This window comes from Ctenopharyngodon idella, chromosome 22 (assembly GCF_019924925.1).
Source record: "Ctenopharyngodon idella isolate HZGC_01 chromosome 22, HZGC01, whole genome shotgun sequence".
Lineage (NCBI taxonomy): Eukaryota > Metazoa > Chordata > Actinopteri > Cypriniformes > Xenocyprididae > Ctenopharyngodon > Ctenopharyngodon idella.
In genome coordinates, this window is record NC_067241.1 from 1,917,775 (window position 1) to 2,162,675 (window position 244,901).

At 38.8% G+C, this 244,901-nt stretch overlaps 3 protein-coding genes and 1 long non-coding RNA gene across 10 annotated transcripts; 2 read left to right on the forward strand and 2 right to left on the reverse strand.

Annotated features, from left to right (window-relative positions):
• Nucleotides 1-7,479: 7,479 nt before the first annotated feature.
• Nucleotides 7,480-13,664, forward strand: twist3. 2 transcript variants are annotated; one of them, XM_051879405.1, is made up of 2 exons: nt 7,480-9,592; nt 13,028-13,664. In XM_051879405.1, exon 1 carries the CDS (start codon nt 8,720-8,722, stop codon nt 9,332-9,334), a length of 615 nt encoding a protein of 204 aa, XP_051735365.1. In that variant the 5' UTR covers nt 7,480-8,719; the 3' UTR covers nt 9,335-9,592; nt 13,028-13,664. The 2 variants fall into 2 exon arrangements, with proteins under 2 accessions (XP_051735365.1, XP_051735366.1); XM_051879406.1 differs by having other exon boundaries at nt 13,031-13,664.
• A 914-nt stretch (nt 13,665-14,578) lies between these two features.
• hdac7a (histone deacetylase 7a) lies at nt 14,579-115,470 on the reverse strand. Of its 6 annotated transcripts, none has more exons than XM_051879400.1 (26): nt 115,144-115,470; nt 88,226-88,294; nt 57,067-57,245; nt 56,375-56,459; nt 53,158-53,278; nt 52,920-53,050; nt 49,538-49,660; nt 47,211-47,320; nt 42,805-42,906; nt 41,877-42,039; nt 40,875-41,056; nt 39,515-39,697; nt 38,972-39,188; nt 38,753-38,886; nt 35,199-35,319; nt 34,935-34,984; nt 28,799-28,906; nt 26,420-26,475; nt 24,141-24,228; nt 23,827-23,946; nt 23,576-23,673; nt 20,255-20,373; nt 19,977-20,110; nt 19,689-19,770; nt 18,204-18,342; nt 14,579-17,695 (listed from the first exon to the last, which is right to left on the reverse strand). In XM_051879400.1, exons 1-26 carry the CDS (start codon nt 115,160-115,162, stop codon nt 17,653-17,655), a joined length of 2,976 nt encoding a protein of 991 aa, XP_051735360.1. In that variant the 5' UTR covers nt 115,163-115,470; the 3' UTR covers nt 14,579-17,652. The 6 variants fall into 6 exon arrangements, with proteins under 6 accessions (XP_051735360.1, XP_051735362.1, XP_051735359.1 ...); XM_051879402.1 differs by having other exon boundaries at nt 52,950-53,050; nt 115,144-115,469; XM_051879399.1 differs by having other exon boundaries at nt 56,375-56,462; nt 115,144-115,469.
• A 62,496-nt stretch (nt 115,471-177,966) lies between these two features.
• Nucleotides 177,967-182,263, reverse strand: LOC127505284 (serine/threonine-protein kinase pim-2-like). Its single transcript, XM_051880740.1, has 7 exons — nt 182,231-182,263; nt 181,591-181,900; nt 180,237-180,331; nt 180,032-180,082; nt 179,542-179,920; nt 179,204-179,374; nt 177,967-179,081 (listed from the first exon to the last, which is right to left on the reverse strand). Exons 1-7 carry the CDS (start codon nt 182,261-182,263, stop codon nt 178,945-178,947), a joined length of 1,176 nt encoding a protein of 391 aa, XP_051736700.1. The 3' UTR covers nt 177,967-178,944.
• A 2,965-nt stretch (nt 182,264-185,228) lies between these two features.
• Nucleotides 185,229-186,300, forward strand: LOC127505041 (uncharacterized). Its single transcript, XR_007927542.1, has 2 exons — nt 185,229-185,651; nt 185,865-186,300. It is a non-coding gene; the product is annotated as an uncharacterized LOC127505041 (long non-coding RNA).
• The last annotated feature ends 58,601 nt before the right edge of the window (nt 186,301-244,901 follow it).

The following is a 244,901-nucleotide window of genomic DNA, read 5'->3' on the forward strand; positions in this document are numbered from 1 at the left end:
AGTGTTCTATTAAAGGAATAGTTCACCAACAAAAAAGACTTACTTAAAATCAGTTTTGTATGACTACATTATGTCCATATGAGTCTTCTGAAGCCATACCATAGCTTTTTTTTTTTTTTTTTTTTTTGGAGCTTGACCTAAAGATCTTTGTGAAGATTTTTCAAACTTTCTACAGACAAAATAACAGCAATGAAGGTGAGTAAATAATGACAGGATTTTCATTTATTGCATTAAAAAAACACCTCCTTGTCTTGCCGTAGAGGTCAGATGTAAATTTCTCATGACCTGGAACTGGCTCAATCTCACCTTTTCGATGATCCCACCACGACCTCTTGCAGAAACACCTCCATGTTAGGCAGAAGCTCCCCTCCTCCTCTGCGGCTGCCCACAGGAAGTGAGTCCTTTGAGGAGGAAATGACTCCCAGATGTGTGGAGGTGACCCAGAGCTCTGGAGAGAGAGGTGAGCGAAGGTCAGTCATGAGGGAAGACAAGAAGAAGAACAATAGAGTGTCACAGTCCACCTTCATCACAGAAGTGAGAATGGATTGCGTAAGAAAAACTTGCATTTGTAACTTCAATTGAAAACATAAAGGGCCAATTCATCTGCTCATACTCCGCTTACGAAAACAGAAATCAGATGCATTTTAATGCGTTTCTGATGAATGGTGGTCCACACTGGTTAAGTCTCTTCAGATAGATCTTTGATTGTAGTTAATCTCTGGAAAGCAAAGGCATATTTAGGGTGCATTCATGTCATGTCGTAATTACAGCACACTCTGAAAAAAAAGTGCTAACAACCCAAGTTGGGTTGAAAATGGACAAACCCAGCAGTTGGGTTAAATGTTTGCCCAATGTGCTGGGCAGTTTTATTTAACCCAACTGTTGTTTAAAAATTAGTATATGGCTGGGTTAAAATGAACCCAAAATAGGCTGGAAATTAAAAATCAGACACATAATTACTAGAGGCAACACTAATAATCAGAAGCTGAACATTTAGCCTATTAATAAGCAATTAAATAAATGTTTATTGTTTATTATTAACTAAACTTATAAATACATGTTAATTTATTAAACATATTAATATATTTTAATTTCCATCATACTTTGGGTTCATTTTAAGCAAGCAATACAGAAATTTTTAAACAATATTTGAGTTAAATAAAACTACCCAGCAGGTTGGGCAAACATTTAAGAAATGTTGGTAACACTTTATTTTAGGGTCTTTTAACTAGTTGCTTATTAGCATGCATATTACTAGAATATTGGCTATTTATTAGTACTTATTAAGCACATATTAATGCCTTATTCTGCATGACCTTATTCTACATCCTTAATCCTACCCAATACCTAAACTTAACAACTACCTTACTAACTATTAAAAAGCAGTAAATTAGGAGTTTATTGAGGGAAAAGTCATAGTTAATAGTTTATATGTGTTCCCTATACTAAAGTGTTACCGAAATGTTTTTAACCCAGCATTTTTTCCAACATGTTCTCCGACCAATACGCCTATATAGGTCGTTTGTCACTTCCCTGAAATACGACCCATAGGAGCGTTTACTAAAGGTTGCGCCTCTATCGACAACAGGACACTTTCATTTTAATTCATGAAATACGACCCATAGGAGCGTTTGCTAAAGTTGCGCCTCTATCGACAACAGGACACTTTCAATTTAGTTCATGAAATACGACCCATAGGAGCGTTTGCTAAAGTTGCGCCCCTATCAGCAACAGGACACTTTCATTTTAATTCATGAAATACGACCCATAGGAGCGTTTGCTAAAGTTGCGCCCCATCGACAACAGGACACTTTCATTTTAATTCATGAAATAACATTGTATTTAAATGAACACGCATTTTGATTGGTCACGACGATCATACATCATTTCATGACGACAGACGTAACATGACACTGTCATTATTTTTACGCCAGCTAGAGGGCGCATGACTTTAAAACATAAATATAGGTCATAATAAGGTGCTTGAAAAACGACCTATAGGGTCGTTTTTTTTTTTTGGAGGACAGTCTGATTTTTTTTAGAGTATAATGATTCTGAACTGTAAAAGGCCTTCACATGCTTGTAGAACTTGTAATTGCAACGTGTAAACCAACCGTGCTGCACAAGACCTGCAAAACTAAGCCATTGGGCCCTATTTTAAAGATTCCATGGCGGAATATGCAAGCGGAAAAACTGAATGGTTCTGAAATGGAAAACTGAAACGGATCTGCTCGTGCGTGAGGTTAAATCGCACAAGCAGACCATCTACGGGTAAAGCCGGATTCCACAAAAGAATTTTTATCTTTATGCACACAATAATAATCTTTTTCTTTGTGCATGCGCCTAGAGGCGTATATTACTAATGCGCTCTTTAAATAACAAAAAAAAAAAATACTTTAGACCAGGTTTCAGTTGGTCAATGGCACAGTCTATTTCGGTGCCTCAAAATAGCAACACGCCAACAATGTGCCCGAACACACCTCGTTTTCAGACCAGCACACCCATGGGCGCACAAATGGGTGCAATTGCATTTGCTATTTAAACAACGTGGCACAGGACGTGAAAATGATAACTGCATTGGGCTGAAACTAGCAAAAAACATTTGCGTTGCACCTGGCGCCGCATTGTGTGTATGATAGGGCCCAAAGAGTCTCGATCACCCCCAGGTGGTTGGTCCCAGTATAGGTCATAAACTGGGCGGGTTTATGACCTATACCATGTAATCTAATGGGACGTGAGACAAACTAAACAATTAAATTACACTTCAAATATTTTTTTTACAAAGATGGTTTCTGTCATTTTAAGTATTTTTTATCACACTGATGTAAGTTCAAGTGTTAGTTTTTTAAAATAAGTTTGGTTTTAGTTAGTTATTTGATGCTATAAAAACGGGGGTGTGATGTCATGATTGACAGCTTCTCTGAGCAAAGTTGTTACTGAGGCACTTTTTTCAGGATTTTCGGGAGGAGATTGGAGCTTTACCTTTAATTTCTACATTTCCATAACTGTTTATTTCATACCGACATAATGAGTTGTTCTGCAGTAAACTGTACTAACCGATTCTGCGGGAGTGTGGGCAGGGCCTTGATAACACATGACTCCACACTCACTACTGCGCAGACACATCAGCACAAGATGTCAGCGCCATATTGGGAAATTTTTCCCAATTTTTCACTTTTCTACAATGGAAGAGAGTGGATGTGCGTCGTCCATATTTTTTTAAAGTCTATGGTGTAAACTCGTAATTTTCTGAGAGCTACGACTTGTGCCACCTGACCAGAGTTAAGGTGTGTTCGACTTGAAGTGGTGCTGTGCAGACCGATCGTGATATCTTGGACACATTTAAAAACATTTCTAGTTTTGATTTGCATGAGATCAATGCTCAAAAAAGGCGATGCAACGAAAGGCACTACAATGATCTTTTTAAAGCCATTGATTTGTATCTTTGAAGTGTTTGGCACCTTCATCTGATCCCATTATGTTCTAATACCAGCGGTGAATTATAGAGGGTTAACAAGGACGTTTGTTATGTCTGCATTGTCATAGTAGTAGCAACAAACTCACAAACACAGATTGCAATGGTCTTTCATCTATGACACAGCTTTTTCCACACGCTAGCAACAGTGAGGTCATCGCAGCCGTATCAAGCCGTCTCGCAGATGTCCACCTTCAGATATGGAAAGACTCATCCCGGTTTGTGTATTTCTGCGCGCACACGCTAACGCTCGTCTATCTGCCCTGGTGAAGATATTTTGGCCAGAGATTTCCGCCGACTGTCACGTTAGAGATCGTTTGATGGTCGTTTCAAAGCCCTAAATGTTTTGCTATGTTGACGGACGTGTTGTTTAGCAAGGCACGAACGTTTTCGTTCCTTAAAGTTCGGCTGTGAGGTGGCAACAGGGTGAATTTGAGACACGAGGGGATGGAAATGAGGAGTGCTGGAGGAGGAGAGCGAGGGGTCTCGAGTGTTAGTGAAACATTATGTCACGGCCTTGACGAGGAAATGAAATGCGCAGCATCAATCAGGCGGTGGGCCAAGATCAAAGCCAGCCCCACACTCTCCCATATGGTTCTGTTTGACCAGTGCTTTGCTTTTTCCCTCTTTTCTTTTTTCTCGGCCTCTCTCAGTCGCTTTTTTTCTTCTTTTCTGAGAGCGGGCCTTTTGTTTTTTTCCCCGGCAGAAATTCCTCCACGTTACTGAGGCAACAACATGGTAGCACGCAAGGTGAGAGGTCTAAGAAAACCAAACCTGCCACAGATCACACCCGTCTCTACAACTTTTCCTCCGCTTTCTTATTTTCTTGCACTCTCTTTCAAGTTTCTCTTCTCCTGGTCCTGTTCGCAGCATCATATCTTCAGTTATAGCATATGCAGTGGTAGATGTCTCATACGTGTGCTCATAATTCAGCGCTGGCATACTGACTGCACAGAGAAATGCATGAAGGCACATGGTCATCAGTGAGAGTTTCCCAGATTATTCTTGTTGATTTTTATATGGTTTTGAAAAACATATCAATGTCATGTGGTGTAACCATCTACTAAAATGTAGTAACATTTTCCTTACACCTTGAATGCATGCGAGTGATCACTTCTTAATTATTATTTAAAAAAAAAATTATATACATTTTCCAAGGTAAAAACAACAAATTTAACAAACAAACAAAAAACATTTTTTTTTATACAAATATAATAAATTATTAATTCATAAATATCTTATATTTTTGGGGAGTCTCACCACATGACATTTTAGAACCTGAACCTTGTTATAAAAAGGTCAAATTATTTGATATTTTAATAAACTTACTGACCTTGACAGATTTATTCAGCATCTTGATCACACCACAAGTCTTTCTTTCTTTCTTTCTTTCTTTCTTTCTTTCTTTCTTTCTTTCTTTTTTGTGCGTTTCTTTCTGTTTCTTTCTCTCTTTCTTTCTTTTTCTTTCTTGTGCATTTCTTTCTGTGTTTCTTTCTGCGCTTCTTTCTTTTTTCTGTTTATTTGTGCGTTTCTTTCTTTCTTTCTTTCTTTCTTTCTTTCTTTCTTTCGGTGTTTTTTTTGTGCATTTCTTTCTGTTTTCATCTGTGTTTCTTTTTTTCTTTCTTTGTGCATTTCTTTCTGTTTCTTTTTTGTGCGTTTATTTCGGTCTTTCTTTCTTTCTTTCTTTATTTTTTGTGCATTTCTTTCTGTGTTTCTTTTTTTTGTGTGTGTTTCTTTCTTTCTTCCTTTCTTTCTTTCTTTCTTCATTATGATATCTGGACAGTTGTATCACCCTGACATTTTAACTGTATGCCTCTTCCCCACCCCCCACCCCCCCAAAAAATAAAATAAAAATAATAATAGAGGAATTAAATCATACTCATCTTGGAAGAGGTGTTCAAGTCATTGTATGTGTGAGTTAAATTGTAATGCACTTTTGAATTAAGCATAAGATAAACCGAAAGAAAAACGAGTGTCAATATGCATTTTCAAACAGACTCCTTGTGAATGATTTCTATTGTGTCTGTGTGTAATGTTACAAACATTTTGGCTAGTATTTCTCTGCGTGCACACGCTAACGCTCCTCTATCTGCCTGGTGAAGATATTTCCACAGACTCAAGAGGCTTGTGGACCCCAGTACCACTTTCACCAGGGGATCCTGTGTTACTATCGCTGACCCAATTCTAATCCACTCCTGTCCAAAACTCTTGCAGCGCACCATTGTTTATATCAGCCGTCGTATAGTTTCTCCATAACTCCGGTACCCCTAAGCTGTTTATTTCCTGTCAAAGAGTTTCAGTGACGTTGTGGTGTATAAATGTCTTGATCAGACGCAGGTGCGCGGTGTGGGAAGGACATGTGATCGGATTTGCTCCGGAGGCTGATTTTGACAGGGACCACCATGGTGCAAATCTAAACAAGCTAAAATGCCAGTGAAAGTGGCTCCAACTCTTTGTGACAAAATGGAGCAGTGTGGAATGGGTCACTGTACAGTACATGCACATTTTTTATGATATTAAATAATCACCTACAAATGTGTGCATTTTTCATAACTGATGTTAGTGGTTAAAACACGCTCTAATACATTAAGCCATGGTGCTCATATTAGCAACATCAGTAAACAATGTCCTTTCTTACTCATTTTTCCTTTATATTGTGTCCTCTCCTATTGTACTATAAAATAAAATTAAAAATAAACAAATAAATGTATTCATTTCACCCAAAGCTGAATTGGATGAAGTAAAATTAACTGAATGAATACTGTTAAAACAAAACACAACAATCCATTTCCCCCCCTGGTGTTTGTTTGCAAAAAGAAAAAAGAAAAAGTTTAAATAGACTTTAGGATCATTAAAGCTGATCAGTGAAGACTAAATAGTGCAGTGGAAAATTTCCTTCATTTGCTTCTTTATGACATCATCTCTATTTCCTGTTCCACCTAGATGTACTGATGGACCAAGGAGTTTGTGCCTATTTCTACGGGTTTACTTCAGTCTTTGACTCAAGTCTGGTCTCATGTCTATAGAAGCTTGTTTTCACCATGGAATAAAACAATTTAAAAGATAATTGCACAACTGTGAGAAAAAAGTCAGAATTGCGACTTCATATCATGCAATTCTGACTTTATTTCTCGCAACTGCGAGTTCTGAGAAAAAAGCCAGAATTGTGAGATAAAAAGTCGCAATTACCTTTTTTATTCAGTGACAGAAACAAGCTTCCATGCACGTCCTACTATGAATGTCGACAAATTGGAAAAAAGTTTTGTTTTCATTGAGCAAAAGCAAAAATTCAAGTTTAAAGCATTGTATGCTGCCTATAACTGTGAATGGCCCTCCAACATGGCACATTTTGTACTTTTCCCTTCTCTGGCACTCATTTCAGTCCATGGGGCCTCTGCTAATGAGCTGATAATGTTGAATCAGGTGTGTTAGATATGGGAGCTGGAGAACTAAAGGACCAGCAACACTGATCTAACACACTGACAGCCTGGCCAAAGCTTGGCCTCTGATCACTCCAGAAAATGCATAATTTTCTTCTCTTCTGCTTTCCATTGCCACAAAAAATAAAATTAGCAAGACAATGCAAATAGGATACAATTACATTACTTGGCCACTTAGTCAGCGATCAGAAATGTCTTGGTCTTGCACTGAACATTTAGTCCCTCTCTCTCTCTTGAAATCATTGCTGGACCCCATGGCTACATAACAGATCTGTCAGTTTTCTTAATCTGCTAGAAGACATTGAGACATAAAAGAGACTAAATGAGGCCCATTGTTTGTACTTTTAACTGTTGATTAGAGCTCAGTTTTAAAGCTGTCAAGCTGTCCCATAGCTAAATCTGTGCAGAAATCAATTCATTGTGTTTTTGAATTTCATACAGCATATTCTTTGGTTCTGAAACCAATTTTAAGTTCAGCAGGACACTAGTTATGAGATTTTGCAATGAAATTAACAATAACAATGACAGGACACAATCAAGGCAGGTTTGGTTTAATTTAAATTGGCACATTGTTCTTAGTTGTTAAGGTCAAAATAAAGCTAAAAAATATTGATGTAATGGTGTAATTCATGGCTGAATTTACTTTGTGGTCTTGGCCAGTCCTGGCCAGACCAGACCCTATCTAATAGTTTGCTGATATGATGCTACATCGCAGAAAACATACAGCAGTGAGCGGTTTAAAATACACCAAATTTTATATTTTTTTGTAAATCATAGTTTGACCACTTTTATAAAATGTTACAATACAACAAAATGATATACATTCAGTATTCTTCATTGTTTGTGTTCATTGTTATTTAAGCTTCATGTGAATGTGAGATGACAACTTTTTACACAAACCTAGACAAATTCACATTCATGTATTCACGTGCACATAAATTTGACAATCAACAATATACAAACTGTCTCAGTCCCACTTTTAAATGTATAAATGGACCTACAAATGCCCTTAAATGCAAGTACAGGAGAGAGAAATGTTCTTGTTAGCATAGGCAAATATGGCATACATAGACACCCAGCGATATTCAGTTTTCACTCAGCATGTTCAAAATAATGTTCAGTTTACCCTTGAAAACCTCGCCATGCCATAAAGTCAACAGAGAGACAGCATGAAACAGCATGCGAAACAGCAAGCCTGCTTCTCAGCTCCTTCCCATTGTCTGTCTTGGGCTGTGCTGGGGAAAAAGAGGAGGTGTAGGGTGTTGCAGTGGTGGAGGGGGTGTGTATGGACTCAAGGCTTGTTTTGGGAGAAATCTGGAACCAATATGCTTCAGACAATTTCAAGAAAACTCTACAGCAGAGTCTTTGCCACTACCTTAGATCGAGCCCCCTCCTTATGACTCTGTCCTCCAATCACGACGTACATCGCCTTCCTGTTTCCTTTGAGCGGCTCCACCCCTCAACCAATCCACCTCTCAACCAATCGCTGATCAAAGTAGGTAGGGCTTTCGAAGACTTAGCCACTGGTCTTTATAAAAGACCTGACAACCCCAGATAGTGATTTGAGGTTTCAAGAACTGACCTACAGCTACATGACATACTGCGGAGACAGAGATTTTTATGAGCCCAGATGAATGGCCGTATAATACGGCACCTTCTTGAGTTCGAAAAAAGCACACTTTTTGCTTTGATTTGTTTTGCTTTACCTTGAAATTTCTCTTAGTCAAAGGCAAAAAACTGGGCCATAAGCGAAGCAAAATAGGACAGAAGCACGGGATTGACAAGTAAAGGACGACGGACCGTCATGCGAGAGGAACAGTCCTGTGGCGACTTTCCCGAGGGTGGGGTCCTACCCAGCGAAGAGGAGCAAGACCGTCGCCCCAACAAGTGCCCCGTCGTCGTTGCACCACCGGTGGGTCCTCGGAAGCGGCTGACAGGTCCCAAGAAAGAGCCTGGTGGACTCCTACCACAGGACGACAAAACACTGGAAGGCCCATCTACGCTGGCTCCCTCTGGCCCCAAGCGGCCCAAGAGGAGTTCACCCTCCTCCTCATCAAACTCTTCAGCCTCCCTAGTGCCCGCCGTGAGCGCGGTGTCACCTGTGCCCGGGCAACCATTCGAGGACCTCCACACGCAACGAGTGATTGCAAACGTCCGGGAACGGCAGCGCACGCAGTCCCTAAACGACGCTTTCGCCTCGCTAAGGAAGATCATCCCCACGCTGCCTTCGGACAAACTGAGCAAGATTCAGATCCTCAAACTGGCTTCTAGATACATCGACTTTCTCTACCAGGTTCTCCAGAGCGATGAGATGGATGCCAAGCTGGCCAGCTGTAACTACCTGGCCCACGAAAGGCTGAGCTACGCCTTCTCCGTTTGGAGGATGGAGGGTGCTTGGTCCATGTCTGCCACTCACTAGACGTTCATCTGTTCCTAATCCTGCCCACCGACCCTACAGCCCTACAAAACTCCAGTTCCAACCAGCCTCTGAACTCTGAACCTGCATTCTGCCCAAGAGAAAGTGACTCTGATTATTAAATCTATTGCTGTCTATCCACTAGCTATGGCTTCAACTTCACCATCAACAGCCATTTGACTCCTGCTGCCATGACCTGACCCTGCCTAAAGCTGACCTCTGACCTTCCAACACAGATCTTTTCACTTTTTCTCACTGCAGGTATGTCAGACCTCAAGTCAGTAAAATTAAGTGTTATTAATGAAATATGATAGCTAATATGAGCACATGGTTCTGGTTTATGTCCAAGTTGATGATCTGCAAGTTTACGCTTTCTCACAAACAAGAAAATGAGTTGCTCATTGATTACAGACCTGTTGGGTTTATTTTATTATATACATCACAAGTGTTTGGTGAATTTAGGGGGTACATTTACCTAACCTCCATTTATAGTTTATGTAAAATCATGCATAATCAAACATTTACCCAAAACACTTGTTGAATTAATTTTTCAAAGACTATAGAGTGCATAATCTCAGTAAAAATATATATCAGAATTCATACAGACAGACACTGTACTGTACCCTGCTTTAAATGGTGCTGATCGGGAAGCTCTATGCCCAGTTACAACAAGCCTCCTAAGTTAAGATATGACTTTCATTAATATAATAACCCATAAGTTATCATTTTAAGGGCATTATCACTAAAGGTTTTCTAAAAGGGTTTGTTGTAACTGCCTCGCGGCCCTTAATGTGGCTTGGACAGCACTGAAACTGAACCTATTTTTGTGGCTGGACCTTTAACCAGCTGGAGTAGCTCTCACCCGCTGAACTGATGCTGTTGGTCTAATTGACAGTTAACCAGTTTCAAAATCAAATGTACACAGCAAATTAAATAGACTGACTGAAAAAATTCACGTATATAAATGCAGAGTATGTTCAATGCTACATAATATTTCCAAATGTTGTGCTAGTTTTTATCTTGACTGTATAATAGACTGAAAATCTGGTTAAAGATCTGCGAACGTTAGAAGCAAATTGATTGTATATTTATTTTATTTTTATGTATTTATTTACTTTTGACTTGGAAAAGGTTTATAGACAAGACACAGATTACTCTTAAGATAATCGTCTGAAGGAGGACATTTTTACAATATGTTGGATATTAATGATTTTATTTTCCATTTACTAATTCTTTGCACCAGTAATCTGTTCTAAATGTTTTACTCATTTAAAATGGGCTAAATGTCATAATTTCAGATTTGGACAAATAGGAATAGATAGTCATTCATAAAACTGAACATTTGTCGATTTGTTTAAATGAGGGGGGAAAAGAACGAACAACCAATTAATGATTCAAACCCCAGGTTAATGGTTTGAGGATTGATTACAATTTAAAATTAAATACATTAAAAAACATGTTGAATCTGTGAGATATTAGCCATTTTAAGAATACAGCATGAATATGAAACTCCTCTTTAATTCCAAGATTCTAAAATTTCCACTTAATGTTTCACAACAAGACGTCTTGGAAGAAAAAGACATATTATTCTTATTCTTAAAATTATTCTTGTCATGTGATCCATGTTTATTCTAAACACTTACTAATCAGATCTATCTAAATATTACTCAGCACAACATTCACCTCCTGATATTTCACTGTTCATACACAGGCCTACTGGCGTAGCCTCTTTTTTTTTTTTTTTTTTTGGTTTCATAGTATGTATTGTCTTAACCACCATTTAATATTCTGCAAATATCTTTTTTTTTTTTAAAACAACTTTATATATATATATATATATATATATATATATATATATATATAAAAGTTATTGTCTTCATAATTCTGCTCTGGACAATCATATATTTTTAGATTTATAACAAAATTCATGTGTAACTAATTAAATGTTAGTACATAAGTAATAACAATGTAATTAATATGTAATTAATATAAATGTGTACTTATTCCACATATTCTGCATAATTTTCCACTGAGCTCTCAAACTGAGAACCAAGGGCCATGTGTTGCTGTTAAAGATAACAGGGAACAAAGAAAAATCATTAAAGGAAAAGAAAAGTGAGTGAACAGGAAGCAGAGAAAGGTGGAGAGGACTCTCCTTTAGCCCACGGGTGTAAATCGCCCTCCCTCTACCCTTCACGGGATCTCGTATCCAGTGTCGTGCAATCAGAGGCGACTGGGCCTAGACATGCAGGAACCTAATGATTGGAAACAGTTGTGGGGTGTTACAGAGGTGTGTGTCTATCAGTGTGTGTGTGTGTGTGTGTGTGTGTGAGAGAGATACATCCCATACAACATACAAATACACACACTAATTCAGTTCTTTGATATATATCAGTTTGATGTTAACATACATGAAGAGGAAGATTTTAGTGAACATATGTGACTTTGTATCCATTTGAACCATATGATACTATAGATGTTTGGGCACTGCACACTGAGTTTGGAAATATTTTATCTGCATGGCTTTGTGTAATTTTAGGATGGTAAAATCCCCCTGTAAACCCAACTGAAACAACGGTATTCTGCAGTAATGTGCCAACAGTTAGCTGTGCCCAGGTCCAGACTAAATCCGTAGACATTTTTCACGTTTTCTGCACTGATTTTGGGGGGAAATGTGCAGAATCTGTGAAACGGAGCTGAAACAACTCACCGTTATTGGTAGCTGTAATCAAATTAACTTAAATACTTAACAAAAGAACAGGCAAGGGATGTATAGAAGATCCCGTGCCTGTTCTTCTGCTTCTGCTGTTTTTCTGTGGAGTAGGTTCTTACATTGTGCATTTAAATTACCAAAAATTGTATAATCTAAAAAGAAAATCTTTGAAAATAAACTTTAAGGTTCCAACTGGAATAAAATAAAAGGTGCATTAATCAATACATGGACCCTTTCACTTTTTCTTGTTGTTGTTGTTGTTATTATTATTATGATAAAAGTATGTCTTTACCGTCCATCTTAAGATTATTAATATTTAATTTAATTTTGCATTTTTGATTGGCTGATTTGTGGAAAAATATCTGAGCTGTTAATGGAAACAATGTAACTATGACTCTTTGTCAGGACTTATTTTGGGTTGTGGTTTACTTGGACTTGTCATATTCAGCACATGCTGTTTTACTTTAGCAATGTCCTTCATATATACGAGATGAGTCAACATGTTTGCCAGTGCTCATGGGAATGAATCCTTCGCTTCAGGCTGTGATGACATGCAGATTCCAGCAAACTGATTGGGCAATTTAAATAAAGCGGTTTATGAAGTAATCCAGTTGCACCAATCCAAACAAAAACACTTCTCCTAAATGTTTTATCCTACCTATGTTTGACATTCTATTATGTTCATTTTCAGTTTTAATCTTTACAACTTTACATATGGTCTTGTGGAGTGACAAATTAATTGGTAAAATATTAAAATATTCCATCTAGTCTCTCAATTATTTTAAGGTGACAAAAGCTGCATTCATAATAACTATCAAAATATAAGATAAGCAAAATGTTAAATAATTTTAAATAGAGTCTATAGTACCATGCATACATACAAATGACTATATTCATGCAAATACTCTCAAATATAAATTACTTTTTGATTTCATTTTGATTATAAAGCGCATATTTGACATCTCCTCTTCTGTCTGTCTCAGCAGTATCCCACTATCCCAGAGGACATCATGCTTCAACATCAAGCCAACCATCTTTCCCTTCTCCTAATGGAGCTATACAACAAAATGCAAAAAATGACCCTCGACCCTCAAGAGGAATGGACACCAGCGGTGGTCTTGTGACCAAAAATGTATCTAAACTAAGATCGCTCAGACAATTCCACATGACTCTGAATCAAACTCTGGAAATGACTCTGATTCAGTGGCAGAGTGCTGATTTGAGATCAGCGTTCATTGACTTTGACTTTGTATGGACACACAGAGGCAGACATTGACTGTCATAAGGACTCTACATGTATAGCTAACCCTACCCTGATGGAAAAATGCTACTTAGACTCACTATATTTTCTGATATACAGATCTTGTTGCGCTTGTCATTTATGCTGTATATTAGCCAACATTATTGCTTTTGTGACAGTGTAACAATGGTATATACCACATTTGTCTAAATGTATAAAGGTTGTTACGCATTTAAAAAAAATTAAAGCTGTAAGATTAATTATACAATATGATGACTTGGTGAATAGCAAATGCATAAAAGTAATTTAGAGTTATCTGATAGTTACTTTATAATAAGTATGTTATTGCCTTTTAGCACAATAAAAACTGTCAAAAACTATTTTGAAGAATAATAAAACAATCAAATGACAATAAAATGAGAAATCCATTCGAAAAAAAAAAAAAAAAAAAAAAACCTTGAGAAAGTTTTAAGCAACAGATCAAGGTGTTCATGTTCTGCTAGTATGACTTATTTAGGATCCAGACAGACGCTGCTAATTACTTAATTAGAATAAAACGCTGGCTAAACTTGGTCTGCACATAAACTTGGCATTATCCTTTTTAGTTTGAGGCTTCAATAAATATATGTCTGGTTGGCAAGAAATAAGACAGACCGCCTCACCACAAAAGTGCCATGTTCTGCTGTTTAGTATGTGTAATTAGGTGAGCCAATTACAAGATGTATGTTTGAAGCTAAGTGCAAAACACACTGCCATAGTGGCCCAAACTAAAGCAGAAGCCTAAACGTGTTACAATAGAAGGAACCTGTGATCAGATGAACTACTGACGATCTATGGAAGATCCAGTGGCTTCAGGCCTCACTCTCTCTAGTCATTGAACAATTATTTCACATTTCTTTGGTTGTGTGCATGTGCAATGCATAATTGTACTGGTTCATTATTAGATGCTTCAAAAGATAAATTAAAAGACAAAAAAATAATATGGCATCTCCTTTAAATAGTATAAGATGGTGACCAAATTTTTTTGGTGACCAAATTACTTTACTAACAACATCTGTATTTTGGTGGAGAATGCGGGCATTGTAGTTATCATAATATATTTTTATAAAGGCAATGCTATTTTAAAATAATAAAAAGATCCAGCCGTAGATCTGAGTGAATTTTTGATATATAATAGAAAACACATGTATGTGCACATGTGACATTTGATTCATTTCATTCAGTTCGCTGGTATTTGATGTTCAGACATTTTAGCAGCAGAATGTACAAATAAAAATGACAAAGCTGAACGAAATTCAGGCAAACAAAAAATGCTTTTCATTTTAATTAGGAAGATAGAAACAGTACAAAATAGACATTCTTTTCTATACACAGAGGAACAAAAGAAATCGGAAATAAACAGGGGAATCGTTAAGTACAGGAATATTCGAAAACATAATTTCTGTTATTCTTTGTTAAACAGATCCAGTTAGTGGGGTCGACAGGTTAAGTACTTCAAGGCACATAAGTGAAGTCTTTTGGTCGTAGGTAACTATTTACATTGTCCATACAACAAGGCGAAGAGGAATAAATGACAGAGAAATTAAGACGGCACTGGTTTGCTTTTACAGGAGTGAAGACATCAGCACACGCTCTCCATTTTACTTCATAAAGGGTTCGGAGAGACAAGAGAATACAAGCGCTTTGAGAGGTATATCAAAACAGTACAAATGCACAAAGCTATTGTAAAAATACACCACTAAAATATAACTGCATATAAGACGAATATCAGTGTCCAAACTGCAACGGAATGTCAAGATCTGTTTGTAGTCACAGTCTGAAAGGCCCGGCAAAACTGTCACTAAGTGCTGTCGAATTAAGTCTTTAACCAAGGTGATTTTTATCAATCGTTGAAGGTGAGCAGGTATGTTTTGTTGCTGGTGAAACGCAAGTGCACTGTTTGAAGTACTATAAATATGCAGCAAGATCGCCGCTAGTTCAGAGAGATTAGCTATGACTTCATTAATGGGTGAACGTCTGCATCTGCTCTATTTTACAACAGTCTTCATGGGGGTCTGATGGGCAAAGGCTACCCAGGGTCTTCATGAAAACCTCAGCCATATGAACACAACACATCGATAAATGGGAGGATGGTACTATATACATGGAATCATACAAATGCATAACTATCCACAGTGGTTTGGTACAAAAGAAAGAGGGATGAAGTAAAGACTCATTGGTCGGGCAGGTGCTGGGCACTTACAGCTGCAGCATTACGAAAATCTGTATAGGAATGCCTCTATTTTATTCCACATGTTCAAAATAACAGCAATTTGTCAGGTCACGATTGTTTCTTGTAGTGAATGCAAGAAAGCATGTTAACGCTGTATTTGGTTGTAAATACAGAGGTAAAGGGTTGTGCAGACTCAAAAAGATGAGATTTGGTCATTGTCATCCAAGTCATGCTGAAATCCGAGCCGTCAGGCGTTCATCAACCCAAAAGCACAACACTAAAGTCAAACAAGCACCATGAACTGTGCTACTAGTCCAATGTAATGTCCCGACCATCCAGACAGCACACTTTAACTTTGAGATATTGATACAGCATGTGGACGATAACTTCCAGCGCATTATTCTCGGCGGTTTGACCCATCAGGATTACGCAACCAGAACATAGCCAACAAAATTTTGGCCAATCGTTTGTTTAGAAAGGCTAAATAAGTGAAATGTTTTTTGAAACAGAATGTGCTGATGAGTGGCACAGTATTTGAAGAGGTCTGTCCGTTTCGGTTAAAGGTTGGTGTGATATTTATTTCGGTTCATTGAAGATGGCGTAAATGTGAATCCCAGCGGCTAAGAGACATATTTAATATCACTATAAAGTTCATCCACACAACTGGTGTGAATTAGACATCTATGTGCAGGCTGTGGAAAACAGAACGCCATCCAAAAACAATGCATCCCTCGTAAAAAAAAAAAAAAAAAAAAAAAAACATTCAGTAATTTCTAAGTGCACAGCAATGAAAGAAAATCATTAAATGCACACCAACTTTAGAAACGTCTCCTCCACAGGTTAAAATGCTGGTTATTTCCCTTGTCCAAAACAACAAAGATTAATGAAGAATACAGAAAATTGTAATTTTAAAATTAAAGTGGCTTCAAGAGCGCATTCAAATGTCGTTTTGCGTTTTTGCTTGTGGTCAATTGAGGTTTGTTTGTGAATACAGAACAGACAAAATATATGACTGATAGATACACACGCACACACATATAAAAATCATATTCATATTAGTTTGGTCTAAAGAGAGACTGATCTACTTTGCGTTATAGTTAGTCTATGGAAAGTGTAAGCACTTCCTGTGTCCACGATATTAAAAGTACGATATTAAAAGTACAGTGGTCATATGGATGCGATGTGTGCTTGCGTGCACAGAAATATGGATGTATATGTGTGTGTTTTGGGTGGGTGTGTGCAATAAAATTGCTGATAGCTGGTTTGTCCCTCTGGCCTTTAAAAACATGAGGCGTAACATTAAATCAGATACACAAAATCAGTACAAAGAAGTATCTTGAAGTATTCAAGTTTACAGCCTTCATGCTGGGAATGCAGGTAGAATGTAACTGAACTTGACAAGAATGCAACTGTTTTTTTGCTTCACTTTAAAAAAAAGAATGTTAAGCATAAAACTAGATACAGAATTAGATCTTTCTTTTCCCAGAGGTTTGGAAAATTTCACGGTTCACATTATGGAATGCACAGTGCAAAAAAAAATTAAGATTTATAAAACCCACAGTTGTTGAGATCGTTATTTCTTCTTCTTCTTCTTCTTTAGTGGTTAAATTGGTTAATAGTAATGACATCATAGAGTGGAGCCACTTTGTGGTTGCCAGGTGCAAGGAAACCCCTCATTTTCTCTCAGCACTTCAATAGTTCGCTTGTCAGGGGTAGTAAAGTGGGCTGCCTTTAAAAAAGGTTAAATAATCCTCAACCGTTCCCACAAATCTGGTTTCGCATCTCCAGCTTAAGTAAATAGTCTCTTTTGAGGCACCAGAGGTGAATATTTGCGAGTTCTTGAGCGCATCCTTTTAGTGAATGTTAAAAACACACTAACGCACAAAGCGGCCCCATGCGTTCTAGTGTGATTGTTTGTGTGGTACTTGAAAGGAGACGATGATGTGGATCCCAGAGCCCCAGCTGAACTGTAGCTGCGGGTTGCTAGCTTAGCCGCGCTGTGCTGGTGGTCAGTGTTGAGGTGGTGTCTTGGGGGAGGGGCCATGATGAGGAAGCCACGCCCCCCTGAGGCACTGCTGGTCTGAGGCACGGCTCGTTCACATGATGTGGAGCGCCATTTGGTAATGGACAGTTTCAGACAAGTAAAAAGACCTGGTTTAAAGGGAGTCTTCGTCATGCTCCATGGGTTCATCAGCAAGGCTGTAAAAAAAATTAGGTCTATCTTTAGCATCAAACAATTACCATATGTTTTTTATGCTCAAGAATGCATCAAAAGCATAATTTCCTACAGCAGTGAAGCCCACAATAGATATGAAGGGAAATGGGCACCTATGAAAACATTAGCATGAATTAGCTTGGATTGGAGATTTGCCCCTTTCTGCAAAAACAAAATCCTGTAGGAAAATTTGGCTTTACCCGAATTGTTTTGTGAGTAAATTCGGAAGTAGAATGTGGTTGTCACACCCTGTGTTATTTTAGTAGTATTTATATATTATTATAGTTTTTATAAATATTTTAATTTTAATTTTAGTTTAGTTTTAGTAATTTTATTATCTGCTTTTTATTAGTTTTTTTACTATAAAAAATATTACTATTAACTATTTTAGTTTTGTGTACACTATAACACTATATAGCACTGTGTGAGCACTATAGAGGAGTTACAAATTGTATTAATCACATTTAGCAAAATTTCTTCATCAGAACACACCTTTTGTTGGTCAAGACCCCCACAGAGAGGGACGCCATCGCATTCACTGTGTCTGTTTCCTCACAGTCTTTCCTCTGGGCACCCAGAAACGACATACTCACTGTGCTCACCAACGGTTTGAGGGACGACCAATACTGACCTGAGACAGAGGAAGAGACTTCACTGTTAACAGACAAGACAACAGGCATACTGGCATCAAACAATTAAAGGAATAGTTAACTCAAAAATATTATTTCGGCCAGTATTTACTCTTCCTCATGTCATTCCAAACCTGCATGACTTTCTGTTAAAAGTGAATCACAAAAAAGATCTTTTGCAGAATGTCAAAGCTGCTCATTTCCATTAAAACAAACTCCAGAAACTACGAAAAATGTAACTGTAAAATAGTACATACGACTTGTTCTTTATGTAAAGAAAAGACTGGAATTTAAAGGGACAGTTCACCCAACTCATTAAAATTCTGTCATCATTTACTCACACTCATTTCATTCCAAATCTATAAGACTTTTTGTTCACAAATGAAGATATTTTAACAAAACCTGAGATTTCTGTTTCTCCACTGAAAATCAGTCCAAGCAACCAAAACTTTGATGAACAGATTTAATTTAGGCTTTTATTCACATATAAACATTGATCAACACACATACATAGAGCACGTCAAATATAACAAACAGAAGTTCAAACATGCTTGATTGACTTGCAGGTCTGCTCTTGCGTATCAAGCAAGTATGGTTGAGCTTCCCTGACATTAGAGAACTATGGTAGAAGGAAGGAAAATGAACTTGTTTTGTCTTTCAAATAAATAATATACTTTTGCATTAATTTGCATATTCTTGAACTGACCAAAGTATTTAAAGGGAGTTACATTAAACATTAAAAACTTTTTTTATTTTAATCCACTATTGTTTTATATAGAATTGTTCTATTATAGTTTATACAGAATTTAATGCAATTACATCAGAAGTAACTGTAATTAAATTACAGAGTAATCCCTTACTTTTCTTTTTCAAGGGAAAAGTAATTAAATTAATTAATTACTTAGTAAAGAATTACACCTAACATTGATATAGACTACATTTAAAATAATGTTGGTGCTTTTTTGTCCTTATTGGAGCTTGACCATGTGAATCACTGTACATATAAAAAGAGCAGCTCAGACATTCTGCAAAAGATTTCAATTGTGTTCAGCTGAAGATAGAAAGTCATAGAGGTCTGCAAACATGAATGACAACAGAATGTTGACCGCAGGCAGATAATCACAATAACACACAGAAAGCGTGAGAAAGGTAGTGTACGCCACGTAGTGCGTCCCATACCGTTGTTTTTATTGGAATATTTTGGCAGAGCTGGAACCATGTGGTGAAACGTAGATGATCATGATTATAATTAATTACAAAGAATTAAACAAATGTGTGCTACCAGGAAGCCAGTGCATTTCAGGATAATTAGAGGCAGACTGGGACGAGAGTGGCGAGAGACACTCACTCTGTATTTGTAGAACTCTCTGCAGTGAAAGCACTCCGTTGGCATTGGGCGTCTGCAGTAGAGTCGACTCAGGAAGAGGCTCCTAACAGAAAACCAGATGAAAAAGCGTGTTTTTGTTTTTCCTTTAAAACAAAGAGCACGTCATACAAGGCTTTGCCAGAAGGTCATGTTAACACCCTTACATAACAAGATTGCTCAGTATTTGTTAACGGCAATGTTATAGCAGGATTGTAAAAGTATAATAAATGTGTTATAAAGTATTTGGAGAGCTCATGCATGAAATCTGACCTCCAGCCCCAGCAGAGCACTGACACAGGCCTCAGAAGCATCGCATATGGCTGTGAGGTCATGACCTCCCTCTAATGCTAGAACCACGCGTCCTCCTGCTAACGTCATCAGCTGCCGAGTCAAAATCCCAAAACCTGCAGAAAGACCAATAACAGTATCATCGACACAGTCCAAACACAAGCTTTTCTGAGACCGCTTAAAAATTAAACGTAATTTATATAAATGAATTTGATGTATTCATATTCATAATTCGTAAGATGTTAACAGAAATATCCTACATTTAGCAGTGACTTTGTATCCTCCTAAAGGAGCAGGATGTCCTTCTGCAGCATCAAACCCTGAAGAGACCAACACTACGTCTGGGGAAAACTCCTGAGCAATGGGCATCACGACCGTCCTAAACATCAAAACAATGCATAGACAATGTTCAGTTAATATTATATCAGTGATAGCTGCACTGCATTTCTAATGGCAATTCTCTCATCATTTACTCATACTCATGTCATTCAAAACCCAAATGACTATCTTTTCTTCAGTGAAATATGGAGATTTAAGAAGTTATTATTAATTTATAATCTTCACCTGTTAACCTAAACTTGAAACCGAATCAAACAAATCATTCAGACTGCTTTTGTGAACCTGGATCAACCGATTCATTGAAAGATCCAACTCAAAAGAATGATTCATTCTTACTTCTCTCATGAACACGGCAACAAAAGCCAGGGCAGATGTCAAGACTGTCGGTGAATAAATTAAATTTCAGTCTGCTCCTGGCTTCAGAAGACTTGGAATATAGTGCATGAGTCATATGGACTGCTTTTATGATACTTTTATGATGCTTTTGGATCTTATTTGAAGCATGAGAACTTCAGTGGCCATACATTGTAATTACATGGAAAAGCAACCAACTACATTCTTCAAAACATCTCCTATTTTGTTCCACAGAACAAAGTCAGAGGGGAGAGTAAATGAATTTGCATTTTCATTTTTGGGTGAAGTATTCATTTAAGGGGTCTTCTGAGGCATGACAAATATGTTTTTAATGAAACACAGGCAAGTATAAATATTACAAAATACACAAATGCTCAATAAATAGTTACATTTATTATTAATAATAAGCAGAATTGTTCCAGATTACTTTTATTCTTATTCTTTTGGTTGTATTTGTCAGTTTTACATCAGTTCTAATCAAAGCCTTCACAGAAATATGTTTCATGTGAGAAGCTATTTGCCCAAAAAAGACTGAAAAGAAAAAAAAGTCCAGTGGCATTCTTGTTACAGTTGACAAATTCTACAAAAATTAAGCTGGCCAAAGCACAGCGTGACAATCCCAATGACTAAAGTGTTTGAATTAGGTTTTGTTAATAACCGCCTCGCTCTCTCTTCCTTCCTCGTTTTCCTCGTCTCCCTCTGTCTTGCGCTCAGAGGACGCCAGCCCTGCCAGCGATTTCGCCTCTTGAGCGCATCACCGGCGAGTTCAAAGCGACCGCCGCTGCATCTGGTTCCCATTTGGAGCTTGTCGTTCTCCTCACGTCACTGACAGCCCGCCATCTGGGAGCCATTTGCCTTAATTACCCAGGATCCTCCACTACTCCCCCCCCCTCTCCGCCTACCCTCACCGTTGTTACCAACTCCGCCTCCCCTCTAGACCAATAAAACTACCCACGCTCCCCTGTGTGGAGAGGAACAATTTTAGTTTGGGTGGAGGGAAAGAGAGAGAGCGCAGCATTCATTAAAGACCAATAAAAGGACGAGAAAGAGTGTACAAGACACAGGAAGTCAAGGAGAGACAGGCTGGTTAGAGGCATAACATTCTGAAAACGCTCAGTCCTGAAGATCTTAAAGGTCTTTTTAGACGCCCACCCACTTTCACACAGGGATCCTGGTTAGCGTGTGGTTACCAATGCCTCCCTGGACCAAAACCAAAAACCCGAAGCAGGCTTCCTTCAAAAATGCTAAAAACTTTTAATAAAACCACCCACCGGCGGCAATTAAGTTGCATGTGGAAGTGGCCAAGCTTGAGTTTGATCCCAACGCAATGAAAAAGCTGGGAACCATTTGAAAGCCTGCAAGTGTTTCAGACTACAATAAACACCTTGACTGATACAGGTTGGCAGTTGCCAGAAGGGGATAGAACTGTTTAATTCTTGATCTCAAAGGTCTCAGTGCAAATACTAGTGCACAAAAACAAAGAAGAGAAACCAATGCAATGTGAAGGATGCCCAAAGGGAAGAGGACCTGGTTCTTGGCAAAACTGATGTTGGAATGTAAAATGCTTCTTCCTGAACTCTGACCTGATGATGATCTGGCCATGTAAAGACTTAACAAGACATATAAAGTGGATGGTGGTGTGGTTGTGGTTAAACTTCTGGACCCTGGCTGATCCAAGAATAGAAAAGTTGCTGGGTTCCCCAACACCACTGTGCCCTTCACACAACACCTGCTTACTCCAACGACAGCTGGTGCATCCAAAATCGCATACTGAGCAGGTACTACACTTGAATAAGAACTTTGCGACCATTAAAAAATTATGGGTTTCATTTTATTTTGATGGTCCCTTTAACACATTCTGTTGACTATAAGTAACAATGCACCTACATGTCTACTAACTCTCAGAGTGTTAGTCGAGAACAAGTAGACTGGTAGGGTTCGGGTTAGTAGAATAAGTTGACATGTACTTGCAAAGTTACTTGTAGTCAGTAGAATGTCTGTTGGGGAGAATCAAGTGTTAGCAGATATTAAGCAGACAGTCTACTAATGCTAATGACTGCTAGTTGACATGTAGTTGCAAAGTTACTTATAGTCAACAGAATGTCCAAAAGGGACCATCAAAGTATGTTCGATATAGTATGAATATGGGTAGTATGAATTTAATCCAGACATACTATATCTGTTGACTAATGACGCTTCACTGCCATTCATGACTCCTTTCCCATGGCCTCTTGGGATAGTAAAGTGTCCATCAGATGCTCACTCCAGAATCTCGGCGGAAGTAGTTGGTCATCCAGGTATTTTTCACCTATCGTTTTATGAGTACTGTGTATTACTGTGGACATACCACTCTTTTGGCGTACTGTTTTTCACATAATATATAGTAGGAAAGTATTCGATTTTGGATGCAGAAAGTGTTTTCTGTCATTGTTACTAAATAATAGCACACCAACAAACTTAAGGGATCAATGCTAAATTGTTAGTTTGCAAAATGAGGTGTGTAAGCTAACAATACTTAACAGATGAGCAGAAATTCTTTTATTTTTTTTATTTTTATCAAAACACTGAAATCGAAATTAAAGATTTCATTTAGCCGAAAATGAAGCTGAAAATAAAAGTTGGGTAATTAAATTTGGGTTAGTGGCTAACTGAACTCGGTATAGTGTTCAGGGTGTCATGAACTGAACCAGTCGTAGTAAAGTTCTTCGGCAATGAACCGTTTCTCAATGTCTTAGCTGAACACATTTTACACACTGCTACTCTAGCATCATGTTTGGTTACGGTGATTTATTTACACTGCTGACATGTTTACCTGTTGTAGCTTTTCCATATTGTGTGCACAAAATAGACGATCAAATAGAATATCAAATAACCAAGTGAAAATATACCTGAAGGCAGCCAGGTACTCTGCATCGCCCATGGGAGGATCCAGTCCACCGGTAAACGCCACATTAACGTTGAAACCCTCACCAGCACCAGAACCCACCTGGGACGAATCAAATACGACGACACTGCTGTTAAAAACTGAAAACACTCCATTCACTGTGATCCTTATATTGATTTATAGCAATAAATAAGAATCTCGACCATAGAGTCTTGTATTTGCTGTTATGGTAATCAATGATCCTTGCGTACTGACCTCTGCCGGTCCACCACTTCCGGGGAAGAAGTTTCCATTGTCGTAGCGATGGAGGGAGATGTAGAGAACGCTGGGGTCATTGTAGAAAATTTCCTGGGTGCCGTTGCCATGGTGAACGTCCTGAATGAGTGATTGAATTTACTATTATTGAATTTTATTATTTGTATAATAGGGATAGTATAGAAATATTAGTATACATTTTCAATCAGCCATCATCAGTTACTTGACAATACATGAAAATAATTATTTTATTAAAAATAATTGGTTTATTGGTTTCGGACAGAATTTGCATGCCCTGAATCGAGAGCTCTCACCCAGTCAACGATGAGGATTTTACTGGCACTGAGTTTCTGCTGGAGCTGCTTAGCAGCGATCGCCACAGAGTTGAAGAAACAAAAACCCCTAAGAGACAGAAAGAGATAAAGTGAGGTCTCCCACATTAAATGCCAACAATTATTGGAAACACAACAACAAAACTATGTACTGTAGTAGTACGCAAACAAATGTTCTCATGCAACTGAACTCAGCGGATATGCAGTTTTATCCTAACAGATTGAAAGAAAGTCTTGAGGTAATCTAAAAGCATTTAAATATGGACATATATACAAATAGACGTGGAAACTTCAAGCAAATGATTAGATATGCGCTGGGAAGTAAGGGAGCAAGGTGAAACGCTGAGAAATTTGGAAAGAGCGAACTCAGCAGGCTAATAACTGCTGAAATAAATCAGCGTCTTTCCTCCCGCTCCCTCCAAACCTTCATTATCAAGCCATAAATATCCACACACACAGACAGGCGTGCTGACGCTGCAACACATGCGCCGAACGCGAGGTGACAGAGTGCACATGTGCAAACACAACACCCACGTCAGACAAACACTACACTCCTTATTCCTCACTCCAGCCATCAACACACATGTACAGGAAGAAGAATTTCACTCATGACCACAATAAATGAACCCAAACTCACATGCACGACATACTGTACATTACCAAGCACTCACATTTTTATTATTATTACTATTTTGTGCATTGGAAGAATTGGAAGAATTTTTATAGTAAGACAGAGTAAAGCAGAAAAGGAAAAAAATGACAGAAATATGACAGGCCAGATTCGAACCTGTGTCCACTACCAGATGCACAAGTCTTAAGGTCACCATGAAAATAAAAATGACGATTCTTATTTTTTATGGAATATATCAGTATTTATTCTAAACGATTTATTCGAGCAAATTATTGTTATTATTTTGTTTAAATTAGTACTGTCAATCAATTAAAAAATAACTAATTAATTGCACATTTTTTATGTAATTAATCGTAAAAAAAACATTGGGAGTTTTTAATATTTTTATAATGTAATAATTTCACAGTTACTCTCTAAATTAATGTAGAAACAACTTAAAGACAGTATATTTTAAATAAAGACAGTATATTTTTATGAATGGAGTCCGATATCACTGATACTAATACTGCTACTAATGTCTTTATGAAATTAATTTTTTTTTAAACATTAATTATAGACATTCAACATTACAGCATAACTGAAAACTAACAATTTCAATATTTATTAGGCTTTAAAAAATAACAACTTTTAATTTAAGCGAACTTAAAAAGGTCTTCACATAAACCCATTCTAATATATGTCACATTTACCTGTCTAACAGGTATGAAATATACATAAATTGAATAAAGTCATCAAACATTTTACAGTCTTCACTGCATAAATTATAAATTAAATATAGATTAATCATTAAAACTACAGTTTACGCTGTTACCTTTGTTCTTTGATGAACATTAATGACAGACATCACAGCAACTGGTTTATTAGGCTGCTGTCACTTTAAGAGCTGCCGCTGCCGAACATGATGCGGATCTGATGCGCATCTCATTTTCTCACTCTTTAAGTTCATTTAAGACGTAATTTCACTCATTTAAGACTGCTCCTATAAGGATACTCGACAAAAGGGCATTTTGGCATAATTCTTTGTGTTATTTTTGTTTGTTCAAGCGTGAAAGATACTGTCGAAAGATAAGTCGATACTGGCGCTTGTCTTTCTGTGCACACGAGTCGTGTGTGTCACATGACACAACATTCACAGACAGCGCGTTCTTGTTTGTCTTGTGGTGTTTGAATGGTTTAAAAGCATTTGCGTGAATAAGAGAATGATCATTTAATGTAACACTAGCCAAACTATGATGGAAAAACGGATGCTGCGTTAATTGCATTAAATATTTTTAACGCGTTAAACTGAAAAAAATAATTGGATGCGTTAATATTTGACAGTGCTAGTTTAAATTCATGTGCACTTGTAATTATTAATCAGAATAACTTCCCCTTCCCTCTTGCAGTGACATCTCTTCTCTTCTGTGATGATGTGGGCGGGGCAACCTGCCACTCACATGAAATCCACCGATAGCAAACCACAACCATCCACTCAATTTCACATGGACAAAATCAAGTCCCGCCCTACATTTGTTACACTTGCAAATATGTCACAATAGGGAAGAAAATATCGCAAGTTCTGTTTCATGCCGACTGTAAACAAACTCAAGCAATGTAGAGAGCAGTTTTTGTATGTAACAGCCAGACTTACATGGGGTTTGACGGGTCTGCGTGATGTCCTGGTGGCCTTACCACAGCAAAGCCGTTCTGAAACATAGAAACCAACATATCATTAACTGCACATTTACCAGTCGCCTCGCACAGAGAAATGATGTTTTCACCAAACTGCTTTAACAAACGGGCCACCACTTTCAGTTAAAGCAATAAAGCCATTTCCCTGAAACATCCCCTATAACCTTCATTAAGTTTAATTACCAGCAGGGGACTCGAGTGATTGAACCATTCCCTCATGGTCGTTACAGTTTTCCACGTCTTAATCAGTTTGATCTGTTCGGTTTGCTACTTGGTTCATTTTTATTTGAAGTAATGGTAATTACAAAGGCTCTCTGAAAGGAAATGAGGACTTGATTCTGATTGGTTGACACATGTTCCAAGAGTTTTGACATTCATGTCATGTCCAAATTACAGTAAACAGAAGACAAGATGTATTTCATGTAATCCTTTACTAAAATGCCAGCAGCAAAGTTAAAGTTTTACACTTTACACATATTTCTGATTGATATGCTATTATAGCAAGTGTTACTTGGTGTGATTTCTTTGTTCTTGTGTACTTTGCAAGAGGTTAATTAATGTAAAGTATTTCACTGTGGAGCTTTAAGTTCTGTGTCTAAGGAAGTGATTATCTCAGAGCATAATCTCAGGGTTGTCATCTGGTAATTATGGTACTTCTGATGCAACGTGAACACGCATAATTTTGTATTTTTTATAAGTGAACGGCCAGTGTTGGTGTGTAGTTAACAATTCTTCTAACTACATTTTTCAGTAGCATGACAGTAGATCAGTTTTGTTCAAAGTAGTGAATCAAAATAGCAACAAGCTACTTTTTCCATCAACTTGGGAGTGTAGCGTGAAAAAAAGCTTAAAGGGGTTAGTTCACCCAAAAATGAAATGATCTCTCTGAACCCATGAATCAAGTCTACAGGTTTTACATGGTCTCTGATCAGTTTTATACATTTGCAGATGTTTTAATTAGACTTTAGTAGGCCTATAATTAAAAAAAGAATAATAGTAGTTAATAGTCTCTTATTGGCTTAGCTAAACAGGCCAATACGAGACTATTAACTACTATTATTCTTTCGTTTACTGAAATCTCGTGACTTTGGCAGTTTGATACACACTCCGAACCGCTGATTCATAGATTCATAAACAAAAGATTCATAGAGCTTCGAAGCATCATGAAACAGTGTTTTGAAATTGTTTTTTTGGTGCACAAAAAGTATTCTCGTCACTTCATAACATTAAGGTTGAACCACTCACATGGACTGTTCTAAATATGTATTTAGTATCTTTCTGGGCGTTTGAAAGTGTAAATTAACTTGCTGTCAATGGAGGCCTCACTGAGCCATCGGATTTTATAAAAAATATCTTAATTTGTGTCCCGAAGAGGATAAATACAATTAATCATTGTATTTATCATATTGCATGTCTCATACAGCAGAGCAATCTGGTGCAATAATCAAACACTCTCTCTTGTACCAAAGTCTGAATCATTTTAGTGAATCAGTTTGTTTGCATGGATGTACCGGTCATGATTTAGAGATTCATTTTGACCCTTACATCGAAATATTTAGGCTACTGAGGTTTGTCTCAACACTAAAACTCATTCTTGTTTTATTACTTTTATTCATCAAAGATGCATTAAATTGATCAAAAGTGACAATAAAGCCATATATAATGAAATATTTCTATTTTAAATCAATTGTACTTCTTTTGTACTATCTGTTCATCAAATAATCCTAAAAAAACATGGTTTCCACAAAAATATGAAGCAGCACAACTGTTTTCAACATTGATAATAATCAGAAATGTTTCTTGAGAATCAAATCAGCATATTAGAATGATTTGTGAAGCATCATGTGACTCTGAAGACTGGAGTAATGATGCTGAAAATTCAGCTTTGATCACAGGAATTAATTACATTTTAGATATATTCACATAGAAAACAGTTATTAGCTTAGTGAATTTGTTAAATAAGGGTCTAGTTGAACTACTCTAAATTATTTGTAGCTTTGTAGCTGTAGCTTCTTTCAACACTGTGCATATTTTTATACTAGTTCCAGGTTTGTTTCAGTACTAGGTTGCATTGTCAAACTAGTAACATCAGAATGGACTGTTTCTAAGCCAGATAGTGGGTAAAGAAGTTGTTACACACCTGAGAAATGTTTTGACACATATATACAGGTGGTAACTAGGACTGCGGACCATTGCATTACTGAAAATGAATGATCAATAATACAATGGTCCATTGTCGATTATTCTGTACTCATTCTATCTAAGAAGCAGCAGCTGACCTACTGTACTAAACAGATGCCTAAAATCAACAGATTTTTGTATATTGTTCTGAACAGACCTTGAGCTCTCCTTTAGCCACTCTGAAGGCCAGCTCCGTCACGCTCCCGGCTGCCATGCGAGACGCTGTGGAGGTGTGCATCTCGTTCCAGATGGTGTCGTTGTCCACCTGTCCAAACACAAGCAAAGAGCTCTGGTGAAGGCTAAAAATCTGTTGATTTATTTATTTACTCCACTTAAGAGTAACCAATCCGTTCATAAACAAAACTGCTTGGCTCAGTGATTTATGTGCATGTAAACCCGAGTTAACACGTGATTTTGAGAAGGTTTCACAGTGTGCGCCTCCACCCAAGCCCTGGCTCACGTAATCCCTTAGCGCCGCGCACATGACGAATAATCTCTGTCAGTCACCCATTCTGCCAGAATAAAATGATGTAGCTGAATTGTCTTGGCGTACACTAGCACATTTATCATTATGACAGCCGTGATCAGCGTTCATAAATCTGCAAAGCCGCAAACAGCGGTTCATGCGAAGGGCACGGCTGCACGATGCCAGCGTTACATGCTGTGTGACGGGCACTTACGGAAAGTCTGCTCGTAAACTGATGAAACAGAGATGTGCTCGTCAACAACAACCGCAGACAACAAGACGAGGTGGAATTTCAACTCATATTTTAACAATCCCATTTTTAATTCTCCTTATAAACCCATCAGTAAACTGACCGTAATCCTATTCACATAACAGATGAATGAATATCCAGCTGTACGCTTTCATACAGATGTGAACGCTGGTGAATTATGACAAAATATGTTTACCCAACCATATTTGTATAAAGATCACTCATGCTTGCAAAAGTATTTAGATGCTTATTTTTGTTGTAAGCATCCACAAGGCGAAGTGTATGTTACAAATTACAGAACATAAACTACATTTCAAGAATACACTAAAAGAAAGAGGCTAGAATGACCAACGCTATAAATAGATTTCCTGTTGTGTCATACTAATGCTATGTTTAAATATTCTTTGTGTGTGGTCTCCATATTGCCATAAACATGGCCTCTCATCACTGCACCGGCTTGCAGATTATGCATATTATCATATTGGAGAATGAAAAATGCCTAATATATGATATTTTGAGCTAGATCAACTGTAGTTGTTCAACGACACTTGTTCTTATCTGTGCAAAACTTGCGGACATTATGCTAATACACTAGCACTGAAAAGTTTGGGGTTGATAATATTTTTCTTATGTTTTTGAAAGAAGTCTCTTCTGCTCACCCAGGCTGCATTTATTTGATCAAAAATACAGTAATATTGTGAAATTTTATGACAATTTATAATAACTGTGAATATATTTTAAAATGTAATTTATTCATGTGATCAAAGCCGAATTTTCAGCATCATTACTCCAGTCTTCAGTGTCACATGATCATTCAGAAATCATTCTAATATGATGATTTGATGCTCAAGAAACATTTCTTATTATTATCAATGTTGAAAACAGTTGTGCTGATTAATATTTATGTGGAAACAGTGATTTTTGATAGACAGAATGTTAAAAAGAACTGCATTTGAAACAGCATTTTTTATTTGAAATTATATATATATATATATATATAAATATTTTATAACACTATAAATGTCTTTACTGATCAATTTAATGCACCCTTGATGAATACAAGTAAAAAAAAACAAAAAAACTGACAACGAAACGTTTGAATGCTAGTGTGTGTGGTAGTGTGTGTTGTAGCAGTTGCCAAAGTGTTCCAATGAAGATGATTAGGGTGTTTTGATTGGTTTCTAGGGCAATTCTATTGTTTTTGGTAGTTGTGCACTCTTGCATAGTCTATAGCTTTTTTCACATACTGGCAAGGAACAGATAACCTGTTATAACTATTAGTCTACCATTATGGATTTTGAAATATTTCTCAGAGAGCAGGGTGGACGATATAGCTGATATTGGCCTATATATGATATCAAATTAAATTTCATTTAACATTGACAAATATCATGCATAATTTCTGCAGTGAAATTTATATTTATTTTACATAATTTTTATTAAAATAATTAAAAATAAATGTGAAAATGAATCAACTTGACAATCAATTTACTTTATAAAAAATAAATCTGTAAAATAAACACATTCATCATTCTGTAACCCTATAGTATTTTTGGCAACACTTTACAATAAGGTTCATTTAGTTAATGTATTAACCTTAGCAATACATTTGTTACTGTATTTATTAATCTTGTCAATGTTAGGTAATAAAAATCCAGCTGTTCATTGTTTGTTCATGTTAGTTCACAGTGTTAACAAATACAACTTTTGATTTTTAATAATGCATTAGTAAATGTTGAAATTAACATTAACTAAGATTAATAAATGTTGTAGAAGTTCATTCTTAGTTCATGTTTACTAAAGTAGTTAACTAATGAAACCTTATTGTAAAGTGTTACCATATTTTTCACCAATAAATAAGTTGCTGATGAACACAAATAAATAAAAGTAAACCCTCTAAGCAACAGTACTAGTAATATGCACGCGCTGGGAATCATATTTTCTTAAATAAAGACCAGGTAGCACTAATTTCACATACAGTACATAGTGAATAAGAAATAAACGCCGCCAACAGGATGGAGTGCAGCATAGTTTGAAATCAAGGATTTAAAGCTGCTTGCTTGTGTCCCCTCTGACAGCCAAAAGTCCCGCTTCCAAAATGTATTGTCCCAAAAAATATCGAAATATCAGCTAACGGTTTTGCCGATTATTGGTCAACCACTAATTATAACCCTTCATAGTCATACAGCCTGTTTATGAGCTAAATGGGAAACCAAGTGCTTCAAAACGCCAATATCCGCACAAACCAACGAGACAGCGCCATCTGTACTGTTTAGTGTTGAGGGAATTAATTTAAAAGGAAATCAGCCATCGGATCTGAGCATTTGGCCTTGTAGCAAATGCAGCATGTGAAGTTTTGCATCAGGTCCTTCCTTCAGTGTAAGTCTATGGGATTTTATTATCTACTTTATCATCTGCCAAGTGAAAATCATAAATTCTGATAGATTTGAGGTATAATTCATGTCCGTAGCATAAACAGTGCCAGCTGAATTTGATACTTGGGACTAGAGATTTGAACAAACCCCTCACTCCAAGTATGAGTGGTAGAAATAGTGATGTTTGCTTTAGTAAACAGCACTAGAACCATCATTAATCTATAAAAGCACATTCACAAGGGGCAGGAGAGTATGGGATGGCCATGAGAAGAAAGAATGAGGTTATACATTCCCCTCTCTCCCTTTTGTTTGCTGCCCTGCTCCCCACATCTTCCTTCTCTCTTTTCTCTTTCATTTTCCCTCATCCTTTTTTTTTTTTTTTGAAGAACTTGCATTGCTTGTGGTTTGGCACTGTGAACAATGAGAGGGCTGGAATTTCTTTTATCCTTCATGGCACATATTGTTCCAATCATTCCACATGGACCTGCTCTGAGCTTGATCGTCAGAGTGAAGTTTTCAACATTTTCTCCAAATTTTCAGCAGGGGTGCTGCCCATGTAGACTGTGCTGGGATCGGTGCTCTCTGACTTCAGATATGTAGTGAAAGGGACTGGCAGGCCCTCATGCAAAGTCCACACATGCCGTATAGACTGCTGGCCAGTGGTTCTCTGTGGAGCAGGTGTCAACGTGGGCTCGGCAAAAGTCTCCATTGAGGGAATGTAGTGGCCGCTTGTCATGAGCACTGCATAAAACCCAATATTTCAAATGGCACACTCTAAGGCAGGGGTGTCCTATCCTGCTCCTGGAGGGCCACTGTCCAGCAGAGTTCAGCTCCAACCCCAATTAAACACATCTGAACCAGCTAATCAAGGTCTTACAAGGCATACTAGAAACTTCCAGGTGCATGTGTTGAGGCAAGTTGGAGCTGAACTCTGCAGGACACTGGCCCTCCAGGAGGTTTGGACACCCCTGCTCTACGGCCTCGTGTACTACAGGGACGTGTGTGCGCACATCAGTCAAGACAACGCACATCAGGATATTCACACTGTTCAGTTAAATGGTTATTTCACCAAAAAATGAAAATTCTGTCATCATTTCCTCACTCTCATGTCACCCTCAAACCCATAAGACTTCTTTCAAAACCCAAAAGAAGATATTTTGGTAATATTTTATAAGTATACAGTAATAAAGACTTACAAATCATTAACAAACTATTAGTTTATAGCTAATTCATAGTTAATAAATTGTAGTCTCTACATTGTTAATATATTAATAGGATATATACAAATAGTGAGTTCTTCATTTATTGCCACCGTAATTAACACAAATGTTTAATTAGCTCATAGTAAAGGAATGGTTAATTGGTTATTATTGAATATGAATGCAATTAATGTCTAATAAAGGTTGGTTTAAAGCACATAATTAATGAATTTTTCTATTTCCCGTGACGTAATCTAAAGTGAGAACTATTTACAGTTAATAAGTTGTCAACAAAGCATAAAAGTAAACATTATCTAGCTCCGTACATATGAGCTAACTAAACAATAATTGGTTAATTATAGTGACAATGAATGAAGAACTCACTATTTGTATATGGCCTATTAATGTATTAACAATGTACAGACTACAATATATTAACTATGAATTAACTATAAATATATAGTTTGCAAATGGTTTGTAAGTACTTTATTACTGTATACTTATAAAGTGTTTCTGCTATTTTTAATGAAACTTGAGATATTTCTATCCCTCCATTTACAAAATCCATTCCACCAAAACTTTGATGCTTCAAAAAGTTCATAAAGAGATTGTAAAAGTAATTTTAATAAATGGCAGCTCAAACGTTCTTGCTTGATGCGCAAAAACCAATGAGGTTTGTTCTCACGCATTGGGCAAGTACAGATGAGTTTTCTTTACCATATTTGATGTGCGTTAATGTTTAGATGTGAATAAAAGCCTTGCATTAAACCTCTTGAGTCACAAGGATTACTTTTGCCATGCCTTTTGGTACTTTTTGATTCGTTAAAGTTTTAGTTGTGTGGACTTTCAAAAATGATAAGAGGATATAAAAATATCTTCATTTGTGCTATCTTATGGGATTCAAACGGCATGAGGGTGAGTTATGATGACAGAATTTTTAATTTTGGGTGAACTAACCCTTTCATTTTAGGGAAATAGATTATAAAACACAACAGGGAAACCGAAATAGAATTTCTATGCAGATAATGATATCTGATAATAAACAGTGTTTTTGCATTATAACCCTTTCAATTTATGATATAGGTTGTTAATAACCGTAATAGAAACTAGTAAAAACATAATACAGATCAAATAGATATTTCTTTTATGATGCATGATTATTTCACTCACAAACTATACCGAGCATTTGTATGTGAGAAAGAATATTGCAGAGGTTGCTTTTTGTCACGTTTTTACTTATTACTTTAAAAAACAAACAGAGAAAAGAAAATGGGTTACACTTTATTTTGATGGTCTACTTTAGACATTCTACTAACTATAAGTAACTTTGCAACTACATGTCAGCTAACTCTCATTAACCTGTTAGTAGACTGTTAAATTAGGGCTCAGTTTAGTAGAACAAGTTGACATGTAGTTATAAAGTCACTTATAGTCAGTAGAATATCTGTTGGGGAGCATCAAAATAAAGTGTTATCAGATATTAAGCAGACAATCTACTAATACTCTAATGAGAGACAGTTGACATGTAATTGCAAAGTTACTTGCCACTACATGTCAAAAGTGGACTATCGAAATAAAGCATTACTGGAAAATGGTCTATTTTAACTTACAGCAGATGATTCTGATTAAAACAAGCCCAAACACAGCGTAAAATGACGCATGGATCTTGAAATAACCTATACGGAGCAACATGACATGCTAACTTGGCAAAAAACACCATATTTTTCCGGTTTATGCTTCTATGCACACAAATACTGAGTCATGGGTTAAGTCTTACTGTATGTGCCAAAAAATATACTATATACTGTAAGATTCTGTGTTAAAATTGCCACAATTCCAATTTTCGTATCAATAATAATCATTTAATTCCCCCAGTTATCAACAAATAATACACTGGCCACCAACATATCAAGCATCTCTACTTAATTTCCGATCTAACATGTTTCTTTAAGGCCAAGTTGGTGTGTTTGAGGCAGTGTGCGCTAGTGTGTGTTTTCACTTACCCCGACTCCCCCACAGGGCAGCATGACGAACATCCGCTGTGACAGTATGCCTGTTGGACACAGAGTGACGTCAGGCAGATTAACTGTCATTCTCACAATCGATGTTTGACATTTCCAACCCTTTAGTCATTTTGAAAGTCGCTTATATTCGTGTGTTGGCGTGCATGTGTGTCTTTGCTTTGAAAAATGAGGTGTTGTCCTGGCCAGGCTGCAGCTGACTCATGCCTATCAGATCTAAATCGTGTGTGTGTGATGATGTGTTACCGGCCAGTTTGCGATTGTCCAGTTTGAGGCGGTTGAGTGGATTGGTGCCGTACAGCAGGACGTGACGCTCCGTGTGGACAGACTGTAACTCTTCTAGGGTAGCCTTCCTTCCTCGAATACTCTGCAGAGGAAGCAAAGACATCAAAGATGATGAGAGAGATGTTTCATGGTGCAAACATGGGTGTCAGCAATAATGACATTGGAGTTAATAAAAGCAGGGCGCTTTCTGGTCATTTTGGCGAATTTCCCCCACTCTTTTTCAATTCTTTCAAACTTCCATCAGAAAATTTGGTCACACTTTAGTTTAGGGTCCAATTCTCACTATGAACTAACTATTAACTATGACTTTTGCCTCAATAAACTCCTAATTACTGCTTATTAATAGTTAGTAAGGTAGTTGTTAAGTTTAGGTATTGGGTAGGATTAAGGGATGTAAAATATGGTCATGCAGAATAAGGCATTAATATGTGCTTTATAACTACTATTAAACAGCCAATATCCCAGTAATATGCATGTTAATAAGCAACTGGTCAATAGAGAGAATTGGACCCTAAACTAAAGTGTTACCGAAAATTTAAGTCATTATTTAGAGAAAATTTTGAGCTGTTGTGACCAGTGGCCGGATTCACGAAAATCTTCTTAGGAAAGAATTTAAGAAATGTCTGAAGATTAAGTTTGTAAGAATGCATTTTTTTTTTTTTTTTTTTAACTTAAGAAGAAAATGACAGGCTGTAGTTTTATCTGTTTGCATGGAGGTTCTTGGCAAAGACTTGCCGATCAAATAGTGTTGTCAAAAGTACTGACTTCAGTACCAAGTCGGTATTGAAAGTTTAAAAATGTGACGATACCAGCATTTCCCCCTAGCATTTTGAGTGTTGTTGAGCGGATTCTTAAACACCTCTGACTGGCCATTGTGTTCACACGCTCAACAGATATGTCTGTGAGCGATTATACAGATACACACATATATACACAGATATATTAGGGATCCACTGATACACGCCTGCTTTCAAATACTCCCATTTTTAATGCACTGTGCAATTTAAATGTGTTCTGTTGTACTGCTTAACATTTGAAACAAACTAATGAAACAACTTTGCTTTGGGCATTTAAAACAAGCTGGAAGATGTCGTAACTTTCTGAGCTTATTTACAATGATTTCTAAGAAAAAAAATTCAGGAATTCAAATACTTCTTTAACCGGTTTCACAGACATGCTTAAGCAAGTCCTAGACTAAAATGCATGTTTGAGCTGTTTTAACTGAAATCGACTTGCACTGACATATCTTAAAATATGTCAATGCCATTGTTTTGTCTCAAGATGCACACCAGTAATGTTTTTTTCTAAGGCATATTTATAAAAGCCACTTAAATGTCCTAATCTTGCCTTGTCTGTGAAACCAGGCCTTAAAGGGTTAGTTCACCCAAAAATGAAAATTCTGTCATTTATTACTCACGCTCATGCCGTTCCACACCCGTAAGACCTTCGTTAATCTTCGGAACGCAAATTGAGATATTGTTGTTTAAATCCGATGGCTCCGTGAGGCCTACATAGGGAGCAATGACATTTCCTCTCTCAAGATCCATAAAGGTACTAAAAACATATTTAAATCAGTTCATGTGAGTGGTTCAATATTAATATTATAAAGCGACGAGAATATTTTTGGTGCGCCAAAAAAAAAAAAAAAAATAACGGATTATTTAGTGATGGCCGATTTCAAAACACTGCTTCAGGAAGCTTCGGAGCATAATGAATCAGCGTGTCGAATCCGCAGTTCGGAGTGCCAAAGTCACGTGATTTGGCGGTTTGACACGCGATCCGAATCATGATTCGACACACTGATTCATAACGCTCCGAATCTTCCTGAAGCAGTGTTTTGAAATCGGCCATCACTAAATAAGTCGTTATTTTGTTTTTTTTGCCGCAACAAAAATATTCTCGTCGCTTTATAATATTAATATTGAACCACTGTACTCACATGAACTGATTTAAATATGTTTTTAGTACCTTTATGGATCTTGAGAGAGGAAATGTCATTGCTCCCAATGTAGGCCTCACTGAGCCATCGGATTTAAACAAAAATATCTTAATTTGCGTTCCGAAGATCAACGAAGGTCTTACGGGTGTAAAACGGCACAAGGGTGAGTAATTAATGACAGAATTTTCATTTTTGGGTGAACTAAAGTTAAAGTTTAAAGTTTTGTCTTTAAGAAAAAAAAAAAAAAGATAAGAACATTCTTAAGAAATACAAAATATTTTTAACTTTATTATTAAGTTAGAAAAAAAAAAGAAAAGAAAATAGCAGTTAAAGGGTTAGTTCACCCAAAAATGAAAATTCTGTCAATAATTACATCGTTCCAAACCCGTAAAACTTTTGTTTATCTTTGGAACACAAATGATGAAATCTGAGAGATTTCTGTCCCTCCATTGACAGTCTAAGTAACAGACACTTTGACGCTTCAAAAAGTTCATAAAGTGATCGTAAAACTAATCCATATGAATTGAGTGGTTTAGTCCAAATTTTGAGACCCGACCACTTTATATGATGAACAAATTGAATTTATTTAGTTCAGAAGAAGAATTTTATTCTTAAGAATGTGTTGTGAATCTGGCCCCAGATGATTGATTCAGTGAGTTTATTTGAGAACCAGTCAGTGTTATGAGAAATCAGGTCAGGTACAGACTACAGTACAGACTAATGACATTATATTTAAATATTTATATAATTGCGATTTTTGTTATTTGCTGTTACAAAATAGTGAATAATAACACAAATCAGACATAATGTAATTTCTTTCACTTGATAAACTGTAAATAATAATAAATAAATATTAATAATAAAATGAATAATTCATTCTAATATCTGGATATCTAAGTTTGTTGTGAATACCTTTAGGGTAAGTAAAAATGCAAAGTGTATAAGCTTAGCTATCAGGCTAATTGGACATATGCATGCAATGTTATTACATAAGCTATCTAAAACAGGCATTAATGATCATTATAACATAGTTCAATCTACATATAGCATAACATGACTTTGTAGGAATTATATCAGGCGTTATATCAAGGCAGTGCATTATTAGTTCACTGAGCCAATCGGATCGCTCGGGTTCTTAATGGAGAGCTGATTTCGAGGGAGGACCTGATTTCTCATGACACTAGATCAATCCCGTTTGTGAACGAATCATTCAGACCTGATTTGCAAACTAATAGCAACTTTCAGTCTGTTCCTCACATGAATCTATCATGTAGCTTCAGAAGACTAGAATGTAATAGATTGTGTCATACAGACTACTTTTATGATACTTTTATGGTGCTTTTTTGTCTTTTTGGAGCTTTACAGAATACTAAAAAAAGGTCTAAAAATTGGTCTTTTGTGTTCTGCAGAAGAAAAGAACATCATGCAGGTTTGTTACAACATGAGGGTGAAGAAATGATGAGATGGGATGAAACGTCCCTTTAATGTTGATGTGTTCAAGCAAATATCATGTTACAATGATAGGATGGATTACTCAGTGCCCCCTTTAGGAAAGAAGAGGAAGTGCTGTAAATACCTCACACTGGCCCCTGAGGCCTCTCTCCTGCAAGCGGGACCAGATGCTCTGGATTCTCCCAGCATGCTCCGGGTGGCTGCTGTTATCTCCACACGTGCACTGGTGCTTCAGCATTTGGGAGTCGTACACCAGACCTACACACACATCGCATTGAGGTTTGAGTCAGTGAGAATGTATAACTTGGGGAAGAGCGAGGGGTGGTTCGAGGAGACTCTGTACCCGTGGTGAAGCGGGGTTGGCTCTGGGGCGGCTCTGTTGCCGGTGTCAGAGGCAAGGCTTTGTCTGGCAGCGTCAGCGAGGTGGAAGCAGGAGACGACTGCGTACGAGAGAGCGGCCGGTGTATGCCGCCAAGCATCATGGGTACCGCCAGTGTTTCCATGTGAGCCGTCTGTCTGCGGAGCTGCTGAAGTTGTTTTTGTGTTTCCCACAGACGTGACTGCAAAGAAAGCATTTCAGGATGTTTTATGAAAACATGCACGCTGGAAAGTGCTTCTCTAACTGCATCTGAGATAATGTCTGTAATAACATTTAATATTTTATTGGAGAAGTATTACTACATGGGGAAAAAAACTTTTTTACTCAGACTTATTTTTGTGGCATTCACCCACAAACACTCATTAGAATATTTCAATTTTCTTCATTTTTAATTTTTGGCTTTCCCCTCACCTATAACAGAAATTATTTTGCAATAACATTTTGTCAGACCTTTTTGTACAACAAAACTTTTACGGCTTATTGATCTCCTTCACGTTTGGTTCTAACCTGGTTTAGAATGAGGGTGTGCTGCAGGTTGATCTGCTCCTCCTGACTCTCCAGCTCTCTCTGTGACTCCGCCCTGACCCTGCCCTGATGGGCGTCACTGGCTGATGGCCCCACCTCCTCTGAGTCCATGTCCTCTGAGGGGATCTGCCGGAGACGAGGCTTCTCGCTGGACTTTGACATGAGCTGTAGGACACAGACATCCTCATAATTTATTATAGTATGTTGTAGTGTGCTGTACTAAAATGCTGAATACTTCTTTTGGTAACACGTTACGTTAAGATTACATTTGTTCAAGAGGACATATTAAGCACTTGATTTTGTTTCTGGGCTCTACTACAATATGTTTTCATGCTTGAATGTTCAAAAAACACATTTACATTGTTGCAGCACCTCTCTTCTCAGTCTGTCAGTTTAGTTCCTGTCTCTTTGAAGCCCCTCCTTCCAAAGCTCTGATTGGTTGGCTGGACCAATGTGATGTGATTGATCAAAGCGCTTTGAGTGTGTTTGGGAAATATCATGTCCCTTACCATAACCGTGAGTTTCAACACACTACTAATTAGTTATATGTCTAAAGTTTAATGTCTAAAGTGGACCATAAAAAAAAAAAAAAGTGTAAAGACCCTGATATACAATCAAAATTGAAGAACGAACTGATGTGACATCATTTCGAACAAAATCAGGCCAGAACGAAGTTAGTTTTGTGAGTTCGAAACGGCTTGCCAAAGTGAACTCTCAGGAAAAGTTCGCTCCAGCTACAAAACACCTTCGTACTACCATTGGTCCGTGATGATAACATAATAGGAGGTGTGCGCTGAGGCTCCACCTTCTTTCACGCAGAACTCTTCTCTGACTCATTTCGTCTGTTTGAGTCCGTCGGGGTAAGATCTCCACAGGTGAAAACATGAACACACTGGATAGCCACTTTATAGTAGAAAATGAAGTTGTGCTGCTGATAAAATGAGGCACTGACACTGTTTTTCATGTTTGATACTGTAAAGCTGCTTGCTTTTAAGTGATCTATCGAATAAAATACCACATAAATAAAGTGACATGACTTTACTGGAGTGCTAATTTGCAGAGCTCATGCTAACATACCCTTGTTGTTATGATCAGATGATTTTCTTATGCTTTGTATAAAAAATGCTTGCTGTTTGTGTTTATTTTGTTTTTGAGAGGAACGCGTGCAGCACATATTTACATATTCATCTAAACGCCGCTCTCAGCACTGTGGGCGGCATCAGATGTTTGATAACAGTATATCGCTTATTTCAAACTTAATTTTACCCCTAAATGAAGCATGAAAAACAAGCGATGAGCAGCTGGTCTGAGTGAAGTGAGGTGCGACAGGCGTGATCTGTACCTTGCCCAGGTGCGTCTGCTGTTTGAGTCTCTCCAGCAGCTGTGCACTGTGCTGCTGCTGCTGGAGCAGGTGAGGATGGAGGGCGCGGGGACTCTGGGGCAGCGGCTCAGATCGCGTGCGGCTCAGTGGCTTATGAGGACCAGACGCACTGAACTGCAGGGGAACCGGACCCAGACCTGGAACTGATCACAAGCAGCAGGAACAAATCTGAGTATAGTTTCACTAGATGAAAGCATAGTATTCTAGCTAGATATCAAAATATCATGCCACAGTAGAAAATAAACATATACAATGATCCACGATGGCTTAAAAATTAACAATTTGAACTCAGTGAACCTGAATTATAGTACATGAATTAAAAACACAAAAAATAAATATTTTCAATACATTATATCATATTTTTGACATTGGATTTTGTATTTTTTAAGCTTTTTTTAATATTTAGGTTTTGTTTACTTACTAATAAGAAATAACAACTAAGATTATTAAAATCTGCTTAATATAATCATTTATTAAATAAAATAAATATTATTAATGTGCACTACCATTCAAAAGTTTGGGGTTGGTAATATTTTTTTAATGGTTTTGAAATATGTCTCTTATGCTCACCAAAACTGCAATAATACAATAAAAACAGTAATATTGTGAAATATTATTGCAATTTAAAATAATTGTAACTTAATATAGAAATGTAATTTATTCCTGTGATTAAAGCTGAATTTTCAGCATCATTACTCCAGTCTTCAGAGTCACATGATCCTTCAGAAATCATTAATCAATATCAAGAAACATTTATTATTATTATCAATGTTTAGAACAATTGTGCTGCTTCATATTTTTGTGACACATGTGAAACATTTCTTTTCAGGATTCTTGGATGAATAGATCAAAGTAGTCATGTCAAGTAGTGACCACTAGATGGCGCACATATCACGCTTATAGTATTTCAGTGGCATTTTCTCATACGGCCTCTCAGACTGACAGACACTGCAGATCTCTTACCGGCCAACAAAGGGGTGTGTACGAGTCCAGAGGGCTCCAGGATGAGGACGGGCTGCATGAGCTGTCCTGTCTGCTCTTCCACACCCAAGGGAACCAGCAGTGGAGAACCGCCTGGCACCACCGGCACACGACCCAGCTTCAGTGAGCCCAACTCGCTCTCCGCCTACAGAGACACGACCGCAACAGACCAGCGCTTACTATGGCCGACCTCACAACATGCTCTTGAGTTAAACTGCAGCCTCAAAATAGATGATGACACTTGCATGAATGAAGAACAATATTTTATGACATAATAAAAGTACAATACAGTGGTTCTAAATTGGTTTCAGGTCTGTTCGGGCATAAGGAGAAAAAAATACTAAAAATGAAAATATAGACCAGAATACATTAAATATGTGTTGAGGACATGACTGTGCCAACCACAGTGTTTGATGTGGAGAATTATCGTGTGAAACCACCAATTTAATTCAATAAACAGTTTTGGTAATGTGTTGTGTCACCACTTGATGTCAAAACTAAATGCGTTAATTCATTACTTTTATATGGAAAGCAACACGTTAGTTACTTTTATTTGACTTGCTCTCATGTTAGTTGGCTCAAGATCTCACTCATTTGCGGGTGATTTTAAAATTCAAAGCAGTATTTTTTAATGTTGACTAGAGTTTTCCCTGGCACAGTTAGCCTGACGGCTAGCCTACACCCCTGTACAGATGTTGTGCAGCTTGCAGTGTTGACAGCTTTGTTGGTTATAATGGGAGCAATGCAGTTTTGTCATCATATTGCAATTTTTAATCCATTACAATATTGTTTCACATTAATAACCTAATAACCATCTAGGACTGAAATGATCCATATTCTAATTGTTTTATAAAGAGAAAAACAATGCATCTTATGTCTTTCAAAAACAGAAGCATGCTGATTCTGATACCTTGGTGTTGGCGGGGAGGCCAAGCGTGATGGTCGGCAGACTGGACGGATTCTGCACTGTGAAGTGAGCTAAAGACCCGTCCTGCAACAGCAGCCTCTGAGCCTGAAACACACACACCACAGGGACTGAAATTACATGGGTTTTAGGGAGAAAAATGCCACAAAAATATAACCCAGATATTTCATGTTTCATATTTTAGACGTAGTGTTGGACTTCTGTAGATACCATAGTGACCTGTAGCTGTCGGACATCTCAGGACCGAATGTTGCTAATATGTTGTTTTTTATTGAAAATAACTAAAATCAGCTCTGAACACACTTAATGTAAACTCAAACACTTGGATCAGTGAATACATTAAAATTTATCATGAAAGTAGACAGAAGAGATTTGTATAATCTAACATTTTATTTTATAATAATTATTAAAATTTATTCTAGGAAAGCATTACTTGTGCATATAATGCTTTATAATAGATATTTTTATATATTCATTTTATTATATATATTTAAAATTTATTGTAGCAAAGCATTATTCGTGCATATAATGTTTTATAATGGATATTTTTATATATTCATTTTATTATATATATTTAAAATTTATTGTAGCAAAGCATTATTCGTGCATATAATGTTTTATAATATATATTTTTATATATTCATTATATTGCATATTTTTTAAATTTATTTTAGCAGAGCATTATTCGTGCATATGTTTTATAATATATATTTTAGTATATTTATTATATTGCATATTTTTTAAATTTATTGTAGCAAAGCAGTATTTGTGCATAGGTTTTATAATATATATTTTTTGCATATGTATTTTATGATGTATTTTTACATTGATTCTAGGAAAGCATTACTTGTGCATATAATGTTTTATAACATATTGTTATATATTTATTTTATTGTAGCAAAGCATTATTTTTTAATTATATATATTATAAATCATATGCACGAATGGTGCTTTGCTTTGTATGCATGTATGTATGTATGTATTTTTACATTTATTCTAGGACATCAAATATTATATTACTTGTGCATATAATGTTTTATAATATATATTTTTATATATTTATTTTATTATATATTTTTACATTTATTGTAGCAAAGCATTACTTGTGCATGTTTTAAAATATATTTTATATATTTGTTTAATTATATATTTTTAAATTTATTGTAGCAAAGCATTATTTGTGCATGTTTTATAATATATATTTTTATAGATTTATTTTATTATATATTTTTACATTTATTGTAGCAAAGCATTACTCGTGTATATAAATTACAGCTACGTTTATATTATATGTTGATTTGTTTTATAATTATCAGCCATAAATATTTCACTTGAGAATTTTTTCCAATTACTAGATTCAATTGAAGTATTAATGATATTTTGTTGACTTAGTGTTTTGAAAGGAAAACATGCCGTCACAAAGGTAAAATAATGCCCCTGACAATAATTTCCATTGGGCAAATACCGGTGCTGGTCATATAATTAGAATATCATCAAAAAGTTGATTTATTTCACTAATTCCATTCAAAAAGTGAAACTTGTATATTATATTCATTCATTACACACAGACTGATATATTTCAAATGCTTATTTCTTTTAATTTTGATGATTATAACTAACAACTAAGGAAAATCCCAAATTCAATATCTCAGAAAATTTAAATATTACTTAAGACCAATACAAAGAAAGGATTTTTAGAAATCTTGGCCAACTGAAAAGTATGAACATGAAAAGTATGAGCATGTACAGCACTCAATACTTAGTTGGGGCTCCTTTTGCCTGAATTACTGCAGCAATGCGGCGTGGCATGGAGTCGATCAGTCTGTGGCACTGCTCAGGTGTTATAAGAGCCCAGGTTGCTCTGATAGTGGCCTTCAGCTCTTCTGCATTGTTGGGTCTGGCATATCGCATCTTCCTCTTCACAATACCCCATAGATTTTCTATGGGGTTAAGGTCAGGCGAGTTTGCTGGCCAATTAAGAACAGGGATACCATGGTCCTTAAACCAGGTACTGGTAGCTTTGGCACTGTGTGCAGGTGCCAAGTCCTGTTGGAAAATGAAATCTGCATCTCCATAAAGTTGGTCAGCAGCAGGAAGCATGAAGTGCTGTAAAACTTCCTGGTATACGGCTGCGTTGACCTTGGACCTCAAAAAACACAGTGGACCAACACCAGCAGATGACATGGCACCCCAAACCATCACTGACTGTGGAAACTTTACACTGGACCTCAAGCAACGTGGATTGTGTGTCTCTCCTCTCTTCCTCCAGACTCTGGGACCCTGATTTCCAAAGGAAATGCAAAATTTTCTTTCATCAGAGAACATAACTTTGGACCACTCAGCAGCAGTTCAGTCCTTTTTGTCTTTAGCCCAGGCGAGACGCTTCTGACGCTGTCTGTTGTTCAAGAGTGGCTTGACACAAGGAATGCGACAGCTGAAACCCATGTCTTATCCCTATTGCTTGTACACTTTTTTCTACCACATCTTTTCCTTCCCTTCGCCTCTCTATTAATGTGCTTGGACACAGAGCTCTGTGAACAGCCAGCCTCTTTTGCAATGACCTTTTGTGTCTTGCCCTCCTTGTGCAAGGTGTCAATGGTCGTCTTTTGGACAACTGTCAAGTCAGCAGTCTTCCCCATGATTGTGTAGCCTACAGAACTAGACTGAGAGACCATTTAAAGGCCTTTGCAGGTGTTTTGAGTTAATTAGCTGATTAGAGTGTGGCACCAGGTGTCTTCAATATTGAACCTTTTCACAATATTAAAATTTTCTGAGATACTGAATTTGGGATTTTCCTTAGTTGTCAGTTATAATCATCAAAATTAAAATAAATAAACATTTTAAACATATCAGTCTGTGTGTAATGAATGAATATAATATACAAGTTTCACTTTTTGAAAGGAATTAGTGAAATAAATCAACTTTTTGATGATATTCTAATTATATGACCAGCACCTGTATTGTCCCTTAAAGGATTAGTTCAATTTCAAATGAAAATTAGCTCAAGCTTTACTCACCCTCAAGCCATCCTAGGTGTGTAAGACTTTCTTTCTGATGAACACAATCGGAGAAATATTAATAAATATCCTGACGCATACGAGCTTTATAATGGCAGTGAGTGATACCGACGAGTATGAGCTGAAGAAAGTGTCTCCATCCACATCCATCCATCATAAACATATTCCACACGGCTCCAGGGGGTTAATAAAGGTCTTCTGAAGCGAAGCGATGCATTTGTGTTAAAAAATATCCATATTTAACACATTATAAAGTAAAATATCTAGCTTCCACCAGACCGTCTTCCGTATTCAAGTTATGATAAAAACGGAACTGGTGTCGCGTCAGTTAAGCTTTTTCCGTAAGTTGAATAGGGAAGGCATAGGATGTAGCATAAGCTTTTTGAACTGCGAGAGGCATTGCGCTTTCTTCCTAAGTTGAATACGGAAGACGGTCTGGTGGAAGCTAGATATTTTACTTCATAACTTGTTAAATATGGATTTGTTTTTACACAAATGTATCGCTTCACTTCAGAAGACCTTTATTAACCCCCAGAAGCTGTGTGGAGCACATATTTATGATGGATGGATGTGGATGGAGACACTTTCTTCAGCTCATACTTGTTGATCCCACTGTCATTATAAAGCTTGTATGCATCCAGATATTTATTAATACAACTCCGATTGTGTTCATCAGAAAGAAGAAAGTCATATACACCTAAGATGGCTTGAGGGTGAGTAAAGCTTGGGCTAATTTTCATTTGAAAGTGAACTAATCCTTTAACTTAACGTCAAAAATATGATAAGTTCACTTAACTTAAGTGAACTTATCCTTTTTTAAAAATCTGCGTGTCCATCTGTGTGCGTTATCAGCTCGTGCGTGCGAGCAGACGCGGTTCCTATGTTCAACCCATCAGAGAGCCCTGCATTTATGCAAGCCCAAAAATGGAGGAGCGTGGAGTAATAAAGCGACGAGGAGGCTCTGGATGGAAATGGGATATTGGGTGTCCTGGCAGCTGCCTGCAGCTGTCCTTCTCCAGTGTCTTTGTTTAAAACATGTCATTATGCCAAAGGGCGGCGCGGAGCGCGAACCTCCTGAAACAAGCCCCGTCGAGCACAAACAACTCCCACCAGAGCAATATTAAAGAACTGTCCCATCATGCCTCTGTGTGTGTGGGTGTGTGTGTGTTCGGCTTGGGAGTTTGTCCTCTCCACAACAATTTGTACTTTTGAAAAAAAGGGAGAAGTTAACTTCATTTAAACTGGCCAGTGAGTCATTTTCCATAATTGTTTGGATCTATAATTGCATTACCAGAACATCCCATTATAAGGAAGCCAAGATACACCTTAGAAACTCGGCTGAGGAGTGGATTTGGGGAGTGTGAAGACTGTTACCTCATGGGACAGGCTGGCGGCAGCGGGCAGCGCTCCGTTCTCATTGGGCAGGCTGTCGTTTGGAGAGCTGCAGCCGGATACTGGAGTGCTACTGCTGCTCGGGGACGAATCTGAAAGGAACACAGAACTTAGTCACTTAATGCCACTTTAAACATGGGCGGCACATCAATTCATGCATTAGAGTTTTTACAATTGCTAAGACGACTTTCTCAGTACTTAAGTCACTTTTTCAAAACTCTTCACTAGGGTTGGGAATCGAAAATTGATTCCAATTCTGGAATCGAATACTTAAGGTCAGAAATCAGATACATGTTATAAAATTAAAATTTCGATTCCTTTTATCAATTCCTTTGTGTGCATTTTAATATGACTTTAAACCATTCAAGCTCAAGAAGACTTGTACGCTGTCTTCTGTGCTGCGCACATACATCCAAAACATGCGCACAGAAAGCTGCCTCTCATACTGTATAGTGCATGATACTGAACTGAGTTCTCTCCCACGTCCTTTTGCACTTGAACGCACAAATACAATCGGTTATGTCTTAAGTGAATGTAAAAAGTTGACAAAGAAAACGCATAACAGTATATTGGATCCGTGCAGCTCTTAAAGTGACAGCAGCCTAAAATTCTCTATAATAACATTAATCAAACAACAAAGACAACGAGAAAATAACTATAAAATTGTAACTATAGTAGTCAACATTTGAAGTGGATCAAAAAAATTAATAAAAGTTGTCCTAAGAACTAAGTTGCCCTAATAAGAAGAAGTTTTTAGGACAAATTTGATGAAAGGTTTTGATCCACTTCAAATGTTGACTACTGTATATTTGTAATGTATATTTTATTTATAAAGTGTAATGTTATTTTACATTTGATTACAGTTTCTGTACCTGAATACCTAAAAATCTTAAAATACAGTCGTATCTTTATTCAGTTGTATTTATTTGTGCGATTGCTAATTTGTTAATTTGTTTTTAATTACTGAGTGTTTACTTGTCTTTAATAATGCCCTTCCCTATGTATAGATAAAACGTTATCAAAATTATTCTAGTTCGCATAGATCTGCAGACACAACTAATTTTTCTGTATTTTGCGGACCAGGCAAGTAATTTGGCAAATATCACTTTAAAAAAAAAAAAAAAAAAAAGACCAAGCTTCTGCGCACATACTCACTCAAACACGCAAACCTTTAGACTAAACATGTAAATGAACGGCAAGAATGCATTAAAGGTATTCGGTTTTCAGTAGGAAAGGTGTCATTTAAACGGCCCCTAAAGTAATAATTAACAATTTTTACAATTTTAGCTTGATAATAATTTTCCTATTGTCACTGTGAAGCTGCTTTGAAACAATATGTATGGAATCGATAAGTAGCGTCAGAATTTGAATCATTAAAATTCAAACAATTCCAAACCTACTCTTTACACAGTGAGCACAACAGCAGTCTATGGGCCAGATTTACTAAACAGAGCAAATTAGCGTAAGACCGCAATCCCATAAAAGCGCAGATGGGAATGGAAAGATCTGCGGCTGATCTACTGAAAATGTGCATATTAAAGAACACAGACGCAGCCACGTCAAGCGCAAAATGGGTTAAGACATGCTTTCTTTGGGCGCTAAATAATGGCGCAAATACCAGTAGCCTAAATTCACTACAGAAAACTTTAGCAAATCACGTTGCATGATTTATCTAAATACTCCTCATAAAATAACTGTTCACGTCTTTTTATCACTAATTTCTCACTGTGTGTCTTTAGTAAAACCTGACATGAGTTTTTTTTAATGTCAAAAGAGGGTTTGCGCTGGTGCAAGCTGTCAGTAAATCTGGCCTTAAGTGGGTTAACTGTGGATCATTACATCTTTCAAATTACATGATTTTTTTAGTCAATCAGAGACAAATACCATCAAAACTCTGTGTACCTACAGGCCAATTTGCCAAACTGTTAAACTTAAGTTCAAAACCTAATACAAAACTGAGTAAGACAGCAACTTGCAACATTTCTACAGTAACACCATAATAAAATATATTCCAGATCTAAAATATTAAATATTACCAAAACAATTAGATTAGCTGAACACCTACAACAGGTGTTAGTCTTTAAATTTTACATATAAAATGTTATGTTACACATAGCATACTGCAATGAATTCTAAACAGATCTGAGTGAAGAGTTTTGAAAAAGTGACCTGAATACTGAGAAATTTCCTGGTGATCGTAAAAAAAAAAAAGTAAATTGATTCCATATACATGGTAAATGAATATAACTATGCAACGATGTTACTTTAGCTGACAGCAGGTCTACATGAGAACATGGTGGTTCAGTTACCCAGCGTATCAGGAGCGCGGTGCTTGACGGTGGGCGGTGCGCTCTCTTTGCGTGTCAGTGGGCTCTTACGGGTGTTCAGGTGTTTCTTTAACTTATGCTTCACCTTCAGGTTGGGCTCTGAGGCTGTGGACAAAAAAAAAAAAAAAACATTAGCATTACCAAAAAGGATGACAAACTTTCTGAAAAGCTTTCGATCTGGTTTTGGTCTTATCATAAAAATGATCAACTAGCTAATTTACTGTACTTCTACAATCGTAGTTTGTTTGTTCAATAAACATACTACTTTAAGGGGCAATGTGTTGTGTCATCACTGCGCTGTTTAAAAGTAGCAATTCGTGATGACAAATAACAACCCAGCGTATAAATCACAACAAACAACCAGCAATGTGTTCACAGACAACCTACGGGTTATAATAACTGCATGTCAACACCTGAGATTTAAATTGGATTGTTTGAGAGTCGACACAAATAATAAAGTCACACAAAAAAGCTAAATAAGCAAACTGACGATTAGCATGGACCTAGTTGTGCAACAAACCGACTAGTGAGATTATATGTTTGTTTTTTTTTCAGATTTTTTAGAGCAGATGCTTTAAAGGGCACATATTTTCTCTTCTGCTTCTCAGAGGGGCCTTAGCATGATTATAGCATGCTATAGCTGCATCCTTCGAAGGCTGTCCCAAAGGCATCTTTGAATGCAGCCTACAAATGCATCCTTCATATAATTTTCAGAAAAGTCCAGTACAAACATTACCGCCGCTTGTCAAGGGCACCTGTCACAGTTGCTAGATGACAAGAGCAATCCTCCATAGGCTAGATTGTCACATTTAACACAATTTTAGTCTATTTACTTGAATATCTGTCAGTTAGCATCTGTATATCTCAAGAAATGTTTGTTATTTTCTGACGCGTCAAGCAAGCATGTTTGAGTCTTCATTTACTATATTTGATACATACAAAATGTATGTGTGGTGATGAAGGTTTATATGTTAACAAAAGCTTAAATTAAATCTGTTCATCATATAAAGTGATCGTGTCTCTTCAGAAGACTTGGATTAAACCACTTAATTCATATGCAGTATTTCCCACATCAGGATTTTGTGAAACTGTCGTGGGTGGACCTCGCTTTTCCTAATTTCTATACTTACAAGAGATAAACACGCAAGCTTTTATTTTGACGGAAACTGTAGCCGAGCTTTTATTTTGACAGAAAATTATTTTTTATGATTTTTTTGAAGCGTTAGTTTTGGTGGAATGGACTTTATAAATGGAGGGACAGGAATCTCTCAGATTTCATTAAAATATCTTAATTTGCGTTTCGAAGATTAATGAAAGTCTTGGTTTGGAATGACACGAGGGTGAGTTACTGATGACAAAATGTTCATCTTTGGGTGAACTATCCCTTTAAGACCAACTAGTTGACTACTCATTCAAATGACCCACCAATTAGTCGATTTTCGATTTAGAGGTAGTTTTGCACATCCCTATTGACCTTTAACCATTTATATGCAAATGTACCATCTACTTCCTTTGATCACACAGTTACAGCTCTTTGTTGCTGGTTCAGAAAAGAAGAAGGTCCCGAAATCTCTTCTCTACTTCCTACTAATTGTTTCTGTCATTGTGAAAACACCATTACACCATCAGCCTTGAGTTCTGGCAGAGGACATGTTGAAAACTGTAATTCCACAGCTGGACTTACTCACCTTTACCAGTAAATGACATGACTCTGCACAGCATCTTGAGGTTATCATGTTAAATGTTTTCTCGTTTGATCATTGAGCACAAAGTGATTCTGACAGACGGCACTGAACTGATATGAAGTGGACAGTTCAAGTGTTTGGAAACTCTTTCAAGGACTATTTGAAAACTCTTCTGCAAAATGTTCTGTTCTACACTGAAAACTAAATGAAAATGTGAAAAATAAAGAAAATTTGAGTGGTGTTTGCCAGTGCAAAACTTATCAACACAATGCTAGGTTGTTGTGGTTGAGGTGTTCTAAACTCTTCCATCACACTGTGAAGAAATCTGGCCCACCAATGAGATTCAAGCTTTTGGTCGCATGCGCAGAGACACTACTGTTAGATAAAACTAGGACTAGTTTGTGATAATAAATAGACTATTTTTCAAAGTGACAGTGAATAGCTGAGGAAGAATCCAGAACCAGGGTTATCTGGGTTATCTGGGCTATCTGGGGTATTTCTGCTTTTCCATAAGCGCCACCTACTGTCAGGGAGTGAGTTTGCATTTTCTTTAATTCGGTCTTCTGTTTTTTATGCAATGATCTAATCGCATACAAAAATCAAACCCAATTTGTGTTGGTGTGAACAGGCCTTTTACAGTTATGGGTTTAGAGCAAATCCTGCAGAACAAAAACTTGCATATAAACCAAAAGTTAAGCCCAAAGCATTCTTCGGTTTTATGTGTACGCGAGGGTCCATGTTGCAAATGTCATCACCAGAATAGTACACGCGTACTGTACGTGCGATGCCCGATTTTTGTAACCTCGCATACTCTGTACACGCAGGTCGCCCATGCGCACTGAATTTGTTTTGCACTAAACAGTTGTTCCACAAGGTGGCAACACTGGCCCGGGCCGTTATTTCACAGCAGAAAACCAACAACAGCAACAAAATAATGCAACAACAACAAACTTTCTAGAGTGCATGTGCGCTCAATACTTTGAAAGGCTACGCGTTTGACTGTACGCAGACGCTAGCATATGCGTAAAAAAACGAAGTATGCCTTGGGCTTTATTGGACGTCCAGTCACAGTTATGACATAATGAGCTGTAGTGTTTTGGCCGCAGGGCTGACAGGGGAGTGTTCTTGGCTTTCAGAGGTAAACGAGAAGGTTGCGCAAGGCCTTGTTAACACCGTGCTGCCTGCAGGCAGAGCGAGGCACTGGGAGTGTGTTTGATCAAGGCTGCGGTGCTGGAATGCTTCCACACAGCACACCTGCTACATGACGAGCCCTGCCTCCTGCTCTCAGGTGTGTGTGTGATCTCTATGTAGATGCTGATGTCATGCTTGATGAATGAATTGTCATGTGTTGTTGTTTATGGTAACACTTTACAATAAGGTTTCATTAGTAAACATTAGTTAACTACATTAGTTAACATGAACAAAGAATGAACAACACTTCTAAAGCATTTATTAACCTTAGTTAATGTTAATTTAAACATTAACAAATACATTATGGAAATCAAATGTTGTTTGTTAACATTAGATAATGCACTGTGAACAAACAATGAACAGCTGGATTTTTATTGACTAACATTAACAAAGATTAATAAATACTGTAACAAATGTATTGCTCATTGTTAGTTCATGTTAGTTAATACATTAATGTTAACAAATGAGACCTTATTGTAAAGTGTTACCGTTTAAATGCATGTTGGACGGTGGCGTACTTGCTCGTCTCAGGGGCGGTTCGTCAGGTCCTTCTCTGAGAGTTGGTTTTGTGGAGGACATGAGCGGTTGTAGGGGAGCGCTGGGATCTGGAACCAACTCCCTGTGAGAACACAAAAGATCTTTATCTTAAAAGCTTAAAATAAGCACATGAATGTGTGCACATGTGCACTTCAACAGCTGTGGGCGGTAATGAGAGTTGCTTCTAACCGGTAGGCCACCGACGGGCTGCTCAGAGGGTTGGAGTTCGTCCTCTCCAGGACCGCCTGCTTCTGTTTCTTCAGAATCACTTGCGCCAGTTTCTGCTTCACCAACGCACTGGCCACAGCACCTGTCAATCAATACAATCAGCCAATGAGTTATGTGTCACTTGATTGGTTTAAGCAAAGCAACAATGCAAAAAATAAAAAATGTTTTGCGTGTCAGACATTTGTCAGGTATTTATTTATTTTAATATTTTTCAAATCTTATTATTAAAATATGATTTAAATGTAATACTTTTAGAGCGAGCCCTCAATCAATACAACCAGCCAATGAAATGGCAATGCATCACTTGATTTGTTTAAACAAAGCTATAATGCAAAAAAAAAAAAAAAAATTATTTAATACTTTTAGAGTGTAATCAGCACAACCAGCCGATGAAATCATGCCAAACCAGATTTTTTATAAAAACAAATAAACAAGATACAAACAAACAAAAACTGCTTTTTATGAGTCTCAAGTGTATTTTTTTAAATTAATATAACATTTAATTTAATTTCTTTATTTTTTAATTTCTTTAGTTTATTTTTATTTTATTCATTTATTTAGTTTAGTTTATATTTTAGTTTAGTTTAGTTTGCCCTGGACTACGTCCTTTTACGTAACTAAAAAAAGGTGAATTTTTCAAATAAGATGAAACTGATATTACTAATATTTAATTTAGAGAATGTGGCCCTCAATCAATACAACCAGCCAATGAAATCATGCCAAACCACATTTTTAAAAAGAAAGAGTCCCAGGTATATAATTTTAATAATTTTTCATTCATTTAATTAATTAATTATTAATTTTATTTTATTCAATGTATTTTAGTTGGCCCTGGGCTAGGCGAATTTTTAAAAATAATGCAAAACTAGTCACGAGTCATTGAACCAAAACTGACAGTTTTCTCCCACAGAAGAATGCCAGCTCTGTTTCTATCCAGGGCAGTGAGCGTGGTTCAGCTCTCTTGTGAAGCTGTGCGGCCGAGGTTGCTCTGAGGTCGGGGGAAGGAAACGGCATGTTGACTTAGTGCCTCCCTGTTCTTCCAGGCCGGCCATTATGTGGCAGCGACGTCATAGTGGCCCTAACCAATATGGTCAATATTGACACGGTTACTGTTTGCGCTACACAATTAATTTTACTTCTCGTCAGCTACTTTCTCTCACAACAATCTTATCAACTGTGATAAGACTCCAGCTGCAGTAATTTATCATCATGTAAGAGACACCTGTGTAACATCTACACACCTCTGATTGACAATGACTACAGGATATACAGAAACTTGTTTTGAGAGAGTAATTAATCAAAATAATACATTTGATTGGACTTTTTTTTTTTTTTAACAAGAACAGCACTGGGTGTTACAACAAATCATTATCTGCTTAATGCAGTCAGTTTATCAGCAAACCTGGTTGTAGTAGTTTTCACACTTAAATATCTAGTAAAATATCTAGCTTCCGCCAGACCGCCTTCCGTATTCACGTCACGTCAGTTACGTTTTTTTCGTAAGTAGAATACGGAAGGCAGTCTGGCGGAAGCTAGATATTTTACTTCATAACTTGTTAAATATGGATATTTTTCTTACACAAACGCATCGCTTCACTTCAGAAGGCCTTTATTAACCCCCCCGGAGCCATGTGGAGTACGTTTATGATGGATGGATGTGGATGGATGTACTTTCTTGAGCTTCAAACTCGTTGGTCCCGTTCACTGCCATCATTAAGCTTGGACGCGTCAGGATATTTATTAATATAACTCCAATTGTGTTCATCAGAAAGAAGAGAGTCATATACACCTAGGACGGCTTGAGGGTGAGTAAATCATCGGGTAATTTTCATTTTAAAGTGAACTAATCCTTTAATGCCCTCATTCAATGAAAAGTAAACAACAACAAAAGTGTTGCCTGTTTTGCCTGCGTGACCAAGAGTTGCAGCATGACACAGCTCTGGAGTGACTTGAGACTATCATGATCACAATGGAGCAATTCTACTGCACACACACACACAGCTATTACAGGCATGTAGAGGGCAAAAGTGCAAAACCCCTGATACACGTTTACAATCTATCCATCCATCTATATATCTATCTATCCATCTATCCATCTATCTATCTATCTATCTATCTATCTATCTATCTATCTATCTATCTATCTATCTATCTATCTATCCGGCACCAAAGTAACCCCAATTTTTTTGGTCATATATCATAGTAATGTCATGGTTATCTTTTAAATAACTTGGAGTAACATGTAAATACATGTAAATATGGTAACTATTCAGTTAAGTATTATGATATTACCATCCATCCATTTAAGTATCCATCTGACAAAAAGCACCATGGTACTGTATGGTATGGTCTGGTACGATCAGTAACTGCTGTAACTGGCAGGTCACTAGCAGCAGTGTGACAGTAAATCACCTTTACAGAACAACAGGGCTCCCATGTTCAGAGACGAGACTCCTCCCATGTGTTTTCAACCACAAAGTTTTGTTTTTACTCTCAGAGCTATTTCCTGAAGCAGCTGTGGCCATGTTTTAGTTGAGGTACTATTAAAGAGGGCATTGGCACAACATAATACAGCATTTCTCAGTCACTTTGGTAAATTTCTCAAATCAAAATTGAATAACTCAAAACTGCTCTACATCATCTAGTCACTTGCCATTTGTCACTGCATGGTACATTCATGCAAATGATTATGTACAATTGTCTGATTTTTCCTACATTGCCAATTGGTTATGTCATGTTGACCAAACTCTATTATACTGGTTCTCTGTTGAATAGTCTTATTCCCCCCAAACATCTAGGCATTAGTTGCATTGCATAAGTCATTACAGGCAAAATGGTTGAACGTAACCTACTTGTGAGCTTTACCTCTTAGATTCTTAGCTCAAGGACTGTGACAAACTAAAATGACAAATCACTTTCTTGGGGCTAAAGAAGTCACATTAGTCACATTTGAGTGATCGATAGTAATTTTAAAGGAATCTCATTCATGAAATGACATGAGCTTTAAAAACTCATAGTGAAAAACAGAAACTCTTTCTATCATGCTAATCAACGTAAAGCTAACCTATCATAATATGTCTAGTCTCTGTGTGTAGACATTTTTATAAAGCAGTGTTCTATAATTTGCTAATTAAGTATCTGAATAGCAGGTATTGAAGGGCTGTTGTGTGTCACTCACTCTGTTGACTCTTGTCCTTGTGTTTGAGCTGCTGTAGCTGTTGTTTCGCTTGTTCCTGGTCTCGTAGATGCTGCTCCATGTTATACTGCTACAAAAAAAGAGTAATTTCATCATAATTATTTATAACAATGCTAACTAGCTTATCATGTTCATTAAGTGCCCAGTAAGTACATGTACATTGGGCCTAATTCATGAAACAAATTAGGGTAATTAATCTATTTGTACATAAATTGTCATTTTACATACAAATAGCTTCATGCACAATTTATAAAGAAATTCTGTTTTGTAAAAAAGGTGCAAGACACCTGTACAAGAGTACATAATTTAAAAAGCAACACGTTCTGTTGTAAAGGGGTCCTAGAGGTTGTGTGCGGTAAATGTGGTAACACAAATGCTGACTCTCTTCCTTATGTTGAATATATACCCTAATCATTAACGACCTATGAAAAAGAGAATAATGACTGATACAAATATTGTTCAAGCCCCAACACCAACCCTAACTTGAAATGACTGGTTGACGACAATGATTTTCCAGCACCAATAAAGATGTTAATTGTGACAGGAATGTGTCCTATTAGGCTAAATCACATTAAGGGAGGCACTATTTAAATCAGTGTATGACTGAATTTAATTGAAGGCAAACAGTGTGGCTCTACTGACTGCACTGAGATCAGTGTGTATGGCACATGTACCTGTATATGCTGCAGCTGTGGCTGGCTGTACTGGGAACAGTGTTGCGGATTGAAGGGACCAATCAGCAGAGGAGGGTGCAGAGGGGACAGGAAGGCCGTGTCCGAACCTGGACGCACCAGACGCTCGCCTACACGCAGGTCCATGGGGACGAGGCCCGTGGGAGACGACAGTGACTCTTCTGGATGGACAGAGACACACACACATTTATTATTCAAATTTCTTAAAACTGACTATTATGACGTAAGACCTACATAAATAGTTGATTTTTTGGGAGGTTTACATAAATAGGAGGTTTTTTGAAAGAAGACTTATGTTAACCAATATTAATTTTGTGAAATATTATTACAATTTAAAATAACTGTTTTCTATGTGAATATATTTTGAAATGTCATTTATTCTTGTGATCAAAGCTGAATTTTCAGCATTACTCCAGTCTTCAGTGTCACATGATCCTTCAGAAATCATTCTAATATGATGATCAAGAAACATTATTATTATCAATGTTGAAAACAGTTGTGCTGATTCATATTTTTGTGGAAACTGATACTTTTGTTTTTTCAAGATTCTTTGATGAATAGAACGTTCAACAGCATTTATTTAAAATAAAAATCTTTTGGAAACATTATAAATGTCTTTACTATCACATTTGATCAGTTTAATGCATCCTTGATTTAAAAAAAGTTACTGACTTTTGAACAGATTATTATTATTTGCATTGTGACATTATTTTCATGACATTTTCACACAAAATTCCCATTACCACAATTTTGCTTTTTAGTTTTTTATACTTTTTTTTTTTTACATGCGTGCCTTCCAATTTACTATAACGCCCGTTTCACACTACAAGTGTAAGCAGTGCGTGAGCAGCGCGTATTTTTTTCGGCGTGCATGTTAACCAACAGATGCATTCACACCGGCAGCAGGAGCAGCACGTAAGCGTCAAGCAGGAGCGTCGCGTAAGCAGCAGTGAAGTGGGGGTTTCGGCGCCGAGTCTATTTTTGCTGCGCTGCTGACACTCAATTAAAGTGAACACTTTTAATTGACAAAATAAATATAATTTCACACAATAAGTGTTCAAAATGCACAGAATAAGCATGTCTAATGTGTTTTAACAAGAATTTGAGTATGACAGAAAAGAAAATTAAGAATAAAAAATATTTATAGAAGATTTACCCATTTAAACTTGTCTTTAATTATTCAGTTTGGGTTAAAGTATGGTGTATTATAAAAAAAATAAAGTAAACTAGCCAGAAAATATGATATATAAACATTATTTTAGTTATTACACAGAGAAATATATAGGCTGCAGCATTCCCAAATCAAACCCGAGTTTGCTGACTTTTTAGCCGAGTTTGCTGTCTTGTAAACATGTGCACGCGGCAGATGATGCACAAATATATCCATGTTTAATGTTCTAATTAAATGATCATTTAAAAATAATGTCACACAACGCAAAAATCTCAATGGTTCTAAAACAGGCCTCTTTTCATTCTTCCTTTTTTTGTAAAAAGTTTTTCACAGACTTCATAATTCAAAATATCAATACAGTCATTGAGGTCCTCGCATTATAACTGAGGTCACCCTCCATCATTTTTGATTTAATAATTTATGCTCTTAAAAACAGTGACAGAACATTTCAATTGGTGGGAGAGTGAAGAAAATGCAGAAAAAGAGAAAAGAAAGAGAGAGAGAGAGAGAGAGAGAGAGAGAGAGAGACAGAGAGAGGTAGAGACGTGTTTGTTAGTGCAAGTGCATGCTCCAAAATTTCCCTTACGGCACATTCCGCAGTGATATGAAGTCGGCCTGATTTCCATAACTTTTGCATGCTGCTTTAAGAATATTTGCATGGTACCAGTGACTCAATGGGACACACTGCCTCACCCTTACATCAAGCCCTCTAACACAGAGCAGACAGGAAAATCACAAACACTCACAAAAACCAGCCGTGTGCATGTAGGCTGGTGCATATCTGGGCTACCACAGCTCTGATGTCAGTCATGTAGCTCTGGCACATTGCCCAGGTAAAACCAGAGCACGTTTATGAATGCACTTGACAGATTTCTGATCTGAAGAGTTAAACAAGCACTTCAACCATAGAGTTTTCAGTATTTCCCAACTCTTTACCACTTATTTCCAGCGAAGACTCCCCAAAATAGCTGAGTCTCCACATTCGCAAGATCTAGTGCCTCAGAAATTGTGACTCATGCCCTTTTGACGCCCCATAGCGCACTTACTATTGTATTCCTGTGAATTGTGACTGCTTTGTCACCTTTGTTCTGACACAAATCACAGAACAAAAAGGCTTTCTACAGCAGACCAATGAGCAGCGTGGAAAATGACTCACGAATGACTTCAACCGGTGAGGAACAATATGTACCTCTGAGCTGGTGTGTTATGCAAGAGGAGAAAACCGAGAAACAGAATAAGAAATGTGATCAAAAGAGATGACATGAGGTGGAAAGTGATGGTTAAGACTAGTGGCCGACTAATGTATACAGTATCGCCAACGCTGTTATATCGGCCGATATCTGCCATTTTTTAATTATCGCATTGGCCGATACGTTTTTCTGTTTGCCCGATGTGACGGAAGCGGGACTTTTATTTTGACAGCATAGTTTGAAGTCCTTGAATTTAAACTATGCTGCTCTATATCCAGTTGGCTGCTATGTCGTATTCATGTCATATTCACTGTGGTGTGTGTAAAAATGTAAAAATAGTTACGGTGTCTTTATTTCAGACACATAGACTTGTACTTAGACACATGTACTTATAGTGTTTACTTCCTTTTTATTTATATTTTTAAGTTTCTTTAGTTGTGAAAAAACTATATTAGGATTACAGAAGTTGCAGTACAAAGTATAAATCTGTTTATTTTACAGATGTATTTTTTCAATCAAGTTCAAATAAGTTTTTCATATATATATATATATATATATATATATCGGCCACACTGCTTTCTAAGTTATTGGTATTGGCCAATCGAAAAAATCAATATCAGCTTACCACTAGCTAAGATGAGAAAACAGCACAGGAGCGGCGGGAGAATGGCCAGAACTGACCTGCTGGAGCTGTTTACATGATGAGGGATGTCCTGACATGTTCTGACATAGTCCAGGATCTCCTCAGCCCCTTTTTAGGATCTTGAAATGGAGAAGAGGAACATCTTGGCACCACAGCCCTGGATGCCAAACGTGTTTTGGGTTCTTGCTTCCCTGAGCTCTCAACATCCAGCTTATTCCCACCCAGACGTGTACAAGCTCCGCACAGCTCTACTGTATTCCAGGAAATAACACGACTCCCACATTTTTTTTTCCCTTAGCATTCCCTTCCTGATAAAAGAACATTTACTATATTCCACCCTGGATTATTCCAGCTTTCAGATGAGAAATGACCTGTCGGCACAACGCTGACAGATCCAGGAAAGGAACTCAAACTCCCAGAGGAAAATGAGACGGAATTGAACAATATGGTGTTTTCCGACCTTTAGAGTGCTACGGATATGAATATTCTTACAAAAAAAAGAAAAAAAGAAAAAAGTACTATACTACTATCATGGTATTCTTTGAAACACCTTTGAGTACACTTTTCAGTAAATACTATGGTATATGAATTTGGTAATCATTCAGTATCAAATACTGGCTGTTATGGTAATTTATAGTACAATAAATACATTTCAGTCATGACAACTCTCGGACGTGAATTAAACAGCATTTTATTAATAAGAACGGAATGTACATAGGCGTTGTCTTGGTGGACTAGATCTGCTACGCTGCTGCTGGCATGAGTAAAGGCTACTGTCAAAACATGCACATAAACACAGGGAATAGTGCAAGGAAAATAGGGAGAACCCCCTAGCAGATCTAGGCAGGTGGTGCTGGGGAAGGTGGAGGGATAGGAAAATTCCCATGCAGTTGAGCCAGTTCAAGATGGAAATAAATAGGTTACGTATATAAAACAAACAGATTGATTGGCCAAAGCAGTCGGCTTTAGGAGAACCTATTAGCTGCTCGGAAGAGTTTCATGACTGATCTATGTATGTAACAAATAATACAGTGTGTGTGTGTGTGTGTGTGTGTGTGTGTGTGTGTGTGTGTGTGTGTGTGTGTGTGCATTCATTTTTGTACTCCTACTCAGAAAGCCAAACAATAGTGTAACTCTGAGCCAACTTAATAGAAACAGGCCAACAAATACACTAATAAAAGTGACAGACAAGCAGATGTGCAGTGGAATGCACACAGGAATGTGTGTGTGTGTGCGTGTGTGAGGGACATCTTCCTTCAAAGCTGTGCGACTGACTGTCTGCAGGAAAATATGTGCAAGTATGAATCTGCTTCTAAGGAAACTGTGAGTTGGTGAACATAAGCGTGAGACCGACTGCAAACGAAACTGGTTGTAAAATGCTAGAAAGTACTTTTTTATTAAATATACAACAAATACTTGAGTTTATGGGTCAATATAGTTTGGGTTCAGTTTTTTTTAAGTAAATGAATATGTTTATTCATCAAGAATGCATTAAATTGATCAAAAGTGACAGTAAAGTCAATTATAATGATTACAAAGAATTCTATTTCAAATAAATGCTGTTCTTTTTAAACTTTCTATTTATCAAAGAATCCTGAAAAAAAGTGTCACCGTTTTGACAGAAATATGAAGCAGCACAACTGTTTTCAACATTGATAATGATAATAAATGTTTCTTGATCATCATATTAGAATGCTTTCTGAAGGATCATGTGACACTGATGACTGGAGTAATGATGCTGAAAATTCAGCTTTGATCACAGGAATAAATTATATTTTAAAATATATTCAAATATATATATATAAAAAAAGTTATTTTAATTAGAATTTTTGATCAAATAAATGAAGCACTGGAGAACATACTTCTTTCAAAAACATTAGAAATCCTACCGATCTCAAACTTTGGTAATGCCATAGTATTCTCTGAGGTATCTTGGAATATTAAAGTACCATGGTATTTCCTTCTGATGCCAGAGCTACGACCATAGTAGTTTTTTAAGGGTAATTGCTGGAAAATAATTTAATTTCTTGAAATAAAAGCAGGTCTCCATAAAATTTTGGTATCTGTATACGGCTCATGTCCTTCAAAGGCATTTGTTTTTATCAGTTTTATTGTCTAACAGGTGAAAATTGTAAATCTGATCACTTAGAAAGGAATGCCACATATGAGCAATTGTAATACTAATAGTGATCATACTAGTAATTGTGATACTCTAAAATAACTGTATTTTTAGAACAAGGCACCATTTAAACTAGGTGCATGCTTTTTCCTTGAATGATGAAGGACACTTGCATACTGACTGTAGTTGATGACTTCCTGTAGTTGCCTATTCATTATGCAGTGAGGAAGAAATGCTGGCATGTCAGAGATAATTTTAGGTTTTTGGTCTGTAATATCTCACTAGTTCATGTAATGTATTCAGAACATAAAGTGTGAAGTAGTTGTTGACACTCCTAAAAGGTTTTTCTGCGGTTCTTTTCAACATTATTAGATCAGATAATCCCTTTGCTTGTCAAGAAGCATTTTTACTGTACAGATTGAATTGATTATAAAGAACTTTGAAAAGTAAAGACGTTCTTGATGTTACAATATAAGTTCTTCAGTTCAATGTATTGTTTAGGTTGTTTAAACAAGTTTTCTAAAGAACTAATTCCTTGCTTAAAGTTCTGTATTGAACTTGGTGTTTGTACAAATGGTGTTTGCCTGTGCAAAACATGCCACTATGATGCCAGGGTGTTGTCATGCAGTTGTTAGGTGTCTAAAATGGGTTTTAGTGCATAACTATGCTTGGCAGTTGCTATGAGTTGGTACTAGGTGGTTATTTACTGGCTCCAGTCAAAAGGGCCCACCAGGTCTGGCTCATGTTCCTTTTCAATGCAAGTCTACTGGATTTTGACCAGTCTCTCCTCAAAAAATGGCATCATTTTCTTTGCAAGACCAGTAATAAATGCTAAATGAGACATTATTTTTGAACTAAAACTAGCTGTATTGTCACAGCAGTGACTGTGAGACATTTATTTCCATGACTACCATCAGTCAGACAGAAAAAAACACAAGTTGCAGTGTATAACACACTCCCACTTCCAGCCCTCGCACACCCTGACCTGTTCGACCAGCACAACCAGTTTAAAAAGCCTCTCTCAATACACTCTCGCTGTATGTCAAGCTATACGTGTGTGAGTGGGTGTGTGTTGTTGTAGTCAGATGCTGACTAACTTTAGAACCTCCATGGATCAAAAATAACACTTACAGGTGCCATCAAGTGTGACTCGATTGATAGAGGAACTCATAATCACATAATCACACATAAATCAAAAGCGATACCTATCTTTCTTCCGTGTTCTTTTAATTTAAAAGCATGACTGAATTAATTATTAATACAGTGTAAATTTAGAATTCACTTATATGCAATGCAGATTGATTCATTATTCACCTTTCATTTAATACAATTCTCTTTTAGTCAGTATACAGTCACAAATATGAGACCGGCCTATATGCGATATGGAATAACCTTACAATGTGGAAACCATAGTTTCTGCCAAAATACTATATTACAACAAAATTACTGTAACATGGTACCACATTGTAATAAAAAACAATGAATTATGTTTTTAAAAGTAGATACAGCACCGTGCCATAACCAGGCGCAATGCGATAAAAGGCTCTGTTCACACTGTCAGTCCAAATCCAAGTATTTGTGTATCTGATCTAAATTATTACTGTCCACACTGTGTATCGCAACTGTTCAGATCTGATTTGTGCGTCCATGCCGCTATCTCATTTTCTGGAATATCTGCTTTGGTTTCTATGTGAATGACATTCCGTTGTTAGGCGTACGGCAAAAACAACATCCGCAACATGGAGGGGGGGTTTGCAATACAGATGTTGTCTTATTTACAACATGACAATGTATAGCCGCCGTGCTGAATAGGATTTCAAACCACATAGGAATGTAGCTTGAAACAGATTTGCAAAAATCGCATTTCATGTGATTTGTTGTCGTTCACACTTGCTAAATCTGATCGGATTTCAATCGGATATGCACAAAAATTGGATTTGGACTGACAGTCTGAGCGAGGCTTTAGTTTCTTCCAAAACCAGCCATAACCATCGCAAGAGAAGAGTGACAGGATAATTTTTCTGTCTTCTATATTTCTTCTATATTTTCTATTTCTGTTAAATCAAGTTGGGTAGCCCCACCCACAGTGGATCTCACTGGTCCAAAATCCCACAACAACATATCAACATAAATTTTTTTCTGATTGGCTGTGATTTTGTCACATCACATAGTATTTTCACATTCAGCAAAGAGGCAGGGCCTGGTTCAAATCATTCGCAATAAGATCAATAACATGCATTTGGAAAATGGAGATGAGGAATATTCATTTCGTGCCGACTTTGGGGTCTGTTCACACCAAGAACAATAACTATAACAATATATATATAACAAACTATAACTATATTAGTGTCCACACTAATGAACGACAACGTTCTGCAGCTGCAGTTACGTCGTCTGCCACTTTAAATGCTTGCGCTCAATAAAGCAGGATTGGACAGGATGTTTTTATCGTTCATCTGCTGGAAATGATATAATGTCACTATATAGTTGTGGTGAGGACTTCTCTATTCTCATACAGTAGAATTAGAATGATTATTTAAAGGTAGGGTAGGCAATTTCTGAGCAGCTAGCAATAGCAAGCTAGCTTTGAAAGCATGATATCCCAACCTTTCAGAACGTCTCCAAAGCCACGCCTTCTTTAAAACACATGAACACACACAGCAGAGTCTGCAAAGCATCACGAGAGACGACGTTAAATTACCTCATGTCTCAAAGCACATAACATTACAATACTAATGAACATAAACAACTTACAGAGCTCTGACTTGTACCACCTGACTGCTGCAGATTAATTTTGCCGTTGATAGTGTTGACATAGAAACACATAAATCCGAGTCTGAGGATGTGAACAGCTCCGGACTGCCATCTCACATCTTACAGGAACTGTAAAAGGTGGCTGCTGTTTGTTTGTGGCACTCTGTGACTGTCTGTCTACAACTCTGCATAGCCTTACTAAATGCGCCGATGATGTGTGATGTCTTCGTGAGCAGGTACGCAGAGGTATGGAAATACATATGTTGACAGGCAGGTAGGACATTGTATCATTGCATTGGACATTTTTTGGTCCTGAGACTTCCACAGAAGATATATGTACATGTTTAAATATTTAGACCACTTCTATTATTGATTGCTATCAGAATATGAAGAGAGTTTCAACCAGTATAACAAAAAAGTGTTTATTATTAAAATTGCCTACCCTACCTTTAAACATCATAGTCATCATTATAGTCCTCGTCCTTGGTGTAAACGGCCCTTTAGCCTGATTTTGGTAAAGGTGGATAATGTTGGCTTGTCAGGCAGAGCTGAGCCTACAGCACTTGACCTTCATGAACGAGTCCGGTCCAAGAACACCAGCTGCACGGGCTGTTCTAAGGCCGAGTATGAGCTACACAACAATAACACACACACACACACACACACACACACACACACACACACACACACACACACACACTGCTGTTGGCCAGCGATGTCGCCTGAGTCACAGCAGAATGGGAAATGGAGAACAATAGAAGGCAAGCTGTCGCTGTAAATCTGGGAGCCTAGAAAAAGAGCTGGTTTGTGTATTTGTGAGTGTGTGTGCTGATCTGAAAATAACACCAGCCAGCAAAACAGGAAGTGCGGAACGAGTGACATCTGCTTGTACGGGGTCAGACCCCCCCGCCGTGAGATGTTGATGTTAGGCTGGGTAATTGGCATGTAGCTGCGCAGCTATTCTGGAGTGGGAGGGAGTGATGTTTCTTTTTTAGCTCTGATCATTTCAATGCCCACTTTTGTTTGTTATGCTCATCTGACAGCAGAGGAGGGGTGAAATGTGCTACGAACTTCCTCAGGGCAGGGAAGAGTTCAAGAACAGTGCGATTTTCTCTTGAAACGTGGAAAAAGTTGGATTCTTGAAGGGTCTGATTTGATATGGTAGCTGACTTGGTTCACAGAAGTGAAAGTGGTCATCGTTTGATGGTTATGCTATGGCTACTTCATCTGTGGCATCAGTTTTGTGAGTGAAAGGGTTGTGGCGTGTGTCTAAAACCTTACGAAAACCTATAGATAAGACCTGTCAGAGCATCTGTGCAAATGTGTGCACTCCAAAGAGATTGAAAACAAGCCCTGACTGCGATGTAGTCTATCATCAGCCTTAGGAGTGTGTTGAGTGACTAGCATAACTCACAAACTAACACACACACACAGCTGAGTAATGAGCCTCTAGAGATATCTACCAAGCTTTCAGGTTGTGTGTTCACTATCAGAGGAGATTAAACTCTGAGTGTTCCCTCTTCACTAAACTGTACTCTGATGACTTGCAGACAGCATGACATTTAAATCTAATTTAAAGGACTATTATGAGTTTATCAGTTCAACTTAAATTACTCAAATGCTTATTTAGCTATACGAAAATGCTGGTTGATCGGCAGCCAGTAAATAAAATGATGTGGTAGTAACGACTCTTGATTTTCATTTGCTTTTAAAATGTGCAGTAACCAACAACCACAGCTGTTTAATCAGCCTCCTGAAAATATCTTACATATATATATATATATATATATATATATATATATATATTTATAATGTATTATTTTAATGCATTAATTGTACCTTGTGATGCACCTTATAATGCATTGTATGGTCTTGTGAATAATTGTAACCACAGTTATAATAATACTTATCTATTCATTGTTCAACAAACAATTTCAGATGTAACAAGGAATCTGCAAATATTATAAAGCATTTTAACTTGGGTTACAATTATTTATGAAAAGATATAATGCATTATAATATACATTATGAATACTTTTATTTTGAATGCCTTTATATTTTCAGTTTTGGTAATTTTGTTTTGTCATTTTGATTATTTTTTAACATTTCTAGTTATCTTTAATTTACATTTTTTAAGTTTAAGTTTTTCATGTAATGTTTTATTTCATTTCAACTATTGAAAACGATTTTCAACAGTCTTCATTTTAGATTACAACTGCAACACTGTTGAAAACCTGTTTAAAACAATCATTATTTTAAATTGTTTTTTTACAATAATTTTTAAAATTACTGAAATAAGTGGCTCATTTTACACACATACTTCAGTAAAATGTGTGTTTTAATATTAATTTGGAGTTACATGCACATCAATCAGTAGGCAGTTGTTATCAGTGAAAAACGAGTAAGTGTAAAACCAAGTTGCGACATTGGAAACAACAACACAAATGTATTATTGTTAGATATGATGCTTAGATAATGTTAGTGTAGTACACACTTTTGTTTTTAGAAAAGAAGCAACAACAATTTTGTCTGGGGTAACTATCCATGGGTCACAGGCAACAACTTGAGTATTTAACAGAATATTTCTTGAATAAACTGCCTAAGTGTCTATTCTCATGTCATAGCTCTGACCTCTGTTATGCCATCCATATCTCCTCAGATCCCGGAGATGAAAGCTTTCTCAGTGTGTGTGCGTGTGTTTGGAGGTTCAGAGAGAGCTGGGGGGGTATGGGAGTGGGGAGCTGATTTGAAAACCTGACACTCCTGAGAAAGTAACTCAAGAGGCCTCCGGTCAGCCGCCAATGGAGCAAGAACCTCAGAAAGCTCCCGTCCGAGAGGGCAAACGCATGCCTCACGTCAAATGAGGGTGTGTGTTAGTTTATGCGCAGTGAAGTTTATTAAATAGTTGGCAGAGTGTGTCTTTGTTTTTCTGGGTGGCTCAATTGTTGTGTTGAACTAAACCACTGGTTACTGAATTGAGATGCCATTTTAGATTTGCACAGACATACACAAATAAGTTCATTTGATATCCTTTCATTTACACGCACACGTTTGGCAACTGGATGCTATCCATGAAACTGATTTGCTTAAGGCAGGATCGACGGTCTGTTTATAGTAACACATAGTAAGATGCATTTAAAATGTTTGGACTGTTATGGAAATGTGTGTTGGGAATTCAGACTTTCACATGACCTCACCTTACAATAAATTATCATTCAAGATCAAACCTCAGAGCATATAAGTATAAGATTTAGGCCACACAAGTATGCATTGCAAGTGTGTGTGGTCCCACTGTAGATAATGTATGTCCTTGTGTTACTGTGGCAGTAACAAGTCTCCAAACTCAAGGGGGCAATAGAGTTACCTTCTAAATGTTTGTGTTATTAAACAGTGTCTGCTACTGTATAATTTACCATACTTTAGCTCTGTCCTGACAGTAGTCAGTCTGAAAGAGAAAACTGACTGTAAAAGTAAATACTTTAAGCTAATGTTCACTATAGCACCACTTGGGCAACTCTAAAATTTTAATGTGTGATTGTATTGCATTCTGAATGATTTTATAATCATTTCGAACATAACAAGCTTGAGGGTTCAGACAATACGATATCAGCCAGGCTTTATTTAGGGAACTAGCTGTAAATAGGCAGGTGGTGCTGGGGAAGGTGAAGGGCAAGCGAAATCCCATGGCGCGCTGTAATGAACTGATCCGATTCGAAGTCAGGAAAAAATAGGCTATGTAGATAGAACAAACAGAATGACTGGACAACCACTTGGCTTTAAGTGGTATAGTTCATGACTGAACTATATATTTAGTTAATAATGTTGTGATTTATTATTAATTTGAAAATATTTTTAAAAAGTATTTATAATTAATTTAATAAAAATGCAAAAAAAAAGTCATTACTTAATAATGCAGATCAACAATTATTTTAGAATTGGATCGTGATTCCCAGAATCTGAATCGGATCGAATTGTGACATGCCTATATATTCTCACCCCTAATAAACATACTGTTAGCTAGTTTACCCAACTTCAACAACCTTGCTCAGCAAGACTTTCTGCAATCCGCCATGACAATATCTGACTTGAAAGAGAAAACTGACCATAACAGTCAAGTAAAAGAAGAACATTTATTCTGATATTGTGCCCCTGGCAAGACTGAGAATGAACATGCACCAAGATATGAATTGCGTTAACTTTGTGCACTTCAGTACAACAGCTGTCCTTTGCATTCATGTACTAAGATTCTAAGATTATAAGGACTAAGATTCATTAGCACCAGTCACTTCACTGCTGGTGTAACCATAGAACTATTGACTGGAAATACAGAACAAGTAAGACTTACAGAGAAACAGAGGACGAGACACTCAAAGTAACATGATAGTCGTGTTGGCACAATGGTTCTGACACAGCTCAGAAGGGCAGAGTTTGTATGCACACACAATATGTAATGTACACATGTTACATATTCTGCATGTTTAAGGTGAGGGTTCAGTACTATGCAAACAGTTTGGTATGTTCATAAACCTGTTTTCTGAAGTATGCTTAAGGTGTAAATATGTATTTTTTGCACTACAATTGTATGTTTAAATGACAATAAATAACATTTGTTCCTCAGTATTTTGCTTCAAATCTAGTAATGTCAACAGGTTTGTGTGAGGTTAGGTTTATGGGTAGGCTATAGTAAATATCTTAGAATGAAAAACATTGCATTGAAGTCTGTGTGTGTGTGTCAGGTGTGTTAGTGTAGAACATAGGCTGATGTATAATGCATCCTGAGTATAATATTCCCACACTGTCCCGACCCAAGTTTCCAAAACTGCTCATGTTCTCTGTCCGATGACCCCTGAGCACCCCCACTTAAACATTCAACAGCAACATGAGCTTCAAAACACCTCAGCACAAATATCTGCTTTTCTGCTGTTTCGCTCAGGCATAACGATAACAATTAACAATCAACAATGAACAATTGACCAGTGCGAATCATTAATGTTTACTGAATCACTCATGCTTGAAGTCCTATCAGACAGGTCTTTAGAAATAATAAAAACGTCTAATCTATGCTGACAATGTGCGTCAAAATTGCAATGCTTGCGTTATAATCAAGAAAACGCAAACACACTAGCTCTAATGTTGTAGTTTTGTCACGTCACTCTCTTGCAGTGTGAACATACATCCACTGCGATGATTTTCCATAGTTTTTCTATCTAAACGTGTTGTATGTATTTGATCATTACACTCGTGTCTCACGTCTTTTGCAGCATCTTGATCATGATGCAGTGTTCTAAAAACATGCCGCTCAAGTAAAAATAATTTCAACCTTTAAAAAGCGCATCTCGAAGGCATTTTTTTACATTACACTGCTCACGTCTCACGTTTTAAAGGCCCACTAAAGTGCCTTGAAACGTGCAGCATTATTCAATGTGTTGACGTAATTTCCACTGAAAGAGGGAAGACAGGGCGGGGCATATCGAAACAGCTCCTCCCCTTTTTAAAAAGCCAATAGCATTTTTATTAATATCGCAGCTCGGCTAGAGCCGTTGAGCTCAGTAAAGCCACAGTTTCCTCCTAATCTCTAACCGTTTCTCCTCATAATCTGCTCAATGTCACTTTAAAATATAGCATTTCGTGCAGAATTCAAATGGATCCGATTCGTTTTGTGGTCTGCGCCGATTCGCGGATATGATCCGATCTGTGCTATCGTGTCTATGGGCTGGAGCAGACTGTGTGCGTCCTGCGGCAGTTCGCATGACACTAACGTGAAACCAGACTTCATTCTCTCTACTTCATGTAAAGAATGTGTGAAAAAGTTACAATTTTTAGCCACAGCTTCAGGGTCTATTTATAATGTAGGGAGCGGGGTGCTTTAGATTCTAGAGAGCATTTGATTGGACAGAAAATCTGATGAGAAGCTGAAGTGCAGCGTGATGTCATCAAAATCATCGATCCATTCTGGCAGAAGTTTTGAATGCTTATATCTTCTAAATGCGAATTTTGTCATTGTTTTGGAGCACAAAGCTAATTGATAACAGTAAGGCTAACATATTCATACTAAAAGCCAAAAAACTTTAATTTTGATTTCATGGGGACTTTAAAATGCAAAAATGCATTCTGTGTGAATATTAATTTATCAACCAAACCACATTTACTGCTTATCGACTGATCTGCACTGCACGAAACAGAGATACTCACACTGAGACACAACGTACCACTGATTCCACTAGAACTTGCCACTAGCATGTTGCTAAGCTAGCAATGTGACATTGTAATAAACAAAAAATATAAAGCACAAATATTAGATAAAAATAGATTTGTATTGTTTTTGCTGACACTTCTAAGTATTGCATGAAATACTGAGGTAAACTTTTTCAAAATATGTTTATAATTAACATTTCACCTTCATCTTAGTTTGTTGAACACTGCATTATCTCCTCACTTCCTGTCTGTACTGTACTTTCCTGTCAAATGAAGGCAAATATGTATGGAAGCTTGTTTCCACCACTGAATAAAAAATAAAAAAGGAAACTGCTTTTTATCTTGCAATTTTGACTTTTTTTCTCAGAATTGTCAATATAAACTTGTAATTATGAGAAATAAAGTCGCAATTCTGAGATATAAAGTCAGAATTGTACGCTGACTTTTTTTGCTCAGAATTGGACTTTATAACTCAAATGTGAGTTTATATCTCACAATTCTGACTTTATAACTCACAATTGCGAGTTTATATCTTGCAATTCTCAGAAAAAAGTCAGAATTGCGAGATGTAAACTTGTGATTTTGAGAAAAACAGTCAGAATTGTGAGATAAAAAGTGGCAGTTACCTTTTGTTTTTGTTTTGTTTTTATTCTGTGGCAGAAACAAGCTTCCATAAAACGCCCCAAAATATAACTTTTAAAAAATAATATAACTTAAAAAAGATTTTGTTCACAACAAGGTATATCAGAAGGCAGCATAATGGAAAATTCTGTCACATATGTGACAAAATTGCTGTCTGTAGGAAGATACTGTGCTTTGGAACAAGTTACAGGGCTAATAGAGACAAAAATACAAATAACATGAATCAGTGCTAAAAATACCTACAAAATGAACAGGTGTAACGTGTCCAGGGTTTTGGAAGTCCAAAGCATACTAACAAAAACTTTGCACGGTCTGGTTATCATGCAGTGAATAAAAAAGATGCTAATCCAGTGGAGGAGGGACAGACAGTCGTCACTGGCCTCATGTATGCCTCATGTATGCACTTTAGTATGGCCGTGAAAAGACTCTGGTACCAGATACCCCAACAGTGATGAATGATAGGTAGGTGCATTGTTGTAAGAAAAAACATTTATAAAAAAACACTTGAAGAATGACATGACTATAAAGAAGCAATGCATGGAATGTAGAACATACACATTCTTAAAAATGCATTTGTTTTTCTTACTCTCTTAAAAATGAAGGTTCCAAAGGGATTTATTTTTTGCACCGATGCCGTAGTAGAAAAAATTCTGGTTTCCCACAGAACCTTTGAGTGAAGAGTTCTTTTCTCAGCGTGAAGAACACTTCAGGCTGTGTTCACACTTGTCAGGTTTGGTTCAATTATAATGAACTCTGGTGTGATTGCTCTGTTACTGCGGTTCATTTGAATAAGTGTGCCATCCAAACCCTGGTGCGCACTAAACAAGTGGACCGAGATACCTGAAAAGATGGGTCTCTGTCCGCTTTCAAACGAACTCTGGTGAGGTTCAACAGAAATATGCACGAAACACAGACCAAAGACTTCTAAATGAACCCAAAACAGGACATGATGTCACAAGATGCAACCCTAAAAAGGACAAAACGCTCAAGCATGTACCTGATTTTTCTCGTCAGTCAAAGTGCTGCGAGTTCAGTACAGGCATCAGAACAGTGTCTCCTTGCAGATCTTTGTTTGTGTGTAACAAAGGGATTCCTGCCTCTATTTTGACTCCTTTACACATTTTATAAGCTCTTCATGAGTTCTCAGCTTCATCATATACCTTCATATGTACACACATACTCGCTGTATTAGCGTGTTTAGCCCTGCGTACAGGTTTGTTTTGGATGTTCAACAAGTTTGTCACAAAATATACATCATAAAAGCCGTTTTTTGTTTTGTATCTTTAGGTTTGGTGATAAAAAATGGCAGTGTGAACGCTAAATGAACCAGGACTAGATGCATCATTTTCTTTTTTGATCCGGACCAAAAGAACCAAGAGAACCGAACTACAAGTGTGAACACACCCTTAAAGGATCAGTTCACTCCAGAATTCAAATTTCCTGATAATTTACTCACCCCCATGTCATCCAAGATGTTCATGTCTTTCTTTCTTCAGTCCAAAAGAAATTAAGGTTTTTGAGGACTTCAACAGTTACCAACGGGTTGAAGGTTCAAATTGCAGTTTCAGTGCAGCTTCAAAGGGCTCTACACGATCTTAGCCGAGGAATAAGGGTCTTATCTAGCGAAACGATCAGTCATTTTCTAAAATAAAAAATAAAAATTTATATACTTTTTAACCACAAATGCTTGTCTTGCACTAGCAAGATAACTTTTAAAAAATATAATATAATTCAAAAAAAGATTTTGTTTACAACACAAAGGCAATCAGAAGGCAGCATAATGGAAAATTCATGTCACGTATGTGACTAAATTGCTGTCTGTAGGAAGATACTGTGCTTTGGAACAAGTTAATAAAGACAAAAAACAAGCATTTGCGGTTAAAAAGTAATTTTTTTTTTTTTTTTTAGAAAATGACTGATCGTTTCGCTAGATAAGACCCTTATATCATCTGGGATCGTGTAGAGCCCTTTGAATCTGCATTGAAACTGCAATTTGGACCTTCAAACCATTGGAAACTGTTGAAATTCACTATATGGAGAAAAATCCTGGGATGTTTTCCTCAAAAACCTTAATTTCTTTTGGACTGAAGAAAGAAAGACATGAACATCTTGGATGACATGGAGGTGAGTAAATTATCAGGAAATTTTAATTCTGAAGTGAACTAATCCTTTAATAACCTTTTCCCACTATAAAGAACCTTTTGCGGAATAGAAAGGTTCCATTTCTTCATGGAACCATCGATAACAATAGAGAACCATTGTTTTGAAGAGTGCATTCAGGAGTCTGGTAGTTCATCTGGTGACTGCATCTCTCTTTTTTGAGTTTTCTGTCTGCCTGTCTAATAACTACCCACACTGCAAGTGCTGCAAATAAGTGTCGGAGGCCCCAGAGGCCAACACACAGAACAAGGGGAGGTTTAATCAACAACAGAGGAGACCTCAGCCATTTTAATTAGCCACACACACACACACTGACTCCCCTGGGCACACTGGCGATAGGGCCTGGATTGTTTGGTTTCCTGTTCGACTGAGGAAACACTGGTGATTACAGCTCCAGCCATGGCTACCTCAAAAACAAGTTTTATATAAATAGCCAGAGGATGAAGTCCGTTTTTGCACTCTTAAGCAACACTTCTCTCTCTTTTTTCGTTCTCTTTCTTTCTCTGAACTATAATTAGTCAGTACTGTTGCTCCCAGTGGTCGCGTTTGGTCAGCAACAACATCCTCTTTCACATATTACCCCTGTATGTGTTTTACTCTTTCATTCTGGCTCTTTTCTTCTCACACGTTTAACATTGTGTTGGTTTCGAAGCCAAGGTTGCTCGGGGACATCCCATAAACACAAAAAAAAAGAGAGTTAGAGCCTTTAGTTACCATAGAGACCTTTTTGTGTACATGGAAGCCGTGTAAAAGTGCAACAGTGAGAGCCAGTGAGGTGTTGGTTACGAGTGCAAAACGTACAACAGAAGGGAGACAAAAAGAGTGAGCGAGACTCTTCCTGTTTGCTGTCTTCGTTTCCTGTTCGTGACTTCTTGTATGTGGCTATTTTTGTTACTGCCAGTTTCTATTGAGGTAGAAGAAAACAGTTCATGTTTCAAGGCCGGAATGCACACAAAGCTATATGTTAGCATAGCTACATGCTAGCATATGTTTTCTTCAACCTTCAAAATAACAGCTTACTCTGTTGTTGACACACAAAACACATTTTAAATGTATTTCTTGCATTTCCTCCAAGTGGATCTGTTTGTTCAGAAAATAGGCAAGCATTGTAAAACAAAACTGTTTTTAGCAAGCTAGCTATAACTAGGTGCTATAACTGAACATTCAGGGCTTCACATCAAGCAAAGAAGCTAAACTTATAACTGGGCTCTTTAGGCTTTTCAACAAAGCGAAACAGACGAATGGAAGGGCTATTTCTGTCTGTCTCATGTGGCCATTCAGAAAACAAGGCCTCCGATATGTTGCAAAAGCCCCATGGTGAGAAGAGTTCACAGTCGCATAATGGCTAACTTAGCCTAGCGTCTGATTAGCCCTGAGGGTTTAGACCCTAATCAGGGAGTAGAGATGGAAAAACTAGTTAAGCATGAAACCCATGAAGGTCTTTTTTCCATTTTTACTGCTGAATTTTCAAACCTCTGTTAACATATGCAGGGGTCCAAAAGTCTGAGACCATTAGTCAAAATGCTTCTGTTTTGCATTTTATATGAAAAATTAGATGTTAAATACTCGATTTTCATTGTGGTCTTAGACTTTTGCCATATCTACTTTGATAATGTATATGTGCGTATACGTGCACAGTTTTAGCATTCTATTCATTCAACAGAAGCCTAATCTTCAGTTTTTCTCATTCCTTGCACTACATTTTGAAGGCAAAGTAAATAAACTTCTCAAAGCGGCTGTGAGATAAGCTGACACATTTAAATAGGCCTCCCGTTCTTGCTCTCTATTTTACTGTTGCTAAATCGACCTTGTGCAAGACAGGATCTCCAATTTTAGATACATTTGACCGCATTCACATACACCCTCTCACTGAGTTCTTCACTCGCTTCTAATCTCACCATCTGTCTTTCCTTTCTTTATTTTGCTATCTATCACTCCTGTCCTGATATTTCCCATTCCTCCTGCTCAAAGAAATCTTATGTGGCATGATTCAATCCTTTACAATTCATTCTCTCTCTAACTATATATAATTATATATGTATCTTTATTTTTTTCACACACACATAGGCTCTCTTTTAAGATCAGGGACTCTGAGCACCACACAAATAGCACTCAGATAGAACATCAGCTAGTTACTAAAATAACAACTCGACATTCTAATAAGCAATAAAACACAACACAAACCACACATAAATATTAGGCAAAACTATGCTATCCGTTGTTTCTTTCACTAAGTGAAGCAACACTTCATAGTTTACTAGTAATATATAGTAAATATATGGCCATAGGACTTTGAAATATCAGAATTTAAGCCTTAGGCTACCTTTATCTCCCAGTACTGTTGTTGAATCTTCCAAAAGTTTCAATTCACATGCGGCAGCAGCACATTCCACCGCACCAATAACACAGTCTACACTCTAAAAAAAGCTGGGTTGTTTCAACCCATGTTTGGGTCAAATATGGACAAACCTAACCATATTGTATAATGTGCACTTGTGAATCTTAAAAAATATATTTTAAAAATTGTACACTTAAAGACAGCACGCTTTCATGACTATGTTTCATAAACACATTTAAGCACACTTCTAAAAAGTGCACTTTGTAATAATGTCAAATTAAAGGTTTTATGTTAAAGTACATTTTAAACCTTTATGTTCTATTAATCTTTTGTATTTGTGTGTTGACTAACACACTAAAGCACATGTGAAGCAATTACTTGTAATTTTAACTGTAGTGTGTTATATTTAGAGTAAATATATATTATACAAATTAAATTGCAACATCATTATAAATGTGTAATTGCAAACGTATTTAAATACATGATATGCAAGATTCAATAGAAATTACATTAAAGTATATTTTAGTTGACCATAAATGCTTCTCAGTACATTCAGCAGTACACTTAACCATATCTCAGAGACAATAGAAGTAATTATGAAATTACATATAAAGAAGACATACCTACTAAAGTGGGTCAAAAAAACACTCTTAAATTCAACTGCATTTAATATAAACGTAAACTATAATACACTTTCATTTAATTGCAAATAACATGCAATTAAGTGTCCGAAAACTACATTCAGTTCAAACTGAAGTAAATTCTTTTCAAGTATATTTTTCCATGATATACTTGAAAAGAATTTACTTGTATGTATTTTTTCTCTGAACTTGTCATAGTATTTAAAATGCTGCCTATATACAGACACGACTCACATTTTGGAACAGGGCAACAATATCTCCTCCTTAGTCAATGACTCTATAAGTCACTGAATGTAGTATTAAATGGTCAACTGAATATACAGTATTTGACAACAGAGAAAACTTTTTTGCTCTTTCACAGCTCAAGAGGCATAATGGATTATGTGTAAGTACCAGCTATGCCTCAGAATCTCTAATATAGAGATTCATTCGGTGTGTTTTTGTCCTGAGTGTTCCTGCAGAGACCACAGCTGTCTGAACTATTCAGACCCGTTGCTTCCGCGGCAGCTGCTCAGGACGCTCGTCCAGCCAGTGCGCGCCTTTGAGTACACACACGTGTGTGTGTGCTATTCTTATATTTATAGCTGGTCGCAAATACTTGAGCATCTGCAGATACACAAGGCATGTGTAATCCTGTCAACAAGAAGATGAGGGGAGCGTGTGCCTGTACAGGAGTAAGAGTGGATGGATTATTAAAGCTCCTGCTTAGTGCCGAAGTTTGTGATTCCCTTTCAGTAGTGGAGCAGGTTTCCACTCAATCCTAGACTTTTAACAATGCCAGTGTGTTATTCTGGGATAATGGCCAGTCCACACGTAATTTAACTCAGGTTAACTCAACTCAAAACAAATGTGAAACAACAAAACAGTGTATAACGTTAATATTAAAGGCTGGTGAACGTGTAAGGGTTTGTGGTTAGAAGGTTTTGACTGGAGGAGTAATTTTAAAGTTCAGACAATTGATTATTTGTGAAAAATTGTTTCTTTAAGTATCAAATTTGTCACAGATTTTCTCAGACATTCCTAAAGTAGACAAAAATGAGACAATTGTTGGCATACAGACCTATAAAATGTATATTGTTTAGTTAGATCAAATAATTTGGCCTCTTCTGAAACTCTAACAGAGATACGTGTGAAATTACTGGTGTCTTTCTCAGTATAGAAACATGTGGGAAACAGGTGACTTTTGATCTCATTGCTGTCTATGAGAAACAACGTAGATATTAAGTTGATCTTATTCTGTTCTCAATCTGATCTATTATCATCTAGATTATTCTTTAACTAAAACTAAATCTATTAAAATTCATGTTTGAAATCAAGCTGAAATAAAATAAAATAAAATAAAATATAAATATTAGATGAAAATTAAAAAAAAAAAAAACTTAAATGAAAATAAGAAATGTCACTTGGGCAACTAACTTAAATAAAAAGTAAGTTTAAGTTTAATTACTAAAATTACTGAAACAAAAACTGAAACAAAAATAAGTTAAGGCTAAATAGAAATATTTAAATAATGTCAAAAGCACAAAACAAAATTACTAAAACTAAAATTAAAATAAAAACATATGCATAATAATAATAATAAATATTATTATAGTATATAAATAATACTAAAATAGCACCGCTGTGAGTAGGAAAAACATATATTAGCCCATAAAAGCTTGCACAGTCACACAACTCTCATTCAAAGTCAAAGATCATTTAAAATCATAAACATATTTATTATTTTTCAGTTCTCTCTAAAAACTGCTGACTTCTTGTTACATTATGTGGCTTCTAACCCAAAGTGAGTTTCAACATGACTGAAAAGCTATAAGCTGATTGTGGAGTCATGCCTGTCAGCTGATGCGACTACACATCATCATGAGTGTGTGTGTGTGTGTGTGTGTGTGTGTGTGTATGTTACAGCTAGCTACTGCATTTTATCAGCAGTAAGAGTAACTGTCTTACCAGGGCAATGCGAGGAATGTGTCTGATGTTGAAAAGATAGCATGATAGAGGAGAAAGGGCAGGAGTAAAAGAGCACTGCCTCGGGGTGAGGTCACGTCTGTGTGTGTGTGTGTGTGTGTGTGTGTGTGTGTGTGTGTGTGTGTGTGTGTGTTGGTTTGAAAGGTATGTCCCACTAATGAAGAGAACTCTATAGCCTGAAAAGTGTGTGAATATAAACGCTTCTGGATACGCAAGCTCGCTGTTTATAGCTGCTTACCTGAATAACAATTCTAGTTACGCTGGATTTCACATTTCTTGCATCTCAAAATGGGTCCAAACCCAATTCATAGCGCAGCACAAGTAAGCGTCGCATTCTCAGTGTTGCCACAAGGGGCACTGCAATGCCACATCTTGCTTAAAGTTAACATAAAATAATCATATTTATATCATATTTAATACAGTTTACCTGATCTACTATAAATGATTCATTGTTGCACATTATTCCAAAATAAAAATAGTTTTGTCTTTGTAACGGCTTTGAAACGACTTCTCTTCAGTTGACATCACCATGCCAGCTTATTTTACATACATTTTTTTTTTCCATTGAATTTCCTGTTTCACTCGGAAATATGTCACATGGACGTAACATTAAGTTACAGAGTTAAAGGTAACTGTATTGCCCCCTAGAGTATGGAGGTTTGTTACTGCCACAATGACAATAGAGTGGTGCAGGTATGACATCACTTTGTAGGCCAAAACACGGAAGCGTTTTGGCATTTTAGCACTTGCGGTTCCATCGTCCCAAAGTCAATGGGTTTTTTGAATGGGATTTTGTTTAAATGGCTAAAATAAGGTTTGTAGTAAACACAAGCCTTCGCGTTTTATTCAACGACATAAAATATATCAGTATTAGAGATCGACCGATATGGGTTTTTCTATAACCGATGCCGATGCCAATGTTCAGAGGTCAGGGTCAGCCGATGGCCGATATGTGCTGCCGATTTTTAGGGCCGATATCTTGAAGTTTTCCCCTTCATTTGCATGCTAAAATGTCACACTAATAATAAGTGGATGCACAACATTTCTAAACTTAACATCATTTATTGAACACTGACTTGATTTACATAAAAGTTTTAGAGCATTTATCAAGCTGAATTTTGCTCCAAAAGTTTGTTGGAAAATAAACATAAACTTAAATATACATTTAAATAAAATAAATACAACTTTATAAATAAAAATCAATTAAAAACTTTGTCATGTTGCACAGCCTTGTATGCAAGGACAGTGCTAAACTCTTAGTGATTTCTGACATTCTTGACGGTTGACGTTAGACAGGTTTAATGAGGATAATAACTGTGCGATATATATATATATATATATATATATATATATATAGTCATTGGTCGGAACACATCACTTTATTAGGCTGATGTCCATTTCGCATTACACAGTTGATGGAAACACACGCAGATGCGCATATTCTTGAGCTGAATTTTCATTAATGCAAAGTTGGATGGAAACCCGGTTATTGTCTGCATCAAACCATGCTTCTGAACAAATGTCATACACTTCTGCGCAGTGGCGTAGCACAAATCCGCGGGGGTTTAACCAAGAAGGGGACCAATGGATATCACACAAGAAGCAACGTGCAAACTTTGCGGAAAAGTTATGCCGGTAAAAGCTTAAACTCGGTCAGTATTCAAAGTGAAAGTAAAAGTGACGGAGCTGCCTGACGCTGCATTAATGGAGCATTTTCTCTCAGAGACGAATTTCAACATAATATGCTGATAACGGTATATAACTGTCTTAATTTATTCCATTATTTCTCTTGTTGCCCGTACATATAGTGAAACAAATGAGAAGAATAGTATTTCGTGTTAAACATTTTTTTTTTTTTTTTTTTTTTTAAAGTTGGTGCTTGAAGTAGCCTAAAGCTGTTCTTAATTTTCATTTATGACTGCAGTGTTAGGAAATATTATAGACTGTTAATAATTTTAATTATAGGTCTAATTCATTGTAGGTATAATAGACCTAAAAAATGTTTAAAACATTTTCAAAGAGGAGCTGATAGCCTAATCTTTTATTATCCTTACAGCACGTCAGTTATGCGGTGATGCGCTGTGAAATTATTGCGGGGCAAATTTATTATAATATTAATTTAATAATAAAAGTAGCTTACCTAATAGTAATAATAATAGACTAGAAGAATGTAACAGGCTTACATTAATTGGAAATGCCAAATCCTCTTAATATTGACAATATTTGTCGGAGTAACGTAGCTCTCAATCACGCTGCAGTGTTTGTCAGAGCTGCCGCCTTCTCCACCCCAAGCACAGAGTGAAATTCTCCGACTCCGATACAGGAAAAATAAAACAGAACTTATAACATTGGGGCTAATATGTTAGCAAGCAAGCTGCTGGTAGTTTTGGACTACAGTCCTTAAAGTTAACTACAAGTAAGCGAACCTTCAACCAGCTGTAGCATTATGCCAGTTCCGACGGTTCTATGCTATCCGTTGTTTCTTTCACTAAGTGAAGCAACACTTCATAGTTTACTAGTAATATATAGTAAATATATGGCCATAGGACTTTGAAATATCAGAATTTAAGCCTTAGGCTACCTTTATCTCCCAGTACTGTTGTTGAATCTTCCAAAAGTTTCAATTCACATGCGGCAGCAGCACATTCCACCGCACCAATAACACAGGGCTGCCCGCGGACGTGCCTGGCTTTAAATCGGCGCTACTAAACACGGATATCGGCCGATGCTGATATATTAAAAAAAGACAAATATCGGCCCGATATATCGGCCGACCGATATATCGGCCGCTGCTAACTTCCGGGTTGACCTACAAAAACACGTCATCCCTGAGGTACTCTATTGTGCTCTTATAAAGTAGTCTAACTCAAACTTTCTTGGAAATGTTTTTAAATAAAAACTGAACGAATTGTCGGAAGCGTAGTGTTGGTGACGTTGAAGTCGTGGGACCGTGGTATAGTTCGTTTATAGCCTACCTTTAGCTTTTTACTTATGGCAACTGCATTTAAGTTTCAAAATTGATAAAAGTTGTGTTCATCTGTGATAATTATTTTGATGGACAAAACATGTAAGTATCATAAACTTTTGTTGATTACAGAGCTTTTTTTTTTTTTTTTAGATAATCCAAAAGCCTATGGGAAAATCCTATTGTGTTTTTAATCGAAGGAACCAGTGTGACACTAACTGTCGGTTGGCCTACAAAATGACGTCATACCTGCACCACTCTATGCGTTGCCCAGTCATTCATGTTTGCGTAATTGCACGTAAGTGACCTACGTAAGTGTGTTCAGTGCATTACAACATAATTGGAATGTACTTCTGCTCTTGGTATGGTCACAGTGCAAATCATTTTTGAGAGAGACAGGCACGGAGGAGGTTACGTCTACCCACAATTTACTGCACACTCAAAATGGCGCCACTCAACAGTGTAATTCGGTGTTTGAACTCCAACAACTCTCAAGTGGACACAAAAATGCACATAATGACACCTCTCCACGCAGATTTCCCTCTTTCCTCTTAGCCCTTCACTCCCTCTTGCCCTTCCTCAGCTATCCGTTCCCTTTCCATGGATTCTTTTTATTTAACAACCATTCTGGGAAAGCATTCGCCAGGAACACATCTCATACATATGCAGCCTCACGAACTTCTGTCTGAGCCTCCAACAATGAAGGAGGACATTAACATTCCCTGTAACCTCAAATACACACACACAAACCGACTCACACTGGCTCACTGAGCTCTTTCTGTTCTGTGCGCTCTAACAAACGAGCACCTTTGTGTCCGAAACACTTCCTTGTCTCCAAACATTCAGGGGGTCAAACACAACGTTCTGATCCTCACGGACCTTGGTTGAACTTGCTTCTAAAAACAGCAGGCCGGTGTGGGCTGCTCTGGGAAAACAGGATTAGTTCATTCCCAGCGACTCCAGAACGCTGGCCTAAGCCAACATGGTATTGTATATAATAACTTATGTATGATGACTCATTTTTACTAAGTGGTCCACAAAGGTTATCAACTAGTTACCTAATGTAAATGACACAGCGTGCAGCATAAGTGGTCTGACGGCCAGCTGGAGAATGTGTGCCATTCTGTGTCTCAGTTTCACTTTTATTTTCAGATTCTCTTGTTATCTACAACTGGTCGACAAAGCACTCAATAGTGGTACATTAACCACTAAATTGACTAGTTGGAGAAGCAACCCTTTACAAAGCAAGAAATTATTATTTTTTTCCTCCTGCTGTCACCATATAGTGCAATGGAAGTCAACACAAGCTCAAACCTCCAATAGTGGTACAACTAACTGATTAGTTAACTAGTCAATGCAACTATTTGCTAACCAAAAACAAGTGAAATTTCTTTCAGTCGGTCATATAGAACAAATGCAACAGGAGTCAAGTGATCCACAACTAGTACACAGGCCCAAAACTAGTCAGTGCAACAATTTACAAATGAAAAAAATATATATTTTCTTTCATCTGTCACCATATAGAACAAGAACAGAAGTAGTCATGTGGTGTATGACTAGTCAATACAAGTCTAAAGCATCAAATGGTGTTAGAACTAATCAATTAGTTAACTAGTCAGTGCAACAGTTTACTAACCAAAAACTGAAATTTCTTCCAGCTGCCACCATTTAGTACAAATGCAACCTGAGTCAAGTGAACTACAGCTAGTCAACACAGGCCCAAAACATCATGTGCATGACTAGTCAATACAGGTTTAAAACTTTACAATAAGGTTCATTAGTTAAACATTAGTTAATGTATTAACTAACATGAACTAACAATGAGCAATACATTTGTTACTGTATTTACCAATCTTCGTTAATGTTAGTTAATGAAAATACAATTGTTCATTGTTTGTTCATGTTAGTTCACAGTGCATTAACTAAAGTTAACAAGATTTTAATAACGTATTAGTAAATGTTGAAATTAACATTAACAAAGATTAATAAATGCTGTATAAGTGCAGTTCATTATTAGTTCATGTTAACTAATGTAGTTGACTAATGTTAACTAATGAACCTTATTGTAAAGTGTTCCCAAAACATCAAAAGGTGGTAGAACTGATCAGGTAGTGAACTCTAAAAAGTAATTCAGGGGAACTGTTACCACAACTTAAAGTTAAAAATTCGAATTAATTGATTTAATTAAACATTTTAAGTTGCAAAAATTATTTTCTTGAGTTCTGGTGATGATATAATGTTGACCATTATATTAACATTAACATTGTGTGTAATTTAAACTCAAATTAATTCTGCATTAACTGTTATTTGTTAAAAATTAATTTGTAGTAACCTAATAAAATTGTCTTGATAACTTTAGGAATTGGGCAGTGGATTTCTAGTTCCCAGCATGCTTTGCATAGGACAGGATAAGGAGAATAAATATTGATATTTAAGTGTTATTTTATTTGTTTTTAGTGAAAGGAAAGTTATGTTTGACATTTAAAAGAATTTCTGTAATGTTGAAGTTTTAGTGGTTACCAATGTGCTGTAGTGTGACATGAAGGTAAACACTACCATTGACTCTATAAGTAATGACTGTGTTAATGTGTGTTAAAAATAAAATAGATAAAAATAATTGGTTCTAGAGCTACAACTCAAGTAGTTAATATTAATATATTAATATTAATATGTTATTAATATAACTCCGATTATATTCGTCTGAAAGTCATATACACCTAGGATGGCTTGAGGGTGATTAAATCATGGGGTAATTTTCATTTTAAAGTGAACTAATCCTTTAAGTTACAGACACTTAAAGGTAACTGTATCACCCCTAGAGTATGGAGGTTTATTACTGCCACAATGACACATGCAATGCGTTGACCAATCATTCACATTTGTGTAATTGCACGTAAGCAACCTACTAAGTGTGTTCAGTGCATTACAACATAACTGGAATTTATTGCTGCTCTTGGCTCACAGTGCAAAGGAGAGACTTAATTTTTTGAGTAACCAACTTAAAAATTTGTGTTCATGCTATGAATTATTAAGTTCCTATAACTCAGTGTAGTTTGTTGTTTGAACGTTATTTCATTAAAAGTTGTCATAATTTTTTTTTTTTTTTTTAAGTACAAACTGTTATTTTTTTCTGTTGATCCAACACATTATTTTTTAGAGTGTACAAACCAGGAACTCAACTCTCCTCCTAATATAGAACAAACACAGTTACGTCACATGGTCTCCAACTAGTCAACACTGGCTCAAAAAATGAAACTAATCAATTAGTTAACTAGTTAGTGCAACAATTTACTAACCAAAAAAACTGATATATTATATCTGTTGTCATATAGAACAAGCATAATGCAATCATGTAATCCATGACTAATCAACACTCAAAGCATTGACTCACTGACTAGTCTACTAGTTTGTAAAAACCTCCCCTTATCTACAAATGGAATTAAGCAGAAACTAACAGCAGCAATTGGGCAACACTATAAAAAATTTAAAATCTTTGATGTCGGTGAGTAGATCGTCCACGGTAAGAGCTACCTCACTTAGAAGAACTGAAAATTCACACTCAAAATCAAAGATGTTTCAGAAGCCAGCACTGTCACATCCTGGATGAATCACAAAGGGCTCAGATTTAGAGGTACGAAAGGAAACGGAACCTTCCTCATCGATGCATCACATCGCTCCACTATCAACAGATGGGTTCTGACACAGCTTTTGTCTGGACTCTGGTTGTGCGAGTGATATTTGTACATGTTAAGAGTTAACTTGTGCCTTAAAGCTGTTAGTGTCTTTTTTTTGTTCTCGTCTGAGCGGTGATGACAGCCGCAGTGGTGAAGGAGGCTGGTGTCAGCTGACCCCGCTTTCAGCCAGTAACAGGAAATGTGATCTTTACTGCAGCTCCCTGAAAAACAATCTCGCTATTGTCAGCTTGACTCTCCTGTCCCTCTGCCCCTCACGGGGGAGGGATGCAAAAAATACCTCACAATGAACATCTTCCCATCATTCCTGTCAGATAACACATAACCCTGTCCATTTATGTTGCCCCACAGGTAAATCCATTTCAATGAACTAGCAAAAAAAGAAAAAACTTTTTTTTTTTTTTTTTTACACTGTAAAAAAAAGTTACCTTAAGGAGATAACTACACCTGACAATGATTTTTATTGGTATGACCTAACATAGTCAGGTTGATTTAGTAATATTAAACAGTTCCAACTTTGGGTCTTAAAAATCAGCAGTTAAAACTCAATAAACGTAAATAGTCAATACATATGACACTCGTTTAGTGCTTTATGTGTATACATTACATTATGATTATTGGTTGCGAGAGCATTTCAGGGAGAGTTGTATGCACATGTCAAAACCACTGATGTCTTCAAAACGCTCTAAAGGAATCCACTCTGAGGTAGTTTACACAAATTGTGGTTTAGCTACTGAATGCAATATGATTAGGCCCACTAGCTCCATCACATTGCCCAATATCATCTGTAATGTAAACTATGACGAAACTGTATCGGGTCTCATGGACGACATAAATGGAGAGAAAGACAAAAGCCCAGCACTTCTACAACAGAATGTTCAGCGGGCTTCACGAGTGGCCCATGGGGCCCGGTTACAGCTGAACAAAAGAGCGGGAGCGGTGTCAGATCCCTCTCACAGGCACGGCTGAAACTTTATCCCCGCACCGCTGGCCATGACCTCATCGTGTTGTTTTTCCCGCAAACGCTCAGCCCGCTGTGGCGCACGCAACTTGAGTCGAGCACAAGCTACAGGACTCTTCAAGCAATATCTAATGCCAAGCAATGTCAAATACATACGGCATTTATGTTTGTTTACACTACCATCCGCTGAGTCACAACTAGTAATAGATGTAAAATAGTGATTGTAAAAATTGTGCCAGTGGATTAAGACAATACGACATAATGGTAAATCTGTTCAGTGAACGTAATCAATATATTTAATTATTTATTAGCTGTAAATATCAGTGTTGCGTCAATTAATAATTCATTCTCATGTTCTGTTGAGATTTACTTTACTGTCTTTATGGGGTCCCATAAACACAATGATATATGAGTTTAAATAACAGGCTAATAGTGATTTTGAATTTCAAGTTTAACATTATGTTTATAATCAGTACCATTATGAAAAGTATTAAGAATACACTACCATTCAAAAGTTTGGGGTCAGTAAGATTTGTATTGTTTTTGAAAGAAGTCTCAAGTCTTTTCTCAAATCAAAATTTATTTGATCAAAAATACAGTATAAACAGTAATACTGTGAAATATTATTACAATTTCAAATAACAGTTTTCAATTTGAATATATTATAAAAGCTGAATTTTCAGCATCATTACTCCAGTCTTCAGTGTCACATGATCCTTCCGAAATCATTCTAATATGCTGACTTAAACATTTCTGATTATTATCAATGTTGAAAACAGTTGTGCTGCTTAATATTTGTATGGAAACAGTAAAAAAAAATCTTACCGACCCCAAACTTTTGAACTGTAGTGTATATACAGTGACTCCAAAAAGTACAGGACTGATGAAAATGGTGGCAAAAGGAATTTGCACAATTTATGGATGTCAGATGTGAATACTGATAGTTAATGGCTGCATCCAAAATCACATACTTCCCTACTATTTAGTAAACAAAAAACAGTATGTGACAAGAGTAGCATGTCCGAATTCACAGTATTCATAAAAGAGTAGGCAAAAAGTATGACCTACTACTGCCGGCAAGATTCTGAAGTGTGCATACGATGGACTCTTTACTATCCCATGAGGCCATGGGAGAGGATTTGTGAATGGCAGTGATGCTACACAACTGACGCTGGTAGGTCATAAGATAATGACAACATGGCGAATGTAGTACATTCATACTACCCATATTCATACTATATACTGTAGAACATACTTTTTTAGCAGTCACAAAGTAAGTACTTATTCAAAATAAGTACCTACTCAGAGTATGCGATTTCGGGCGCTGCCAATGTGATTCTCTCCAATTGCGGTTACTCGGCTAGAACACCTGCGTGAACTTTGAGGCGCATTGATGTCATGCAAACACCAGAAATCACCTTGTTTGTTAGAATTACAAAAAAAAAAAAAAAACCTGCAGCATTTCCTTGCAGGTGCCACTTGCTTTGCCACTTTGTTCTTTAATGCAATGACATTCAAACATTTTAAGTGTTGCTTAATACTTCTGGCGTCCACTGTGACTGAATCACCTCTATAACTTCATGAATGTCCATGAAGGAAGTAGATTCGGTTAGTATGGCTTATTTATTCGCTCAACACACGAATGCCACAGTCTTCTCAAGAAGGTTCCAACAGTTTAAACTCCCCTAAAATGAAGGTAACATACCTGCCACTCCCCAGTAGTGAGTGTCCCTTTGATCCGACTCGACGATCAGTCCCGCTGCACAACTTCCATCTGCGGAATGAGAAGAAGTGGAGATGTTTGTGAGATCTTTCATTTTCTGCCGCTCAAACCAATACAAACCTTCATAGTTTCAGTCAAAATGCAATACAATAGAGAAGTACCGTAGTTACTACACACACACACACAAAAAAAAAAAAAAAAAAAAAACTGTGGTGATTTAGTAGCCACCACTGAGCGGAAAAAGAACCCGAAATAAATTAATTATTTTAAAAACAAAATGAAAGATTCTGAAAGATTTTTGATTACCAAGGTTCTATGAAGTTCTATCTACCAAGTTCTATAAGGGCATATTGAGACAGCAGTAGTGTAAAGATGTGTCTCAAACAGTGAGAGCACCGCTTACCTACACAGTTTTGGCCATCAATGCCGCTCTTAAACGACTAAAACGCGGTTTAGTGAAGCAAGGCATATGGTTTTGAGAGAAAGTGCACGCAAACCTAAAGTTTTTAAGTTAAAGACGCATTTCAAGACTCGAGTCAACTGCAAAGTTTCTCACGAGCTATTTCAGACAGACAACTTAATCTGTTTCTTTGCAAGTCTGTTTGGGTTTCATTTCCACTTTGTTTCTAAACTTATTCCTTACATGCATCTATTTCACCAACGCAATGCACATAATTTAGATAGGACTAACGATTATCTCTAAAGACCGGGAGGTTGTGAAAGCCATTCTTGACAACAAAAATCTCTAAATAATTAATTAATGTCAACACTCAAAATTACACAAAATAGAATGACACATCACTCTCAAAATAAGCGAGTAAAATCATGCAAAGCTTTCATAAGGCATACTGGAAATGCCAAGCAAACTGACTTCCTTATAAAGACTAAAGCAAAACAGGACATCGTTTATAATATGAAAGACAGCCTGTACCTTATGTGAAAGATAAAATCATGCAACAGGTCGTTATTCCCTTGTTTGAAACTCCTTCTTTTTTGCAGAAGCCTTTACGCCTTGTTTTAATGTCCAAATGCTTTCCGTTACAGCTTAATCCTTAGTTAGTAGTCTGACATCCATTAAAAAGAGCAGCCGCGATGTTCGGCAGTGGTACGAGAGGGTGAAAGTGAGTTATTACAAGTATCTCGGTAAGCCCCGCCCCTGAGGCGGACGAAAATAGAAATGTGGGCGGAGTTCTCCAAAAATAGCGTGTGACGTCTCACGCCTGCATTCTCGCATTGTTTCCTTCTCTATTATTTCATTGGCTGAGGCTGCAGCCACATCCACACTGCACTCTAGAGTACTTCAAAGTTCTGTAACTAACTACTCACCATTTAAACCATGGCATATTTCAGTAGCAGGTGCTGCTGGTGTAGGTATAAATAAACAACAAAAGAGATTCAAATGAAAATGCAATTAATGGTATTATTAGCCTATAATAATAATAATAATAATAATAATATATTGGTCCCAAAACAAAACAAAACAAAAAACCAATAAGAACCATTATTAATAACTGAGCACCAATAAATAATTATGCCCCAAACCAGCATATTAGAATGATTTATGCAGGATCACGTGACACTGAAGACTGGAGTAATGATGCTGAAAATTCAGCTTTGATCACAGGAATAAATTAAATTAAATGTAAAAATATATTACAATAAAAAGTTATGTTATAAAAACTGTTTTTATATATGCTTCAAAAAACATATAACACACACACACACACATATATATATAATATATGTGTGTGTGTGTGTGTGTGTGTGTGTGTGTGTGTATATGCTTCAAACTTGCTTCAAAAACATATATATATATATATATATATATATATATATATATATATATATTACTTCAAAAACATTAAATATGTATAATTTATTAAATATTGTTCCCCTCAAGTTCATACATGCATCCTATAGTGCAAATACTGTAGTTCACATTAACTAAACATCTTCCACAAAGAGTCACAATAAAAAGTTACTGTATATCCGTTTTTTTGTTTGTTTGTTTTTTCCTTAAAAAACTCTTTTCATGGAATGAATACATTTATTGCATTCTTCAGATATTTCTACGCGTTCACTAAAATTGTTTTATCTCAAGTTTAACATCTCTCATCTTCAAGTCAATAACAGTCTAAAATCACCTCACCTAATAGCAAGGAAACCTTTTGTGATCTCCACCAAAGATAACATGCATAGAGTACATTAATAACAGGACAACCGTGCATGATGCAGTACTATCAGCATATGTGTATACTTTCAATGCATGTCTTTCTTTCTTTCTTTCTTTCTTTCTCTTTCTTTCTTTCTTTCTTTCTTTCTCAGTAAAACAGAACCGGTCAGCATTCGCACGCCGCACACGCGCTTTGAAACCACTACCTGACCCGTTTCTCAGAAACCAGGACACACAGTGACGGTCTCCAGTGGGTTTCTGATTTCCTCTGTGAGGCCGCTCGCTCAGTTCTTGTCACCGGCTCACACTGGCTGCATGTGTCTCAAAACCTTCCTACGTGCGGCTGCGTACATTTCTGGTCATTATTCACTCATACAGCATTTTTTGGGCTGCATACTTTTATTATGAGCATGCTGCTATGAATAACATTTAAATATTTAAGAAAGTTCAGTTTGTTATAAAGAAGCTACAAACACGGAATGTGCAGGTTTATTAATTCGGCGCTCGAGTGCCGTATGTGTAGTCAAAGGGGGTTCCAGTGCAATATAATTTCTAGGGCAAAGGAAACAAACATAGACCCCCCTACACACACACACACACACACACACACACTGCACACATATAATGAAACTAAAGCGGTGTTGTGCTGCACCTAATGCTCCTCCAACCGGGGGATCCCAACAGTCTTACCAGAAACCCTCATCTGTGTGTGTGCGTATGTGTGCGTGTGTGTGTGTGTGTGTGTTATAATTACACAGTCCTTCAGTCTGAATCATATCCGGCAGAAGCTGAAAATAACAAGACCACGATCTGACAGTGAAGCAGCACAGGGGAACAGACGATACACATACAAACACACACAAGTTGGGTTTCCACGTTTTATGGGGATTTTCTATAGACATAATGATTTTTATGTACAAACTGTATATTCTATCCCCTAACAATACCACTAAACCTACCCATCTACAGAAAACTTTCTGCATTTTTGCATTTTCAAAAAACATCACTTAGTATGATTTATAAGCTGTTTTCCTCATGGGGACCAAACAAATGTCCCCAAGTCAAAATTACTGGTGTTACTATCTTTGTGGGGACATTTGGTCCTCATAACATAGGGTTTACCAGGACCACACAGACACACACACACACACACACACACACACACACACATACACACACACACACACACACACACACGTCAAAGTAAACTCTCATACACCGCCAGCAAACCCAATGACACAAACACTTGACTTTCAGCATGTTTAGTATTTCAGCATCTACACTCTTAAAAATAATATTAAATTGATGGTTCCATGAAGGACCTTTAACATCCATAGAAACTTCCCATTCCACAAAAGGTTCTTTAAAGTAGGAAAATGGTTCTTTAATTTAATGTTCTTCACACTAAATGGTTCTTTTAAGAACTGTTCACTGGAAGATTCTTTGGGGAAGCAAAAATGGTTCTTCTATGGCATTACTGTGAAAAACCACTTTTGGAACCTTTATTTTTAAGAGTGTGTCATCGTAACATGTGGCTATAGTAATGATGACGAAGGAGATACCAACAAAAACAGTCCAAAAACAACACACAGGAGATCACTTGCAAGCACTTCAAAATAAACAAGACTGAACAAAGAACCAGGAAACTGAGGGCTTAAATACTCAGAGCGAGTTAATTAACTGAACAGAAACAGGTGCGTAACTAATCAGAATCCATGGAAACTAACAAGGAAAGGGAACACAGGCGAACAGGAACAAAACAGAGAACTAAACCAGAACACAATTAAACAAACATACTGCTCTAACAATCATATTCTATTGAATGCAAATATCAGAAAGCAGAAGGGGGGAAATACTCTTAAAAATAAAGGTTGTTTATAGGCATTGATGGCTTCATGAAGAACCTTTAACATCCACCTTTCCATTCTACAAAAGGTTCTTTAGAGTGGAATTTTTTTTTTTTTAGTCTAAGAAAAAATGGTTCTTTTAAGAATTGTTCACTGAAAGGTTCTTTGGTGAACCAAAAATGGTTCTTTAATTGCATTGCTGCAAAAAACCCTTTTAGAACCTTTATTTCGTATAGTGTACAATGTGAAATTTATCTTTGTCTTTTTTTTATTTTTCTATCCAACATTTCTCTCAAACCATTATTCTGATAATATCTTTTGTTATAAATAATTGTAGTATTAAAATAGAAAAAGTCTTTTAGTAAGTGGCGTACTTTTATTTATCTGTTGCATGCAGCGGTGCTTGACAGAGGCTTCTGATTAACATTTATCTTTGCATCATGTACTATAAATGATTTAATCACACTTTTGTTTTTACATGTGTGATAAACATCAGGGGTTCTTTCATTAAACACCAGTTAGCAAAAGACAAAGACAGAATGTGTTCAGCAGTGACAGGAAATGCTCAGCCTCAATCACACATTTCCACAGTACAGACACAGGTGTACACAAGCACTCCTCTCTTGATGAGAAATCAAAATGTGTGGATTCTGACTATAGGCATGTGACAGTATCAAATTAACAGGTTTAATAAAAAAAAAATCTTATAACAAAAAGAACTGAGCATTTAAATACAATGAAGCAATACACACATAGGTAACATTTTACAATAAGGTCTCATTAGTTAAGGTTAGTTAATGCATTAACTAACATTAACAATGAGAAATAGCTACATTTGTTACAGATAAGTTATTATTTGTTGACGTAAAAAAGTACAACTGTTAGTTCATGTTAGCTCAGGTCCATTAAATAATACAGTTAAAACTTTTGATTTTAATAATGTGTTATTAAATGTTAAAATTAAATGTTAAAAACTAAGTTTAATAAATTCTTTAGAAGTATTTTTCATTGTTAGTTTGTTAACTAATTAATTAAATTCCCCCTGAAATAAAAATTTAAGTTTTTTATCTTTTATTATGAATATGTTAGCCTTAAGGTTATGAATATGCTGGTGTGATCCAAAATAATTACAAAATTCGCATTTAGGAGATATAAGCATTCAAAACATACAGTCTCTCACTTCCGTTAAAATGGATGACGGATTTCCATGACATCACATCACACTTCAGCTTCTCATCAAATCTTCTGTCCAATCAAATGCTCTCTAGAATCTTAAGTCCCGCCCCCTCCTACACTATAAATAGACGCTGAAGCTGCGGCTGAAATCGGTCATTTGTTCACATAGTTTCTACATGGTGAATGGCACATAGTGTACTATATAGAGAATAAGGAACGATTTAGACAGTGTAAATATGCTTTCCATTGGCGCGAATAAAGTCACGTTAGTGTCACGTGAACGGCCGCAGCGCGAGCACAGTCTGCTCTGGACCAGAGACACAGAGCGGATCATATCCGCGGACCGCGAGTCGGCTCAGACCAAGAAAGGTATCGGACCCATTTGAATTCAGCACGGAATGCTGTATTTGAAAGTGATATAGAGGAGATTAGTAGGAGAAACGGTTAGAGATTAGAAGGAAACTGAGGTTTCACAGAGTTTAACGGCTCTGGACGAGCTGTGGTATAAAAGAAACGCTATAGAGAATAAGAATGTGATGTCACGGCACATAGGACAGTGACGTAACTTACACGCTGCCGCCATCTTAGCAGGATTCCGTTGGATCGAGTTTCATTGATTTTCTTTTCGCGATGCCTGGAAATTGATTCTGTAATATATATATATATATATATATATATATATATATATATATATATATATATATATATTGTTATTGCCTGTAACTTCTTGTGATCCATGACAATGAATAACAAACTATTAAAACAATAATAAAAAATAACTTAAATATTATAAAAATATAATGATGACTAATCTACCCGCAATTATAATCACCCATATCTACAAGCTCCCATCACCCAACACAATAACCAGTCTATGACTCAGTAGGCGAACATATTTTTTTTTTACAATGAAATTATTAGTTATATTATAACATCAAATGGCAAACGTAATGAAAGCAGAACGAAACTGCGCTACTCGTTTGTGCTTCAAGGACCGTTTATCAGTTTGGACCAATGTCAGTGCACTGAGTGCAGCGCAAGGCACGAGCTACTCACGATTCACGAGCCGATCTTGATCATGTGACACTGTTACTACACAGCGCTGGGAGATCCAGTAAAGAAAGCATTTGAATTCGCCACAGAATTAATAACATCGCTGCGAGATCTAGTGAGAAGCATTCAAATTCGGCGCAGAGTTCTCCATTATTAACCATAGATATAAGATCAAACAGCGCTGACATGGAAACCAGGAGAAACATTGTGCCTTGAAAGAATAAGTAACTGAGGGCTTTCAGTCCTCAAATGAACAACATTCGCCATGGATTTAATGTAGTAATGCTAACTGTAACCATGAAATTTGAGCAGGAATAGTAAAATGCTTTTAAGTACTTCACACATCTTTTTCTAGCACTTCAAAACTCTAATATTATCATATTTAAATGTTATTTTTAAAGTGATGACCAAAACATTATTTGTTCATCCTTCATAGATTACCCCCTTTTATAAAAGTAAAAATTTTAACATTTAGGAAAACACTTATTTAAAAATTAAAAAGACATTAAATTCCCATTATAACCAGTAGGTGGATGCCATTTCCACTCCCTTATATATATTTTCAATCGTTTTGCTTTTGAATTATTATTTAGACATTATGAATGATAATGCTGCCCTCAAATGTTAATCTGGAGCCTTGCAAACTTAAAATAAAACTGCACATTGTAATTTCTGTAAGTTAAGTCTATTTATTACCAAGGCATTTGTCAGTAATACAGTCAAAATGGGGGGAAATGTGAATAACTGCGCTGCAGGTCGATTTAAGGTGTGCCCCTAAATTTTCTACTTGTGCTAAAATTTTCAGTAAAGGGCTACAGTGCTACTAGCAAAAAAAGTTTGCTAGAAGCCTTGCGCTTCTCATCCGTGTTGGGCTTATTTACATCAGAGTGTGCTCAGTTTGTGTACAGTTGTGTTGTGCATTTTACCCAGTTGATGGGAAAAGTATTCTTAAAATGCATTAAAAAAATCTAAATAATTCGTAATAAATAATTATTTAAGTGCTCACGATAACAATATCGTGCATGTTCATCATCATTATACATCGTATTACCGTATACCGTCTAATTCTGACTATTAACTCATGTTTATGTTTACTCATGTATGGAGGGGAGTAAATGATTGCAGAATTAAATTTGTGTAAACTCTTTCTTTAATAAGCAGGTAAAGGTGCAATATACATTATCATTTAAAATTTTGTTTATCTTTTGTCTCTTCTGCTCATCAAGGCTGCATAATTTAATAAAAAAAATACAGTAAAAACAGTAATATTGTGAAATATTATCACAATTTAAAATAACTGTTTTCTATGTGAATATATCTGAAAATGTAATTTATTCCTGTGATCAAAGCTGAATTTGTGTATATAGTGTATATGCGCAGCTAATGCTCTGATGTTTACCCTACAACCAGCTTAACAGTGTTTCAAAGATGTTATTAGCCATTATTCACTTTTCTCAATCCTCTTGCCGACAAACACAAATTTAAACTAGGGTTTCACACTAATGAGATCCTCTCTAACAGCCCAACACCGTAGTTAATCATAAACATGGTGTGTCTCTTCAGTGAAATAATGAAAAAAAACATCCAACCATAAATATGTCTGTCCAAATTCACACGGGATACTGTGCTCGTGGTTTACATTTTGGGAGAAAAACATTTTAGTCAAGAAAAAAAAAAGAGGACAGACTGAGGCAATTTGATTTAGAGCAGTTCCTCTCTGCTGGCTGAGTTTCACTGATTTCATGGCTGTCCCGTCAGGTGAGAAAACCACAGCAACACAGATGCATTCAGACTCTTCTTAGTGATGTTTTTCAACATTGATCAGTGAAATGTTCAACCATCTTTGACTGTGATATTCTTCGTGGTGTTTGCTAAGCCAAGCATTACTATACTATTGCTCCGGTACACTGTGGTGATAAAACAGGCAAAAAATCTTACACAGAAGGAGGACCAATCCAAATTTAGAGAACGGAATATCCTAGAGCCTATTCTAGAGCTATCCATATAGCATTTATATATCATGTATATAGCAGCAACGCCCTGGAAACCACCCAGAATACCCTGCCAATCGTATAGCAATGTGCTAAAAATCATTTGGAATTTGGAACACCTTAATGACTGCATAGTAACGACTTGGCAACCACCCAGAACACTCTAGGAACCATATAGTAATGAGCTAACAATCATTTGGAATGCTTTAATGACTGTATATAGCAACGCCCTGAAAACCACCCAGAACACCATGGCAACCGTATAGCAATGTGCTGACAATCACTTGGAATGCCTTAATGACTGCACAGCAACGCCCTGGAAACCACCCAGAACTCCCTGGCAACCGTATAGCAATGTGCTAACAATCACTTGGAATGCCTTAATGACTACATAGCAACTACATGGCAACCTAGGAACCATATAGCAATTGTCATGATCACCTGCTGGAGTGCCCTTGGTAGCCACCAGAAGGCACTCCACCCCGGACTATTGTCACTATCACGGACTCCAATTCCCATAACCCACTGCCCGGACTTATCAGCCATGATTGCTTTCAGCTGTTTTCACTCATCTTGTTAGTTTCTGCCTATTTATACCTGGTTGTTTCTGTCATTTGTCATTAAGTTTTTGTTGTTGTCACCCTGCACTTCTGAGCATTCTTCCTGGTTCCTTGTTTTCTGTTTTTGCTGGATTTTGCAAGTATTTTGACCCTTTGCCTGGCATACGACGTTGATGTTGGATTTCCCAATAAAACTGCAATTGGATCTTACTAAAGTCTCAGAGCATTCCGTGACAGCAATGTGCTAAAAATCATTTGGAATGCTTTATTGACTGAATATAACAATGCCCTAGCAACGTGCTAACAATCACTTGGAACAGATTAATGGCTGCTTAGCAACACCCTGGAAACCACCCAGAACACCCTAGCAACCGTATAGCAATGTGCTGACAATCACTTGGAATGCGTTAATGACTCCATAGCAACTCCCTGACAACCTAGGAACCACATAGCAATGTGCTGACAATCATTTGGAATGCTTTAATGACTGCATAGCAATGCCCTGGAAACCACCTAGAACTCCCTGGCAACCGTATAGCAATGTGCTAACAATCACTTGGAGCACCTTAATGACTGCATAGCAACTCCATGGCAACCTAAGAACCATATAGCAATGGGCTAAAAATCATTTGGAATGCTTTAATATAACAATGCCCTGGCAAACTCACAAAACACCCTAGCAACTGTATAGCAATATGCTAACAATCACTTGGAACAGTTTAATGGCTGCTTAGCAACACCCTGGAAACCACCCAGAACACCCTAGCAACCGCATAGCAATGTGCTGACAATCACTTGGAACGCCTTAATGACTGCATATAGCAATGGCCTATATGGCAACCACCCAGAACACCCTAGCAACCATAACAATCATTTGGAATGCCTTAATGACAGTATATAGTGATGTCCTAGCAACCGCCCAGAACACCCTAGCAACCGTATAGCAATGTGCTGACAATAACTTGGAGCAGTTTAATGGCTGCTTAGCAACACCCTGGAAACCACTCAGAACATCCTAGCAACGACTTTGCAACATGTTGACAACCATTCAGAACTCCTTAATAAGTGCATAGCAACACCCTAGCATCATGAAGGTTCTACATGGACAAGCAGCACATTTTCTCAGTCTCAGTAAGATACTATTAAATGAAAAATATTTCATACAGTAAGATGAAGGTCAAACTTAAGTCACATTATTTATCACCCAGCTCCACACTGTCATAATTGTTACGTTATTGTTCGGGAGATTCAAGAGAACAAGATTTGTTCCCCTTGCTTCATACAGAAACAGCGTTCTCTCTTTCTCTTTCTCACAGACAACACAGTATTGGGAATCTGATGGCTGGGAATGCCAGCAAACTAGTCATATGAATCAACTAGATTTGATTACATCTCTGGCCTCAATGTGCTCTTTCAATTTCAGCTACACTACCTTCCTCTAAAATAACCACACATACACACTCATTCAATGAAAGCATGGCAGTGTTCCTCTGCTAATGTGGCAGGTTTGATTGGGATGGGTGGCGTAATAATAGCAGCCATTGATAAGCTTTAATCGGATTCTCTGTGGCATTTGGATAGACAGTAAAAGAGAGTCATGCACAGGCCCGGAGTCTGTTGTGTGGAAATGTCAGCAGTTACGACGGCTCTGTTCAACTCTCAAGCTCCCTTTACCCTTTACTGCCTGAGTAAAACATCAGCCTAATACCCCGATAATGATGAATATTTACATTTATGAATTTGGCAGATGATTTTATCACTTCAATTGCATTCAAGGTACAAATTTTATCAGGTCATGCATTTCCTGGGAATTGGACCCAAACCATTGCTTTACTGTTTGAGCTGCAGGAATGCAAATAAGCAATTATCATATGTATTAAGTAGAAACTGTAGAAACACAATTTGTTTCAAACAGAATGAAATTCAGACTGATGAATTCGTACATACATGAATGCTAAATAAAGTGATTGGCTTAATGTGCCTGTTTATATGTCACAAGCTTCAAATTGTAGCCTGTTGATCTTATTATGACACGCACGCAGTCATGCACAACTGGTCCTACTCGCACTGCTCCGAGTGGGATTCGAACCAGCGTCACTGGCGCTCTAATGTCAGTCGGCTCTTGAGGCCAGGCCTCCGTTACACACGAATATACAGTTTCCTGCTGTTGGCACATACTTACCATCCTCCTGCCATTTCTTCTTTTCTTTGTTGTAAAAAACAGATTTAATATTTATCTATTTCAGGTCCTAATTAGCAGATGACGAGCACATGAAACTTTGTGTCGTACTGTTCACATTCAAGCAGCGAAAACGCCCCTTCCATCCCGCGCCTAAAACGGCGTCTGTGGATGAGAGTCTGAAGCAAGGACAGGTGGGACGACATTCTCCTCCAGCACTTCACAGATGATGAATGGAAGGAGAATTTTATAATGAAAGGACAGTAATTTACAACACTATATTCAACAACAACAGCTTGTTCAGTATGTCATACGTCATTGCACATGCGCAGAACTTTCAGAAAGTTTCAGTTTGTTTACATATCATATGGGACAGATTATTAAAGGATTAGTTCACTGTCAAATGAAAATTACCTCAAGCTTTTTTTCACCCTCAAGCCATCCTAGGTGTATATGACTTTCTGCTTTCTAATGAACACAATCGGGGAAATATTAATAAATATCTTGACGCATCCGATCTTTATAATGGCAGTGCGCGAGACCAACGATTATGAAACTGAAGAAAGTGTCTCCATCCACATCTATCCATCATAAACGTGTGTTCCACACGGATCCAGGGGGTTTGTAAATGCCTTCTGAAGCGAAGTGATGCGTTTGTGTAAAAAAAAATATCCATACTCAAGTTATGAAGTAAAATATCTAGCTTTTTCCATAAGTTGAATAGGGAAGGCGTAGGGCGTAGTGTAAGTGTTTTGAACTGCTAGAGTTTTACACTTTCTTTGGATGTGCCAGGATATTTATTAATAAATCTCCGATTGAGTTCATCAGAAAGAAGAAAGTCATATACACCTACTGTAGGATGGCTTGAGGGTGAGTAAAGCTTGGGGTAATTTTCATTTGAAAGTGAACTAATCCATTAAAGGCCTTAACTGTCACCTCCCTTTTTGAGCATAGAAGTGAAAATGCACTATCCAAACTTAAATGGCTGTAATTCATGAATGCTTTGGAATACAGACCTAAAAATGAAGGTGTAAAAAACAAAGTTTAAATTTACTGAAAAGCAAATGTACTGTACTAAAAATAGCACAGTACATTTTAATGTAAAATACTGTACTTTATTTTATACAATATATATATATATTGACTCTAAATATTGCTATAAAATCAAGCCATATGTCTAACCAAGTTATGTTCCAAATTTGAAGTTGATATCACAAAAACTGAGGTAACTATGAGATTTTGTTTAGGCGCTAAACAAAAAATAGCCACCAAGTGACACCCACCTTTTTTTGTGACCTTTTTTTTAATTTATTTTTTTTATGTGTTCTCCTGTCACAAATTAATACATACAATATCACAATATCACTTCCATCACAAAACAGTCACCGAATATGGAACCTTGAATATCAGACCTTTCCGCTGCAATGTGATTTGTCAAGATTGGAAAAATTTTTGATTATAAAATAATGCAGTACATTTTATAATATGAAACATGACAGCGCCCACTAGAGGTAGGAGACCGCTAAAAGGTCTAAGGTAACGTTTTCAAAATGGTTTCAAAATGTTTTTCACATGATGGATACTGATGTGTATAAGCTTTCAAATGATACCTAATTTATGATGATTAATAAAATATGTGATAGGAAAAAAGGCAATAATTTTTTTGTGTCATGTAAGAGATAAGAGATTGTGATGTTTTCTTTTATATGGGAGACACCTTAAATTTATAATTAAATACTTTTAATACTGGACTTTTGTTTAAATAATGTGAATTTTGTTTTTTAAATGCAATAATAGTAATTATTATTATTTCTTAATTTATTTTTAATTAGTTTTATATAAAATCCTTGATAATAAATAATTTTATTTATTTTATAATAAAATCCTATTTTATTTAAATCGTCTTCTTTTATTTTATAATTAAATCCTTTTTTATTTTATTTTATATGTTGTTAACCCTATTGTAATTGCTTGGTCAATTCTTCTTCTCCAAAGTGAATCGCATTTTTGAGGGCCTAAACATGCTCGAAAACGTATAAAACTTTGCACACGCGTCAGAAGTGCTGAAAATGATATGGGTTTCAGAATTAGGCGTGGCAAAATGGCTCGATAGCACCACCTATAAAATTTCAATTAAGCACCTTTCGCGCTACGTTTCACGTACAGGTATGAAATTCTGTAGACAGATGTAACAGCCCAATACCTACAAAAAAGACCCTGGGTGCAAAATCTGTAAACCCAACAGGAACTCAGGCATACAATGTCTGATCTGCCCCAAACTTCACATGTGTAATAAGAGTCCTGGCTTAAAGACATCTATATGCCAATATTCAGTTAGTCATAGTGCCACCTGCTGGCAACAGGAAATGGTATGCTTTACACTTTAATTCACACCCAGAAACACATTTTAATATGCCACGAAGTACTAAACATACTAGAAACATGTTAAATCATGCAACACTTGGCTAAGTGCTAATGTATGCAATTAACAGGAAGTTGTAGTAACTCCATGAAACAGGAAGTTGTAGTAACTCAGGCATACAATGTCCGATCTGCTCCAAACTTTACATGTTTCATAATAGTCCTGGCCTGAAGACATCTACATTGCAATATTCCGTTACAGTCAAAGCGCCACCTGTTGGCAGCAGGAAGTGTGGCGTGCCACCGCGTTCCCATTTCTCCCCCCCGGAACGCGATTTCGGCCGAGGGAGAACACCCCCCCCCCCACCCCACCCACCCCCAGAACGCGCTTGCGCCCCTGCCCTCGCGGAGGTCTGTGCATGCCACTGCTTACATGCATCTCGCCCACTGTTCACTGTTTTCCTGATGCTAACGGGTGGCGGTGAGCCCGGGTGCGACGGCCCTTTCATTTGCAGCTTTAATTTTATTATGCTACTTGTGCTACATTTTTAAAAACTGCTTTGATCAACAGATGTTTTTTCCTCATGCCAATAAGGAATACTAACTTGAAATTGAATTGGGTCAGAAAGAGAGAGAGAGAGAGAGATGGGGGGTGTCACGGTTTGCCAGAAGGTTCTGTTCCTTAAGAACCCTGATGGAATTTGAAGAATGCTGGATAAGGAGAAAGAGTCCTGAGAGACAGAGAGAGACAGAGGGCAACGAGGCCAAAGAGCTAAGAGTGGGAGAGGTACTGAAAACACAGAGAAAAAACAGATGGAACTGAAGGAAAAGAGATGGAGTGCAAGGAAAAGAGAAGAGAGAGGGTGTGGAGAGAAAAGGAGAATGTGTGTGATGGGAATCGGGATTATTAGGGAGGAGTACTTCAGTTTGGGGCGTGGAGTGGTGTTACACTTCAGATAATGTGACTCATACATGACTAAAGCAAGGCAAAGCAAACACAAACCACAGCACATTGTCTCTGACAGTTTACTTTGGCTTCAGGCTGAGACTGGCCTCTAGCCGCTAATTAAAAATCCCATGTCAGGAGTTTAAAAATGTACAAAAGCCTCGTGGGAGGTGCAGTATTCCAAGAATCTTGGAAGCGACTCAAGCTCTTTGAATTGTAGGATTTGGGACTGATTTCGGCACATTCAACGATTTCTGCTTTATTGGCTTTTCTTCAGTTGCATTGAAACCTGAAACCGTTTTTTTGGTTGCAAGCTCTGCGAAAAAAACATGCATGGGAGAAGTGGTAAAGGTTAAACATAGAGCTGGGGAATCTTTTCATTCATAATGACTGCAGCGGTGACTCACATGAACACCACTTACCATGAGGTGCCACGTGACGTGATTTTACCGCTGTTGTGTGCATTTTACACAAATGCTGGTTCTGTCAATAGAAATACCTCATAGTGCATCAAAATGAGACTCGAATTAATTTATTATTATAGGCAAAGTTTACACCAAAATGAAAGTTCTGCCATTGTTTACTAACCTATTCAAACCTGTATGATTTACTTTCTACTTTCGTACACTAAAAGGAGATGTTTAGACAAATCTTCATGCTGCTTTTTTGCTTACAATGACACTTCAAAGTGATCACAGTGGAAGCGTGAGTGGGATTTTCACTGAACAACAATAAAAACTGCAGTCTGTCACATATGTAAATCTTTTGAGTGACTTCAGAATACTACTCTATTTTTAGTGCCTTTTGTCCTTTTTGGAGCTTGACAACACCTTTTGGGTTCATATATGGAAAAGAGCAACGTGAACATTACTCTAAATATCTCCTTTTGTGTTCAATGAAAAAAATAAACATTTTGGTGAACTATCCCTTTAAAAGCTTCACAATAAATTTGTTTGGCTCTGTGTACTTGGCAGCAACAGTGTCTTTAAATATGCAGGAGTGGTTTAATTTCACACCCTTTTACACCCTGTTTTGTCTGATTTTTACTTTCTCACAACTAGCTAAGTTGCAAAAAAACAGTGTGTATATATATATATATATAGGTATATAGGTATATATATTACCTATATATGATATACATATATATATTTGAAGGTCAGGGGTCAAAATGTGGCTGCTTTTTTCTAATGATCCTCAAACAAGCTGTTATCACATTATGATCCTTTAACTCAAATACTGAAGCTAATGAGTACAGTTGCACAACATACACTTAAACACACACACATGGACTGTTATCGGTGAGGCACAGGTCACTGCACTGGGTTTCTGGTGCTGGAAATGATGGTCCAACAGACTCTCTCGCTCTCTTTTTAAATAAACAATAATGCACAATGCATATAGACAAAAAACAGCAGGAAGATGAGGTGAGAAGAGCGACATATGAAGTGTTTCCACACTCTCTTTCCAGTGTTTTTGGGTATGTGGGTAAGTGTGGGCAGCTCAAAGCGTACCGTTGCAGTGCTGAGAGTTCAGTTACTGCTGCTGCTGCTGCTGGAAACCGTTTCATATGTGACGATCACATACTTCAGAGACCCCCAGCACATCAATACAACAGTCTTTACTCAATTACAGCATGGAACATAGCAGGGATGGGCGAGGGGCTTTTCAAGAAAAATACACTCAAACAGTCCAACCTCATATACATATATATATGTTTATATGTATGTATGTATATATGTATATATGTGTATATATATATATATATAATGCTATTAAAGGGATAGTTCACCCAAAAATGAAAATTCTGTCATTAATTACTCACCCTCATGTCTTTCCAAACCTCATGTCAGAACACAAATGAAGATCTTTTTGATTAAATCTGAGAGCTTTCTGTCCCTCCATTGACAGCTACGCAACTGAAACTCTGACGTTTCAAAAAGTTCATAAAGAGATTGTAAAACTAATCCATATGAATGGAGCAGTTTAGTCCAAATTTTCTGAAGAGACACAATTACTTTATATGATGAATAGACTAAATTTAGGCTTTTAATCACAGGTAAACATTCATCAACTCAGTTGTGATAAATGGAAGCTCGATCATGTTTGCTTGACGCGTCCAAGAACCAATGAGGTTTATTCTACGCATTACGTCTGAGCTTCCACAAGAACCAATGAGGTTCATTCTCATGTTACGCAGCAAGTTTGAGCTTCCACAAGAACCAATGAGGTTCATTCTTGTGTGTTACGCAGCACGTTTGAGCTTCCGCAAGAACCAATGAGATTCATTCTTGTGTGTTAAGCAGCACGTTTGAGCTTCCGCAAGAACCAATGAGGTTCATTCTCCTGTTGCGCAGCAAGTTTGAGCTTCCGCAAGAACCAGTGAGGTTCATTCTCATGTTACGCAGCGCGTTTGAACTTCAGCAAGAACCAGTGAGGTTTATTGTCGTGTTATGCAGCAAGTTTGAGCTTCCACAAGAACCAATGAGGTTCATTCTCATGTTACGCAGCACGTTTGAACTTCAGCAAGAACCAATGAGGTTCATTCTCGTGTTACGCAGCACGTTTGAGCTTCAGCAAGAACCAATGAGGTTCATTCGCATGTTATGCAGCACGTTTGAGCTTCCACAAGAACCAATGAGGTTAATTTTGTTAAAGCACTTATATTACACTTTTCACAAAAATGAGTTACTTGAGCAGTAAAGTTATCTAAATTGTCCTTATTTATTGTTTATTGTTAAAGTTTATAATAGGAAAGTGTTTTTTTTTTCTAAAGGGACATGGTGATAGAAAAAATATATTTCAATGCTTTTGCTTGCAAAAGGTTTGTGTTCCCCCGAGAAACTTTGCGTTCACTAGCAAAACTTTTGCGTTCACTTGCAAAGAACAAAAATGTTTTGTGAGTGAATGCAAACTTACTCGGGGGAACGCAAAAGAAAACAAAAGCATTGACATATAATTTTTCCTCCCATCTCATTTTTTCTTCTTTAACCATGCTCCGTAATATGGTAACCTAAAACATCTACATTAATCTAAATTAACTGGTTTTATTATCAAAAATATTATATTTTTAATATTTGATTTATTATATTTTTAATATTATATATTATAAAAATATTTACTATCACTGAACCCACCTATAATTTATACCAACAATACTAATTTTTATGGGTTAAATCAGGTAGAAATAGCTCTTTACGGTAACAATTGCAGGTTACCACTTTATACAGTGTGAATCACCCCTCAGTTTGTAAAATCAATTTGTTTTTTTGGTAACACTTTATTTTAGGGTCTTTTAGTTGCTTCTAGTTGCTTATTATCATGCATATTACTAGAATAATAATGGCTGTTTATTAGTACTTATAAAGCACATATTAAAACCTTATTCTTCATTACCATATAAATTATTAATCCTACCCAATACCTAAACTTAACAGCTACCTTACTAACTATTAATAAGCATTAATTTAGGAGTTTATTGAGGGAAAAGATGTAGTTAATAGTTTGTATGTGTTCCCTATACTAAAGTGTTACCTTTTTTTTTTTTTTTTTTTTACAGTAATACAATTCAAATTAAAGTCTATGGGACATTGCACTAATGCACCAAAATCTATGTTAAAATAAATACACTTATAACCAAAAGACTAAACTTAAGAGATTGATAATACATTCACTTAACTTGTATTGAACCCAGGACACTTCTTTAACTGCCAGATAGTGCTTGAGGAAGTAAAGAAGTATTATGTCTTTCTTTGAGAGATGCAGTTTCTTAAATTCCCTAAAATCATCTCTAGACAGATTTACAGAAAGCTTTCAGACAGATATAAATATGGGAACCTCTAGGTTAGAATGAGGAACTCTACAAAAAGACTAAATTCAGGGAAATGACAGAGGTTTTCTCAAATAAAGTGTGGTAACTGGATTTACAGCAAAATGAGTCCATAAATCACTGGAATATGAAAACACACTGAAAGACGACACAGGTATAATTCACTTTTTGCCCTAATAAAACTGGTCAAATAAAAGCAAGTATGATGGGAAAAAACTGCCACCATAAACGCATTCATATGGCTTGATGAGGCACAGACTTTCCTGAGTGGAAACTGTAGTGAGATTTCAGTTTACAGCGCAATATGGATGGCGAAAGAGCTCAAACTGACACTGGGTAATTCCCAGTATGCTTTGAGGTGGACGGGCTGTACCGCTGCTGACAACATTTGACATCATTCGACAGTGGGCCCACCTTTTTCAACAACAACAATCCTGAAAAGGTGGGTGGAAGAGGTGGAAAGGACTGCTAAAAATAAACCCGGGCTGTGTCTGTACTCGTCTTCGCTCTTTTTCGTCCTCTCTCGCTAACGCTCATCAGTTCCTTTCAGTGGTTATACTGTGAAATCGTCCCTGCCTTATTTCACTACTGAAATCTGTCACACCCAGGAAAATCACCTAGTAGCTGATGAGCTTGAAATCATTAGTCAAGCCAAACAATAGATCTATGAAAGGTCAGCCTTACATTGGAATGGTTTTAACCAGGTTCCACTGATTCATTTACGCTTAAAATTTTAAATGTGTGAATTCTAGATTCAGAATATTAATTATTATTATTATTATTAGTAGTAGTAGTAGTAGTAGTAGTACTATTATTTATTTTATTTTTTTCTAGAATTTAGGAATTGGGAGCCACCAAATTTCATTTGATAATGAAATGTAATTGTTGTAACATGTTTGTGCCTTGATGAAACTTTTTTTTCTCTCAACCTTTTTAACATAATAAAAGGTTCTTCAGTTGTAGACTCTGTCTTTTGAAGCATTTTTGTCTGTATAAATAAGGTTTTCAGTATATATATAAGGTTTTCATATATATATATATATATATATATATATATATATACACTTCTGTTGAGTGAAACAGAACTGAGAGTATCTTGACGTATTGTAATTGCAGCACTTATTTTTCAAATCTGCAATTTTTTGCTATTGCTGCCGTAAATATCTGCATTAAATAAATAATGACTAAATAGTTATTTGCCAAATGGTTAATTTTCTTTCCTAGTATAGACCTTATGTAGCCCCGCCCCTTTCCAGCAGTGCGCTCGTTGTCTTTTGTCTTCCGGTTTGTATTTCCACAGCTATCTTACGTATTTATAAATGAACTGCTCGTTTTAAAATCTTCCCGTTCTACTTACATTTGTTAAGACATCTGCTTTAAACATTACAATGCTCATTATAACTTTCATTACCTCTACAACAAGTAAATCCACTTCACCAGCTAAATATTCTTTGACAGAGGTGCCATAGAAATGGAAGTTCAAAGACAATATAATAAAGATGGCGGAGCGCTTGTTTCTCTGGCGCATAAGGTTTATAAATTATTATTTTTTAATCCCCCAAAATGCTACTTTTCAGGAAATGGAACACTGTATTAGATTTAAAGGATGAACTATAGTAATAATTTATGAAAAAAAGAGAGAAAGCAATATGGAGATACAAGGTTTCTGCCTGACAGTGATGAGATATATACATATAATGCTATTAAAGGGATAGTTCACCCAAAAATGAAAATTCTGTCATTAATTATTCACCCTCATGTCATTCTAAACCCGCAAGACTTTCATTCATCTTTGGAACACAAATGAAGATCTTTTTGATGAAATCTGAGAGCTTTCTGTCCCTCCATTGACATTCTACGCAACTGAAACTTTGACACTTCAAAAAGTTCATAAAGCAGTTGTAAAAATAATCCATATGAATTGAGTGGTTTAGTCCAAATTTTCTGAAGAGACACGATCGCTTTATATGATGAACAGATTGAATTTAGGCTTTTATTCACATATAAACATTCATCAACTCGCACATCGGTAAATGGAAGCTCAAGCATGTTTGCTTGACACATGCGAGAACCAATGAGGTTCATTCTTGTGTGTTTCGCAGCACGTTTGAGATTCTGCAAGAGGTTTGTTCTTGTGCGTCATTCATGTTTGGTTGAGTTTCTGTTTATGTTCGCTGATCAGTCTTTATATGTGAATAAAAGCCTAAATTCAATCTGTTCATCATATAAAGCGATCGTGTCTCTTCAGAAAATTTGGACTAAACCCCTCAGTTCATATGGATTAGTTTTATGATCTCTTTATGAACTTTTTGAAGCGTCAAATATATTAAAAATATCTTCATTTGTGTTCCGAAGATGAACGAAAGTCTTACGGGTTTGAAACGACATGAGGGTGAGTAATAAATGACAGAATGTCTAATTCTAATTAAAGAATTATTTTTTTGGTGAACTATCCCTTTAACACCAGGCATGTGAAACCTCTTAATACCTTTCAAAAATTTTTTTGTAAAATTATGTCAGGGACTTTCAGTCCAGTAGCCTAATGAATGTGTATCCAACTTTAAAATACATTTATAATGTCTTTGCGCATGAGAATGCAGACAAAATAGAGGCATGCAATGGAATTCAGAATGACCAGTGTGTTAAGATAGTGACATAATGGAATCCTCGATGGCTTTACACGTCAGTTTCAGTAGTTCTCTTGTGCGAGACAGTGGCGCAGTGATGATACACAGCAGCGGGGATAAAGACCCTCGAAGTGCATGAGTAAGAGAGTTCCTGTCATGCTCTGAGTCACATTCAGGAACCGCATAAAAACAGTCAGCCCTCCAACTCAGAGATGAATGAAAAAGAATAACAGGTAAACGCATGGACAGGTCAAAAAAAAAAAAAAAAAAAATACTACCTGTGGACCAGAAGAAAAAGAAATGGTGTGAGGGGTGGTAGAGGTCTGTTTCAGTTTTAATACCAAACCTAAATCATTCACTTTGTTCACTTCCTTTATTTTCCAGTCAGTGGACAAATTCTCACAGTTCTGTGCAAAAAAAAGGTCATTTTTAAATATTTACAAAAAAAGAATATATATATAATTATAATGTATTTTTTATCAATCCCAAACAAACCTGTGGTTACACATGAAAAACTGACTCATACCTGGTACGAAAGCTTGAAAGTTATCTTGAAAGTTACAAGACTATTTGTGCAACAAAAACATGATTTGTTATGATTTCGCAGCATGTTCAGCTGCAAACATGTATCAGCTAGAGTAAGGACTTCACTGGAAATAATTTATTAATAACTGGCCATCTTAATGTGTGTTTTTCCAGAAAATGTTTGGACTGCCATCAGCAGGTTTTCCCCTACTGTAACAGACATTTGTTTAGTGACTGATAAGGAAGCGCAAAACATAATAACGTCCTCTAATTGAGACATAAAAAGCGAGATGATGTTGACAACTGAGATGTTTACTGGACAAGTAAATTTGCACTTATGAGAAATGTGATTGCTTCTGAGATCTAGTTAATACATTGTTTCAGATATTTCTCCAAAATGTCCTTCAGAGAATTTAAAATAACAAGACAACTCTTGATGTACAATAAGTACAGTGTTTTGGTTTAGTTAACTCTGATTATTTGGTGTTGGACAAATCTGATGAAATATTATTTGTATTTATATTGACTTTTGTTTTGATGGGAAATCTGGAGGAGAAATACATACATTATAACAAATACATTGATATACCTACAATGTACACCATGTGCTCACAATATAAAGAATAAAACAACACTACTGCATCGCAAAAGGTCACCAGGTCACTGGATAAACCAACAGTCATAATACACATAATTATTCAGCACGTACTTCCTGTGGTAACAACATATCCTGAAAGATAACGGCGGAAACAAATACCTAATGCTCAACAGGAAACTGATCGAAGGCAAACCACCACATGCTCTACAAGTATTTCATGTAAACTGAGTGTATCATTTTGTGGTTTGAAAGCATAACAGAGTCAAGAGGCTTTTCCATCCACTTATTATAGACATTTCCTATTTATTCAATACACTGAAGTCACCAGAGGAGGGCATCAAACACATGACCACATCTGAGAGGAACCTTTGCTACGACTCTATAAACAAAGTACTCATGTGGATAATCCCAAAATTGTTGAGGACAAAAATAGTTTTCTCATATCCTGCTCAGTATGGAGCTGCACTATCATGCCATGCATGGAAGATATTTTTCCACGTCTCAAGCAATATGTCCAAGCAGCTTGTGTAAGTAATCACAGCTGATGAATTTCAAGCGCTCTAAAAGGTTAGAAACTTTTCTGTGCCACCTACTGATTTCTTTACATTCCATATAAATGGTTTCATGAAATAAAATCCTGTCTGACATGACAAGAAAACAGTATCACTCCACTTCAAGACCCTTCAGATATTTGTTTATAAAGTCATGCAGACAGGATCTTCTGGGCTGTTAACACTGATGGTGTGGACACGTGGAGTGTCTGGGAATGGAGAGGTTTAAAGATCAATCTTTGTCTGAAGGGATGTGCAGTCAGGTGACCCCCTCACCCCTCTTGACCACAGGCCTCTGGGAGAACATGTTGCTGAGTGCTGCTTGGAGATCAGATTTCCTGTGACCCATTTCCAGGGTTGACTATATTAATTAGTGCTCTTGCCAAGGCAAGCATCTATAGAACTTTTGCTCATAGGGGTTTTCAAGCAATCAGATTTCACCAAAATGGGAGAAAGAATGTAATAAAGGCTTGAGAGTTGGGCTGTGTCTGAAATTGCCCCCTATACCCTTAAATAGGGCACTATTTGAGGGGACAGCCATTTGTAGTGGTGCCTGAAACTATAGTGGATGTTATTGAGTGCATTAATTTAATCCTATAATGTACAGTAATAACAAGTGTACAACTAATGTTCAACGGCTAGCGAATACCCACAATGCACTGTGAGAGTCGCATGCTGAATGAATTCCTGCATCTCTCCAGAAGATGGCGCTGATCGCTGAATCATCCATTCATCCATCCATTTTCCAAACCGCTGGTCCAATGTGGGTACAGTGTAATATCATACAGGAATAAATTCCTTTTTAGTTGATTATTAAATTGTTTAATTAAGGTTTATACATGCTAGTTTCCATGACAGAGTTCAAGATAAATCTTTTAATTACTTCGCACACAGTGTCTGAATTCATTCACTTCATTCGCTCCTTTAAGTGAACTATATTAGTGGAGTAATATTGTGAATGAGTGTATAGGGGGTGATTTCGGACACAGCCTGGGGTTTTTGACATGGGCCAGTAAGCAACTACCCAGACAACCCTAGCAACCACTTAGCAATGCCTTACAAACCACCAAGAACACTCTAACAACCACTTAACAACACCCTAGAAAACACCAAGAACACCCTAGTGACCACTTAAGAATACATTAGAAACAACTTAGCAACACCCACCTAGACCCCCTAGCAACCACTTAGCAACACATGGCACCCACCCATAACACCCTAGCAACCAGTTATCAATGCCCTAACAACCACCCATAACCACCATTCAACCACCCAGAACATCCTAGAACAGCCAAACAACCAGTTAGCAACCGCTTAGCAACACCCTAGCAACCACTTATTTACACCCTAACAACCACCCAGAATACCCTAGCAACTACTTAGCAATACCTTAGCAACCACCCTGAACACTCTACCAACCATTTGGCAACAACATAGCAGCCACCCAGAATACCCTAGCAACCACTTAGCAACACCTTAGTATCCAACCAGAACACCTAGCATCTAGAAAAGCCTAATAACAATTTAGAAATACCCTAACAACACTTAGAAATGCCCTAACAACCACTTAGCAATGTTCTAACAACCCCCAAGCAACAAACCAGAATGCCTAGCAACCTCTTAACACCCTGACAACCACTTAGCAAAGCCCTAGCATCTACCAAGAAACCACCCTGAACACCCTAGAAACCACTTAGCAACAACTTAAAAAACACCCAGAATACCCTAGCAACTTCTTAGCGACACACAGTCACCCAGAATACCATCAGAATAACATCATTGTTTATTATTTGCACAAACAGGTAGTCCTACCCCAAACTTATCCGCCTCCAAGTTTTCTGATTGGCTAACATCTGTCAGATTCTTTTTGGCTGTTTACAGAATAATATCTTAATATACCTATTTCATACAGTATCTGTCAGGAAGGTATTCCAAAATACATAGTTTGCAGCCACTTCATAGTTTTTAAAAGTAACCTGCCATGAATGTCTAAGCTGAATGTATCTTTGATAGCAACATAACAAGAGCGATATCAGTTTGCAGCCTGTAGTGGCCTAGACGGACCGGCAGTTCAGTATATGGATGATCCGAGGGCAACCCTCAACAGGACAGTCATATTCCCAGTGGATGAGAGGATGGATGCAGGACAAGTCCGTGGCTGAACAGAGAACGACTCTTCCTGCTCAGGACAGGAAAAGCTACCGCTACTCAGTCTTATCACTAATAGCACAGGCGCTCCTGAGAGACAGGGCAGCAGCAGAGAGCGGATAATGAGAGGAAGAAGGTTTTAAATCCCTGTATAAATGAATAACCCTCAAAACTGGGAATCTCAGGCCACTCAAGAGAAGCTTTAATGCTCTAAAAAAAGAGACCGGACAAAGAGCAAATCTGACTTGAGTTTCATATTAGTTTAAAAGCTACCGGGTATCTTGTAATTGTGTCAAGCGCTTCAGAGACGCGTCCGGCTTATGACATGCTATTCATTGACTACTTCAGCAGAAACTGGGCAGCAAGAATAACCAGAGCTTCTCTCTTTAAAGTTCAAAACTAAAGACTTCAACATATTACATGTTTACTTCCCAATTTCGATGTTAAAATGGGCATATCACATAGACAAAAGTGAGCAGCCATGAGATTTTGGGGAAACCGACATCTGCATCAGTCTGTGGGACTAATGCATCACAAGGCTGGCCACAAGGCCACTTCCTCATGGATGTGAAAAGAGGGCATTTCCTCTCAAATCTCCAACATTAGCCTTGCTATGTCCACAAAACTATCAAATCCTTGAGACGACTCTCAATTAATCCATTTTTCAGTTTCAGTGAAGAAGCTTCTTGACAAGGCAAAACTATCTTGGCAAATTTTGACTATTTAATCACTCATTCCAGTTTAGTTCCCTTTTATTAGGTAAAACCAGGTTAAACAGCCTGATGACATTGAATACCTATATTTAAACTTCTACCATGACTCTACTTCTTCAGAAAACTTCTACTGGTGTTAAAGAAACAAAAAACCAATACACCCATCTGAAGAACCTAAAATGACCCTTACAGTCAAGCCAAGAACCCTTAAAAAATAATCATTGGTAAGAAGAAACTAAGGGGGTGTTCACACTTGTAGTTCGGTTCGCTTGGTTCGTTTGGTCCAGACCAAAAAAAAAAAAAAAAAAGTCCTGTTCCACTTAGCATTCAGTCGGCTTTTATGAGGTACTGCCTATTTTGTGACAGAACTTACCTAACATCCAAAACAATGCTGTGTGCTGGTCTAAATGTGCTCGTTGTATGTGCGTAGCCTACATATGATGGTATTTTGACCAGCTGACAACTCGTGAAGGGATTATAAAATGTGTAAATGAGTCAAAACAGCAGCAGGAATCCCTCCATCACACACATAAACGAAGATCTGCTGCGAGGAGACGTGGTTCTGATGCCTGTATACCGAACTGTGATGGGCAACATTGCGACTATGACAAGAAAAAACAGGTATGCTTGAGCATTCTGCCCTTTTTAGGGTCTCATCTTCCTGTTTTTGGTTAATTTACATGTCTTTGGTCTGTGTAGTGTTCATATATGATTCAAACCACACCAGAGTTCGTTTGGAAGCATTCACACTTGTTCAAATGAACCACACCAACAGAGCAATCGCACCAGGATTCGTTTTAATTGAACCAAACATGCCAAGTGTGAACACACCCTAAGGAACCATTGAAGAAACTTTATTTTTAAGAGTGTACAAGGCAGCAGACATCTAATCTTATTCCACCCACACAGAACACACACGCACCATCCCTTCCCATCACTTTTCCCCCCTTTCCTCTTCCCGAACCCAAAATATTACAAACATCACGCCATCATGTCCAAGCCATTTAAAATCACCAGAGAATTGCCTTGTCTAACATTTAGAAACATCTCTCGTTTTCCCTTTTCTAAGTCATGGGACTGTTGTTTGTCCTAGACTGACACAGATGCACATATGCCGTCTGACTCACTTCGGCTCTGGGTGGGTCTGTTTCCAATTTTCGCACCCCTCCACCCATAAAAAGAGAAGTTACCTCCAAAAACAACAAAACAAGTGAAGAGTTTACCGCTAAAAGTTCCCCTCCTTATAAGACGCACGCACACACACATTGAGGTGGCTAACAAAAGCCACTCTCCCTGAAACTCTTATCAGCGCTTTCCTTCCCCTCTGCGCTAGAGCGTGGGAGCGCGGAGCCAGAGCTCGGAGGAGAAAACCTGCACCCGCAAACAACAGGAGGAAGCCAGTAATCCGAGTCGAGGCACTCCGAATGATTCCAGAGAGCGGGGGAAGAAAGACAGCCTGAGAAACCCTAAGAGAAAAGACTTGCACGGGACTGAGATGTCACAAAACTTGACGAAACCTAGGGGAAAAGTTCTAGAGACCTGAGGCGAGCGCTTGATGAGGCTTCCTGTCAAATGAAATGATAGCTGAAGAAAGAGAGAGAGAGAGATCTTAAAACAGACACTTACCAGCAAGTCGAGTGTTCATGCAGTGTGTAGGGCTCTACAGTGTCTCTATGTCCATAATCAAAAAGCCACTGAGATTGTCTCAAGGTGTCCAACCAGCGCAGCCAGTGTCCACAACAAAAGACATGAAGGAGCGAACATGGGAGGGCAGGAATATCAAAGCTTTTAGTGAAACAGCCTCTTTCTGTTTCCTCTGTTCATTCAGATTCTACTTACACTAAGTTGGCAATGCCTCTTTGTGGGAACAACTCGTTTCAGGATTCCCCAAATGTCTGAAGCTGCAAGCGGTGGAAGAAAAGGAGAGGAAAAGAGAGTGTGTGTGTGTGTTTGGTGCTGAAGGGAGGGCTGGGGGGTTAGGGGAGGTGGGAGGGACGCGCTCAAAGGAGGCCGGGGCCATCTATGCCAGACAATAGCAGGAAAATGAACATCACACACTAATAAGCAAAAGACCGATTATTCGAAAGTACTAATAAAAAAAATAAGGAATGAAATAACAACAGAATGAATCTTGTTTTTGCACTTATTTTGGAAGATTTAGACATTAGACAAACCTTTTTAAGTATTAAAGGAAAATTTACATTATAATAAAAAATTCTGTCCTCATTATGTCCTTCCAAACTGTGTACTGTTATTTATTTTGTGAAAATAAATCAAACCCCCAAAAGGACTAAAAATAAAATGAAATAAAATAAAATAAAAAAGGAACCATAAAATAATCTTCCAAAGAAGAACATAATTTACTGCTAAAGCTCTGAATTCTCATTCATAATTGTGACATATTTGACTTCTTTGATGGCAAAACTGCATGTGCTCTTGCTTGGGTCGTAAACAGATGAGAGCAGTTTTTGTTGGAGAGCTGCAGTGGAGGGGAAAATTTCCCTTAATAATGACTTAAATTTCTGCACCATTTCACTTCAGCAGGCTTAGAAAACATAGTGCCTCTCACACACAAATCATTCATAGGTACGTCAGATAAAAGTTCAATATATATATAAAAAAGGTATAAATCCCACATACGACCCAAATTTGCATCATTATGAAATTTTATTAGCAAAATTTTAGTCAAGCCTGAGGAAGTTTGAATAAAAGTTCGAGTAGTGTACAGGGATTTATACATACATTTTTTTCTTGAGTTTTTGAGATACACTCCTGTAAATATGACCTCCCATAACCAGTTTGTTGTTTGTGTGTCCTGCAAAGGTTCCTGACTATTAAACATGTAAATCACACAGAACAGCAACAGTTTTAGTGACAAATTAGGTTAATTCATGTGTTAGACAAATTTAACAGTTATTTAATTGATCTCATTTGTTATAAATACAATAAAAATCAATCGGTGTCTGCAGTATTATATGTTTAAGAAGTTGTCTGCATGTTAATACTGCATGTGTCAGTGTTTATCTTAATGTAAAGAAATGTTTGAACTAGAACTATACTTTACATATGTGTATTAATGAGATTACACTAACTGTCTATTCACAATTATTTATATTTTGTTATGACATATTCATGGCAAACAGTTCCTTCAGGTATCTTCTCTTTTTTTCTTTTTAATTTACAAAAACATCATTTTGACATTAGACTCAGTTTAAGTGCAAAAACTGTTTGTGAATGTACTTTCATATAATCCCATTGAACTGTCACAGTCGTGTTATGTTTAGGGTCTGTTTACAAACTAAAAACGGAAAACATTTTATGCATTTTGGCCATTCATTTACACGACAACAGCGTTTTGGGGGCCTGAAAACGCAAACTTTTGAATAAAGTTTTTGAAACGATAATGTTATTGTCTCTTTGTAAACTACAAAAACACAAATTTGTGAAAACGGTGCACGCGAAAAATGCAAAGGAAAATCTTTTTTCCATACTTAGTACATTGTTGTTGTGTAAACGTACCATATGTGTACACCGTACGTACGTTAGGATACGTACACCATGTCCTAACCAGATGCGACGCGACACTGCGACACTCGATAAAAGGTATCTTTTCCATGTTAATCAGAGTTTTTGTCCTAACTGGAACAACAACACAAAGTATGGAAATGATAATCTCAGGTACTGTTTATGTGCTTTATGAATGCGTCTCTTAGTGGCGTCGCGTCTGGTGTGGACAGACAAATTGTTTGTCGCTGGAATCTTATCTCATCGCGTCTGGTTAGGACACGGTGTTAGTTTCACTGTCTTGTTCTGTTTAATTTCTAGTCATGGTTTTGGCCTGTGTTCTGGTTCATAAATTTGTTATTCTGTTGATTGTTCCCTTTGTTTATTTAAACCTTAATTTTTCTCAGTTCTGTGCTCTGCTTTTATGTTTAATGAGTTTGTGTAGCATTCTCACTCTCTGTTTCTTGAGTTTCCTCGTTCATTCTGCATCACACATCATTTTTGTCGGATTTAATACATGCTCACCATTATATGAACATGGTGTAATAGGCATTTAGTCCAGTAAACAAGATCTTCTACAGCGCAAATTTGTTTCAGTTAATGTTGGTTAGATTTAGTTAACTTTGAGCTATTCCAGTACGACACATATTTTACCCACAAAGAATGTGCATGTCTGTTTCTTTTTGTATGTATATGTGTTTCTGTACACACAATTTCAATAAAACCTAACTTCCCTGTAATGAGATCTTTGGGTCAGAACATTACACTACAAAAGACTTTATTATTAAGAGGTCTGATTGCACACGCATCGAGATGGATTTCACCGCTCTTAACTTAATTTCTGGGTCAAGACATTGGGACTCAACTGATGCTTTCACAGAGATGGAAAAGAATAAGTACTTGATTGGAAAATGTATTACTAGAATGTAAAGTTAATCTGGAGAAGTTTTGAAAGTTCTGCCATATTTTTTGAGTTTTTTTTATATTGAATGCCAGGTGATCCCTTAAGTTTCATTTTAGTGATTAGCTAATAACATAAAATATAACCATAATCATGTTTTACTTATTAAGCCCAGTTAACTTAGATTTCACAGACTTGCAATATTTTACAGTACGGCCACTAACTTCTACAAATTACACTTGTATGTAGGTTGCAGTTGCAGATACAATGTTTTTTATTTTTATTTTATAAAAACCAAGAATTGTTGCTTATACTGTATTTAGACATTTCTGTTGCTTTTAATCATTCAAATGCTCCTGCTTTTAAAACAAATGTTTGCTATATCTGACACTAACATTAGTCATAGACAGTTACAGGGATAAATGTGAGGAAATAGGGGTCTTACTGTAATAGGCTACATATGAATCTATACAGTATATATTGTGTAACATTTATCTTGTAGCACTGATGCAGTTATTCTATAATTGTTCTTATATAGACAGAATTGTTCCATGTGTTGTTATAAAGGCATTTATTACATTGTAATAACACGATTAATAGTCATGTCAACACACGAGTCCATGAGGAGTTTTAAAAGAGGGTTTATCTGAACACACAGCTGTTAAATATTGTATAAATGCAAGGGGGGCCTCAGAAAGCATATGAGTTTCATTTTGGTCACTGAAGACAACAACATGCGTCATTATGAACAGCATGGTAAGCAGAGAGAATGTGGTTATCATTAAAATGACTAAACACATAGACGAGTGTTCTCCAGAGGGCAGGATACACACATACACTCACATGAAGACACAAAAAGAGGACAGACAGATACATACACACACGTTTTGAGGGGAAAATTCTTTAGATGCTTCCGCTAAGTGTATTAGGGAGACTTGCTGTTATGATATTCATTGATATCATACACACACTGCACTGATTACAATGTAATGCAGTTAGATCAGTGAAAACATCCGTATCACAGTCTGAAATCACTTTTACAAATCTAACAAACCTTTCCCTTATTACAGTCCTTTTACATAACACATTTTTATGCCATATTTAATTATATTTGCAATTAGGTTATCCTCAAAATGCATCTGATAATTTGAAGTAAAACACATTGCAGGCAAAACTTTCACCTGCTCTTATATTTTAAAGGTTTTTGCTATTTTATTTGTAGTGAAAGTGAAGAGAAATCAATGGCTAAATAGGAGAAAGGTTAAATGGGTTAAGAACCTGAATCTCCTGCATTATCACCATAAGTAGCTCAATGTGTCTGAAGCACATGTACTAACCACTAGGCCTCAATTCAAATAACTTCCAATGATTCAAATACAAATAAAAAACAAACAAACAAAAACGAAGTAGCATAACACTTTATTTCGATGGTCTACTTAAGAAATTCTACTAACTATAAGTAACTTTGCAACTATATGTCAACTAGCCGTCATTAGAGTATTAGTACTGTATACTAATACTCTAATGACTGCTTAGACTCTTTGCTTAATATCGGCTAACACTTTATTTAGTTTATTTTGTGTTATTGTTATGCTTACCAACAGACATTCTACTGACTATGAGTAACTTTGTAACTACATGTCAACTTATTACCCCAAACCCTAACCTAACAGTCTGCTAATACTCTAATGAGAGTTAGTGTCACATTGCAATGGCTGTATTAAAGGGTTAGTTCACCCAAAAATTTCAGAATTTCAGTCATTAATTACTCACTCTCATGTCGTTCCAAACCCGTAAGACCTTCGTTTATCTTCAGAACACAAATTATTTTATATTTTTGATGAAATCTGAGGGGTTTTTTTTTTCTCCCATCAAAAGCAACATAATTACCACATTCAAGGTCCAGAAAAGTAGTAAAGACATCGTTAAAATAGTCCACGTGATTACAGAGGTTCAACCTTAACCAACTGAACAGTATCAGCCAATACTGAGCCGGCATTCGGACGTAAACACGGAAGCTCTGCAATGTGTATTCAACGTAAACTGCATAGGAGAATGACAGGGTAGAGAGGAAATTGTTAAAATAAAGTCGTTATTTTTTTGTTTGTTTTTGCGCACAAAAAGTATTCTTGTCGCTTCATAATATTAAAGTTGAACCACTGTAGTAACTATTCTAACAATGTCTTTACTACTTCTCTGGACCTTGGATGTGGTAATTTCGTTGTTTTTTATGGGAGATAAAAAACCTCTTGGATTTCATCAAAAATATCTTATTCTGAAGATGAACAAAGGTCTTGAGGGTTTGAAATGACATGAGGGTGAGTAATTAATGACAGAAATTTCATTTTTGGGTGAACTAACCCTTTAAGCACATGACGGAGTAGGAACAAAACACAATCTTTAATAAATCCAAAATAAACACTAAGGAGATCGTAGGAGAAATCAAGCACAACCACTTCCAACACAAACGATAACGGACAAAGAACTAAGCAAAACTCAGGACTTAAATACATGGGGAGTAATTAGCACGAAACAGAACAGGTGTGATAGAACAAATTAACAGCCAAGGAGGGTAACACTTTAGTATAGGGAACATGTATTCACTATTAACTACGACTTTTCCCTCAATAAACTCCTAATTTACTGCTTATTAATAGTTAGTAAGTTAGTTGTTAAGTTTAGGTATTGGGTAGGATTAAGAATGTAGAATAAGGTCATGCAGAATAAGGCATTAATATGTTCTTATTAATTACTAATAAGCAGCTAATATTCTAGTAATATGCATGCTAATAAGCAACTAGTTAAAATACCCTAAAATAAAGTGTTACCCCAAGGAGACTAACTAGGGAACTAAGGAGAACAGGAACAGAGCAAAGAGAGTGAAAACAAACCTAAAACATAACATACACATTACAGTTAGTGGACATGTATTTGAAAAGTTACTTATAGTTAGTACAATGTCTAAAGTGGACCATCAAAATAAAGTGTAACTAAGAACGACAACAGTTCTGCATTTGTGCTAATTGTTTCTAACTGTCCCAAATAATTCAAATCTGGGTCGTGTTCCCCAAGCTCGCTAATTTAAAACATTCACCAAACCAAAACCATAATGACCCATTTAATGACGTTTACTCGCCCTCATGTTGGACCTTACTGTTATATTTTTTGTGAAACTTTTTATGGAAAGATAATTGTTAAATCATCACATACTTTTGATCCTTTACATAAAATGTTAAAATTTTTATCATGGTAAGCACAGGCTCTCAAAAATATATGGTGCCTACATTGGAAAAACAATTGCTGGAGGATTTAGTTTGAAACAATTTTCACTCAGAAATGATAAATTCCACATACAATTACAAAGGAACACCAACTGACGAATTGATTTAAAAGTAGAAAGACTAAAATTATATTTTCGGGCCCACTTTATATTAGTTGTCTTTAACTATTATTATTACACAGCTCTGTGGAATACTTGATTCTGATTGGTCAATCACGCCATCCAGTGGTATGTTATTCCCCGATAACAACCGCTAAAAACAGATAACATGGCTCACCTGGGTTACTGAAGTCAGCAGCGCTATACGCTTGCTATAAATGGTTTTTCCTTGTGGAAGTTTACAGGTATGATTTTAAATCAGTTTCATCTCAGATCTATATCTCTTATGCCCATAATTATTTATGTGGCGAAATGCCGTGTAATATGTGGTATGACTATACCTATTCTCTTAAATGTCCGTCTAGTTTGAACTTGCCGCTTGCTAGCAACTGCTCTCTCCACAGAAGCATTGCGTTTAAAGAGTTAATAAAATAATTAGATCAATATTTCATGTAAAATTATTTACTTATGTGGCAAGTAGCCGAGTAATAAGCGGGATAATGTACATCCAGCCGGTTGTTATCGCAGAATAAACCCCTTCAGGCTGATGCAAGTCCTGAGCACTCTGTCGGGGTTTATTCTGAGATAACAACCGGCTGGATGTACATTATCCCTTACTTAGTACTGGCTTAAATTTTGATTCGTTCATCACACAAAACTTTTGTATGACTATAGAAGACTATCATATGTCACAAGTCATATGGGTATGTTTATTGTCCAGATTTTGTTCACTAAACTGTATGGAAAAGATCTGTGTGATTTAGAAAACAATTGTGCTCCAAAGAAAAAAAAAAAAATCATAAGGGTTTGAAACGACATAAGAGTGTGTAAATAATGACTGAATTATCATTTCTGGCTGAACTATCCCTTATAACGTTTTAGACACATGGCCTAGAGGTTAAAATAGTGCAGAAGTGTGCAAACAATACTGGGGCTTTTTCTGGGTCGATGTGCATCCTACGACCAACAATTTTATACCCATTTTGTTTTGTTTGTATATAATCAGATGCTTCCCTTTCCGACAATTCATCCAAGCACGTTTAACAATGAGAGGACAGAGATGAACAGACAGTCAGGAATAGAAGAAAAACAATGCAATTCATACACAACATCAGAGAGCAAGACTACATCCCTTATAAACATTTACCATGGTGATCACGGTGTCTGGCAAAATACAGGAAGGTTACTGGTCAAACAAAGTTTTTCACTGGCACGCACCATATATATATATATATATATATATACATATGTATATATACATTTGAATTTTATAAATGTCTGTATTTTTGTGGTGAAAATGGTTAACAAGGTAGGGGATGCAAAGAAGCACAAATTAAAGAACAAGAAAGAGCAAAAAGACCAGAAGAAAGAATGAAAAATGTAGACCTCTGTCTGTGTGGTCCGGTTTTTGGGGCAGTTCTGACAAGCAACTGACTCAGTTCTGTTGAATGGCAGATCTAGCACAACTGTAACGTAATCCTTCAACTAAACACACACACAGGCACAGTGAGAGAGACAAGCAGATGCTCAAGCTCCCCAGCCAGCCGTCTCTCAGGGGAGGACAGAGACTCTAGGTGCAGATGCTCAGCTGGGCTCAATTTCAACTATATCCACCAGGACTTCTGACCATCAAGGAAAACATCCTCCCCAAAGGATTTAGTGCTGGACACCATATTCTGATAAGCTAAATAATTTGTGTTCAGTAAGATGAACCTTTGATCCACGGAGTTACTAATTAATCACAAGTAATCTCATATAATAAAATAAACTGTAATAATTCTGAAAATATTTACACACTGAATCCCCATTCATCTATAATCAAAATACAGCAATTACACTACCATTCAATACTTTGGGGTCATTAGTTTTTTTTTTTTTTTTTTTTTTTTTTTAGAAATGTATGCTTTCATTTAGCAAGGTTGTATTGAATTGATTAAAAGTGAAAACATTTATAATTTTACAAAATTTAAATTTTTCAATATTTCAAATAAATGCTGTTCTTTTGAACTTTCTATTTATCAAAGAATCCTGTAAAAATTGTATGGTTTCCGCAAAAATATTAACTGTTTTCAACATTGTTAATATTAAGAAATGTTTCTTGCGCATCAAATCATCATATTAGAATGATTTCTGAAGGATCATGTGACACTGAAGACTGGAGGCTGATTCAGAATTCAGCCTTTCCAACACAGGAATAAATTACATTTTAAATATATTACAATAGAAAATAGAATGTAGATTGTAATTGCAATGTTGTGTGGTTGTAGAAAGCGCACAATGAAAAAGATGAGTGAAATACACAGTCTTTAATAACATAACAAGCATGATCATGTTCACATAGACAATAACCGACAATAGACAGAACAGAAAAGGGAGTACAAATACACAGTAAAAGAGGCCACTAAAAGGAAACAGCTGACAAGACTTAACTAATTAGATACCATAGTGACTAACGGGAACTAATACAGACAAGACAGAACTGAACTTAACTGAACATACATTTGACATAACGCCCCCCTCGGAAAGGCGAGTCCTCGTGCCGTGACAAAGAAAGTTCAGGACGAGGAAAGAGGGTGGAGGTTTCGGTGGAGGGTGTGGAGCTGGTGACGGACAGAAGCCTGGGGTAGGCAGGCAAAGGTACCATGGTGACGTTGACGGTGGGAGGATGCAGAAAGGAGTCCTGACTGCAGAGGCGGATGAAACCCTGGGACCGATCGGAAGAGGCGGAACCATAGTGAGAGGAACCGGCGGAACAGATTGGCTGACGGACCAGGTCGACATCGCAGGCCTGAAAGCCTGACGCTGAGCTGCTGGCTCACAGGACTGAGGCAGCGATGAGGATTCGGATGACCAGAGTGACGATGGGTCGAACGAGGACGACAGGGAGGTCATAGGAAGGGAGGAACCCGATGACGCCGTAGAGGTGCAGGGTGTAGGTGCAGCCAAAATCCCAAAAGTCCATGGCGGAAGCTGGACATCAACTGCCGAAGGGGCCGACCAGGAGTGACAAGGGAGCCCAGCTGAGTTTCCAGGAAGATGGGCTGTGGAGGCAATGAGGGAGTGGTGAGCCAAGGCAATGGTGACGGGCTGACTAGCCGAGGTGGAGACATGGGCCTGAAGGCCCGAGGTGGAGCCAGGGACTCGGCCTCAAGCCGAGCTGGTGGAGGAGAAGCCCGAGGCGAGGAAGATGAGCCACACAGAGTGAGCGGCGGGGGCAGAGCCGAGGAGCTGGACAACACCAGAATCCAGGAGACTGGCCATGACCAGCAATGGAAACGGAATCGGGAAGTCGGGCAGGGACACAGGCAGAAGATCTCTGGATGGGACCGGAGCATCCAAATATCCAGACGGCACCAGCGAAAAAGACAAGGATTCGAGGGTGGGGACTTGGGTGGGAACTGGATCTGTGAACCACAGATCTATATCTACCTGATTCTCCCATCCCCGCTGGTTCCACCCAGCTCCAAGTGTCCTGTGTCTCTGCTGGTTCCATCCAGCTCAAAGTTTCCTGTGCCCCCACTGGTCCCGTCCAGCTCAAAGTCTCCTGAGTCTCCACTGTTTCCGCCCAGCTTGAAGTCTCCTGTGCCTCCAGAATTCCTGCCCAGCTTCCCTCTCCCACCTCCTCTACCAAGATCAGTTAGTTTGTCGACCCCGCCTCCACTGGTTACCTACAGCCCCTCAGCTTCTCCTCTGACACCACTCTATTGTGTGAATTTGCCTCGGGTCTTCCAGTCTCCAGCTCCGCCTAGTCAAGAGGTTCCCCTGCCTCCACCTCAGCCTGTCGACCTATCGGCTCTGCCTTGGCTCCTCCCTCCCTCGGCTCCACCTGGGACCATCAGTCTTACGGCTCCACCGGGCTTTCTCATTCCTTTGGCTCCACCTTGATCAGACGTCACTCTGCCTGTGCCACGGACTTCAGAGCCGTCTGCTACGCTCCGTCTCTCCACCCCTTTCGGCTCCGTCTGGCTCAGCTTTCGCCCCAGCTCCACCTTGGCCCTCGGTTACAAAGGCTTCACCTCAGACTGTTGTCACTGCCGCTCTGCCTTGGCCTCCTGGACCATCGGTGTCACCTGGTCTCGCTGTCTCTTCATCTGCACCCAGGTCTCCACGTCCATCAGCTCCATCTCCATCCATTGTTCCCCTGGTGTCAACAGCCAAATCTTCACCAAGGCTCCTGTCTCCGTCAATTCTGCCATAGGACATTGTCCTGGCTGCCCTCTGGGTCCCCGCCTGTCTACTCCTGCTTCTGGCTCCTCCCACAGTCATCACTGCCCTGGTCTCTCCCACCGCCAGCACCTCTTGGTTCCTGCTTTTCACCTGCTCCACGACCTCCTGCATAGCTCCTACCCTCCCTTCTCAGTTGGACATAATGTATATTCTGTAATGTTCTGTGTTGGTTTCATTGTCACTGTGTTTCCTGTGTTTTGCCTGAGTTCCCAGTTATCGCCAGTTTCCCTGGTTGTTAACTTTCATTCAGTTTCTTTGTCTGGTATTGTTTAAGTTTAACATGGTTGTTTACGGTTTGTCCTGCGATCTCCTGAGTTTTCTGTTGTGGATTTAATAAAGACTGTACTTGTACTCTACTCCCTTTGTCATGTGCATCACTACAACCAACCATGACGGCCATTTTGGAACTTCAGGATTTATCCGAATACTGTGCATGAGCCGTTCACAGTTTCACTGTAGTTTAAAAGTGTGCTTTGGAGCCAGAAGAGATCTGCACGCAAATACCTTGAGCATAACATTAGCCAAAGAAAATGGTAAAAAATATTAGCATAGCCTCCAGAAGTGGAAAAAAATGGATGCTTACTCACCAGCCACTCATAATCCAGCTCAACCAGCAGCTACATGAGCTGGTATAGTGCTGTACCATTAGTGTTTAATTTATTGTCATTGGTGGAATCCACAACCTAATGCTCAGAACCAACTCACAAGGGCAACTGCACTATGTAATGATTTTATGGGCACATTTGTGCCAAATAAACAAAGCTATCATTAGGGGCAGTTCATTCTTCGGAAATTCCCCCCATTGTGCTGCACAGTTTGAGTAACCATGATGATGTGAAAACTTCTGGGGCACTTTTTTTTTGTAAAAAGAGCTCCACTAGTCTGAATAATATTATTTTGACCCTTCCAGTGCTAAAACAACTATCAGCAAATAACCAGAATAATTTCACACAGAACCAGGGTGTCTTCAACCACACCTTTGTCCAGCTAACTCATTTTCATATAAAGAAAGTAAAAGAGGGGCTGTAATTAGTCACATATTCTTATATCATCATCTAACCATATTGCAGATTGGGAATACATAGAGAACCCATTTCCCCACCCAATTTTGGCAGGGTCACAGAGCAAAAATAAATAAACTGGAGAAAAGAAGCAGAAATCTTTGACAGTGTGAGTTTGCAAGCAGTGGGCGTCTGAAGGAAACATGCAGCTCATTGAGGGCCCCAAGTTAAACAAGTCTGTTTTTTTGTTGTAGGTCACCATTACGTCATGAACTTCATGGAAAAGCTCAGAAATGCGTTTCGTTGTGACCTATTTTAGATAGCGACACACCTTTTGTTGCATTCTGATCTGTTTTCTCACAGCGAGCACCAAAGGAATGTCCTATCTGAATCTGTGATACTCACTTTATCCTGTTGGTTTCCCTGTATTGATACCAGCTGGTGCTTTTCAAGAGTGTGGATGCACAGATGTCACTTATCAATGGCAAAATGTGTCATGTGACTAAAGTACTGCCTCCCATCATGTCAGCGTCCATCCCGTCCCTTTAGTAGCTTTCCTGCAGCTCAGTACTCAGGTGTATTTATTATTTTATTTTGTGTATTTTTAGAATATGTAAAAATGACAGTATGAGGCCATTTCCCAATCAGGGCATAGACAATGCTCAATTTTGATTTTCTTTCTTTCTTGCATGGGCTTTGAGTTTTACTTACTTCCCAAAAAAGTTGTGATAACTTTTTTAATTGTGTCAATTGAAATGTACAAATTGGACAAATCAATTGGATACATACAGTAAATTAGTTAGTTTACTAGTTAGTTACTAGCTTGGTTTACTAAAACCATTTTTTTTTTACCATGTGTCTATGTACAGAATAGCATACTATAGTACTAGTTCTATTTCTACAATGTGTACATTGTGTGTACACTGTGCACCAGAAGTACATATGCCAAAATTAGCACACTGTAACAGAGGATACACACTGGAAATCCTTCCATTTCCAGTGTGAACGATACAGTTGGACTAACATTTTGAATTATTGCAGAGATATGTGAACACCACTCGTTGAATTACATTGTAGGGAGAACATTTTTGTATTTTTGAATGATTTATGGATATATGTAGAGTGTAACAGTGACCACACATTTTTTTCAGTGGCCTTAATTTTTCCCATAAGGAATTTTAAAAGTCTTCTTTCAAGAGGTGAACCATGAACCAAGCCAACCAGCTAAGAGGTGGTTTGGATTTGAATTTGGTGATTTGAAGAAAAAAAAGAAAGATACAAAACTATGTACTTAACAGCTTTAATGAGGGAAAAAACACATATTCAATGAGGGAAATTATTCAATTATTTAAGTAGTTCGAAAGCATAGGGAAATTGACTCTATAGAAGTACTTCATGGAAGCGGAGGGTTGCTGAGTTGTGATGGTTGCTATTTTGGCACGATTGCCACTTGTTGCAATTCTCTTCGAAATTCGGTGGAGATTTCTCTGCTGAATCACAGAATCATGTGTAATGTAGTTTTTCACAAGAAAATTTACTGTTAAACACAAATATATATAAAAAAATAAGTTATATCAAAAATAATGTGGGCTGATGGCTTCAACAAAAGCATTTGCCACGGATTAACAATCTTGTAGATCACAGTATGGTTTGTTTTTAATGGTTTATAAGTTATTATTAAAAATCAATTCCCCTGTGAAGAAATGAATGAGATTTTTACTTCTGCAACCTGACTGTTGCACTATATAACACATATGGTTTCACATACTATTTTTATAAAATAGTATGCAGTATACAAAGTGCACTGTGCAGTAAGCAGGTAGTATTCCATTCTAAACACATTCTCAATCAGAAGAACTGCTCAGAAGGACAGCCAAGTAGAGCTACTATGCGTTTAACCCTCACCATTGGAAATGAGCTCATTTGACTATGGGGAATCATTGGTAAATAAACATAGTTATTTGTAATTAGGGAACTAATTAGTGGCTAACTAACAGCGGAAGTGGTGAGAGTATTTCTAATTCACACGCTCGGCTTCAGACACTAGTCTGAGTCACAAGTTTCAGCTGGAAGCCTCACATACCTTCATTTCCTCATTACTCTCCAGGTACTTATTGCTTCAGGATGTTTATCAGTGAACTAAGTTCTCTAAATATTTCCTTGCTTAATATGGATGACTGAACGGAAATGGTGCCCTCTGATGATGTTTTCTTTGTCTTCAAGAGCCATTTTGTAACCATTATTTAAGTTCTGGAGGACACTGAAGACCTCATGTTGGAGACTCTTTCAGCTTAATGCGTTTAGCCATTTCAATCCATTCTGAGGCTGAATACTAATAAAGGAACAGGTCACCCAAAAATGAAACTTTTTCACAAGATTTAATAATTTACTCACTCTGTTTGAGTTGCACAGAAGAAAGAAAGTCATATGGGATTGTAACAACATAAAGGTGAGTAGAATAATGTCTGAATGTTCATTTTTGGGTGAACTATTTATTTGAAGAACACTTGACACAGCATATCACACTTTTAGTATGGCACTATTCCAGATTCAGAAGAGTTTGTTCTGTTTTGGAAACTTTCAACCATAAATAGCCACACAAATTATTTTTTTAGTGTCTTTCTCTCATTCTTTCTCTCTCTCTCTCTCTCTCTCTCTCTCTCTCTCTCTCTCTCTCTGTTAGGGTCACTCTTTCTGTCTCTGATGAATGGTTCCCTATTGGCTGGTCTCAGAGGTCAAGTACTGACTTTGACCTCAGCAGGAGCAGAGCAGCACAGAGGTCATGTTGCTTTATTCTCCTCTGAGTACTACTAAACGACACCACATGCTAACCTATCTCTCTCTCTCTCTCTCTCTCTCTCTCTCTCTCACACACACACACACACACACTCACACACACACAGGTTTGTTTTTGAGAATTGTGGGGACATTCCATAGGCGTAATGGTTTTTATACTGTACAAACCGTATTTTCTATCCCCCTACACCAACCCTACACCAAAACCTACCCATCACAGAAAACTGTGAGCATTTTCACTTTCTCAAAAAAACTCATTCTGTATGATTTATAAGCCTTTTGAAAAATGGGGGACATGGGGTAATGTCCTCGTAAGTCACCCTCTCCTTGTAATACCTATGTCATACCCATGTCATTATACAAATCTGTGTCCTGAAATGTCACAAAAACGTGCGCGCACACACACACACACACACACACACACACACACACACACACACACACACACACACACACACACTCATATGCCTGTGTAATATGTCTTGTTTAATTGAGATTCTTGTATGCTGTATAAACCTGTAATAAGATAAACATCATGAAACCTGACAATAACATACCTTGGACATATTTAACCCAAACATTTTAAGAAAACAGAAACAAACAAAAAAAATCTATTTTTCTTAAAGAAAATATATAGATAATTGTTTTCATGATAATTAAGCACATTTTTCTTCCAAATTCTCAAAACATTCTCATTACCGTAATGCTAAAAATACTTGCTTATGCATAGTTATTTTAAAAATGTACTATTTTTATACATATACAGTGGATATAAAAAGTAAATTATAAAAGGGTGTGCACACAAATGCAGCTAGGTTATTTTAAGTTTTTATTTTTATCTTTTTTTCTCTGAAATGTGTCACATGTGTTCAGTGGCATTGCATTTTTTACATTAAACGTGCAAATGTTCTGATATGATTCTGAGTATTAAGTATTTATACATAATGGTATTATATTTTATACAGTCTTTAATTTGTACTTAATTAAATTAATTTATTAAAATAGTAAATTTACATATTATATCTGATAGCATTGTAGCAAGATGTTCTGGTATAACATTAATGAGCATCTTATTAAAAAAAAAACAAAGAGAATAATGAAGAAAAAACCTCAAAAGTAAAACATATGGACGCATTAATATAATATTATTTAGATATTTTGAAACAAAATGTACCTAATTATCTTTAAAGTAATGACACAAGTTTAAGGTCCTACTTTAAGTAAAATATAATTTCTTAAAAACATTTGTGAGGTTTGTCCATTTATAGTGTTAATATTTTTTAGGAGGCCTTAAGAATATTAACCATTTGTTACAGTATTCTCATTATGTACATACATGTTGGTGCATTCTAATTCTAATTACATTTAAAGTACTTGCATTTAATTAACACTTGTAGTTACACTAACCAACCCTTACCTCAAAACCTAACCCTAACCCTAACCCTTTACTCCTAAATCGAACCATGCCTCAAACTCATTAGCAGTAAATGTGGAAATTGTCCAGAACAACATGTATACACAGTGAATTCATAGTTTTGTAGGTAATGCTAATACATAGTAGTTAAGGCCACCTAATATAAAGTGTGACCGTATTTCTTTAGATTATCTGGAGCCAAAAACAGCATCTGTACTGTCATGCAGTGAGTGTGGAAAATGCTGCCATGTCTTTATCAGAGAGTAGGCTGGTGTCTATATGACCATGGCTCAGTGGGACCAGCAATAAGTGTCCACACACACACACACACACACACACACACACACATACAAACATCCTCTTGAGGAGGGTCCTTAACACACACTCAACATCTCCCTCCTCTCGCTCACTTAAATGAGCACACACACAAACACAGACACACTCTCTTCCTGTCAGACTTCTGCAGCTGTTTCTCTTACTCACGTTCTTAAATTCCTCTCAAATCCTGCTTTGCCAAAGTTTCTCTCTCTCTTTTCACTCACTCTCACTCAGTTGTTTGCTTTTCTTTCTCCTTCTCTCTTCATTAGTGTTAATAAGATGGGATGTGTGTGTTTGAGAGAGATTCTCCCTCATAATTACTCTAATGAATCCAAACATTTTTTTTCACACTAACTGTCCACCAACTACTGTATCTGTCTGTGTATTTTTGGATTTTCCATGTCATATATAGGCTTGTATGGGTTATTTTTATAGAATAGCCTTTGTCTTGCCATTTTAATGTTTTAAGTGATACTTCTTAGTAACACTTGACAATGAACTTTCATTTGTTAACATTAGTTAACTAACAAGAACTAACAATGAACAATAAAACTACAGCATTTATTATTCTTAGTCAATGATAATTTCAATAGTGATACATTTTTAAAAACCAAAGTTGTAATTGTTAACGTTTGTTAATGTACTGTAAACTAACATGAACAATTCAACTTTTACTAATGTTAACAAAGATTAATAAATGCTTTAAAAATATATTGCTCATTGTTAGTTCATGTTAACTAATGCATTTACTACTGTGACAAATTAGACCTTGTTTTAAAGTGTTACCCACTTCTCTTTTTAAATAGCTAGTTTATCACATTTATTGAATTATACAAAAAGGGATTTGTACATATGATATGTTGTCCCTTGTTTAAATAATCATTCAAATGCAATGTTTCTGTATCTTGTATTAATTGAAAGACAGTCTAGACACTGGATGAAGCCCAAAGAGCTGCAATGAGGAAATCGATGGAAAATAGCTTTTTTTTATTATTGAAATGGTTGCTGAAATCAGGGTTATTAAAGCCTACTAAAACTAAAACAATAACATTTTTTGTTACTTGAAATAAAATAAAATAAACGGTAACACTTTACAATGAGGTCCCATTAGTTAACATTACTTAATGTATTAACTAACATTAACTAATAATGAGCAATACATTTATTACAGTATTTATTTATCTTTGTTAACGTTAGTTAAATAACAAAAATATAACTGCTCATATTTAGTTTGTTAGCTCAGGTCCACTATAAAATATGAACAGATACAACCTTTGCTTTTAATAATCTCAAATGTTGAGATTAACATTATTATTAAATGCTTTAGTAGAGTTTTTCATAGCTAGTTCATTAAACAAATGTTAACAAATGGAACCTTATTGTAAAGAGTTACCCTTAAAATCTTTTAAAAACAAAATCAACTCTAATTTTAGTTCAGGTAGTTGCCAAGGAAACATTTCTAATTTTTATTTAGTTTAATTTTATTTAGTATATATGACTAGCATCGTATATGGTAGTTAAGCAGCGAGTTACGTCATTGTACAGGAAAAGCACCCCTGATTAGCCCTAGCTAATTGCTTGATGGTCAGACTAGTTCTTAAGCCACAGTCTAAGAGGATTAGTTGACTTTCAAATGAAAATTAGCCCAAGCTTTACTCACCCTCAAGCCAGGTGTATATGACTTTCTTCTTTCTGATGAACATAATTGGAGATATATTAATTGAATACGGAATGCGGTCTGGTGGAAGCTAGATATTTTACTTCATAACTTGTTAAATATGGATTTTTTTTTTAGCTTCACTTCAGAAGGCCTTTATTAACCCCCAGAGCCGTGTGGAGTATGTTTATGATGGATGGATGTGGATGGAGACACTTTCTTCAGCTCATACTCGTTTGGTAACGCTTACTGCCATTACAAAGTTTAGATGCATCAGGACAATTATTAATATTTCTCTGATTGTGTTCATCAGAAAAAAAAAGTCATATACACCTTGGATAGCTTAAGGGTGTGTAAAGCTTGGGCTAATTTTTATTTGAAAGTCAACTAATACTTTAAATTAGAGGCTATGTTCAGTGGCTACTCGCTACTTCTATTCAAAATCAAATTTAAATTTGGAAATAAACAAAGGGATTAAAAAACATTATGATGTACAATTAAGAACTATTTCAGATTCTGCATTATTGGTCACAAAGTCAGTTTGTGACATTGATCATGTGACTCTGTACAGATTTTTCAGTTCAAATTTTTACAGTAAATGTTATTTTGATAATAGCCTGCTACTTGTAATAAATTGCATTAAAGCAAAATAAAAGCATTTTCACTTAAACTCTCAGACTGTTGGCCCCTAATGTATATTTATTGAGGTAAACTTGAAGGGACCCGCTAAAGCTCAGCTATAGCTTGAACCTGTATAGAGTCTGTTTGTGCTACAGCTGCAGAATCAGGACAGGACACAATAACAACCTCTCCACTTTCCCTTCTCGTTTCAAAACTGTTGGACATGCAACAGCTGTGTCCAGTAACACATTCCCTCCTCAAAACACAGGCATGATTTCTTTCTCTCTCTTACAACATTTGTCCCTTTCCTCTCTGGGGCCCTTGTTTCTTTTTACTTTTTATGCCTCTCTATTTTTAGTCCCAAACACACGAGAGAGAAGCACATATGCACTTTGACAACTGCCCTCTGTCCTCATAAATGAAGACAGAAGAGCCCAGTCTAAAATTAACTTGCAGCCTCACACCTGTCCTAAACCAAAAGGACTAGTAAAACATTTAGCACACTGTGCAGTCATCTCATTAGTATTCAATTCATTGTTGTATAAATAGACATTGAAACATTTATGAAAGTATTGACACTATCTAAACGTCAACATTTATATACAACTTTAGAATCTTTAGAACTGCTTTAGAACAACTGGGTACGAAAGACATTTCCGAAGCTGCTGTAGGTGAAGTGTTCACAATCCCACAAGAGTCTCATTTATCAGTAAATAACTGAGAAACTTTGTCAGAGAAAGGCATTTTTAATGGCAAATATCTTCATAAATAAAATCCAGATGGTAATAGTCAAAGGGGACCTATTATGCCCAATTTTACAAGATTCAATATAAGTCTCTGGTGTCCCCAGAATATGTCGGTGAAGTTTCAGCTCAAAATACCCCACAAATCATTTATTATAGCTTGTCAAATTTGCCCCTATTTTGGTGTGAGCAAAAACACGCTGTTTTTGTGTGTTCCCTTTAAATGCAAATGAGCTGCTGCTCCTGGCCCCCTTTCCAGAAGAGGGCAGAGCTTTAACAGCTTGTGCTTCAGTAACAACAAAACTGGAGAATCTCACGCAGACAAAATGTCAGAAATTGTTAGTAGCGGTGTTTAGCCTTACATTGTTAGAACCAGAGTCAGACACTGATGGAGAGACTCAGGAAGAAGTTACAACTTTTAGAATGCAACTGGACATTTCTGAATGATTAGTGGATAAATTTATGTAGTTGCTGTGGAGTTGATTCAACTCATCGACTAGCATGTGCCGTCATGTTAATCTTTTGGGCAAATCCAACGTTGAACTGACCCTGGTTTGTGAAGCAGCCTAGTGTAAAATGATTTGCGCACATACATACGACAACACTTTACTGACCTTCGGCACCTTCATTAATGAAATTCAACCACGGTGTCCTCAGTGGCTCAGATGCCGGGAGTCTATGGAGACTCTTATGTTCATTGGTACAGCCAATAACAACATTTGTAATGTTTTTTGGCACAAACATTGTATATCTCCAGTCATGGGCGGGGCTCTTACATAACAGTAGAGGTAAATCTGGAAACAAATGTTTGAAGAGACTGTTTATGATTTATGGTGATTATAAAAAAAGATTGGTTGGATTTTTACCATTATAGGCTGGATGTTGATGGACTGTGGACACACATCTGTGTTCAAACACCTTAAAAAAGTGAATTTTTAAGTGAGATCATGTTGAAATGTAAAGATCAAATAATCTTTTGTCCATAACGATGTTGTAGCTTTTATAGATGCTTCAAAACTTGTACTTATATTGTAGGCAATTTTATTTTAAACAGAAATGTAAAAGAAATGTGGATTACACTTTATTTCGATGGTTCACTTCTACTTCTTTCGATGGTTCAGATATTCTACTAAGTAACTTCGCAACTATATGTCAAATACAGTCAGCTCCAGAATTATTAGCACCTTTGTTAAATAAATCTGCATTGTTTATCCTTTTGATCTTTCATTAAAAAAAAAAAAAAAAAAAAATCACAAAATTCTAACCTTTCATTAAAGTAAAACAATGGAAAGTGGGGGAAAATCACATTATGAAACAAATGTTTTTCTCTAATTCACAGTGGCCACAATTATTGGCACCCAATTATTGCAAAGATAACAGCTCTGAGTCTTCTTCTATAATGCTTGATGAGTTTGGAGAACACCTGACAAAAGATCAGAGACCATTTCTCCATACAGAATCTCTCCAGATTCAGCTCCATGTCGGTGCTTCTCGTCTTCAGCTCACTCCACTCATTTTCTATAGGGTTCAGGTCAGGGGACTGGGAGGGCCATGGCAGAAGCTTCATTTTGTGCTCAGTGACACATTTTTATTTTTTGATGTTTGTTATGGATCATTGTCCTAATGGAAGATCCAATCACGGCCCATTATAAGATTTCAAGCAGAAGCGGTCAGGTTTTGATTTTTTATCTGTTGGTATTTGATAGAATCCATGATGCCATGTACCTGAACAAGTTGTCCAGGAACTCCAGCAGAATTAAAGATTCAGCAATATATTTAACAGTACACATGGGATACTTTTTATCCAAACCCATCTGGTGTGGTTGCTGCCAAAGAAGTGTTTGAATGCTGGAGTTTGTTTTTGGATGAGTGAGGAGGATTTTTCTTGAAACCCTCCCAAACAACATGTGGTGATGTAGGTGCTGTTTGATATATTTTTTAAGGTTTTCTGACCAAGAGACTCAACTATTTTCTGCAATTCTCCAGCTGTGATCCTTGGAGAGTCTTTGGCCACTCAAACTCTCCTCCTCATCGTGCATTAGGATGATATAGAAACATGTCCTCTTACAGGCAGATTTGTAACATTTTTAGTTGATTGGAACTTCTTCATTATTGCCCTGATGGTGGAAATGGTAATTTTCAATGCTTTAGCTATTTTCTTATAGCCACTTTCTATTTTGTGAAGCTCAACAATCTTTTGCTGCACATCAGAACTATATTCTTTGGTTTTACTTCTTGTGATGGATGATTAAGGGAATTTGGCTTTTGTATTTCCTCATATTTGTACTGCTGTGAAACAAGAAGTCATGGTTGGACAATTTCATGTTCCTAGTCACCCTAGTGGGCTAAAAATGCAAATATTGAATTGAAAATATTGAAAAAATATTGAATATGAATTTCTAGGGGTGCCAATAATTGTGGCCTGCATGCATTGGAGAAAAACATTTATTTCATAATATGATTTCCACCCCACTTTCAATTGTTTTACTTCAGTAAAAGGTTAGAATTTTGTGAATTTTTTAATGAAAGATCAAAAGGATAAACAACAAACAGATTTATTTTCACAGCCATCTTCGCTCATATTTACCAAGGGTGCCAATAATTCTGGAGTTGACTGTGGCAGTCATTAGAGTATTAGTAGACTGCCTGCTTAATATCTGCTAACACTTTATTTTGACGCTCCAACAGACATTCTATTGATTAAAAGTAACTTTGTAACTTCATGTCAACTTATTCTACTAACCCTAACCTAACAGTCTACTAATAATACTAAAGCGTTTTCACATTGTACTTTTATCAGTATAATTACCTGCATGTAATTACATCTGTAATTAATTTCTGTAATTACACCTATAATTACACTGTTAACCCTTCCCTTACCCCTTAACCCACCCTTAAACCTACCCATACCACCAAACTAACAAACTATACCACCCTAATCTTACCCGTATCCATCTCAATAGCAGCAACAGTGTTTTACATTACAACAAAGTACATTGTACTTATTTTTTTGATGCAAGTACATAGTAGTGCATATTTCATTTTTATATTTTAAACAATTACTGTTAACACTTTGGGCCCTATCATACACCCGGTGCAATATGACACCAGACACGACAAGTGTTTTTTGCTAGTTTCAGCCCAACGCAGTTATCATTTTCACGTCCAGTGCCATGTTGTTTAAATAACATCACTCACGCCCATCTGCTAGTCTGAAAACGAGGTGTGTTCAGGCGCTTTGCTATTTTGAGGCAACTGAAAATGATCAACGAAAACCTGTCAATGGCGCAGTTTTTTTTTTTTGCACAGCAGCACACAAACATGCCAAATATTAAAAATAAAAGGATTCCTCTCTGGAGAAGCATTCAGTCTTTCCACTGGCAAATTCTGCCATGTAAATAGCGAATCCGCCATGGCGCAAGCGCAACTGACTTTTAAAAGGAATGGGAGATTCGACTCTGATTGGTTTATTGCACGTTCTGCCGAAAACACACCCATGACTCATTAAGAGACTAGGTACAACCCTTTTGGACCATGCACCATTTTTTCCGTCATTAAACTAGCAAAAGTGGATTCGGACACGAACTGTATGCACCTGCGCCATGCGCTTCAGACCATGCACTTAGATCGTTAAAATAGGGCTCTTGATTTTAGTGTCCTTGTTACACATCTTACATGTACTTACTATAGTAATAACAATAAATTATGCATAATTACAAGCAACTAACCCTATAAACCAGACCCTAACCCTAATTATATAGTATGTCATTAATTACATTCCACAGTACCTATATGTGCAATTACACTGTAACAATGGCACATTAAAATTAAAATTAAAAATTAAAAGTGTAACCCAATTTCTTTAATAGCAGTTAAAAAAAATCCCACTGAAATAAGTGTTCATTTAGCTTCCAATAAGAAATAATTAATAAGGGTTTCCCAGTATTTTCTGAAAGCTGTTTGTGTGTGTATATAAAGTATGAATTATACAAAGACTCTTTTTGGCTGTTTGTCAAAGTGATCATACACACTTTCATGTCGCCTGCAAACAGCAGAGAGCAATGCAGCACACCTGTATGTACAAACCGCTCACACACACACACACACACACACACACACACACACACACACACACACACCGATAACATCTTAAAAAAATACGCTGTAACATTAACAAAGTTGCGTAACAGACATCCAAGATGTCTGTTGTTACAAATGATAAAAGTTTACTAACTTGAAAGTGTGTGAACCACCTGCTAAAACAGATTCCTGCACACACAAACACACACACACACGCGCGTGCCCCTGCTGCCTCCCTATAGCGTGCAGTGCGGTGAAGGTAATCTGTCTATCTTGTGGTGCAGTGAACGAGTGCAGATGAGAGGAGAGACAGAGGCAGGGTGGGGTGTAGATAGATGCTGTCACACACCTGCGCTCAGCCGGAAACCACAGCTGTCTTTGAGACCACCTCACAACAAATATTACACCACACCTCCCTCTACCACTCTCCCTCTCTCTGTCTTTCTCTCTCACTGTCTGTGGGAAAGTTTATCGCAAACTCCTACACAGCTTTTACTTTTTATCTTTTTTTTTTTTCTGTGAAATGCACATGGTAACCTGTGATATGTATTCAAGAGCACGGCATCCAGACAGGAAATGTATTTTCAATTGATTCGTATCTGTCTTTGATGAGTGCTGTGGGGTTTGTTGAGTTAAGGACTGCTAAATGTCTCTGGCTATAAATGATTTCCCATACAGACACAAAATGAGTAAAAACGCATTTTGACGAGAGAGAGAGAGAGAGAGAGAGAGAGAGAGAGAGAGAGAGAGAGGGAGAGATGGGGAAAAAACCTAAAATGTAAGTAACAATATAATAAAAGGCAAGCAGTGGCAGAGGATCACCAACCAGGAAATGAGTTTTATTTACAACTTTCGAAATCTGTTTTGAACCTGATACACTTTACCAATAAAAGTAAATAACAAATAGTTATGCAGTACAAACAGAACACCAGATTAAAGGCCCGTTCACACCAAGGACGATAGCTATAATGATAACGACATATTCTAAAAATCGTTCTAAATGTAAAAGAATGTGTCCACACACACCACAACTATAATGATAACAGCACAGAGTAACGATATCTTTGGAATCGCTTTCAGAACGATTTTTTTCCAGCTGATGAACGATAAAATCAGTGACAACCAATCAGAATCCAAGCGCGAGTAGACGTACAGATATACGGTAATATATCACAATAATGAACATGCGCGATATTGTTATCGTGGGCACTTTAAAATACCGTGAATAATTATTTATTATGATTTATTATGAATTATTCAGATTTTTAGAATGCATTTTAAGAATACTTTTTCATCAACCGGTTAAAATGTACAACACTGTGCGCGAGGTTTGGACATGCCTCTGCAAGAAGTTACACAGGGAATATATTCAAAATCTTATATCACGGTTTAAGTCATTTATCATCACCCTATGTATGTATATAGGGTTACCATCTTTATTCCAGCCATGGCCGAAAAACATTGCCCAATCAGGATTTCTAAAATGTCTTGGCACACATGAACAGAAGTAGCTTCCTTCAACAAATCTGAAGAAGTTGCGCTGAATGAAACATTCACTCTCTGACCTGCCGATGGCGCTTATGGAACAGCAGAAATGCAACCGTTACCCTGGTAACCACGTAAACAAAGCAGCTGTGCTACTTTCTGTTTCTGAACAGTATTTAAAAGTTTTAAACAGCCATTCAGATTTTTGTATTCGCAATGTTGTTCATCACAGCACCGATTATTTAATACCTAAAGACTTAATAGGCTACTTATTTTCGAACTTAAACATTTTTACATTTTACATCTGGACTACAACACTTTATAAGGCTCCATTAGTTAACATTATTTCATTCATTAGTTAACAAACTGACAATGAAAAATACTTCTAAAGCATTTATTAATCTTAGTTAACGGTGGTTTCAACATTTAATGATACATTATTAAAATCAAAACCTGAGCTAACATGAACTAACTATGATCAGTTGTATTTTTTTTTTAACTAACGCTATCGCTATTTTGCACTTCAATCTGTATAAACATTTGTTTACTTAATACATTTGTTGTGTATTGCTTTATTTAAATGTTTAGTTCTTTTTGTTAGAAAAAAGTTATTAAACCTGTAAAACAACTTATTTTAATATTGTGATAATACCTTATATTGCGATAAAAGCTTCAGCAATTATCGCAACATTAAAATTTGATACCGTCTCATGCCTAAGCGCGAGCATTAAAAGGGGCAGATGACAAAATTGCAGCACACTTAGAATAAACAGAATGAGATTGTCTGCTGATGTGGACAATAATATAGTTATATTGGTGTGAACGGGCCTTAACACATAATACAGAATAGTAACAGTGAGGAGAATAATAAAATACTGAAGTGCACACACACAAAAAGTTAAATGCATAAATCCCTAGAGTTAGCAAATTGTTTAGACTTGCATGGGCTTAGAATGGGCTACAATACAAGCAATTTACTGTTAATTTTATTTTTTTAAGAGATATCACATGAGCAAGAGTACTTTTGTTCAGAAAATCAGCTTGGACAATCCAATATAAGGTCTGGAAGAAACTGTTATTTTGTTAAATAATATGTAAGTGAAATATGTAAAATTATACTAAACTTTGAAGACGTAAGCTTTTTTAACTGAAGCTTTTTTACTATGCCAGTAAAACTTTTTGAATCTTGACAGTGTGTATCTACTGTGTTTATTTGTGTGTTTATGTGTGTGTGTGTGTGTGTGTGTGTGTGTGTGTGTGAGAGAGAGAGAGAGACAGAGAGAGAGAGAGAGAGAGAGAGAGAGAGAGAGAGAGAGAGAGAGAGAGAGAGAGAGATTAAACTGGTAAAGGGGACACAGTCATCAAAACAGGAAACCATTTATGTTGCTGAAACACCATTTTTAACTCTCGTAGGCAGGCAAAAATAAATACAGCACTAAGAAAAGAGAAAGAGAGAAATAACAGCAGGGGAAAAGAGAAAGTTAAGTGGAACAAAAACAAAACTTTGTGTAGCTGTTGGCCTATTCCAACAGCTTTAGACCATGGGCCAAACATGCAATAAAACAAAAGTACACAAAAGCACACACATCCAGCAAACTCTTAAAGGGGTACTTCACCAAAAATGAAAATTCTGTCATCATTTACTCACCGTCATGTCGTTCCAAACTTTCCTTCCTCTGTGGAACATCAATTTGGGAATTTTGAAGAATGTTGGGTCCAACTCCATTTGGACCCCATTGTCATTTAAAAAAAAAAAAAAAAGCTCTCATTTCTGACCAAGCTTTTGTTCTTAGTCTTTTTTGCTTGTATAAATGGCAATTTTTCATTTGACCCATATACCCCTGGTCCCAGACTCAAATGCATGTTTGTGCTGCTTTAATTGAAAGCAACTTGCGCTAATATATAATTTAAAATATGTCAGTGCCATTATTTTGTCTCAAGATTCATACCAGTAATGTTGTTTTCTAAGGCACTTTTACTGAAATGTAAGGCCTAATCTTGGCTTAATCTAAGCCCTGTCTGTGAAACCAGGCCAAAAAAACTTAACATCTGGCAATTAAAACACTTATTCTCAACATTTTGAAACCCTGGTTTTCATTCATGATCAACACCTATTACTGGCAGTAAAGCAAACACTATTGCAAGATTTTGTGGGTTTAAAGTCAGAAGTAGATTGTGGTAGGCCTACTTGTCCATGCAAATCTTGCGGCAACAATTGTAGAGTGTTCTGAGCGAGCTTTGTTCTGAGCGAGTCTATTAGTCTGATTACTATTCAATTCAATTCAATTCAATTCAATTTATTTCCACTGCATCTGTACATGTTTACACATACACATATACACACATGCACATATAGCACAACTATATATAGTATTCAACATTTACATGCACATAAGTGCAGATATTATTTCAGACACTGTGGAAAATGGACACCCTAAAAAGCTATACAGCTTATGGCCGGGGTCCATCACCAAATGCAGGCAAGACAGATGGTTTGGCAGATTTTAGATACTTTAAGTAAATAAAAGACAATGATAACAAAACAAATAAAAACAAATAACAAAAAAAAAAAAAAAAAAAAAGAAAAGAAAAAAAAATGATGTAAACTATGATGAAAAACTATGATGTAAATACTTTATATATATATATATATATATATATGGTAATCATTCAGTACCATGGTATACATCAAAGTACCATGATATTACTATCTAATATCATCATTGTACCATGGTACCATCACAATACTTTTTTTGTGTATATCATTTAAATTTCATGAAATTCAACTTCAAGTAGAGGGAGTTCTGGTCCACCAGCTAAAGAAAAGCCTCTGGACATGCATCTAAAGGTCAAAATCAGTATGAGATTATTTGATAACTCACACACACAGCACTCATGAGATGAATGTCTCTCTGCAGTGCCAATAGGGGAAATGATTTCCTCCTGCTAGCAATCATCAGGGGCAAACCCCATATTTGACGAGGCACAGACGAGTCATTGTTTGTGCCTCCTCCATTTGGTGTTTCTTATTAGTCACAGCTTCAATCTGTGCGTAGCTGCCGTCCCACCCTGAGAGAGAGATAAATATATATATGTGTGTGTTTTTATTTATTTAGTTTTAATTCAGTGGATTTCTGAAATTAGAATGCAAAGTCCTCACAGTCTTTTTTATAAATCAAATGTAAATTCATGTCCCAATTAATGTTCGATTTATTTGTAAGACTGATGCTGGACTGTCTAGACCAAGAGAAGGCTACTCTTTGAGAAAACAAAAGAAATTAACATTTGAGCTCTCTCTTGCAAAATTAGCATCCCCATCCGAGACGCAATCACACCTCAGCATTGCCTTAATCTACATTTCCTTTCCTTCACCCACTCTTCCCCCATCTCTTCTCTCTATGCAGAGATGACCTGAAATTCACCCAAAATCTATGTGGTTTAATGTGAACAGTTATCATACAACTTTATACATGTTTGGTATCATTTGAAATGTCTCAGTGCAACTGGTACAAAGGTCTCATTCCCACAGAAGTAAACCAGAAGGTAATAAACAGATTTTAGAGATATTTTGCTCTCTGTAATGGGTGTGTCCACCTTCACAGGGTCTTTCATGCAAATGGCCTTCTGTCCCCAAAAGGTGTAAACTACTCAGTCTAGGACCCTGATTAATGCAAATTTCCATTGTGAACACATGTTTCCATTTGAAAGAAGTTTCTGTGTTGGTCTGAGTATTTAAAGAGATGTTGCAGGAGGCTCAGTGCGCGGTTCTGTAATCAGATCAGCCCACATTGCTGAGTGTCCTTCAGACACTCAGCAATGTGCATTTTTCTAATGTCAGGTATTCATCTTTTACTATGTTTCTGAGCATTTGATGTTTTGTATTGATCATCTTTGAACTGATTATGTAATTGGCATGATACATTTACCTGATTAATAAATTGTTTTATTTGATTTTATTCTGACTTACTCTGAAATTATTGACTCTAGTAGATTACGTTAAGTCCATAACCCCACAGATCTAAGCTCAGGTTAGTAACGGACAAAAGTACAGTTTAGGTGGAGCAGTAGGGCACACCAACTGATATTTTAGAGTTCCAACTAACACACTGGCATTAGTTATGTATACTTAGACTGTGTAGGCTAATAATGGGTTTTTCCTTTTAGAGCAACAGAGCGTTGCTAGACCAATCTAAACAGGGTGGGCCTCAACCTCTGATTATGGTAAGATTATTCTAACTAAGTGTCTGTGGGTAAACTACTGCATGATTATGTAAAGTTACCACTAGAGGAAGCTAAATTGGTCAGCCTGATTTTACGGTAATGGTCATGGCCTCTGGTTAAAAGTAATCTTACCTTAATTCGGTGTGTTCAGATCTATGGGGACTAAATAAACATATTCTAGAATGAGCAAAGTGGGTACGGCCTCTAGAATATTAGTCATCGCCTCTGTCTAATGACCAAGACTGATGAGATTGTGAGTATGAGACCATATGCCCGGCCGGTGCGAGACTCAAAGCGTTATAGGAATCCGAATGAACGAGTACAATAAGAGTAAAGAGTTAAATAGAATAATCAAATGTCTAGATAAATGATCATATAAATGGTCATTCATAAATTGGCATTCTACCCTAATTTTGAGGTCATAATAAAATGGAGTCAGATAAAAGTTTAATTAGAATTAAACTACTTTGCCACACTGAAAAGACCTATTTTCCATTATATGTCTGTGATTTAATGCTGTAAATAGACAGAGCATTTGCGTAAATAGACACTTAACCACACGGATGCAATTATGTTGTTTTGTGTAAAAAGCTAAATCTGGCTTTAGAGCAGACAGCTTCCCTTTAACTCATCCCATCACTATCAAAGTGGGCGGATGTGGCTTGGGATTTGGAATGTCTTAGCCAGTTAGCTGAACTGAATATTAGCCTTGCAGGGACTACGGAAAAAATTAAATGGACAATTGTTGTTTTGTCTACTGCCGCTGTGTTTGTCGTTCTTCCAAGCAAAGGACTCAGAATGTTTTGTGAACAATGACTGGCTGTTTTTTATGTCATGATCTGAAAGGGATAGTTCACCCAAAAATGAAAATTCTGTCATCATTTATTCACCCTCAAGTTGTTCCAAACCTGTATGAGTTTCTTTTTTCTGTTGAACACAAAAGAAGATATTTTAAAGAATGTTGGTAATCAAACAATTGACTTCCATAGTAGGAAAAAAAAATACTATGGAAGTCAATGGCTACTGTCAGCTGTTTGGTTACCAACATTCTTTAAAATATCTTCTTTTGTGTTCAGCAGAAGAAAGAAATTCATACAGGTTTGGTGAGTAAATGTTGACAAAAATGTTCATTTTTGGGTGAACTATCCCTTTAACAGCTACTCGTTGATATATATTGTTTTATGCTAACAACAATAAAAAAACCCAAAACAAAACAAAAAACAACCTGGGGAAATCTGGTAGCTGATGAAAGGAAAAAAGAAACAACATTCATGACCCAAATAATGATTTAACATGGAGGAGTGATCAGGGGCCGTATTCACAAAACATTTTATCTTACCAGTAAGAGTTCTCCTAAATAGCAGTAAGAGTTCTTAGCTAAGAGTTTTCTCTTAAAACCTATTCACAAAGCTGCTGAGACAAACTTCTACTAAGGAATAGAGAGAAGTCTTAAGCTAAGAGTAAGGGCGGGGTTGACCTCGTTGCTATGGATGATGTCAACACGCTTTCTAACTATGCCCACAGTGATTGGCTGATGGGGGAGGAGTCTCTGTCAGTGATTTAATCATAAAAATATTGTAGAATGAGGTATCATGTTTCCATATTAAAATAAAGGTTTTAAAATACAAATGTTGCCATATTCAAATAAAGATTTTTTAATAAAAATGTTGCCATATTCAAATAAAGATTTTAAAATGTAGGCTAAGCCTAATTAAATAATTGAAGCCTAATTAAACTAGTATATGTTCAGCTAATTGTCAGCCTCTTACATGTCTGCGTCTCGAGAGAATGCAGAATTCAAGCGACAAATGATGCAAAGTTTGGGAGGAGTATGTTCAAACGGTCACCTCGAGTGGAGGTATATATACACAGGCGAGAGCCGACTCACCTATAGTTACCTCAACAGTTTTCTGCATCCCTCCGCCACCCCGTTCCTCACACTCGGCTGATATGGCAACGGGGGAGAACTGGGCTAAATAAATCGATCCCCTTGGACAGCACGCCAAATACACTTATAATAGTTTTTTTTACTCTATTCGATTTGTAAGAACTGCCACATGTTATCAGACATTATTCATTTATTTATTAAAGATTTAAGATTTTGGCGTCTTATCGTAGATTTAAATCTATAAATCAAAATATGTATTGCATTTATGAAAGAAAAGGTTCAGCACCTAAGGCTCTATCGCTATTGTCTCATGTGTACAGTGTCTTTAGGTGGGTTAGGATTGTTTGTGATTTGGTCTTAGTGACTTAGGAGTCCTCTTGACTACTCCTAACTTTTCACAGATTTAGGAGCTAGTTTTAGTGCTAAAATGCTTTGTGAAATGCTTAGAGCAAAAACTTTAGGAGTCCTAAAATTAGGACTGACACGCCCATTATTTTTAAGAGTTTCTCCTAAATGTCTCCTTAAGATGTTTTGTGAATACGGCCCCTGGGCCTGTATGTATAAAACTTCTCAGAAATGCTCTTACGAATAGTCTTAAGTTCTGACTTAAGTGTCAAAAGTGTCAATTCTTAGTAAAGAGGACTTTTCTAAGAGTAGGAGATTTTTATAAAGAAGCTAAAAGAAACGTCTCGGTTACGTATGTAACCCTCGTTCCCTGAAGGAGGGAATGGAGACGTACGTCAGTAGTGACCGACGAATTGGGATATCGCCAGAGAGCCCTATCAGCTTCCAGTGAACTAAAACAAGCCAATGGAATTGGCGTGCGATATTTGCATAATGCACACCGCCCCCGCCAGGTGGGTATAAATACGGAAGCAGATGCAATCGTTTTTTGCAACCTTGAGTCTGCACTACAGCGAGGGCACAGGAACTGTGGCGACAGGACGTACGTCTCCGTTCCCTCCTTCAGGGAACGAGGGTTACATACGTAACCGAGATGTTCCCTTTCAGTCGGTCACATTCGACGTACGTCAGTAGTGACCGACGAATTGGGATCCCAGATAAAACGCCACAGTTACTGACCCCTTCCAGCGCCCAGCGTAAGCTCCAGCCACCCGCCGCACCTGGGGGGCGGAGAAGGGGCGAGCTTACACTGAGAGAGTCTACTGCTGTTCCGCAAGACCCATTACAGTAAGACTAAGACAACACTGGGGAAGCGAACCCATAGGGGACGCTGCGGAGGCCACAACCTACCCGCAGGGGAGGAATTTCCGTGGAAATACACATATGGACTGGCCGTGGGCAGTACGCATATGGAGTCCCTGGGATGGCTCCAGCCTAGATATAGGGAGAGACTCATCTGACAGGTGACAGCAGAGCTGGCTCTGCTAAGGGAAAGACACGGGCTCACCGTGGGGAGTTTGACCGTGGACAATACACATATGGGACCACTCATGTAGAGGGGTCACGACTTATGGCACCCAGCCAAACATCAACGTCGGTGACGGATGTTTGGCCTGGCATCAGACACTCCGCAATGTCCGAGCCGCAAGGGGAGGCGGAGGAACTCGACAGGGTTCGCCAAGCGGTGAACTCTACTGGAGTAAATGGATGCATGTATCCGGCCCAGGGGGCGGGAATGGCATAGCAAGCTGACACTAGAACGGGTTCTTCGCGTTTACCGGCTACTGGAAGCGAGTACACGGGAAGATACCGGTTCCACACGAAGGCTATAGAATCTAGCGAACGTGTTGGGTGTCGCCCAGCCCGCAGCTCTACAGATATCTGTCAGCGAGGCGCCGAGCACCAGCGCCCAGGAAGAGGCAACTCCTCTAGTGAAGTGAGCTCTTAACCCAAGCGGGCAAGGCACGCCTTGGGACTGATAAGCCAAGGCGATGGCGTCCACTATCCAGTGGGCCATCCTCTGCTTGGAGACAGCCTTTCCCTTCTGCTGGCCTCCATAACAGACAAAGAGCTGATCTGAGGTCCTAAAGCTTTGCGTTCTATCCACGTACAGGCGCAGAGCGCGGACGGGACAGAGCAAAGGCAGCGCTTGCAGGTTCACTACCTGATCTCTGAAGGGAGTGGTAGAAACCTTGGGCACATATCCAGGCCGGGGTCTCAGGATAACGTGAGAGTCACTGGGCCCGAATTCCAGGCACAATTCGTCGATCGAAAATGCGTGCAGGTCCCCTACCCTCTTCACCGAAGCCAATGCAACCAGGAGGACGATCTTAAGGGACAGTACTTTTAACTGCAAAGGGTCGAATGGATGACCCCGGAGAGATTTAAGTACCAGGGAGAGATCCCAAGAGGTTATAGAGGAAGGGCGAGGCGGATTCAGTCTCCTCACCCCCCTCAGGAACCTGACGATCAGGTCATGCTTCCCCAACGACTTACCTTCAACTGCATCGTGATGTGCGGCAATAGCGACAACATACACCTTTAGGGTGGAGGGAGACAGCCTTCGCTCCAAGCCTTCTTGCAGGAAGGAAAGCACAGACCTAACTGAACATGATCGGGGGTCCTCTCGGTGAGAGTAACACCATTCGACGAACAGGTTCCACTTCAACGCATAGAGGTTCCTAGTGGAAGGAGCTCTAGCGGAAGTGATAGTGTCTACAACCGACTGGGGGAGATCACTTAGAACCTCCGCATCCCGTCCAGGAACCAAACATGGAGTTTCCACAGGTTGGGACGCGGGTGCCAGAGGGTGCCCCGTCTCTGAGTCAGAAGGTCCTTCCTCAGAGGAATGGTCAGATCCGAAAACCAGTCCGAGTGGGCCTATATGGAGCCACTAGCAAGACCTGCTCCTCGTCCTCCCTGACTTTGCACAGGAGCTGTGCGAGAAGGCTCACTGGGGGAAACGCATATTTGCGTAGGCCCCGGGACCAGCTGTGTGCCAGAGCATTTGTGCCGAGCATGCCCTCGGTCAGGGAATAGAACAACTGGCAGTGTCTGGGGAGGCAAACAGATCTACCTGTGTAGCCCCAAAGCGCTGCCAAATCAGCTGGACCACCTGGGGATGGAGTCTCCATTCGCCCAGAAGCGAAGGCTGCCGTGAGAGCTTGTCGGCTGCATGGTTGAGCACGCCTGGGATGTGAATGGCATGAAGCGACCTCAGATGCTTCTGACTCCATAGCAAGAGATGGCGGGTGAGTGGCGACATGCGACGGGAGCGTAGACCACCCTGATGGTTGATGTACGCAACGGCCGCAGTGCTGTCCGAGCGGACCAGTACGTGCTTGTCTGTCAACAGCTGAAGTGCAAGCCGTACTGCTAGCAACTCGAGGCAATTGATATACCAATGCAGTTGAGGCCCTGTCCACAGACCTGATACTGCATGCCCATTGTACGTGGCTCCCCACCCGGTGGCAGAAGCATCTGTGTATACCACAGCATGCCTGGACACTTGTTCGAGGGGAACTCCTGCCCGCAGGAACGAAGGGTCCGACCACTGAGTGAGGGTGCGACGGCAGTTCGGTGTCACGGGGACACGGAACGTACCGCGCTGCCATGCCCATCTCGGGACCCGGCCGTGGAGTCAGTGCTGAAGCGGCCTCTTATGAAGCAATCCAAGCTGCGTGACTGCGGCTGCGGATGCCATATGCCCCAGGAGCCTCTGAAAAAGTTTCAGTGGGGCCGCTGTCCTGCACTTGAGCGTACTCAGGCAGTTCAACACTGACCGGACGCGCTCCTCGGTGAGGCGCGCTGTCTGGGCGACCGAGTCCAGCTCCATACCGAGACAAGAGATCCTCTGCCCGGGGGCGAGTTTGCTCTTGTCCCAGTTGACCCGAAGACCCAACCGGCTGAGGTGAGCTAACACCATGTCCCTGTGTTCGCACAACTGCTCTCGTGAGCCGGCCAGAATGAGCCAGTCGTCGAGGTAGTTGAGGATGCGAACGCCCTGTTCCTTGTGCGGAACAATGGCCTGCCCCCTGAGAACCAAGGAACGAGAGTCTAGACCTCAACACTGAGATAGTCATGTTCCCACAGTAGACCAGGGAACGACCGCATCCAGTAACGCACAGACGAAATGACATCTTGAAAAAGACGCAGGGTTCGTCTGTGTAGCTCTTTTAGAAGGGGGAAATTCAGCTCTGTTCTTTTGTGCTGAAGCACACAGGGAACAGCCGCGATGTGACCAGGTACACCACTCCCTGGTCACACGCACAGAGGAACCGGCCCAAATCACAACTCGCAACCAACAAGGGCAAATGCTGTGAAAACAGAGCTGTAATATAGCTCAAAGCTCCTCTGGAAGCTCGCAGCCTCGCTACAACGTGCCTTCACACCACCACAAAGAAAGAAGCTCTTCAAAGGCTTGAGAAACACACTCTCAGTCTTGATAGCAGGAACACAAGGTTGGCTCATAAAGGTAAAGACAGAGTGCGATTGCATCCGCTTCCATATTTATACCCACCTGGCGGGGGCGGTGCGCATTATGCAAATATCGCACACCAATTCCATTGGCTTGTTTTAGTTCACTCGAAGCTGATAGGGCTCTCTGGCGATATCCCAATTCGTCAGTCACTACTGACGTACGTCAAATGTGACCGACTGAAAGGGAACTTTTAGTAAAGTATAAGATTGATTCTTAAGTGCTGACTTAAGTGTTGTGAACTAAGGACTACAAAGATGTCAACTCAAAATGGCCGCCCTCAACCTCTGAATCAGCCAATAGCGAGCCTAGCTGCAAGGGTGAAGTCACAGCAGCACAGCACCAATAATTTAATGTTATTATAAAAGAAATCATTTAAAAAGACACTGAAACATTTTAATATTTTAATTTATTTTTAAAAATAGCTTTGCATTGTGCAAAATTATCACAAATTAGTATTGATTGTGTGGAATATTATTCTATTGATATGTCACCTCATTTACAATTGGAGCAATTATGTGTCATGAGTTCCATCAATGGCTCCAACAACTCCAGGGAAGCCCACAGTCAACATAAGAGTGGCTTGCTTTTGCCGCATGGTTTGATGGTCAGTTGAAAAGTCAATGAACTGCCATAGAGTAGTGGCCAAATGTGATGTCCAGCCATTAAAATGGTGAAATCTTCAACCTTAATTCAAATATTTTTAAAAATGTGTTAAAATATGTAAGCATATCGTGTAGCTGTGCTTGGAATCAATTGTTTCATGTGTGATAATGAAATGAAATTTCACATTATTTTTGACCAGGCTGTCATGCAAAGAAATTATGAACACATGCAAAAACAATAGGACCAATGAAATATAAATATTAAAAACTGATTGTTGTAGTCAATGTGTGCTTTTTTCTGATCTTTTTTGTTTTTCTGAAACCTGTAGCTATAGTTTTCCCTTTTTTTTAATCAAATAAATACCTTTGCTTAATTTAGTGTTTTATTCTTCCCTCATATTTTAAAACATTTAAATAATAAAAACATAAAAATAAAAATATTTTCCACATATTTTGATGGTTTAAGTAAAATTGTAGGGTCATTTAAAAAAAAAAAAAAAAAAAAAAAACAGGTAAGTTAAGCTCCTAAGTTTAGCAATAGTACTATTTAAGAGCCTGCTTACTGTGAACTGATGGGTCCAAGTTATCACCGGTGCTCTGCTGCATTTTTCCAGTTACCAATAAAGGTAATTACTATTTCATTTCTACAGTCAGAGCATTGATTTGTGGAGTGGGAGAAGTTTTTACATTTAAAGTTATAAAAAGTTTATTCAAAGTCATTAAATGTATTAAAATGCATTAAACATTTTAATTATTGTTTAAGTAATATTTATCAAATTTATTACATTTATATAAAGTTATTACATTTCTTATTAGGTCAGTTACAAAAAGAATTGACAATCAAGTTTATATCATTTTATCAACTTCATGTCATCATATAACTCCAATACTTCATACCTTTATTGGAGAGCATGCGTCTCCTCTTCTCTGCTGCCATCTTGTTACTCCTAACTAAGTTAGGAGACCACTGCAGCTCTCCTAAATAAGACCTAGTCTTGACACTTAGGAACCTTTATGAATCATACTTATTCTTAAGTCTAGGAATAAGAGTAAAATTATGTGATTCTTAGAATGTTTACACACTTAAGACTAAAATTTTACTCTGAGCGGCTTTATACATACGGCCTCTGATCTCTCTGATCTAAACTACTGACAAAAATATGCCAATTTACCAAAGGCATTGAATAGGGTAGGGGCTAATGGGCATTTAAATAAATAAAGATTTTTTTTTTTTTTAAATATTTTAACATTTTAACATTATTGTTTAAATGTCAGTTTTGACTAGGAAATATGTGAATAGTCTGGCGAAAGTGTTTTCATCATATCATAGCACTCTTATATCTAGATCTGCTATTGATGTTAAAGCTCAGGACAGTCTCTAATGTACTGTAGGTTTTGGGACTGTGCGCATTGTGGTACCATCAGCTAATCAGCGTTGTCATAACGTCATTTTCCTGTGGGAATAAAAAAAAAAAAAAGTTATTAGTCACCCGGCATTTACAGTTCAAGTGACTGGCTCCAAATGTTTTGAGGTCCCATGAGCAAAGAAGATAGATTTCAAAGTGTTTACCTTTGGGATTTGGTGACAGCCAAGGCAATGCTAATGTATAGCTTTCTCCAGTTATTACAGGCCTCCTTGACAAATACCAAAAAATCTGAAGTCCCAGGTTATGTTTAGTGTTCCATATTTAAACTCTCTTTTTCAAAATACTGGTGAATTTCCCCTAGTGAGTCATATTAAATTAAATCCAGAGTCATTCATCAACTACATTACTAACAACAGTCTTGATGTCACAGAGTTTATGAAGTTTAAATTACTTAGGAGCAACTTGAGAAACATGTTGACCAGAGTATGAGAAGCATTCAGCTCAGCGTAGCATGTAACGCTCAGTGCCAGACCTTCAAACCGAGCAAGGTTAAATCCAGAAGTCAAACTGAGGAGCTTTTTCCAACTCCACAATTCCTACCCACCCACAAACTTCCTTCAGCCCCAGTTCGTGAGTCCTCTAACAACGAAAGGAATGACAGAGCATGAGAAAAAAAGAACTGAATTACAATGGGAGGGAGTTCAGTAAACAAATACAGGATTGCAGAGGGCAAATGAATCTGGTCGGGGAACGAAAAAAGAAGCAAAAAGAAGGCATACTTTGCCAACGTGACAATTATGTTTATGTGGATAAAAACAAAACAACAAGCCTTTGCCAATCCCAGCAGTGGCCCTTCTATTGTTTCAGAGATCAAGCAGAGATGAAGTTACAGCGTCAACATACATCCGTTGCAGCTCCGTCCGGATGGAAAAGAGGCCCTACATATGCAAAAGCAATGCTAATCCACGCGAAGCCCTGGGGACGCACACTCCAAGCTACATGAAGCCTTCCAAAAAAAGAGCTCACTATTTTTATCGGAATGACGCTCCCCGGTGGGAAAGCACCAGCACTGAGTCGTTATGGTTTTCCCTTAGATATGTCGTCCCACCAGAAAATCAAAATAAACACATGGAAAACCGCAAGGATATATCTGGCTCGTTGTGCGGAAAGCATTTTTTCAGTTTCTTTTTTCTCCTCTTGCCTGTCTCCAAATGTCTCTGCGATTGTACTCTTGCATGCATACTAAAAAAACAAGACTTAGGGAACGAGAAGAGAAAAGGATGGAACAATCAACAACCCAATGAAGGAAAGAGATTTAGTGCCGACAATATGCCAATGTATGATAAGCATTTTAGGCCCTAATGTTATCAGTGCATATATTTGGCTCTGATATTTTCAGTTGAACCTTGTACTCAGTCATAAACAGTTTTTGGCTTTTGGCGGGATACCACAATAATGACAGAATAGGAAGATTTGGAATTTACAGATATGGCTTTCGGTCAAGACATATTTAAGAGCTCAGCCAGTCTCAACCTCAGATAGCACACCAAACTGGAAATCACTTTCTCAATCTGGCAGTCTCTAATCTGATTGGCTGGCTTTACATAACTTCCTGTAGTTTTTTTTTTCACAAGGAAACAAATCATGCTTACAAGGTTAACTAGGGTGATACAAAGAGAACTTTTGAAATTTGTTAGGTTAGTGACATCAGATATTTAAAAGATACTCAGACTTTTGTTTGAGGCTCTTTAAAAATATTGTGGACCATAGATTTTGTCATGTAGCCAAAGGTCTGGTTACACAAGACTACACACATACACTAATCTTACTGACATCTGAACTCAACCGAGCATCTCAGTGCCCAAGTGCTGACCTACCATTACTGTTTGTAGACACCTTAACGTAGCAGATGAGCAAAACTGATAGAGTAGATATGGAGTCAGGGCTTTTAGATTAAAAATGGAATATTATATTGAGAAAATAACATGTTCAAGATAACAAGGGAAGTAGTGCAGTAAGATTGTGCAGACAGGGCTGTTCGAGGAAGATGCTGCAGTTTTCTGCTGCAGCTGATGGAAAGTATGGCAGCTTGATGTCCTAGGCTTTGAAAATCCAACTAGTCTTTACATAGGTTCTGACCAGAGTCACCTTTCCTTTCAAACACCCAGACGGAGAAACCAATTTGTCATAGCACAAGACGATAAACACTAATAAACTCCCTCAAACTGAGGCAAGTTTACTCACAGTTATAGAATATTACAGGCTTCTACAAACTGAGTATTGGGAAGTTTGCAAAGTATTGTTTCGCAAACATGAAATTGGAAATTATGTGTGTATCATGACTCTAAAATGGTGAAATGATTCCTCCCACATAGATTCAGACTGTAAGACAAATTTATTGGGAGAGATGAATCAGACTCTGAAACTGGAGACTTGTGACCAGGGCGTTTCCATGACGGCCTCTCTGTGAACTGTGTGTGTGCAAGATAACCCTCTCCTTTCTCTGAACGCTTTATCCGTCGGGCTGCGGCAGAGATCCACACAAACAAACACAGCCGTAGAGAGGAAATACTTTCACTGCGATGTGCCGCCCCAGGCTGACACCCGTAAAATCTTGTCTGGCGGTTCTCCGCCCATTCACACAGACACACACATCACCTGTTCCTCTATATCTCTGGCTACATTTCACCCTAAGTGCCTGTGGTTGTGTGAGAACCCTTGTGTATGTGTGCTGTGAATTAGACATCCTCTTTTGTACACTTTGAGAGACCGATGTATACAATGATTTACTTACTCAAGAGGGGCAACTTCTATTGTGTATGTGTGTGCACCCAAACAATCCCAAAGACCACACACACACTTGCAAATACAACATACACCCATGCTTGATCACTCACGCTCACAACCCCACGCACACACATCTTCCTGTTGACCGTGGCTTACGCCGTTGAAATCCAGCTGCAGTAACAGTTGTTCACCGCTCTTCCCGGATCTCCACAGAAACCAGAGCCTGGCTGTTATCGGATCCCGCTCGGCTTTCCTCCTCGGGAAAGAAGAATGCAGTGAGAAGGAGGGGAGAGAGACAGAGGGAGGCAGGGTGAAGGAGAAAGAGAGGGAGGGGGGGGGCGATGGTTTGGTCATGGTCCCGTGTGGGAATATTTAATAACAAACATTAAAAATACCACAGAAAGACTTTGCCACATTCCCACGGTCCAACTGCAGCCAGGGCCTGACAGCACGGTTATAAATACCAGCTATAGAGTGGCCCCAGAGTGCACTTACAGTACAACACACACATACAGTACACACAATCCATGCACATAGACACACAGTTACCGATCCATGTACAGTACATCTGGAGAAACTATGTGGAGTTGCTTGGACACTTTTTGCAGCATATACATCCAAGGTTAAATGCATGAAATGCATGCTTAGGCAATAATACACAATCACTCAGTCCAAGGACCTGCATAGGCTTCATTTTAAGGCATCATAGGCTTCATAAGGTCAGCATTATAATTAAACGCTTAGTTCACCAAAAAATGAAATATGTTGTTCCAAACCCATAAGACTTTCATTCATCTTCGGAACAAAAATGAAGATATTATTGATGAAATCTGAGAGCTTTCTGTCCCTCCATTGACAGCCTACGCAACTACTAATTTCAAGCACCAGAAAGGTAGTAAAGACATCATAAATGTAATCCATGTGAGTGGTTTAACCTCAAATTTATGAAGCGACATGAGTGCTTTGTTTGCGTAAAAAAACTACTTACCACTTTATTTACAAAAATGTATCTACAAAATATTAATACGTCAGGTAGGAGGTCATTCCGCCAGGACTCGACTTGCGTACAGCTGTTTCCGGAAGCCAGTTATTATAGTTTATAAAGTTTTAAATATGGATATTTTTCTTACAAAAACACATCGCTTCAGAAGGCTTTTATTAACCTCCTGGAGACGTATGGATTACTTTTATGATGGATGGATGTGCTTTTTGGGGCTTCAAAATCTCGAGCGCCATTCACTACCATTATAAAGCTTGGAAGAGCCAGGATATTTTTTAATATAACTCTGTTATAAGATTGTGTTAGTCTGAAAGAAGATACACCCAGGATGGCTTGAGGGTGAGTAAATCATGGGATAATTTTCATTTTTGGATGAACTATGTCTTTAAGCCCATAGTATAGTTTTGAATGTTTTGTGTTATACATGTTTTCTGTTGTACATAGTATTTTTACAGGTATGCTAGTGTATGTGAATAGCGTGCAAGACATAAATTTCGTCATCAGCATATTACGCGTGTATTGTACACGTGCGGCCGGTTTGTCTAATCGCCCATACTTTGTACACTACTCGCGTATGCACCTTGAATTTTTTTAGTTTGTCCACAAGGTGGCAACAATAGCCCGGGCCATTGTTTCATAGTCGACACAGGAATGGAGATACATTAACACAAATGTATGTTAACAACAACAACAAACTATAACGTTTACTTTGAAAGGCTATGAATTCGGCTGTACATACACGCTAAGTGTATGCTACTAATTTTGTCACCACCATTTTGTCAAGAAGCCACTTTCATCCTCACTTCGGACTGGCTGAGGAAAACAGGGGAAGCTCTCACTGACTTATTTTCCGTTCTTGAAACAATGAGACTGGAAGCTGGCCGTCTGCCCCCGTCTTTGTGTGTGTTTGTGTGCATGTGTGTGAGTTCTTTCGCTCTCAGTCTTCACAGGTCGCAGGGCTTAACCCAACATGGCTCCCTCGTTCCTGTTATTGGACAAGACATTAGTCTCAGTGTCAAGGAGCTTTGGAGTTTGCTGCCAATTTTAGATGTACTACAAATGAGGGTGTGAAACAGCAAGAGCATAAAAACAAATGATCAGTTTGGTGTGTGGTAACTTCAGTGGTATAGCAGAGTGCTTTGAAGCATTTATAGAGTCGACTAATTTAATGTAACACATTTGTTTAACAATAACAGTATGGTCTTGTTTTTTTGTTTTTTTTTTGTCCTTTTTAATGTTGAAGACAGTGGAGAGGATAGGAAATGATTGGTAGATTGGCAGGGGGGGTCATTTCCCCACGTGTGCATGGAGCATGTGCTATCAGTCCGATGCTATGGTTGCAATCTACAAAATGTATTCATCTATAAAAAAAAAATAAAAAAATAAAAAAAAAAGAGAGAGAGATTCTTTACGCAAGCTGGAATCAGACTTGTACTTCTCACAGGAATACCACTGTTTTGTGTGTCTGAAGCAAGTGAGCTAACAATTTTGGAAGTGATGTTTTGTCATTTGAGTGATCATAATCAAGGTACACAACAATACAACCTATTTAAGAAATCATAGAGAACTGGTTCTTTTGTCCCGGGCCCAGGCATGAGGATTGTGAAGGGGAGGGCCCAGAAAGCAACTGTGCCAGGGGGATCACAAACAAGATTTTGTCCTGGACGCAATAATTGCTTACTATAGCCCTGCATCTATCCCTCACAACTTCAGTTTCATTTGTGTGTAAGACAGCATCTATCCTTACAAATGTCCATCAATGATATGTGTTGTGCAGCAATATTAGCATGGGCTCAAAGCTTTGCTAAGTCTTGCTTTTGCTGTGCATATGTAGTTTGTAATCTTACTGATGTTTGATAGAGTGCCATAACAGCATGAAAGTAACACAAACTGGCCAGATTAATCACTACCATATTAAGGCTACAATGGTTTAGCACTCAGCTTGGGACATTTCAAACAACACTTCAGCAAAGAACAATATTTAAGAATTAATTTGATCTGACTCTTACAACGGACACTCCCTTGAACATGCAGAGGAGAGTGTTTGACTCATTGCAACAACAACATCTTCTCTTGTGTCTTATCTACACAAGCAACTCCTCACTAGTTCCTATGGTTGGAAACAGTATAAAAGAGTCTTTTCTCATTGTCTTGCTTGTACTGTCTTTCTTACAAAGGCGGGTTCCACAGAGCGTATTTATTGTGCTAATAAAATGAAATGCATGTCTGTGGTGGCAGAATTATTGTGCAATAAAAGTCTGAAGAACCAAAAGATTCTTACCGCAATAATCGAGTCTTAGACACCACAGATATTTCACTTATGGTTTGGCCAGTGGCTGTTATGATGTCACAGGCTACAAGTCAAGTAGGTGTGGGTCATTTTCAGAGTGAAAATTGATTTTAAAGTCACAATATCTGTCTGAAATAGCAACTACATAAAAGTATAGGGTCATCCCTACTTTTAGTGCTTTGGGTTATTCTAGCTACATCCATTGCTCTTAGGTGAAAATTCGAACACGGACAAGCCACGGGATGCTACCTTTTCAATAAGTTCTCAAATTTCTTCCCTGTTGAGCTTTCAACTATCAAGACTTAAAAAAATATTGTGAAGTGGAATGTGAAGAGAAGCTTATTTACCTGTTAAAAAGTGAGAAACTGACTTATTTGTTCGCAAGTTCACCTCTTCTGATCTGATCTCATAGGGAAAGGGTGGGCAACTCTGGCCCTGAAGGTCCACTGTCCTGCAAAGTTTAGCACCAACCGTAATCAAACATGCCTGAAAAAGAAAGTTACATGCATGTTTATTCCACATATACCAGTAAAATTGGTCGTAAATACAAGAAAACGCAAACTAATAGATTTTAGTTTGCTTCAAGCTAAGCATGTTATTGTATTAAAATGGAAAGAGACCCAAAGACCCTCCCCTAGTCAATGGATCCAAAAAATGTCCTGCAAACTTACCTTGGAAAAGTTGACATAAGTTGTTAAAGGGACGTTAAAAGACTTTTACAAGTATTGGACACAAGTGGAGTCCAACCAAGTAGATCATACAGCATGGAATGATTGAACTGATCATCTTTTGAGTACTGATGATGTCCAGTATTTCATGCAGATAACTTGCATTCCAGTAGAATAACTATGACTTTGCAAAAGCAGTAAATAGTAAATTAACACTGTGGATAGATGTGAACTGATTAATGAGGATGTACATTTTATTTTTATTTTCAAGTTTTGTCTTAATGTTCTGTATTGTGTTTTGGTTTTAATGTTTAAACAAAAGCCAATAAATATATTTTGGAAAGAAAGGTAAAACATATTTGGCTTGATGTCTGAGAACAAGGTGGAAATAACAGCCTGAGTTTAGATTTTTCCAACAGATTATATAAGAATATTACATATTCTTGCTTAATTTTAAAATTAGCAGGCTCCTAGCAAACTTTTGTTTGCAGCAATTTTATCATTAATTTTCATTTATGTAATAATTAAAAAATATAAAAAAGAAGTTGGTGGACCCAACAGTGTCCTTCTGCAGTCATCCATCTCAATTTACAGATGAGTTCATCGCCTTATCAACTCTCTTCTAGGAACACTGAATAGTTTGGAATTTCTCGTTGGCAATGAGGTGTCTTTCATGAACATGAACAATAAGCTCCTTCTCACCTCCAATTCCTGGAAAAGAACCGACAAGTCATATCTGTCATGGGTCAAGAATTGTGAAGACTTGAAGGGCTTTATTTAATAAAAAAACACAACCTTAACCTCCTTAATGGGGGAAAACACAGTCCAGGGCAGCAGGACTGGAGCAAGGCACAACAAACAGACAAGGCTTTCACACAAGTAACATAGATGACAATCTGGCAAGGAAAACAGAAGGGTAACAAGGGAAGGCAGGTGGGGCAAATAAACCAATTATCAGGTAACAAGAGGGCGGGGCCAAGACTAGAGACTGACAGAAGAGCACATGGTACACAGAAACAAACAAAAAGCCATGTGCCAAACACAAGATGTATGGAGCATGGATGTCAGAACCCCAACACTGAAACTGAACCAAGACTAGACTGAAGTGTCAGGATCCAGACACCATGCCCCGAACATCTAAGACACAGACATAAGAGAACAAGTCCAACCCCAACACCAACCTTTGGTTCACATCCCCTACCATTATCAAGGTGTTTCTAGTTCAGTGGAGAGCTTAAGACCTCATTTAGCAGTTGTTTTATCCAAAGTGTCATTACAGGGACAATCCTACTGAAGTACCCTGTGGTTAAAAGACTTGGCAGCTCAAGGCTTGTGTCTTTCAGGGCCTGAACCAATAACCTTCCGGTTACCATGCCTGCTACTACACCACTCCATCCCCCATGGAAGGGTCTGAGGAAAGTAAAATCTCAGGTCTCACATAGTCATTTTTAGCAGAAGCAAAAAAGGACACCATCAGCAGCCGCCACTGGAAAGAGTGATGAAACATGCGATGCCATTCGCCAGTTTGCAAACGCTTGATGGTCCAAAAGAGTTTGGCGGATGCCAGGAGAACATTACTTCCCTGAATTGCATGGTGCCAAATGTGAAGTTTAGTGGAGCAAGAATTACATTTGGGGGGGGTTGTTTTTCAAAGCGTTGGGTGACATATAACTCCAATGGGGAATTCTAATACAAGAGAAAGCAGTGATGCACTGCTGTGTTATATATGATGACGTCCCTGTGTCCCATAACAAAATGAGTTATGAGGTGTGTGTACAGGAACTTATCTGACCAGCACAGAGCCCAGGCGTCAACTCCCCTCTATACCTTCAGGATCAATGCTATTTTTAGATTAAAGTTTGTGTGAACTGGGCATTGGCTATGTTGTTAGACACTCTGTGTTGCTGTCAAATGTGCGTGTACACTACAGTGAGTTTTTGACTGTGTCGTTCACTCATGTTCCACTTGTGCGTCAGCACTCTTACCGCAGTCTCTCTTTCCAAAATCTCTCCCAAGTTCTTTCTAAACCCTACAAAACCACCACTGCCCTCCCCATCTCTCTCTCTTTCTCACCCAGCTGTGCAGAAAGTGAACCCCATTTCCTCAGCTGCCTGTTTCTCTCTCTCTCTTTCTGGACTGATGTGTGGAAAGCAGGCTTTAGTTTCTGTGGTCACCATTCCAGGGGAGCCTCCCTCATTCCTGCCGGTTTATGTCAAACAAGCTTTGCTGGTCTCCTGTGTAGCAATAAATTAGCCTGGGTTTAAATACTAATCTTATAGAGAATTTTCATCTAGTTCTGATGTGCTCTGGAAATGTTTTTGACCTCTCTGGAATGTCTTTTCCCTAAAATTTTACACATTGTTTGTGTATGATTCATAGTCTTTAGTGCATGATGGGTTCATAAATTGGGAGGTGGCTGCACTATTTGGCTTGATATGTAGTTTAATTAGCTCATGCAGCAACACCTACTTTAAAATGCTGTAGTTTACTGGGAAAAAAAGCATAAATTTAATATTGTAAGGGTTATTTTACTTATTTGTATGCTTGTCTGCTTGATAATGATACTCAGATGAGCTCTAAAAGTTATAACATCATTGACTTTATGGTGGATCTTGGATCATTCTTATGGTGTGTGAGAAAACTGAAATCAAAATTACAATTAAAAACAATACTTTAGCGCCCCCTGTTTGTCTAATATGACAAATTCTGCTTTTTGAACAAACAATTAGAAGTTGCCAGCAGATGGCACTCTAAACTAATAAAAATAATCTTACACTTATTACAAGAAAGCAGCTAGGCAGTAAGGAGGTTTATGAGTGGAAATAATTAAAATAAAATAATAAAATAAAAAAATTACCACAAAATTCTAGACATGTACATGCTTCTTACCTAGAACAAATAGTACTGAGTCGGTAATAAACTGAAGTTCATTGATTATAATGGTTTGACGTGATTCCAAAGGTTTCACAGATTTAATTTCACAGAGAAGGTTTGCTACTTTATCAAGCAGAGATGAACTTCTACCCAGACTGCTGAGGTCTTGTGGTACAGAGATAGACAATATAACCCACATCCCTCCTTCACCTAATTTTACCCTTCATTGCTGATCCTAATAAGGCTACAACTACAGTAGGGAGTAGTGTGTGTATGTATTTGCGTGTAGTTAATGAACATGTCAGATGCAAACACACCTGGGGATATGGATATGTTACACAGCAGGGTTCTTACAGCAGGCTGGTTTAAATAAACAGAATTCCATTAATAATGCAACATTTTCCCTTTTGATGAAGGATGTGATTTAATATTACTTATACATAATTGCAGTAATATACATTATTGCCAAATTGAAAGGAAATAAAATGCTTTAACCAGCCAAAGGTCTTCCAGTCTGGTGTGGTTTATGTGGTATATATATATATTTTTTTTTATGTGTAAAACCGTTAAATTAGTTTATGTCTCTTAAACTCCAGTCCGCCCTGTTAAATTGGTGCTACTTCCCCTTTAAATCACAGGACTTGCTAAAAATGACATAATTTCCTTGGAGGGAAAGCAACTTCAAGGACAAAGTAAATATTAGTCATAAACTTTTCTCTCTTTTCCTCATTTTTAGAAGACTTACTTAATAGCATAAAACATAACATGTCCACCCTGTTGTGTCAATTTATACTGAACATTATTTTTTATTTTTTTTAACAGACTATTAAAATTCTTCCTAAATGGTAATCTTCTGCTACCATGTTGTTATGTATGCATGCTAATAATGGGCTTCATTAGGTTAAAACATCCACCCTGTTACACATTGCATTGTAAAATCTCATTTAACAGGGTGGACAAATTTCCTAGAATGTGAAAGTGAAATATTTGGTTAGAATTATTATACAGTCCTGTAGGAATGACCCTAAAGCCATTAAACATACCAGCTTATCTAGTTTGGTCGGGTTTGGAGTCCAGATAATCACCATAGGCTTGTTTAAGCTAGTAGGGTGGCAGGATTAATTTGGTGTTTAGCTGGTTTAGCTTTTCAGTCAGCTGGTCTCCCTGTTTTTTCATCAGGGTATTATATGAAAACTTCATTACAAAAATACATCTTGAAGTATAAAAAATAGCCTTTACAAAAAAATAAATGAATACTGAGCAATTATCTTTACAGGTAGTTTATGAAGTACAAAAAACAAAAGGGCTGACATGCCAGTTTGCAAATATTGCTGTAAACCTGGGGCCGTATTCACAAAACATCTTAAGGTTAAAGGTAGCTCATAACTTGCCAATTTAGGAGAAACTCTTTAAAATAATGGGCATGTCAGTCCTAAATTCACAAATCGTTTTAGTGCTAAAACTAGCTACTAAATCTGTGAAAAGATAGGAGTAGTCAAGAGGACTCCTAAGTCACTAAGACCAAATCACAAACAATCCTAAAATGGCTGTTGTCGGCAATCTGCCTCAGCAATCCGCCCAGAGACACTCTACACCATACACCTATTTTTCAGAGTAACTAAAATGCTAAATATCTCTCTGTGGCTTGAGCTCAGTTTTGGAAATTGTTGTTCTTGAGGTGCATTATGGTACTATAAAGACAAAAGCCAGCAAGACATGGTCTTGGCCTTGTATCACACAATAATAGCAGCCTGCTCGCTCAGAGCCTGTGATTGCTCTGCGAGGAACAGTGTTTCTTGGTCAAGAGGGACAGAAGGATGGGAAGAGGGAGAGGGAGAGGGGGAGAACGATTATTTTGTTCTTCTCTCCACTCTATTACATGGTCAAAGCGGTTAAGCTCTGCGTGAAATCGGCCAAGGTTTTGTGCCACAATACCACAGAGCAGCTTTGCTTTTAGTTCAGCCTAACCTCCGTCTTAGACTGTGGGTGGCTACAAATATTGAATGCTGGTGTTTATAGTGCACAGACATATTTCAGTGCAGATTGGCCACAGTTGCAGAAATGTAAATGTGTGTTTTCCTATACTAACAAAAAAAGTACCATTGTTAATTGGATGTGGTACTGTGGTAATATCTTGGTTTTTGGACATGTAGCATTGTGGTAGAACCATGGTAATCTCTGAAATCCAGTAGTGGCCAAAAGTGATGTGCGGAGGGGATATTTGCTTTTAATGACCCTATAAGTTCAATTGAACCATCAAAATATGAGGAAAATATTTTATATTTTTTAAATATGAGGGAAGAACAAAACACTGAACTTGGTTAAGGTATTGATATGACAAAGTTGTTTGGCAAAAAAGGCAAACTACAGCTACAGTTTTTATTTTACATGCAAAAAAAAAAAAATGCATAGAAAAACAAAAGCTCACAGGAAAAAGAATACATTGATTATAATATAATCAGTTATAAATATTTCATTGGTTCTCTCATTTTTGCATTGTTCATAATTTCTTTGTATGACAGTCTGTCACAATTTGTCATGTTTCATTGCATTAAAATAAAAGAACTTACTTCAAGCAGTATGCTGCACCATATTCTTACAAAATTTTTAAAGGGGCCATGAACTGCATTTTTTTTTTTTTTTTTTAATTTATAATGTTCTTTGAGGTCCACTTATAATGTTAGCAAGATTTTTACATAAAAAAAAAAAAAAAATCCTAATTAAGAAGTAATAGGCTATTTTCTATCCTGTTTTTGACCCTCTCTTTCAAACACTCCGTTTTGATGGACATGCTGCATTCAAGACTTGGAAGTAAACACCCACTGTTATGATTGGGTAACAGTTTTGCGTATAAAAATAATTTTTCAACTTCCCACCATTAGACATGTGGAATTGTTTTGAAATCTTCTGATGTTCACCATACATGTTTGAACCAGAGTCTGATCCCGAATCGGAAGACAAACCTACACCTTAAATGCCAAGGATACTGCAGTCTGCAACAGTGTGGTAATTGATCATCTTTATTTATACATCATTTATACAGAAATGTTGAGATGTTTTTTAAATTTGAATAAAATGAAAACTAAAAGACTTTCAAATCATATGAGCCAATATTTTATTCACAATAGAACATATTTAACATAACAAATGTTTAAATCTGAGAAATTTTACAATTTTATGCACAAAATGAGCTCATTTCAAATTTGATGCCTGCTACAGATCTCAAAATAGTTGGGACGGGGGCATGTTTACCATGGTGTAGCAACTCCTCTTCTTTTCAAAACAGTGTGAAGACGTCTGGGCATCGAGGTTATGAGTTTCTGTAGTTTTGGTGTTGAAATTTGGTCCCATTCTTGCCTGATATAGGTTTCCAGCTGCTGAAGAGTTTGCGGTCGTCTTTGATGTATTTTTCTCTATACGTGAAAGATCTGGATGCAGGCAGGCCAATTCAGCACCCGGACTCTTCTACGATGAAGCCATGCTGTTGTAATAGCTGCAATATGTGGTTTTGCATTGTCCTGCTGAAATACACAAGGCCTTCCCTGAAATAGACATCATCTGGAGGCTATGTTGCTCTAAAACCTTTATATACCTTTCAGCATTCACTCGTCTGACCATAGAACATTTTTCCACTTTGAAACAGTCCATTTTAAGTAAGCCTTGGCCCAGAGGACACGACGGCGTTCCTGGACCATATTCACATATGCCTTCCTTTTTGCATGATAGAGCTTTAGTTGGCATCTGCAGATGGCACGGTGGATTGTGTTTACCGACAGTGGTTTCTGGAAGTATTCCACGGCCCATTTAGTAATGTCATTCACACAATCATGCCGATGAGTGATGCAGTGTCATCTGAGGGCCAGAAGACCATGGGCATCCAATAAAGGACTTCGGCCTTGTCCCTTATGCACAGAGATTTCCGGAATTCGGGTTGTATTTATTCCTCATGTATTTGTGAAGTAGCATTGTATTTTATTACATCATATTAGTGTTGAAACAAAGACGAAAGGTGTTTATCTCATTACATAGTTGAAAGATTTGCCAACTGTGAAACATTTATGCATATTAAATATGCTTTATAAGTCTTGGTTGTGGCAAATAAAGTTTAAGCACTTAGAGTTACCACAGTTAGTTGACGCCATAACTTGGGATGTTTTGTGTAAACAAATTATGAATGAATGACCATCGTTTTTCGCACTGTCATTCTTATATTCATCGTTCATCATTTTCAGTAAAGTGAAAGTAAAGTGAGTACAACAGACAAAACAATAGCGACACAAAGGTAAAAACACTATTACTCACACTTGTGTGTTGCAACATTACTGTCGGATTCGATATGGCACTACATCATTTTTTATTTTCAGTCTCTCTAAAAAGACAGCGTCGAACTGTGTCTTGTTTAAAACAAATCTGCAGTGAAATGAAGCGAACAAACAAACAAGCAAGCAGTGTCTTACTGACGTGATATGGAACTTTGTTAAAAATAAAGTTCATCCACACTTATGATCACAAGTAAGTCAATGCAAAGACATTGTTTTTCCACAACTTGGCACTTTAAAACATCTTGTAATCCTCATAGGCATCACTATCATTTTGTTGCTGGAGTAATTCTGTTTGCATCTCTCTTGTATTTACTACCACATTACATGTGCGAATCGGTGGGTGGGGCTAAAGAGGCAATGATGTAGAAGTAGGCGGTCTTTCATCGCACTCTTACTTCATACTGAGACAAAATCCGAAATGAGTCGTTTTTTGAGCTTGGTTTCAATAAAAGCTGTTTTTGGAATAAAGAGGAAAAAAGAGTTCTGAAACTTATATAATGACCTCTTATATGACAAAAGATCAAGGACATTTTGATTTCTCAATTCATGATCCCTTTAATAATATTTGAAAAAAAGGTGAAATTTTCCTAGGCCAGACATCACTTTTGGAAATTTGCTGGGGTCTTTGAGAGGGGTATTTGATGATGTGTTTTTGTTGGGGAAAAATTAATAGAATAAATTGTGGGTGGGTGTGTAAAAAATGACTTGATTTACAAGGGACCTATTATGCAAAATTCATTTTTACATAGTGTTTGAACATAAATGTGTGTTGGCAGTGTCTGTACACAACCACCCTATGATAAAAATCCACCCACTCCTCTTTTTTAATCCCCATAAATCATAAGCAGTATCTCAGAATAAGCCATTTGCAGATTCTACCTTTTGTGACCTCAAAAAATACTTAGGCCCCGCCCATGACTGCTGACGAACTCTGCCGTATTAGCATAGACCCCACTCTGAGCGAGTTGTACACTGTTGCAATTTTCTCCAGGCCTGAGCAGCTGTAGCAACAAGAATGTCTCGTAAGTGATTGAGGTGTTTTGATGTTGGATGTAAGAGTGAACATAACAGTCTTCATGTACTTAGGACATCAGAGCCACTGAAGATGCAGTGGATTTGTTTTATTTTTTAAGTGAATGTGCCCCCTTATGCCTAAATTCATTTATGTCATTTTACACCAGACTTCTTTGTGAATGAGGGTCAATGCAAGGGGACAATACAAAACAAGTTTTGCTAAAAAGTTGTTACTCAAGGATGGATCAGTACCAACTGTTCGTGATCCAGCTTATAGTCTCCAGAGCAATGCTAGTTACAGCAGCAATGAAGGGGAGAGCATGCACTTTATTACAGTTCATCTAAGTTGTTTTACGGATATAAAGTTTACCGGTTTATTAAGCACCCCCGAAAAGGCTTAAGGTCTGTATATATATGTTTACTGTTAGTTGTAATGTTTTTGTGTAATTCGATCTCTGTGTGTTAATGCAAGGGAAAGAGAGAGAGAGTTTATGGATAAGACTTTAATGCACACTTCTTGTACTGTGTTTTATTCAGCTCTTACGGTGTGAAAACGGATCCTTGATCTTTTGTGTGATGTACAATAAACTTCATAAAACTCATCAGTAAAGTTTTGGCCATCATTTGGACATGGTCCGCTACAACAGGCTTGTACTAATAGTGGATAAAAGCAAGATGACAACATTCGATATAATATAACAATATAACCGTAATTAAACTAAACTATACCTGTTCTATCTCCATGCAGCATATATTCTTTGGCTCTGTAGGCATCATTGTCCGACTCCGGTTTGAACATATAAGGCTGAACACACCTACTGACAGTCTCTGACATTTTATTGCGTGAGATTGTCCTGTTTTGTTGTTGCATTAGCTCTTGAAGCTCCGCCCTCTTCTGAAAAGGGGTCGGGAGCAGCAGCTCATTTGCATTTAAAGAGACCCCCCAAAAGTGGCAATTTTAACATGCTATAAAAATAATCTGTGGGGTATTTTGAGCTAAAACTTTACGTACACACTCTGGGGACATCAGAGACTTATTTTGTAAAAAGGGGCATAATAGGTCCTCTTTAAATGTGAAGCATGAAAAGGATAGAATTTGCAATAAATAAATAAACAGGTTAAAATAGGTTTCCCAAATGCAAACGGTGATGGGGAAAGTATTTTAACACTAAATTACACACTTCTCCTTTAAGAGTGTATTCCAGGTACAATCAACCCACGGAGATGAATCCCTCCTATAAACTGCAGCTACACTGCACTCAGGAGACACCTGCCTGAGCCCTAACTGATCAGCACAGCAGCTCAGATCAATACATGGTTTCTAATAGAAGCTCTCACACAACACACTTAGTTTAGACACTTAAGCCTGTGGAGATAGGGAATTTTGAGAGCAGCAGGGATCGACCTGGATGAGTAGAAATGAAGCATGGGAATAAATGAATGAATGTCGAGAGCTAAGGGAGGCTGGGATTGGGACTGTGAGCATGTGTGATGGATGAATAAGTGAAATTTGAACAAGAGTGTAAGAAAAATGCAATGAATATGTGAAAGAAAATGGCACAATGAAAAATAAGGAGTGACTGAAAAAAATAAGATTGGCAGTAGTAAACATCTAGGACTGTTTGTTTTGCTAAAGGAATATTCTGGCTTCATTACTTGTATGTATTATAATATATTTTTTATTTTCTCACAATATTTGTGCGATATGTATTTTTGTGCTCTTCTAGAGTAAAGTCACATATGCTGTTGACAGAGTCATTTGAACCCAGATGATTCCTTAAAGGACGTTCAGTGACCTGTGTGTATGTTTTTTCTTTAGGAAGAAAGGCGCAGTGTAATGTGTTGAAAAGTGTTGGCGCTGGTTTACTCCCCCTCCCTCCCTCCCTCCCTCTGCTTCTTCTCAAGGTGACACTTCCATCTGCCCCTTCCTTCTCTTTTCCAATCTTTGCTTTAAATGCCCCTCTAGAGCCGATGTCACAGCTTTTTCACGGTCTTGCTGGAGGATATGCTTTACTCTCTAATCTATATTCCACTCATGCCTGCATTTCCATTCTCTTTAGAGTTAGTGTCCATTACAGACCCAATGATATTTCTTTGCAACTGAGAACGAAGGTTGAGAGAAAGAGAGGGAGAGAGAGTGACTATTTGCATGAAGCACACATTGTGTTCCTTCCTTTACAGTAAATGTCGAAGAAATGGACTCTCATGTCTTTAAATGCATGAACAAAATACACTCTGCTCTCGTTCACATTCATTGACATGGCCTTTTGAAGTATTTTCATATATCCCTTTGATCATTTAAATAACATCATTTAAATTTGTACATTTTCTGCAGAAAAAAAAGAGTGAAATGCTTCAATCGAAGTCTTGAATTGCATTAGTAGTGTGTTGAAACTCGCAGTTATGATAAGGGGCGGGGCATTTACGAAACACGCTGAAAGCGGTTGACCAATCACAACACACTGTCGTTAATGACGTCACGCACAGGTGCAGGAGTAATAATTATATTACTCCTCTAATTAATAGCTAATTAATCTATTCGAGATCTTCAAGATGCTGTGGAAACGAACATGGCACCTAATGACTACCTTCACTGTTTTTGTTCCATGTCATTTTGCTTTATTTGATGTTTGATTAATCTCAGGTTCCCTCATATGTCATACTTCGGAGTTCCTTTGTGCATTTTACACACATGCGCACATGCAAAAATGACACTAATTGTTGACACACTAAAATATATGGATTAAAACGTATATATATTTAAATGGGATGAAATATGTAGAATGTACTGAACGTTTGTGTGCCCATGAGCATGATGATGTCATTTCACAAGAAATGATGCTTCTAACCACAGGTCAAGAGCTCTAACCACGGAGCTGTAGCTCTAACCACATAAGTGTCACGAATGTGGCTCCCTCGGCCCTTCCTCCGGACCGCCGGAGGGAGCCATCACCGGAATACTGATCAGTTCTCATTCGGACTACGTCTCCCATGGGCCCTCATTCCTGGGACTGATTGCGCACACACCTGCACCACATCACACTCACACTATTTAAGACACACTCACACACACACACATCGCAAAGTCTTGATTTGCCTTGGTGATCATTTCTGAGCGTTTTCCCGTGGACTGTTACCTGTTATCGTTTGGACTGTTTATTCTCTGTGACCCTTTGCTGCCTGCCCTGATCTTTGCCTGTTTCTTGGACTGTGATTGTTTGCTGCCTGCCCTGATCCTTGCCTGTACACTGACTCTGTTTGTCTGCCGCCTGCCTCGACCATTGCCTGTCCCAGTTTATGCCTCTGCCTTTGCCCTGTCTGCTCTGTAAGTTCTCTTAATAAACAGCTGCAAATGGATCCACATTCTGTCGACTCATCATTACAGAAGACTTCGCCAAACAGTGATCCAGCAGCCCTCATGCAGATTTCATCTGAATTAACTGCCCAGGCCAACCAGCTAGCGGTGCATCAACATCAACTTAACCGCTTGACTTCCCTTACCGAAGAGCTGGTGAAAACGCTCCAAGGCCTCCGATTCAGCCCTGCCGAAGCCGCCACGCCGCCGCCCGTTGTTCCCGCCAATCCAGGCTTCGTGGCCTCCCCTGCAGTCAATCCTCGCCTAGCGCTCCCAGAAAAGTTTGACGGCACTCCCGCCAGATGTAAGGGGTTCCTTCTCCAATGCTCCCTGTTCATCAACCAGGAACCGTCTCTGTATCCCACCGAATCCAGTCGGATATCGTTTGTGTGTTCCCTGCTCACTGGCAAAGCACTGGATTGGGCCACCGCGGTGTGGAGAGATGACAGCCCCATGTTCCCCACCTTCCAGGACTTCTTGCAAAGCTTTAAAGAAGTTTTCGAACATCCCGAAGGAGGCAAGAGCGCCGGCGACCAGTTACTGTCTCTCAGCCAAGGTAAACAAACAGCAGCTGAGTATGCGCTGAACTTTCGCACTCTCGCCGCTCAAACGAACTGGGTCGAGGACACATTAAAGCTGCTTTTCCGAAGGGGACTATCACTGGAATTACAAGCTGAACTCGCGTGCCGGGATGAGGGAAGCTCGCTCAACGCTTTCATCGAACTGGCCATTCACATTGATAATCTGCTACGTACCCGACGACCCGTTCGGCTATCCGCCTCAGCCGGACCCGCTCTGGAACCCATGCAACTCAGCTACACTCCGCTACTTCCCGAAGAGAGAGAAAGGAGACGACAACTACACCTGTGTCTCTATTGCGGCCAGGCTGGCCATGTCAAGATTAACTGCCCCGTACGACCTCAGTCCTCCAACCCCAAAGCGGTGAGTTCTCCACATCACTCTAACTCTTCCTCCAACTGCTTCAAAATTCCCATTCAGATTATCGTAAATGGCCAACGTCTATCCACTCACGCCCTGCTGGATTCTGGAGCCGCTGGGAACTTCATGTCAGATACATTCATCAAAGATCATAACATCTCTCTAACAGACTGTAATTCCCTGTTGACAATGGAGGCGCTAGATGGGAAGCCCATCGGTGGAGGCAAAGTGGTCCATATCACTGACGAGCTCGCCTTGCAAGTAGGGGCCCTTCACCATGAACTCATCCGCTTCTATGTTATCCACTCACCCAATAACCCCGTGATCCTTGGTCTGCCCTGGCTCAGAACCCATAACCCACACGTTTCCTGGAAAGAAGGTCAGATTGTACAATGGGACGCTAACTGCCATGCAAACTGCTTGAAACAAATCACTCCTCTGCCAGTTCAAGCCGCTGCACTCCATGATTCTGACACAGAGAAACTTAACATACCCGAAGAATATTCCGATCTGGCTGTGGCCTTCAGTAAGAACAAGTCCACCGAACTACCTCCTCATCGTCCCGGGGACTGTGCCATCGACCTGTTGCCTGGAACCACACCTCCCAAGGGCAGGATCTTTCCCCTGTCACAACCCGAGTCAGCAGCAATGAAAGCCTACATCGAGGAGGAACTAGCTAAAGGATTTATCCGCCCGTCCACATCACCGGCAGCCTCAGGATTCTTCTTTGTCAAGAAAAGGGACGGCGGATTAAGACCCTGTATCGATTACCGTGGACTAAATGACATCACCATCAAGTTCCGGTATCCCTTGCCTCTAGTTCCTCCAGCCCTCGAACAACTCAGGCAGGCCGCATACTTTACCAAGTTGGACCTTCGCTGTGCGTACAACCTAATCCGCATCCGAGAAGGGGACGAGTGGAAGACAGCCTTTTCCACAACCACTGGTCACTACGAGACCCTCGTCATGCCGTTCGGGCTAGCCAGCAGTCCCTCTGTCTTCCAGTCCTTTATCAACGACGTCTTCCGTGACATGCTCAATCGCTGGGTCATAGTCTACATAGATGACATCCTCATCTACTCCAACTCTTTCAAGGAACATGTTCAGCATGTGCGGGCAGTGCTGCAGAGACTCATTCAACATAAACTATATGCAAAAGCTGAGAAATGTGAGTTTCACCAAACCTCCACCTCCTTTCTGGGTTACGTTATCAGCCGTGAGGGCGTGGCCATGGATGACAGTAAGGTGAGGGCGGTACTGGAATGGCCACAACCCCGCACATTGAAGGAATTACAACGCTTCTTGGGGTTTGCCAACTTCTACAGGCGGTTTATCCGGAACTTCAGCGGCGTTGCAGCCCCGTTAACGTCTATGACCAAGCGGCAGTCCTCATTTCATCTGGTCCTCCGAGGCAGTACAGGCTTTCTACGAGCTAAAGGAGCGCTTCACCACGGCACCCATCCTCCGTCATCCAGATCCCGAACTCCCTTTCATTGTAGAGGTGGACGCCTCCAGCACGGGCATTGGGGCCGTTCTTTCCCAGCGCCAAGGTAACCCAGAGAAAATGTACCCCTGTGCCTTTTATTCAAGAAAAATGTCGGCGGCAGAACGTAATTACGATGTGGGCAATCGGGAATTACTGGCCATGAAGGCAGCTCTGGAGGAGTGGCGGCACTGGCTGGAGGGAGCCAAACATCCGTTCACCATTCTCACTGACCATAAGAACCTGGAATATCTGCGTTCCGCCAAACGTCTAAACCCACGGCAAGCCAGATGGGCACTATTCTTCACACGCTTCCAGTTCTCCGTAACTTACAGACCGGGCTCCAAAAACACCAAGGCGGATGCACTTTCACGACAGCATGAGGAGGTGGAACGGACAGAGAACAGAGAGAACATAATCCCCGACACCTTACTGCTCGCTCCGGTTCAATGGGACATTATCACCGAGATCACACACGCCAACGAACAGACCACTCCTCCTCCTACATGCCCACCGGACCGCACTTACGTCCCAGCACAGCTGCGAGACAGACTACTGCATCACGTCCATGACTTCCCAAGCTCAGGTCACCCGGGTGTCACGGCCACCTTCCACCTGCTACAAAACCGGTTCTGGTGGGATTCTATGCTATCCGACACCACCCGCTTCATCACCAACTGTTCACTCTGTCAAACCACCAAAGCATCTCATCAAGCGCCAGCCGGATTATTACAACCGTTACCCATTCCTCAACGTCCCTGGTCTCATATTGCCATTGATTTCGTCACTGATCTCCCAGAATCTCAGGGCCACACCACCATCCTCACAGTCATCGATCGTTTCTCTAAAGCATGCAGACTTATACCACTGGCCAAGCTACCCACAGCATTCGAGACAGCCGAACTTCTTTGCAATTATGTGTTCCGTTTCTATGGACTACCCGAGGACATTGTGTCAGACAGAGGCCCACAGTTCACATCTCGAGTCTGGTCATCCTTCTTCAAGAACCTCAACATCAACGTCAGCCTCACTTCAGGGTACCATCCAGAATCCAATGGCCAAACAGAGCGCATGAACCAAGAACTAACACTATTTCTACGCACCTACTGCCAACGCAATCAAACTGACTGGAGTCGTTACCTGCTCTGGGCGGAGTACGCCCAAAACTCCCTACAAAAACCTGCCACTGGTGTCACGCCCTTTCAATGCGTCCTGGGCTTCCAACCTCCACTATTTCCTTGGTCTGGGGAACCATCCAACCTACCGTCTGTCACTGAGTGGATGCAACGAAGCGAGGAAACCTGGGATCTAGCTCACCATCACCTACAACGTGCCGTAAGAAGGCAGGAGATGCAGGCCAATCGTCACCGACGCCCCAGTCCCCAGTACGCCGTGGGTCAATGGGTTTGGCTGTCCACTAGAGATCTCCGGCTAAGACTTCCATGCAGAAAACTCAGTCCCAGGTTTGTAGGGCCCTTTCAAATTACCAAACAAATAACTCCAGTATCATTTCGTTTAGATTTGCCTGCTAATTACCGTGTCTCTCCCACTTTTCATGTTTCGCTGTTGAAACCCTCCGGGGGCCCGAGAGGGGAGCCAGAGGGAGCCGAGGTCCGCTCCCCCCCACCCTTGATGATCGAAGGCGAGGAAGCCTATCAAGTACGAGAGCTGCTTGATTCTAGGCGCCGGGGTAGGAGACTACAGTACTTAGTCGACTGGGAGGGGTATGGCCCGGAGGAGCGATCCTGGGTCAATGCGGATGATATCCTGGACCCCTCACTCACAGAGGAATTTCATCGGACGCATCCGGAGAGACCGGCCCCTCGACCACGTGGTAGACCCCGGCGTCCGCTTCCTCGTGTCTGGAGCCGCTCACGGGGGGGGCCTCTGTCATGAATGTGGCTCCCTCGGCCCTTCCTCCGGACCGCCGGAGGGAGCCATCACCGGAATACTGATCAGTTCTCATTCGGACTACGTCTCCCATGGGCCCTCATTCCTGGGACTGATTGCACACACACCTGCACCACATCACACTCACACTATTTAAGACACACTCACACACACACACATCGCGAAGTCTTGATTTGCCTTGGTGATCATTTCTGAGCGTTTTCCCGTGGACTGTTACTTGTTATCGTTTGGACTGTTTATTCTCTGTGACCCTTTGCTGCCTGCCCTGATCCTTGCCTGTACACTGACTCTGTTTGTCTGCCGCCTGCCTCGACCATTGCCTGTCCCAGTTTATGCCTCTGCCTTTGCCCTGTCTGCTCTGTAAGTTCTCTTAATAAACAGCTGCAAATGGATCCACATTCTGTCGACTCATCATTACAATAAGTCTGCAATGCTGTGTGCAAATGCTCATTGGAACTATGGTTTTGGGAAATGCCAGAGCATTGAACTATGTTGGTAAGGATGGAACTTGCGACCATAGTTGGCTAATGATGCTTTCGGGAAATGCAACCCTGAGCGTTAATGGTTTCTGGTAACTGTATGATTATTGAAATTGTGAAATGGCCTTAAGCAATTATGAAATAAACTGCAAAATGTTACGTTTTCTAATACATTTATTTCATGCACAGATTGTTTCTGACAGCACTGGATGAGTGTGCGGCACCATCTGCGTGACACTATTAGCATGTTAGCCAGGGTTCAAAGCACCAAATGCGAGTAAAAATCACCATTGAAACAATTACTTGCCATTTGCCGGTAACTTTTTTATGAATTTTGACAATACATGGCTGTGAGAATGTAATATGGCTTAGTGTGATCATCAAATTGCAATGGCTGCAATGTAATTAAATAAATTTATAGTCTGACACACTGCATGTTTCAGAGTAAAGCTGTTTCGATTCACAGTAAATGCTAATCTGCAAGTGCACTCTGTGTGTGTTTGAGCCCATCTTCACAAATTCGTAATGAGAATCGTTTATAAATCTGTTGTCTCCTGCGGTTTTCAGCCAAAATAAAAGCTCAGTGGTTTAAAGTTTGAAAACCAAAAACCAAAAACAGACAACCATAAGTATATTAGTATTGTAATTTTACTGTTGTTCTGTAAAATAAAATAATAATGATAATTATTTTTATTATTGATAATAACAATAATAATAAAAATTCTATTAATACTTTTTATTATAACATATATTGTATTATAACGTATTATGATGATAATTAGATTATCTTATTTTTTTTAAATTGTATAGTACAATATTATATCTTATTGCAATAGCGAGACATTTCTTTAGTAATGTAATAAAATAATAATATTATTGTAATAATAATTGGGCGGGGGGGGGGGGTCCTTTTTTTTTGTCTTGGGTTTTCCTTCTTTTTTGTCTTGGGTTTTCCTTCTTTTTTGTCTTGAGCTAATCGCATGCCTGAGACGAAGATGATCATCATTCATCCACCCACCCACTCACCCACCCACCAGGATTTTATTACTTGTTATTCCATACAATTAGAAGTATTTTGCTGGTTTATTGTGGTGTTTCCACATAGCAAGTACTTCTAATGTCAGTAAAATACTCAGATCACTTGTTTGGAGAGGTTTTTGGACTTTTGAGTTACCATGGTTCCAAATGCCATAACTTTTGATTGCTTTGAGATATCAACACAAACTCTTGCTCCGATACAGTTAACATGATTGTGAACAAGACCAAACTTTTTATGACCTTTCATATATATACATTCTAATAGTCTCCAAACATGATCCAAATCTCTTTTTTTCCTCTCAAATGAGACTATTGATCACATTGATCCTACCCTTTTTTGTAGAGCTCTAAGCCTTTACTAAGTATGCTAGTAAGTAAAGCTGCAGTCCGTAAGTGTTGCCTCTTTGTCGCCATTCTGTTTGAAACCTGCAATTGCAGTTATTTGCAGAATTATCATCTTTATGTGGGTTGTGCATCGGCACAGCTCCTCAGCGTGGATGAATCTAATGTTTGGTGTCAGTCACCACATCAGTGTGGATACTGTACTTCAGAATCACAGATTCTACGTCTTGGGAAGTATGATCAAAATAAGAATTTTCACCGGAAAATGTCATCTGAACAAGTAAGTAACAAATCTGTCACTTTTGTTCTGACCAACTGAGAAAAAAAAGCATTACAATAAATCGCGCTACCAATGGTGATTAAATCTAACGATTGCTTAGCTCGGATCACGCCAAACTGCGCAAATTATTATTATTGTAATACTTTGTTCTCAAACTGTTAATGTTAACAACATCAGCATTGTGTGACTATGTGTATTTAGTGTGTATTAGCGTTACCTGTAGATTTCAATTTCTGTAACCACTCCACTGTCCAAAGTATTTTGCTTTTGACTACGGATGAATCTCCAGTTGGTACTGATTGTCATTTGGACCTTTCTGGATTACAATCCACCATCAAATTAATAAGTTTAATTATTGCAGCTGCTGTGAGAAAAGGCTATAAATGATCCGCTACCAGGAGCATCCTCACATGCCATATAACCTACTCGCTGGGACTCGTTCTTTCTGTTTACAGACGTGGCATAATGACGCAAAGACGAATGGCTGCATGCTCGAATTTCCCGTGGAAACCCACCAGTAGCAATTTTATTTAAAAATCATTACATGCTTTGTGAATCGGGCTAAGGTAAGGAGATAGTTTTGAACACTGGTTGGTTATGTACTTGCTCAAAAATTGATTTTGGATAATTTTTAACCAAAAAAAAGTTACGGACTGCAGCTTTAAGTGTGATATTATTTAAAAAAGCAATCAGGGTGTAAGGGGTTGAAACGATATGGAATTTGTGCAAAATAAAAAATTATAGTAACTGACAAATTACTCAAAATTAAAATGGAATGATTTATTAAATAAATTTTCCCTCCACCCACCCAATAATTTGAACAACAAATTTTCTGTTAATATTTTCCAGTGAGTTCTCTTTTTTTCTGAACTAAATTTGCTGCTTCTTTTTGTGCAACAAAGATGCTTTCACACTGGCATTTTAGTATGAAACAGAGCATGGTTTCACATAAAACATTGGTAACGTTAAAACTGTCATGCGGACCGGGGAGCGCACCACGTTACCGAACCTGAAACTGCCTTGAAGGAAGTTGCGGCGGCCGCAGCATCTGGGGGTAAGGACAGACGAGCCGAGAGAAAAGGAGATGGATGGATGAGGAGCGAGAGAGACGAGAGAGGAAAAAAAATTCTTGATCCGGTTCCCAGACACACTGACACTTGGTCCTCAACCAGCTGAGAGGCTCTCACCCGCGGTGACATGCGATGGTACTGGATGCTCCTTGGTGGACGGCTCGATCCTCCTCCACCTCCTGGCGGACAGCGATGGCTCCTCCTGTTGATGGCAGCCGGCAGCGAGTCCCCCGTTCTCTGCTCCTCCCCATCATGGCGGACGGCAGCAGGCTCCGGGAAGCAGGCAAACATGAGCAACTCCTCTGCTCCCTCTCGGAGGGCAGCTACCCCCCCTCAACCCAGGAGCATGGCAGCGAGCTCTCCGTCCCACCGGGTCTTCCATCGCTCCAGCACCAACCGCCTCGGGCAGCCACTGGCGCTCACTGCTCCTTTGTGCTGCCCGATCTCCTCAGCACCGTGATTCCCCTCAGCAGAGAGGACTCTCTGACAGTGTGTCCCTCCTTCCTCCCGGGTTTCAGCACCAATGTAGCACGGTTAGTGTTCAGGGAAGAAGAAGGTGGGAACCGGCAAATGTTCAGCGCAATCTTAATTATATAAAATAAACAAACACAAAACTAAAATAAAAGCGGCAGCCCCTCATGGACGACTGCCACACACACATAAACAAAACATAACATAAATTGTCCAGGCCTAGTCCTCTCTCGTCCTTCACTGTCATCGCTCCTCCTTTTATCCTTCCGAGCTCCTCTGTGAGATACGAGACCGGTGCGGTGCGCAGGTGACACTCATTAGCACTCGCGCCACCGGCCTTGCCCCGTTCTCACAGCTCGGCCTCATCCTGCCCGCCACAATGACGCAAGAAGAACGTGAATGCATTGGGTTTCGATACAATCAAGTGTGTATGAAACCAGTCCAATCCGGGAACAAATGCACTCAGATTCGGACTGAAGCAAACATGCCCAGTGTGAAAGCCCCCTATGTTCCCTCCTAACTTACACTACCTGACTCCTGAGCTACTCGTGACATTTGTCCCTGCTGAAACCATTCATGCTGTAAAATCTCCTCTATAGTTGCTCTCTCAGTTGGTTCACGAGTCAGGCACCGGCTTATCAAATCCTGGCATGCTGTAAAAGTTTTCACAAGAATGCTGGTTAGTCTGGTATATTCTTTATGTCCATTGTACTGATGCTTTATGTGTTTTAAATGTTGTTGTCATTGTGTTATCAGTAATTAACTGTTCTCTTACCTCTGGATATTCTGGAGTTAAACCTCAGAATGCCATAATTCATGTCGCCTAAACTTTTGAAGGGCTGACATTTGCACATCACTCTGTACATCATAACGCCCAGAGACCAGACTGTTGTTGGCTCTGCCTCATATTTTAAGTCCACGTAGTACTCAGGTGGTTGACATCCTCCTGTTCATTAAAAGCAAGAGATATACAGGTTAAGCAAACATTTCATTTACAAAAGTCAACTTGTCCAAATGTCCATTTTCACATATATATTCTTCACTGTTAAATCACCACACAGACTGACACCTAATTAGGGCTTATTGCAATGCTAACACAAACAGCCAACTGACCTTCAAATTCACCCAAGTAACCACTTTTGATGAGGTCACCGCAGCCAAAGTCGATCATTTTGACTTGGTTCGTCATTGTGTTGATCAGAAAGTTATTCAACTTAATGTCACGGTGGAAGACGCCTTTGTCAAAACAGTGTTTGGCTCCGAGCACTGCTTGGTATATCAGGTCACGTGCCTGTGATTCATTCATCCGCAGTCCATTGCTAACAACGAATTTGAGCAAGTCTTTGCAGGGTTGCGGATACTCTAGGATGAGGATGTACTGATCTTTCTCATCAAACCAGTCCAGCATGTGGACAACGTAGGGGCTTATCGGAGGCTCATTCAGCAGCAGGTTTAGAGCCACTTCTGCAAACAGTGGCTTGGAACACCCAGGCTGGAGAAAAGAGTTCAACAAAAGGTTAGCTGACTTTCACTATCACATTTCACTTGTATTTAAAATATATTGTTTGTATTTAAATATATGCATTATGTTTTACCAACTTACAATTGCAATATACCGGTCTGCTGCACTCTTAGGGATAAATTTGATGGCGACCTGAAAAAACAAACAAAAACAAAACAAAAAAAACATTAATAATTGTATATTGGCATCATCACAAATTGTTCCATTTAAATTTATTTTAAACATGTTTTGGTCAAAGCGTTGATCTATAAGAAACATTTGGTGAATACAGCAAGATTGATTTTACCTGCTCGCGTTTGAATTTCGAAATCCCCTCACAGACAGTGCCGAAGCCTCCTTCTCCAATCTCCTCTCCCACTTCATAAAGCTCAGAAAATGGAACTGCAAAAATATACATAAAATAGCATGTTAATATATGAGATTCATAGTCTTACATGACCCGGGGCTGTATTCACAAAACATCTTAAGAAGTAGGTCCTAACTTGCCGATTTAGGAGAAACTCTTAAAAATAATGGGCGTGTCGGTCCTAATTTTAGGACTAAATTTGTGCTATAAGAGTATTTCACAAAGCATTTTAGCACTAAAACCAGCTCCAAAATTTAAATTATTTATTTAAATATGGCAACATGATAGTTCTACAATATTTCAATGAATAAATCACTAACAGAGACTCCTCCCCTAGTAGCCAATCACTGTTGTCATAGTTAGTAAGCGTGTTGACATCATCCATAGCAACAAAGTCAACCCCGCCCTTTCTCTTAGCTTAAAATTTCTTTCTATTCCTTAGTAGAAGTTTGTCTCAGCAGCTTTGTGAATAGGTTTTAAGAGAAAATTCTTAGCTAAGAACTCTTACTGCTATTTAAGAGAACTCTTAGTGGTAAGATAAAATGTTTTGTGAATACGGCCCCAGGAGACTAAATATAATTAAGAGGTAAAGGGAAAAGTAAAACAGCAGGATAATCAGTTTCTTTATCATATTCATTTAACTAGGGAATCAGAAAAAAAAATACTTCTTGGATCAAGAGTACAAGATTCATCAGCATGACACATTACATATAGGCCTGGTTTCACAGACCGGGCTTAGACTAAGCCAGGATTAGGCGTTAGTTCAATTAGGGTATTTAAGTTGCTTTTATAAACGTACCCTAGAAAATTCTTTAATCATTACTGGTGTGCATCTTGATATAAAACAATAACACTGGCATATTTTAAGATATGTCAGTGCAAGTTGCTTTCAGTTGAAACAGCTCAAACATGCATTTTAGTCTAGGACCATCTTAAACCTTGTCTGTGAAACCGGGGGTTGGAATGCCAGATGAGAGATTTGAATATGAATACACAGACTTACTAGGGTATCTAGACACAATAAGTGGAGGAAAAAAAACAAGAAAAAGTTAGCAAATGGAAAAATACTCACGAATAGATGGACCCGGGTAAGAGGCTTTTCTAAACCAAGTTTGATCTCCGACACGTCTTCGCTTGGAAGCAGCACCTGGAAATTTTGGAGATCTTGGCTCAGAGCCAGATGGGCCTGGAAGAGGATCAGCTGGATCCTGCAGACCTGTTGGCACAAGGCCACATGGTCCTATGACAGGTGTTATCATTGAAGCAGCTGGATCTTGATCAAGGTCAGAAGAACCAAGCTGCGGATCTTCTGGAGGATCAGTTGGATCCTGCAGAGCCGTGGGGTCATGGACGGATGGATCCAGCTGAAGATCATTCGGATCCTGCAGAGCTGTTGGCTCAGCGACTGGATCCGGCTGAACATCAGTTGGATCCTGCAGAGGCATTATCTCATGGGCAGCTGGATCCGGCTGAACATCAGTTGGATTCTGCAGAGGTGTTATCTCAAGGACAGATGGATCAAGCTGAAGATCAGTTGGATTCTGCAGAGCCGTTATCTCACAGATGGCTGGACCCGGATGAGGATCAGCTGAATCTGTGTCGGGCTGTGGACAAAGAGGAGCCACCTTGTTGTGCTTTTTGTGTTGTGTTATTTTACGTTTTACAGCCCGACATGTTCTTCTCAAGAATGCACAGAAGCCTTTCTTCTTAATTTTTGTTTGTTTTTCTAAAACAAACAGAAATAGAGGAGTTAGAAATGACCTCCAGATATTAGACATCAAATACTCAGGCTAGAGTACACCAAGAATAAACATTTTCATGATTCCAAAATTAACTAACATGCTGCAAAGGAATAGATAAATACACACACTTAATAGAGTCACTAGACACAAGTGTGAAAAAACAGTACAAAATTAAAATGACAGTAGACCTACCTTCAGCTGCCTCAGGATCATCTGGATTTGCATCACAGCTCGTTGGCTTGACACTGGATGGACCCGGCTGAGAATCAGTTTGATCCCGTAGAGCCGTTGGATGGAGGCCGGATGGACCAGGCTGGGGATCAGCTGAATCTATGTCGGACACAGACTGAAGAGGAGCCACTCGGTTGCCTCGACGTTGACACTGATTGTCACTTTTCAAAGTCAGCAATTTTCTTAAGAATGCACAAAGGCTATTCTTCTTGCTTTTTGCTTGTTTTAAAAAAAATAAATAAATAAATAAAATTCTGGTTACTACATTGGTTTTCTTTAAACTGAACTAATGAAATAAACATTTTATACAAGTCACGAAATGCCACAACAAAACTAACAATTGAAAATTTAATTAAAAATGCAAAACTATAAAATATATAGAGGGGAAATTTGTTAATAACCCTACAAGTTTGATTAAACCATCAAAATATGAGGAAAATATGTTACAGTATATATTTTTAAATATTTTAAATATAAGGAAAAAAATATATATATATATGTAAGGAAAGAACAAAACACTAAATGTGGTTAAGGCATTTATGTGACAAAACTATTTGGCAAAAAAAGGAAAATCATAGAAAAACAAAAAAGCTCACAGGAAAAGGCATACATTGACTACATCATAATCAGTTATTAATATTTTGTTAGTTCTCTCTTGTTTGCATGTGTTCATAATTTCTTTGTATGACAGCCTGGCCAAATATTATGTCTGCACAATTTGGCATTGCGTTATCACAAATAAAACTGACTCCAAGCACAACTATGCAATATTCTTATGAAATGTTTTACAATTTTGTAATAATATTTGAATAAAAGGAGAAGATGTCAATTTTCCTAGGCTGGACACCACTTTTAGCTACTACTATATGTGTGTGTACTTGGTAAATCGAATATGGTGGGGACCAAATGTCCCCACATTATAGATAGTAATTTTTGACCGGGGACATTTTGTGGTACCCATGATGAAAATAGCTTATAAGTCCATACAAAATGATGTTTTCTGAAAATGTAAAAAATAAATGCAGCAATTTTTCTGTGAGGGTTGTTTTTAGGGGGATGTTTAGGGTAGGGGATAGAATATACAGTTTGTACAGTATAAAATCATTATGTCTGTGGAATGTCCCCATAAAACATGAAAACCCTCATGAAAAAAAAAAAAAATACTATAGTAATTTATGGTAAATACTATAGTGTTTTTGAACCATACTATATTAAAGTACTTGAATTGTAATTCTAGTTGCTGTGGTAATATAACAACTATAGTAATATAAACAAGTTACTTTACCCAATTCTGTACTAAGTTTTCTACAACTATAGGGTGTATTACAATACACTACAGTTTACTGTAGTAAAAACTAAAGTATTCTACAGTATTTATTAGTTTATCAGTTCACTATAGTTAATACTACAGTATGCTGTAGCATCCATTAACAAAGTGTTGTAAATACTATAATATAAACAGTATACTACAATTTACTATAGTATGGTTCAAAAACACTATAGTTTTTACTATAGTATTTTTTCATGTGTGTGTGTGTGTGTGTGAAAATTATATATGGAAAATTAAAGAATTTCACAAAATTAAGTTTGTTACGTCTGAAAATGTGGTATATTTACCTGTCGGGCTGTTCTCCATAGCTGCTACTTAGCTGTCAAAGTGTTATACACTGGACAGTTAGAGTTGAGCGCCACACAATCAAACACAGGAGAAACTCTAGCGCTTATAATGAAGCGCTTTAAAACTCGCAATCGTTGTGTGGAGAGATTTCGAGTGTTTGCTCACAGTCTTCGCTTCTGCTCGGATTCACACTGAACTGAAAAGCGATCACCATATGAGAGCGAAGTTATGCTGTGTGGCTATTGTATGGAACGCGGAGCTCCTGGGCTGCGCTATGACGTCACTGATTCTGTGACGTCACATGCGTTTAAATTGGGCGCGTAGTGTATGCAGCCTCACATAACCGCATTATATACTGCCTTCAAGTGCTAGCAGAAATTTCCTGTTTCTTACTTGTTAATTCGCTTTTTTTCCCCCAGAAAGAATATGAATCGTGGAAGACCTCAGGCTCATTCTTTCCTTTTTTCGTGGGGAAATCTTCTTAAAGGGATAGTTCAGCCTAAAATGAAAGTCATGTAATTGTAACCCTGGTAACCTAGGCTACCAGTGAAGAGAATAAAATAACAAATGGTTAAGAGAAAAGTAAAAAGTAAAAGTAAATTTTAACTTAAAAAATTAAGTTTATCCAAATATTAACCATATTACAGAGATAACTCTTTTAAGAGCCAATAGAAGCAGCGAATCAGTTTAAGTCCTGCTTACGCGCTGTTTTCTGAGTGCATGAGAAGATCTTGAACTCCCTAGAGCAGTGGTTCCCAAACCAGTAGGTGGCGGTAAGTCACTGTCTTAATGCGTGAGTCATCGTGTCATTCATTCAGTAACGAACAAGTGGCTGTATTTATGAATGAATCATTGAATCAATAACTTTCACAAATGATTCGTTCAAAGCCGCAGATTTGTTCACGAAACAGCGCTGTGTGTTGTAGTTCTGCCGTGGTTTTCGTTGGAACTATTATTTCGTTGCAAAATGGAGCAAATACTAAAAATACTGTGAAGAACATCACTTTTTTGTTTGTTGAACTGTTGCAAAATGCCACATTTGCAATCGTGTGGATATTTGGATTTGCATTCTTGCTCATATCAACATTAAAAACAAGAACTCACAAAAGGTGTGTTTTGTATCATGAGTTTAAATCTTAAATTGATCTCTTTTCACTTTCTATGCCAGGCTATTTTTGTTCTTCATGCTAGTAAGTGCTAAATCTACAGGTATACTGTTGAGAACGGCAGTAATGTAGCGCGATTTGCTGAGGCAGCAGACTGCATGCAACCTTTAGGCACCCGTATGCACGCTGCTTATGTGGAAATGGATGCAGTCAGTTTTGAGATAATATGGTATTTTGATTGGATTTCATGTATTTACGGCATTGTGCTTGTTAGAAATACTTGCTCGGTTTTAATAATATTTTAAGGTGGGGAAGAATGAAATGAACGGCAAAATTCGGCATTTTGTTCGCGTACCCCCAACGTCACCTCACGTACCCCAGTTTGGGAAACACTGCCCTAGAGACTAGAAAGGAGTCAGCTGCATGGAGCGATTTCCATAAACTCTCCGCGTTAAATAACCAATTCAGAGAGAAATGTGATTAAAAACAACAGAGAGATTAAATTTCTGAACGGATGCGATAACATAAAGAAGCTGTCGCCGGAGTTAGAAGACGAGGCGGAGATTCATGAAATAGAGGCCGATGCAGACCCACGGAGCATCGGAGCACCTTGAATGAACTTCCTTGTTTGAATAAATATCATCAATTTCTTGCCTTGGTGAGTCACATTTTAAACATTAACTTGATTGTTATGCAAGAGAAGTGTCACAAACGCGATAGCAAATACATGTGATTTGTTGATGAAAGTGTTTGAATTGAAGATTTATTATTTTTCTGCCTTGTCTTTACAAGGCTTGATTTTTTTTTTTTTTTTTTTTTTTTTTGTGATATTGATGAGATCGTCTGTGACACGTTTTCCTGATTCGTGCAGGACTCATGAGATGCAACTAAGTGTGTTTACGGTGAGACACCTACGGACATGTTTTGCTTGATGAACTGTGTTTTTGAGCCATCAAACTGGTAGGGGAATTCTTTTCCTTTTTACTTTTGGACAAACATGACGTGAACTCATTGAGATCTGCTTATTTTCCCTATTTTTCCCCCCGGATTTTTAATGAAAGACTTTGAACTGAACTATTAGAAAAGAATCGATATTTCTTTGAACTGAATCGTTTGATTCATGAACTCAGGTTAACCGAATCATTGAGCATTTAATTCACCTAACTGAAATTGAAAAGTGAAAATTCAGAGCCACATTCTGTACAGCACAAATTCTGAGTATTCAATTATTGAATGTAATATTTTGTTTTGAGAATGTTGTTTACTGTTTTCTTCAATTCTGTTGAGTTATAAACAAACTGACAGAGTGTTGAATTTTTCCAAATGTTTTTATTTTATTTTATTGTACAAAGTGTAGGAGAATTGATATCCAGCTGATTTAAGGGGTTCAAGTTGCTGAATCCAAGTACCAAGAAATTCCAAAAACACGTTGTGTTGTAATGTATACTGTCACCAAATTTAGTTCATACGTCACTTAGTTTGGCAAGTAGCACATAAAGGCCTTCTTTACACAAATGATGTTGGTACACAGCTTACATACAACAGCTTTTGCATGATAATTGCTTACTGAATTTGATGGCATTACAATTTATTTAATATATATACTAATAACAGTGAAGTTATTCATTTTGTTTGATAATAAATAATCATAAAAGTTATGCATTTTTTTTTTAATTTATTTTTTTTTTTTTATCAGACTAAGTGTTCCAGTACAACCAGCAGGAGATATGAACTGAATTTGGTGACAGTACAGTGTGTTACAGTGAAGATATTGAGTATTTTTCATAATATAAAATGAGCAAAAGGGTTTTGGGTTTTGCACTTTTCAGACGGTCCCTTCAGACTTCTCTCCACTGCCTGCTCATAGAGACAAATTTATTATAAAGCGCATTTTAAGAAAACTGGGTTGTTGTAGCTCATTGTCTAGGTTACTATGATTGGAAATACAGTGCTCAGCGTAAATGAGTACACCCCCTTTGAAAAGTAACATTTTAAACAATATCTCAATGAACACAAAAACAATTTCCAAAATGTTGACAAAACTTAGTTTAATATAACATCTGTTTAACTTATAACATGAAAGTAAGGTTAATAATATAACTTAGATTACACATTTTTCAGTTTTACTCAAATTAGGGTGATGCAAAAATGAGTACACCCCACAACAAAAACTACTACATCTAGTACTTTGTATGGCCTCCATGATTTTTAATGACAGCACCAAGTCTTTTAGGCATGGAATGAACAAGTTGGCGACATTTCGCAACGTCTGTCTTTTTCCATTCTTCAAGAATGACCTCTTTGAGAGACTAGATGCTGGATGGAGAGTGATGCTCAACTTGTCTCTTCAGAATTCCCCATAGGTGTTTGATTGGGTTCAGATCAGGAGCCACTGAATCATTTTCACCCTGTTCTTCTTCAGAAATCCAACAGTGGCCTTAGATGTGTGTTTAGGATCATTGTCATGTTGGAAAAGTGCACGACGACCAAGGGCACGGAGTGATTGTAGCATCTAGGGCTGCATGATTATGACAAAAATCATAATTGTTGATTATTTTCTTAAAATTGTAATTGCAATTATTAATTATGCAATTTTTTATTATTATAGCATTAAACCTCAAATGTCAACTATATATTGGTTTGGTTTCTTCTTTAAATAATAATAAAAAAAAGTCAACATATGCATGGCATAATAATAGGGGCCTTTGCCACCAGTGTGGTTCACCAAGATCTAATGTTCCCCTAGGGCCTGAAGTGACGTAAACTGCGCTTGTTGTTGTTACTTTTATTTTGACGGCGCTGAGAGCAGTTCAGACAGATCCTGAGCACACATTGCTTGCATTCTCCGTCTTCTTTAGTTTACGATCTGTTTAACAGTCCTGTCTAATACATTATTAGATAGAACTGTTATACAAAGAAAGTAGACAGTATATGAAACCGTATTAGCTTTTGCCGTGCGGTTGATGCCCAATGTCACAAGCTTAGCAAAATCATGTTTCGCTTGGTCTGCTCAAAGTCGCCCTGGATTTTCTCCTTAGCGTACGGTTCAGAGGTCCATCTATCACTGTTTTCCATGTTTGTAGAGTTAGTTCATGGAGTAAATATATAGGCTGTGTAAACGGCTTTTTAAAAATGGCGGGTGCTGGTGTTTTGCGTGCGTTCGACAAATCAGTGTACACCTACGTCACTGGTAGCTCCTTTTATGCTGGGTTAGACCTTTTACATTCTGAAGTAGTCGTGATTCGCCTCTCACAACGTGATATGCTCATAACACCTCTTAAACACGCAGAATAATGTAAGTAGATATTTTTCCTTGTAATCGTGCCTTTGAACGATTACGAAATCGTGGCATCCGTAATCGCGATTAGAAATTTGATTAATTGTGCAGCCCTAGTAGCATCTTCTCTTTCAGAGCAGTACATCTGTGAATTCATGATTCCATCAATGAAATGCAGCTCCCCGACACCAGCAGCACTCATGCAGCCCCACATAAGGACACTGTCACCACCATGTTTCACTGTAGACACCATGCATTTTTCTTTGTATTCCTCACCTTTGCAACGGCATACAGTTTTGAAGCCATCAGTTCCAAAAACATTTATCTTGGTCTCATCACTCCAGAGTAAAGGGTCCCAGTAGTCTTCATCTTTGTCAGCATGGGCCCTGGCAAACTCCAGGCGGACTTTTTTGTGCCTGGGCTTTAGGAGAGGCTTCTTTCGTGGTAGGCACCTATGCATGCCATTCCTCTGCAGTGTACGCCGTATTGTGTTACGGGAAATAGTCACCCCAGTTTGGCTTTCTACTTCTTTAGATAACTGCAGTGAACTTGCATGCCGATTTTCTTCAACCCTTCTCATCAGAAGACGCTCCTGTCGAGGTGTTAACTTCCGTGAATGACCTGGACGTCTCTGTGAGGTGGTTGCATCTTTTTAAATTTTTGTACCACTTTTGCTACAGTATTCTGACTGATAAGTTAAGCTTTGCTGATCTTTTTGTAGCCTTTACCTTTCTGGTGTAAAGAAATTATTTTCTTTCTCAGGTCTTGTGACATTTCTCTTTTTTGTCTAAATGTTGTTTAACTTTAAAACTGACTTCTCACAAACTCCATCTCTGCATGTGCAGTGAGTTTAACCTTTATTATTGGAACGCAGTGTGCACTTGGTTTACTTTATTCACACATTCGCACCATTGCCAGAATTTCTGCTGATAGAAGATTACTGCATTTCACCAGTGTTTTACCAAAATAAAAGCTTGAATGATTGAAAGTAAAGAATTTAATACATAAATATTAGTATTGTAATAATTGTAATATACTAATATCTTCATTTTTATAAAGTTATAGCAATATTATTGCAATGTATTAATAATAGTAATAAGCAGCCATATAAATACATAATTATAAAATAAAAACAATAAAAATAAAAGACTTGAAAAATTGTTTACTTCATGTTATGTGACCCTTAACTAACATCAGAGAACCATGAACGTGTTGTTAAATTATTGAAATTCAAGTTAACTGAAAATCTCAGAGTACTTCAAGTAATTATTTCATGTCTTATGACTAAAGTTATGTTCACACACATTGTTTAAGTCTTGAAATGGTAAGTATTTTAGTGCACTTCCTTATAGTGCCTCTCTGTAACCCAGATTTCTAGTTTTCTTTTTTTTTCAATCAACATTATGCCATAAATGTCATTAATTACTCACCCTTATGTCGTTCCATACCCGTAAGACCTTCGTTCATCTTCAGAACGCAAATTAAGATATTTTTGATGAAATCCGAGAGGTATATATGACTCGTCCATAGACTGCAATTTAACCGACACTTTCAAGGTCCAGGTACTAAAGAGTTAAAACAGTTGATGTGACTGCAGTGGTTCAACCTTAATTTTATGAAGCGACGAGAATACTTTTTGTGCGCAAAAACAGAACAAAAAAAACGACTTTACTCTCAGAGAGAAAAAAGACATAACCTTTAACATAGCCTTCATTGAGGTTTTTGAATGAAGTGATGATGTTTACTGATATAGAACCTGTTGTAACATTTGTATAATGAGAAGTATACAGGTGTTTTATGCATGTATTGTTCACACAGTAAGTACAGGCAGTGATTATCTCTCTGCGGCATGCGGCACCATCAGTCAACACGACGCTGAAGGCTTGAGCGCCTACAGCACGATTACACGCTAATTTCACTGACTCCTCACCTCCCCCCTGCTCTCTGGTCTGGTCTCTCTCTTACTATCCCTTCGCAGCAACACAGACATCTCTCATTTTTCTTCATGTCTTGCTGCTCTCTGTTAAATTCCCCTCATCACCTCTTTGATCTTTCCATCTTCACCCATCGTCAAGTTTTCATCTGTGTGTTGTTTTAACACAGTGGCTTGATATTAATCAATTAGAGGAGATGAAAAAGAATTTGTAGCTTTGATAAAAATGTGTGCTTTTGGGTGGAGGCTGTAGATGGTGTAAAAGTGCTGATGTAAGCAGGGAAGAACAGGGACTGCAGAAAGAGGACCGAGCTAATGATGTATTGATCTGACACAGCCGCAAGGCACACTCTTCTCTGTCTGGGTATAATGTATGTATTTGCATGCAAGGTGTGTTACTTTCACATTAGAGAGGAGATAGCAGAACATGTGCACAGTGGAGAAGATGTGAGACTATTTCCCTATTAAGATTGATCTCGTTTATGATTGAGACTGTAATATTTCCCTCTAGGACTAACAGAAACATTTCCTCTGAACTAAGAGGAACTGAGTCCCCTTGGTATCTGCCTGAATGAATTATACAATTTGTTGTTATATGAAGCTTGCTGCTCTGCATGGTTGTAATTTAAGAATTCTTTAATTTAATACAAACACTTTGGATTCAGATCACTAGCAAGTCCAGTTGAACCACTGGTTCAAAGTTTGACTGGTTTGATCCCTAAAGAGTTAATATATAAAATTGTATGTAACTTTTTCTTTTCTTTTTCTTTTTCTTTTTCTTTTTTTTTTTTTTACTCCCACTCATATTCACTCTGGATTCAAGTCACTAGCAAATCCAGTTTGATTCCTAAAGGGCTAATACATAAAACTTTATGTAGCTTTGCTTTAAAGTGCCCCTATTATCTTTAATATTATCTTTCAAGCACTGTGTAGTGTAGCTGTCTATGAATGTAAACAATCTGCAAAGTTGTGAAGCTGAAAGTGCACGATAAATACAAAGTACAAAGTGATTGGTTCCTGCTGTATCAGTAGCCAATGAGCTTGCGTGTTCAGTCTTCAAATACATAAGTAGCATTTGCCTTAGCAGTGCAGCATGCTTCAGAAATCATCTGAAAATCTAAGATAAGTACATGGATTTTTATGCTATATCACTGTGTGTTTTGTGTAGTCTGCGCTTTTGATTCTTTGTCACGTCACCAGTCCTGTTTTAATGCTTAGAGTGAATTACAAAGCATATTAGCAATATGTTAATTAATTTAACCCTTTAACTGATTTCTCAACCGTACGGTAGACCTTACTTTGAGTGTGAAAAAAATCAGTCAAAAGAAGGAGATGAGACAAAAATCTTCCACAGCTCTATTGTCCCACCCCACTGCCTGCTTTTGTCATGGAGGAATGGGACTTTTCAATTTTCAGGTGACAGCATCAGTTTGCACACTTCAGTCGGTCACACGAAAGAATGAAGTTGCTGATCGGTCATCGAATAATAGGGTCAAACATGGTATCAGTTAAGGAGGGAATCAAACCAAAATGTTGTAGTTAGTAGGGTAAAGTCTAAACAATAGAAATATGGCAAAATATAAGAGAAATACAGAAACACCTGTTTGCCATGACTTTCCAAAACTATGCGTGACCGTACGGTTGATATGTCTGTAAAGGGTAAAAATAGCCAGATGGTAGGAACTGAAGTGTGACAATAGGGTCATCTAAGAGTGGATTATGAGGATGTCCATGGGGATATTTTTTAGTATTTTCCTCAAGCAGACAGTAAAAACTTAATGGAATTTAAAATACAATTTCATAAATGTTACTCACACATACATTTATGCAGTATTTTATTTTGCGTATAGTGGAAAGGAACTGATCGGGTAATGAAAAGTGAGTGTTACATACATACAAAGACACTTTACTATCCCATGAGGCCTTGGAAGAGGACTTGTAAATTGCATGGAAGCAACACAATTTACATTGCAATGCCAAAAATGGCAGATAGAGCATGTCTGGATTGCATTCATATAGAACAGGGGTGGGCAAACTCGGTCCTAGAGGGCCACTGCCCTGCAGAGTTTAGCTCCAACCCTAATCAAACACACCTGAACCAGCTAATCAATGTTATCGTCATCTTATTTATAGATTTCACGTAGAAGGATTATCATTTCAACTTACCTAGAGTGTGTGGCTGATCACGGACACGCTTTGTTGATCCTGAGCAGTGGCATCAGGTGTTTTATCTGTCAGAAATCACTCTCTGCTTAAAACGCCGAGGTATTCGTTTAACAACAGGAGTGTTAATAGCAGACTCGTTGCAGTGTGGGCAGCTCATTGATGTAGCGGCACTTTCTGAGTTTGCTACTGAGATGAGTGAACTGTTTTTTCACGCTCTCGTGGCCATATGTTTTCATTAATAAGTGTTTATGCTGCTGTGAGGACCGACAGTCGGTTGCACACTGCGGAGTTTAGTAAGTGATATGGGATTCACTGTCAAATTGCATCGATTGACATAACCATTGCATGGGACAAAGATATAATATACCATAGTAACGCATTAGCATGTAACTCAGGCAATAGATGTATAGAAATATTGATTCAAAAATATTTTGACTTCTATTCAATATCATTCAATTAATGTCACGTAAATCTAAATGTTTCACAGCACATTGCTATTCTATGGTGGAGACGTTGTTTATACAGCATCTGTATTAAAGCACCCTCACTAAATTCTAGGAAATTTCCGGTTTCTGGAATTGGGCTGGGCATTTTTGATCTACAAAACATCATTTATGCCTTATTTGTCTTAGAAGGGTGTTTACAGTATAACATTCGACGTAGGAGTAAAATACAAGCATACAGCAGCAGCGATACCTTTTTTTTTTTTTTTTTTATACAGCAGCAAGCCATCACTGCAACTAAGCATAGTGGACATGAGAAAAACGTATTACCATTTAACCAGGGCTAACCTTATTTGCTCAACTTCCAATAGCACTTTCAAGGCTGATGTTTTTATTTACCCACATGTGTTTCAGGCTGGGTTCAGCTGAACACGTGTTAGAGCCATGCTCATTATTTTTCCGTTGTCCGAATGACCTCCACTTTTACAATAGAGTATAGAGGGTTTGACAATGACAATTATCAAATGATACTAAATCATTATACTATTTATTTACTCAGGTGGTTGTGGGGGGGTTTCTTTTTTCATCTCTATTAGCCTGCAACATTTTACCATTTGTTGAAGCCACACATAATGTGCATTCTAATTGGTTATGTTTGAGCCTTTTGGCTCAGGAACACATAGTCATAGGCCACTAGAGTTAAGCCATTCGGTGTGGTAGCCCAGGCGCACACAGCCATATTGTTCACTAGAGCTAAGCGTGATGGGGGATTTTCTAACATACATTACACTTAAACTTGGTAATTCATGTAAACTATATTGTACAGCAGCAGCATGTCTTCTTGCTCACAGCAGCGTGTCGTGTATGTATTGGCAGTAGCAAGCCCTATACTTGCTCTGCAGCAGCAGCAATAATCAACAGCAGCAGCAATAAAAGCAGCAGCGTAGCAGATCTATTCCGCCAAGACCAAATATATCAACACTGTCATACCCATTACCATGCCAAAGACTCAGAGTTGTCATGATAGAAATAAAGTTATTGTCTCTCAAAGGAAAGAATCGACTCTGAACCGCTTAAATGAATTGTTAGGAATTCGAATTCCACTTCTGTGATGGCTACACGTCACTGGCTAACACATTTGCCTAATGCCAGCTTATGGTCTTCATTGGCTGCCCGCGAACAACGTCTACTTTGACCCACCCTCAAATAGCTGGTTCGTGTTGTATACATGTCAAGAAGATGCTGTTTTCTGCTCTGCAAAAAGCAAATTCTCTTTGTAAACACTTCTGAAGGATGAGGATGTGAAGATTCAGTGGTTAAAATTACCACAGCTATACAACAGCAGAATAACATTTTCATGATTGCTTCTCAGATCTCCATGAGGTCTAAATGGGATTTACAAAATGCATTTTCATTAAAGATGGGACCACACTGACTTTATTTGGAACAACTTGCTCCTCACAGCCTGTACAATTAATTTTTTATGTATATATTTTCTACTGGGTGTTCAAAATGCGTAGTTTTGTGTTTTATATTGTGTATGTCTCCGGCTAACTGGCTAACTCATGTTATTACTGTCTTACTAAAATACATCTGCAAATCAGCTGTGGCTCACTATTACCTAAAATTGTGTCCATTAATGCAGATTATCTGTCGTTCTTACAACTCTTAGTAATAATAAAGGATTGAGCAAAATTTGTTTTAAAAACTTTAATGTTACATCAGTCATTCACGTTAGTGTTTGGCTAACTTTAGCATGATTATTGATACAGTTAAATGATACAGTTCCCACATGTGCACCTCAATAAATTAGAAATATACACATCAGTTTGTTGATGAACATACACTTTTTAATGCTGATGTAGAGGAATTAGTTGCAACATCTCATAATATACATCAAACTGAGTAGTGTATCACTGAGAAACTCATGCTCAAGTCGTTCTTGTGATGGAGGCTTAGGTTGAATAACTATTTCATCCAATGTTTCATCATTGGACTCGCGGTCGGATTGATATGGTAAAATCGACGCCATCATTACTGTCTTTACAGTATGTACAATCGCTGAGCTCCGGAAGCCTCCAGAGCTGAATCATTTATGGTAAAGGGCGTTTTGATTCCGCACACGCTATAAGCTATTAGATTAAGTAACTTTGCAAGTACATGTCAACTTAATCTATTAAAGTGCCCCTATTATGGATTTTTGAAAATTACCTTTCATGTAGTGTGTAACAGCTCTAATTGAATGAAAACATCCTGCAAAGTTTTTAAAACTGAAAGTGCACTGTATATAAAGTTATTGTCTCTCAAAAGTAAGAGTTGGCTGAGTCAATTAAAGGAGTCGTTTGTAAAATGAATCCCAAGCCGCTTCGTTGTGAAGTCACAGCGAAACATTAGCATATTGCCCGTTCACTTATTGCGCTTGCAGATGCCAGGGAAAATACATTTTTTCAACAATACCACAGCAGTATAATCTTTTGTTGTGTTCCCATCATTTTACTGAAGACTGCTTCTCAAACCTCGGGGAGTTTAACGCAGGATTCACAAAACGCTTGGTCTTAAAATATGAATCAATGCCCAGTTTGTTTGGACCAGCTTGCTCCTCTGAATCTCAACCTGTAAGTATGATTAATAATCGAAGTTTGTATTTTCTAGCGTTTGTTCAAAATTAGTAGTTTTGTATGTTACGTTGTGTAACGTACACCCTAGTCTATATGTCTCCTGCTAACCGACTAACTCACGTTTCTGTAGTTCTGCTATTGAGATGTGGGTCCAATGTTGTCTAAAAATGTGTCGATTGATGCAGCTTGTCTGTCTTATTACTTGGAGTAATGATCAAGGATGGAGCACACAAAGTGTAATGCATTATCAGCTATTCACGTTTGTGCTTGGCTAATGTGGGAGTTTACAACATACAAAACAAACTGTTTTTTTCCTCTGCGTTTTTATTATTACAGTAGAGTGGAGCTCTATCTGTATTGTAATAGGATGTTAAGATGCTAGTCCACGCTAACTAGTTGAAGTGTTCTCTTTGTAAACAGTAAACACCCATTGTAATGTTAAACAATGATATAGCCATTTTTTACTTTGTTAATAGTTAGGATAAAAAAGTCTGCACACATCTGGCCTAAATGTTTATCTTATGTTAGAGGTTTTCAGCTTCACTTGGCATTCTGATACAGTTCCCACAGGTGCACCTACATAAAGTATAGCAGCGTCACTGTTATCACGTCTTATAAACAATGCAAACATACGGTGACACTTACCATATAGAAACGTTATACTTCAGTTGTGATTGCGAATCAGTTTCTGGTTGATCGACTACTTCAGACGTTTCATCGTCGGACTCGGGCACGAATTGATACGGTAAAATCGATGCTATCTTTTCTGTCCATACGTTGTATATAATGTCTTCTGAATTGATAGCTGTCATTCAGTTATGGCAATGGGTGCGTGGTGTGCACAGTAGACCAATAACAAAGGATTGGGCCATCTGACCAATCAGAGCAGTGTAGGCTCACGGAAAGGAGGGGTTTAGAGAGACTGATTCTTTGAATTGCTTCTAACGAATCGTTTACCAATCATTGAGACCTGAGGTGAAATTAAATGTATATTATGAGAAAATGAAAGTGTTTTTTGACCTTGCGTGTATGTAAACCTGTTGTAGAAGGCTCCCAAAATAATATTTGGAACATTTAAAAAGGCATAATAGGGGCACTTTAAAATCCTTTCAAATAATACAAACACTTATTTTTAGTCTGCTCGAGATTGCTCTCATTCACATTCACTGTGGATTCAGATAACTTGTAAATTAGATCCACTGATTCAAAAGTTGACTTTGTCTAGTTTGAACCCTAAAGTGTTTGTGCATAAACACCAGTATTATCTTTAAGAAAAAGCAAAAGTGAACATTAAATTCAGTAAATTCAACAGTAAAGAAGTTCTGCAGCTCAACTCATTTCTATTCAGATGTTATCTCGTTAGATTTAATTTTATCAACAGTACACAGACACAGAAGGCCACTGACCTTAACCCCTCTCACAGATGTTTATGAGTTTCATTTGAGAGAGGGGTCATGTCCAACCAAAAATCAACACTTAAAGTGAGAAATTGAAAACAAGGAAAGTTCTCCTGTACACCATGTGCAATCTTTGCAAAAATTTTTATCTAGGTACTGAACACCCAGGGGTGCTGTTTATCAGGAATGATCAAGGGAGTATCCACAGCCGCTGTTCCCATATTGATTTGGGTTAAATCAACATGGAGATGTGTAAACGGTTGCCCTAATCTCAATGAAACTGCTTATCAAGGGATGAAGAGGAGAGGAGGGGTGTTAAGAGGAAAATAAGAGAGATTTCTGAACCCCTCAGAGTGGTTTGTGCTGTTTATGTGGAAAATTACTTGAGGCAGATTTGTCATTAGAATATTGATTGAGTCTGGGCTCTCTAGAGATGAGAGCAAAACTAGATTACAACAGGGAAAAAACTGCAGCGTTCGTGAGAAGCAGTCTGCATATCTAATAAGAAGCTGTTGACCAGACCAGTGTTTCCCAACCATTTTCTTGCCACGGTACAGTTTTGATAAGTAAAAAATCCCATGGCACACCATTATGCACTAAAACAACAAAATTGCACAAACATGCATTGCTTCAAGTGGCATATTATATTAAAAGAAGTACATTTAATGTGAAATTCGAGCGTAAGTCAGGTAGGAACACAATAAGACCATATATAGGTAGCTAAATGATGTTGTTGGTGATTGATATGTAAATTTGTTATTTTATCATACTGTTGGGCGGAAACCTCATATTTTTTAAATAAACACTGTCATCAGAGTTGGTGTTGTGGCTTTATATATGTCAAACACATGCACGTCATAATATTTAAGTCAGGTAGGAACACAATAAGATCATATATAGGTAGCTAAATGATGATGTTGGAGATTATGATAAAATAACAAATTTACATATAACTGTTGGGCGGAAACCTCGTATTTTTTAAATAAACACTGTCATCAAAGTTGATATTGTGGCTTTATATATGTCAAACACATGCACGTCATAATATTAACATGAAAATCAAGCTCAGATGGAGTTGCGAATGACATAAATGTCTGTCAATTGAATAGCTGCATCTTAGACAGTGCATCGCATTGTACCTTTTTCATCAATTTACAGGTTATAAAGTTTATCATAGATATATGGGCACTCAGTTTTTCTTGTTGTTGAGTACATTTGGACAAAATCTCATGATATAATGGATGAAGCTAGATGGGAAATATCAGATTAAAGGGATAGTTCAACCAAAAAATGAAAATTATATATATATATATATAAATTATAATATATATACAGGTGCTGGTCATATAATTAGAATATCATCAAAAAGTTGATTTATTTCACTAATTCCATTCAAAAAGTGAAACTTGTATATTATATTCATTCATTACACACAGACTAATATATTTCAAATGTTTATTTCTTTTCATTTTGATGATTATAACTGACAACTAAGGAAAATCCCAATTTCAGTATCTCAGAAAATTTGAATATCACTTAAGACCAATACAAAGAAAGGATTTTTAGAAATCTTGGCCAGCTGAAAAGTATGAGCATGTACAGCACTCAATACTCAGTTGGGGCTCCTTTTGCCTGAATTACTGCAGCAATGCGGCGTGGCATGGATTCGATCAGTCTGTGGCACTGCTCAGGTGTTATAAGAGCCCAGGTTGCTCTGATAGTGGCCTTCAGCTCTTCTGCATTGTTGGGTCTGGCATATCACAGCTTCCTCTTCACAATACCCCATAGATTTTCTATGGGGTTAAGGTCAGGCGAGTTTGCTGGCCAATTAAGAACAGGGATACCATGGTCCTTAAACCAGGTACTGGTAGCTTTGGCCCTGTGTGCAGGTGCCAAGTCCTGTTGGAAAATGAAATCTGCATCTCCATAAAGTTGGTCAGCAGCAGGAAGCATGAAGTGCTCTAAAACTTCATGGTATACGGCTGCGTTGACCTTGGACCTCAGAAAACACAGTGGACCAACACCAGCAGATGACATGGCACCCCAAGCCATCACTGACTGTGGAAACTTTACACTGGACCTCAAGCAACGTGGATTGTGTGCCTCTCCTCTCTTCCTCCAGACTCTGGGACCCTGATTTCCAAAGGAAATGCAAAATTTACTTTCATCAGAGAACATAACTTTGGACCACTCAGCAGCAGTCCAGTCCTTTTTGTCTTTAGCCCAGGCGAGACGCTTCTGACGCTGTCTGTTGTTCAAGAGTGGCTTGACACAAGGAATGCGACAGCTGAAACCCATGTCTTGCATACGTCTGTGCGTAGTGGTTCTTGAAGCACTGACTCCAGCTGCAGTCCACTCTTTGTGAATCTCCCCCACATTTTTGAATGGGTTTTGTTTCACAATCCTCTCCAGGGTGTGGTTATCCCTATTGCTTGTACACTTTTTTCTACCACATCTTTTCCTTCCCTTCGCCTCTCTATTAATGTGCTTGGACACAGAGCTCTGTGAACAGCCAGCCTCTTTTGCAATGACCTTTTGTGTCTTGCCCTCCTTGTGCAAGGTGTCAATGGTCGTCTTTTGGACAACTGTCAAGTCAGCAGTCTTCCCCATGATTGTGTAGCCTACAGAACTAGACTGAGAGACCATTTAAAGGCCTTTGCAGGTGTTTTGAGTTAATTAGCTGATTAGAGTGTGGCACCAGGTGTCTTCAATATTGAACCTTTTCACAATATTCTAATTTTCTGAGATACTGAATTTGGGATTTTCCTTAGTTGTCAGTTATAATCATCAAAATTAAAAGAAATAAACATTTGAAATATATCAGTCTGTGTGTAATGAATGAATATAATATACAAGTTTCACTTTTTGAATGGAATTAGTGAAATAAATCAACTTTTTGATGATATTCTAATAATATGACCAGCACCTGTATGTATGTATGTATGTGTGTACATTATATATATATATATATATATATATATATATATATATATATATTTTTTTTTTTTTTTTTTTTTTTTTTTTCCCTCAACATGTCAACAACACAAACCAGGCCTCAGCTACAACTACAGTGTTTGAGGGTCAAAGTTGTCACAGGCAGCCAATGAAGACCATACACTCAAAAAAATATTTAACCCCAAAAGTTAAAACTTGTCAATTTTCCATCCAATTTAATCACATAAATCCAATGTAAAAAAAAAAAGTTAACTTTTAAGTTAACTTTTAGCTTCACATCACGTTCAGTTGAAGTGAATGAATTAAATAAATGTTATGTGAACTGATGAACTGTGATTTAAGATTGTGTAATAAATAAACTTTACTCTTTTTAAATAAATTGTTGTTACTTGCTTTATATAACTATCTTACATTTCCTTAAAGGTGCAGTATGTAGGATTTCTGTCCGCTAGAGGCATATTCAAAACAAAGGCGTAGCTTGATGACGGCAAGTTTGAGCGCGGAATCTTGGGACATGTGGTCTTCACCTCAACGGATGGTGCAAAAGAATAGGGATAGGACTCGGGAAGAAATCATGTTCATGGATGCGATTATTAACGTTATTGTAGTATGAAGCAGAGCAGGACCAAGTGTTGTGGGAGATGAATGAGGCCGCTGGAGCGATTGCGCAACACACGCCTCACGAGCAGCGGAACTTTTATTATGCCACAGTCACCAGCGCCGCTTCCGCTTTTCCGGTCATGAGTATGAGGTACATTTGAGTGTGTTGAAAATGATGTTATAACCTTACTCTGTGCGTTCGCTCGGTGACTGTTATGAGACGCTTGTTACGCACTGCAGTAAGATAGATCGATTTTAGAATATCATATTAAATGCTGAATGGCTTGTGTTGATAAATGGAATGCAATTGATTTTTAAAATGTATTGTATGATGGAGAAAATTCTATATTACTGTTACTAAAAATAAAGCTGCATCTGATTATGCTATGTTAGCTACTTGACAAAATAGTGTTTTTCTCTGAGGCATGGTAAAGCATGGTACTCGCAAAAAATCAAGAAAATTACATTTGCAATAGGTGCAGGAGTCAAAAGAAACATCTAATCTGACAAAAGAAACAAAAAATGCAAGCAGGCTATAATACAGTACTTTACAAATTAAGGCAACTGTTTACTTTGTTTCATGCATCCTCCTAAACTGGACCTTCTGTGGTTATGAATCATGTTTGACATTATGTATTAAACCTGTATGCCAAGTAACAGGGATTAAAAAGGAACCAAATTTCAACATGAAACATTATTGAAACAAGAATGTAATTGGTACCCCTCTACCTAAATATTTGTTAGAACAAATAAACAATCAGGACTCTTAGAGAAAATCCAAAAATTAAAAAAAGAGAAGTAACCTGGCTACATTTTACTTTACATATAACAGGTTTTCAACTTTTCACATTTCAACATTTAGGCCAGCAATAAGTGTCCTACTCACTGCCTCAGCTGCCTGATCAAGCTGATCAAGCTCAAATTAGACATCTTAATCTTTATGTAGTGTTTCAATCCTTCATGGCCAGTGTGAGTTCCTTTTTCCCTCAAGCAAGGGTGGGCATTTACCAGGGCTTCAGGTGACTGATCAAGCTGACTATCAGTGGGCTATGCTGCATACCTAAATATCTCCTCAGCCATGCCTTTAAGAATGTCTTATCTCAGTTTTGGTGCTGTAATAAGTAGCATTCCACTGTTGTTGAACTCTTTGTCAGCTTTCTGAAGCTGAATTTCAGCTGAACATGAAAAACACGGAACTACAAAAACCTGAGGCCAGGAACTGGTTCTTGATTCGGGAGACGTAACTGTAACGGTTTCAGCACTGCTGCAAAACAAGTCATCAGATAAGTTGACTTCCTGGACTGAGTCAATAGCACAAAGGTTAACATCTCCCATGTCTGGAGTACAACCTGAATTCTGGAAAAGTTGGGACGTTTTTAAATTTGAATAAAATGAAAACTAAAAGACTTTCAAATCACATGAGCCAATATTTTATTCACAATAAACATAGATAACATAAATGTTTAGACTGAGAAATTTTACAATTTTATGCACAAAATGAGCTCATTTCAAATTTGATGCCTGCTACAGGTCTCATGACTAGCTATAAAAGGGATGTCTTAGAGAGGCAGAGTATCTCAAGAGTAAAGATGGGCAGAGCTGTGAAAGAGTGCATAAAAAGATTGTGGAATACTTTAAAAACAATGTTCCTCAACATCAAATTGCAAAGGCTTTGCAAATCTCATCATCTACAGTGCATAACATCATCAAAAGATTCAGAGAAACTGGAGAAATCTCTGTGCGTAAGGGACATGGCCAAAGACCTTTATTGGATGCCCGTGGTCTTTGGGCCCTCAGACGACACTGCATCACTTATCGGCATAATTGTGTCAATGACATTACTAAATGGGCCCAGGAATACTTCCAGAAACCACTGTCAGTAAACACGATCCGCCGTGCCATCTGCAGATGCTAACTAAAGCTCTATCATGCAAAAAGGAAGCCATATGTGAACATGGTCCAAAAGCGCCGTTGTGTCCTATGAGCCAACGCTCATTTAAAATGGACTGTTTTAAAGTGGAAAAGTGTTCTATGGTCAGACGAGTCCAAATTTGACATTCTTGTTGGAAATCACGGACGCGGTGTCCTCCGGGCTAAAGAGGAGAGAGACCTTCCAGCGTGTCATCAGCTTTCAGTTCAAAAGCCAGCATCTCTGATGGTATGGGGGTGCATAAGTGCATACGGTATGGGCAGCTTGCGTGTTTTGAAAGGCACTATGAATGCTGAAAGGTATATAAAGGTTTTAGAGCAACATTAAATAAAAAATACGTCAAAGACAACCACAGACTCTTCAGCAGCTGGAAACCTATATCAGGCAAGAATGGGACCAAATTCCAACACCAAAACTCCAGAAACCCATAACCTCGATGTCCAGACGTCTTCAAACTGTTTTGAAAAGGAAGAGATGCTACACCATGGTAAACATGCCCCCGCCCCAACTACTTTGAGACCTGTAGCAGGCATCAAATTTGAAATGAGCTCATTTTGTGCATAAAATTGTAAAATTTCTCACTTTAAACATTTATGTTATCTATGTTCTATTGTGAATAAAATATTGGCTCATGTGATTTAAAAGTCTTTTAGTTTTCATTTTATTCAAATTTAAAAAACGTCCCAACTTTTCCGGAATTCAGGTTGTATCAGAGCTACAGGTTGAACTGGGTAAAGGAACAGGAATGGTGGAGCAGGTAGGTGTATCCTGTGCAGTCTCTTCCATGCGGGAGACATCAGTTGATAGAAAAATCACTTTTAGTGTATGCCTGTCTTCAATTTGACTGGTTGACATGAGATTCCTGTATTCATTTCCAAAGTCCTTATCTTTATACTGAAGCTTGAACTATTGCTTCACCCCAAAAACAGTCATTATTTCAAAAACAAGGTCATCCACAGTCTTTGGGATTCCTGTCTTAAGTGCAAGTTTTCTTGCATCATCATCCCCACCAAAAACAATCCTCAGAATGACTGAACTTGACATTTTTCTCTACTGGGAGAGGGAACAAAGCAGAAAGACATACATTAGTAATACAATTTTTTGCATTGTTACTTATTATATTAAATAAAAACACTTAATAAACACTTACCTTACCTTATATGCCTCTTCAGGCTTACCATTCATGTTCCTCCTACCATATAATCATACAGTGGATAAGCATCAGTTAACTGTTCAAGATCAACCAGGGCAACCTCTCTATCAGGAGAGACAGTCAACTGAAAAGCTCTAAAATGTTCTTGATACCATGCACATAGTACCTTCACAACAAAATTCAAACTTGACAAAATCATTAAGAATCTCCAAAATCTATCGCATCTGGACTTATTCAGCAACCAAAGTCAATGCAAGTACCCGTTTGCAGCCTTTAGACGCATTTCCAAGTAATTGTGCCCCTTTTAAGGTGACCTGATTCTTTGATGTTTCTCGCAGGTTGTGGTTAACTGTTGTAATCTTGCCATTCTCTTCTCTCTCTCTCTCTCTCTCTCTCTCTCTCTCTCTCTCTCTCTCTCTCTCTCTTTCTTTACTTTCCTTCACTTTCTTTATTCTGTATATAATCTTTGCTTAGTTTAGTTGTGTGTGTAGCCTAACGTAGTTTCGTTTATTAAACCATTATATCCATGCTTATTGTCTCTGTGTTGGTGCTCACAAATCAAAGTCTCTTAAACGTTTTGATCTAGCTACATGCTATTACCCTGCTAATACTTTATATTGTTGGAAAAAGTTATTCTTTCTTTGCCAGGAAGATAATTTGTTTCCCAGAATTGATAACTGATTATGCTGTCTGTTCGCGCAACGAGCTGATTAAATAATCGTAAAATTAATTCTGCTACAGTCTAAAACTGTAAATATTTACAATTAATTATAATTTGTTATATTTAATTATTCATTTCTTTTGAGCTGATTTGCTACATCTCCAATCTTCACTGCATTTTCCTCCTTATCCTCTAATTGTTTGTAATGTAGTTCCAAACGTAGGTTCGGGAGGAGCCTAAACATTCAGTCCTGTCAATCATCATTACGAGCGTATATAAGCAGCAGTCACTGCATCATCCCAGCGACAATTCTTCCAGCATCCCTCCTCCTCCCCATTTCCTCCTCTATTTCTCTTTTTCTCCCTCTATGTAGTACTGTTATAGGGGGGTTTAACTCGGAGCTCGAGCCAAGCCTCGGGTTCGAGCCTCCTTCGAGGACAGCAAGCCAAGTTTGTTTTACCATTAACCATTCAGACTGAATGGGCAGGCGAACTTGTGAATTGTATTGTGTGCCGAAAACATTGATTCTCGCACTGAGAATCTGTCTTAATCATTGATTTTTCTTACATCCTAACAAACTCTCATCCTAAAACACCTGAAATCTCCTCTCATCACCCTGCTGCTGAGCAAGCATGGTCTGGATCTTCTCCAGCCTTTGTCCTGAACTTTAGTGCTTCCAGTCTGGTCACTGTCTTCCTCAACTCTGATGTGGCTTGGGGTAGGATCAGGTCATTCCTTTGCAGGGTAAGGCTAAATGATGATAGCTCCTCAAACATGACAGAGAGAAAATGGCAGAATACACAAAAGAGTGCATTCTTCATTTCCCGCCATCTGTCATTTACTTGATTTTGAAAGGTTTTTTTTTTCTTTTTTTCTTTTTTTTTTAAATTAGTGGTATTAAATTTACTGAGTAAAACTGACCTTTTTTGCCTGCCCTTGAACTTCCGCTGTTGTTAATGCTACGGCCAGGTGTCCCATATGCTGCAGAACAACTGAGTACTGGCCTTGGTCACTGGCAGGGTCCTCTTGTCCATGTCGCAAAAACACTTTGAGGGCTCTGTGGACTTGGGACATCCAGCGAGTTCCCTTGACGCTAGATGGCGTGCAAATATCCACACCGAGCTCTTGTCCGAGACCATAGAGCTCTCGTTTGGATTTTCTGCTGAAGTGATAAGTCTTCCATATCAGAGAAGATCATATACAACAGACTCCATTGGCTCTTTCTTTTGAATGGTCAGTATTGCCAGCTCTAGCCTGTGAAAGTAAGAACAGAATCCTTCAAATAATTCACTCTCTCTCTCTCGTGCCTCTCTGTCACTGTCTCTCTCTTGTGCCAACAGAAAACAATAATTTTGTGGTAAGAATTTTCCATTCCAGCAATTCTAACACATACAAACACAAAGTATTGTTTAACATTCTCTCCTAGCAAATGCAAATAAATCATAGAGAAACTTTTTTTCATTATTTACAAACCTATGTGGCATACAGTGGATTGGGATAATATGCCTCCCTGCCTCCACTCCCCCATGGTGGCCCATGTTGATGGAGGCGCCATCTGCCCCAAAGGAAATGCACTTCTTCATCCATGACCCTCCATCCTCCTCTGGGCAAACAGCACAAAATGCAGCCTTGGTGGCATCCAAAACACCTAGAATGAGAACACAAAAAACAATTAAGTTATACAAAAGTCTTTCTGACAAACTAAATTCTATCTCCATTACAAATAATGATTCAACTTTATGGCTGCAACTAATGATTATTTTGGTAGTCGACTAATCAATGTTGATTAAGTTAGATAAGTGGAAGATAAAAATAAATTTTGGTAGTCAACTAATTAATGTTGATTAAAATTGCTATGAATAAAAGCATAGAATTTGTGTTTGAGTTGGTGTGTATACCTACATCATGCAGTGTTTTACATGGCAAAAGCCCACACAGATATGAAGTTGTCAGCCTTGCTGCTAACCTAGCTAGCGGAGTGATTGTTAGCAACGTAATGGCAAGGGATTCATTTACTTTATACCCCGGAAACAAAGTTTTATAATTATTGCAGCCCTATTCAATTTTACACAAGAATAAAACCTATAAAGACAAACAACTTACCAATGGCATGGGAGTGCTCAAAGGGTCTGTTGTCCGACCAGGAGATTGACTGGCTTCCCATCCTCCAACAAGCGCACATAAACAATCTCGCATTCGGTGTTGGATATATCAGTGTCTCTGTCTATTAGAATGGCTAGATACTTCGCGGCTTTCAGCTTCGCTGACAGGCTCTCTCTCATTATGTCAGCAATTTGACCGATCATCTCCGCACATCTTACATCATTGTCGTATGTGGGATTAATATCTACTCCGTTTTTTGTGGTGGAGTCTGATAAGCGGCCCAAATTTGACAAAAGGTTCTTCTTCTTTCGCAATGAAGTATGCAATGTTTATCTTTATTTTCAGCTGCCTCCTCTTCTCCTCCTCCTCTCCTCCTCAGATAGCAGCATTTGCTTCCTCAAGGCTTCTGACACCATGCCCGATGGTTTCTCCTGTCTCAACAGGTACAGATCTCTACACTTGATATGCCACCGTGAGATGTTATGTTTCGTTAAGCTATCTCTTTTCAGATGTGGATTTCCTGACACGAACGATGAGTTGCTAGCCTGTTTCTGCCCTCTACAATATTTGCAAAACACAAGGTTGCTGCCAGCTCCAGTGGACGTTGAAGTGACAGCGGGAGTCACCATAGGTTCGCTAAAGTAGTTCTCAGCCTCAGATAAATCTTGTGAAGAAACCTTGTTATTTGAACCTTCCAAATCATCCTCACCGGATTCCTCTTTCTCTTCATCTCTTTTTCACTCAAAATAAAAAATAATGTGCTTCATTTTCAATGATGTCTGTACTATTGTACAGATACTTTTTTTCCATTGTTTACCTTTTTATCATTTGACACTTGACTCTCTCACTTAAAATCCAGCAGTTCCTGCACATTCCCAAACTATTTTAGTGGCTCATTGGCTGCGAATCTTTGCTCTCAAAGTTAAGCGCATCGTCATGCTATGTTCACATCGTGCAGTCGCGACCCTGACAACTTCACGTCCTCTTGCTTCCTTTCCATGTGAAATCAATGGTATGCTTCGCTTCATCGCGCTGTTGTTCCGTGTACTGAGAACAGCCCGTCACTCGCACACTGTGCTCGTAAATTATTTTTCCAGTTATCTATTACACATCTATTACACAGTCACGCTCTTCTGACATCTCTCTCTTTTCAAACAGATTACATAAACAGAGAATTTTTGATTTCGATTAGACTTATATTATTTAAAACCTGACATTTTCAATGTTTCTTTAGACATATGTCTCATGTTTGTGTGATAAGTATTCTCTAAGTTAGTTCATTTTCTGAGGACTATCAGAATGGACTTCATTCAGAGAGAGACTGCAGCTCGCGCATCATATTAGTTTTCTTTATTTTGCAAAAAGCACAACAATTTGTTTTTAATGTGAGTGTACACAAATAAAAGAAGACATTTCACAGATTTGAATGATATATAACTCTTATTTGTATGTCCAAAATTGATGGAGTATCGAGGTGTTATCGCCAGCGTGACCACCGACCCCTGACAGTTAATGACGAGTCAAAGGTGAAATGAAACCATAGCATTCAAAACATTCCAAAGAAAAGAGAATTAAACATACAGAGTCCAAAAATGTAATGTTTGCGTGTTTCTCTGTCAATTGCTGGGATTAATTTCTTCTTTTCCTTTCATATTCATTGTCTTTCTAATTATTTTTGTCATTCAGTTTATTCAACATTATTTTGTCAATGACACCTTAAACAAACACACATTTGTTTTTCTATATATTTTAATGGCAAACATACTTTGTTGGCACATTTGTTTTGCACACAATATTGCCAAGGTAAAAATGCAAATAACAAAATAAATCAATAAAATAAAGTTGCCAGTAAAATAAAATACAATAAAATTAGACAACAAGGCATTAAAGAATTTTCTTTTATCAATGGCACCTTAAGCACAAACAAAGATATTTATTTTTCTCTTTAATTTCAAACTACTTTTTTTGGCATGTTTGTGTGCACTCAATAAAAAAAAAAGAAAAAAAAGCTGCCTGTCGTATAAAAATACCACATTTTATAAAAATAAAACCACAACATTGAACGTTTAGAATACAGGGTGTGCTGTTCACATAAGAGTTTTGCTGTTCATCCCCAGAAACACTTGTCTTTATATCAGTACCTGAGTGTGTCATGCACCTTTCTAAGAAACACCATGCTTCCTCTAGGCTAGCTGTCACTATCTATGAAGGAAAAATAACAAGAAATGTCACAGTTTTCTGCTCAAGGCAACATACATTCACAAACCTGAATAGGTACTCAAACCATTTCTCTCACATTAAGCAACCTTCTCTTATTTCATGTGTTGGACTGTCGCTTTAAAAAGTAGCCTATTTAGCATATTTTAAAGAGTACTAATTACAGAAATAATATACTTTAAAAGAATATGCGTAACTGTGAACTGAATGTAATGTTTTTGACACTTCATTGTTATTTACAATTAAATGAAAGTGTATTATAGTTTAAATTTATATTAAATGCAATTAACTGAATATAAGAGTAATGTTTTTTGACCCACTTAAATTGGACTACTGAACTGGCGTGAACTTTTTTAAATATGTTTTTAGTACCTTTATGGATCTTGAGAGAGGAAATGTCATTGCTTTGAATGCAGGCCTCGCTGAGCCATCGGATTTAATCAAAAATATCTTAATTTGTGCTCCGAAGATGAATGAAGGCCTTACGGGTGTAGAACGACATGAGGGTGCGTAATAAATGACATTATTTTCATTTTTGGGTGAACTAACCTATTAAGGTTTGAAGTACACTACAAAGCACACTTTTTCACAAACAAGGGGCCTATTTAGGACAGTCAATGTGTTAGTACAGCAGGAAAAATAAGCATGCCCTTTTCACTGAGGACATGTACTCATGACAATGACACCACTGGAACCACTCCACAAAGATCTCAAATAAAACCCAGTACTGAAAGCCAAACAGCTCATAATACATCTAAATCATCACAAAGAGATTTACAAAGACATTTGGCTTGACATTGTATAAAACATTCAAGGATTTATTTATTTATTTATTTTTTAAACTACATGGGGAATAATTATAGATCCAATGACCACTTTGATACAGAGATCTTCATTTCAGTCTAATATCCATCCATGGTAGCTGTGTTTCCTTCATACCAGCTCAAGGTGATCATGCTGTTTGTTGAACATAGTAGCTGATTACCAGTTAATGACCAGCTGGAAACCAGTAAATGGATTTTCAGGCAGGGCTGTTTCTTTTCCCATTGTTTGGCCAATTATTTGTAACCACCTCACATCTCTGTCCTCCTTTTTGTCTATTGGTTGTCAATATTGTTTTTCCCAGCCCCCACCGCATGTGACTAGACTCCACCTTCAGCAACATTCCCACCATTAGCTATCAAAGCCTCATCTCACAGCCAATTAACCTCTGCTGACACTGGGCCCATCTCTCTCTTACTTATTTTCATCTAACATCATACCATCCATTCGTTCTAGTGGAAGAGCAACCGGTACCTTCTAGCCTTTGAGATTAATACAACAAGTAACATGGAATGTTTTTAACAAAATTTGTGATGACAGTTATGGTACTTGTTCATATTTACACAGTGCTATGTAGCAAAAGCTAAGCTAAAGCAATACTTGGGGCTTGGCATGTTTTGTCTCGCTTAGTATGCTGAACCTAGCAAAAAAAAAAAAAAAAAAAAAAAAGCACAAACTAAAAAGCAGATAGAAAATGCACAATAAATGTATATATCAACACAGTTATTTGTAATAATTAATTTTATTAGGCAATATATATTACAATAATGGAGTGAATGGACCCATTGTTTGAAAAACAATGTTATACAGCACTGTGAAAGAATATCATAAGCCTTATGCTTGCTTATGCGCTACTTAAATCTGCGGTGTGAAATATAAAAGGGAATGATTAAAAAGATGGTTAAACAAAACCTTATATATTGTCTCCTTAAACACCAGTGAAATTGCTGTAGTGCAGTTGTCTTTTTATTCACATATTTTTGGTGTGTTCAAGTTCTCCTGGGAAGTTCATATTTATGACTTAATGTATATTTAAATCACTTTGGTTGGAGGAAGATGGCACCTTGTACCTTTTCTACAAAAATATAGCAAGGTTTTGTTTAAAGGCCCAGTGAAGTGCCTTGAAACACAGAGCATTATTCAATGTGTTGATGTAATTTCGACTGAAACAGGAAGACAGGGCGGGACATATCGAACAGCTCCTTTCCTTTTTTTAAATAGCCAATAGCATTTCATTTTTATCACAGCTAGGCCAGAGCTTGGTAAAGCCACACAGTTTCCTCCTAATCTCTAACCATTTCTCCTCCTAATATCCTCCATTATCGCTTTAAAATATAGCATTCTGGTCTGCGCCAACTCGTGGATATGATCCGCTCTGTTCTATTGTGTCTCTGGACCGGAGCAGACTGTGCGCGCTGCGGCTGACACTATTCAGACACTAACATGAAACCAGACTTCATTCGCCCCAATGGAAAGCATATTTACACTGTCTGAATCGTTCCCTATCCCCTACACAGTGCACTATGTGCCATTCTCCACATAGGAAATAGTAAATGTGCAAACAAATAACCTATTTCAGCCGCAGCTTCAGCGTCTATTTATAATGTAGCGGGCGGGATGCTTCAAACTAGAGAGCATTTGATTGGACAGAAAATCTGATGAGAAGATATTCTCATCTAGCATCATGCCATTCGTTCTCATGGAAGAGCAACCGGTACCTTCTAGCCTTTAAGATTAATACAACAGTAAAATAAAGTAACATGGAATGTTTTTAACAAAATTTTCAATGACAATTATGGTACTTGTTTATATTTACACAGTGCTATGTAGCAAAAGCTAAGCTAAAGCAGTACTTGGGGCTTGGCATGTTTTTTGTCTCGCTTAGTATGCTGAACCTAGCAAAAAAAAAAGAAAAAAAAAGCACATGCTAAAATAGTAAATAGTGTGAACAAATTACTGATTTCAGAGAAGCTGAAGTGCAGCGTAATGTCATCAAAATCATTGATCCATATTGGCGGATGTGAGAGACTGTTTTGAATGCTTATAATGTAAATGAAAAAGAAAAAAAAAATTACTGTCAATGTGTCATGGTCCCGGCCTGTGTTCCCCTGTCTTGTGTTGGACTCGGGTGCGTCTCAGTCAGCTCCCTAGTTCTGTAGTCAAGTCACTGATCAGGGAGTCAGCCATTTTAAGGGCTGTCTCAATCGCAAAAACCTTCCAGGGCACTGAAACATTCGCTTCCTAAAAAATCTCACAATGCACCGTGAAAACCAGGGAGCATCCATGCTCACTTAAAGGATTAGTTCACTTTCAAATGAAAGTATTCAACATACGAAGAAAATGTAAAACTCTTCCAGTTCAAAAATCTTACGCTACGTCCTACGCCTTACATATTCAACTTACGGAAAAAGTGTTACTGACGCGATGCCAATTTACACATTCTTTGTAACTTGAATACGGAAGACGGTCTGGCGGAAGCTAGATATTTTATTTCATAACTTGTTAAATATGGATATATTTTTTTACACAAACGCATCATTTCGCTTCAGAAAGCCTTTATTAACACTCTGAAGCTGTGTGGAGTACGTTTATGGTGGATGGATGTAGATGGAAGCACTTTCTTCAGCTCATACTCATTGGTCCCGTTCACTGCCATTATAAAGCTCGGATGCGTCAGGATATTTATTAAAATATCTAAAATCATTTTTGTTTGAATGTGAACTAATCCTTTTAATGGAGGTTCTGAAGCGTGAAACGTAAATCACAAACTCACAACGTGATGACACTCGATAGATGTTTTTTTTTTTTTTTTTAAATGCAAACCATTATTTTATTATATTTCAGCATAAAAATACATCACTAGACAGTTAATGAACCTAATCTAGCTAACATTTATAATTTGTTTATGGCTCAAATGTTACACGTATGTGTAACAAGAAGAGTATTTATCATAATGTACTTTAAATAACATTACAAGTAATATCAGAAAGATATCAGCTCTGCTGTTATTCATAAATGCCAGTAGTGATGTTGTACAATGAGAACATTGTCACGTTGCCAGAAATAGTCATCAGGGTCCCAATGTGTAATGAGCCAGAGTCCTTACTGTTCGTACAAGTGCCTGAATTCAAGTACATGATACACTGATTAATGAGCTAGGGAGCTGATTGAGATTCACACTCAGTGTCTTTCTGTTCCTTTTGTTTTTGTGTTCCCTTCCTCTGTTTAGTTCCTGTTTCCCTTGTTGCATTAGCGCCATTGCTCGCTCCCATGGTTACTCTTGTTTGTTTCCATAGCAACTAATCACCTTCATCTGTCCCTGGTTAGCCCTCTTGTTATCTTGTGTGTATATATAGCCTACCCCTGTGTTTCTCTTTTCTTTGTCTGGTGTTGTCCTTCTATGGATGTTACATGTGTACTTGTTGTCAGTTTTGTTTGCCTTCCTTGCCCGTGTCTGGATTTATCAGTTTTGCCTGGATTTACTTATTGGTAAAAATTATTTTATTAATTATTAGGCTTAAATGAAAATATCCTCACAGTGAGACTTTGTAACCACAGGTAAAACCATACATGGCTACTCACTACCACTGTCAAATGATATTATATTGATATGTTATATAGGTCTATAAAAACACCTAAACACAGGTAAAAACTACACACACCTTCACAAAGAAATTATATATCCCCCCCCCACCTAATAAATATATTGCAATATAAATGGCTATAACATAGTTTTCAATATAAATATTGTACATTTCCACAAACCATGGTAATTTACTACAGTTCATTCATGGTAAATGTTTGTAAGGGTGGTGATTTTGGGATTTAAAAGACTTCTATCTTCATTCATGGCATGTTTCTCATGTTTTCCTCACCAGTCTTGTTGGGAATGTTGAGGCTATTTCATCCGATTTAAAACTAGTTTAATCATCGAGTTATTTGTAGTTTGTAAACGAGAGATGTGTGTTGAATTGAAACACTTCTCACTAAATGACACAACGCTGATTTATAATGGTGACCGGGAATAAACACAGCTCCTTTGAAACACATGAAAACAGCGCTATTTGTTCTGTATTTGTTGTTACTGAGAAACAACTTTAGATGATTCAGTGACAGAGCGGTCAGAACGAATCCAAATCTTTTCAGATCGTTATGTCAGCGCGTTTGGCCAATTCACGGAAAACAATCGAGACAAAAGAATGATTAATTCATGAATGACTGGTATCGTTGGTTCCGTCGACAGAAATACGAGACACGCATAATTGCTGAAATATTCGCACGGAAAACGTTTCTCTGGTCAGTCGGAGGAGCGTGCATGATACGAACAGTGCAGTTGCAGGTGCCACTGCGGCCACGTATCTAACCAAATTTAGCCGCACCGCCAAGAAAGAGGATGAGGGAGATTGGGGTGCCGCGGGCCAAATGAATATGATTGGCAGGCCGGATTTGGCCCGTGGGCCGCCAGTTGACAAGCCCTGACGTACAGTTTAAACAAGCAGTTTATATTAAGTGACTTGCATTTTAGACACCAAATCGCTTGTTTCGCTCTATTTCGCCAACGAAAATAGTTCCAAACAAAGTCCACAGAATTGTTTTGCATCCCTGAGCAACGCTTCCTGAAAGAATCATCCGTTTGAATGAATCGGTTGAATCACAATGACTCGCTCATTAACTTTAGAGCTCAGGTGTTTACATTACAGGCTTTCTCTCCTCTGCCTTTTGACTCGGAGGAGGCACAGTTACTTCATACGTGCTATGTAGCGCAGGGTGTTACATGTCTATGTAGAGCACTCTCATCAGTTCAGGCTTTCAGAGCAGCTGTTCGGCTGTTTTGGAGGCCTGCACTAAAGGAATGCCAGTCTCCAAACAGAGATTGTTTCATTGGATTGTGGACGCGATCACCTTTGCTAGGTTTTATAATCTGGATATCTCATCCCTCGCATCACAGATTTTCTCTGTGCAGGAGCGCTGAGTCTGTCTCTCTCACTAGCCCATGATGGCTAGGGATGGACAATATTATAGGTACAACATTGGAATTGGCCAATAAAGGCTAAAAATGTAATAATTGGCATCGGCCCGATATAAAAAATTATGCCGACATGCCTTGCTGGTAAGATGAAGTGTGATTATGCACCTGAAATAACTTGTGTGCAAGGATCGCTAGCGATAAGATAACATCAGCAGCGTGGTCATTCTTGAAGTGAACATTTGCATGTATGGTGATTAGATTTACTATGGCCTTGAACTTGTAAATGCGAGTACAGAAGGACACGTCCGGTGTGCGATACCTGTCGACAGTCACTCTATAGTCTAGTGTGTACAGCAGCCTCTACAGCAGCAGCACCATCCAAGTGCCCATCTGGTAAGAAGTTTTATTTATTTAAGCTTGGTTTGTACTTGTTAAAATGACGTCATCGCGGTGTGGGCTGTTGTGTGCATGCAGTCATAAAATCACGTGTCTGATTTGAATTAATGTCAGAAGCTATAGTCTACCTGATAAATAAAAATCACAAACATGACACTTGCAAATTAATTGATTTTTATATAGTCAGTTTATTTTTTTTCCCAGTTAGATGATGAAAAGAACTTGAATCCAATGGGTTCTTTAGAGGCTAAAGGTTGAGGACTCCATTGATGTAGATCATCTACAAATGTAAAATCCACAAATTAAATGTTTAGCTCTCTATGGGACTAATTATGAAATCAGTTAAAAAAAATTAATGACTTTATATTTTACATATATTTAAGGCTAAAATCATTTTCCAAAATCAATTTTCTACATCTGACCTTTGACCTTTTTTAGGGTTTTGTCATTTATTACTGACATTGTCCTATTAGGGTAAATTATTTTTGACAAATTGTCTGAAACATCACACACATTAAAATGCATTTTCACTATCTGAAATTTAGTGAAAAAGTCTTAGTGTTTCAAAAAAAACATTAAAAGGCTTTAATAACATTCCATTTCATCTTGTGCAACTATATTTCATTTGGAACTCGCATGTGAAAATGTCAAAAACTTGACACAAATTCTGATGCAGCATCGCTGCCTGGAAACTAGTGAAACCAAACCAAAAACCAAAAAAAAAAAAAAAACATTAAAACAAGCTTTAACATTTGTTTCTTTCATGGAAATCCAAATCAATGATTGTAGCACAAGTTAAAAAATCAACAAGACTCTTGTTTTTCAGTGTACCCCACACTTTCCACATGTAACTCTGTTTTGACCTGTTTAGTCATCATTTTCGGAGCATTTGTTTGTCAGTGTAGTGAGGCCAGTAGGCAGTGACATCTTTCCTGACCTCTGGTTTTTGTAGTATGGATCACGTCTTCCAAACTGGCATAGGATGATGTACCAAAATGCCTGACTCCCACAACAATCTTTGACTTATATTCTTTATCTCTGCCATCACCCTCACTGCTTCTATCCTCCTTGGTCTTCAGTTTCTTCCGTTCTTACTACGACCTTATTTTCTGATGCACTGCTGTCATTATCATCAATACTTTCTGGAAAAGGTAAAACTTTTCCTCTGTCTTCTATAAAACTTACTAACATCAACCTAAAACACAGACAAAAAGGCTATTATCCTGCCTGCCAGTAATGAACAATAGTGTAGTTATACAGAAAAAAATCTATCCCCTAAAAGGACTTTGTCATTTGTGCATAACACACAAAAAATGGTTGGTATTTGAGTTATTGAATTTACAAAATGTGCACTAAAAATGACCAAACACTTTAGAAAACAAATTTACAAAACACATGGATGTACAATATTTTTTTTAAATTAAATTTATATGTATTTCCTAGTCTGAAATGAACTCACAGTGGAGCCTTGGCAGCATGTGACCTAACATGTGCTCATGTCTCCTTCATGTCCTCATGTCTCCTTCATGCCCTTGTTGCCAAAAATGTCAAGCACATGGCACATAGATTTTAATTTTATTGGGGGATGGGGATGTCATATATATATACATTTAAGTATTATCATACTTTTTTTTTTTGTTGTTGTTGTTTGAATATTATTTTTGTGTTTTAAATTTGATTTTCTCTGAGTCATTTATAAATGACGATACACCATAGAGGGTTAGGTTAGAACTTTATTAACATTTATTTAGTTCCAACAAGTAATCTTTTGGTAAGGAGACCTCAGAACTCTGAAACCAGAATGAAAAAGTACAGTTTTTGCTTAATACTAACTGAAATTAAAAATAATGAGTTTATAATTTCTGCACAGGAGAGACTTGGTGGTGTTCCCAAACAAAGGAAAAAAAAATATTTGTATCAGCATCAACAGTCGGTCAAAATGAGTTCTGCAAAAATCCAATATTGTGCGTGCCAACTTTATTCTTATCTTCCCAAACCCATGTTGTGAAGTGCTTGTGCAACTTACTCCTCTGACTGTATCAGAGGTATATGAATCATATTATATATGTACTGCTGCAGTGTCCATGTGCAACCCATTATGTCTCCACCTTCCGGGAATCTGGCCGTATTACTGTGCTTAGAACGTGCATATTGAGCAAGCATATTACACTCTGTCCTCAGTCGAAAGATTCTGAGGAAATGGAGTTCCCTGCTGCCTTATACATCTCAGGGGCTGACCAGAGACGTTTTCCACTTGAAACTCGTTTTCCACTCCACAATTACTACATTGTGGTGGTATTCACATTATTATAATCTTTCTGACATGACTTCAGAAAGCATTTGATTGGACAAAAATTTGTGCAGTGCAGGATGTCATCAGTATTTTTTTTCTTCTGTTTTTAGAGTAGTACAAAAACTGTACAATTTAACAAAAACAATTGCTAAAAGTTCATTTTAAACTTAGCTAACTCACATGGGCTAAAAGCCACACAACTCATGGGGTCTTTAAAATATCGGTAACGTAGAAATAGGCTCCATGTTTATTAAGGTGATCAGGCTTTGTGATCTCAGATTTGATTTCAAGCTTGAGGGAAACAGTACTGCATCTAAAACCTTACTTCCAAGTCATCTAGCCAAAGTGGTGCAGCAGAGTTAGTTTTTTACGGTTGCTTTTTAATTTTTGCACAATTTTAAAAACAAGGCTAATTTTGTCAAAACACTACACACAATTCACAGATCCACACACACAAGTAGCAGAACACCTCAGTTCTTTTGCAAAATGAAACACTTCATTCAAAACTTTACATTAATTTAACAAAACCCAACTTTGACACTGTATGGAACACACATGGTTCATACATTCTGATTCTGTATGATTCATTTACACACTGCTGTGCTCAATATTAAACACTTGTAACTTTTACACTTTTCTAATGATATAGTCTGGGTTTGATTTTTTTCAGAGATACTGTTGGAGTAAAGTACATGAATATATTGACAAAAAAAAACAAACAAACAAGTAAAAAACACACAAGATCAGTACTACACATTTATGAAAATATTTATTTCTCACCACATTGTAAAACCATTCAATACTTCCATGCCTTTCCAAAGGTTACATTTTGCACTGAAAATCTGAACATATTCTAAATACCATATAGTACATGAACAAAAACATTTGTGGAGACAAAACAAAGCATAATTTTAAATGAAAAAAAAAAATAGAAAAAACACCTAAGTATCATCTCTTAGCCTAGCTGGATTTGGCCATAGCACTTCATCCACATCACAGGCAATGTCCTCTCTCGCAAGACAGCGAGGGAAGGATCTTCTTGAATGGCGAATCCATCCTTGCACAGACCCTGCATCAATTAGGTCAGGCCTTCTCCATGGCTTGAATGAGGGATATCCTGACATAGAAAAACCCTCCTCAATGGGTTTAAGGAAGGGACAGTATGGTGGGAGGTATTGGAGTGAAAATTGTGGACGCTAATGAAACCAGTTTTGGACCAGAGCAGATAGGTGGAAATTTACATTGTCCCATATGACAATGTATCTCATCTGCTCTGCATCCATTTGGTGTTCTGCTGTGACGATTTTGTGTAATCTTTCTAAAATGTGAATATGTGGGCCGTGTTGTAAGGGCCTAAGTTGGCATGCTGGTGGAGGTCCCCATTCTGTGTTATTGCAACATACTGATGTTACCACTGATGTTGTCCCGGGACATTCAAAATAGCTCTTTGGCAAATGATGCTTCTCCCTCTCCCTCTTACTGCAACATTGCCTTCCATTTTGTTGAAGACACATAAACTCACCTTTTGCCTTTTTATAGTACTTGCACCATGTTGAGTTTACAGTTAAGCACCTAAGTGTCTGCAGACCTGACGGCCATGTTTGATCAACTGGATTATAGAGGTGGTATTTTGGAAAGCAGTGTCTTGAAATGGCAAAGAAGTGACATTATGTTAGATTTCTGTGTCTAATGTAGAGAAGTGTGTTTAGTGTTTTGCAAAACAATGTGTGTAGTGTTTTGCAAAAAGTGTGAGGCTGAGAATGTGCTTATAGTTGTACAGGTCTGGGCTGAGGTTTTGCTCCTTGAGTGTAGAGTTTCAGTAATTGTGTGTTATTTTTAATTTTAGTGTGTAAGCAATCGTAAAAAACTGTAATTTAGCAATTTGTTTTCAGCAAGCTGGACTTTTGCACTAAGAAAAAATGTCACATTTTTCCATTTACAATGTTTGCACACAGTTGCTCAAAACATTATGTTGTTGTCTTCACTAATGAGGCTCATTAAGGAGGTATTCCTCTGAGGAAAGGGAGAGAAACAGAAATGAGAAATGGAGATAGAGGGCGATGGTTGAACATGGCTTGACAAAACCCAGGAGAAATCAGTCATTTACTATTGACCCAACAGATCTGCAGTCATGATAATCTCTCAGTATGAGGTGTAGTGATTTTGGACTAGCCTCATACGAGGGCACCACAAATGTAATTATTTATGGTCTTAAATATTAATATTAATTTTATAAATTGGAGGAAGTTTGTCATCTGACCAATCTGAAGGATTTAGTGAGATTCGGGCGTGCTTGTAGAGCCTCTGATTATCAACACAAGAATGACACAGTTTACAATAAAAATGAATTTATTAATAAAAAGATATACAAGAGTAAAATATCACACTCCCTAAAAACTACTAAGGAAAATTACTACTAAGAAAATTGAATCAATAATCAAACTGAAACTACAAACTACTACACAAATGGATGTTAAAGGGAACCCCTGGTGTTAAGACTTGTATGGCTTAATATAACGTAAATTATGTCTCTTACTGAAATATGTAGTAGAAAACCCATGAAAGATTTATGTTATTTAAAAAATCCATGACATATTTGGACCAATTTGGACAATGGGCGGCACCATTTTGTTTGCTTTCTGTGTCGATGACCTCAAATGGTTGCACTCATTGCTCTACTGACACTGTCCTATTGCTACTTTTAATGCAACACTTCTAAAATATAATATACGATGTCACATTGTGCAGCTTTTGGTAGTAATTTTCAGTCAATGAGTCACAAGAAAAGCGATGTAAGTCTTTACTGCTTTACTAGCGATAAGAGGAGAAAGGAATGGGAAGTTGCGAAGAATGTGGACGAATAAAACTTCCTAAAGATCCGCGTTTTTGTGCTCTTCACAAGCCCTGGTGCCTTTGAGGCTTTTAGGGTTCCCTTTAACAAAATGAATGCCAAGTAGATGAGCAACGAATTGGACGAAGCAATGAATGGGTAATTAGCAATCTATGGGGAGTCAGTTGTGGTCTTTCTAGGTTTGCTTATATTTATATTTTTTGCTTATATATTTCACTTGGTCGGGTGATCAGTCCAGCGATGGGAAACGTCTTCCACTGGTATCCTTCCATATGCAGTGGGAGAGACTGGATTGCTTTCCAACAGTTGCAGAGCTACACTGAGTGCTGGGGTCTATGTGTAATACAGAGAACTGTAGGTCAGATGGTGGTTGATCCACAGGATCTTCTTTAGGTTGGAGGTACTTGAGTTATGCAAGACAGGAGCCAAAGTCCTCTGCAGAAGCAGTTGGGCTGCTTGAAGGTCCGTGTGGTGAAAGGTTTACTCGCAAGAGTATAACCTTGGTCGTGCTGTTGTTCTTCCCTCATCAGGTCAGAAACTCAGAACAAGTGTTTGTTCATGTGGGAAAGCTTTTATTCCTTCGTGTTGGGGAGGGGATTACTAATCCCCGCCTTTCCTGATGTGGTGATGTGATTGGGTCATAGCATTCCAGGTGTCCGCCCATCATTCCTCACCTTTAAATCCTGTGGAACTTGTTGCATTGTCCCAAAATACACAGTTAAATAAGACAGTGTCTTTAATACCTTGAAAATGCTTTATTTCTTTTCCAGACCTTTCTCAAAGTTCTGAACTCATACAGTCCAAACTTAATGTGAATTGGCTGAGGTATCACATTTCTGTCTCAGTGGGTGGGATTGCATTGGCTTTTATTCCAGGTGCAGTTTCCACTGTGTGTGCACAGTTTCGTGTATGAGTAAAAAGACATATAGGACATGTTCCTTAAAGTATTCCTGTCCATTTTTGGTGATTTCAAGCCAATATGTTTAGAAATTGTCTTTTTCTTGAGGCCTTTCTTTGTTCTTGCTGTGCTCTAGCCAGAACCGGTTTGGTGGCCTGGAGAGTCCATGATCGTTCACACATTGGTCTCAGGCATGGAAGGCTGAGGTGAACAAAGGCAACTCGTGATGAGATTAGCCTGTGATCAATGGGCCGTTGATGTCATCTTTCCTGCCCTCCAACTTTGGCAGTCCTGATTGCAGTAGTCATTTAGCTGTCGTTGAGGGTCCTATCACACCCTTTTGTGTTAATCAAAGTAGGACAAAAGGATGTCTGTTGTGAAGCTCTGGTGCCATCACATCTGCTGTTCACCACAGAGGAGAGCTAAGAAACAGATATTATATACACTCAATAGATACTCTGATACTTTTTTTCGGGAGGAGTGTAAGGACAGCTCTACGGCAGCTCAATGGCAGTCGTCCTTCAGCCAAGCTTTCACTGAGCACCATGAGCAAATCCTCCCCCAACACTGTCCAGAAAGACTTATAAAAGTCTACTGGGAGACCATCAATGCCAGGAGCCTTCCCAGCCTCCATGTCCTGAAGGGCCTTGTACAACTCATCCAGGCTCAAAGCCTTACTGAGTTTCTCATTGGCTTCGTCAGACACCTGTGTCAAGTTTCCAAAAAATACATTTTCAATGCCAGGCTCTGCAACACATTCACATCTGTACAGCTTTTTCATAGAAACAAACTGCTCTCTTTCTAATGTCAATAGGATCAGATAATAATGTGCTGGATTCGAAACGAAGCCTGTGAATAAAACGTTTCTGACCATTCTTTATTTCCAGATTAAAGAAAAAATTAGTTGGAGCATCCATTTGGTCAATATTTTGAAACCGGGACCGAACCAGAGCTCCTTGCACCTTAACCCCTAAAAGATCACTAAGCTGAGTTTTTTTCATTGAGAGACCCTCCAAAACATTATTCCCCTCAGTCGAATCAGCTAACTCTTGAAATTTGACTATTGAGGTCTCCAGTATTTTCATTGATCTTGATAACTGTGCAGTGATGTTTCGAGTGTACTGTTGACAGAATTGTTTAATTTGCACCTTGCCAAAATCCCACCACTGCCTTAAAATTTGGAAAGAGATCTTTGTAGCTCTGAAAGTTTCCCAAAAATACTTCAGTTTCCTTAAAATTTTTATCATTAAGCAGAGTACTATTGAAATGCCAGTAAGCACTACTTGGTTTAATTGAATTTAAAATAAAAGAACAGCACACCATACTATAATCAGAAAAACTAACAGGGACAATAAAACACTTGCTAAAAATACCACAATGATGTTTAAAACTGTAAAACCTATCCAACCTAGCCAAAGATAGAGCATTGTCACGAGTATGAGACCAAGTATATTGTCTTAGATTGCCATTAAAATGTCTCCATATGTCACACAGCTCATGTGTTTTAATGACTTGTATAAGTCTCTTACGGGAGGGTTTATGGGGTTCAATGTGATTCCGATCAAGGTTTTGCTCTGTACAATTAAAATCACCCCCCAGAAACAAAAACTCTTCACTATTACAATTCTGTAAAGTTGAATTGGGGGTACTTAAAAACAACATTCTTTCAACCCCTGAGGTAGGAACATAAATACAAATAAAAACCAAAACATGATTTTCAAAAAGAGCTTTAACCTTTAAAAGTCTGCCCTTTATAATCTCTTCAACATCATAAGAAACTGGCTTAAAGCTTCTTGAAAATAAGACTGCAACACCTCCACTAACAGCAGTACTGTGACTTAAAATGGAGATACCGTCCCATTCCCTTGACCAATCTGCAGCATTCTTTAAATCACTGTGAGTTTCTTGAAGAAAAACATCTATTTTTTTTCTGCTCAAACAATTCATATAGCATAACTCTTTTTCTCACATCTCTAGCTCCATTCACATTCACTGAACCAACACTAACCTCACCCATAAGAGATAAGAAAAAAAAACAGTAAAAGCAAGCCACTGAATATTTCCAAATTAACTTCTTTCACCACCATCATTGCTTATTTCAGTGTTGAGTTTTCTTACCAATTTCTTTAATCGATATACTTCCTTATTGGTAAAGAAGCTTTCAGCCATCAAACCCCTTGTCTTTTCATTAAATTGCTTAATGTCAGGAAAATATTCATTTACTCGTACCCCTCTTCTGTTTTTTGTTGATTTAAGAAATTGTGTAATATCATCCACTTCATAACTGCGACTCACACATTCACTCTGTGAAAGAGAGACGCTAGAATCTGATTCACTGTCACTCTCTGAGTCACCCTGGTCTTCACATTCAGCTATATTTGTTTTCTTTGCAAGTCTTATCACTCTTCTTTCATTTTAAAGGTACTTTAAACATTGTCTGTTCTGCATCCATGTAAATGCCATCATTTTCACATACTTCAACAGAACCCTGCGGGCCTAGCATCATCTGTTATTTTGTTGAAAGTCTCCGTTTCGAGTATCACAGATTGGGCCTGAATAACCCCTTGCAGCTTGGCCGCAACCAGCTCAGGTTCAGCGCACCATGCTGCAATCTGCTCAATCTCAGTCCGATCCTCTGTGGCCTGTTCTACCGTGGTCGCATCCGGCTCCACACGGACTACCAAGGGTTGATTGGTCGCGGGTAAATCAGTTGCATCATTCAAATTTTGCTCAATTACTGGCGTTTCTTTTTTTTCAAGACAATCACGGACTAAATGCCCCACTTTACCCCAACCAAAACACTTCATTTTTCCAGTTCATAGTCAAAATCATCTATACGGAATTTAAACGTAAGATCCAGTTCAGCGTCGTCTTTTACGATCATATAGGCAAAGCGTCTAAATGAAACAACATGTTTTAGCAAGGGAGAATCACTCCCAATCAGGATTTTTTTTAATGGAAGAAACCAACTTGCCATGACGGGAAAGGGACCGAATTAATAACTCGTCATTGATAAATGGAGGAACATTAGACAGTGTTACCTTTTTAGATGGCATCGACAGAGGGAGAACAGGCGTAAATAAACCATCAATAGTAAGCCCCTGTTCAACTAGCTCATTTGCTTTGTCAACAGTGTTTAGGAATATGACAGTTGCATTATTCATCTTTGATGCTGACAAAATACATTCATGGCCCACAACCCTAACTTATCTAGGGTCTCCTATTGCCATACAACATTCCTCTACACTCACAGCAGACGCCACCTTCACTGCATGACGCCATATGAGTGTACTCAAAACCCGTGAATCCGGGGCCGCCATGCTTCCCCGAATACAGGTAGCACATGGCCCGGATCAACACACCAATAAAACTAGATTAAACACAGAGAGAAAGAAAGAAGATAGAAAAGGTGATAGAAAAAGAAAAAAATGTTATTCTAGACACAGCAGCCATAAAATTGCACTCAGGCTTAACGAAGCTCAAGTTCACCACACGCACTCTCCGGGCTCACTCACTCAGCAAACACTCACGCATACGCACGAGAGAGAGAGAGAAAGAAAGAAAGAAAGGAAGAAAGAGAGAGAAAGAAAGAAAGAAAAAGAAAAAAGGAGAGAAAGAGAGATAAAGAAAAGAGAAAGAAAGAAATAATTTCTTAAAAGATTTCTTTATTTCTATTCATCAAAGAATCCTAAAAAAATACAAAATATTAGTTTTTCTCAATTGCTAACACACAATTCATGAAACAATTCACTATTTTCTCACAACTATAAACACAATCTCGTAACTACACACCAACTTGTACAAACATCAAACTTCCACGTCAAAATCAAATATTTAAGTCAAAAACGTATTCACTTCTGTCAAAATCAAACTTTGGCCTCAGATGACACACAAAACCTGCAAATACACAGACTACTTTCCTGCCCAGTGAACACTAGTGAGATCAATTCATAACACTGTAACAAAAATACCTCTTATTAGTATTCAAGAATAATTTGGCAGCTCAGTGACTATTACAGTATACAAAATAAAAGAGAGAATGCAGATAGAGTAAAATGCAACAATGAGCTTTAGGAAAAATTATTTTCATTTCACTACTGTAAAGTGATCTTACAGGAGATGAAAGTAGATGAAGTAGTTGATCTTACAAGAAGAAAAGTTAAAAAACCAAAGAACTAAATATGAAATGTGTATGCAACACAGTACAGTATACTGTCAATTACAGTAATACATAAATAAATAAATAAATTTGCCATCCTTTGCACCTTCAGCCAAATTTCATTACAGTATACAATACTATAGCAGTTTCTTGGTCTTCTAACAAAAGACTTTCTCTAACTTCCTTAGGCAGTTGTCGCTCAGTTCTGCAAAAATACGGCACATGGGAAACAAAATGGCTACAAATAAATTTGACAATCACTAATTTGAGGGTGTACATGTGCTACAGTTTACTGGACACAGAATAGTGAAATTTCTCTCATATGAAGTACTGTTACTGTGTACTTACACTGTATGTGTAAGTAGTATAAAATCCTGTCTAAAGCAATTTCTAAAGCAATTTCACGATCACCTGTGCTCCTGTATATATTATCCCGATATCCCGAGATTCTGATTGGTGTGTCGTCATTTTTGTTACTGAATGTTTACTGATGGATAAATGTGTGCTATTTGAGTTTACATAGTGACACTTGAGTCACTGTGTGTTTGTGTTTTCTGAATGAGAACCTGGTTAACCACTGTAAAATAGGGGCATTTTTGTGTAGAGTTTTGCAGAAATCATTAAGAAAATTGGAATGTGTGTGAAAACAAGTGAAACATGTTTATAGTTTTGAGAAATGTGTCTTTGTTTTGAGAATTGAATAAATGGTTTGGGAAATTGTGTCAAATAAATCAGTTATAGTGTGTTAGCAATCGAGACAAACTGTAAGTAGCAAGAACTGTTTTCAACATTGATAATACAGTTTTTTTTTTTTTCAACTGCGTACACACATTTTCAAAACTTTCTCTTTTTTTTTTTTTTTTTTAAACTTTACACACAAATCCAAGAATTGCACACACAAAATGCAAAATGCCTCACATCTCTTGCAAAATGAAACACTGCATTCAAAATATCACAAACACATCTCAAAAGCTCAAAAACTACATATGGAAGAACTGGGGTGACTCCAACTCGATGAGAGGTGGGTTCTCCCAGAGGGAAAGACACGGGCTTCGTTTAGGAGCAACCGTGGAACTAGACATATGGGATCCCTGTAGGGTCACACATATGAAACCCAGCCTAACCCCGGTTCTCAAGGATACAATGGAGTATAGGCCTAGCGCCAGACGGTCCGCCACGTCGGCTGCCGAAGGGAGATCGGAGGACTCAACAGGGTCTGCCTTGTAGGGACTCTCTGGAGTAAAAGCGCATGTAAGCACAGCAAGCCGACACTAAGCCGGGGCCTCTCCGTGCCTCTGACCTGAGGTGAGAACACGGGAGGAGACCGGCTCGACACGAAGGCTATAGAATCTAGCGAACGTGTTAGGTGTCGCCCAGCCCGCAGCTCTACAGATGTCTGTTAGCGAGGCGCCACGAGCCAGCGCCCAGGAAAATGCGACACCTCTCGTGGAGTGCGCATGCAACCTGAGCGGGCAGGGCATGCCCTGAGCTTGGTAAGCCAGGGCGATGGCATCCACTATCCAGTGGGCCATCCTCTGCTTGGAGACAGCCTTTCCCTTCTGCTGGCCTCCGTAACAGACAAAGAGCTGGTCTGAGGTCCTGAAGCTTTGAGTTCTGTCTATGTACAGTCACAAAGTGCGAACTGGACAGAGCAAAGCCAGGGCTGGGTCTGCCTCCTCCCGGGGCAGCGCTTGCAGGCTCCCTACCTGGTCCCTGAAGGGAGTGGTAGGAACCTTGGGCACATAGCCAGGCCGGGGTCTCAGTACCACGTGGCCGTCGCCTGGCCCGAACTCTAGGCACGATTCGTCGACCGAAAACGACTGCAGGTCCCCCTACCCTCTTGATGGAGGCCAATGCAACCAGCAGCAAAGTCTTCATAGACAGAATCTTTAAGCCTGCTGATTGCAAGGGCTCAAAGGGAGCAATCTGAAGTGCTCTCAGCACCAGAGCAAGGTCCCAAGAGGGTATGAAGGGAGGACGAGGAGGATTCAACCGTCTCGCCCCCCTAAGGAACCTGACGACCAGGTCGTGCTGACCAACAGACTTGCCATCTATGTGGTCGTGATAAGCGGAGATAGCAGCAGTATGGTACTTTGAGGGTGGAGGGGGACAGCCTACGCTCCAACCCTTGCTGCAAAAAGGAAAGCACGATTCCGATCGAGCATCTTCGGGGGTCTTCTCAACGAGAAGAACACCACTCGACGAACCGGTTCCACTTCAAGGCGTAAGCCCGTCTCGTAGACGGTGCACGTGCCGAAGTGATGGTGTTAAGTACCTCGGGGGGTAAGTCACCTAGAACCTCCGCGTCCCGTCCAGGGACCAGACATGGAGTTTCCAGAGGTCTGGACGCGGGTGCCACAGAGTGCCACTCACCGTCTCTGAGAAAGAAGGTCCTTCCTCAGAGGAATGGGCCAGGGAGGGGCTGTCGCGAGGAGTGAGAGTTCTGGGAACCAGGTCCGGTTGGGCCAATAGGGCGCAACTAGCAGGACCTGCTCCTCGTCCTCCCTGACTTTGCACAGGGTCTGTGCAAGTAGGCTCACTGGGGGAAACACATATTTGCGAAGGCCCCGGGGCCAGCTGTGTGCCAGTGCATCTGTTCCGAGTGTTCCCTCAGACAGGGAGTAAAACAACTGGCAATGGGAGGTTTCTGGTGAGGCAAACCGGTCTACCTGAGCCTCTCCGAACTCTCTCCATATCAGCTGGACCACCTGGGGGTGGAGTCGCCACTCTCCTGGCAGCGCAGCTCGTGATAGCTCGTCGGCCACACGGTTGAGCACACCGGGAACATGAATGACACGAAGCGACCTCAGATGCTTCTGACTCCAGAGGAGGAGATGGCGGGTGAGTTGCGACATGCGACGGGAGCGTAGACCACCTTGGCGGTTGATGAACGCAACGGTCGCAATGTTGTCCGTGTGGACCAGCACATGCTTGCCCTGTAACGGCCCTTAGAGGCGGCTCAGGGCAAGGCATACTGCTAGCAACTCGAGGCAGTTGATGTGCCAGAGCAGTTGGGGGCCCGTCCACACCCCGGAAACTGCATGCCCGTTGTACGTGGCACCCCAGCCGGTCGTGGAGGCATCCATGAATACCACAGCATGCTGGGACACCTGTTCTAGGGGCACTCCTGCCCGAAGAAACAAGGGGTCCGACCACGGGCTGAAGGCTTGGCGGCAGTGATTGCCACCCGGAAGTGCCGCGTTGCCACACCCCTCTCGGGACTCGGTCGTGAAGCCAGTGTTGAAGCGGTCTCATATGAAGCAAACCAAGCGGGGTTACTGCCGCTGCGGCTGCCATATGCCCCAGGAGCCTCTGAAAGAATTTCAGTGGGACCGCTGTCCTGCCCTCCTAAGGGAAGCGCCATGGCCAGGGGGTGTCCGGACAGCCTATTTTGCACGCCGTGGACGGCCGTTCGTGGACACCCAGCGTCGCCCCCTGGCGGTCGCGCCCCGTCCAGGAAAGTCCTATCTGTCCAACTTAGGCCTATTTTGCACGGCGTGGACGGCCGTTCGTGGACAACGCATCGTCGCCCCCTAGCGTTCGCTCCCTTTGTCCAGGAACTTCGTATCCGTCCCCTTTCGGCCTGTTCCGCAGCATCCCACCTGTGACTTATCCGACGCGGCCCTTCTAGGCAGTCCGCGGACAACCTCTTTAAAGGGTTGGACTTTGTAAAACACGGGGTGTCCACGGACTACCTGTGGAGCCCTGTCGAATAAGTTACACTTGGGACGTCCAGGAACTTCGTATCCGTCCCCTATCGGCCTAAGCCAGGGGTAAGGGGGAAAGCGTACACTTCGCCGCTCATTTAAGAAGGAAACGGGCGTCCATGCGTTGCAGCGCTCCCACCGACTTCCTAGGCGTACAGTGGCAACTCGAGTGAATGGGGTTTTTCCCACGGACGGCCTATTTTCCCTTGCTCGCTCTGGTTCCCGAGATACGGGCCTTTGAGTACAAGGGCGTTTGAGAGAAAAGGCGCCGTATCTCGGGAACGGAAGGCCCCAGCGGCTCGTGCACCCCTGGTCATGGCGCTTCCCTTATAAGAGGCGGGGCTCGAGACTCGGCCCGAGAGGGCCTCCCGGAGGGACCCTACTCTGGGCCCAGTCCCGACCTCCGGGGACCTTCCGCTTCCGAGATACGGCCACTTCCTGTCCAGCTTCGGGGGGGGATATCTCGGGAACCGAGCCGACTTACGCCTCCAGACTCCGGGGGCGGGGGCCTCCCTAGGAGACCCCCCCACACCGGCCGTACGGAGCTCCAACTCGGCTTCCTTCCGGAGATACGGCCACTTCCTGTCTGGCTTCGGGGGGGCGTATCTCGGGAACGGGGCCGAGTCGGAGCCCGGGACCAGGGGCGTCGGGGGCCCCCCCAGGAGACCCCCCTGCACCGGGCGTACGGAGCCCGGGCTCGGCTCGGTTCCCGAGATACGGCCACTTCCTGTCCGGCTTCGGGCGGCCGTATCTCGGGAACCGAGCCGACCCGGAGCCCGGGGCTCGGGGAGCGGGGGGGGGCGGGCCGAGGGCCCCCCCCGCCGGGCGCGCGGAGCCCCGGGGAGGCTCGGTTCCGGAGACGGCCCGGGAGGCCGTCCGGCGCGGCCTGGGGGCCGTGGGGGGCCCCTCCCACGGACGGCCTACGGGGCCCGTCGGATAAGTTGCAGGCGGGACCGGGGCGGTAAGGGAAACGGGCCGCGGAAATCCGCGGCGGCCCATTACCGCGTGTCCCGCGGGGCCCCCGGGGGGCCCAGGGAGACGGGGACTTTTCCGCGCGTGCCCGCGGGGCGCGCGGACGGGCCCCTGGGCGCCGCCGTTCGCGTGAAAAATCGTTTAGGGGGTGCGGCGCAGCGTCCAGGAACGGCCGTCCACCGAGTGCAAAATAGTCTCCCCGTGGGCGCGTCGGTAAGGGAATTCCCTAAATAGGGGTTAGGGAAGTTAGTCTGTTGGTGGAAATTTTGCCATAGGTTTAAGTGGCCATTGTCCCCGTAGTATGTGTGAGGACAGGGTGTCTCCATTTGTACTCCCACCTGCAGCTTATTTAGATGTCCAATGTCAGTTTTTCCCTAACTCTCCGGTAAGGGAATTTTTCGGCCAATAGTCAGTCCGTGTCACCACTGGGGGTGGTGTTGAGCCTGGGTGTCCAGGGACAGCCTATCCGTCCACTTCGGGCCTAAAAGTGGGGGAACGGCCCGGGGCGGCCCCCGGCGGGCGGCGGGGGGTCCGGGGCCCGTGGGGAGCGCCGGGCGTCGTTGGCTGTGGCGCGTCCCCGAACGTCCTGCGGACCCTTGCCGGATAGGTGTTGCGCGTACGCGTGGAGCAATTTCGGAGTCGTTCAGCTGCAGCGCGAGAAGGGAGGGGGTCCATTTCGGAGTAATTTGGCACTGCGTAAGGGCGCTTACTGGAAAATGCATCCGGGGGGCCCTGGGTGCATTTTGGAGTAAGAGTGCATTTTGGAGTAAGGAACGCACGGGCGACTTGAAATTGCAGCCTGAGGGGTCAGGTGCATTCGTAAGTAAGTTTGCCTGGGCCTTACTGGAAAACGCACCGGGTGGGAGGCGGCGAGCGAGGAGGAGCCCAGCAGACTCAGAGTTTGCCTGCCACAACTTGTCTAGCTGTCGATCGTGCTACATCCGATCTTGTCAGACGACAAAGTTTGATGCAGTCAATCGAATGGTGCCTGCTGTGATATGTGTGCTCGGCTCGGCCAGCATCTCACATGCACAATGTTGAAAATAAGACGAAAAGAGAAGTGCCTGCTGCTGCCCGGTTGCCAGAGTGTGGCAAGGAGACGCTGTAGTTATACATGTATGAGCAGCTTTCACCAGCACCGACCTGTAAAATGAGCAGTTTTTTAAATCATAAAACCCATAAATGAAACACCCACTGTTGTTGTGATGCGAGCAGCATCCCCAAACGTCCTAGGGGGTCAGAGTCGAATAGATAGCAGGTGGTAGGGTGTTGGGTAAGGGAATCTTGCCTCCCAGCTGCGACCTACTTGACAGGGACCCCGTAAGCCATCTGTGTACAACTGCATGGGTAAATTCAAGTTTTTCAAGTCATAAAACGCATAAATGAAAAACCCACTGTTGTTGTGATGCGAGCAGGATCCCCAAACGTCCTACGGGCTCTGCGTCGAATAGATAGCAGGTGGGAGAATGTTGGGTAAGGGAATCTTTCTCCCAGCTTTGACCTATTTGACACAGACCCTGTAAGTCATTTGTGTACAAAAAAATAGTAAATTCAAGTTTTTCAAGTCAAAAACGCCTAAATTAAAAACCCACTGTTGTTGTGATGCGAGCAGCATCCCCAAACGTCCTAGGGGCTCTGCGTCGAATAGATAGCAGGTGGGAGATTGTTGGGTAAGGGAATCTGTCTCCCAGCTTTGACCTATTTGACACAGAATCTGTAAGCCATTTGTGTACAAAAAAATAGTAAATTCAAGTTTTTCAAGTCAAAAAACGCATAAATTAAAAACCCACTGTTGTTGTGATGCGAGCAGCATCCCCAAACGTCCTAGGGGTCTGCGTTAAATAGATAGCAGGTGGGAGAGTGTTGGGTAAGGGAATCTTTCTCCCAGCTTTGACCTATTTGACACAGACCCTGTAAGTCATTTGTGTACAAAAAAATAGTAAATTCAAGTTTTTCAAGTCAAAAATGCATAAATTAAAAACCCACTGTTGTTGTGATATGAGCAGCTTCCCCAAACATCCTACAGGCTCTGCGTCGAATAGATAGCAGGTGGGAGAGTGTTGGGTAAGGGAATCTTCCTCCCAGCTTTGACCTATTTGACACAGACCCTGTAAGCCATTTGTGTACAAAAAATTAGTAAATTCAAGATTTTCAAATCATAAAATTCAAAAATGAAAAACCCCATAATGCCTGTGACATAAGCAGCATCCCCAAACGTCCTAGGGGGTCTGCGTTGAATAGATAGCAGGTGGGAGAGTGTTGGGTAAGGGAATATGCTTCCCATCTTTGACCTATTTGACACAGACCCTGTAAGCCATTTGTGTACAAAAAAATAGTAAATTCAAGATTTTCAAATCATAAAATTCAAAAATGAAAAACCCCATAATGCTGTGACATAAGCAGCATCCCCAAACGTCCTAGGGGGTCTGCGTTGAATAGATAGCAGGTGGGAGAGTGTTGGGTAAGGGAATCTTCCTCCCATCTTTGACCTATATGACACAGACCCTGTAAGCCATTTGTGTACAAAAAAATAGTAAATTCAAGTTTTTCAAGTCAAAAAACGCATAAATTAAAAACCCACTGTTGTTGTGATATGAGCAGCTTCCCCAAACATCCTACAGGCTCTGCGTTGAATAGATAGCAGGTGGGAGAGTGTTGGGTAAGGGAATCTTCCTCCCAGCTTTGACCTATATGACACAGACCCTGTAAGTCATTTGTGTACAAAAAAAATAGTAAATTCAAGTTTTTCAAGTCAAAAAACGCATAAATTAAAAACCCACTGTTGTTGTGATATGAGCAGCTTCCCCAAACATCCTACAGGCTCTGCGTTGAATAGATAGCAGGTGGGAGAGTGTTGGGTAAGGGAATCTTCCTCCCAGCTTTGACCTATATGACACAGACCCTGTAAGTCATTTGTGTACAAAAAAAATAGTAAATTCAAGTTTTTCAAGTCAAAAAACGCATAAATTAAAAACCCACTGTTGTTGTGATATGAGCAGCATCCCCAAACATCCTACAGGCTCTGCGTTGAATAGATAGCAGGTGGGAGAGTGTTGGGTAAGGGAATCTTCCTCCCATCTTTGACCTATTTGACACAGACCCTGTAAGCCATTTGTGTACAAAAAAATAGTAAATTCAAGTTTTTCAAGTCAAAAACGCCTAAATTAAAAACCCACTGTTGTTGTGATGCGAGCAGCATCCCCAAACGTCCTACGGGCTATGCGTCGAATAGATAGCAGGTGGGAGAGTGTTGGGTAAGGGAATCCTCCTCCCAGCTGCGACCTATTTGACAGGGACCCCGTAAGCCATCTGTGTACAACTGCATGGGTAAATTCAAACCTAACCGTCTCAGCCGCCCTGCACCTGAACCTAACCGTCTCCCACTGGACCTGCACCCTAACCCTAACCGTCACAGCCCTCCCGCGCCCAACCCTAACCGCCACAGCCCGCCCGCACCCTAACCCTAACCCTAACCGTCACAGCCCTCCCGCGCCCAACCCTAACCGCCGCAGCCCGCCCGCACCCTAACCCTAACCCTAACCCTAAGCCTAACCCTAACCGTCACAGCCCTCCCGCGCCCAACCCTAACCGCCGCAGCCCGCCCGCACCCTAACCCTAACCCTAACCCTAACCCTAACCGTCACAGCCCTCCCGCGCCCGACCCCAACCGCCCCAGCCCTCCCCCGGGCCGTTTGGGGGCGTTTTAGGCGGTCGGTGGGACGCGCGGGCGGTCCGTGGACGCGAGGAAGACTCCGGTGGTCGGCGGTCGGTCAGGGGGAGGTTTAGGCTGTTCGTGTACATTTGAGGAAGGGCGGTCGGTCAGGGGGAGGCGTTTAGGCGCTCGGCGTACGGGTAGGCGTTCAGGGGGACGCGTAGGCGGTCCGCGTCCGCCCCCGCGGCGCGAGGGCGCCCCCGGTGGCGTCCGCGTGGCGCCCCCGGGGGGGCAAGGGAAAAAGTCCCGCGCGCTTGCTAGGTAGCTGGGCCGGGGCCGTCCATGGCGCGCGGCGCTCCCACCGAGCGCGTAGGCGTCCCGCGCCAGTCAGAGCCTATGGCCGTTCCGGCGCGGACGGCCTAGGTTCCCTTGTTCCCCTAAGGGAAGCGCCCTGGCCCGGGGGTGTCCGGACAGCCTATTTTGCACGCCGTGGACGGCCGTTCGTGGACACCCAGCGTCGCCCCCTGGCGGTCGCGCCCCGTCCAGGAAAGTCCTATCTGTCCATCTTATTCCTATTTTGCACGCCGTGGACGGCCGTTCGCGGACAACTCATCGTCGCCCCCTAGCGTTCGCTCCCTCTGTCCAGGAACTTCGTATCCGTCCCCTGTCGGCCTAAGCCAGGGGTAAGGGGGAAAGCGTACACGTCGCCACTCATTTAAGAAGGAAACGGGCGTCCATGCGTTGCAGCGCTCCCACCGACTTCCTAGGCGTACAGTGGCAACTCGAGTGAATGGGGTTTTTCCCACGGACGGCCTATTTTCCCTTGCCCTTGAAAGTATTCAAGCAGTTCAACACTGACTGAACACGTTCCTCTGTGAGGCGTGCTGTCTGCTCGACCGAATCCAACTCCATACCGAGAAAAGAGATCCTCTGCACAGGGGAGAGTTTGCTCTTTTCCCAGTTGACCTGAAGACCCAACTAGCTGAGGTGTCTGAGCACCAAATCCCTGTGTTCGCACAACTGATCCAGCGACTGAGCTAGAATGAGCCAGTCGTTGAGATAGTTGAGGATGCAAACACCCTGTTCTCTCATGGGAACAAGGGCTCCCTCCACGACTTTCGTGAAGACGCGGGGAGACAGGGCCAGCCCAAAGGGTAGGACTCTGTACTGATATGCTCGACCTTCGAACGCAAAACACAGGAATGGCCTGTGTCGTGGAAGAATCGAGACATGAAAGTACGTGTCCTTCAGGTCGATCGCTGCAAAACCAATCTCGGGAACGGATGCATTCGAAAATGCGCTTCTGCGTGAGCATTTTGAATGGGGTCCAAGATCGGTCATAACCCACCGCTTTTCTTGGGTACAATGAAGTAGGGACTGTAGAACCCTGACCTCATATCGGCTGGAGGGACCGGCTCTATCGCGTCCTTCGCCAGTAGGACCGCGATCTCCGCACGCAAGACATGGGCATCGACAGCCTTCACTGCAGTGAGGTGGACGCCCCTGAACTTGGGGGGGACGCCGGGCGAACTGAATCGCATAGCCGAGCCCAATGGTCCGAATGAGCCAGCAAGACGGACTGGGGAGCGCTAACCAGGCTCGCAGAGACCGTACAAGGGGGATCAAAGGGACCGCAGGCGTACCCGCAGTGAGGCAGCGAGGTGGAATATAGGGACGCAGCTCGGGAGGCTCTCTCTGCGAGGCGGCCCGAAGCGAGGTCAGAGTGTGCTGTGCAACACCTACCTGGTTCCACGGTTGGGCATGGGGCGCAGGAGAGGCTTTGCGGGGGGGGCAACGAGCAGACTGAGGGCCCACGAGGAACTCAATGGTTTGTCGGGGGAGGCTCCCCGGTCTGCCACTAACTGAGGAGAACTGCTGGGCTCAGTCCCCGACAGTGTCACCGAAAAGGCCACCTTGTGAGATGGGAGTGTAGAGAAAGCGTTTAGCTTGACGACCTCTTGCACCTCAGCAAGGTAAGCCAGGGGGGCGCTTCTGGACCACTGAGGTGGACATCGTCTGGCCGAAGGCCTGCGCCGTGACTTTGATCACGGTTAGTCAACAAGCGCAGCTCAATTCCGGCTCAGAACTACCCTCATGCATAAAGAGTGCCTTGGCCTCACATGCAGGGTGGGTGTGGTCTGTGAACAGCCACCCCACCCATAAGGGTAGCGAGAGAGTAAAAAACGTATGCAGATTTTGCCACTTTTGGCGTTCCATATTTATGGCACCAATATAGCTCCATACTGCCAAGTTTTTCATGCACATCCGGAACACCCGGGAAAGCATGGCTGTAAGCTCTGAATCTGAGTCAGCATAAGCACACACCATTACAGTGGGCAGCGTCACCCTCATTTCCAGAGCATAACAGCCCTCTCTCCGATGCTGCAATCGACATCTGACCCTCAGCTGGAGCCCTGAATGAAATGCTAGGTTCCCCTATGAAAAGGACCAGCAATCCAATCCAGAAGCTGCACAGCATGTAATGCGCTAGAGAGGGAGAGGCCCTAGGGGGTTGGTTCCCCGAAGGAACCCCTCAACCTCAAGTCACCCAAGCCATTTCACCAAAGTAGACCTCTTCTGGTGCACCAGAGAGGGCGCTACAATGGAGATTAGGCAAGGAGACCGCGCATCTAGAACGCAGAGCGAGCGCTGGGTTGCCGTGACAACCCGCGCTGCAGCCCGACAGCTCGACGGCACACGACACGCAGAGGAGCGAGAGGTTTGCTCTCGCTGATCTCCGCGGTCTCCCAGAGTGTCGGGCAGACCCGCGGCTGTGCTTTTACACACAAGCGGCAGCTGGCCAACAACAGAGGGGACTCAAGCTTCCCGGAGAAAGAAGAGTCACGACCGGCGTGTCGACGTGATCATGTTCTCATATGAAAACATGAACCACCCACAAACATCGTTTCAGCACGCGCTCAGACATGTGAAACAGTGATCGTGGCCGTCAGTGAGGACAGGAAACGACCGCATCCAGAAACACACAAATAGAATGTCATCTTTAAAAAGACGCAAGCTCTGCTTGTGTAAGCTCTTTTAGGGACTTTACTCTTTTAGAGTGCTGAAGCATGCAGGGGAACGGCCGCCGCAACACAGACAGGGATTGTGTGCAGCCTGTCGTGTGCTCTTTCTCTCTTTGAAGGCGCTCACTCTTACCAGCCGTAAAAACGGCTTTCAGCGCTCGAAGCGCACCGTACCGGCCGTGAGAACAGCCTTCTGACGCTGTCAAAACAGCTATTTGCTCAATAATGGCAAACGAAACGAAAAACAGAAAATAAAGAGAGGACTTCGACCCCGCTGCTGTGCTGTTCGCCCGCACTCGAGAAAAAAAAAAAAAAGAGAAGTTCAACCAAAAAGCTTGACTCGTCTTCTAGCAGACACTTGGTTGCAGAGAACAGGAACAAACACCGTTCGGCTCCGAAGCGAAAAGCTGAAGATGCAACGCACCTGCTGCTCATTATATACCAGCGCTGCGAGGCGAGCAGCTGATGCATATGATTGCATGCCAATGTGCATTGGCTCGTTGTAGTTACACTCGAAGTAGATTGGCCTCTCTAGCGAGATTCCTATTCGTCGGTCTGTCCGATGTACGTCGAACGTGACCGACTGAATGGGAACAACAAAATGCTCATCAGATATATTAGTCAGTAATTGGATTATTTATCCACAATAATGTCATTCTAAACCCTTTTTGCTTGTTGTTGCATGACATTCTAATATATCAGCATGAATATTCAGAATATAATCTGAATATGGATTGTTGTGTAAACATACTCAGAGAAAAGCAAAAATACAGACAGATGTACACATGTACACATCTCTGCAGCAGTGTCAGGTGGGTTATTTAATGATTGCCTCATCCCCTCAAGCACTAAATAAATGATGAGAACATTGTTAAAATTCTGCTCATATTCCTTCTAGCTTTCTCTCTTTCTGTCTTTTCTGTTGCACAAACAGGTGCTGCAGCTTCAATCTCACCACATAATTTTAACCTTACAAAAGACAGTGGGCACTGCCTCATCTTTTCAATGAATCATGCAGTATTTTGCATGAAAAATAATTTTTTACAATTTTGCCGCTATATTCATTCTCATCTCGTACCTCTTTATTTCTATTATTCCTCTATTTTTATTCTCCATTTTCCCTCATGCAAAGCCTGTTACTTGTTTTCATCTCTTCTTTTAAGGTTTTTTGTCATACATAATTGATTTTGTATTAACAAGAAGTCTCTTGTAACATTCTCATTTGCAGTAATTGTCAGATGCCACAGTAATGTTTTTCAATGCCTGCTCTGCTCCGCTCTGCACAATAATTGATAAAATAAGACTGTAGGATTTGAAGCCTCTAATGGCCTGATTCACAGTGAATGAACTCCACATGAACATCATGTAAACATACAATGTATACACATGTACAGCCGTGGCCAAGCCGTGGTTTTGTTTCGCAAAGTTTGCTGCTTCAGTTGTTGTGGTGTTGATTCACATTGTTTCTAGATTATTGTGCAGAAATATCAGATGGAGTTTAAAAAATTTCAAAAAGCTTCATTGAGAAAAAAAAAAAAAAAAAAACACTTTATCACAAAAACCCAAACTGCCCTGGTACAAGATGACCAACTAGCATAATTTCACTAGTCATATCATCAGCACATGGAAAAATGTGAATTAATACTAGTCAGGTAAATCATTCTGACTGGATTATAAGGGAAGACTGATTGCTATAAAAGGAGAGAAGTCCTTCCAATCAGTGTGTTCTTGTTCAATGTGTTAGCAATGTTAACTCCAAAGAAAGATGTTGTAGGGAACAGCACATTCCAGGGCCCAGTTTATGGCCAGGCCCCTCTCTATCCGTAACAGTGGACAAAAGGTTTGCTCCATTTTCATTAGATCTTGGTGGACTAACACAAACAAACTGTCCAACGCCATCAGATAAAGATACTAGGACAACATCCAGACACCTCTTATAGGGCAAGAAGAAGACCTCTGGTATCAAGCCCAGGAAAGACAGGACTTCTCATTGGTCCACATGCAGTTTCTGCCCTTCACCCATCTGGAGACTAATTCTTAAGGTTGGCCAGTGACTGCCATAAAAATTCCTCAGGACCTCATTAGCAGTGGGTGAAACAAAGAGAGATCACAAAGATTCATCCAAATCCATTCATAACTATGTTTGAAAAACTGGTGTAAACTACACGCATCCATTTCATACTTATTCACAGAAATAAGTATTCTCAGCGACAACTATTTGTAGTGCATTATCTTACACAAATTCAGCTGTTAATGTACAAATGAATGAATGCATGAAAGTTCAATCTTTTTCCATCTCTATTTGCTTAGAATATTGCCAAAGGTATTCTGGTTTAGGTTTGGAAAGTGAGAATTGCATTGGTAAACTTTAAAGACACTTTAAAGACTTCCATCTTTGTGCTTTATGCAAATGAGTTCCACAGGGGAAAGAAGGGTGGCCACACTGTGTGTCCCCTCTGATGCCAGCAGCCAATCACAGCACTCGGATGGAGAAGCACCAAATTGCGATCTCCTCCTCATCGGAAAGGGATAAAGGTACCCTTTCGACAGACAGTCCTCGTTCTGAGTCACGGGTGAGACACAACAGATATACCGTTCTGAGTCTCCGGTTCATCCAGTGAGACATAACAGACACACCGTAACATTTTGAGCCCCTGGTTCGTCCAGAGAGACAACAACAGATCCCATGATCTGAGTCTACAGCTTGTGAGGCAGCAACAGATACGACCACGTTCTGATCCTCCAGCCTGTGAGAAAGAGACATTAACAAACAGTACAATCAGAGTTTCACAAACCTTCACTTCAAGGTACCTTCATCTGCGTGTTCCAGATTGTTAAGGACCTTCTGCACCTACGCCAGGGCCTCATCTGCGTGTTCCAGATTTTAGGACCCTTTGGTGCTCCAGGAGATCAGCATGCCACAGAGCTTCGTGTTCAAGGCTGTTGAAACAGATTCCGGCTACTCCTCTACACACTGCATTGTCACCCAGCACAACCAGTGAAAAACGTCACCGTCATCGGACTCAACCAAGTGGAACATAAATATCACTTAACCAAACCTCTTTCCAGAGACCTTGGCATTGTTGTATATATCAGTATATGTTTTTCTAATTCACATTAGGTGTAATATAGCTGATGTTAGTTAATAACAAATATTCTTTCATTTATTTGTTTGGTGCATAATAAGGTTCTTCACCCTATTATTTTCAGAGAAACAGTTTATCTTTCCATAAGATAATGTAACTCTCCCATAGCCACACCAACTTAATCACTTGTATTTTATCTATCTTATGCACTTTATTCCTTTATCATTCATGGTATTCATTTAGTAGTTGTGTTAATTATTCTTGTTTATCTTCTGTTAATAAAATTTATTTTATTACACTTGTGTCTTCCTTGTGCTGATAATACAGAAGAGGCTCTACAAGTTAGCAATCTCACCAATCTTTCAAATAAATCAGCTGACCACTTTACATTAATTCTAAATGAATGAAAAGCCCCTGTTGAGAGTGTTCTCATACTGCCAAGGTAAAAGACCTTGACTGGTGCCCTGAACTAGGAAAAGGGGGGAAGTGGTCATCTGATGTACTTATAACCACACCTTAAGAGACGTGTGATCCAAAAGATCACGACGTCAGTGGTGACGTGAGTACCAATCCCTATCCCTATTCGATGGACGAAAGTAAAACCACTACAATGTGCATGTTAAAAGCATACTATTTTAGTTTATATTCATGGTGTCTCAAAATAGCACTGTTGAGTACACTTAGATGTTCTTAAGAAGTGCTAAAGAGGAAATTTTAGTATATGAAGTACAAAATTAGTGTGTAAAAATAGAGCATTTTAAGCACATAATGGAAGTGTACTTTTTTTTTACCTGGGTGGGGTTGCTTTTCATCCAGGGAGTGGGCATTCTCACAATTCTGGCCAAAACACTGCCATGAATAAAGAAGAACAATTTCTCCCAACAATCCAGGAGCAATTTGGTGATGATCCATGATTTTCCAGCATGATGGAGCACCATGTCACAAGGCAAGAGTTATAATGAAGTGCCTTGGAGATCATTACATTGAAATTTTGGATCTGTGCCCAGGCAACTATCTGATTCTTAATCCCGTAGAGAACCTGTTGTCAGTCCTCAAAAGGTGAGTGGACAAGCAGAAGCCCATAAACTGTGATCAACTCCGAACTCCAATAAAGCAAGAATGGATCACCATCAGTCAGGATTTGGCCCAGAAATTAAAGCTCTAGCATAAGTTCTGCCAGGAAGACTCAAATGTTACGTCACTTATTACGTTTAGATTTAACCAATCATTATCTAATTATCTTGGAGTATAAAAGATCGGTACTTACGTTTGAGTTCTCAGATGATGACGCCAACTTTGACCCCCATCCTCCCCACCACCTCCACCAGGACCCTTTTGGTCCCTGTCCATACCTTCCGGGGGGTCAGCTACACCCCTGCCTTCATCTTCAGGCAGGAAATGCAGAGTCCACAACCCTCAGGATCTGAGCTACAGACGGGGCCTACGCCAAAGAACTTTATCTTACAATATTTTGCTTTCATTTGCTGTTTTTTTTTTTTTTTAAATAAATGTCATTATGTTATCTTGCCTCCCGAGTCTTTCTGGTAGAAGTGGATATGCAGCATGAAGGAACATCACTGTAAATATTGACTCTTTGCATATATGTAATGTTTTTGCCAATAAAAGCCTATAAAACTTATGAAATGCTTATCATTGTTTTCCAGAAACGTGAAAAGATAGTTTACAAATACTGGCAAACTTACAAAATTTGTGTCACTGCCAATACTTTTGGCCACAGCTGTATATCAATGTACATACGGTGATTTATCCTACCTAGAAAGCATTTCTGGATATCAAATAACCAAATTTATATATTAAAGGGATACTCAACCCAAAACTTTACTCACCCTGTTTAAATTTTTTCCTTCCGTGGAACATAAAAATGTCCAGTGTTGTTTGCTTTCATTTTATGGACAACAACAGTTATTTTATGGACAAACGTTTTGGATTGTTTATGAATATGTCACATGTAATGCAGGCTTTGCAAAGAGGCTGTATTTGAAACATTGAAGGGCAATGCAAATTATATCAGACCTGATTGCAAACAACATATAAGCGCTAATTTTACATACAACGAGGGAATTTATCTAGAAGCCTTAAAGGCACAGCAGCTGTTTAACTGTAAGTATCAGACAGAGGATGCAAATAGTCAAATAAAATATGATAGTTTTGGTGCTTAAAAAGCTTACTAACAATAAAAGTGTGGGGAAATTAATAAAAGTATGATGTGAGCAAAAACAAATCTCTTCAAGATTATTACCCAAATTTTATTGGAATTTACAGCCAAAAACATTCATCATCAAACTACAAACGACGTCTCTGTCTGGCTGTGAGAAATACTGTATGTGCACTTGATATTTCAGTTCACATTTCCCAATGTGTCTCTGTGTTGATAAATATCACAGTGATGAATCATCCAGCTCTGCAGCTGTGGGATAGGATTATTCTGCTGACTGTCGATTGGCTGCAGAAAGGAGTGGGTGTGGCCAACTTATTTTAAGACACACTATCAAGCTCTGGCTTGCCATTGCTACTCATTAGCAACTGACTGGCAGCTTGCAAAGACTAAATGGACACAACCTCTTGTCTCTCATGAATTATGGAGCAAACTACATATACAGTAGGGTCAATTCAATCCCAGGCAGAGAATTTCATCTGATAAACAGAATGTAGTTTATCCTTCCTAGAAATGTTTAATTTCAACTGAATTATGAACTCCACCTTATCAATGAAGAGATTTTAAGTGGAATAAACTTTAGCTGGAGGAAGGGCCATCATGGGAATTCAGATTGTTTTGCATCTGATTAGGGCACAACAATATACACTACCAGTCACAGTTTGGACACAGTTAGGTCAAAACTGTATATTTAAGTATTAATATATTTTATATACCAATTGCAATTGTGTCTAAATTGATTATAAATGCAGTAAAATAACATTAACAGTAATACTGTGAAATATTATTATAATTTAAAAGAACTGTGTCATCGAAATTCCCAATACTAATCTGACTTCACCACTGACAATTGGAACAACCTTCAGTTGTCAATATAACAGGTCTTTAGCATCTATACACTCTCACCGTCCTTCTCAGGTGTACGCTGGTCATTAATACTAACTCTGAGTATTATAGCCTCACCCAGAGGGCGACTCTATAGTCTTCCAACACTATCACTGTCTCTGCTGTGGTCTTTTGAGCGTAGAATCTTTAGTACTTCTATTCCTTAGCTGCGCAGCATATACCTGACTTCCAAGTTGCTCTTTGCAAAGATGAAGTTTTATTTATGTCCGGGAGATCACTGGTCACAACAACCGAGTGAGTCTCTGAACAGAAAGATACATGCACATTTTAAGTCTTACAGTTGAGTAAAAATCAATGTCTTCTTCACTGTGATTTGTTCTGGTGACTGGTTTGTAATGATCTAAGCAAATAGTTCTACTGTGTTAAGCACTTTTTGGGTAAGTCTACATGGTCTTTGACCTGAGCATCTTTAGTTCCTTTTCGAAAGGGAACTCTACACTGCGTTTTACCGCATTATGAGGAACGTCACTCGTGAACCGGTGTCTGAAAGCAATGTATCAAATCCCGCCAATCCTATTGGCTGGCAACAGCCTATGGCGTCATCATGACACGGCTCGGAAGTATAAAGGAGCCGCCAGTGAAGCAGTCAGTTTCTTTTCGTCTTTCGGGACTGTTTTGTCTGATCACGATTACTTCGAATCCGGTAAGAATGTTTATGTCTAACAAACGTTTCAGAATGTTTGTTCACCCATGTCCCAGGTGTTTGACACTCGGTGACACACACAATCTGTGTGTTTTTCTGTATGGGAAAAGAGCACGCGCGGACAGTGCTTGAGCGTGCTGTTTGTGTGAATTCTGAGCGTCTGCCTATTTAGACGTTCCGTTCTCGTTCGGCCCTCTTCTCGAGGGAAGAGGTGTCGGCATCTGTGCCTGTTGGTTATGGCCCCGCTTGTGCTGAGGCAGAGCGGTGGCTGAATTCATGGGGTTTTCAGGTGGAAGCTCGCTGACGTGTTTGTATGAGGTGTAATCTCTCTCAACCTCCAGCGGCTAACGAGGATGAGCTGTTGGATGGCGGTGATGTCCGTTCGCTGACGTCATCAGATTCAGCGGCGAATGCTCTTCTCAGAGTCCTGCACGGGTCCATTTTTGGAGACCCGCCCCCGCCCATACCCGCAAAGTTCAGCACCAGATCCGACCCGTCACCCGTGATAATATCAAAATTAAATCCGCACCCACCCAGACCCGTTAATATTTGGCCCGTTACCCGATCCGTGCCCACGATAAATCACACACGCTAAAATCATTCCAATTAAAGTGCTTTATTTTTTATCTCGCACCTCTCTCAACATCACAACAGCGTCATGAATGGGCTAATGAAACAGGCTAAAGTGCGATTTGTTTTCCGCCATTCAAGTAGCCTACCATCGGCACCTAAATAGGCTATGGAACCTGATAACTATATGCAAATAGACCTATTAATGAAAAAAAAGAATGAAAAAATACAACCTGAGCCTGTCGCTCACAAACAATAGCCTATAGGCCTATGCCTATGCATTTACTTTTCCTTAAGGTTACTATGCAGGAAAAGGATATCGTCCACAGTCCCAGGTTTAAGTTGCGTTCTCCGTTCTTGAATTACAAATCCAGCTGTGGAAAAGTCTCTCTCACTCGCAGCGCTCGATGCTGGGATGGAGAGAACATTCCGCGCAATCATTGCCAGGTTGGGAAATGTTTTCGCATGCTTCTAAATATTGCGCATATTTTTCATCCGCGCTACTACCCGCCCGCAAGGAGTTAATTATCCGCCCGCATCCCCGCCCCTGAATTTTAGGAATGTCACAATCCACCCGTTTTAGCTACTTTTATGTGGGTACCCGCGGGTACCCGACCCGTTGCAGGACTCTAGCTCTTCTAACCTCCTGTGTATTGTTTTATTCATGTAATATGCTCAGACGCTTCTTACAGTCAGGCTGACGGCTGGGCCCATGGTGAATACTTTTTTGATGGCTCGCCTTCTGGCTTGATAGTGAAGAGGCTCTTTTAGGCTTAAAAGAACCCTAGATTCCATCCTTCCATGTGGAAAATGAGGAGTCTTCGGTCTTCGAGCCACAAAATGGCCGCCTTTCAGCCACCTTTGGTAGAGTAGCTTCTCCTCTGGGTCTTAGCTAGAGTTTGTTTGAGTTAGCACTCTTTATTTCAGATAGATCTATGTCTGTGTCGGCCTCCTGGGCCACCTGACATTGTTTGCTTGTTGAGCTTTGCTTTACTTAAGTTTCCTCTTCTCGGGCTGAGTTCAGAGGTTGAGTTTAAGCCCCAGGCAGATCTATGCTTCGTGCGGCCCTATAGGCCCACAGCTTAGGCCTATTGCTACTATCCCTTGTCAGGTTATATAGTTCCTAGTTTTGGCCTCCTCTTATTTGAGTTGTCAGGCCATATGCCCATTACCTTTTTGGTGTAGGTGCTGGTTAGATAGCAGCTAAGGTAGCAGGCTGTCACTAGCCTCCCTGGTGCCGTTGTCTCAGGTGGTAGGCCCTTATCTTTGTTTAGATAAGTGTATGCTATGTTGCTTAGGCCCCACTTTTCTAGAACTTCATTCATACTGAAT

Coding starts and splice junctions, on each gene's coding strand:
- twist3 (XM_051879405.1), top strand. CDS start 8,720: ATGCGAGAGGAACAGTCCTGTGGCGACTTTCCCGAGGGTGGGGTCCTA.
- LOC127505284 (XM_051880740.1), bottom strand. CDS start 182,263: ATGCAAATCCAGATGATCCTGAGGCAGCTGAAG. Junction 179,921..180,031: donor CAGACCGGTATATTGCAATT/GTAAGTTGGTAA, acceptor TCTTTTCTCCAG/CCTGGGTGTTCCAAGCCACT. Junction 179,375..179,541: donor TTACTTGGGTGAATTTGAAG/GTCAGTTGGCTG, acceptor TTTAATGAACAG/GAGGATGTCAACCACCTGAG.
- hdac7a (XM_051879399.1), bottom strand. Junction 23,674..23,826: donor GAAGTGGTGGACCGGCAGAG/GTCAGTACGCAA, acceptor GATTCGTCCCAG/GTGGGTTCTGGTGCTGGTGA. Junction 20,374..23,575: donor GAGTACCTGGCTGCCTTCAG/GTATATTTTCAC, acceptor TTTGATGTTTAG/GACGGTCGTGATGCCCATTG.